The following is a 288,358-nucleotide window of genomic DNA, read 5'->3' as shown; positions in this document are numbered from 1 at the left end:
CTTTTTTCATCTTTTTTCTACTTCTTTTAATTATATGACTAATTATCTAAAACCCATGCACTAAATCTAACACTAACACATATATATCTATCACTAAACCTAACACTAAGAATTAAACAGCAAAAGAAGAAAAAAATAACTCACCGGATCGCGGTGGCGGGTGGCGGGGGCGGCGGGGTGGTGGGGCGACGGCACGGGGTGGGGGTGGTGGCTGGTGGCGGGGGCGGCGGGTGGTGGGGGTGGCGGGGGGTGGCGGGGGCGGCTCGTGGGTGGCGGGGGCGGCTGGTGGGGGTGGTGGCTGGTGGCGGGGGCGGCGGCACGGGGTGGGGGCGGCGACGAGTGGCGGGGGCGGCGACAGGGGGTGGGGACGGCGGCGGGTGGCGGGGGCAGTGGCGTGGTGGCTCGTGAAGGAGAGAGGAGAGAAAGAGAGATGGATCCAGGGCGGGTGGGTCTCGCCGTTAGGTAGGTTAGGTCTTTGCCGTCAGCTTTTTTCCTCTTTGTCGTCCGCTAGCTGACGGCAAAGAGGGGGGCTGTTAAGTTTGGATTAATCAGCTCGTTAGTGGGGACCACCACCCTCTTTGTCGTCTGCTAGCTGACGGCAAAGATTCTTTGCCGTCCGCTAGCTGACGGCAAAGAGTAGGCAGATGGCAAAGACTGTTCTTTGCCATCAGCCAGTTCATTGCCGTCCGTTTTCTGCAAGCGGACAGAAAAGACCTTCTTTGCCGTCAGCTAGCGGACGGCAAACACTTGGCAGACGGAATATTAGCTAATTCCAGTAGTGCAAGATGGGATCTCACAGGTACAGAAGGTTGTGGCAGTGGAATTAGGGTTTTGGCTCTGTATCTGGTAGTTTGGGGGTACGTAGGTATATATAGGAGGAAGAAGTACGTCGGTGGAGCAACATGGGCCCCACAAGGGTGGAGGGCGTGCCTGGGGGGGGGGGGGGGTAGGCGCGCCCCCTACCTCGTGCCTTCCTGGTTGCTTTCTTGACATAGGGTCCAAGTACTCTGGATCACGTTCGTTCTTAAAATCACGTTCCCGAAGGTTTCATTCCGTTTGGACTCCGTTTGATATTCTTTTTCTGCGAAACTCTGAAATAGGCAAAAAACAACAGTTCTGGGCTGGGCCTCCGGTTAATAGGTTAGTCCAAAAAATAATATAAAAGTATATAATAAAGCCCAATAATGTCCACAACATAATATAATATAGCATGGAACAATAAAAATTATAGATACGTTGGAGACGTATCAAGCAACCTTTGAAGTGAAGGGGCATCTTCGATGATGAGTTGCTGTCCTTCAAAACAAATTCCAATGCTTTTAAGGTGAGGCGACTTTATTTTGAGACAATTGATAGAGATTTCTATTCCCAAAACAATCAGCAAGCGCTCCGTTACACGTACACTTTCTTCTTCTTCTCCCCTCCTCTTCTTCTCCTACACTTTCTTCTTCTTCTTCTTCTTCTTCTTCTTCTTCTTCTTCTTCTTCTTCTCCCCTCTTCTTCTTCTTCTTCTTCTTCTTCTTCCCCTTCTACATATTCTTCTTTTCTTCTTCTTCTTTTTTCATCTTTTTTCTACTTCTTTTAATTATATGACTAATTATCTAAAACCCATGCACTAAATCTAACACTAACACATATATATCTAGCACTAAACCTAACACTAACAATTAAACAACAAAAAAAGAAAAGAAAATTAACTCACCGGACCGCGGTGGCGGGTGGCGGGGGCGGCGGCTACACCGGGGTGGTGGGGCGGTGGGGCGGCGGGGTGGTGGGGCGACGACAAGGGGTGGGGGCGGCGGGTGATGGGGTGGCGGCGGGTGGCGGGGGCGGCTGGTGGGTGGCAGGGGCGGCGGAAGGTGGTGGGGCGGCTGGTGGGGGTGGCGGCGGGTGGCGGGGGAGGCGGCACGGGGTGGGGGCGGCGGCGGGTGGCGGGGCCGACGGCATGGGGTGGGGACGGCGGCGGGTGGCGGCGCGGCGGCGTGCTGGCTCGGGGAGGAGAGAGGAGAGAAAGAGAGATGGATCCAGGGCGGGGTGGGTCTCGCCATTAGGTAGGTTAGGTCTTTGCCGTCCGCCAAACCTTTGTCGTCAGCTTTTTTCCTCTTTGTCGTCCGCTAGCTGACGACAAAGAGGGGGGGCCGTTAAATTTGGATTAATCAGCTCGTTAGTGGGGACCACCATCCTCTTTGTCGTCTGCTAGCTAACGTCAAAGAGTAGGCAGATGGCGAAGACCGTTCTTTGCCATCAGCCAGTTCATTGCCGTCCGTTTTCTGCAAGCGGACGGCAAATACCTTCTTTGCCGTCAGCTAGCGGACGGCAAAGACCTACTTTGCTGTCAGCTAGCGGACGACAAAGACTTGGCAGACGACAAATTAGCTAATTCCAGTAGTGCAAGATGGGATCTCAAGGGTATAGAAGGTTGCGGCGGTGGAATTAGGGTTTTGGCTCTGTATCTGGTAGTTTAGGGGGTACATAGGTATATATAGGAGGAAGAAGTACGTCGGTGGAGCAACATGGGCCCCACGAGGGTGGAAGGCGCGCCTGGGGGGGGGGGTGGGGTAGGCGCGCCCCTACCTCATGCCTTCCTGGTTGCTTTCTTGACGTAGGGTCCAAGTCCTCTGGATCATGTTCGTTCCGAAAATCACGTTCCCGAAGGTTTCATTCCGTTTGGACTCCGTTTGATATTCTTTTTCTGTGAAACTCTGAAATAGGCAAAAAAACAACAGTTCTGGGCTGGGCCTTCGGTTAATAGGTTAGTCCAAAAAATAATATAAAAGTGTATAATAAAGCCCAATAATGTCCACAACAGAATATAATATAGCATGGAACAATAAAAACTTATAGATACGTTGGAGACGTATCAAGCAACCTTTGAAGTGAAGGGGCATCTTCGATGATGAGATGCTATCCTTCAAAACAAATTCCAATGCTTTTAAGGTGAGGTGACGTTATGTTGAGACAACTGATAGAGATTTCTATTCCCAAAACAATCAGCAAGTGCTCCAGGGCAGGGCAACTGGAGTGGATGATGCTGTGTAGTGAGGCCTCCGACAGATAAACCACAACAAGCGAAAGTTTTTTAGCAGTGGGACTCGAAGCATTTGTACCAGATCGTCTGGTAGATGGCACCGGGCGAAGGTGGCGGTGTGGAGAGAGGAGGAAAAACTGGAAGATGGACAACGGTGGTGTGGGCTCGAATTCTTAGCGTGTTCGTGGTATGAAACTTTCGTGGTAATGGTAGAACTCAAACTGCTAGAGTTTTCCGAATTCAGGGGATGTCAGCCAAGTGTCCACCGTGCTGGGTATGGACAGCAGGTAGCATGTAGGGATGTAGAGGCGTTGAACGGGGCCCTGCTGGCAAGAGGAGACGATGGCTCTGAGGAGAACAAATTCAGGAAGGACAGATATCTGACGACAGTTGAGATTGAGGGGCGCGGTGCGCCATAGAGGGCGCCACCGAGTTAAGAGGACTTGTGTGTGGCAGCAATCCTTGGTGGGGAGAAGCGAGATGATCTCCTCAAGGATGACGTCCAGGAGATCGCTGATGCAGTCCACCGGAGATTCTACCGGTTCCTCAGATCCGGGTGGGGGGGGGGGGGGCTCACCGCTTCTCGCCGCGCTGTCGGGTGCGGGATCTACAACCGGCGTCGCCGCTGGCAGGAGCCTCATATTCTTGGCGCTGGGGCCAGCCGACTCCATTTTCCTTGTGTACGTCGCGCCGAGCTCACAGGTTTGAGCTGAGTAGCCAGAGACGAGCCTAGTGGCAGTGCGAGTGGGGAAGGAGGGCTGGGGTTTTCTGTAGGAGTGGAAGAAGAGGAGCAGGTGTTTTCTGTACTAGTGAGGAAGAAGGTGAACGGGGGTTTTCTGGACAAGTGAGGAAGATGGGGAGCAGGGGGAATTGGGTGGCGACGGAAGCGGGAGAGTCCAACGAGCTGTAGTATAAGTGGACTGAGGAGGAAGGAGAGTTTTCCTGGGATCGCGCCCTCTTCAAGAAATATGGGCTTCTCCTCGCAAAAAACAAAAACAAATGGGCTTTAAGATGGATAGGCTTTTGTATCGTCCCAGTCAGCTGCCCGTGTTTCGTACTGGAGGGCCTTGTGCTAGAGGCAGCCCGAGACACTCTCCAGCTTATTGCCCATTCAAAAGAAAAAAAGAGACGCCTCCAGCTTATGGCTACTCATCACTAACCTTTTTCAACTTGGCATCCACCAAATTAGAGGATGTGGTACTGGATGCAGACACTCACACTGGTCGCATAGCGCGGCAAAGTGAGGTGTCAAATAATAGGCCTACAATATACTTACTAGATTGTGAAGGTTCACAGGCTAGTCAACATTTACATTAAACTAAGCTTCAGAAGATACGGTATGCATACTAACATTCAGAAGACCAAAAGTTCATCATGTTTATGCATCTTAATGATTCACTATACTATAACCAATAGAAATCTATGAGAAGGTGTGGAAATAAAGAAAATCGGTCGATGCTTCTCTGAGAAAAGGGCCTCCCTGCGCAAGCATTAATTTCCTTAATTTCCTGGGCATGCTTGTTTCTTCTCAATGTTGCGAGCACCTTGAGCATGTTGGCAACTCCACAGCTAGCTGCCTCATCTTGCAATTGATGCTGACACATTTGCAGCAAACACATGAGGCAATAGAGATGACTCAACATGAGTCCATATTGTGCAGTTCCCCTGAAATCATCTTCATTGTCCTGAATCTGAAAAGATAGGAAAACAATAGCTATACTTAAACAGTGTTGCAAAATAGTAGCACATATCAATAGCTCGGCATGACAAAACATGATCATCTGGACGAAGAGGATACTGGCCTGCCTAAGGAAGATTATATATAATTTCATAAGTCCTTGGTTAATTTCCACCTTCGGCTGCACTGCTCATTTGCTACTCCACACATGACAGGGTTGTTCTGCACTGCAATCAGCAAGTCAACGTACGAATAAGCTTATTTCATCTTGCTGTGGTGATTGTACCTAGTTACGAATGTAGGAATACCTGGAGCACCATGAGGTTAGCTGACAATAGGTAGATGCAGCCATATAAGTTTTGTGCAGTGCTACCAAAATTGAAGTTTGTATCCCTTCTCGTTATGAGAATTCTTCTTGAAGTTGATAGAATGTGACGGCTTGTTCTTTGCATCAAACTTGCTTTTCCCCTGAGATTTGTTCTTGTTGTTTTGGGGCTGGTTGGGCTGGAAGTTCTTCTCGTGTACCATGTGGGCACTAGAAGCTCCCTCGGCGACCCAAGCACGTGTGTCTTTTGCTCTCACCTTCTCTTCAAAATGAAGAGTGCTAATGAGATCTGAAACGGAAAACTCATGTCTCTTGTTTTTTTTAGAGAAGTAGCAAAATCGTTCCACGATGGTGGAAGCTTGGCAATGATGGTCCCAACAACAAATTTGTCCGGCAACAGGCACTTGAAGTACTCAAGTTCCTTAGCGGGTGACTGTATCTCATGAGTCTGCTAAACAACAGAGCGCTCATCAATCATCTTGTAGTCACAGAATTGCTCCATGACGTACGACTCGTTGCCAGTGCCCGAGGCCCCAAACATGGCCTCGAGCGCAACCCACATGTCTTTGCCACTGTCAAACGACATATATGAATCCACAATGGAATCTTCAAGGACACTTAGCAGGGCAGCTTTGAAGAGGGTATCCATGTTCTCAAAAGCTTCCTGTTGTGTAGGATTAAGATCACCCTCAGGCTTACCCTTAGTGGCGTCATAGCAGTACATGATCTGAAATCAATATACTGCTCTTGTGCGCCACCTTTTATATTACACCCTCTTAAAAGTAGGCGGCTTCAAAAGCCCAGCAAAACCACTCAGAGTAAATTGCCTATAATCAGGTTTTTGGATTGGATTGTTGAATATATGAGAAATTTACTATGAGATGCAATCCGAATTAACAGTAAATAGATCATGATGACAATTGCAAAGATCAAAGTAATGATGCAGACTAAACCAGGAGGATAGAATCACATACTGTATAGCGGGAGCGGAACCGCTATGGTTGATGTTGTCACTCATGTCGTTGATGAAGAGGTTCCGAGGTTGGGGAAGAAGGCTGTTGTTGAGGAAGTCGTCGCTGGCAGCAGTCACATGAGTGTGCTCCCCAAAAACCTAATCGCCCCTCTCCCGTACAGGATCACGAAAGGCGGGGTTCGGAGGACTGCTGTCCCTTCTTGCGGTGCACACCGAAAGGAGGTATGGAGAAGAATTGCGTGGCGGTGCTACGATCTGGAATGGTTCAAAACTATATGATACAGTGGCGGCTAGGGTAGAGCCTGTCAGGTCGGTCGTGCGAGTAAGACCAAGTAGTATAATAGTAGGCCTTTGGCCCAAACCCCACGTCCAAGTCAATAATAGCCCCACTGTCCAAAAGAATCAGAAACGGCTATGTAATTAAGGCGTCCGTTAATTATTAATTAATGACTTAGTAAATTTTCTAACTCACACCACACTTAGAGCATGGTTAATAGTATAGCCAACATCCGGCTATATGAAGTTGACACATCATCTAGAACCAACCTAATACAGAGCCTACTTACAATAGTTAGTCCCTTTAGTATAATACTATATCATTAATAATCGCCCCACCTTTTGTCTCACAAAGTATGTGTAGTCTGAAATGCCGGGCGTGCAGCGGGCGGTGCCCTCGGTCGGTGTGCCGCTTCAACGGCGGAAGCAGTGAGAGGTCGCGTCACCCTGACTTGCCATCAATGTGGAGCGGTAGGCTCAGCTGCCGCCAGGCGGGAAGGTTTCGACTTTTGATTCAGTTGCTGTGATGCTACCGTCCAATATTCGCATGTGGTTGTTTCTAGAATAAAAAGAGGAGGTACTCCTACTTATGTTACTCCCACTATCCTTGCGCTTGGCTCTTCGCCTCTTCTGGAAGTCGAACAATAATGGTTGCACTACAGTAGTACTTCTCGCAATCTGACACCAAATGAACTGCTGCACATCCACCGCTTGTAAGCAAAAGTTTCTCCTCGTGCAGAGAGCCACTACGCACGTGGTGGCGAGGGAGAAGGAGTAGTAAGCAAGCTTCTCGTCGTTCTGCGAGTTGACGGGACACATCAAAGTTATTTAGTACGTACTCTCTCCAAAAAAGGGTTGACCATGTCATGGCTACCATCCCGTGCTCTGTTGTTGAGTACGTGCACTATTCACATGCCATCGAGGAGAAAAAATTGTGTATAGGAGTAGGTGCCATCGAAGTGCATGACTCACTTACGCACTGCTTATCTGATTATCTCCATTTTCTTGCATGACACGTTCACCTTGATGCTAGATGTCTCGTGTTTTGGCAAAAGCATGAACAAAGCTCACGTAAAAAAGAGTGGAAGAACATAGATTCCCGACGACCGAGAAGGAGCAAGGAACCTCGCGGTGGAGCGTCTGCAAGGATCCTTGCGCGTTTTCCCCTGTTTTTTGCCGCCTGCCCACCTATAAACAAATAAAAGAACATGAACTCTTCGCTAACCACTAGAGACAATACATCAGGATGCTAAGTTGAAGATATTTTATTAGTTTATATTGATAACCACACAAGAAACCACACATGTACATGACGCATGCAGCCACACATGTACACACGCCAACACACTAACTCATGCCGATCCAACTCATGCACAAACGCGCACAACATGGAACACACAACGCACGTAAACAACACATGCATGCACACGCACTCGGCCGCAGAATGCATGTGAATAACACATGCATGCGCACACACTTGGCTGGATGGAGGCGTGCGCCATCTATGGTGATGTCCGGTTTGTCGTGCTACGGCGAAGCTCGCACACAATGGCGCATACGCATCTCTTGCAGCACCTCTTTGCCGTCGTTGCTCAACGACTAGCCAGAGACGAAGACGACCGCAACCTCAGCCTTAGAGCTAGCACCGATGGAAAAGCACGCACGCTGCACGCACACGAGCACGTATGGAGTGCCCACGATGTGGTGCGTCCCCAGTCGCATCTACTCCTTATGCGCACGTTGTCTATGAAGGTGGATGCATGCCTAATGATGATGTGGGTGAGATCTTCTAGGACTCAGATGATGACGAGGAGGGTGTCTCCAACAGCGTTCCTCGGCTCGCACCTCTTGCATCATGGTGGTCGAGCTTGGAGTCATTCATCTGGTACACGTGGCATCTCAAATCTGGACACAAGGTGACGTGCACTGTCAAGGGGGTCAGGGCGGACGCGACCTTTGACTGCATCCGCCATTTGAAGCGGCGCATTCAGAGGCACAAGACTCCTCGCCGCATTCAAAAACCTACATTTACTAGTATGTATACACGTGCAACGCACAGGCACCTTACTATAGATTAGTACGACCAAAAATTGAACTAACATTATATATAGTACGATAAATGCTGATGCATGTCACCTAAAATTATATCATTGAAAACTATGTTCAAATACTAATCCAACAATATAGTTTTTGTTGACATGCACTAACATTTTGTCAGTTAAATATTCAGTCAAATTCAATGCAGGACTAATAAACCACGACCGATGTAGTACTAGTGTAGAGGGCGGCGCCGCACTCGAGTCTCGCGGTAGTAAGACCAGTCACAGTGGGGAGTAACTTAGAGTAGTAACATGCATATGTTACTAGTCTATGTTACTACCTCCATAATGGGTAGTAACATATGTGTTGTGTCATGCATCACTTCATTTATTAGGTTGTAGACCCATCTTTTCTTGATACGTGTGATGTTACAGTAACTAGCTATGTTACCACATACCTCTTTTTCTTCATTAATTACATGCCACATCATCTATTTTTCCTAGATAAGTGTGATGTTACCACCTATATTACTCCCACTGTGGGTAGTCTAAATCCCTCATATCACAAAACCCAACCACTAATAAGTGGCCTGGTAAAATAAACGGACAAGCAACCATCACATCCTCCATCTTGATTGTTCTAGAACACAGGTGAGGTAGCAGCAGTGTACTGTTCATGCGAATCATACTGATATTGGCCATTGGATTTAGAAGATCAATGGTTATGATTGATGTTCTTAGTCCTACTTAAAATTGGTACACTATATAGTAGTATAGATATAGATATTGAAACCCGTGTGGAATGCGAGAAACCAACTCCGGCCACACACGTCCGTTCAGGAGCGGGACACCGGCCAAGCTCCTCCTTCCACCATTTTGTCCACTCTTTCGGCGGCATCCGACGAGCAATGCTACCTCTTGAACACTGCATTGGTTTTCCCTTGAAGAGGAAAGGGTGATGCAGCAAAGTAGCATAAGTATTTCTCTCAGTTTTTGAGAACCAAGGTATAAATCCAGTAGGAGACTACACGCAAGTCCCTCGTACCTACACAAACAAATAAGAACCTCGCAACCAACGCGATAAAGGGGTTGTCAATCCCTTCACGGCAACTTACGAGAGTGAAATCTGATAGAGATAATAATAAGATAAATATTTTTGGTATTTTTATGATATAGATTGAAAGTAAAGATTGCAAAATAAACGGTGCCAGAAATCGCTTGTTGACGGGAGATTAATATAAAGGAGAACTGACCCGGGGGCCATAGGTTTCACTACTGGCTTCTCTCAAGTTAGCATAAGTATTACGGTGGGTGAACAAATTACTGTCGAGCAATTGATAGAAAAGTGCATAATTATGAGAATATCTAGGCATGATCATGTATATAGGCATCATGTCCGCGACAAGTAGACTGAAACGATTCCGCATCTACTACTATTACTCCACACATCGACTGCTATCCAGCATGCATCTAGAGTATTAAGTTCATAAGAATAGAGTAACGCATTAGGCAAGATGACATGATGTAGAGGGATAAACTCAAGCAATATGATACAAACCCCATCTTTTTATCCTCGATGACAACAATACAATACGTGCCTTGCTGCCCCTGCTGTCACAGGGAAAGGACACCGCAAGATTGAACCCAAAGCTAAGCACTTCTCCCATTCCTCGCAAGATCAATCTAGTAGGCCAAACCAAACTGATAATTCGAAGAGGCTTGCAAAGATAACCAATCATACATAAAAGATTTCAGAGAAGAATCAAATATTGTTCATAGATAAACTTGATCATAAACCCACAATTCATCGGATCTCGACAAACACACTGCAAAAAGAGTTACATCAAATAGATCTCCAAGAAGATCGAGGAGAACATTGTATTGAGATCCAAAGAGAGAGAATAAGCCATCTAGCCAATAACTATGGACCCGAAGGTCTAAAGTACACTACTCAAACATCATCGGAGGGGCCATGGAGTTGATGTAGAGGCCCTCCGTGATCGATTCCCCCTCTGGCGGAGCTCCAAAAAGGCTCCAAGATGGGATCTCTTTGGCACAGAAGGTTGCGGTGGTGGAAATAGGGTTTCGTGGTGCTCCTGGATGTTTTCGGGGCATATAAATATGTATAGGACGAAGAAGTAGGTCGGTGGAGCCATGAGGGGCCCACGAGGGTGGAGGGCGCACCCAGGGGGGTAGGCGCGCCCCCTGCCTCGTGGCCTCTTCGTTGGTTTCTTGACGTCCACTCCAAGTCCCCTGGATCACGTTTGTTCCAAAAATAACTCTCCCGAAGGTTTTATTCCGTTAGGATTCCGTTTGATATTCCTTTTCTGCGAAACTCTGAAATAGGCAAAAAAACAGTAATTTGCATTGGGCCTTGGGTTAGTAGGTTAGTCCCAAAAATAATATAAAAGTGTATAAATAAGCCCATTAACATCCAAAACAGATAATATAATAGCATGGAACAATCAAAAATTATAGATACGTTGGAGACATATTAAGCATCCCCAAGCTTAATTCCTGCTCGTCCTCGAGTAGGTAAATGATAAAAGCATAATTTTTAATGTGGAATGCTACCTAGCATAATTCTCAATGTAATTTTCTTTATTGTGGCATGAATATTCAGATCCGAGAGATTCAAGACAAAAGTTTAATATTGACATAAAAATAATAATACTTCAGGCATACTAACTAAGCAATCATGTCTTCTCAAAATAACATGGCAAAAGAAAGTTCATCCCTACAAAATCATATAGTTTGGTCATGGTCCATTTTCGTCACACAAGAATGCTCTCATCTTGCAGAACCCCGATGACAAGCCAAGCAATAGTTTCATACTTTAGGATCGAAGGTATGTCAAGAGGGGGGTGATTAGACTACTTGACCAAATAAAAATCTAGTCTTTTCCCAATTTTGAGTCTTGGCAGATTTTAGCAACTTAGCACAAACAAGTAATCAACCTACACATCCAATTCTAAGAGTATAGTAGCGGAATGTAAAGCAATTGCATATGAAGGTAAAGGGAGGAGTTTGGAGGGAGCAAACGCAATGTAGACACGGAGATTTTTGGCGTGGTTCCGATAGGTGGTGCTATCGTACATCCACGTTGATGCAGACTTCAACCCACAAAGGGTAACGGTTGCACGAGTCCACGGAGGGCTCCACCCACGAAGGGTCCACGAAGAAGCAACCTTGTCTATCCCACCATGGCCATCACCCACGAAGGACTTGCCTCACCAGGGTAGATGTTCATGAAGTAGGCGATCTCCTTGCCCGTACAAACTCCTTGGTTCAACTCCACAATCTTGACGGAGGCTCCCAAGTGACACCTAAACAATCTAGGAGACACCACTCTCCAAAAGGTAATAGATGGTGTGTTGATGATGAACTCCTTGCTCTTGTGCTTTAAATGATCGTCTCCCCAACACTCAACTCTCTCTCATAGGATTGGATTTGGTAGAAAGATGATTTGAGTGGAAAGCAACTTGAGGAAGGCTAGAGATCAAGATTTATGTGGTTGGAGTGGAATATCTTGACCTCAACACAAGTGTAGGTGGTTCTCTCTCAGAAAATGTATGTTGGAAGTGTAGGCATATTCTGATGGCTCTCTCCTAGAATGAAGAGTGGGTGGAGGGGTATATATAGCCTCCACACAAAATCTAACCGTTACACACAAATCACCAAACTCGGTGGGACCAAATCATAAGACTCGGTCAAACCGATTTGGTTCACAATGTGACCGTTAGGCATTTCGGTGGGACCGACATTTCAACTCGGTGGGACCGATTCCATTAGGGTTAGGGCATAATGTAATCTCGGTTAGACCGATTACTAAAACTCGGTGGGACCGATTTTGGTAATAGACAAACAAAGAGTTGGTCAGGCAAACTCGGTGGGACTGATTCGCTCATCTCGGTTAGACCGAAACGTTACAAAAGGGAAACAAAGAGTTTGCATTACAATGTTGGTGGGATCGATCGCTCATCTCGGTTAGACCAAAACGTTACGAAGGGAAACAGAGAGTTTGCAATCCCATCTCGGTGAGACCGAAGTGACTAGGGTTTTGCGGCAGTGGCTATGTCAAGAGAACTTGGTGGAGCCGGATAGAAGATTTCGGTGGGGACGAGTTTGACTTTTGGTTTGGGACATATGTGGATATGAGAAAGTAGTTGAGGGTTTTTGGAGCATATCACTAAGCATTTTGAGCAAGTAACTCATTAAGCAACACCTCATCTCCTTTTAATAGTATTGGCTTTTCCTATGGACTCAATGTGATCTTGGATCACTAAAAGTAAAATGTAGAGTCTTGTGCTTTGAGCTTGAGCCAATCTTTTGTCCTTAGCTTTTTGAGGGGTCCACTTTCTAATCCATGCCATGCCAATCACTGAACTTTCCTGAAATATTTACTTCCAAATAGCATTAGCTCAATGAGCTATATGTTGTTAGGAATTACCAAAACAACCTAGGGATAGTTGCACTTTCAATCTCCCCCTTTTTGGTAATTGATGACAACATATAGATCAAAGCTTCGACAAATTTGAAATACATTGTTGCTTTGAGAAGTATGTGATAAGCAAGATCTCCCCCTAAATTTGTGCATTATTTAAGATTTTATTTTGAATGCAAATGCACAATCGATTAGGATCATGGGTTAGTCTTCCATGTCACATACATCTTGGTGGAGCACTCAAAATGATAGAAATTAAAAGCATGCAATCATCACCAAGAAAGTGAACGATCATATATGAGATATAAAAGATAGCATCATTTAACCAAGCATTAAAGTAGCATATGATCAACCACATGATCACATAAGTATCTCACGAGGACATAAGGACATAAAGTATCTCACACAAGCACTCAATAAACAAGTTCATCCAAAAGCAAGAGAGATAGAAAGCAAGACACTCTCTCTCGAAGCCTATGATCTATAAATATTTCTCCTCCTTTGGCAACAGGTTACCAAAAAGTTTGAAAATGCATAGTGCTATACGTCTCTCAGGCTTGGTCTTCGGGAGGTGGTGTAGAAACACTAGTGCAGAACCGGGCAATAGCACCGGTTCGTAAGGCCCTTTAGTGCCGGTTCGTTAACCGACACTAAAGTGTGGGCACTAAAGGCCCCCCCCCTTCATTACCGGTTCAGCATGAACTGGTGCTAAAGGGCAACCATGTGGCACGAGGCAGCTCCGGGGGCAGTGAGCCCTTTAGTACCGGTTGGTGACACCAACCGGTATTGAAAGGTTGGGGGGTTTTGGGTTTATGATTTCTTTTTCATTTAATTTTGTGTTTTCCATTTAATTCTTTTTCGTTTGCTGGTATTTTACAATACTACATATTGTACACGTTATGCATATATAAATAGAATTTCTAGTAGAACCGATCATATATAATATATATAGTGTTACTATTCATCATCCAGGGTGCATAATAAGTTATTCTTCACCCGAGGTAATCTTACGATCATTTCATAATTAAATTACGTTTCGAATTCAAATAGTTACATTCGTATTGATTCACTACGTAAAATTATACATGAGAAAAATAAAAATATAGGTCATAAGACAAGAAAATTTACAGTTTATGTGTATTTTAGACTATGTTTTTACGTTTGTAATTTTACATAACATAAAATATTTTTTACGGCGATTATATATTTTCTTACGGTCCCTTTTTGCGTCGGAAATAAGACAAAACTTACGGAACGTAAAATTACGGTGCATTGATGGTAAAATAGAGAGGGGTGAAGAATAACTATTCCTCACCTAGGGTGACGAATAGCGTGACCCTATATATATATATATATATATATATATATATATATATATATATATATCATCGAATGTCTCACAACCACCATTAATTAATTCACACATATATACACACATGTATATATATACAATTAGCTAGCTATATCCTAATTGGTGCCTTCGGAGCACGATGACAATTGGAAGTGGTTCATGGGGGCGGTAGCGGGTAATAGTATTCTCCTTTGGGATCTATGACCTGGTCGAGCAAAAATCCCACTATTTCCTCTTGAATTGCTTCTATGCGGTCCTCTGCTAGGAGATGCTCCTGCACCTCTTTGAAGTGTTAAGGAGATCAATATGCATGTGTATTAGTTGTGTGACTAGATATCGATAATGGTGTAAAAATTGTGAATAGTGTTCTGACAAACGTACCCACTCCTGTCTTTGAGATCTGCTCCTTTCAGACGCCATCATGCGAATGTTCTCGCAAACGTAGTATGCACACAAATTATTCCCCGGCGCCTGCTTCAGGGCCTTTACGGGAATGGAATTTGATCAGATAATAATTAATCAAGCATGATAATTAAAGAGATGGCAGCTAGCTAGCTAGTACTACTTAATTACTTACCTTGGGTCGATACCATTTCAGCTTTTGATTCCATTGGCCTGGAGTGACGCTGATGAACTTTTCCCAAGCCCTGCTCGCTGACAAAGTAAATGAATAAAGGGGTTATTAAATAGTTCATATCAGGAAATGACGAACTAAATAGGCCGAGATATAGTTAATAATGATTGAAATTACCTGTTGACTATCCCAAACAAGATGGTGTAGTCACTTGCTTTTTTAAGTAGCGAGTCCAGTATTTCAACTGTTCCTTCATCAACTTTAATGATTAACAAGATCTAGTGAAATCTGCATGCACACACGTTTGCATGTATTAATTAAGCGGGCATATGTAAGCAAAAGCATGTAGCTAGCTAGTAGGCAAAAACATAATTTGTAGTACAAGATAGTGTGACTCACTCGAAGTTGTAAGGAAGTAGTATATCTTCATTGGTATTGAGGCACTTGAAGAACTCTAGCATGCTTTCCTCTACACTTTTTTCATAATATGGATCTAATTTCCATGTGTATTCATTAATGGTATTTGGGTCAATGAACCCAATGCCATAGCGCCCACCCTTTTTTATTTCATAAATCTTCATCCTGCATAATACCACAGAAAAGAATACAGTGAGGATAATTACAAGTAATGATTGATCAAAATGATCACTACAGGTAGCTTGAGACTTAAATTACAGAAAGAAATCACTTACAGACAATAGAAACTGACGATAGATTTGTCGAGTGCGTCTTGATTGTATAACTGAAATAGTTCTGAATACTCAATGGACACAACTTTCTCATGGTAGTAATGATCCTTCTTGACATTCACCATGTGGGACTCTTGATTGGAAATCTTGGTAATGTCCATGTACCATTGATGCAATTCATACGTTCTCGTTGGGAGCTTCTTGACCTCGTCTGGCTCGACCAAATGTTGGCCAGACATATTTCCGTTTTATTTCCTCCTCTCTAATCAGAGACATGAGCTCGATATCGAGGAGTTTTCCAACAGTGATCATGAGCCTTTTAGCCTGCTCAATATGCTCCTCGGTTATTACCACATCGCCCAGCCAGGGAACGTTAACGATTTGCCCACAATAATATTGGGCACGCATACTCTCATGTGTTGTTGGCACAACAAGCGGGGGGATTGATTGCACCGCCTGTTCTCCCAGCTGGGGAACGGTTTTACCGCTCCTTTTGCCAGCTGATTTGCTCGAGCTCGAGCTCGCCTCTCTCTGTAGACGTGCTCGATTTAACTTCCTGAGGTGGTGCTCATAGTCTGTGTCAACAGGCTTGGGAGCTGGTGCTCTAGCCATACGAATGAAGTGTTCAATCTTTTCCTGAGGCACTTTCTCCCTTGGCGGCGGTGGCGGTTTCGGTGCAAAATGGGCTTCCACCTTGGCCTTCGATAAGGCTGCGTTTTCCTCCTCAGACTTGTCGTAAGGCCTCTGCGGAAGAGGCGCGAGGCTGCTTGGACCATATTGAAATCGCTTGCCTCCGCCTGTACCTCCAGTACTACCTCGACTTGTACCGCTACGCACCATACCTGAGGCGGCTCTCTTCCGTGATTGCTGAGGCGGCGAAGACGGCTGACGTGGCTGAGTTGGAGGAGGAGGAGTGGCCTGAAGCTGTGCCGGACTTGGAGGAGGAGTGGGCTTATGCTTCGCTGGACTTGGAGGAGGAGGAGTGGCCTGAAGCTGTGCCGGAGTTGGAGGAGGAGTGGCCTGACGCGTTGGTGGACTTGGAGGAGCGGGAGTCTGCTGACTCGGTGGCGGACTTCAACGAGGAGTCGGATGACGCGATGTCGGTGGCCTTCGAAAGATGATGCAATCCTTTCTCCATAGGATGATACGATGGTTGGCCTCTCCCAGTGTGTGCTCCTCGTCACCTCTAGGAATGTCAAGCTCTAGCCCCGAATATTGGTCCACCACCTCATCAACCAAGACACGAGCATAGCTTGCTGGAATCGGGTTGCAATGGAAGGTTGCCTCAGGGGGATTTGTAAAAGCAACGGCGTCCGCCACCTTCATGGATATGTTCTTCATTTTGAAGTGTAGCTCGCAGTTAGTGTTCTCCATGATGTCATCCACTTGGTAGCTATCCAGTAATGCGTCGCCCGGGGCGGAACCCACGCTACTTCTCGGCATGGATGGGATGGTGCTATCCAATGCTGGATCATCCGCTAGCTGCTACAGCTGCTGAGACCCCCTTTGCTGGCTAAGTGAGTCGATCTGCTCCTGCTGCCGCTGGAATTTGACTGCCAAGTCCGCGTGCCCTGATTCTAGGCCTTGAAGGCGTTCATAGTCCAGCTTCCTCTGCTCCTCCTCCATCTTCCTCTTCTTCTCCTCCACAATCTTCTTTCTCGCACGGTTTCTGTAGTCGGCGTTCCAGTCCGAAAACCCCTCATACCACGGAATAATGTCCTTGCCTCGTGTTCTTCCCGGGTGTTCAGGATTTCCCAGGGCACACATAAGCTCATCGTTCTCTTTGTTGGGATCGAACACCCCGATCGAGCCTCTTCTATTGCAACAAGTAGCTTATCTTCGGCTCCGTCCAGACATGCCTTCTTCGAAACTTTCCCTATCTTCGGGTGCAACTCCCCCCCATGCGCATAGAACCAAGTCCTGCACCTGGGGGGCCAGCTTAATGTTTCTGGAGTGACACTTGCATCCTCCATCTCTTTCTCAGACTTATCCCACTTAGGCTTTCCCACCGCGTAGCCACCTGGCCCCAATTTATGGAACTTATCCCTTTTTGCGGCATTGGCCTTGTTTATTCTCGACCGTTCCTTAGATAATTCCGATTCCTTGAATTTCACGGAATCGTCCCAATGAGCACTTTGCTTCTCTAGTGTTCCCTTGAATACTGGAGTCTTCTTTCCTCCCTTGACGCACTGGTCCCATACACGATTCTTGTGGTTGTTGAATGCAACCACCATCTTCCTAAGAGCAGTGTCCTTGACTTTCTCCACATCTGCATCTATGAAATGATCTGGTAGGGTGAAATGTTCCATGAACATTTCCTAAAGCAGAAGTTTTTGTCTATAGTCGACAAAAGTAAGATCTGGACGTGGCTTTGCTGGCTCTCTCCATTCTTGAAGGGAGATCAGGAGTTGGTCCTTCACAAGAACTCCGCACTGACGAATGAACTTGTCCGCAATCTTCTTAGGCGCTAATGGTTCGCCATTAGGTTTGATGGCCTCGATATTGTACTTTACGCCCTCCTTCAACTTTTTGTTCGGGCCTCGTACTGTCCTGTTGCCTGAAGATTTGCCCAATCTGGATGGCTGAAAGAAGAAAGATCAATTCGTTAATATATATCTTCAAGTCATTTAAAACATGTGATGATCACCAGATGCCTGCTTATATAAATATACCTCGCCGGTCTTTGTTGCTTCAAGATCAACATTTTCTTCATCATGTTCATAGTTGATGACTTCATCAATTCAGTCGTCGCGATCGAATATCATATCACCCTCCCCGGTGTTGTTTAGATATTCAGAGCCGTCATAATCTTCTTCATTCTGATCATCATCTGGCCCACGAGGATTGCGTATGATATTGAACAGGGCCTCTTCTCCCTCTCTGCCGGTATTGTCCGCCATAGGTTTTATTTAACTAATCCAAAAGAAATATATTCAAATTACAATGCATGGATGCAATCAATTAATAAGGAAAAACTGAATCAATCATAGTACATAATAAGCATCATCGAATATAATCTCGAATACGTCGTCTCGAATAATATATATAATCTTGAATACATCGTCTCGAATAATATATATAATCTCGAATATTATATATTGAATACATCACTAGCTAGCTAGCTAGCTAATAAAGATCGAATACTAGAGAGTAATCTAGGCGGTGGACAACCAAAGTGAAGGAACCATCACTGGATCATAGCTCGGGTGATCTCCCCAAAGAACCTGCCAGGTATTGGAGAACCTGACGTCCATAGCAGCCATGTAGCGATGGACGTGCTAGTCCTCCTCCCTGACACGACGACGTACCACCTCCGGCGGGGCCGGCTCCCTCCGCACCAAAAGTGGACCACACGAACGCCACCAAAGGAGATCAGGGTTGACGACAGGACCCGGGGCCGGGTTCCTCACCAAGCGTCGCGCCCCTGAAGGTAGCACCTCCCAGTGCCAGCCCGGCGGAGCCCAGTCCCGGACATGGGTCCTCTGAAGCATGATGTCGTCGCGAACTGGTCGACGGCGAGGATGCGGCCCGGGCATCATCGACAACAAATACTATGTGCCGCAAAAGTAAAGTAACATTTTTTAAATGATGCATTGTGATTTCATATATGCAAATTCTAAATTTTATAACTAAAACTAACATTTCTAATACTTCTATAACTAAAACTAACATTTCTAATATTTCTACAACTAAAAAACATTTCTATATAACTAACATTTCTATATATAACTAACATTTCTATATAACTAACATTTCTAATATTTCTATAACTAAAAAACATTTCTATATAACTAATATTTCTATAACATAGTGTGTGTGTGTGTGTGTGCGGCTGGGGCAGGAGCTCACCGGCGAGGCGCGACGACGGGGGGCGGCGACGGGGACGGAGACGGGCGGTGACGACGGGGATGGGGACGGGCCGGGCGGGGACGACGGGAGGAAAGGGCGGGGCGTGGCGACGGGGCGCGGCGCGGCGACGGGGACGGCGACGAGGACGGCGACGAGGGGCGGCGGCGAGGGGCGGTGGCGACGGGGCAGAGGAGAAAGAAGCAGAGGGAGAGATGAGAAACTGACAAATATTTGAAGAGTTTTCTTATATAGAACAACCTTTAGTACCGGTTGAAGCCACCAACCGGTACTAAAGGTCTGTTTTGGCCAGGCCAAGCGGCGGGAACGGCACCCCTTTAGTACCGGGTGCTGGCTCCAACCGGTACTAAAGACCCCCCCTTTAGTACTGGTTCGAGCCATCACCCGGTACTAAAGGGGGTGCGCTGGCGCAGGTGCGGTGCGTCATGTTTAGTCCCACCTCGCTAGCCGAGGGGCGTCCGCACTGGTTTATAAGCCCCAGTGCGGTAGCTCTCTCGAGCTCCTCTCCAAAGCAAGCCTACTGGGCCTAAATGTTCTGTGCTGCCCTATGGGCCTACTAGGCCTTTGAGGGCCTGCATCCTGTCCCAACAACAGGTTGGGTTTCTAGTCGTATGCAGGCCGTTGTGGCGCAGTAGGCGGGCTTTTTTGCTTTATTTTTTCTTGCTTTATTTATTTTTGTTTCATTTATTTTTGAGTTGGTTTTTGCTATATTTAGAGTTTCTTTATGAATATTTTTTCTTTAGGTACAAAAAATTACAAACTTTCTGTTAGTGTCGGTAGTTTACAAATTTGAATAGTTTAAATTTTTAATTATTTGAAATTTGTGTGAATCACTAGTTTGTGAATAACTTAATTTTGAAAATAGATTTTTCAGTGATTCTTTTTTCTTATGTTTAATATTAGTGTGTTTTATCATTATATTCAATCTGGTAATGCTTAGGTTATTTAAAAAATGGAATGCCTTTGTAACGGATGAGTTTTCGGTAGAAACCCTGATACTTCGAAAGAGATTCTCCATTTTGTACACGAAGTGCATCTAATTTTTGCGGTAACCCTCTCTACTTTTTTGCACATGCTATGTGGGTGAAATTATGATACCATGCCAACTTTCAACCTTTTCTAAGTTCATTTGAAATGCTTTTCAATTTCAGGGTCATTTAGCTGAAAAAATTAGTAAATGCATGAAGGAATTTGTTTGCACATAAAATTTCTTTGCGTTTCAAATGCCAAAACACATAAGTACCCTAACTATTAAAGAGATTCCCTCCTGGGTGTGAAACACAGAAGAAAGTGATGATAGTGAAGCCGATCACATCCCAGATCTTTGGGTGTGAAACTTTTTCTTCGCGTGTGTCCCTTTGCGCCGTAGCCATGGAAAATCTTCATCATTTAACTGGATGCTTGGGTCAATATTCACTGTGAATGGAGCAATTTCATCAAACTTTTCATAATCTTCTGACATGTTTGTCTTGTCATCCACTCCCATGATGTTTCTTTTCCCAGAAAGAACTATGTGGCGCTTTGGCTCGTCGTATGATGCATTCGCTTCCTTATCTTTTCTTTTTCTCGGCTTGGTAGACATATCCTTCACATAGAAAACCTGTGCCACATCATTAGCTAGGACGAATGGTTCGTCTGCATACGCAAGATTGTTGAGATCCACTGTTGTCATTCCATACTGCCGGTCTTCCATTACCCCGCCTCGTGTCATATTGACCCATTTGCACCGAAACAAAGGGACCTTCAAACCACGTCCATAGTCAAGTTCCCATATCTCCTCTATGTAACCATATTATGTTTCCTTCCCCGTCTTGGTTGTTGCATCAAAGCGGACACCACTCTTTTGGTTGGTGCTCTTCTTATCTTGGGCGATCATGTAAAATGTATTACCATTTATCTCGTACCCTTTGAAAGTCATTATATTCGAAGATGGTAACAGGGATAGCGAGTACAGGTCATCTTCAATAGAGGCGTCATGCATGGTACGTGTCTTCAACCAGCCGGCGAAACTCCTGGTTTGTTCACATGTAATCCAGTCATCAGACTACTCCGGGTGTTTGGGGCATAGAAAATTCTTGTGTTCGTCCATATACGGAGCCACCAAGGCGGAATTCTGTAGAACTGTGTAGTGTGCTTCAGTTAGAGAATGTCCGTCCATACATATTATTTGATCCCCTCCTAGCATGCCTTTTCCATCCAGTCTGCCCTTATGCCGCGATTCAGGAACACCAATCGGCTTAAGGTCAAGAATAAAGTCAATACAAAACTCAATGACCTCCTCATTTTCATGGCCCTTGGAGATGCTTTCTTCTGGCCTAACACGGTTATGAACATATTTCTTTAAGACTCCCATGAACCTAGCAAAGGGGAACATATTGTGTAGAAATACAGGACCCAAAACGTTAATCTCTTCGCATAGGTGAACTAGGACATGCGTCATGATGTTGAAGAAGGATGGTGGGAACACCAACTCGAAACTGACAAGACATTGCACCAAATCATTCTCTAACCTTGGTATGATTTCTGGATCGATTACCTTCTGAGAGATTGCATTGAGGAATGCACATAGCTTCACAATGGCTAATCGAACGTTTTCTGGTAGAAGCCCCCTCAATGCAACCGGAAGCAGTTGCATCATAATCACGTGGCAGTCATGAGACTTTAGGTTTTGGAAATTTTTCTCTGCCATGTTTATTATTCCCTTTATATTCGACGAGAAGCCAGACAGTACCTTAATACTGAGCAGACATTCAAAAAAGATTTCCTTCTCTTCTTTGGTAAGAGCGTAGCTGGCATGACCCTGATGTATGCCATCTTTTCCGTGCATATGTTGCTGGTCCTCCCGTGCCTCAGGTGTATCATTTGTCTTCCCATACACACCCAAGAAGCCAAGCAGGGTCACGCAAAGATTCTTTGTCATGTGCATCACGCCGATTGCAGAGTGGACCTCTAGGTCACGCCGATTCTTTCCAGTACGGTGGCGAGGCTTCGTCCGGTGATCCGCCTCACCTTCGAAATGCTTACCTTTCTTTCTTACGGAATGCCTGCTCGGAAGAACTCGACGATGTCCCAGGTACACATTCTTCTTACAATTAGCCAAATATATACTATTGGTATCGTCCAAACAACGCGTGCATGCGCGGTATCCCTTGTTTGTCTGTCCTGAAAGGTTACTGAGAGCAAGCCAATCATTGATGGTCACAAACAGGAATGCCTTTAGGTAAAATTCTTCCCCCATGTGCTCATCCCACGCACGTACACCTGTTCCATTCCACAGTTGTAAGAGTTCTTCAACTAATGGCCTTAGGTACACATCAATATCGTTGCCGGGTTGCTTAGGGCCTTGGATGAGCACTAGCATCATAATGAACTTCCGCTTCATGCATAACCAAGGAGGAAGGTTATACAAACATAGAGTCACAGGCCAGGTGCTATGGTTGCTGCTCTGCTCCCCAAAAGGATTAATGCCATCTGCGCTTAGACCAAACCATACGTTCCTTGCGTCATCTGCAAACTACTTCCCGTACTTTCTCTCGATTTTTCTCCACTGCGACCCGTCAACGGGTACTCTCAGCTTTCCGTCTTTCTTACGGTCTTATCTGTGCCATAGCATCGCCTTGGCATGCTCTTTGTTTTGGAACAAACGTTTCAACTGTGGTATTATAGGAGCATACCACATCACCTTGGTAGGAATCTTCTTCCTGGGGCGCTCGCCCTCGACATCACCAGGGTCATCGCGGCTGATCTTATAGCGCAATGCACCGCATACCGGGCAAGCGTTCAAATCCTCGTACTCACCGCGGTAGAGGATGCAATCATTAGGGCATGCATGTATCTTCTGCACCTCTAACCCTAGAGGGCAGACAGCCTTCTTTGCTTTGTACGTACTCTCGGGCAATTCGTTGTCCTTTGGAATCATATTCTTTATCATTAGTAGCAACTTTCCAAATCCCTTGTTAGATACACCATTCTCTGCCTTCCATTGCAGCAATTCCAGTGTGGTGCCCAGCTTTTTCTTGTCACCTACGCAATTCGGGTACAACAATTTTTTGTGATCCTCTAACATGCGCTGCAACTTCTTCTTCTCCAAATCACTTGCGCAGTTTCTCTTTGCATCGGCAATGGCCCGACCTAGATCATCAACGGGCTCATCTGATGCCTCTTCTTCAGCTTCTTCCCGCATTATCGGCTCAGCTTCTTCCCTCATTGTTGTATCATCGTATTAAGGGAACCCATGGCCAGGATAGCTGTCGCCGTCCTCTTCTTCTTCATTGTCTTCCATCATAACCCCTCTTTCTCCGTGCTTGGTCCAAACATTATAGTGGGGCATGAAACCGGACTCAAACAGGTGGACGTGAATGGTTCTTGACGTAGAGTAATTGTGACCATTCTTACAGCCAGCACATGGATAAGGCATAAAACCATCCGCCCGCTTGTTTGCCTCAGCTGCAAGCAGAACAGTATGCATGCCATTAATGAACTCGGGAGAGCATCGGTCATCATACATCCATTGCCGGCTCATCTTCAATACACAGCACCGAAAACACCAAATTAATACAATACATAAAGTTCATACATAAAGTTCATACAACACTTAAATGCAACAAACAAATAACTCTCCAGCTAAAGAATTTAAATGCAACAACAAATGCGATCAAGATCGCAACTAAGGTAACAATTGATCCAACAGCATAATGATACCAAGCCTCACTATGAATGGCATATTTTCTAATCTTTCTAATCTTCAAGCGCATTTTCTCCATCGTAATCTTGTGATCAACGACGACATCGGCAACATGCAACTCCAATTCCATCTTCTCCCCCTCAATTCTTTTCAATTTTTCCTTCAAATCCTCGTTTTCTCTTTCAACTAAATTTAACCTCTCAACAATAGGGTCGGTTGGAATTTCCGGTTCAACTACCTCCTACATACAAATATCTATGTCAACTTGATGGGCATAATTTTTCATAAACACGAAATGCAACAAATAGTTTTAAAAGAGAATATACCACATCCGAATCATAACCCGGACGAGGGCCGATGGGGACGGATATCAAAACCATGGCACTATGTATAACAAATAACATATGGGTAAGATAATTATACGAGTAACTATATATCCAAATCACACAAACATCATTTTTTTATATAAAAAATTCATGAACAAGAGGCTCACCACAAGGTGGTGCCGGCGACGGGACGTTGCGGGCGATCGACGGTGGTGACGACGGATATTTAGAAGGCACTAAGTAAACCACACCTACATATGCAAACTAAGTGTTATTTTTGACCTCAAATTGCATATAAATCAAATACTAGCACATATATATAATTCCTCCCAAATTACTAAACTCAAAAATCAATCACTATATATAGCATTGCACGAGCTAATCTAGCAATGAGAGATGAAAGGACAAAGTTGCTAAACTTTGTGATCATTTGAATGGATGGGGGCCTTCAAATCTTGACAAATTTTGGGCAAAATGTGTGATGAGCTTGAGAGGGAGAGGGAAAGAACAGAGAGGAGAGGGGAAAGGGGAAGAACAGAGCGAGCTCGGGTGGACGAAGGGTGTATGTAGGACAACCTTTAGTACCGGTTTGTGATACGACCCGGTACTAAAGGTGCTGGAGGGGCCCCGGACTGACAACATCCTGCCACCACTCACTTTAGTACTGGTTTGTGGCACGAACCGGTGCTAAAGGTTCGCCACGAACCAGTACTAATGAACACTAATGGACACATTAGTGCCGGCTCAAATTCAAACCGACACTAATGTGCTTCACATTTGACCCTTTTTCTACTAGTGAAAAAAACTCCAAGGACGAAGGCTTCCAATGATGTAATTGGAGCTGAGGGAGTGGGTGCTGGAGGTGGCACTAGAGTTGTAGCTGCTGGTGCTGACACTGAAGCTCTAGCATCTGAAACTGGCACTGCAGCAGACCTTGGACCTCGTGGCACACGCTGAAAAGCATCAGTAGTTGCCTTTCCTCTCCTCTCCTCTGCTTCCTCCTGAAGCTGCTCAACTGCAGTCTGAATCTCAGTCACCTTCAGATCAAGATCATAGAATTTTGTCTCGACAATACTCTCCAGGCTCTGCTGATTCTGAGTCAGGGTGGCCAAGCCCTTCTCAATCCTCAGTGTAGCTTGAATCAGATAGCCTAACTGATCTTGCTTGCTTTTTAGGAAGACTCGAGATGCCTCTTCCACACTTGGCATCTGGGCAGCTTTCTCAGCCCGGCTCTCTTCTCCTAGACTTGAGCTGATGATGGTTCCTCCTCATTCATCACAACAGTGTTGTCTTCAAACTCGGGATGTAGGGGTAGATACTCCTTGTCCAGCAAATAAGTTCCCGTGCCCATCTTAGAATTGATGAGCTCCTGAATATGTGGAGCATACCCACAACTCCTCTTTTGATCAGCAGCAGTCCTCTTGATCGTTTCTACAATCAATCTCATAACTTTGAACTTCTGGGAACATCAAAAATTTGCAGCATGTTGATGGAGTGTCCTCTGATCATCTTGTGATCTCCTGACATGGGTAGCAATGTGTGCCTTAATATTTAGTTGATGGTAGGCATACCAAACAACAAGAAATGCACGGATCCAAGCTTGTGAGTTTCCAAAGCCTTATCAGGGATCTCTTTGTACATGTTCGCCATTGAGTTGTGGTCTTTCTTCTTGGTGGCATACACATCCAAGTCATCTTCATGTTCTTCGGGGGCATTGATTAGCTTGGACCAGTCTTTGTCTGTGGACTGGTACCTGGTACCCCCAGACATCCATACTATCCTCCCATCTGGATAGAAGTGGGCAGTGGAGTAAAACTGCAAGATCAACTCATCATTCCATTTGATGAGCTTTTGTCCAACGAATTCATCTACTCCACAAGCCTTAAAGCTGTCATACACTCCAAGGAAGTGATCTTCATTTTCCTGGATGTATTCCCAATCGATCCATTTCATGTCACATACAATGGGCTTCTTGTCAAGAAAAATTGTCTCATAGAAGTCTTGTTGTTCCTTTGTATGGAACCTGTAGTCAACTACAGTCCTCCTCCTAACAGCATAGGGATCAGACTATCTCCACAATCTTAGTCATGCATCTTTCCTGATGTGCATGTCCTCAGCGACTGGATGAGCAACATTGTGGTCCGGAATTTTGGGCTTCAACTTCCTGAAAACAAGAGAATCATCTTCCTCTTCTTCAGCTTCAGGCACTGGGGCCTTGTTCTTCTCCTCAGCAGGTATACTCCTGGTGTTCCTCTTGGGCTTTGGGGGTTTCTGAGCAGCAGCCTTGGGAGCAGATTTGGGATTAGATGGAGTATCCCCTGACTTAATTGCATCTCCCATAAGCTTCTAAGACTTGGGAGCTGGTGCAGCATCCTCTTCTTCCTCCTCTTCTTCTGGATCTCTCATGATGGATGATCTACCAAGCACTCTGGCAGTGGTCTTCTTGACCCTTTCCTTCCTTTTCTTTCCTTCTCCAACAACATCTTCTGTTGGCTTGGAGGTTTCAGCAGTTGAGGCTCTCACCTTTAAAGTTGGCACCCTCTTGGCAGGGGCCTTCTTGTGCAAGCCAGGCTTAGTTGATGCAACTGTGCCGTACTCCTTCTTCAGCACCTTCTTCTTGGAGCTGACTTCCTCCTCAACAGCCACATAATCCTCGTCTTCAGAATCTGAGGTTTTCTTCTTCCTTGTCTTGGTGGCTACTTTGGGCAAGTTCCTTGGTGTTCTCCTGTTGCCATCATCAGAAGTGCTAGAGGGACTAGTGCCCTCACTCAATTGCACCTGTTCCTCTGACTTGTTCTGGCTGTCGCTCTGGTCAGACATCTCTGCAAACTTACTGACAGTAAACCCTGTGAATGGATATAGACGAGGTAGAGTGGATGAGCATCACAAAGTGTAGAGTTTTTGCAAAAAGGATGACTCAAAAACTTAGTTTTAGTTCTTCACAGAAAGCATTTTGAAGCTACCGATTTGTAAACTCGGTGACACCGAAGCAGCTTTTGGAACCTAAACTAGTGAACTCGATCAGACCGAGTCATAGTTCAATGGCACCGAGACTGCTAGGGTTTCACAAAGAATCGAACTCGGTCACACCGATTTGCATTTTTCGGTCAGACCAACAGTGCAACTACAATGGCCTAAGCCAAATCGGTGAGACCGATTTCTACAATTCGGTCGGTCCGAGATGAGTTCGGCAGAGACCTAACCCTAAATTTTCAAATCCAATCTAATCTAGAGGATGTTTTCAGTGGATAGATTGAATGCATACATGGTCATGAACATGGAAAAGTAATGTGATATGAATCGGAGTTAAAGGAATAGCACAAAAGATTGAACTCATACCCTAATTCGGCGGAGTTCGCTACGGCGGCAATGGAGGGGCAGAAATCCATTGACGGTGATGGAAACCAGCAGCGGGAGGTCACTGGTGGTGAGAGGACGATCCGGAGACCCAAGGCGGCAGAGCAGGACACGCGCGGGCTGAGAGGTTTTGAAGAAATTTCCAAAATCTCACCCGTGGGTTTATATATCCCGACCCTGTCGGTGTGACCGAGTGGAACAACTCGGTGGCAAGAGATTAAGAATCGCAAGCGGTTGCTGCAACTCAGTGTGACCGAACAGTTCAAATCGGTTGCACCGAGATTTAAAACCTAGATCAACTTAGTGATCTCGGTGTGACCGAAAAGGATGACTCGGTCATACCGAGATTCACAAAGAGGTCTTGGAAGTTTAAGTCTATGACGAATCGGGGACTCCGAGTGCTCCTCACACAAAGTGGTTCGAATATGACTTGATCAAACTTTGTGATGTAGCATGAATAGAGTTTGAGACGAGAAAAGCATAGATAGCTAGAGGATGTTCTTAGGCATTCTCGTCCATCCATTTGGCAAAAGAGAAAAAAGCCAAACAATCAAAGCAACAAATGGATGTCCTCGAATGAGTAAAATATGCATCCAACATGCTCACACAATAAAATGACAAATGAAATATGTGACAAAGCATTCACAATCACTCTAGCATCTATCAAGCAATTTGGCGATGACTAGGTCATCTATATATGAGTATATTGACTTAGGAGTCAAATGAGAACATTTGATCATATGTCATACTCATCGTTTAAGCACAAGTGGGGTTGCCACTTTTACATAAAGCATTGTTGTTCTCACATCATTAGAGTTGCTTTAGCTCAATTGATTAGAGTAAAGCTCCCCCTAGATGTGATATCCCCCCTAGGAGGGATGAACTAACCTTGGATTTTGTCGATGATGACTTCATGTAGGTGTTTAAGATGTAGATGCTCAATGTTGATGTAGATCATTCTAAGCAATCTTTTGGAGTGAGTTGCACTTTCAATACCTACACGGGTTAGTCCCATAAGGAACAAACAAGGATATCCATAGACATAGAGTGATGTTCACATAGGATGATGTCCATGAAAGCATTAGGTTACCTTGTCCCTTGTCTTACCAACAAGAGGGTTTGTGACTCCTTGAACTAGTGCAAGATATGGAAGTTGTTTGAACTTGTCCTTGCCAAGATAATAAGAGTGAAGTATGTTGGCGGAGTCACCCTCAAGAACTCTCTAGTTCTTCTTCTTAGGGATCCACACCATCTTGATGGGAATCCTTGGAGTTGTAGTTGTACTTTATGAAGTACTTTAGGGATCCACACCATCTTAGGAACCCACTTGACCAAGGCCTTAGGTGCTTCTTCAAATGCATCAATCTCCTCTTGAAGCTTGTCCTTGCCTTTTAGCTTGTGGTCTTGTGGTGGAAGATCATCTTGAGCTTGAGTTCCTTGGAAAGAAGTAGGATCATACTTCTCTTGTTGAGGAACAAAATTCGTCTTGGGGTATTGATCTTCTTCCCACTCAACTCCATTGGCATTGAACTTTCATTCAAAACCAACACCTTGATTCTTCCGGTGCCTTCCTTGCTTGCGTACAATTTCCTCAAATTGCTTACTTCCGGCAAGGCTCTTGTAAACACCTTTCTCTATAATTCCCTTCAATAAGCTATTTTCTTGCTCAAGTGTAACTTGTCTAAGAGAATCATTAGTGGAATCAAGAGAACTACTAGAAGCAACAACTTTGGATTTAGCATGATTGTTGTTACTACTAGAAGAAGAATCTTTCTTGTTCTTATTGCCAGATTTAACTTGTGGCACGTAAGTAGACAAGAGTAAACGCTTGGCAATGTAAGAACTTTTCTTGCGAAGATCATCACTGATTCCTTTTAAGAACTCATGTTCTTGCTCAAGATTGAGCTTTTCAAAATGTAGCTTTTCATGAGTCTTTAAAAGTTCTCGATGATCTTCCAAGGTAGTTTCATGAGCTAACTTAAGAGTGTTTAGTTCTTTAGTTAGACTCTCAATCTCCTTCTTATCATTGTCATTCGTTTTATCTTGATTAGCATGATTAATAGCAAGTTCATCATAGTGTTCATAACTAGAGTTGTCAACAAGTAAATCATCATCACCTAGCAAATCATCTTCATCACTATTGAAATCAACATACTCGGGGTGTGATACCTTTGGGCCTTTAGCCAAGAAGCATCTTCCAATCCCTTCATTTGGTGAGTCAAATATGTCGCAGGAGTTGGTTGACACAAGTGCTAGACCGGCAATACCTTCATCTTGAGTATATTCGGAGTCGGAGTGATAACTTCTCTTGGAGTGATCGCCGGAGTCGGAGCCGTATACCCATTCACCCATATGAGCTTGATGTCTTCGTCTTGTGTAGCTCTTTGATGACTTGTCCTTCCTTCCCGAATCCTTGCTTCTCCGTGGTGTTCTTCATTCATAACGTTCATCTCTACTCCTTCTCTCTCTTGGTGGTGATTCTTCTCTTCTACTTCTTCTTTTAGGAGAATCTTCTCTTCTTTTGTAGGGAGCCATACACTCATTGGAATAGTGTCTGGGTCTTCCACAATTGTAGCAATTTTGCTCACAACGAGAAGATCTTTTGTCATTGTAGGACCTTGACTTGGAACTTCTTTCCTTGCTTCTACTCTTGTAAAACCTATTGAAGTTCTTCACCATTAGGCTCAATTCTTCGTTGAAGGTTTGTTTCTCACTTGATGATGTGGGACTATCACATGAGGCTTTGTAAGCACCACTAGACTTATTGTGAAGCTCTTCCTTATCCTTGAGTGACATCTCATGAGCAACAATCCTTCCAATGACTTTTGTTGGCTTGAGATCTTTGTAATTGGGCATCATTTGGATCAATGTGCATACGGTATCATATTTTCCAACCAAGGCTCTTAGGATATTCTTGATGATGAACCTATCGGTCATCTCTTCACTTCCTAAGCCGACAATTTCATTTGTGATGAGAGCAAGCCTAGAGTACATTTCAGCGACACCTTCACCATCCTTCATTTTGAACTTGTCAAGTTGACCTTGAAGCACATCCAATTTGGATCCCTTGACGGAGTCGGTACCTTTGTGCATATCAATCAAAGTATCCCAAATTTCCTTTGCATTCTCAAGACGGCTGATTTTTTTGAATTCTTCGGGGCACAATCCGTTGAAGAGAATATCACAAGCTTGAGCATTGTATTGCAGCATCTTCAACTCTTCCGCGCTAGCTTCACGGTTCGGTTCTCTCCCATCAAAGAATTCACCTTGCAAGCCAATACACACAATAGACCAAATGGCGGGGTTATGTCCAAGAATATATATTTTCATCTTATGCTTCCAACTAGAAAAATTAGTACCATCAAAGTAAGGACCTCTACGATGGTAATTTCCCTCACTAGACGCCATACTCTCCTACGTTGTGAAACCAAGGCTATGATCACCAAAAGTTATGGAAATCAAGGCAAATGGAGACCAAAGCTCTGATACCACTTGTAGGATCGAAAGTATGTCTAGAGGAGGGTGATTAGACTACTTGACCAAATAAAAATCTAGACTTTTCCCACTTTTAAGTCTTGGCAGATTTTAGGAATTTAGCACAAAGAAGTAATCAACCTACAGATGCAATTCTAAGAGTATAGTAGCAGAATGTAAAACAACTGCATATAAAGGTAACGAGAGGAGTTTGGAGGGAGCAAACGGAATGTAGACACAGAGATTTTTGGCATGGTTCCAATAGGTGGTGCTATCGTACATCCACGTTGATGGAGACTTCAACCCATGAAGGGTAACGGTTGCGCGAGTCCACAGAGGGCTCCACCCATGAAGGGTCCACAAAGAAGCAACATTGTCTATCCCACCATTGGCCATCGCCCACGAAGGACTTGCCTCACTAGGGTAGATCTTCACGAAGTAGGGGATGTCCTTTCCCGTACAAACTCCTTGGTTCAACTCCACAATCTTGATGGAGGCTCCCAAGTGACACCTAACCAATCTAGGAGACACCACTCTCCAAAAGGTAATAGATGGTGTGTTGATGATGAACTCCTTGCTCTTGTGCTTCAAATGATAGTCTCCCCAACACTCAACTCTCTCTCATAGGATTGGATTTGGTAGAAAGATAATTTGAGTGGAAAGAAACTTGAGAAAGGCTAGAGATCAATATTTATGTGGTTGGAATGGAATATCTTGACCTCAACACAAGTGTAGGTGGTTCTCTCTCAGAAAATCTATGTTGGAAGTGTAGGAATTTCTGATGGCTCTCTCCTCGAATGAAGAGTGGGTGGAGGGGTATATATAGCCTCCACACAAAATCTAACCATTACACAAAAATCACCAAACTCGGTGGGACCGAATCATAAGACTCGGTCAAACCGATTTGGTTTATAATGTGACCGTTAGGCATTTCGGTGGGACAGACATGTCAACTCGGTGGGACCAATTCCATTAGGGTTAGGGCATAATGTAATCTCGGTTAGACTGATTACTAAAACTCGGTGGGACCAATTTTGGTAATAGACAAATAGAGAGTTGGTCAGGCAAACTCGATGGGACCGATTCGCTCATCTCGGTTAGACCGAAACGTTACGAAAGGGAAATAGAGAGTTTGCATTGCAATCTCGGTTGGACCGATCGCTCATCTCGGTTAGACCGAAACGTTACGAAGGGAAACGGAGAGTTTGCAATTCCATCTCGGTGAGACCGAGATCCCTATCGGTGAGGCCGAAGTGACTAGGGTTTTGCGGCAGTGGCTATGTCAAGAGAACTCAGTGGCGCCGGATTGAAGATTTCGGTGGGGCCGAGTTTGACTCTTGGTTTGGGACATATGTGGATATGAGAAAGTAGTTGAGGGTTTTTGGAGCATATCACTAAGCATTTTGAGCAAGTAACTCATTAAGCAACACCTCATCCCCTTTCAATAGTATTGGCTTTTCCTACGGACTCAATGTGATCTTGGTTCACTAAAAGTAAAATATAGAGTCTTGTGCTTTGGGCTTGAGCCAATCTTTTGTCCTTAGCATTTTGAGGGGTCCACTTTCTAATCCATGCCATGCCAATCATTGAGCTCTCCTGAAATATTTACTTTCAAATAGTATTAGCTCAATGATCTATATGTTGTTAGGAATTACCAAAACCACCTAGGGATAGTTGCACTTTCAAGAAGACAAAAAAGGAGAAAGTCTCACATCGACGAGGCTAATCAACGGGCTAGGGAGATGCCCAACAATTGATGTCAATGCAAGGAGTAGGGATTGGCATGCAACGGATGCACTAGAGCTATAAATGTATGAAAGCTCAAAAAAAGAAACTAAGTGGGTGTGCATCCAACTTGCTTGCTCACGAAGACCTAGGGCATTTGAGGAAGCCCATTGTTGGAATATACAAGCGAAGTTCTATAATGAAAAATTCCCACTAGTACATGAAAGTGACAAAACAAGAGACTCTCTATCATAAAGATCATGGTGCTACTTGGAAGCACAAGTGTGGAAAAAAGGATAGTAACATTGCCCCTTTTATTTCTCTTTTTTGGGGGCCTTCCCTTTTTTTGCCTTTCTCTTTTTTATTTGGGACAATACTCTATTAATGATGATCATCACACATCTATTTATTTACAACTCAATGATTACAACTCGATATTAGAACAAAATATGACTCTATATGAATGCCTCTGGCGATGTACCGGGAAGGACAATGAATCAAGAGTGACATATATGATAAATTATGCATGGTGGCTTTGCCACAAATATGATGTCAACTACATGATCATGCAAAGCAATATGACAATGATGAAGCGTGTCATAAATGAAACGGTTGAAAGTTGCATGGCAATATATCTCGGAATGGCTATGGAAATGCCATAATAGGCAGGTATGGTGGCTGTTTTGACGAAGATATAGGGAGGTTTATGTGTGATAGAGTGTATCATATCACGGGGTTTGGATGCACCCGCGAAGTTTGCACCAACTCTCAAGGTGAGAAAGGGCAATGCACCGTACCGAAGAGGCTAGCAATGATGGAAGGTGAGAGTGAATATAATCCATGGAATCAACATTAGTCATAAAGAACTCACATGCTTATTGAAAAAATCTACAAGTCATCAAAAACCAAGCACTACGCGCATGCTCCTAGGGGGATAGATTGGTAGGAAAAGACCATCGCTCGTCGCGGACCACTACTCGTAAGGAATATAATCAAAGAACACCTCATGTTTCAAATTTGTTACACAACGGTTACCATACGTGCATGCTACGGGACTTGCAAACTTCAACACAAGTATTTCTCAAATTCACAATTACTCAACTAGAACACTCTAATATCACCACCTTTATATCTCAAAACAATTATCAAGTATCAAACTTCTCATAGTATTCAATGCACTTTCTATGATAGTTTTTATCATACCCATCTTGGATGCCTAACATATTAGGACTAGTTTCATAACCAAAGAAAATTACCATGCTGTTCTAAGGGACTCTCAAAATGATATAACTGAAGCATGAGAGATCAATAATATCTATAAAATAAAACCACCACCGTGCTCTAAAAGATATAAGTGAAGCACTAGAGCAAAATTATCTAGCTCAAAAGATATAAGTGAAGCACATAGAGTATTCTAACAAATTCAAATTCATGTGTGTATCTCCCAAAAGGTGTGTACAGCAAGGATGATTGTGGTAAACTAAAAATAAAAGGCTCAAATCATACAAGATTCTCCAAGCAAAACACATATCATGTGGTGAATAAAAATATAGCCTCAAGTAAAGTTACCGATAGAAGAAGACGAAAGAGGGGATGCCATCCGGGGTATCCCCAAGCTTAGGCTTTTGGTTTTCCTTGAATTTTACCTTGGGGTGCCTTGGGCATCCCAATCTTAGGCTCTTGCCACTCCTTATTCCATAATCCATCAAATCTTTACTGAAAACTTGAAAACTTCACAACACAAAACTTAAACAGAAAATCTCATGAGCTCCGTTAGTATAAGAAAACAAACCACCACTTAAGGTACTGTAATGAACTCATTCTTTATTTATATTGGTGTTAAAACTACTGTATTCCAACTTCTCTACGGTTCATAACCTTCGATACTAGACATAGATTCATCAAAATAAGCAAACAACACGCGAAAAACAGAATCTGTCAAAAACAGAACAATCTGCAGTAATCTGTAGGTTTCGAATACTTCTGTAACCCCAAAAATTCAAAAATAAATTTCTGGACGTGAGGAATTTATCTATTAATCATCTACAAAAAGAATCAACTTAATCGTTGTAACGCCCCGGATGTAACTTACCATATTTGTAATTCCGACTCTGCCGTTCCCGGCTCTAAGTTATGAGATTCCCTCGTGGTTGGGTTTTGCCTCCGTTTTGCATTTTGTCCATGTCATGCATTTCATATCATGTCATCATGTGCATCGCATTTGCATACGTGTTCGTATCATGCATCCGAGCATTTTCCCCGTTGTCCGTTTTGCAAACCGGCACTCCTATGTCCTCCGGCGCCCCCTTTTGTCTCTTTTCGTGTGCGGGTGTTAAACATTCTCGGAATGGACCGAGATTTTCCAAGCGGCCTTGGTACACCACCGGTAGACCGCCTGTCAAGGTTCGTGCCATTTGGAGTCCGTTTGATACTCCAACGGTTAACCGGGGAACCTTAAAGGCCTCGTGTGTGTTGCAGCCCAACACCTCTCTAAAGTGGCCCAATAACCCATCCAAACCCCCTCCATCCTCTCATCCATTCGATCACGATCATGTGGCCGAAATCCGCACCTCATTTGGACTCTCCAAACTCCTCCTACCTATAAATATGTCCTCCCCATCCAATTTTCGGGTCTAAAACCCTAGCCCCGCTCCTACCGCGTCGTCGGACATGTCTGCGTCCGCCGGACGCGTCCGCCCGTCGCCGCAAGGCCAATCAGGGAGTGCCAAGTCGCGTCACGCCCACTTCCCCGCCGAAGCCTGCCGGGCCCGCCTCCGGCGCCCGTGGCCCGTTCCGCCCGCCGCCGCCCGAGCGCTCAGCCCGCCGCCGCCTCGCGCCTCCTCTCCTCGCCGCTGACTACTCCGGCCGCCGCCGACCCTTGTCGAGCCTCCCCACCGCCGCGTCGAGCTCCCAGCCACCCGGCTCCGGTCGTCCCGCGCCGCCGCCCTTCGCAAGTGACCGGTCGGATCCGGCGAGCCGCGGCCGGAACCGCCCGACCACGACCTCGCCGGCGAGCTCCCCGTCTACTCCAGCACGTCCCACATCTCCGGCGAGAGATCCAGACCCTGCCTCGGTTCGCGTGCCAAAGTCAACCCTAGATCTGGAGGTTGAAATTTTGCCTAAGTCTTCTTCTTTGTTATTTTCAAGCCCTGTTCAACATGCCATAACTCTGTCACCATAGCTCCGTTTTGCAAGCATGATATATCAAAATGTTCATCATGATGTGCTCTTCTTTTTGTTCCATTGTGCCATGCTTTTTGAGTCCATCTTGATTCCCAAATGACTGATGCAAGAGTGCTATAAAATGTTATATGCTGATTCTTAGCAGAGTATGAGCATTTGTCATTTTTGCTACATTTATTGTGTGCTGCATATGGTCATGAGCTCTACATGTGTTTTGGGCTATGCCATGCCATGTTTACAGGGGTGTATGCCATGTATTTTTGTGATCATTGTGGTGACTAGCACAAGCATGCAAAGTAGCTATGACCAGTTTTCTGCTAAGTCTGAATCTGTTAACGAAACTTGCTATGTTTACATGGGTGCCATCATATCTTCTGATCCTTTTTGGCTTATGGTCTGTAAGGGACTTTTGTTCTATGCTTTGAGTAGATTCATGCCATGCCTTGTATTGCTATGTTCTGTTCCCGTAGCATGTTGTTATGTTGCTCTAAACATTGCTTCCTGATGTTAATTCCTGACATGTTAGTATTTTCACTCAGTCTGTGAAGCTGATATCTTTTGCAATTTTGCCATGCTTGTTTGAACCTTCTATTGTGTGTTTTAGCTGTAGATCAGTGTTCATCTTTTGTCAAGCATCTTTAGTAGATCACTTCCATGTGCTTTGTTGCTATGTTGGAGTGCATTAGCTTAGTTTCTTGTTGCATTTTAGATGGCATCGTGCTGTTAATCGCAGAATTGTGCCATTACTGTTTTGCTTGCCATTTGCAAACCGTGCATCCCATTCCGGTGATCTTTATATCGATTTCGACCGAAATCAACTCATATTTCCAGCGGCACACTTGGTTTAACAAGTTGATGCCTGGTTCAATCTTTCCTTTCCGAAGCACGCATATGCATTGCATATCACATCCCGCATGCCATGCCATGTTTTGCATGATGTTGCTTGCACATTGCACCGTGATTGATTGTTGGTCCTTTTGTTTGTGTTCTTGCTTTGGGTAGAGCCGGGAGATGAGCACATGATCAAGGAACCCGTTGAGTATGCTTACGAGGATCAAGCTTTCGTCAACTCGGAGAAATTTGCAGGCAAGATGACCATACCCTCGAAATCACTTCTATCTTTGCTTGCTAGTTGCTTGCTCTTTTGCTATGCCGCAATACCTACCACTTGCTATATCATGCCTTCCATATTGCCATGTCAATCCTCTAACCCACCTTTCCCTGCAAACCGTTGCTTGGCTATGTTACCGCTTTGCTCAGCCCCTCTTATAGCGTTGCTAGTTGCAGGTGAAGATGGAGTTTGTTCCTTGTTGGAACATGGATATTGTTGGGATATCATTATTATATCTTGTTTACTTTAATGCATCTATGTACTTGGTAAATGGTGGAAGGCTCGGCCTTATGCCCGGTGTTTTGTTCCACTCTTGCCGCCCTAGTTTCCGTCATACCGGTGTTATGTTCCTTGATTTTGCGTTCCTTACGCGGTTGGGTGTTATGGGAACCCCTTGACAGCTTGTTTTGAATAGAACTCCCGCAGCAAGGACCAACCTTGTTTTTACCATTTTCCTACCTACCACCATATACCTTCCCTTGGGTTCTGCAGACTCAAGGGTCATCTTTATTTTAAACCCCCCCGGGCAAGTGCTCCTCTGAGTGTTGGTCAGAAACGGGCAACCTGTGGGGCCACCTCGGGGAAACTTGAGGTTTGGTTTTACTCGCAGCTTGACCTATCCGGTGTGCCCTGAGAATGAGATACATGCGACTCCTATCGGGATTTGTCGGCACATCGGGCGGCTTTGCTGGTCTTGTTTTACCATTGTCAAAATGTCTTGTAGCCGGGATTCCGAGACTGATCGGGACTTCCCGCTAGAAGGAATATCCTTCGTTGACCGTGAGAGCTTGTGATGGGCTAAGTTGGGACACCCCTGCAGGGTTTTGAACTTTCGAAAGCCGTGCCGGCGGTTAGGGGCAGATGGGAATTTGTTATTATCCGGTTGTAGAAAACTTGACACTTAACTTAATTAAAATGAATCAACTGCGTGTGTAGTTGTGATGGTCTCTTTTCGGCGGAGTCCGGGAAGAGAACACGGTCTCGTGTTATGCTTGAACGTAAGTAGTTTCTGGGTCACTTCTTGATCTTTATAGCTTCTCAACCGTGCTTTGCTTCTCTTCTCTCTCTCTTTTGCGTAAGTTAGCCACCATACATGCTAGTGCTTGCTGCAGATCCACCCCACTACCTTTTCCTACCCATAAGCTTAAATAGTCTTGATCGCGAGGGTGTGAGATTTCTGAGTCCCCGTGACTCACTGATTACTTCCAAAACCAGATGCAGGTGCCGATGGTGCTAGTGCAGGGGACGCGAACAAACTCAAGTGGGAGTTCGACGAGGATTCAAGACGTTACTATGTTTCCTTTCCAGACGATCAGTAGAGGAGCCCAGTTGGGGCGATTGGGGATCTATGAATTTGGGGTTGTCTTTATTTATGTCGGTTCCATAGTCAGACCTTGATTGTATTCTGGATGATGTATTGCTATATTTATGTATTGTGTGAAGTGGCGATTATAAGCCAACTCTTTATCCCTTTCTTATTCAGTACATGGGATGTGTAAAGATTACCCCTCTTGCGACATGCCTACTATGCGGTTATGCCTCTAAGTCGTGCTCCGACACGTGGGAGATATAGCCGCATCGTGGGTGTTACAAGTTGGTAATCAGAGCCTTCCCCGACTTAGGAGCCCCCTGCTTGATCGAATCGCTGCCGTTGTTGAGTCTAGAAAAAAATGTTTTGAGTCTTACAGGATTATATATCGGAGAGTAGGATTCTTTTTACTCCTCAGTCCCTTCGTCGCTCTGGTGAGGCCTCCTGACGTAGAGTTTTGACTCTTCTCTTCTCAAATTTCACTAATTTTTTTTAGGATCACGCGGGTATCTTGGAATCGTTCCGATGGTTTTGTGACGAGAACAATGTTCTTGGTGCCTCCTGAAATTTAGGGGTTGTGGCAGTGTCCCAGGGAGTTGAGCTCCGAGGTGTTGTCGTCACAATTTTATCGTTGCAATTCTGGAATACCTAAGTTCGCCAACATCGAAAATCTCCTTTATGCAGTTGTTGGTGAGATAACCTCGACGCCACCCAGTACCGGGGCGGGAGTTCGGGAGTATCGCCATAACTCATATAACGGATGCTTTTCGAAGGTTGAGGTAAATGATTTCCGAGGGTTTCTTGGTTATGTGTTGAAGGATGGATACAGCTGGATGTAGGATTTGCTAGTTTTGGGTGAGATATTATGATTCCCTTGTATCCCCAACACCTGATTGCATAACCAGAAAGTTTCGGGAGTTTCATAGGTGGGAATTCATGTAACGCTAGTATTTCTTCCCGTAGATATTTGGTTTGTGATTGGGTAATCCTTACCAATTATTTTCTCATATCCGTACCTTGTTGATTTATTCTTCTATCTCTATCTAAGTGGCTTCTCAACTTATGGAAGTGTGATGATTTACTTTGGAATTCATTTGTTCATTCTTGTTCGAATGTTAAGGCTATATGTTGCAATTTCGATCCATTGATTCAGCTTGAATATATGTCTTTCAAGATGCTAACGGATGTCAACCTCTTCAGGATGGCTCCTCCAACACGTCAGAATCCGGAACCTCCGGCACCACCTCCACCTCCGGAGGCATGGCAAGTTGTCATGACCGCCACCAATGCCAACACGTAGATGCTTTTGCAACTCTTGCAAGAGCGCAACCAAGGAAATCAAGGCCAAGGCAACAATCAAGCTCAGTTTTCTACCATGAATCAGTTCATCGCAAACCAGCCGAAGTCCTTCAGTAACTGTGTCGAGGCCACAAACGCTGACGATTGGCTCGTGGATATCTGCAAACATTTTGAGTGTAGCAATGTCAGGCCTGAGGACTTTGTCAAGTTTTCTTCGTTCCAACTCAAAGACCAAGCTGCTAAGTGGTATCAACAATACAAAGATTCCAGAGGAGGTCGTGTGATTACCTGGGATGATTTCCGCCGAGACTTCAAAGCTCACCACATTCCTCAAAGTGTTGCTGAGAGTAAGCGTGAGGAGTTCCGCAATCTCAAGCAAGGCAGCATGTTTGTTTACCAATACAACATTCTGTTTCTTAGGCTCGCTTGCTTCGCCAAACAAGACGTCACTGATGAGAAGAGCATGCTTTATCAATTCAGAGATGGCCTCAGAGAAGATTTGCAACTAGCTCTCGTGCTTTTTGAGCCGACCGAGTACGATGAATTCTACAACATGGCACTAAAGCAAGAAGCTGCTCAGCTCAAGTGCGATGCTTCTAAGAACAGAGTCAGGGATGCAACTCCATCTTCTTCTTCAACTCAAGTGGCAGCTAAGCAATAAAAGTTCTGGTTGCCTCCTCCTCCTCCGTTCCGTCAGCCTTATCAGCAGAAGAGTTAGGGTGGCAATGGATCTTCCCACCCACCCAACCCAGGCTATCAGAACAAAGCTCCGTCTCATGCTCCAAGGTCAAGTTCTCCTTATCACCATCCGCTCTCAGAGGTTACTTGCAACAAGTGTCAGCAGAAAGGGCACTATGCGAACAAATGCTTCAACCAAAGGCGCCTTCCGCCTCCTCCTCCTGTGAGATCTGCCAGCAATGCAGTGGTCAAGCATAATCCCAAGCATGCTAAGGTCAACATGATGAACGCAGCTCAGGCAGAGGACTCTTCAGAAGTGATCATGGGTAACCTTCCAGTTAACTCTATTCCTGCAAAAGTTTTTTTGATACTGGTGCATCGCATTGTTTCATGTCAAGACCCTTTTTTGCCAAACATGACTTCAACACTTCACTTTTGGTTAAGCCCATGGTTGTCATTTCTCTGGGTAAATGTTTGAGCTCTAGCATGATAGCTCCTGATGTGTCAATCAAGATGGGCGACTACAAATTTCTAGCTTCTCCAATTGTTCTTGGTGACTCGAATATTGATCTAAATCTCGGGATGGATCGGCTTTCTAAGAACAAGGCTAAGCTTGATTGTGCTGCGAGGCAGATTCAATTGACACACTCGTCTGAGGATGTGATCATCTATGCCGCTCGTGATGAAACCATTCGGCTGTTTTCTTTCAATGAGAAGGGTGAGTTGAATGCCATCTCTCAGATTACAGTCATTTGTGAATATCAAGACGTCTTTACAGAAGGGCTTCCAGGAATGCCTCCTCACCGGCCAGTTGAATTCGTCATCGATCTTGAGCCTGGCACGAAACCTGTTTGCAGACGTCCTTACAATCTTGGACCAAAGGAATTGAAGGAATTGAAGAAACAGCTCGATGAACAAGAGCGTCTGGGTCTGATCCAACCGAGTTCTTCTCCATGGGGTTGTGGTGTTCTTTTTGTCAAGAAGAAGGATGGCATGGAATGACTCTGCGTCGACTACCGTCCATTGAACAAGAATACCATAAAGAACAAGTACCCACTTCCCAATATCAATAAGCTTTTCGAACAACTCAAAGGTGCTCAAGTATTCTCCAAGCTTGACCTCCGTATGGGTTATCATCAGATTCGCATTTGTGAACAAGATAACCGCAAGACAACATTCAGAACAAGCTATGGTTCTTATGAATATACTATCATGTCTTTCGACCTTGTGAATGCTCCTCCAACATTCTCTCGCATGATGAACTTCATCATCAACCCTTTCACAAATGATTTCGTCTTGGTGTATCTCGATGACATCTTGGTCTTTTCCAAGAATAAGGAGGATCATGCCAAGCACTTGAGATTGGTACTGGACAAACTCAGAGAACATCAGTTCTATGCGAAGTTTTCAAAGTGCGAGTTTTGACTCAATGAGGTTCTCTACCTTGGGCATATCATCTCCGCCAAGGGCATAGCTGTTAATCTTGAGAAGGTGTCTACAATTGTGAATTGGGACCCGCCTCAGCATGTGAAGCAGCTCCGCAGCTTTCTTGGGCTTGCAAGCTATTGTCGAAGATTCATTGAGAATTTCTCTAAGATTGCAAAGCCTCTTTCCAACCTCCTTCAGAAGCATGTGAAGTATGTCTGGATGCCTGAATGTGACATCGCTTTCAACACCCTGAAAGAGAAGTTAGTCAGAGCTCCAGTTCTGACTCCTCCTGATGAATCCAAACCATTCAAAGTTTTCTGTGATGCCTCCCTGCAAGGTTTCAGTGATGTGTTAATGCAAGAGAAGAAAGTTGTGGCCTATACCTCTCGCCAGTTGAAGCCCAATGAAAAGAACTACCCCACTCATGACCTCGAGTTGGCGGCAGTTGTCCATGCTCTTTTAACATGGAGACATCTCTTGTTGGGAAGGAAAGTGGACATCTTCACTGATCATAAGAGCCTCAAGTACATCTTCACTTAGCCCAACCTCAACCTCAGGCAGACTCGTGGGGTCGAAATGATTCAAGAGTATAATCCGAGTATTGAATATACTCCAGGCAAGGCCAATGTCATTGCAGACGCTTTGAGTAGGAAGGCTTACCGCAATAGTTTAATTCTCAAGCCCTTCCAACCGGATCTTTGTGAAGCTTTCCACAAACTTAATCTCCAAGTTGTTCCTCAAGGATTTCTTGCCAACCTCCAAGTCTCTCCTACTTTGGAAGATCAAATTCATGAGCCACAACTTCTTGATGCATTGGTGAAGAAGGTGAAGAATGGGATTGCCAAGAGCCAACCCAAGTACAAGTGCTATCGCCTTGATGACAAAGATACTCTATTATTCGAGGATCGAATTGCGGTTCCTAAAGGTGACCTTCGTAAAGTCATTATGAACAAGGCTCACAATTCACTCCTATATATTCATCCAGGAAGTACAAGGATGTACCATGACCTCAACTAGTCTTATTGGTGGACTCGAATGAAGCGAGAAATTGCTCATTTCGTGAATGAATGTGATGTCTGCAGAAGAGTGAAAGCAGAACAGCAACGACCAGCTGGTCTCCTCCAACCTCTTGCTATTCCTGAATGAAAGTTTGACCATACTGAGATGGACTTCATGACTGGATTTCCCAAGTCCAAGCGTGGCAATGATGCTATTGTTGTTGTCATCGAAAATCTTACTAAAGTGGCTCATTTCCTTCCTATCAAAGAATCTATCACAGCAACTCAGTTGGCAGAGCTATATACATCCAGGATTGTCTCCTTGCACGGCATTCCGCAGTTGATATCTTCAGATCGTGGAAGCATATTTACTTCTAAGTTCTGGGACTCCTTTCAGAAGGCCATGGGCACCAACATTCGCTTCAGCACAACCTTCCATCCTCAAACTAGTGGACAAGTCGAGCGAGTCAATCAAATTCTTGAAGATATGCTCAGGGCTTGTGTCATTTCCTTCGGTATGAAGTGGGAAGATTGTCTTCCATATGCCGAGTTCTCCTACTACAACAGCTTCCAAGCGAGTTCGGGCAAGGCCCCATTCGAGATTCTCTATGGCAGAAAGTGTCGTGCTCCTCTTAATTGGTTAGAGACTGGTGAACGCCAACTTCTTGGCAATGACTTAATCACAGAGGCTGAAGAAATGTGTAAAGTCATCCGTGAAAATCTCAAAGCCGCGCAATCGCGTCAGAAGAGTTACTATGATAGCAAGCATCGTGACTTAGCTTTCGAGATCGGAGCCATGTCTACCTCCGCATCTCTCTAATGAAAGGTACTCGTCGCTTCGGTATCAAAGGGAAGCTTGCCCCTAGATATGTGGGCCCTTTCAAGATCGTTGGCAAAAGAGGCTATCTCGCCTATCAACTTGAGCTTCCATCCAACTTTGTAAATGTGCACGACGTGTTTCACGTGACTCAGCTTCGCAAGTGTTTCAAGACTCCTGACCTCACCATCAACTTCGAAGAGATTGATCTCCAAGAAGACTTGTCTTATCATGAGCATCCCATTGCTATTCTTGAAGAAACTAAGCGCAAGACTCACAAAAAGTCTATCAAATTCCTGAAAGTGAAGTGGTCACACCATTCCGACTGAGAAGCCACCTGGCAACGCAAGGATCACCTCCGTTCCGAATATTCGGAGTTCTTTCAGTCCTAGATCTCGGGACGAGATCCTTTCGTAGTGGTGGAGAGTTGTAACGCCCCGGATGTAACTTACCATATTTGTAACTCTGACTCTGTCGTTCCCGGCTCTAAGTTATGAGATTCCCTCGTGGTTGGGTTTTGCCTCCGTTTTGCATTTTTTCCATGTCATACATTTCATATCATGTCATCATGTGCATCGCATTTGCATACGTGTTCGTATCATGCATCCGAGCATTTTCCCCTTTGTCCATTTTGCAATCCGGCACTCCTATGTCCTTAGGCGCCCCCCTTTGTCTCTTTTTGTGTGCGGGTGTTAAACTTTCTCGGAATGGACCAAGATTTTCCAAGCGGCCTTGGTACACCACCGGTAGACCGCCTATCAAGTTTCGTGCCATTTGGAGTCCGTTTGATACTCCGACGGTTAACCGGGGAACCGTAAAGGCCTTGTGTGTGTTGCAGCCCAACACCACTCTAAAGTTGCCCAATAACTCATCCAAACCCCCTCCATCCTCTCGACCGTTCGATCACGACCGCGTGGCCAAAAACTGCACCTCATTTGGACTCTCCAAACTCCTCCTACCTATAAATATGTCCTCCCCATCCAATTTTCGGGTCTAAAACCCTAGCCCCGCTCCTCCCACGCCGACGGACACGTCCGCGTCAGCCGGACGCGTCCGCCCGCCGCTGCCCGGCCAATCAGGGAGCGCCAAGTGGCGTCACGCCCACTTCCCCGCCGAAGCCCGCCGGGCCCGCCCCCTCCCCCCGCGGCCCATTCCGCCCGCCGCCGCCCGAGCGCTCCGCCCGCCGCCGCCTCGCGCCTCCTCTCCTCGCCGCCGACTACTCCGTCCGCCGCCGACCCTCGCCGAGCCTCCCCGTCGCCGCGTCGAGCTCCTAGCCACCCGGCTCCGGTCATCCCGCGCCACCGCCCTTCGCCAGTGACCGGTCGGATCCGGCGAGCCGCGGCCGGATCCGCCCGACCACGACCTCGCCGGCGAGCTCCCCGTCTACTCTGGCGCATCCCACATCTCCGGCGAGAGATCCAGACCCTGCCTCGGTTCGCATGCCAAAGTCAACCCTAGATCTGGAGGTTGAAATTTTGCCTAAGTCTTTTTCTCTGTTATTTTCAAGCCCTGTTCAACATGCCATAACTCTGTCACCATAGCTCCGTTTTGCAAGCATGATATATCAAAATGTTCATCATGATGTGCTCTTCTTTTTGTTCCATTGTGCCATGCTCCGTTTTGCATGCATGATATATTAAAATGTTCACCATGATGTGCTCTTCATTTTGTTCGATTGTGCCATGCTTGTTTGAGTCAAGCTTGATGCCCAAATGACTGATGCAAGAGTGCTATAAAATTTTAGATGCTGATTCTTAGCAGAGTAGGAGCATTTGTCATTTTTGCTACATTTATTGTGTGCTGCATATGGTCATGAGCTCTACATGTGTTTTGGGCTATGCCATGCCATCTTTACAGGGGTGTATGCCATGTATTTTTGTGATCATTGTGGTGACTAGCACAAGCATGCAAAGCAGCTCTCGTAATATTGCTGATTTCAGGGATTTATAATTTCACCAAGTCTTTGCCCTGCTGATATTTTTATGCCATGTATCCTTGATGCTGCAATGAGATCCATGCTTCTTTTGAGTATGTTCAGTAAGGATGTTTTAGACATATGGTCATGCTCTATCAATCCATGTCCCTGTTTGCATTTATGGAGTTCCCTAGAATGACTCAATCTTGCTCTACTTTTGCTATAAAATGTTCCTGGTAGATTGTTTACGTGTTAATCAATTTTGCCAAGGTTGTTGTAGTTGATCCATGCATGCTATGTGGTTGTTCTTGCCATGGTTAGCTTCATGAACATGTCTTATTGCTATTTCTATGCTTATCGTGTCATGCAATTCCTTGTGGTGAGTGAATCGAGCTCGCAAAGAGGCCTTCATAATTCTGTTTTTACCATGTCCAGTTTTTTGCTAAGTCTGAATCTGTTAACGAAACTTGCTATGTTTACATGGGTGCCATCATATCTTCTGATCCTTTTTGGCTTATGATCTGTAAGGGACTTTTGTTCTATGCTTTGATTAGATTCATGCCATGCCTTGTATTGCTATGTTCTGTTCCTGTAGCATGTTGTTATGTTACTCTAAACATTGCTTCCTGATGTTAATTCCTGACATGTTAGTATTTTCACTAAGTCTGTGAAGCTGATATCTTTTGCACTTTTGCCATGCTTGTTTGAACCTGCTCTTGTGTGTTTTAGCCGTAGCTCAGTGTTCATCTTTTGTCAAGCATCTTGAGTAGATCACTGCCATGTGCTTTGTTGCTATGTTGGAGTGCAGTAGCTTAGTTTCTTGTTGCATTTTAGATGGCATCATGCTGTTAATCGTAGAATTATGCCATTATTATTTTGCTTGCCATTTGCAAACCGTGCATACGATTCCAGTGATCTTTATATCGATTTCGACCGAAATCAACTCATCTTTCCAGCGGCACACTTGTTTTGCCAAGTTGATGTCTGGTTCAATCTTTCCTTTCCGAAGCACACATATGCATTGCATATCACCACCCGCATGTCATGCCATGTTTTGCATCATGTTGCTTGCGCATTGCACCATGATTGATTGTTGGTCCTTTTGTTTGTGATCTTGCTTTGGGTAGAGCCGGGAGACGAGTACATGATCAAGGAACCCATTGAGTATGCTTACGAGGATCAAGCATTCGTTAACTCGGAGAACTTTGCAGGCAAGATGACCATACCCTCGAAATCACTTCTATCTTTGCTTGCTAGTTGCTCGCTCTTTTGCTATGTCGCGATACCTACCACTTGCTATATCATGCCTCCCATATTGCCATGTCAATCCTCTAACCCACCTTTCCTCGAAAACCGTTGTTTGGCTATGTTACCGCTTTGCTCAGCCCCTCTTATAGCGTTGCTAGTTGCAGGTGAAGATGGAGTTTGTTCCTTGTTGGAACATGGATATTGTTGGGATATCATTATTATATCTTGTTTACTTTAATGCATCTATATACTTGGTAAAGGGTGGAAGGCTCGGCCTTATGCCCGGTGTTTTGTTCCACTCTTGCCGCCCTAGTTTCCGTCATACCGGTGTTATGTTCCTTGATTTTGCGTTCCTTACACGGTTGGGTGTTATGGGAACCCCTTGACAGTTCGTTTTGAATAGAACTCCTCCAGCAAGGCCCAACCTTGGTTTTACCATTTGCCTACCTGCCACCATATACCTTCCCTTGGGTTCTGCAGACTCGAGGGTCATCTTTATTTTAACCCCCCCCCCCCCGGGCCAGTGCTCCTCTGAGTGTTGGTCAGAAACGGGCAACCTGCGGGGCCACCTCGGGGCAACTTGAGGGTTGGTTTTACTCGTAGCTTGACCTATCTGGTGTGCCCTGAAAATGAGATACGTGCGACTCCTATCGGGAATTGTCGGCACATCGGGCGGCTTTGTTGGTCTTGTTTTACCATTGTCGAAATGTCTTGTAACCGGGATTCCGAGACTGATCGGGTCTTCCCGCTAGAAGGAATATCCTTCGTTGACCGTGAGAGCTTGTGATGGGCTAAGTTGGGACACCCCTGTAGGGTTTTGAACTTTCGAAAGTCGTGCCGGCGGTTATGGGCAGATGGGAATTTGTTATTATCCGGTTGTAGAAAACTTGACACTTAACTTAATTAAAACGAATCAACCGCGTGTGTAGCCGTGATGGTCTCTTTTCGGCGGAGTCTGGGAAGAGAACACGGTCTCGTGTTATGCTTGAATGTAAGTAGTTTCAGGGTCACTTCTTGATCTTTATAGCTTCTCGACCGTGCTTTGCTTCTCTTCTCGCTCTCTTTTGCGTAAGTTAGCCACCATACATGCTAGTGCTTGCTGCAGATCCACCTCACTACCTTTTCCTACCCATAAGCTTAAATAGTCTTGATCGTGAGGGTGTGAGATTGCTGAGTCCCCATGACTCACAGATTACTTCCAAAACCAGATGCAGGTGCCGATGATGCCAGTGCAGGGGACGCGACCGAACTCAAGTGGGAGCTCGACGAGGATTCGGGATGTTACTGTGTTTCCTTTCCGGACGATCAGTAGAGGAGCCCAGTTGGGGAAATCGGGGATCTGTGCATTTGGGGTTGTCTTTATTTATGTTGGTTCCGTAGTCGGACCTTGATTGTATTCTAGATGATGTAATGCTATATTTATGTATTGTGTGAAGTGGCGATTGTAAGCCAACTCTTTATCCCTTTCTTATTTAGTACATGGGATGTGTAAAGATTACCCCTCTTGCGACATGCCTACTATGCGGTTATGCCTCTAAGTCGTGCTCCGACACATGGGAGATATAGCCGCATCGTGGGTGTTACAATCGCACTCTCCCATAAAAAATGGCAGCAAATCTCATGAGCGCTAAAGTTTCTGTTTGTTGCAGCAAGATAGCAAAGACTTTCCCCAAGTCTTCCCAAAGGTTCTACTTGGCACAAACACTAATTAAAAACATAAAACCACATCTAAACAAAGTCTAGATGAATTATTTATTACTAAACAGAACCAAAAAGCAATAAACAAAAATAAAATTGGGTTGCCTCCCAACAAGCGCTATCGTTTAATGCCCCTAACTAGGCATTGATAATTTCAATGGTGCCCACATGAAAGACAAGAATTGAAGCACAAAGAGAGCATCATGAAACCCGTGACAAATACATCTAAGTCTAACATACTTCCTATGCGTAGGCATCTTATAGGCAAACAAATTATCATAGCAAGCAAAAACTAGCATATGCAAGGAAGCGAAAGGAGACAGTAGCAATCTCAACATAATGAGAGGTAATTTAGTAACATGAAAATTTCTACAATCATATTTTCCTTTCTCATAATAATTACATGTGGGATTGTAAGAAAATTCAACAAAATAGCTATCACATAAGACATTTTCAACATGATCCACATGCATGCAAAGTTGACACTCTTCCAAAATAGTGGGATTAACATTAACTGAAGTCATGACCTCTCCAAACCCACTTTTATCAAAAACTTCATAAGATTGAACATTCTCCAAATATGTGGGATCTAAAGTTGACACTCTTCTAAACCCACTTTCAATATTATTGAAAACACTATTATCAATCTCATATTCATCATGGGGCTTAAATAAATTTTCAAGATCAAAATAAGAATCACCCCAATCGTGATCATTGCAACAAATAGTAGTCATAGCAAAACTAGCATCCCCAAGCTTGAGTTTTTGCATATCATTAACACAATTGACATTAAGAGAATTTATGATAACATCATTGCAATTATGCTTTTCATCGAAGGAACTATCAAGTATGGGTGCAATAGCAACGATCTTATGTTTAGCATAATGAACTATAGCAAACTCATCTTCATAAATATTGGCATCATGGCTAAAAGAATAGCAAGCATCATGTGCATCAAGGGATATTTCAATCAAATCATTGGAATCATAATTATCTATACATTCATTCATATCATTATTTTCTTCCAAAGCAACGGTCATTCTCTCAATAAATTCCTTAACATAGGCATTGTGAGCATAGTTTTCATAGAAATATTTAAGTATGTCAAGATTTTCAGATTCATAGAGAGTAATATCATACTTTTCAATCAAAGAAGCAACTTCATAAGCACCCCTAAAAGCAACAAATTCTTCAATTTGTTCGATATCGTAGTAACTATAAACACCCTTTGCATAAGAAGATAAGATTTCATTTTCATTAAACTCACATAGGTAGGGAAGGTGTTTTTTAGGGTTCTTAGAGCAACAAGTAAAATCACAAATTTCACAAAGATTCCAAGCATAACACAGCAATCTGTTTATATGATCCCATAAGAGTTTCCCTTTTTCAGACAAACGGTGACGCACAAAATGAGCATGCTCATCTAAAGATTTCCCATCAACTAGGCTAGTTGGGGTTTCAGCACGAGCGCATAAGGACCTAAGATGATCCAAGTAGAACACTTTAAGTGGATCCATATCAATAGATTTTTAGCGAGCAAAGATGCAAGAAAATAGAAGGCATGTGGAAACACAAACAGAAAGACATACGGGAAGAGGGTGAAGAAAAGGAAAAGGCAAAGGTGAAGTGGGGGAGAAGAAAACGAGAGGCAAATGGCAAATAATGTAATGCGGGGGATAAGAGTTTGTGAAGGGTACTTGGTATTTCTTGACTTGTGCGTAGATCTCCCCGGCAACGGCGCCAGAAATCCTTCTTGCTACCTCTTGAGCACTGCGTTGGTTTTCCCTTGAGGAGGAAAGGGTGATGCAGCAAAGTAGCGTAAGTATTTCCCTCAGTTTTTGAGAACCAAGGTATCAATCCAGTAGGCGACTACACGGAAGTCCCTAGTACCTACACAAACAAATAAGAACCTCGCAACCGACACGATAAAGGGGTTGTCAATCCCTTCATGGTCACTTACGAGAGTGAGATCTGATAGAGATAATAATAATAAGATAAATATTTTTGGTATTTTTATGATATAGATTGAAAGTAAAGATTGCAAAATAAATGGTGCTAGAAATAGCTTGTTGACGGGAGATTAATATAAAGGAGAATAGATCCGGGGGCCATAGGTTTCACTAGTTATGTTGGTGGATCATAACACATAGTAGCTGACTATAGACTTGCAAGATAGGATCAAGAACTCTCATATATTGATGAAACCATAATAGGTTCAGATCTGAAATCATGGCACTCGGAGAAGATATTGCCGTCTCTTGGTTGTTATGTTGACAATGAAAGTATACTGCTCAAAATATTATTCTTATCTATTTCAAAACCGAGCTCTGGCACCTCTACAAATCCCTGCTTCCCTCTGCGAAGGGCCTATCTATTTACTTTTATGTTGAGTCATCACCCTCTTATTAAAAAGCACCAGCTGGAGAGCACCGCTGTCATTTGCATTCATTACTGTTAGTTTACATTGAGTATGACTTGACTGGATCTCTTTTACCATGAATTACAATGTCTAGTCAGTCCTTGATCTTTAAAGGTGCTCTGCATTTATGTTTTGCGGTCTCAGAAAGGGCTAGCGAGATACCATCTTGTTATATCATATCATGATTGTTTTGAGAAAGTCTTGTCGTCCGAGATTTATTATTATTGCTCGCTAGTTGATTATGCCATTGATATGAGTAAACAGGAGACCTAAATGTTATTGTGAATATAGTTAGTTCATAATCTTTGCTGAAAACTTGAATGCTGTCATTACATATTTACAACAACAAGAGCAAACAGAGTTTGTAAAAGTTTTTCTTTATCACTTTCAGTTTATCAACTGAATTGCTTGAGGACAAGCAAAGGTTTAAGCTTGGGGAGTTGATACGTCTCCGTCGTATCTACTTTTCCAAACACTTTTGCCCTTGTTTTGGACTCTAACTTGCATGATTTGAATGGAACTAATCCGGACTGATGCTGTTTTCAGCAGAATCGCCATGGTGTTATTTTTGTGCAGAAATAAAAGTTCTCGAAATGACCTGAAAATCAACGGAGAATTATTTTGGAATATATAAAAAATATTGGAAGGAAGATCCACGTCAGGGGGGGCTCCACCTGTCCACGAGGGTGGGGGGCGCGCCCTACCCCCCTGGGCGCGCCCCCTGCCTCGTGGGCCCCCTGACTCTCCATCGACCTCAACCCTGACTCCATATATTCACTTTCGGGGAGAAAAACCAAGGAGAAGGATTCATCGCGTTTTACGATACGGAGCCGCCGCCAAGTCCTAAACTCTCTCGGGAGGGCTAATTTGGAGTCCGTTCGGGGCTCCGGAGAGGGGAATCCGTCACCATCGTCATCATCAACCATCCTCCATCACTAATTTCATGATGCTCATCACCGTGCGTGAGTAATTCCATCGTAGGCTTGCTGGACGGTGATGGGTTGGATGAGATTTATCATGTAATCGAGTTAGTTTCGTTAGGGTTTGATCCCTAGTAGCCACTATGTTCTGAGATTGATGTTGCTATGACTTTGTTATGCTTAATGCTTGTCACTAGGGCCCGAGTGCCACAATTTCAGATCTGAACCTATTATGTTTTCAGCAATATATGAGAGTTCTTGATCCTATCTTGCAAGTCTATAGTCAGCTACTATGTGTTATGATCCGCCAACCCCGAAGTGACAATAATCGGGACCACTCCCGGTGATGACCGTAGTTTGAGGAGTTCATGTATTCACTATGTGTTAATGCTTTGGTCCGGTACTCTATTAAAAGGAGGCCTTAATATCCCTTAGTTTCCAATAGGACCCCGCTACCACGGGAGGGTAGGACAAACGATGTCATGTAAGTTCTTTTCCATAAGCACGTATGACTATATTCGGAATACATGCCTACATTACATTGATGAATTGGAGCTAATTCTGTGTCACCCTAGGTTATGACTGTTACATGATCGATAGCATCTGGCATAATTCTCTATCACCGATCCATTGCCTATGAGCTTTCCATATATTGTTCTTCGCTTATTTACTTTTTCGTTGCTATTGTTACAATCACTACAAAACACCAAAAATACTGCTTTTGCTACCGTTACTTTTGCTATCTTTACCACTACTATCATATTACTTTGCTACTAAATACCTTACTGCAGATATTAAGTTTCCAGGTGTGGTTGAATTGACAACTCATCTGCTAATACTAGAGAATATTCTTTGCTCCCCTTGTGTCGAATCAATAAATTTGGGTTGAATACTCTACCCTCGAAAACTGTTGCGATCCCCTATACTTGTGGGTTATCAAGACTATTTTTTGGCACCATTGCCGGGGAGCATAGCTCTATTCTTTGAGTCACTTGGGATTTATATCTTCTTATCACTATGAAGAACTTGAAAGATCCAAGAACCAAGATTTATCCCTCAACTACAAGGGGGGGGGTAAGGAACTGCCATCTAGCTCTGCACTTGATTCACCTTCTATTTTGAGTAAGCTTGCGACACCTAAACCTGCTTCTGCTATTAATTCTGATATGTCGCATGTTATAGATGATGCCGCTTCTGCTATGCATGATACTTATGATGAAACTACTTCTATGCTTGATACTACTGTGCCACTTGGTGAATTTCTTGATGAACAACTTGCTAGGGCTAGAGAGAATGAAATTATTGTAACTGATAATATTGATGAAAGTGATGATGAAGATTCTCCCCCTAGATATGAATTACCTGTTGTGCCTGAGGGCTATGTTATGGATGAAGAAACTGCTAGAGACTTTCTTGCTTGCAATGATATGAGTGATCTTAAGAAACTATTAGCTAAGCTGAAACAACAAACTTTGAATGCTAGGATGAAATATGATCCTGCTTATGTTACTTCACCTATCTTTGTTACTGATAAGGATTATGATTTCTCTGTTGATCCTGAGATAATTACTTTAGTTGAATCTGATCCTTTCTATGGCTATGAATCTGAAACTGTTGTGGCACATCTTACTAAATTAAATGATATAGCCACCCTGTTCACTAATGATGAGAAAAATCGCTACTATTATATCCTTCAATTATTTCCGTTCTCATTAAAGGGTGATGCTAAGATATGGTTTAATTCTCTTGATCCTGGTTGTGTGCGTAGTCCCCAGGATATGATTTACTACTTCTCTGCTAAATATTTCTCCGCTCATAAGAAACAAGCTCTTTAAGGGAGATATACAATTTGTGCAAATTGAAGAAGAGAGTCTCCCACAAGCTTGGGGGAGGCTTCTCCAATTACTTAATGCTTTGCCTGATCACCCTCTCAAGAAAAGTGAAATACTTGATATCTTTTATAATGGACTAACCGATGCCTCCAGAGACCACCTGGATAGTTGTGTTGGTTGTGTTTTTAGGGAAAGAACACCAGATGAAGCTGAAATTTTATTGAATAATATGTTGACCAATGAAAATAATTGGAGACTTCCTGAGCCAACTCCTAAGCCAACTCCGAATAAAAGGGGTGTTCTATTTCTCAGTCCTGAAGATATGTAAGAGGCAAAGAAATCAATGAAGGAAAAAGGTATAAAAGCTGAAAATGTTAAGAATTTACCTCCTATTGAAGAAATACATGGTCTTAATTTACCGCCTGTTGAAGAAATACATGGTTTTAAGCCATCACCTATTGAAGAAACACATGGTCCTGATAACCCGACACAGGTAGTAAAGGTAAATTCCCTCTATAGATATGATAAAGCTGATATCCCATTTACTAAGTTTGCTAGCCCATGCTTGGATGAGTTTGATGACTTTATGGTTAAACAAGAAAACTTCAATGATTATTTTGGTAGGGAATTGAAACGCAATGCTGATATGCTTGAACACTTGGGTGATTATATGGCTACTGTTAAAAGCGAACTAAAACTTATTAGTAAACATGCTTCTATGGTTACCACTCAAGTAGAACAAGTACTTAAAGCTCAGAATGATTTGCTCAATGAATTAAATAGTAAGAAAAATGATAATGTTGTTAGAGTTATGACTAGAGGTGGTAAAATGACTCAGGAACCTTTGTATCCTGAGGGCCATCCTAAGAGAATTGAGCAAGATTCTCAGAGAAATAATATTGATGCACCTAGTCCTTCTAAGAGGAATAAAAAGAAAAATGATAGGACTTTGCATGCTTCTAGTGAAGCTGTTATTGACACACCTGAGGATCCCAATGATATCTCTATTTCTGATGCTGAAACACAATCTGGTAATGAGCATGAACCTAGTGATAATGTTAACAATGATGTTCATGTTGATGCTCAACCTAGTAATGATAATGATGTAGAGATTGAACCTGCTGTTGATCTTGATAACCCACAATCAAAGAATCAGCGTTATGATAAGAGAGACTTTGTTGCTAGGAAGCGCGGTAAGGAAAGAGAACCATGGGTTCAGAAACCCATGCCTTTTGCTCCTAAACCATCTAAGAAAAAGTATGATGAGGATTTTGAGCGCTTTGCTGAAATGATTAGACCTATCTTTTTGCGTATGCATTTGACTGATATGCTTAAAATGAATCCTTATGCTAAGTACATGAAAGATATTATTACTAATAAAAGAAAGATACCGGAAGCTGAAATTTCCACCATGCTTGCTAATTATACTTTTAAGGGTGGAATACCAAAGAAACTTGGAGATCCAGGAGTACCAACTATACCATGCTCCATTAAAAGAAACTATGTTAAAAGTGCTTTATGTGATCTTGGAGCCGGTGTTAGTGTTATGCCTCTCTCTTTATATCGTAGACTTGATTTGAATAAGTTGACAGCTACTAAAATATCTTTGCAAATGGCTTATAAATCAACTGCTATACCTGTCAGTATTTGTGAGGATGTGCCTGTTGTGGTTGCAAACGTTACTATTTTAACAGACTTTGTTATTCTTGATATTCCCGAGGACGATAGTACTTCTATTATTCTTGGAAGACCCTTTTTGAATACTGGAGGGGCTGTTATTGATTGCACCAAAGGCAATGTCACTTTTCATGTTAATGGCAATGAGCATACGGTACACATTCCGAGGAAACAACCTCTAGTTCATAGTATAAACTCTATTGGAAAAATTCCATTGATTATTTTTGGAGGTTTTGAATTTCCTCTTCGTACTATCAAGAAGAAATATGATATTCTTATTGTCGGGGATGTGCATATCCCCGTTGAGGTAACCTAGTGTTATTCGAAAATTCTCCGGTTCCATGTTACTCGGAATGAGTTTGTTCAAAAGACCTGATCAACCTTGTTAGTGGATTCCTTTTGATGAGCATGAGATGGATGAATTTAGAAAACACAACTCTCTATACCCTCTTTTTACTTTCTGTTATTTATATTAGATAAAGCAAAAATTGTAATTTCTGTCTGTTTTCTGAATTATCAATGCAATAAAAAATACCCTGAAAATAAAAGTTCTCCAAATGCCCTGAAAATTAAATATGATATTTTCTAGAATATTTGAGAATATCTGGCACTGAGAACACAGCAGGGGGAGCAAGCACCTGGCCATGAGGGTGGAGGGCGTGCCCTGCCCCCCTGGGCGCGCCCCCCTGCCTTGTGGGCCCACGGTGCCCCCCTCCACTTATTCCAGATACCACAAACTCCTTCCTCCCACAAACATCACTAGCCATCTCAAACCCGAGTCCAAGCTCATCTTGCTGTCATTTTCGATCTCCTTTGTGACGCCCAAGACCATTGTGCCAGGTGTCTTCTGGTGTTTCGTTGTTGTTGCCATGTCATTTGCTTGCGTGTTGCATCTTGCCATGTCATCATCCGCATTACATCATCATGTTTTCGAAACCTGCATCCGTCCGGGTTCCCCCAGTTCCTTCTGTTGTCTGTTCTGAGCCCAGCCACACTTGCACGCGCCCGCGGCATGTCCGAAATAGTATTTTATAAGTGGCCGGAAAATGTTCTCGGAATGCGATGAGAGTTGACGTGTGGTCTTATTATAGTGTAGATAGACCGCCTGTCAAGTTTCATCGCATTTGGAGTTCGTTTGACGCTCCAACGATTAACTATAGCGGCAGTATAACCGGTCTCTTTGTCGGACGTTTTCGGTCTCCGGAAACAGTCGTCGGGTCTCTCTCTTCTCTTCTGTCAGCCCAAGGCCTTCTACCCAGTCCACTACCTACCGCCAGGCCCAACCTAACCTCTCTCGCCAGCCCGCGGCCCTCCCCTCGCGCGCGTCCAAAAATTGTCCCGGACCTGACCCGGGCAGTCGCCACCGTTGGATCCGGATCATCCCTAAACATCTACAAAACGTCTCCATTTTTCTTTTTGGGCTACCTAACCTATTTTTTCCCATCCGTCCGATTACGATCAGAGGGACCTAACCGCCCTATACTGATTTCATCTGCTATAAATATAACGGTCTAACCCTAGCCAACCTTATCCAAGCCACCCTTTCCCACCACGCCGCCGCCAGCCAACCACTCACTCGCCTCCAACCTCGGGATCCTCCCAGATCCAAACCCGCAGCTGACCACCTTCCCGGTTTTCAGCGCCGAGCCAACTCAGTTCCTTCGATCCATCCATCCATCAGTTCGGCTGCCTCGTCCCTCCAGGTCGCAGCGCGCCCTTCCCTTCCTCTGGTTCCCTTCTCTCTCTCTCTCTCTCTCTCTCTCTCTCTCTCTCTCTCTCTCTCTCTCTCTCTCTCTCTCTCTCTCTCTCTCTCTCTCTCTCTCTCTCTCTCTCTCTCTCTCTCGCCAGGAGCAGGAGCAACAGGAGGTCGCCCCTGCTGCCATGGCCATCGTTCCGTCACCCTCTGTAGGTCAACATCGCCTCCATGGAACCGCTGATCCGCCGTCTGCCTGCTCCTCGCCGGAGTGCCTTGCAGCGCCTCGCCTCCCAGCCCTGCTTCCCGTCCTGGATGCCGAACAAGCTCGCCGGTGTCCTCACGCCGTCCATCACCAGCAGAACCAAGGCCCCTGCCTCGCGCCCTACTCCTCGTAGCCCTTCGTCGCCTGGAGTCGCCGGGAGCCCACGCCAAGTCCTTCGCCTCGCCCGCTCATGTTGACCAGTCCTGCCTTGCTGACCCGCGCCGCCAGCCAGGCCCAGCCTGCCTCCTCTTCGCCAGATCTCGCTGGCTTGCTGCTGCTCTGCTAGCTGGGCCTTCGCACAATGTGAGCTCCCACAGCCCCCCTCTCGGTTGGGCCAGCATTGCGTTCAGATTCAGCCCGATAACGCTTTTTTCCAAGTTCTACAATTTTCCTTTTTTTCCTGAGTTCACCTGTTTTACAGAAAGGTCCCTCAACTTCATGCATATAATAACTTAATAACCGTGCATCGGATTAAAACAATTTATATATGAAATATGCTTAGTTTTTCATCTAGTTTCATAATATGTCATTTTCATCCATGTTTAAAATGCTTAATATGTTGTTTGTTTAAACTTGCTTAATTAACTTGCTAAAATGATTTATTTCATAACTAAATAACCATAAGTCGGAATTTAATAATCTTTATATGTAAATGGGGTGGAAAAATGCCTAGTTTAACATGGTGGTTTTATTTTGCATGTTTAATAACTCTAAAATTGTGTTTAGGGAAGAACAGTACCAAATCTAATTTATGCACATGAGGAGTTCCCGGATTTGTTGTTCGTTGCTTCCGGCCTCATTTAACCTTGACTAGATAGGTAGTTTTACTTTGCTTCACCCTCTTGCCATGTTTAACAACATTTAATATTGCTGGGTACATAAACGAGATCGAACTAAATAACTTGTCGTGGTGTTTCACCAATATGCAACTCGTTGCATATTGAACTCCACTTAATTTGTAGGATTGTTTGTGCACTTTGCCATGCCATGCCCTCTTTATACCGGACATGCATCATTCTTGTTTGTGCATCATGCCATGTCTATGTGGTGGTTGTTTACTAGGTTGTTTGCTCTTTTCCGGTGTTGCTTCTTCGGGTTGGTTCCGATAACGTCGCGTTTGTGAGGAACCGTTTGACTATGTCCGTTTGTCTTCTTCATGGACTCGTTCTTCTTCCTTGCGGGATTTCAGGCAAGATGACCATACCCTCGAAATCACTTCTATCTTTGCTTGCTAGATGCTCGCTCTTTTGCTATGCCTATGCTGCGATACCTACCACTTGCTTATCATGCCTCCTACATTGTTGAGCCAAGCCTCTAACCCACCATGTCCTAGCAAACCGTTGTTTGGCTATGTTACCACTTTGCTCAGCCCCTCTTATACCGTTGTTAGTTGCAGGTGAAGATTGGAGTTTGTTCCATGTTGGAACATGGATATTTTGTTGGGATATCACAATATCTCTTATTTAATTAATGCATCTATATACTTGGTAAAGGGTGGAAGGCTCGGCCTTATGCCTGGTGTTTTCTTCCACTCTTACCGCCCTAGTTTCCGTCATATCGGTGTTATGTTCCCGGATTTTGCGTTCCTTACGCGGTTGGGCTATTATGGGAACCCCTTGACAGTTCTCCTTGAATCAAACTCCTCCAGCAATGCCCAACATTAGTTTTACCATTTGCCACCTAGCCTTTTCTTTTCCCTTGGGAGTCACGCTCCTGAGGGTCATCATTATTTTAACCCCCCGGGCCAGTGCTCATCTGAGTGTTGGTCCAAACTAGAGCCCCTTGCAGCGCCACCTCGGGGAAACTCGAGGGCTGGTTTTAGTTGTACGGACTACTCATCTGAGTGTGACCTGAGAACGAGATATGTGCAGCTCCTATCGGGATTTGTCGGCACATTCGGGTGGTGTTGCTGGATTTGTTTTACCTTGTCGAAGTTGTCTTGTAGAACCGGTATACCGAGTCTGATCGGAATGTCTCGGGAGAAGGTTTATCCTTCGTTGACCGTGAGAGCTTGTGATGGGCTAAGTTGGGACACCCCTGCAGGGATTGAACTTTTGAAAGTCGTGCCCGCGGTTATGGGCAGATGGGAATTTGTTAACGTCCAGTTGTAGAAAACCTGAAGTTGACCTTAATTAAAATGCATCAACCGTGTGTGTGACTGTGATGGTCTCTTTCCGGCGGAGTCCGGGAAGTGAACACGGTGTTGGAGTTATGCTTGAAGTAGGTTGTTCTAGGATCACTTCTTGATCATAGTTTCTTGATCGTGCTTTGCCTTCTCTTCTCACTCTCATTTGCGTATGTTAGCCACCAAATATGCTAGTCGCTTGCTGCAGCTCCACTTCATACCTTTACCTTACCCATAAGCTTAAATAGTCTTGATCGCGAGGGTGTGAGATTGCTAAGTCCCCGTGACTCACAGATACTTCCAAAACCAGCTTGCAGGTGCCGTTGAACCGTGCAGATGACGCAACCGAGCTCAAGGCAGAGCTCGATGAAGATCGTGTCCTTTGTGTTGTTTCATTCTAGTTGATCAGTAGTGGAGCCCAGTTGGGGTCGATCGGGGATCTGTGTAGCATATGGGGTAGTCTTCTTTTATTTTGGTTCCACAGTCGGACATTGAGTGTATTTGGATGATGTAATGCTTTATTCATGTAATTGTGTGAAGTGGCAATTGTAAGCCAACTATGTTTCTTTTCCCTTATGTATTACATGGGTTGTGTGAAGATTACCTCACTTGCGACATTGCTTTCAATGCGGTTATGCCTCTAAGTCGTGCTTCGACATGTGGGATATATAGCCGCATCGAGGGCGTTACAAGTTGGTATCAGAGCCTTCCCCGACCTTAGGAGCCCCCCTGCTTGATCGAATTAGCTGACGAGCTGAGTCTAGAAAAATGTTTTGAGTCATTTAGGAATTATATATCGGAGAGTTTAGGAATTCTTTTTAATCCCCAGTCCCTTCATCGCTCTGGTAAGGCATCCTGACGTAGAGTTTTGACTCTTCTCTTCTCAAATTTCACTAAAAAAATTTCATGATCACGCGGGTATCTTGGAATCGTTCCAATCGATTTGTGACGAGAACATTGTTCTTGGTGCCTCCTGTCATTTAGGGGTTGTGGCAGTGTCCCGGGGAGTTGAGCTCCGAGGTGTTGTCGTCACAATTTTATCGTTGTAGTTCTGGAATACCTGAGTTTAGTTTCGCCGACATTGAAAATCTCTTTTATGCAGTTGTTGGTGAGATAACCTCGACGCCATCCAGTACTGGGGCGGGAGTTCGGGAGTATTGCCATAACTCGTATAACGGATGCTTTTCGAAGGTTGAGGTAGATGATTTCCGAAGGTTTCTTGGTTATGTGTTGAAGGATGGATACAGCTGGATGTAGGATTTGTTAGTTTGGTTGAGATATTATGCTTCCCCTGTATCCCCAACACCTGATTGCATAACCGGAAAGTTTCGGGAGTTTATAAGTGGGAATTCAAGTAGCTCTTAGGATATCTTTTCGACAGATGTATGATATGAAATTGGGGTTCGACGTCTAGCGGTCCGCCTATCCACGGTTGGTTTTACAGTGGTCTCATTGTGTCTTAAAGAGTCCTTGGCTATGCCGACTCGGGGACGCTTCGTATGTCATGTGCACTGCCTTGTACATGATGGTGCTGTACGATCGAGCCCGTGTAGGCCCCACCATGAAAACTTCGGACGAAATCTCTATCATATGTTTGTTCCGGCTTATTCTGCAAGCCAATCCTTTGTTTTGTTTTGAGTTGTGGTATTCGAGTTTCTTCGAAGTCAAATGTTGATTCCATACCTTTTTATAAGTGGTGTTCTCGTATTCCTACGGGAGTACTAATCCTTCATGATAATCGACATTGTCATGACAATCCTTTTCAACCGGTGTGTTTCTCTTCAAGCGGATCCGTTCATTTTCAATATCCCCAAGATTCAATCTCAGCTTTCTCAACGGTGTTCATTTCATCCATCCCAAGTTGCCTTTGTTTTTCCCGCCCTCCCTCCCTTGTTTTCTTCGAGGACCCAGATTTCTTATTCAAGTATCCATTTTATTGATGGAAGTCTCTCCATTCTTTTTCCTTCATGTTTTACCCGGTGTTTCTCATGAAGATGCTCTACTCGTTCTTCTTTCTCCATTCTTTTCTTCTCCGGTGGATTCAATTCAAGCTTTGTCGATCATATCTTTTCCTCGTTTCAATGCTTTTCTTATGCCGATCCACCTAATATTCATTCACCTCTCTCTATCCATTTGTTCCGGAGTGCTCAAGATATCTCGAAGATTTGTGTTTTTCATTCCTAATCTGTTCAAGTTATTTCAGGGTTCTTATCTTATTCAAGCCATTTAATTCAACCGATGCAACCTCTCTTTTAAATCACTTCAACGGTGTTTCTTTTGAGTGGGCCCTAACCCACAGGTCTTTTCCCAGGATCTTACCTGACTCTTCTATTTTCCTGGAGCTACCATCAAATTATTTTCGAAATTTCACGTAAGACTGAATTGTCATCAGTCAAATGTCTTTCTCCAAGATCTTTCATTTCTTTCATCATTGGTTCAACTTTTCTATTCTTCTTTATTCCGTAGTGTCTCAACAATTCATGGTGGTGTTTCTCGTCGTCATTCTCGAATTTTGAATACCGAAGAAGAGTTTCTCTATAATCTTGCGCCATTCTCTTCAAAGATTCGTGATTCCAGCTTGTTGCCATCCTCTCATGATTGTATTCGTTTGTGAAAATTCTTTCACCCATCCGGAGTAATTATGAGTATTTTCAGTTTGATTCTCCGAAGGCCATCATTTCGGGATTATTCATTCTAGCTTTCATCTCTCATCCTCCTAATTTTACCGGTGAATCGATCAAATATCCTCTAATCAGTGCATGATCTCTTCATTCTCTCATATATAAATTCTCTCAAGCATCTTCATTCATTTGCTAATTCTTCCCGGTGTTTTCTTTATCTTCTCTTCGTTCATTTTTTTAGTTCTTACGGTGGTTTGATCAAGATTCTTCTTCCTTCGTTATCATATCTATTATTTCGGTCTTTCAAATCCTACCGGTGGATCATTGAAGGCCTCTTCAAGTTTGCGCAATATCTATCTTAATCCTTTCTAAGGGAATAAGTAGTGTGCGAAATCCATTGTTTGTCATCAATTTAATTGGTGAAGGATAAGCATAATGTAATTCTTATTCTTTGTTTCATCGTGTAAATTCAATTCTTTATTCCGGAGGCGCATCAAATTCTCGGTTTCACTTGTTTCATCATTTCTTTTCCGGAGTTCCAAGCTCTCTCAATTTATTTCATCGCGAGGGTCCATCTAATCATTACAAGGTTTCACCTTGTGTTTTCAATTTCTCTTTCCTTTTGTTTTATCATACTTTTATTACCGGAGGTTCTACATAATGGTTCATCTATGATTTAATTCATTCTCGAAGTGTTCATTGAGATTTTTTCTAAGGAGCTCAAGCATTCTTCATCTTGCTATCCGGAGTGCAATTGTTTCTCCCTTATATTTTGAGGTGGTAATATATCATTCTTCATTCACAAGATTGAGATATTTAAACCCATCAATCTCTTCATTGCAATTATCTTGGGTTATATTTCACCTAAAGTTTTCCCTAAGGATTGTTGCTTATTATGGTGCTTATAAATGACCCAAGTTCTTCTTTTATCCTCCCGGTGATATAGCTTTCTCGTCTCCTTGTTCATATCAATCCAATTCTTTTTCCTGTGAGTGGCAGGTTGTCACCTCATAATTTGAGATGTATCCCATAAGACCATATCAAGTTTACTCTTTTCGTTGTTGGTTTCCATCAATTCCGTGCAACCCTTCTCTTTAAGATGCTTTTCAAGCTCATCGGAGGTAGAAGATGTTGTTTTCTTCTCCGTTCTTTTGTTCCGTCGATACAACTTCTATTCTTTCGTTCCAGAGGCATTGTGTTGTTCTTCTCTTCAACCCATCATCTTGTTTTGTCAAGATCATGTTCTTTTCATGATTGTCCATTTAACCGGAGTGTCGTGCCCTTTTTTCAAGTTCTATCACCTAATCAAGTTCTTATTCAATTCCTTTATTTTCAAACGGAGTGCTTCAACTTTGTTCATCTCCTTTGTATTCTTTCTTTCAATGTGTTCAACCTCTCAAGGTTCTTTGGTTTCACTAGTTTGTCAAAGGAGCAACTTAGTTTTACCTCTTCTCTTTCTCTTCCGTTGTCCCTCCGGTGCCATTCTAGATCTCGGGACGAGATCCTCTCGTAGTGGTGGAGTGTTGTGACGCCCCGAGACCGTTGTGCCAGGTGTCTTCCGGTGTTTCGTTGTTGTTGCCATGTCATTCACTTGCGTGTTGCATCTTGCCATGTCATCATCCGCATTGCATCATCATGTTTTCGAAACCTGCATCCGTCCGGGTTTCCCCAGTTCCTTCTGTTGTATGTTCTGAGCCCAGCCACACTTGCACGCGCCCGCGGCATGTCCGAAATAATATTTTATAAGTGGCCGGAAAATGTTCTTGGAATGGGATGAGAGTTGACGTGTGGTCTTATTATAGTGTAGATAGACCACCTGTCAAGTTTCATCGCATTTGGAGTTCGTTTGACGCCCCAACGATTAACTATAGCGGCAGTATAGCCGGTCTCTTCGTCGGACGTTTTCGGTCTCCGGAAACAGTCGTCGGGTCTCTCTCTTCTCTTCTCTCAGCCCAAGGCCTTCTACACAGTCCACTACCTACCACCAGGCCCAACCTAACCTCTCTCGTCAGCCCGCGGCCCTCCCCTCGCGCGCGTCCAGAAACTGTCCCGGACCCGACCCGGGCAGTCGCCACCATTGGATCCGGATCATCCCCAAACATCTACAAAACGTCTCCGTTTTTATTTTTGGGCTAACTAACCTATTTTTTTCCCGTCCGTCCGATTACGATCGGAGGGACCTAACCGCCCTATACTGATTTCATCTGCTATAAATATAACGGTCTAACCCTAGCCAACCTTATCCAAGCCACCCTTTCCCACCACGCCGCCGCCAGCCAACCACTCACTCGCCTCCAACCTCGGGATCCTCCCAGATCCAAACCCGCAGCTGACCACCTTCCTGGTTTTTAGCGCCAAGCCAACTCAGTTCCTTCGATCCATCCATCCATCAGTCCGGCCGCCTCGTCCCTCCAAGTCGCAGCGTGCCCTTCCCTTCCTCTGGTTCCCTTCTCTCTCTCTCTCTCTCTCTCTCTCTCTCTCTCGCTCGCTCTCTCTCTCAAATTCTTTCTCTCTCTCCCTCGCCAGGAGCAGGAGCAACAGGAGGTCGCCCCTGCTGCCATGGCCATCGTTCCGTCGCCCTCTGCAGGTCAACATCGCCGCCATGGAACCGCAGATCCGCCGTCTTCATGCTCCTCGCTGGAGTGCCTTGCAGCGCCTCGCCTCCCAGCCCTGCTTCCCGTCCTGGATGCCGAACATGCTCGCCGGCGTCCTCACGCCGTCCATCACCATCAGAACCAAGGCCCCTGCCTCGCGCCCTACTCCACGTCGCCCTTCGTCGCCTGGAGTCGCTGGGAGCCCGCGCCAAGTCCCTCGCCTCGCCGCCCCTTCACCTCCCTCGCCGGAGCTCTATTCCAGGCGCCGCTCACAGCTCTGCGTCGCGCAGAGGACGAGCGCCTCGCCCGCTCGCGTTGACCAGTCCTGCCTCACTGACCTGTGTCGCCAGCCAGGCCCAACCTACCTCCTCTTCGCAAGATCTCGCTGGCTTGCTGCTGCTCTGCTAGCTGGGCCTTGGCCCAATGTGAGCTCCCACAGCCCCCCTCTCGGTTGGGCCAGTAGTGCGTTCATATTCAGCCCGATAATGTTTTTTTCCAAGTTCTACGATTTTCCTTTTTTCCTGAGTTCACCTGTTTTACAGAAAGGTCCCTCAACTTCATGCATATAATAACTTAATAACCGTGCATCGGATTAAAACAATTTATATATGAAATATGCTTAGTTTTTCATCTAGTTTCATAATATGTCATTTTCATCCATGTTTAAAATGCTTAAGATGTTTTTTGTTTAAACTTGCTTAATTAACTTGCTAAAATGATTTATTTCATAACTAAATAACCGAACTCGGAATTTAATAATCTTTATATGTAAATGGGGTGGAAAAATGCCTAGTTTAACATGGTGGTTTTATTTTGCATGTTTAATAACTCTAAAATTGTGTTTAGGGCAGAACAGTACCAAATCTAATTTATGCACATGAGGAGTTTCCGGATTTGTTGTTCGTTGCTTCCGGCCTCATTTAACCTTGACTAGATAGGTAGTTTTACTTTGCTTCACCCTCTTGCCATGTTTAACAACATTTAATATTGTTGGGTACATAAACGAGATCGAACTAAATAACTTGTTGTGGTGTTTTGCAAATATGCAACTCGTTGCATATTAAGCTCCACTTAATTTGTAGGATTGTTTGTGCACTTTGCCATGCCATGCCCTCTTTAAACCGGACATGCATCGTTCTTGTTTGTGCATCATGCCATGTCTATGTGGTGGTTGCTTACTAGGTTGTTTGCTCTTTTCCGGTGTTGCTTCTTAGGGTTGGTTCCGATAATGTCGCGTTTGTGAGGAACCGTTCGACTACGTCCGTTTGTCTTCTTCATGGACTCGTTCTTCTTTCCTGCGGGATTTCAGGAAAGATGACCATACCCTCGAAATCACTTCTATCTTTGCTTGCTAGATGCTCGCTCTTTTGCTATGCCTATGCTGCGATACCTACCACTTGCTTATCATGCCTCCTACATTGTTGGAGCCAAGCCTCTAACCCACCATGTCCTAGCAAACCGTTGTTTGGCTATGTTACCGCTTTCCTCAGCACCTCTTATAGCGTTGTTAGTTGAAGGTGAAGATTGGAGTTTGTTCCATGTTGGAACAATATCTCTTATTTAATTAATGCATCTATATACTTGGTAAAGGGTGGAAGGCTCGGCCTTATGCCTGGTGTTTTGTTCCAGTCTTGCCGCCCTAGTTTCTGTCATATCGGTGTTATGTTCCCGGATTTTGCGTTCCTTACGCAGTTGGGCTATTATGGGAACCCCTTGACAGTTCGCCTTCAATAAAACTCCTCCAGCAATGCCCAACATTGGTTTTACCATTTGCCACCTAGCCTTTTCTTTTCCCTTGGGAGTCGCGCTCCTGAGGGTCATCATTATTTTAACCCCCCCAGCCAGTGCTCGTCTGAGTGTTGGTCCAAACTAGAGCCCCTTGCAGCGCCACCTCGGGGAAACTCGAGGGCTGGTTTTAGTTGTACGGACTGCTCATCTGAGTGTGCCCTAAGAACGTGATATGTGCAGCTCCTATCAGGATTTGTCGGCACATTCGGGCGGTGTTGCTGGATTTGTTTTACCTTGTCGAAGTTGTCTTGTAGAACCGGGATACCGAGTCTGATCGGAATGTCTCGGGAGAAGGTTTATCCTGCGTTGACCGTGAGAGCTTGTGATGGGCTAAGTTGGGACACCCCTGCAGGGATTGAACTTTCGAAAGCCGTGCCCGCGGTTATGGGCGGATGGGAATTTGTTCACGTCCGGTTGTAGAAAACCTAAAGTTGACCTTAGTTAAAATGCATCAACCGTGAGTGTAACCGTGATGGTGTCTTTCCGGCGGAGTCCGGGAAGTGAACACGGTGTTGGAGTTATGCTTGACGTAGGTTGTTCTAGGATCACTTCTTGATCATAGTTTCTCGATCGTGCTTTGCCTTCTCTTCTCACTCTCATTTGCGTATGTTAGCCACCATATATGCTAGTCGCTTGCTGCAGCTCCACTTCATACCTTTACCTTACCCATAAGCTTAAATAGTCTTGATCACGAGGGTGTGAGATTGCTGAGTCCCCGTGACTCACATATACTTCCAAAAGCAGCTTGCAGGTGCCGTTGAATCATGCAGATGATGCAACCGAGCTCAAGGCAGAGCTCGATGAAGATCGTGTCCTTTGTGTTGTTTCGTTCTAGTTGATCAGTAGTGGAGCCCAGTTGGGGTTGATCGGGGATATGTGTAGCATTTGGGGTAGTCTTCTTTTATTTTGGTTCCGTAGTCGGACCATGAGTGTATTTGGATGATGTAATGCTTTATTCATGTAATTGTGTGAAGTGGCGATTGTAAGCCAACTATGTTTCTTTTCCCTTATGTATTACATGGGTTGTGTGAAGATTACCTCACTTGCGACATTGCTTTCAATGCGGTTATGCCTCTAAGTCGTGCTTCGACACGTGGGAGATATAGCCGCATCGAGGGCGTTACATCCTTGCTCAAAGCTCCATTCACAAAACTGCTTTGGGGATTGTTCTTTGGTATGTGACTCCTCCAATGGTCCAATTAGTTTTTGTTCTAGTGCTTTATTCATTGCATATTTGTGCTGCTTAGGTGACCCTATTCTTGAGCTTGCATGTCAAATTCATATGGTAAAAAGTAGTTTTAATCCTTGATATAGTCTCTAGGCACTTGTAGGAGTAGTTGCTACCAATTTTGTTGAGTTTGGTTCACTTTTATTTTCAAGTTACTAAAATTTCAGAAAATTTTCAGAGGAAGAAATATGTTTAGGAAAATGTACCAAGGTGGTCCTTCAAGGAAGCAAGGACCTAGGCTCGCAATACGCGATGCCGACGATGAACCACCGAGGGAAGCTCAAGTGCGGGCTTGTGAATGGCCTTCAGAGGACTTTATGGATCGAGCGGGAATCAAGGAAGAATTTAACGCATAAGTGCGTAATGCCGATCTTGAGAGCTTCGAGGTAGATAAGTGCCGCCAGTACCACTATCTCACTGATTCCTTTGTGAGAAGGTTTGAATTTTCATCATCACGCAATTCTCAAACTGTCATGTTTGATCTTTATGAAAATTCTTATACTATGGACTTAGAGGATTTTAACACTGCTTGCAAACTTCCACAATGGGGTAGTCCTAATGAACCTCGCAAATCTGAATTTAGAGATTTCTTGCTATTATAACTGTGGGGGAATCTAGAGACATAGCACAAGCTACCATAGGGAGCATTCATTTTCCTGATATACATTATTTTGCTCTCTTCATAGGTAGGTGCATAAATGGTAAGAATGAAGCATGTGACATGTGTGTCCCTGACCTTAGTGTTCTCAGGAGTGCTGTATTAGGAGATAAAATTATAATTTGGGAGCCATTGTTGCAGGTAGGTTGCATAATAATAGATTTAATGGAGATTTCTTTGGTGGAATTTCTGCAACCCGTCTAGCTAATTTTCTTGATATACCCATACGTGGGTATGATATTGAGTTGCCTCCTGTTTATTTAGATTATGAGGCCATGGTTCGTCATCAGTTTGTTGAGAGGAACGATCAGTTCCTCCAGTACCGACTAATCTTTGACGATGACGCACCTATCACATCGCTCTCCCTGCTCCTGCTTTCTTTGACTCTCGGGCAAAAGGGAGATATGTTATAACCAGGGAGGAGGCGGACGAGTATAAGAGGAGGACGGAGACGGCCCGTCTCCAAGCGGAAGCTCGTGAGGCAATAGTTGTTGCATCTCAGTACGACCCTAGCTATAACTTTGGATATCCACCAGGCCAGCCGTGGCCATAGACCAACTTAGGCCAAAAGCCTAAGCTTGGGGGAGTATGTATTTCTCACCGACATTACATTCATGTTCACACACTCATGCTAGTTGTCGGTGCTCATACTTTTTCATTGTATCATCCATGCTAGTTTATTTTCCTTTTTATGCTTTCTTCTTGTGTGTTTAATAAACCTTAATAAAAACAAAAAAATTAGTTGTAGCTTTTAGTTAGTTTACTTTTCATGTTGTAGTAGTAATAACTAAAAAGAAAACCCAAAAAGATTTCTCGTTCTTCTTTTGCTTGTTGGGAGCTTTCCCGTGTAAATAGCTTTACTTCTTTTCTTGTTCTTTGGGGGTCGAGAGGAGAAGACCATGATTAAAATGTTGAGTGGCTCTTATATGCATTATCGTTGATCAAACAAAGAGCCCATATTACCTTGTCTTCTCTCTTGAATTCAATGATTGCAGATTCCAGCTTAGTCCAATGCACGTGCACTATTATTATTATCCAAACTATTCGGTCATGCAAGTGAAAGGCAATAATGATGAGAAAAGCTAGTATGAGCTCGACCTCTCTTGTTTTTGTAAATATGATTAGTCCATCATTCCTGATTCAGCCTATTATGAATAAACATGTTTGCAATGACAATTAGAGATTATAGTTGCTTATGCCATGCTTAATTAGCTAGGAGCTTATAATGGTTTACCTTGCGTGCCAACATGCTATTAAAATGGTTGTGATGTGGTATGATAGGGTGGTATCCTCTTTTGAATGATTCCAGTGGCTTGACTTGGCACATGTTCACGCATGTAGTTGAAACAAAATCAACATAGCCTCTACGATATTTATGTTCATGGTGCATTATATCCTACTCATGCTTGCATTCAGTGTTGATTAATTTTAATGCATGTTCATGACTATTATCGCTCTCTAGCTCGTCGCTTCCCAGTCTTATGCTAGCCTTCACTTGTACTAAGCGGGAATACTGCTTGTGCATCCAATTCCATAAACCCCAAAGTTGTTCCATATGAGTCCACCATACCTACCTATATACGGTATCTACCTGCCGTTCCAAGTAAATTTGTATGTGCCAAAAATCTAAACCTTCAAATAAACATTCTGTTTTGTATGCTCGAATAGCTCATGTATCAACTAGGTCTGTCCGTATCTTCCATGTTAGGCGGATTATTCTCAAGAGGAGTGGACTCCACTCCTCACTCACGAGAAAATGGCTGGTCACCGAGATGCCCAATCACATGCTTTATGCAAATCAAATCAAAATAATTGCAAACAAAACTCCCCCGGGACTGTTGTTAGTTGGAGGCACTCGTTGTTTCGAGCAAGCCATGGATTGATGCTTGTTGGTGGAGGGGGAGTATAAACTTTACCATTCCGTTTGGGAACCACCTATAATGTGTGTAGCATGGAAGATATTGCCGTCTCTTGGTTGTTATGTTGACAATGAAAGTATACTGCTCAAAATATTATTCTTATCTATTTCAAAACCGAGCTCTGGCACCTCTACAAATCCCTGCTTCCCTCTGCGAAGGGCCTATCTATTTACTTTTATGTTGAGTCATCACCCTCTTATTAAAAAGCACCAGCTGGAGAGCACCGCTGTCATTTGCATTCATTACTGTTAGTTTACATTGAGTATGACTTGACTGGATCTCTTTTACCATGAATTACAATGTCTAGTCAGTCCTTGATCTTTAAAGGTGCTCTGCATTTATGTTTTGCGGTCTCAGAAAGGGCTAGCGAGATACCATCTTGTTATATCATATCATGATTATTTTGAGAAAGTCTTGTCATCCGAGATTTATTATTATTGCTCGCTAGTTGATTATGCCATTGATATGAGTAAACATGAGACCTAAATGTTATTGTGAATATGGTTAGTTCATAATCTTTGCTGAAAACTTGAATGCTGTCATTACATATTTACAACAAAGAGCAAACAGAGTTTATAAAAGTTTTTCTTTATCACTTTCAGTTTATCAACTGAATTGCTTGAGGACAAGCAAAGGTTTAAGCTTGGGGAGTTGATACGTCTCCGTCGTATCTACTTTTCCAAACACTTTTGCCCTTGTTTTGGACTCTAACTTGCATGATTTGAATGGAACTAACCCGGACTGATGCTGTTTTCAGCAGAATCGCCATGGTGTTATTTTTGTGCAGAAATAAAAGTTCTCGAAATGACCTGAAAATCAACGGAGAATTATTTTGGAATATATAAAAAATACTGGAAGGAAGATCCACGTCAGGGGGGGGCTCCACCTGTCCACGAGGGTGGGGGGCGCGCCCTACCCCCCTTGGGCGCGCCCCCTGCCTCGTGGGCCCCCTGACTCTCCACCGACCTCAACCCTGGCTCCACATATTCACTTTCGGGGAGAAAAACCAAGGAGAAGGATTCATCGCGTTTTACGATACGGAGCCGCCGCCAAGTCCTAAACTCTCTCGGGAGGGCTGATTTGGAGTCCGTTCGGGGCTCCAGAGAGGGGAATCCGTCGCCATCGTCATCATCAACCATCCTCCATCACTAATTTCATGATGCTCATCGCCGTGCGTGAGTAATTCCATCGTAGGCTTGATGGACGGTGATGGGTTGGATGAGATTTATCATGTAATCGAGTTAGTTTCGTTAGGGTTTGATCCCTAGTAGCCACTATGTTCTGAGATTGATGTTGCTATGACTTTGTTATGCTTAATGCTTGTCACTAGGGCCCGAGTGCCACAATTTCAGATCTGAACCTATTATGTTTTCAGCAATATATGAGAGTTCTTGATCCTATCTTGCAAGTCTATATTCACCTACTATGTGTTATGATCCGGCAACCCCGAAATGACAATAATCGGGACCACTCCCGGTGATGACCATACTTTGAGGAGTTCATGTATTCACTATGTGTTAATTCTTTGGTCTGGTGCTCTATTAAAAGGAGGCCTTAATATCCCTTAGTTTCCAATAAGACTCTGCTGCCACGGGAGGGGAGGACAAAAGATGTCATGCAAGTTCTTTTCCATAAGCACGTATGACTATATTCGGAATACATGCCTACATTACATTGATGAATTGGAGCTAGTTCTGAGTCACCCTAGGTTATGACTGTTACATGATCGATCGCATCCGGCATAATTCCCTATCACCGATCCATTGCCTACGAGCTTTCCATATATTGTTCTTCACTTACTTACTTTTCCGTCGCTATTGTTACAATCACTACAAAACACCAAAAATACTGCTTTTGGTACCGTTACTTTTGCTATCATTACCACTACTATCATATTACTTTGCTACTAAATACCTTGCTGCAGATATTAAGTTTCCAGGTGTGGTTGAATTGACAACTCAGCTGCTAATACTTGAGAATATTCTTTGGCTCCCCTTGTCTCGAATCAATAAATTGGGTTGAATACTCTACCCTTGAAAACTGTTGCGATCCCCTATACTTGTGGGTTATCATTCCCCCTCTGGCGTAGCTCCGGAAAAGGCCCCAAGATGGGATCTCTTGGGTACAAAAGGTTGCGGCGGTGGAAATAGGGCTTCGTGGTGCTCCTGGATGTTTTTGGGGTATATGAATATATATAGGAGGAAGAAGTAGGTCGGTGGAGCCACGAGGGGCCCACGAGGGTGGAGGGCGCGTCCCTGCCTCGTGGCCTCCGCGTTGGTTTCTTGACGTCCACTCCAAGTCCCGTGGATCACATTTGTTACAAAAATAACTCTCCCGAAGCTTTTATTCCGTTTGGATTCCGTTTGATATTCCTTTTCTGCAAAACACTGAAATAGGCAAAAAAACAACAATTTGGACTGGGCCTTGGGTTAGTAGGTTAGTCCCAAAACTAATATAAAAGTGTATAAATAAGCCCATTAACATCCAAAACAGATAATATGATAGCATGGAACAATCAAAAATTATAGATAGGTTGGAGACGTATCAAGCAGGAAGAGCAGTTCTCCGGCATAAAAGCCGTCTGGGTGGCCCGCCGAGCCCGGCAGCTCGCTTCTCCATCTACCTAGCCTAGCCCGTCGGAGGTAGTTTCCGCACTAAGCCAGCGCGTGGTTCCGCAGCTGGCCTCTCCAATACAGCTCGAGGAAGAGTGCTGACTTGCTCCACACCAGCTTGTCGGGGAGCACGGCGGCATGGGCATCGTCGCTACCCTCGACGTCACCGCATCGTACAACGCCTCCACTATCTGCGACTGCACCATCCGCCGTCGACGCGCGTGTAGCTGCGACATGCAGGCAGAGAAAGAAGCTGCCACAAATGTCGATGAGGTGATGTGGCTACGCGGATGTGGACGAGGTGAGGGGCAACACATCCCCGCCCGCCGCCATCATCGAGGAAAAGTAGAACATGGGAGGCCACCGCCGATTGTATCCCATGAAGGCCACCGTCGAGGCGACGCCGACAAATACAACCGGTGTCTTGCTCGATTCTTCTTCTGCCGGATGCTGGAGGAGGACAAAGAGATCGGGCGGCGACCATTTAGATTAGATATTTTAATTCTACCAGGCAGGTTGTAATGGGAGTATTATAGGTAGTATCATGCATGCCAACTACTCCCTCCGTTCTGAAATATAGGAGTATTATAAGAGCATGGTTAATAGTATAACCAGCCGATGGCTAGATAACATTGCCACATCATCTATAGCCAACCTTGTAGCCTTCAAGTATAATACTCCCTCCATCCAGGTGTCATCTTACGAAAACCAAATAATCCCAAAATACTTATGCGTGGTGCATTAACTTCCACCTCGTTTCTTGTTTCTTGACATATCAACCAAAGAGATGTGTGTGTCCATGCTTTTAATGACTTGAGACTAGCAAACACGACATGCAGTGGTTAGTTCATTGCATGCAATGCTATTAATTAGCAAATAAACATTAAGTTCTCTCATCTCTTCCGAAAGTCAAACAATGATGATGGTACTACAGTTGATAGTGTACGTACTAGTAAGCAAAGCTTCTCCTCGTTTGCGAGTAGACCAGACACATCAAAATTAGTGCATTAGTCTCCAAAAAGGGTTGACCATGTCCATGGCTACCATCCCGTGCTCCGTCATTCAGTGTGTGCTTCTTGTCGTTCTGCGAGTTGACGGGACACCTCAAATTTAATACGTATACAGTACTCTCTCCAAAAAGGGCCGACCATGTCCATCAGTCCATGGCTACCATCCCGTGCTCCGTCATTGAGTGTGTGCAGTATTCACGTGCCATCGAGGAGGAAAAATATTACGTGGTACTAGGTGCCATCGTAGTGCACAACTCACTTATGCACTACTTATCTCCATTTTCTTGCATGGCACGCGCACCTTGATGCTAGATGTCCCGCATGTTGGCAAAAGGATGAACAAATCTCATGTCAAAAAAAGAGTGGAAGAACATAGAATCCCGAAGACCGAGAAGGATCAAGGAACCTCGTGGTGGAGCGTCTGCACTCATAGTATTTTATATATTAGTGATATAAAATCAACCAATCATCTCCACAGTAGACCGAAAGAGTACGAAACACGACAGCCCAGTGTAGTTACATCATATTGTACGTGGCCAACCCACGCTATCACCATATTTCTTGGCCTCCGTGTGACACCTAGCTCTAGTAATCCACCAGCCCGTATCGCTTCTCGCTCCTTGTCTCTCTCAAAGTGCGGCGGGCTGGCGTTTTTGCCGTCTATTGAGGTCGGTTAACTCAACACATGTTAGCGACATGCCAAGAGCATTCTAAAAAAATTACTGTACTCTATTGTTATGCCAAGAAGAGGAAGCGCTTTGACCGACGGACCAAATGAGACAGGCGTGTCGTGCCATGAGTGGGTCTAGTTTCTCGTTTTGAACTTGTTTGGTGTAGTAGTAACACTTGGTTTTGACTATTGGTAAGATTTTATATACTCCCTCCGTCTAGTGAATAAGTCATCTTAGATTGTGCACCATGACCAAGGAAGAGGGGAAAGAGAAATTAGTATTTATTTGCTAACTAATAGCATTGCATGCAATGAACTAACCATTGCATGTCGTGTTTGGTAGCCTAAGTCATTGAAAACATGCACGCCCCACATCTCTTATTGGTGGATATGTCAAGAAACAAGAAACAAGGTGGGACTTAATGCGCTGCGCCTAAGTATTTTGGCATTATTTGGTTTTTGTAAGGTGACTTATACACCTAGACGGAGGGAGTAGGGCCTAATGTATTCTTCGAGGATGCCTTTGACTATTGATAATATTTTATATAATTTGAAAATTATATCATTCAAAGATCCTTTCACGTACGAATTTGACTGTAGGCTTTGAGCAACTTGTATGTCCTATACTGCTCCTGTTTGGATACTCTAACTTAGCTAGAGGTTAGACTAACTCATGACTAACCCTGAACTAACTGTAGCCAAAGAGGTGTTTCGGTGACAGGGTTAGGTTCACAATAAATGCACTTGATGGAGAGAGAAAAGTGATTTTTCAGTGGGCCCAAGGAGGTACTTACTATGGGAAAGGCGAAGTGATGGTTGCTTTGCCCGAGCAACTTATTACTCTAGAAATATGGGAGTGCCAGTGGATTCAAGGAACAAAGAAATGATGGTTGCTTCGTCCGAGCAACTTACTGTGGCGAAGGTGGGGCTCTGTGATTTGACTGCTGACTAGTCATTACTAATGCGGTGCAACGACCAGGGTGAATCTTTTCCTACAGTTGTGCACTCAATATTGCTGCACGGCAGGTGGAGCCGGATGAAGGATGTCCCACATGTCAACGAAACGAAGTCGAATTGTTTCTGGCATTGCTATCAATCCTTCAGGATTTGTTTATATGTACGCATAATTTTAATGAAATTGTACTGTGATGATATGAAGGTTTCAACTTTGGTTCCTGCAGGAAAAAAAGGTTTCAACTTAGGATTCATGTGTCCTCTTGCCCCAAGATTATCTCGTTACAACATTCCATCAAATACAAATGAAACTACCATGGCTGCTAATGCATCTCAATGGTTCGCAGATCGGCGCCAATATTCACATCACAACTGAAGACAAAGTTGTGAGAAGGTGTACAAATAAAGAAAAATATATAGTTGATCGATGTTGTTCGTAGGCATGGGTCCATTTCCTGGGCACAGTGTTGATTGCTTGGCAGCTAGTTTCACCCAGCGTTGTAGCCAAAAAGGGGGTATACGGAGGACACCACAATCCGATCATTTTGTGCAGCTCCAGTAAAATCGAGCTGACCATCCCTGTTTGCAAAGATATCCAGTCAGTGTGATTACAATAATAGTGGAACTAGATGATGAAACATAACACACACAAATAGAAGCTGATCACCTCTGCGATCTCTCTTTAGGACTAACTACTTGTTGGAGAAGATTAGGCAGGAGTTGGATGAGGATGATAGCAAAACTAATCTCCTTTCTGCAGTCCCACAGAAATGTAAAAACGTTGCTCGTGTGACATTTTGGCAGAACTGCACAAAACACTCTTAAGAAAAAAAAGTGATTTGTGCAGTTCACCAAAAGGTCGCAATAGCACCGAGGTGAAATGGCTAGCCCTGTTTGCAAAAAAGAGGTAGAAAGGAAACAATTACTGGTGAATAACACGAGTTGAAGACAAATACGCCGACAAAAAATAAGCATATTCCATGTAATAAGGGAAAGATAGCAGCATGGTGGTTTATCAAAAATGGTTTGAGGATGAGATTGCAAGATGGAAAGTATGCCGACCGAGATACGTTTTAAGCAAACAACTAAAGAAGATCCACATGCAGCAACGTGGGAAGATGGGCATTGGAGCAAGGCCGGAGGAAGCTGTACCTGAGGGTCATCGGAATGTTACTAGGAGGGCGCCGACGGCCAGGATCTGCCCATACTGCGGCAGCGAGCAAGTGGCGAAGGTCCTACCGTGCCAGAGCTTGGTCAGAGAGAACGGTGGGTACCGCAGATCGGGACGTGCTGCCTCAACACCGTCGAACGGAGAAACGATGCACATCCTCCCTTTTCGCTGGCGGACGGGATGCGTCCGGATCACTGAACAATGGTGAGAGAGAGAGAGGCCACCGCCGCCTTGTGTGAGATGGTGTGACGAGAGACAAACCCCGGCAGGCAGGCTCCGTTGTATATAGTCGAGCGGATTTTTCCATTTTCCCCATGACAATCTTTTTATATTTTGTACTATGCACCATTGAGGAAGAATATACAGTTTTATTTAATACAAACGCGTCAAGTCGAGCTTTGTTCCGTCTAGGCGTGGTGCCCGACCCTCCTTCGAGCAAACAACCACTACACGAGTCAAATTATCACGTGGGCTGACTTTTCATACAGAAACAAACTCCACCGTGTACCCGCGCGGGTGTGGCCGGAACGAGATGTGAGTACGTGCATCCTGCATGCACCTCTTCTTTAGGTGCAGGTACGTACGTGGGGGTGTGAGAGAGATGTTTTGTGTGAAACCGAGGCAATGTGTTGACGATATCTCAAACAAAAAAACATAACATATGCAATGTGTGTGAAACAGAGTCATGGATATATCATATATAGAGGGTGCGATCCACGAGAAGAGAGTGCAGGGATCATCGGCGTGAGATATCGATAGAATCAAAAACAGGGATAAAGTGTGTAACTGCACGATCGATAAAGAGTGCCATCGAATTTGTGTTTGCCCACATCAAAGATACAGGGCGGCTGGCCTACTGGAATTTGAGAGGGCAGAGGTGTAGTTTTTCTCTGTGGCATGGATACCTACCTACAATGTTCGACTATCGGTGTGTGGGGGGAGGGGGCAGAGTCCTAACTATAGAGAGGTAGATCGACTAGTATATGTGTGGAGAAGGAGAGAGACCTAACTATGTATAGAGGGAGATCGATCGACATCCGTGGATATGTGTAGCAGAGGAATAAGGTTGGGAGAAAGACAAAGGTAGAGTGTCAGAGGGTTGGTGGTGGAGTGGCGTCTCACAAATGGTGGGAGAGGCCTGCTAGACAAATGGAGGGTACGAGTGCAATATCAATAAGAGAGGGCAGGGATGTCTGTCAGTCTATGCACGTGCGTGTGAGAGACGGGTCGGGAGGTATGCAAGGATTATGAGGGGAGATGATATGGTTGTGGCAAGCATACACAACTACATAGGAAGATTAACTTTCGTGTGTCCGAGAAAGGGAGAGACATAACTAGTGAGGTAAATCTATCAGTGCGTGGGGAAAAGAATTATAGTCGACCTAGCTCTATGTAGGGAGATCAGTACGTATACATGCATGTGTTAGAAGCAAATAAGGTCCGGAGAGACAGACAGGGGGAGAGGGGTGCGGCTAGGAGGTGGTGCGAGAGGCCTACTATGTCGAGGGGGGGGGGGGGAAGTGTGCGACTATGAGATCAATGAAAAGAGGGGCGGGAGTGTGCACCTGCGTGGAACCGTATTGGACATAGGGGGCATGGACGGTGAGAAGAGAAGAGGGGAAGTATGTGTTTGTAGTATGCACACTTGGCTAGAGAGGTATATCGACCGGTGTGTGCCGAAAAGAAGGAATCGAGGGCCTACACACACTGCGGGTGAACGACCTAAAGAGAAATAATGAACGTGCGCGATGGAGGGGACGCTGAGGGAGGGTGAGAGGGGGCAGGCGTGTGAAAATTAGTGCTAGCTAGCTACAAATAGAAGAGGATCGTGAAGGTGTTAAAGATGAAGATATATCATAATTCATTATAAAAAAGTGGATACAGACACTTGAAGAAGATATCGTAATGTAGAACATTGATTATAATTTGGGCTAATGTGTGGATTTTGCAGCTCAGGGCTAAATACTTGTCATAATGTAGGGGGCGGGGCACTATACTTTGTGTGATAAACACGGTGTACGTATGGAACATGGTTTAGATTATGAATATATAGTTAGTACATCAAATGTACTATTATTTGGAATCAACATCAAGTGTATTCAAAAGATTGAATTCGAGTCCATATAGTACACATAGTTCATATCTATCTCTATAGTAAGCATGTGGTGTGTTGTTAAGGTAATACACAAATGATGGTTGAAGTTGGCAACATTCATGATTGTAGATTCTTATTGAAATAGAGAAACCAATTCAAATTCAGTTCGAAATGCAGCGGTAGTATAAACATTTGGAATGTACTAAAATGTTTGTATGAGTAGGTTACATGCATTATACAGCCAGCGAAAAAATTTAATTGGACATAACATGGATTCATACTCTCTCTTTGTGTAGCTTTGAATAGCATTTGTATAGTAAAACGGGACAAGACTCTCTCTTTGTGTGGTGTGAATAGTTTTATTTTTTTCTTTTTTTCGTTGAGAGAAGTGTGAATTGATTTGGTATGTACAAGTACAATATTACACGTTAGGCTTGTCCCTGAAATTCAACCCGCGCCTTGTTATATCCCGAAAATTCTGATATCGTGCTCCCAAAACAGGCGCCTTCACAACCGGTGCCTTGCGATCCTGAAATTACAACGCGCGGGAAAACTCCCTCCAGCTGCCAAATCCCGACACACGAAATCCCCCTTCTAACCCTGAGCCGAAAGGGCCGCTAGTTCAAATCGGTGGGGTTACTTTTGTAACACACCCTACATTTTGGACAAGCGCGTCCCTAAGTCATGGTTCCCCCTCCCATCGCCTCCTTTTCGCCATTAGAAATCCCAGGCCGCCATAACCTCTCCGCTCCAGCCGCGAAACCCCACCCTCCTCCGTCCACCACCTCACCGCTGCCCAGCCGGAGCTTCTTCCCTGACGACATCGTCCACCGCAACAGCTCGACGTCCCTCATCCGCCTCCCCGGATGAGGATCCGTCGTCCATCCCATCGTCCCGCCGGTTCAGCCGCCCCGTCCTCCAACTCCATGGAGCTGCTCCGATGATCGCCTCATCTATTGCGGCTGCTCCATCCCCATAGCGCCGCCATAACCTGCTCCACCGGAACCGCAGCATCCTCACCGACTCCTCAGACGAAGCCGAGGCCTACTCGGCGCCACCAAAGAGGTTGTACACTCATCGCATCGCACCTTCTCCTTAACTCGACCTCCCGGCACCGACAATGCTCCATCCCGCACCCCCATGGAGCGGCTACCTTGAAGCCGGCGCCGCGGGCGACATCTCCACGGCGGCTCTCCCTAGTTCGAGGCCCCTTCGGCGGCGACGTCCATACTAGCCGGATCTGCTGCTGCTGCTGCTCCGGCTATCGCTCGGCCACTCGCGCTGCTGCTGCTCTGGCTCTTGCTCACTTGCTCGCTCGCCCAACTGCTGCTGCTCCGGCTCTCACTCGCTCGCTCACGCTGCTGCTGCTGCTGCTGCCCGGGCTCTCGCTCGCTCGCGCTGCTGCTGTCCCTCTCGCTCGTGGTGCTGCTCTGCTCTGATTTAGCTACACCTCAGTTGACTGAATCGACTTTTGGGTCAGTCGATTTTCGGGGGGTGGTGGGTCTCGCCGGAGTTAAGGAAGAACCAGCCGCAGCAGGGAGGGGGGCTCGCCGAAGAGGGACCCCACTATCTATCTTAGGGTTCTGGGTGGGGTTTGCTTGCTGGCGGTGGGGGGCGCGGTGGTGGGGCGGTGGCGTGGGGATCGCCAGAGAAAAAGCTTGGCACGCTCGGGAGGGGGGGCTAGACGGCTGGCTGGGGCGGTGGCAGACCGACGGTGGGGAGTTGTTTCGGGGCGGCGAGGCGGCGGCGGACCGGTAGTGGGGGGTTGTTTCGGGGCGGCGAGGCGGCTGTGGGGAGTTGTTTCGGGGCGGCGAGGCGGCGTGGGGTGAGGGAGTCCTGGATTAGGGGGTCCTCGGACAGCCGGACTATATACTTTGGTCGGACTGTTGTACTATGAAGATACAAGATTGAAGACTTCGTCCCGTGTCCGGGTGGGACTCTCCTTTGCATGGAAGGCAAGCTTGGCAATACGGATATGTAGATCTCCTCCCTTGTAACCGACTCCGTGTAACCCTAGACCCCTCTGGTGTCTATATAAACCGGAGGGTTTAGTCCGTAGGACAACAACAATCAGAATCGTAGGCTAGCTTCTTGGGTTTAGCCTCTATGATCTCGTGGTAGATCAACTCTTGTAATACTAATATCATCAAGATCAATCAAGCAGGAAGTAGGGTATTACCTCCATCGAGAGGGCCCGAACCTGGGTAAACATTGTGTCCCCTGCCTCCTGTTACCATCAGCTTTAGACGCACAGTTCGGGACCCCCTACCCGAGATCCGCCGGTTTTGACACCGACATTGGTACTTTCATTGAGGGTTCCATTGTGCCATCACGATAAGGCCTGATGGCTTGTCTTGTTGTCAAGGACAACATTACCATTGGGGGAGCCCTGGCTGTAGGCCAAACTCTCCGACGAGGCGGCTTTGTCATGACCGCCCATTCGGCCGCCGCGCCGACGATGACCTCTTGGGTCATCAAAAACAACCTCGATGTCGGCTCGGGATTCACTGAGCAAATGAACCCAATGGAGCTCTCTTCTTTGAATGAGCTCTTGGATCGCATCGCCGCCTTGGGAGTTGCTACGGACTATGATCGGATCGGGCTTAAACTGTAACGTCCTCGATGCGGCTATATCTTCTACGTGTCGAAGCACGACTTGGAGGCATAACCGCATTGAAAGCAATGTCGCAAGTGAGGTAATATTCACACAACCCATGTAATACATAAGGGAAAGAGATACATAGGTGGCTTACAATCTCCACTTCACACAAATACATGAATAAAGCATTACATCATCCAGATACATTCAAGGTCCGACTACGGAACCAAAATAAAAGAAGACTACCCCAAATGCTACACAGATCCCCGATCGACCCCAAATGGGCCCCACTACTGATCAACTAGAACGAAACAACACAAATGACAAGATCTTCATCGAGCTCCTCCTTGAGCTTGGTTGCGTCACCTGCTTGGTAACATCGGCACCTGCAAACTGGTTTTGGAAGTATCTGTGAGTCACGGGGACTCAGCAATCTCGCACCCTCGCGATCAAGACTATTTAAGCTTATAGGTAAGGTAAAAGGTATGAGGTGGAGCTGCACCAAGCGACTAGCATATTTGGTGGCTAACATATTCGCAAATGAGAGCGAGAAGAGAAGGCAAAAGCATGGTCGAGAATCTATGATCAAGAAGTGATCCTAGAACAACCTACGACAAGCATAACTCCAACACCGTGTTCACTTCCCGGACCCCGCCAAGAAGGGACCATCACGGTTACACATGTGGTTGATATATTTTAATTAAGGTCAACTTCAGGTTTTCTACAACCGGACATTAACAAATTGCCATCTGCCCATAACCACAGGCACAGCTTTTGAAAGTTCAAAACCCTGCAGGGGTGTCCCAACTTAGCCCATCACAAGCTGTCACGGTCAACGAAGGATATTCCTTCTAGCGGGAAGACCCGATCAGACTCGGAATCCCGGTTACAAGACATTTCGACAATGGTAAAACAAGGCCAGCAAAGCCACCCGAATGTGCCGACAAATCCCGATAGGAGCTGCACATATCTCTTTATCAAGGCACACCGGATTATCCAAGGTTCCGGTAGGCCAGCCCAGAGTTGCCCCTGGTGGCCACCGGCAGCTGACAGGTTGGACCAACACTCAGAGGAGCACTGGCCCGGGGGTTTAAATAAAGATGACCCTTGAGTCTGCAGAACCCAAAGGAAAGAAAAGGCTAGGTTGCGAATGGTAAAACCAATGTTGGGCCTTGCTGGAGGAGTTTTATTCAAGGCGAACTGTCAAGGGGTTCCCATTATAACCCAACCGCGTAAGGAACGCAAAATCCGGGAACATAACACCGATATGACGGAAACTAGGGCGGCAAGAGTGGAACAAAACACCAGGCATAAGGCCGAGCCTTCCACCATATAGTACACATAGTTCATATCTATCTCTATAGTAAGCATGTGGTGTGTTGTTAAGGTAATACACAAATGATGGTTGCAGTTGGCAACAATCATGATTGTAGATTCTTATTGAAATAGAGAAACTAATTCAAATTCAGTTCAAAATGCAGCAGTAGTATAAACATTTGGAATGTACTAAAATGTTTGTATGAGTAGGTTACATGCATTATACAGCCAGCGAAAAAATTTAATTGGACATAACATGGATTCATACTCTCTCTTTGTGTAGCTTTGAATAGCATTTGTATAGTAAAACGGGACAAGACTCTCTCTTTGTGTGGTGTGAATAGTTTTATTTTTTTCTTTTTTTCGTTGAGGGAAGTGTGAATTGATTTGGTATGTACAAGTACAATATTACACGTTAGGCTTGTCCCTGAAATTCAACCCGCGCCTTGTTATATCCCGAAAATTCTGATATCGTGCTCCCAAAACTGGCGCCTTCACAACCCGTGCCTTGCGATCCTGAAATTACAACCCGCGCGAAAACTCCCTCCAGCTGCCAAATCCCGACACACGAAATCCCCCTTCTAACCCTGAGCCGAAATGGCCGCTAGTTCAAATCGGTGGGGGTACTTTTGTAACACACCCTACATTTTGGACAAGCGCGTCCCTAAGTCATGGTTCCCCCTCCCATCGCCTCCTTTTCGCCATTAGAAATCCCAGGCCGCCATAATCTCTCCGCTCCAGCCGCGAAACCCCACCCTCCTCCGTCCACCACCTCACTGCTGCCCAGCCGGAGCTTCTTCCCTGACGACATCGTCCACCGCAACAGCTCGACGTCCCTCATCCGCCTCCCCGGATGAGGATCCGTAATCCATCCCATCGTCCCGCTGGTTCAGCCGCCCCGTCCTCCAACTCCATGGAGCTGCTCCGATGATCGCCTCATCTATTGCGGCTGCTCCATCCCCATAGCACCGCCATAACCTACTCCACCGGAACCGCAGCATCCTCACCGACTCCTCGGACGAAGCCGAGGCCTACTCGGCGCCACCAAAGAGGTTGTACACTCATCGCATCGCACCTTGTCCTTAACTCGACCTCCCGGCACCGACAATGCTCCATCCCGCACCCCCATGGAGAGGCTACCTTGAAGCCGACGCCGCGGGTGACATCTCCACGGCGGCTCTCCCTAGTTCGAGGCCCCTTCGGCGGCGACGTCCATACTAGCCGGATCTGCTACTGCTGCTGCTCCGGCTATCGCTTGGCCGCTCGCGCTGCTGCTGCCCTGGCTCTTGCTCACTTGCTCGCTCGCGCAACTGCTGCTGCTCCGGCTCTCACTCGCTCGCTCGTGTTGCTGCTGCTGCTGCCCGGGCTCTCGCTCGCTCGCGCTGCTGCTGTCCCTCTCGCTCGTGGTGCTGCTCTGCTCTGATTTAGCTACACCTCAGTTGACTGAATCGACTTTTGGGTCAGTCGATTTTCAGGGGGTGGTGGGTCGCGCCGGAGTTAAGGAAGAACCAGCCGCAGCAGGGAGGGGGGCTCGCCGAAGAGGGACCCCACTATCTATCTTAGGGTTCTGGGTGGGGTCTGCTTGCTGGCGGTGGGGGGCGCGGTGGTGGGGCGGTGGCGTGGGGATCGCCAGAGAAAAAGCTTGGCACGCTCGGGAGGGGGGGCTAGACGGCTGGCTGGGGCGGTGGCAGACCGACGGTGGGGAGTTGTTTCGGGGCGGCGAGGCGGCGGCGGACCGGTAGTGGGGGGTTGTTTCGGGGCGGCGAGGCGGCTGTGGGGAGTTGTTTCGGGGCGGCGAGGCGGCGTGGGGTGAGGGAGTCCAGGATTAGGGGGTCCTCGGACAGCCGGACTATATACTTTGGTCGGACTGTTGTACTATGAAGATACAAGATTGAAGACTTCGTCCCGTGTCCGGGTGGGACTCTCCTTTGCATGGAAGGCAAGCTTGGCAATACGGATATGTAGATCTCCTCCCTTGTAACCGACTCCGTGTAACCCTAGACCCCTCTGGTGTCTATATAAACCGGAGGGTTTAGTCCGTAGGACAACAACAATCAGAATCGTAGGCTAGCTTCTAGGGTTTAGCCTCTATGATCTCGTGGTAGATCAACTCTTGTAATACTAATATCATCAAGATCAATCAAGCAGGAAGTAGGGTATTACCTCCATCGAGAGGGCCCGAACCTGGGTAAACATTGTGTCCCCCGCCTCCTGTTACCATCAGCTTTAGACGCACAGTTCAGGACCCCCTACCCGAGATCCGCCGGTTTTGACACCGACATTGGTACTTTCATTGAGGGTTCCATTGTGCCATCACGATAAGGCCTGATGGCTCGTCTTGTTGTCAAGGACAACATTACCATTGGGGGAACCCTGGCTGTAGGCCAAACTCTCCGACGAGGCGGCTTTGTCATGACCGCCCGTTCGGCCGCCGCGCCGACGATGACCTCTTGGGTCATCAAAAACAACCTCCATGTCGGCTCGGGATTCACTAAGCAAATGAACCCAATGGAGCTATCTTCTTTGAACGAGCTCTTGGATCGCGTCGCCGCCTTGGGAGTCGCTACGGACTATGATCGGATCGGGCTTAAACTGTAACGTCCTCGATGCGGCTAAATCTCCTACGTGTCGAAGCACGACTTGGAGGCATAACCGCATTGAAAGCAATGTCGCAAGTGAGGTAATCTTCACACAACCCATGTAATACATAAGGGAAGGAGATACATAGGTGGCTTACAATCGCCACTTCACACAAATACATGAATAAAGCATTACATCATCCAGATACATTCAAGGTCCGACTACGGAACCAAAATAAAAGAAGACTACCCCAAATGCTACACAGATCCCCGATCGACCCCAAATGGGCCCCACTACTGATCAACTAGAACGAAACAACACAAATGACAAGATCTTCATCGAGCTCCTCCTTGAGCTTGGTTGCGTCACCTGCTTGGTAACATCGGCACCTGCAAACTGGTTTTGGAAGTATCTGTGAGTCACGGGGACTCAGCAATCTCGCACCCTCGCGATCAAGACTATTTAAGCTTATAGGTAAGGTAAAAGGTATGAGGTGGAGCTGCACCAAGCGACTAGCATATTTGGTGGCTAACATATTCGCAAATGAGAGCGAGAAGAGAAGGCAAAAGCATGGTCGAGAATCTATGATCAAGAAGTGATCCTAGAACAACCTACGACAACCATAACTCCAACACCATGTTCACTTCCCGGACCCCGCCAAGAAGGGACCATCACGGTTACACATGTGGTTGATATATTTTAATTAAGGTCAACTTCAGGTTTTCTACAACCGGACATTAACAAATTGCCATCTGCCCATAACCACAGGCACAGCTTTTGAAAGTTCAAAACCCTGCAGGGGTGTCCCAACTTAGCCCATCACAAGCTGTCACGGTCAACGAAGGATATTCCTTCTAGCGGGAAGACCCGATCAGACTCGGAATCCCGGTTACAAGACATTTCGACAATGGTAAAACAAGGCCAGCAAAGCCACCCGAATGTGCCGACAAATCCCGATAGGAGCTGCACATATCTCTTTATCAAGGCACACCGGATTATCCAAGGTTACGGTAGGCCAGCCCAGAGTTGCCCCTGGTGGCCACCGGCAGCTGACAGGTTGGACCAACACTCAGAGGAGCACTGGCCCGGGGCTTTAAATAAAGATGACCCTTGAGTCTGCAGAACCCAATGGAAAGAAAAGGCTAGGTTGCGAATGGTAAAACCAATGTTGGGCCTTGCTGGAGGAGTTTTATTCAAGGCGAACTATCAAGGGGTTCCCATTATAACCCAACCGCGTAAGGAACGCAAAATCCGGGAACATAACACCGATATGACGGAAACTAGGGCGGCAAGAGTGGAACAAAACACCAGGCATAAGGCCGAGCCTTCCACCATATAGTACACATAGTTCATATCTATCTCTATAGTAAGCATGTGGTGTGTTGTTAAGGTAATACACAAATGATGGTTGAAGTTGGCAACAATCATGATTGTAGATTCTTATTGAAATAGAGAAACGAATTCAAATTCAGTTCAAAATGCAGCGGTAGTATAAACATTTGGAATGTACTAAAATGTTTGTATGAGTAGGTTACATGCATTATACAGCCAGCGAAAAAATTTAATTGGACATAACATGGATTCATACTCTCTCTTTGTGTAGCTTTGAATAGCATTTGTATAGTAAAACGGGACAAGACTCTCTCTTTGTGTGGTGTGAATAGTTTTATTTTTTTCTTTTTTTCGTCGAGGGAAGTGTGAATTGATTTGGTATGTACAAGTACAATATTACACGTTAGGCTTGTCCCTGAAATTCAACCCGCGCCTTGTTATATCCCGAAAATTCTGATATCGTGCTCCCAAAACTGGCGCCTTCACAACCCGTGCCTTGCGATCCTGAAATTACAACGCGCGCGAAAACTCCCTCCAGCTGCCAAATCCCGACACACGAAATCCCCCTTCTAACCCTGAGCCGAAATGGCCGCTAGTTCAAATCGGTGGGGGTACTTTTGTAACACACCCTACATTTTGGACAAGCGCGTCCCTAAGTCATGGTTCCCCCTCCCATCGCCTCCTTTTCGCCATTAGAAATCCCAGGCCGCCATAACCTCTCCGCTCCAGCCGCGAAACCCCACCCTCCTCCGTCCACCACCTCACTGCTGCCCAGCCGGAGCTTCTTCCCTGACGACATCGTCCACCGCAACAGCTCGACGTCCCTCATCCGCCTCCCCGGATGAGGATCCGTAATCCATCCCATCGTCCCGCCGGTTCAGCCGCCCCGTCCTCCAACTCCATGGAGCTGCTCCGATGATCGCCTCATCTATTGCGGCTGCTCCATCCCCATAGCACCGCCATAACCTACTCCACCGGAACCGCAGCATCCTCACCGACTCCTCGGACGAAGCCGAGGCCTACTCGGCGCCACCAAAGAGGTTGTACACTCATCGCATCGCACCTTCTCCTTAACTCGACCTCCCGGCACCGACAATGCTCCATCCCGCACCCCCATGGAGAGGCTACCTTGAAGCCGACGCCGCGGGTGACATCTCCACGGCGGCTCTCCCTAGTTCGAGGCCCCTTCGGCGGCGACGTCCATACTAGCCGGATCTGCTACTGCTGCTGCTCCGGCTATCGCTTGGCCGCTCGCGCTGCTGCTGCCCTGGCTCTTGCTCACTTGCTCGCTCGCGCAACTGCTGCTGCTCCGGCTCTCACTCGCTCGCTCGTGTTGCTGCTGCTGCTGCTGCCCGGGCTCTCGCTCGCTCGCGCTGCTGCTGTCCCTCTCGCTCGTGGTGCTGCTCTGCTCTGATTTAGCTACACCTCAGTTGACTGAATCGACTTTTGGGTCAGTCGATTTTCAGGGGGTGGTGGGTCTCGCCGGAGTTAAGGAAGAACCAGCCGCAGCAGGGAGGGGGGCTCGCCGAAGAGGGACCCCACTATCTATCTTAGGGTTCTGGGTGGGGTCTGCTTGCTGGCGGTGGGGGGCGCGGTGGTGGGGCGGTGGCGTGGGGATCGCCAGAGAAAAAGCTTGGCACGCTCGGGAGGGGGGGCTAGACGGCTGGCTGGGGCGGTGGCAGACCGACGGTGGGGAGTTGTTTCGGGGCGGCGAGGCGGCGGCGGACCGGTAGTGGGGGGTTGTTTCGGGGCGGCGAGGCGGCTGTGGGGAGTTGTTTCGGGGCGGCGAGGCGGCGTGGGGTGAGGGAGTCCAGGATTAGGGGGTCCTCGGACAGCCGGACTATATACTTTGGTCGGACTGTTGTACTATGAAGATACAAGATTGAAGACTTCGTCCCGTGTCCGGGTGGGACTCTCCTTTGCATGGAAGGCAAGCTTGGCAATACGGATATGTAGATCTCCTCCCTTGTAACCGACTCCGTGTAACCCTAGACCCCTCTGGTGTCTATATAAACCGGAGGGTTTAGTCCGTAGGACAACAACAATCAGAATCGTAGGCTAGCTTCTAGGGTTTAGCCTCTATGATCTCGTGGTAGATCAACTCTTGTAATACTAATATCATCAAGATCAATCAAGCAGGAAGTAGGGTATTACCTCCATCGAGAGGGCCCGAACCTGGGTAAACATTGTGTCCCCCGCCTCCTGTTACCATCAGCTTTAGACGCACAGTTCAGGACCCCCTACCCGAGATCCGCCGGTTTTGACACCGACATTGGTACTTTCATTGAGGGTTCCATTGTGCCATCACGATAAGGCCTGATGGCTCGTCTTGTTGTCAAGGACAACATTACCATTGGGGGAGCCCTGGCTGTAGGCCAAACTCTCCGACGAGGCGGCTTTGTCATGACCGCCCGTTCGGCCGCCGCGCCGACGATGACCTCTTGGGTCATCAAAAACAACCTCCATGTCGGCTCGGGATTCACTAAGCAAATGAACCCAATGGAGCTCTCTTCTTTGAACGAGCTCTTGGATCGCGCCGCCGCCTTGGGAGTCGCTACGGACTATGATCGGATCGGGCTTAAACTGTAACGTCCTCGATGCGGCTATATCTCCTACGTGTCGAAGCACGACTTGGAGGCATAACCGCATTGAAAGAAATGTCGCAAGTGAGGTAATCTTCACACAACCCATGTAATACATAAGGGAAAGAGATACATAGGTGGCTTACAATCGCCACTTCACACAAATACATGAATAAAGCATTACATCATCCAGATACATTCAAGGTCCGACTACGGAACCAAAATAAAAGAAGACTACCCCAAATGCTACACAGATCCCCGATCGACCCCAAATGGGCCCCACTACTGATCAACTAGAACGAAACAACACAAATGACAAGATCTTCATCGAGCTCCTCCTTGAGCTTGGTTGCGTCACCTGCTTGGTAACATCGGCACCTGCAAACTGGTTTTGGAAGTATCTGTGAGTCACGGGGACTCAGCAATCTCGCACCCTCGCGATCAAGACTATTTAAGCTTATAGGTAAGGTAAAAGGTATGAGGTGGAGCTGCACCAAGCGACTAGCATATTTGGTGGCTAACATATTCGCAAATGAGAGCGAGAAGAGAAGGCAAAAGCATGGTCGAGAATCTATGATCAAGAAGTGATCCTAGAACAACCTACGACAAGCATAACTCCAACACCGTGTTCACTTCCCGGACCCCGCCAAGAAGGGACCATCACGGTTACACATGTGGTTGATATATTTTAATTAAGGTCAACTTCAGGTTTTCTACAACCGGACATTAACAAATTGCCATCTGCCCATAACCACAGGCACAGCTTTTGAAAGTTCAAAACCCTGCAGGGGTGTCCCAACTTAGCCCTAGCGGGAAGACCCGATCAGACTCGGAATCCCGGTTATAAGACATTTCGACAATGGTAAAACAAGGCCAGCAAAGCCACCCGAATGTGCCGACAAATCCCGATAGGAGCTGCACATATCTCTTTATCAAGGCACACCGGATTATCCAAGGTTCCGGTAGGCCAGCCCAGAGTTGCCCCTGGTGGCCACCGGCAGCTGACAGGTTGGACCAACACTCAGAGGAGCACTGGCCCGGGGGTTTAAATAAAGATGACCCTTGAGTCTGCAGAACCCAAGGGAAAGAAAAGGCTAGGTTGCGAATGGTAAAACCAATGTTGGGCCTTGCTGGAGGAGTTTTATTCAAGGCGAACTGTCAAGGGGTTCCCATTATAACCCAACCGCGTAAGGAACGCAAAATCCGGGAACATAACACCGATATGACGGAAACTAGGGCGGCAAGAGTGGAACAAAACACCAAGCATAAGGCCGAGCCTTCCTCACAACTCTGGAACGAAACCGAAGCTAACGCGAGAAGCAACCCGAAAAGAAGCACACAGCATAGTAAACAACCAACACGTACACATGGCATGATGCACAACCAAGTATGATGCACGTCCGGTTTAAATATGCATGGCATGGCAAAGGGCACACACAAAACTACAAGTTAAGTGGAGCTCAATATGCAACGAATTGCATATTGACAGAACACCACATTAATAATTTAGTTCTCTCCCGGTTAGATACCCAATTAAATGTTGGTTAACATGGCAAGAGGTGAAGAATAACGAAACTATACCATCTAACAATTTAAATGAGGCCGGATATAACCAACAACAAATCCAGTAAATCCCCATATGCATTTATCAATTTGGTGCAACAACAATTTAAACATTTTAATTATTGTAATCATGATGCGGATGACATGAAGAAGTTTATGCAATTTTTATTAAAAGTTTGACAAGATCATTTATGAAGCATTTGGTCGCCATGGCGGAACAAAAGGGGTGCCACGGCAACTACAACGGAAATGGTGCCACGGCAACATTCCGGTGATCCGACAACTCATTGAGATGTCGGTGCAAGAGAAAGTGTGGATGAACGGATCAAGCGAGGATGGTGGGTTGATCTCAGATACCGGGTTTCCCGTGGGTCGACGGCATGGCAACCGAGGAACATGCAATGACAACTCAGACATGGTTCGAACATGAGCATCTCATACAACATGCATTCATTCTTGGAAGGTCGTCTCGGCGGTTATACCTTTCAGAGCGTGCATTATCAGAATGGATCAAGTTCGAAGCAGAGAAGGGGAAGTAGACGTTCTCGGGACTTTCGTAGTGGAAGTAGTCGTTCTCTCATGCTCTAGGGTCGACGGTAGAGGTTCTCGCGATCTCGGCGACGGTAGTGGTACATGTTTATCGGTAGTCGAACATGACGATCCGGAGAGGGTACTTGGCAACATGCACGCCGTCGGTAGTTGTACACAATCGTGGTCGGACTTGACGGGCTCGAGGTCTCCGGATGTAGTGGTACATGTTTGTTTTTCACAGAGGTACTTGGCGTTCTTCGGTCATAGGTACTTGACGTTCTTAGCGGTTCCGAAGACGGTGGTAGATGAACATGACGCGTCGTCATGTCACTTGTTGGTCTTGAGGGTCGACGGTAGTGGAACTTGGCATTTGTGCTACGAGGGTCTTCGGCGACGCTAGATGTACATGGTCCACAAGTCGTTGATCCTTCGGGGTCCGGCTTATCGGTCTTGCCGGCATGAAGGGGTACAGTATTGAGGGCCTTCGATGGACTTGGCGAAAAAAACCCAAAGGCGCTGCTCGTTGGACTTGAGACAAAGGTCAACAGGGAGTTCGGGCACGAACTCGTCAGGCAGCGTAGGAGGCGGAAGAAAAGGCGCGGAGGCGCTGCTGGAGATGGTGATGGAGCGCCCTGCTCGTCCTTCAGGTCACTGGTGGCCGGGTCCTGCTTGCTGAGGTCCGACGACCGACGCGCGGCCGCATGGACGCATGGCATGCTGCTGGTGATGCTTCTCGCAGACACGCGCGAGGAGGAAGTAGAGGAGACGGTTCATCGGCAAGGACGATGCACGGGAGGCCCGGCAGGCTGCAGTGCCCGGCGGCCCTGGCGACGCGGCAGGGCGGCGAGCTCGACCCTCGCGTCCATGGCGGCAAGGAAGGAAAGTCATGGAGGAGGCGCAGGGACGGGGTAGAGCAGAGGGGGCGACGAGCGTGGGGATGGAATGGGCGTGCGGCTCCGCAGGCTCCTGGCGGAGGAGGACAAGGGGCGCACCGGGGGAAGGCGCCGTCATCACTGGGGGGATCGAGCGCAGGGAATCGGGTGGAGGCGCGAGGGTTCGGCCCCTTTGTGCGGCGGCGCCAGGAGGAAAGGTCGAGGCAGAGAAGTGGGGATCGAGCGAGGGACTCCTGGCAGCGGAGGGAGAGCGATGGGATCGGGAAGAGGTTTGAGGGGAGATGCGCGCGGGGCTGCTGGCGGCGCCAGGAGGAGGAGACGAGGGAGAGTGGGGGTTGGGCTAGGGTTAGAGCAGATTAGGTGGGCCGGCTGGATGGCCTAAGTGGCAAATGGGCATGCGCTGGAGGTTGGGCCGGCCTAGGCTATCTCTCTTCTCTCTCTCTCACATATTTCCTTTAACAGAAAAGAATTGGAGAGACGAAAAGAAAGAGAGGGATAGGGAAAGAATTAGCGCACGCATATAATATTCCCGGACTCGCTAAAATGCATTGGTTCCGATAAAAATAGGAGAGGCATGATCGCAAGGATTTAATTCAAAATCATTTGAATTTAATTCAAATGGTTTGAACAAGGGCTAGGAATTAGAGGTGTCCAAAAATGTTGAGGTTTTAGGAGGATCCTCGAGAAAAGAGATGAGAGATATTGACAAGGTTTGAAGGTCAAAATCGAAGAGGAATAGACATGGGAATTAGTTTGCACGTGTGTTACGATGATTCCAAATTAATGGAATATTTATAATAGCTCCCTAAACATATTGAGAGATATGTTATAAAGAGAATTTCACCATGTGAATATCCCTCGATTTAAATGGACCGAAGATCCATCCGATTTTATTTGGTTGAGTTAAGAAAAAGAATTGACATGATGGCATGATGACATGATGACATGATGCAATGCACACGACGCAAAGACGAATGCAATAAACCAAACAAATCCCACGAAGGAACCCGGAAACCCTGGAAGGCATCTGAAGCTCCGGTCTTGCGGCGTTACAACACTCCACCACTATGAGAGGATCTCGTCCCGAGATCTAGAGTGGCACCGGAGGGAAAACGGAAGAGAAAGAGAAGAGGTAAAACTAAGTTGCTTCTTTGACAAACGAGTGAAACCAAAGAACCTTGAAAAGTTCAACTAATTGAAAGAAAGAATACAACGAACATGAACAAAGTTGGAGACACTCCGTTAGAAAGAGGAATAAGAATGAACAACTTCAGGCAGCACTCCGATTGAAAAGAAAAGGAATTGAATAAGAACTTGATAAGATGAGAAGATACTTGATGAAATCACAATACACTGCCTCCGTAACTATTGAATGAATGGAACAAGGGGTAAGAAAGATCTCGGACAGCACTCCGGTTTAAAAGAGATGAAGACTTGATAAAATGAAAGAGCTTGAGCAAAAAGGGACACAACACTCCGGTTAAATGGATAAACCAAGAAAAGAACATGATCCTGACAAAACGAAAAGATGGGTTGAAGAGAGAAACATCACAATGCCTCCGGAAGAAAAGAATAGAAGTTAGATCATTGAAGTAGGAGAATGGAGAAGAAAATGCCAACATCTGCCACAAAAGATCTCGACAAGGCATCTTTAGGAGAAGGGTTGAACGGAGTTGTTGGAAAAACCAACAACGAAAAGAAGCTTGATATGGTCTTCTGGAATACATCTCAAATGATGAGGTGACAACCTGCCACTCATGGGAAAAGAATTGGATTGATAAGAACAAGGAGACGAGAAACTTATTTCACCGGGAGGATAAAAGAAGAACTTGGGTCCTTTATAAGCACCATGGATAGCAACAATCCTCAGGGAAGACTTTAGGTGAAATATAACCCAAGATAACTCCAAAGAAGAGATTGATGGATTTAAAATACCTCATTGCTAACAACATGTGAATCATGAAACATGAACCCAAATTATCAAGAATGACATAATACCACCTCCAATGATAAGGTAGAAAGAATTGCACTCCGAATGCAAGATGAAGAAAGCTTGAGCTCCTTAGAAAAGAATCTTGATTAACACTTCGAGAAAGAATTAAATCCTTGATGAACCATCATGTAGAACCTCCATGAAGAACTCCGGTAAACAAAGGAATGAAAAGAAAGAGAAATTGAAAACACAAGGTGAATCCTTGCAATGATTTAGATGGAGCTTCGCGATGATATATTTGAGAGAGCTTGGAACTCCGAAAAAGAAAAGATGAAACAATAGAAACCGAGACTTTGGTGAGGCTCCGGAATAAGGAGTTGAATTTAGTCGATGAAACAAGAATAAGAATTATATTATGCTTATCCTTCATCAATTAAATTGATGACAACCAAAGGATTTGGCATCCTACTTATTCTCGTGGAAAGTATTAAGATAGGTATAGCGTCAGACTTGGGAAGGTCTTCAATGAACCGCCGGTAGGATTGAAACAACGAATGAATTGATATGATAAACGAAGGAAGAGGAACTCTTGAACGAACCACCACAAGAATTGAAAATGAACGAATAAAACATGAAGAAACACCGGGAAGGATTTGCAAATAAACGAAGATGCTTCAGAGAATTTATATATTGAGGGTGAAAAGAATTCTCACAATCGAAAACAATTATGAGAGGAAGGCATTAAGATAGAACCACGAATCTTGAAGAGAATGGTGCAAGATTAAAGAGAAACTCTTCTTCGGTCTTCAAAATCCGAGAATGACGACGAGAAACACCACCAAGAATTGTTGAGGCACTCCAGGAGAATGAAAGCAAAGAGGTTGAGCCAACAATGAGAAGAGTTTAAAAGATCTTGGGAAAGACATTTGACTGATGATGGTTCATTCTTACATCAAACTTTGAAACGAATTTGAGAATAGCTCCGGGAAGATAAGAAGAGTCAGGTAAGATCCTGGGAAAAGACCTGTGGGTTAGGGCCCACTGAAAAGAAACACCATTGAAATGATTTAGATGAGAGGTTGCACCGGTTGAATTAAATGACTTGAATGAGATAACAATCTTGAAAGATCTTGAATGAATGCAGAGTGGAAAACACGAATCTTCGAGATATCTTGAGCACTCCGGAACAATTAACTAGTGAGGAGTGAATGAATATGAGGTGCACCGGCATGAGAAGGTATTTGAAACGAGGAAAAAGGATATGATCAACAAAGCTTGAATTGGTTCTACCGAAGAAGAAAGAGAGCGAAGAATGATGAACTAGTAGAGCATCTTCATGAAAACCACCGGGTAAGAGCGTTGATGGAAAAGAATGGAGCGACTTCATAATCATAAGATAGATACTTGATAAATAAAACTTAGTCCTTGAAGAAAAAAGGTGGGTGGGCGGGAAAAACAAAGGCAACTTGGAGATGGATGAAACATACACCATTGAGAAGAACTGATACTTGATCTTGCGGATGTTGAAATGATCAGATCCACTTGAAGAGAAGCACGCCGGTTAAAAAGAGATTGACAAAACAATCTTGATGATCAAGAAGGATTGGTATTCACATCGGAGTATGAGAACACCATTTGGGGAAGGTATGGAATCAACATTTGACTTCGAAGCAACTCGAGTACCACAAATCAAAACAAAACAAAGGATTGGCTTGCAGAATAAGCCAGAACAAACATATGATAGAGATTTCGTCCGAAGTTTTCGTAGTGGGGCCTACATGGGCTCGATCGTACAGCACCATCATGTACAAGGCAGTGCACATGACATACGAAGCGTCCCCGAGTCGTCATAGCCAAGGACTCTTTAAGACACAACGAGACCACTGTAAAACCAACCGTGGACAGGCGGACCACTAGATGTCGAACCCCAATTTCATATCATACATCTTTCGGAAAGATATCCTAAGAGCTACTTGAATTCACACTTATAAACTCCCGAAATTTTCCATTTATGCAATCAGGTGTTGGGGATACAGGGGAAGCATAATATCTCACCCAAACTAGCAAATCTTACATCCAGCTGTATCCATCCTTCAACACATAACCAAGAAACCTTTGGAAATCGTTTACCTCAACCTTCGAAAAGCATCCGTTATACAAGTATGGCAATACTCCTGAATTCCTGCCCCAGTACTGGGTGGCGTCGAGGTTATCTCACCAACAACTGCATAAAAGAGATTTTCGATGTCGGCAAAACTAATCTCAGGTATTCCAGAACTGCAACGATAAAATTGTGACGACAACACCTCGGAGCTCAACTCCTCGGGACACTGCCACAACCCCTAAATGACAGGAGGCACCAAGAACAATGTTCTCGTCACAAAACCATCGAAACGATTCCAAGATACCCGCGTGATCCTAAATTTTTTTTAGTGAAATTTGAGAAGAGAAGAGTCAAAACACTACGTCAGGATGCCTCACCAGAGCGACGAAGGGACTAAGGAGTAAAAAGAATTCCTAAACTCTCCGATATATAATTCCTAAATGACTCAAAACATTTCTAGACTCAATAATGCCAGTGATTCGATCAAGCAGGGGGTTCCTAAGGTCGGGGAAGGCTCTGATACCAACTTGTAACGCCCTTGATGCGGCTATATCTCCTACGTGTCGAAGCACGACTTAGAGGCATAACCGCATTGAAAGCAATGTCGCAAGTGAGGTAATCTTCACACAACCCATGTAATACATAAGGGAAAGAGATACATAGTTGGCTTACAATCCCCACTTCACACAAATACATGAATAAAGCATTACATCATCCAGATACATTCAAGATCCGATTATGGAACCAAAATAAAAGAAGACTACCCCAAATGCTACACAGATCCCCGATCGACCCCAACTGGGCTCTAGTACTGATCAACAAGAACGAAACAACACAAAGGACAAGATCTTCATCGAGCTCCTCCTTGAGCTTGGTTTCGACACCTTCTCGGTAACATCGGCACCTGCAAACTGGTTTTGGAAGTATCTGTGAGTCACGGGGACTCAGCAATCTCGCACCCTTGTGATCAAGACTATTTAAGCTTATAGGTAAGGTAAAAGGTATGAGGTGGAGCTGTAGCAAGCGACTAGCATATTTGGTGGCTAACCTATTCGCAAATGAGAGCGAGAAGAGAAGGCAAAAGCACGGTGGAGAATCTATGATCAAGAAGTGATCCTAGAACAACCTACGACAAGCATAACTCCAACACCGTGTTCACTTCCCGGACACCGCCGAGAAGAGACCATCACGGTTACACACGCGGTTGATGTATTTTAATTAAGGTCGACTTCAGGTTTTCTACCACCGGACATTAACAAATTCCCATCTGCCCATAACCGCGGGCACGCCTTTAGAAAGTTCAAAACCCTGCAGGGGTGTCCCAACTTAGCCCATCACAAGCTGTCACGGTCAACGAAGGATATTCCTTCTAGCGGGAAGACCCGATCAGACTCGGAATCCCGGTTACAAGACATTTCAACAATGGTAAAACAAGACTAGCAAAGCCACCCGAATGTGCCGACAAATGCCGATAGGAGCTGCACATATCTCTTTCTCAGCGCACACCGTATTGTCCAAGCTTTCGGTAGGCCAGCCCAGAGTTGCCCCTGGTGGCCACCGGCAGCTGACAAGTTGGACCAACACTCAGAGGAGCACTGGCCCGGGGGTTTAAATAAAGATGACCCTTGAGTCTGCAGAACCCAAGGGAAAGAAAAGGCTAGGTTGCGAATGGTAAAACCAATGTTGGGCCTTGCTGGAGGAGTTTTATTCAAGGCGAACTGTCAAGGGGTTCCCATTATAACCCAACCGCGTAAGGAACGCAAAATCCGGGAACATAACACCGATATGACGGAAACTAGGGCGGCAAGAGTGGAACAAAACACCAGGCATAAGGCCGAGCCTTCCACCATTTACCAAGTATATAGATGCATTAATTAAATAAGAGATATTGTGATATCCCAACAAAATATCCATGTTCCAAACATGTAACAAGCTCCAATCTTCACCTGCAACTAACAACGCTATAAGAGGGGCTGAGCAAAGCGGTAACATAGCCAAATAACGGTTTGCTAGGACAAGGTGGGTTAGAGGCTTGGTTCAACAATATGGGAGGCATGATAAGCAAGTGGTAGGTATCGCAGCATAGGCATAGCAAAAGAGCGAGCAACTAGCAAGCAAAGATAGAAGTGATTTCGAGGGTATGGTCATCTTGCCTGAGATCCCGCAAGGAAGAAGAACGAGTCCATGAAGAAGACAAAGCGGACGTAGTCGAACAAATCCTCACAACTCCGGAACGAAACTGAAGCTAACACGAGAAGCAACCCGGAAAGAAGCACACAACATAGTAAACAACCAACACGCACACATGGCATGATGCACAACCAAGTATGATGCATGTCCGGTTTAAATATGCATGGCATGGCAAAGGGCACACACAAAACTACAAGTTAAGTGGAGCTCAATATGCAACGAATTGCATATTGACGGAACACCACATTAATTATTTAGTTCTCTCCCGGTTAGATACCCAATTAAAAATTGGTTAACATGGCAAGAGGTGAAGCATAACAAAACTATACCATCTAACAATTTAAATGAGGCCGGATATAACCAACAACAAATCCGGTAAATCCCCATATGCATTTATCAATTTGGTGCAACAACAATTTAAACATTTTAATTGTTGTAATCATGATGCGGATGACATGAACAAGTTTATGCAATTTTTATTAAAAGTTTGACAAGAGCATTATGAAGCATTTGGTCGCCATGGCGGAACAAAAGGAGTGCCACGGCAACTACGATGGAAATGGTGCCACGGCAACATTCCGGTGATCCGACAACTCATTGAGATGTCGGTGCAAGAGAAAGTGTGGATGAACGGATCAAGAGAGGATGGTGGGTTGATCCCGGATACCGGGTTTCCCGTGGGTCGAGAGCATGGCAACCGAGGAACGTGCAATGACAACTCGGACATGGTTCGAACATGAGCATCTCATACAACATGCATTCATTCTCGGAAGGTCGTCTCGGCGGTTATACCTTTTAGAGCGTGCATTATCGTAATGGATCAAGTTCGAAGTGAAGAAGGGGAAGTAGACGTTCTCGGGACTTTCATTGTGGAAGTAGTCATTCTCTCATGCTCTAGGGTCGACGGTAGAGGTTCTCGCGATCTCGGCGATGGTAGTGGTACATGTTTATCGGTAGTCGAACATGACGATCCGGAGAGGGTACTTGGCAACATGCATGCCGTCGGTAGTTGTACACAATCATTGTCGGACTTGACGGGTTCGAGGTCTCCAGATGTAGTGGTACATGTTTGTTTTTCGGAGAGGTACTTGGCGTTCTTCGGTCATAGGTACTTGACGTTCTTCGGTCATAGGTACTTGATGCAGTTCCGAAGACGGTGGTAGATGAATATGATGCGTCGTCGTGGTACTTGTTGGTCTTGAGGGTCGACGGTAGTGGAACTTGGCGTTTGTGCTACAAGGGTCTTCGAAGATGGTAGATGTACATGGTCCACAAGTCGTTGATCCTTCGGGGTCCGGCTTACCGGTCTTGCCGGCATGAAGGGGTACGGTATTGAGGGCCTTCGATGTACTTGGAAAAAAAAACCCAAAGGCGCTGCTCGTTGGACTTGAGACAGAGGTCAACAGGGAGTTCAGGCAGGAACTCGTCAGGCAGCATAGGAGGCGGAAGAAAAGGCGTGGAGGTGCTTCTGGAGATGGTGATGGAGTGCCCTGCTCGTCCTTGAAGTCACCTGTGGCCGAGTCCTACTTGCCGAGGTCCGACGACCGACACGCGGCCGCATGGCATGCTGCTGGTGATGCTTGTCACAGACACGTGCGAGGAAGAAGGAGATGAGACAGTTCAGCGGCGAGGACGATGCACGGGAGGCCCAGCAGGATGCGGTGCCCGGTGGCCCTAGCAATGCGGCAGGGCGGCGAGCTCGACCCTCGCGTCCATGGCGGCAAGAAGGAAAGCCATGGAGGAGGCACAGGGACAGGGTAGAGAAGAGGGGGCGACGGGCATGGGGATGGAATTGGCGCGCGGCTCCGTAGGCTCCTGGTGGAAGAGGAGAAGGGGCGCGCCGGCGGAAGGCGCCGTCATCGCTGGGGGGATCGAGCGCAGGGAATCGGGTCAAGGCGCGAGGGTTCGGCCCCTTTGTGCGGCGGCGCTAGGAGGAAAGGTCGAGGCAGAGAAGTGGGGATCGAGCGAGGGACTCCTGGCAGCGGAGGGAGAGCGATGGGATCGGGAAGAGGTTTGAGGGGAGATGTGCGCAGGGCTGCTGGAGGCGCCAGGAGGAGGAGACGAGGGAGAGTGGGGGTTGGGCTAGGGTTAGAGCAGATTAGGTAGGCCGGCTGGATGGCCTAAGTGGCAAATGGGCATGCGCTGGAGGTTGGGCCGCCCTGGGCTATCTCTCTTCTCTCTCTCTCTCATATTTCCTTTAACAGAAAAGAATTGGAGAGACGAAAAGAAAGAGAGGGATAGGGAAAGAATTAGCGCACGCAAATAATATTCCCGGACTCGTTAAAATGCGCTGGTTCCAATAAAAATAGGATAGGCATGATCACAAGGATTTAATTCAAAATCATTTGAATTTAATTCAAATGGTTTGAACAAGGGCTAGGAATTAGAGGTGTCGAAAAATGTTGAGGTTTTAGGATGAGCCTCGAGAAAAGAGATGAGAGATATTGACAAGGTTTGAAGGTCAAAATCGAAGAGGAATAGACATGGGAATTAGTTTGCACGTGTGTTACGATGATTCCAAATTAATGGAATATTTATAATAGCTCCCTAAACATATTGAGAGATATGTTATAAAGAGAATTTCACCATGTGAATATCCCTCGATTTAAATGGACCGAAGATCCATCCGATTTTATTTGGTTGAGTTAAGAAAAAGAAATGACATGATGGCATGATGACATGATGCAATGCACATGATGCAAAGACGAATGCTATGAACCAAACAAATCCCACGACGGAACCCGGAAACCCTGGAAGGCATCTGAAGCTCCGGTCTTGGGGCGTTACATAAACCCGACCAAAGGGAGATTAACCGTCCGCCGGTCACCCATCAAATAGCGGTGGTGGAGGAGCAATGTAGCGATTCTTCCTGTATTTTGAGGACAAACTATGTCCGGATTCCCGAGTTCTCCGAGCCGAATACCCGTCTACGGGAGGACATGGCCCAAGCTTCGAACCTAGAATCGTACAGCGGGCCAGAACTATTGGGCAACGTCCCAGAGCTCAAACTGCCAAGATCGGAAACTCCTTTGCCCCTGGGTCTCAGATCGGGTCAGGATTTGGACCTAAATCTACCCACCCACCCTCACAAAAGTGATCTTTCCCACATCAGACCAGATCCCCAAGAGATAGTACATCACTATTGGGTCAGATTCCTCCTTGTAATGAGCAAGGTCAAGGACTGTCGCGAGGAAGACACAATTTCGTTCTTTTGCAAAAATTGCACGGACAAGGGAATCCTCAACGCCATAAGTCGCCGTGACATAGCACACTTCGCTGACTTGGCGGCCATAGTACAGAAGTACTGTGCCATGGAAAGCACCTGGAAAACTGAAACAAAATTCCGGAATCCTTCGGCTCTCACTAAACCCTTCGTCCGAACTAAAAGGGTGTACTCTCGTAAGTCACCCGGTCGAATTACAAAGAAACCAAAGCCCACTTCAGGGCGTGGAACCGTATTGGAGGGATGGCTCAATGGGCCATGCAAAAGTCACACTACACCGGATACTATGCCAACACATAGCCTTAGAGCATGTTGGATACTCCGGCAGGTGGCCAAGAGAGGCGAGGATCTCCTCATCAACAATACCACAGAGCACCATCCCGTGGAAAATAACAATACAGTACTGACAGTCTTCGAGACTTTCGCCTCAAATAATAGGCGCAAGCGAGCACTCCGCAGCCTCGCCAAAGTCTGCCATGTTGCAACAATAAATCCATGGAACGATAAGGCTATAAGCTTCAATGCCAGTGACAAACCTCAATTCCGAACAGCCCGAGCACCAGCCGCATTGGACCTTAGTCCAATTGTGGATGGCTTCCGGCTTACTAAAGTGCTCATGGATGGTGGCAGCGGATTAAACCTCATCTACGAGGAGACTCTTAGCAAAATGGAAATAGACAAGAGCCGCATTGAGCAAAGCAGCATGACCTTCAGAGGAATCATCCCTAGTCGGGAGGCACGATGTGCGGGAAAAATCACACTAGATGTGGTATTCGGCACGCCGGAGAATTATAGGTCCGAAGAAATCACATTCCAAGTGGCCCCGTTTAGTAGCGGATACCACGCCCTTTTAGGGCGGGAGGCATTCACGATCTTCCAAACTATACCCCATTACGGGTACATGAAGCTCAAGATGCCCGGGCCCAATGGAATCATCACTCTAGCTAGTGATCCGGACATAGCACTCCGCACCAAAAATAAAACCACCGCACTAGCCCTCGAGGCATTTTCCGAAGCCCTCGTGGCTGAAGAACTAACTGCGCTGCGCTCCACAGTGGACAGGGACGACGTGATACTTGACAAAAGACCCAAGTCCACCTCTTTCAAACCAGCGGACGAAATAGTCAAATTCTAGGTCCACCCAACGGACCCTACAAAAACAGCATCCATCGGGGCATAGCTGAACCCCATAACAGACGCTGCACTGCGGGAGTTCTTGCGCGAGAATTGGGACATCTTCGCCTGGCATCCTTCAGACATGCCAGGAATCCCACGCAGGCTGGCCGAGCATAGCCTAAACATTCTAAAGGGATTCAAGCTGGTCAAGCAGACTCTATGGTGTTTCTCAGAGCCTAAGCAGCAAGCCATGGGAGAAGAGCTAGCCAAGTTACTCGAGGCCAGATTCGTTAGAGAAATAAAACACCCGGACTGGCTAGCAAACCTGGTGATGGTACCAAAGAAGGACAAATCCTGGCGCCTATGTGTCGATTTCAAGGACCTTAACGAGTCTTTCCCCAAGGATCCCTTCCCCCTCCCCTACGTCGATGAAATTATCGACGCTACCGCAGGACAAGACTCATTGTGTTTCCTCGACGCATACTCCGGATACCATCAAATCAAGATGACGGAGTCCGATCAAGCCGCAACGGCATTCATCACTCCATACGGCCCCATCTGTTTTAACACCTTGCCTTTCGGGCTCAAAAACGCCGGTGCAACCTATCAACGCATGATTCAGACATGCCTGGAAACACAAATCGGCAAAATAGTGGAGGCATACATAGACGATGTGGTCATTAAAACCAGACAGGTCGAATCCTTAATAGACGACTTGAGGCTTACATTCGACAATCTCCGAACATATGACATCAAGCTCAATCCAGAAAAATGCATTTTCGGCGTGCCCGCCGAGCTCTTGGGCTTCATCGTTTCCAATAGAGTAATTGAAGCAAATCTGGCTAAAATCCGAGCCCTGTCACAGTTGGCTATCCCAACAGACCTCAAGCAAATCTAGAAATTAACCGGATGCGTGGCTGCCTTAAGCTGCTTTATCTCCTGATTAGGAGAAAAGGAATTACCTCCTTACCGCCTTCTTCGGCACACAGAACACTTCGAGTGGACGGATGCGGCCACGGCCGGATTGGAAAAAATAAAAGCCCTCTTGGGTAGCAACCCAATCTTGGCCGCGCCAAATATCGGCGAACCAATGCTGTTATATATAGCGACAACACACCAGGTTGTAAGCGCAGTGCTCGTCGTCGAACGAGAGACGGACGGACATAAGTTCCTGCTTCAAAATCCGGTATACTATATATCCACTGTCCTCACTCCATGCAAATCACAGTACCCACATTATCAAAAGATAGCATACGCGGTCTTCATGCCATCCCGAAAACTACGACACTACTTTCAAGAGTGTTCAATTACGATGGCCTCTGAAGTACCACTCAACGACATAATAAATAACCGCGATGCCCCGGGCCGGATTGCTAAATGGGCTATTGAGCTCCTTCCCTTCGACATAACATACAAACCACGGCGAGACATTAAGTCGCAAGTACTGGCTGATTTCAACGCCGAATGGACAAAAGCCGAACTCCCTAAAGAGTACGGCGTATACTCCAATTGGATCATGCACTTCGACAGCTCTAAGATGCTGGCTGGTCTGGGGGCAGGCGTCGTCCTGACATCCCCCACCGGAGATATAGTCCAATACGTACTCCAAATACTATACACAGACCCCAACAATACAGTAGAATATGAGGCCCTGTTGCATGGTCTCCGGATGGCAGTCTCCATGGGCATTCAACGCCTAGAGGTGTGTGGGGATTCGAACCTCTCAATATCTCAAATAAATGGAGACTTTGACGCCAAGGACCCAAAAATGGCGTCTTACCGTAATGCCATCCTCAAAATGTCAGCTCGGTTCGAGGGGCTCGAATTCCACCATGTGGTCCGAGAAAACAATCAAGCGGCGAATATCCTCGCCCGCATCGGCGCTAAGCGCAACCCTGTCCCACCTAATATCTTCTTGGAAAGGTTGTTTAAGCCACCCATGGTGTGGGAAGGGGAGACCGGCAACAACAGTCTGGGTCCGGCCACAACACCAGATCCCGAGCACTCTGACGTAATCGGAGGCTCCGCCACCGAAATAACACCTTCGGCCCACGTGATTATGGTTGTCATCGCCCCGTGGACAGAACCCTTCTTGGCTTACCTAAATAGGCAAGAACTCCCTAAGGACCCAAATGAGGCACGTTGCATTGTGCGGCGGTCTAAAGCCTACAAGGTCCACGAGGGAGAGCTTTATAAGAAAAGCCCTACCAGAGTACTTCAAAGGTGCATCTCCAAAGAGGAAGGACGGCAAATTTTGGCAGCAATTCATGCGGGACTCGGCGGCCATCACGCCGCAGCTCGGGCCTTCCGTACAGGTTTCTACTGGCCGACAGCCCGAGCAGACGCACAAGACCTCGTCCAACATTGCGTCGGTTGCCAGATTTTTGCAAACCAAAGCCATATGCCACCTACCGCTCTCCAAACAATCCCCATTACTTGGCCCTTTGCGGTCTGGGGTCTTGATATGGTCGGGCCCCTTAAAGGAGGAAGCCATAAGAAAAAGTACCTATTGGTCATGGTGGATAAATTCACCAAATGGATAGAAGCCAAACCAGTTAAAATGGCCGAGTCCGGACCAGTGATAGACTTCATATCCGGGGTTGTACACCGTTATGGTTCCCCCCACAGCATCATCACCGATAACGGCTTGAACTTTATAGCTAATGAGGTAAAAACTTGGTGCGGCAACATGGGCATTAAGCTCGATTATGCCTCCGTCTATCACCCCCAAACAAGCGGTCAAGTCGAACGAGCAAATGGTCTTATTATGAGCGGCATTAAACCCAGATTAGTGCGATCCTTAAAGGAATCATATACGCATTGGGTTGAGGAGCTCGACTCCATACTATGGGGGCTGCGGACCACGCCGAATCGCACTACCGGATACACAACGTTTTTTATGGTGTACGGCACAGAGGCGGTACTGCCCTGCGACATCATTCATGACTCACCTCGAGTGCGCATGGACGAAGAGAAAGAAGCCGAGCTTGATCGGTGGGACAGTTTAGACGCCCTGGAGGAGGAGCGTGACATTGGAAAAGCCCGCTCCGCATTCTATCAGCAACATGCTCGACGATATCAAAGCAGAGAATTACGGGCCAAAACTTATAGCGTTGGCGAACTTGTTCTACGCCTACCAGAGAAGAAAAAGGACAAGCTCAAGCCCAAATGGGAAGGTCCCTTCGTCATTGACAAAGTTCTAACCGGTGGAGCGTACCGTCTGCGGGATGCATCGGACAATCGACTCGAGCCAAACCCATGGAACGCGGCCAGACTCCGAAGGTTCTACGCCTAGTGCCGAACTCTGTGTTCGTCTCCTTACCTCCTCCTTTATATATATATATTCGATATCTGTCTTTCTTCCCTTTTTTCTTCATGGCCTTAAAAGGTTAAAATGTGTCTTGACTACACAATCTTGACGCGCCATGCGTGCTCATTATACCTGGGGGCTTCTTATACAGAAGCTTCATATAATTATGTTCCGGGCTCTATGCCCCCTGCACATGTGTTACTTTTCCACATGTACCTTTTCTTCACCATTATATGCATCAATATGACTTAAGTTTTGGCCAAGCTGGTGAAGGAAATATGCCCTAGAGGCAATAATAAAGTTATTATTTATTTCCTTATATCATGATAAATATTTATTATTCATGCTATAATTGTATTAACCGGAAACATAATACATGTGTGAATACATAGACAAACTTAGTGTCACTAGTATGCCTCTACTTGACTAGCTCGTTAATCAAAGATGGTTATGTTTCCTAACCATGAACAAAGTGTTGTTATTTGATTAACGAGGTCACATCATTAGTTGAATGATCTGATTGACATGACCCATTCCATTAGCTTAGCACCCGATCGTTTAGTATGTTGCTATTGCTTTCTTCATGACTTATACATGTTCCTATGACTATGAGATTATGCAACTCCCGTTTGCCGGAGGAACACTTTGGGTGCTACCAAACGTCACAACGTAACTGGGTGATTATAAAGGAGCATTACAGGTGTCTCCAAAGGTAGATGTTGGGTTGGCGTATTTCGAGATTAGGATTTGTCACTCCGATTGTCGGAGAGGTATCTCTGGGCCCTCTCGGTAATGCACATCACTTAAGCCTTGCAAGCATTGCAACTAAATGAGTTAGTTGCGGGATGATGTATTACAGAACGAGTAAAGAGACTTGCCGGTAACGAGATTGAACTAGGTATAGGAATACCGACGATCGAATCTCGGGCAAGTAACATACCGATGACAAAGGGAACAACATATGTTGTTATGCGGTCTGACCGATAAAGATCTTCGTAGAATATGTAGGAGCCTTTATGGGCATCCAGGTCCCGCTATTGGTTATTGACCGGAGACGTGTCTCGGTCATGTCTAGATTGTTCTCGAACCCGTAGGGTCCGCACGCTTAAGGTTACGATGACAGTTATATTATGAGTTTACATGTTTTGATGTACCGAAGGAGTTCGGAGTCCCGGATGAGATCGGGGACATGACGAGGAGTCTCGAAATGGTCGAGACGTAAAGATTCATATATTGGATGATATGGTTAGGCCAAGGGGTCAAGCCCATGAGGCTTTAGGTCGGTGAAAAAGGAGTTTTGCGGAGACCAGGGGTCCAAACGCCGGAGACCCTGGCGTCTGGCCCTGGGCCAGACGCCGAGGCCCATGGCGTCTAGGCCAGACGCCAAGGATTGTGGCGTTTGGTCCTGGAGTTCGAGTGGGACTCTTGCCTTTCGGGAAAAACCGACTTTGAGGAGGCTTTTGCTCCAAGTTTCGACCCCGGGGCCCAACATATAAATAGAGGGGCAGGGCTAGCACCAAAGAGACAACAAGTTGATCCACATGATCTATTCCTTAGCCGTGTGCGGTGCCCCCAGCCACCATATTTCTCGATAATACTGTAGCGGAGTTTAGGCGAAGCCCTGCTGCTGTAGTGCATCAAGATCGTCACCACGCCGTCGTGCTGACGGAACTCTTCCCCGACCTTTGCTGGATCGGAGTCCGGGGATCGTCATCGAGCTGAACGTGTGCTCGAACTCGGAGGTGCCGTAGTTTCGGTACTTGATCGGTTGGATCATGAAGACGAACGACTACTTCCTCTACGTTGCGTCAACGCTTCCGCAGTTGGTCTGCGTGGGTACGTAGACAACACTCTCTCCTCTGGTTGTTATGCATCACATGATCTTGCGTGTGCGTAGGAATTTTTTTGAAATTACTACGAAACCCAACAGTGGTATCAGAGCCTAGGTTATTTATGTTGATGTTATATGCACGAGTAGAACACAAGTGAGTTGTGGGTGATATAAGTCATACTGCCTACCAACATGTCATACTTTGGTTCGGCGGCATTGTTGGACGAGATGACCCAGACCAACATTACGCGTACGCTTACGCGAGACCGGTTCCCCCGACGTGCTTTGCACACAGGTGGCTTGCGGGCGACTGTCTCTCCAACTTTAGTTGAACCAAGTATGGCTACGCCTGGTCCTTGCGAAGGTTAAAACGGAGTCTATTTGACAAACTATCGTTGTGGTTTTGATGCGTAGGTGAGATTGGTTCTTGCTTAAGCCCATAGCAGCCACGTAAAACTTGCAACAACAAAGTAGAGGACGTCTAACTTGTTTTTGTAGGGAATGTTGTGATGTGATATGGTCAAGACATGATGCTGAATTTTATTGTATGAGATGATCATGTTTTGTAACCGAGTTAACGGCAACTGGCAGGAGCCTTATGGTTGTCGTTTTATTGTATGCAATGCAATCGCGATGTAATGCTTTACTTTATTACTAAGCGGCAGTGATAGTCGTGGAAGCATAAGATTGGCGAGACGACAACGATGCTACGATGGAGATCAAGGTGTCGCGCCGGTGAAGATGGTGATCACGACGGTGCTTCGAAGATGGAGATCACAAGCACAAGATGATGATGGCCATATCATATCACTTATATTGATTGCATGTGATGTTTATCTTTTATGCATCTTATCTTGCTTTGATTGATGATAGCATTATAAGATGATCTCTCACTAAATTATCAAGAAGTGTTCTCCCTGAGTATGCACCGTTGCCAAAGTTCGTCGTGCCCAGACACCACGTGATGATTGGGTGTGATAAGCTCTACGTCCATCTACAACGGGTGCAAGCCAGTTTTTGCACACGCAGAATACTTAGGTTAAACTTGACGAGCCTAGCATATGCAGATATGGCCTCGAAACACGGAGACCGAAAGGTCGAGCGTGAATCATATAGTAGATATGATCAACATAACGATGTTCACCATTGAAAACTACTCCATCTCACGTGATGATCGGTTATGGTTTAGTTGATTTGGATCACGTGATCACTTAGAGGATTAGAGGGATGTCTATCTAAGTGGGAGTTCTTAAGTAATATGATTAAATTGAACTTAAATTTATCATGAACTTAGTCCTGGTAGTATTTTGCAAATTATGTTATAGATCAATAGCTCGCGTTGTTGCTTCCCTGTGTTTATTTTGATATGTTCCTAGAGAAAATTGTGTTGAAAGATGTTAGTAGCAATGATGCGGATTAGATCCGTGATCTGAGGTGTATCCTCATTTCTGCACAGAAGAATTATGTCCTTGATGCACCGCTAGGTGACAGACCTATTGCAGGAGCAGATGCGGACGTTATGAACGTTTGGCTAGGTCAATATGATGACTATTTGATAGTTTAGTGCACCATGCTTAACAGCTTAGAATCGGGACTTCAAAGACGTTTTGAATGTCATGGACCATATGAGATGTTCCAGGAGTTGAAGTTAATATTTCAAGCAAATACCGGAGTTGAGAGATATGAAGTCTCCAACAAGTTCTATAGCTAAAAGATGGAGGAGAATCGCTCAACTAGTGAGCATGTGCTCAGATTGTCTGGGTACTACAATCGCTTGAATCAAGTGGGAGTTGATCTTTGAGATGAAATAGTGATTGACAGAATTCTCTAGTCACCATCACCAAGTTAGTAGAATTTCATGATGAACTATAATATGCAAGGGATAACGGAAATGATTCCCAAGCTCTTTGTGATGCTAAAATCGACGAAGGTAGAAACCAAGAAAAACATCAAGTGTTGATGGTAGACAAGACCACTAGTTTCAAGGAATAGGGCAAAGGGAAGAAGGGGAACTTCAAGAAGAACGGCAAGCAAGTTGCTGCTCAAGTGAAGAAGCCCAAGTCTGGACCTAAGCCTGAGACTAAGTGCTTCTACTGCAAAGGGACTGGTCACTAGAAGCGGAACTACCCCAAGTATTTGGTGGATAAGAAGGATGGCAAAGTAAACAAAGCTATATTTGATATACATGTTATTGATGTGTACTTTACTAGTGTTCGTAGCAACCCCTCGGTATTTGATACTGGTTCAGTTGCTAAGAGTAGTAACTCGAAACGGGAGTTGCAGAATGAACAGAAACTAGTTAAAGGGTGAAGTGACGATGTGTGTTGGAAATAGTTCCAAGATTGATATGATCATCATCGCACACTCCCTATACTTTCGGGATTAGTGTTAAACCTAAATAAGTGTTATTTGGTGTTTGCGTTGAGCATGAATATGATTTGATCATGTTTATTGCAATACGGTTATTCATGTAAGTTAGAGAATAATTGTTGTTCTGTTTACATGAATAAAACCTTCTATGGTCATACACCCAACGAAATGGTTTGTTGGATCTCGATCGTAGTGATACACATATTCATAATATTGAAGCCAAAAGATGCAAAGTTAATAATGATAGTGCAACTTATTTGTGGCACTGCCGTTTAAGTCATATTGGTGTAAAGCGCATGAAGAAACTCCATGCTGATGGGATTTTGGAATCACTTGATTATGAATCACTTGATGCTTGCGAACCATGCCTTATGGGCAAGATGACTAAAGAGTCCATTCTCCGGAACAATGGAGCGAGCAACTGACTTGCTGGAAATAATACATACTGATGTATGCGGTCCGATGAGTGTTAAGGCTCACGGCAAGTATCGTTATTTTCTGAACTTCACAGATGATTCGAGCAGATATGGATATATCTACTTGATGAAACATAAGTCTGAAACATTTGAAAAGTTCAAAGAATTTCAGAGTGAAGTGGAAAATCATCGTGAAAAGAAAATAAATTTTCTACATCTGATCGCGGAGACAAATATTTGAGTTACGAGTTTGGTCTTCAATTAAAACAATGTGGAATAGTTTCACAAACTCATGCCACATGGAACACCACAGCATAATGGTGTGTCCGAACGTCATAACCGTACTTTATTGGATATAGTGCAATCCATGATGTCTCTTACTGATCTACCACTATCGTTTTGGGGTTATGTATTAGAGACAGCTGCATTCACGTTAAATAGGGCACCATCTAAATCCGTTGAGACGACACCGTATGAACTATGGTTTGGCAAGAAACCTAAGTTGTTGTTTCTTAAAGTTTGAGGTTGCAATGCTTATGTGAAAAAGTTTCAACCTGATAAGCTCAAACCCAAATCGGAGAAATGTGTCTTCATAGGATATCCAAAGGAAACTATTGGATACACCTTCTATCACAGATCCGAAGGCAAGACTTTTGTTGCTAAATTCGGAAACTTTCTAGAGAAGGAGTTTCTCTCGAAAGAAGTGAGTGGGAGGAAAGTAGAAAACTTGATAAGGTAATTGTACCTTCTCCCTTATTGGAAAGTAGTTCATCACAGAAATCTGTTCTTGTGACTACTACACCAATTAGTGAGGAAGATAATGATGATGATCATGTAACTTCAGATCAAGTTACTACCGAATCTCGTAGGTAAACCAGAGTAAGATCCGCACCAGAGTGATACGGTAATCCTGTTCTGGAAGTCATGTTACTAGACCATGACGAACTTGCGAACTATGAGGAAGCAATGATGAGCCCAGATTCCGTGAAATGGTTTGAGGCCATGAAATCTAAGATATGATCCATGTATGAGAACAAAGTATGGACTTTGATGGATTTGCCCGATGATCGGCAAGCCATAGAAAATAAATGGATTTTCAAGAGGAAGACGGACGCTGATAGTAGTGTTACTATCTACAAAGCTAGAATTGTCGCAAAAGGTTTTCGACAAGTTCAAGGCGTTGACTACGATGATATTTTCTCACTCGTATCTATGCTTAAGTCTGTCCGAATCATGTTAGCAATTGCCGCATTTTATGAAATCTGGCAAATGGATAAACAAAACTGCATTACTTAATGGATTTACTAAAGAAGAGTTGTATACGATGCAACTAGAAGGTTTTGTCGATCCTAAAGGTGTTAACTAAATATGCGAGCTCCAGCGATCCATCTATGGACTGGTGCAAGAATCTCGGAGTTGGAATATACGCTTTGATAAGTTGATCAAAGCATATAGTTTTATACAGACTTGCGGTGAAGCCTGTATTTACAAGAAAGTGAGTGGGAGCACTACAGCATTTCTGATAAGTATATGTGTATGACATATTGTTAATCGGAAATAATGTAGAATTATTCTGCAAAGCATAAAGGAGTGTTTGAAAGGAATTTTTCAAAGAAAACCTCGGTCAAGCTGCTTACATATTAAGCATCAAAATCTATAGAGATAGATCAAGACGCTTGATAAGTTTTTTCAATGAGTACATACCTTGACAAGATTTTGAAGTAGTTCAAAATGGAGCGGTCAAAGAAAGAGTTCTTGCCTGTATTACAAGGTGTGAAGTTGAGTAAGACTCAAAGCCCGACCACGGCAGAACATAGAAAGAGAATGAAAGTCATTCCCTATGCCTTGGCCATAGGTTCTATAAAGTATGTCATGCTGTATACTAGATCTATTGTATACCCTGCACTGATTTGGCAAGGGATTACAATAGTGATCTAGGAGTAGATCACTGGACAGCGGTCAGAATTATCCTTAGTAAAATAAGGATATGTTTCTCGATTATGGACGTGACAAAAGGGTTCGTCGTAAACGGTTACGCCGATGCAAGTTTTTGACACTGATCCAGATGATTCTAAGTCTCAATCTGGATACATATTGAAAGTGGAAGCAATTAGCTAGAGTAGCTCCGTGCAGAGCATTGTAGACATAGAATTTTGCAAAATACATACGGATCTGAATTTGGCAGGCCCGTTAACTAAGATTCTCTCACAAGCAAAACATGATCACACCTTAGTACTCTTTGGGTGTTAATCACATAGCGATGTGAACTAGATTACTGACTCTAGTAAACCCTTTGGGTGTTGATCACATATCGATGTGGACTATGGGTGATAATCACATGGTGATGTGAACTATTGCTGTTAAATCACATGGCGATGTGAACTAGATTATTGACTCTAGTGCAAGTGGGAGACTGAAGGAAATATGCCCTAGAGGCAATAATAAAGTTATTATTTATTTCCTTATATCATGATAAATGTTTATTATTCATGCTAGAATTGTATTAACCGGAAACATAATACATGTGTGAATACATAGACAAACTTAGTGTCACTAGTATGCCTCTACTTGACTAGCTCGTTAATCAAAGATGGTTATGTTTCCTAACCATGAACAAAGTGTTGTTATTTGATTAACGAGGTCACATCATTAGTTGAATGATCTGATTGACATGACCCATTCCATTAGCTTAGCACCCGATCGTTTAGTATGTTGCTATTGCTTTCTTCATGACTTATACATGTTCCTATGACTATGAGATTATGCAACTCCCGTTTGCCGGAGGAACACTTTGGGTGCTACCAAACGTCACAACGTAACTGGGTGATTATAAAGGAGCATTACAGGTGTCTCCAAAGGTAGATGTTGGGTTGGCGTATTTCGAGATTAGGATTTGTCACTCCGATTGTCGGAGAGGTATCTCTGGGCCCTCTCGGTAATGCACATCACTTAAGCCTTGCAAGCATTGCAACAGAACGAGTAAAGAGACTTGCCGGTAACGAGATTGAACTAGGTATAGGAATACCGACGATCGGATCTCGGGCAAGTAACATACCGATGACAAAGGGAACAACGTATGTTGTTATGCCGTCTGACCGATAAAGATCTTCGTAGAATCTGTAGGAGCCAATATGGGCATCCAGGTCCCGCTATTGGTTATTGACCGGAGACGTGTCTCGGTCATGTCTACATTGTTCTCGAACCCGTAGGGTCCGCACGCTTAAGGTTACGATGACAGTTATATTATGAGTTTACATGTTTTGATGTACCAAAGGAGTTCGGAGTCCCAGATGAGATCGGGGACATGACGAGGAGTCTCGAAATGGTCGAGACGTAAAGATTCATATATTGGATGATATGGTTAGGCCAAGGGGTCAAGCCCATGAGGCTTTAGGTCGGTGCAAAAGGAGTTTTGCGGAGACCAGGGGGCCAAACGCCGGAGACCCTGGCGTCTGGCCCTGGGCCAGACGCCGAGGCCCATGGCGTCTGGGCCAGACGCCAAGGATTGTGGCGTTTGGTCCTGGAGTCCGAGTGGGACTCTTGCCTTTCGGAAAAAACCGACTTTGAGGAGGCTTTTGCTCCAAGTTTCGACCCCGGGGCTCAACATATAAATAGAGGGGCAGGGCTAGCACCAAAGAGACAACAAGTTGATCCATGTGATCTATTCCTTAGCCGTGCACGGTGCCCCCAGCCACCATATTCCTCGATAATACTGTAGCGGAGTTTAGGCGAAGCCCTGCTGCTGTAGTGCATCAAGATCGTCACCACGCCGTCGTGCTGACGGAACTCTTCCCCGACACTTTGCTGGATCGGAGTCCGGGGATCGTCATCGAGCTGAACGTGTGCTCGAACTCGGAGGTGCCGTAGTTTCGGTACTTGATCGGTTGGATCGTGAAGACGACTTCCACGTTGCGTCAATGCTTCCGCAGTCGGTCTGCGTGGGTATGTAGACAACACTCTCCCCTCTCGTTGCTATGCATCACATGATCTTGCGTGTGCGTAGGAAATTTTTTGAAATTACTACGAAACCCAACAGCTGGGTTGCCTGGATCTTTTGTTTATGCCCTACGTTCCCGTTAATTCGGCTAGGGCATAAGGGGAGCACCTCTGTGATTGTTACTGTCGGGTCAGCCGGATGTGTACCTCAGACTGGGTGAAGCCAAAAGCTAGCGTTCTTAAGGGAATATTTGGTAGGTGAACAAAAGATGACTTTTACTTATTGCAATACATGCCCCCAGATGTTTATATCCTACGTCTCTTTTTGCAGTTCGGACATGCACATTAAGGCATGCGTACCTAGGGAAAGGAACCCTTAACAGAACTATTCTCCCTGGAAGATGTTTCTTACTATCCATGTAATATAACATAGCTAGTTGGGTACTTGTATGTTCAAGCACTTGTGACCCCTACGCCTGGTTTCCACGCGTACCCCGGTTTTTACATAACTGAGCGGGTATTCGGATACAATATGGACTGTCGAGTCCGGAGGTCGAAGCGAAAAGTTCCGCCATGACAAATGATTTACAATCCGGCTAGGGACAATATATGTCACTTGAAGTACACAATCGCTTAGACTGACTAGATTCTTCTTCTATACCATCCAACAGGCTGTCTAGCCTACAATCCTGTTGGGAATACTTTGCGGCTAATTTTACTTGGTCATACACAAGCCTAACGGGGATCTCTTTCCCATCAGACCCCACAGGTCCGACCTCGGACATGTGGTTCAGGTCAGCCTTGGTATATCGCGTCTTCACCATGGCCCAGGCTTCCCTTGCACCTTGTCGACAGGCAGATATCTTCCATAATCGGAAGCGCCACCGTGCTCGCTTGAGCATCTCTACGAGCTCCCCCATGCCTCCTGGCAGGGAGGCGGATGGCCACAAGGCTTGTGCAATGCCCTACATCACCTGCCGAACTTGTTCGTGCAGTTGTGAGAGCTCTAGCAGAAGATCGTCCGCAGACCCGGGCATCTCCTCTTCGGGACGACCCGTCAGCATACCTACAGATATAACTCTGTTAGCCGGTTTCTTTGCCAAACTCTATAAAAGTTCGTTCAAGCACTTACTAAAAATGCCGCATCGAAGCTCCTTATTCTCCTTTACGGAGTCAGCTAGCTGGGCCCAAACATCTTTCAGTTTAATGCCCAGCCGGGTATTGGCATGTTGGAGATCGTTTTTCTCCTGCCTAACCCGCGTAAGCACGCGCTCGCCAGCCTCTAGATATCGTTGAGCATGTTGCTCATCCCCTCGCACGACCTTCGGATTCACTCCGGGATCATCTGCAGAATCTATTGTTAGATTTGCATGCATGCCGAATACTAACTGGTACATGTCATTTCATTCTTTTCGATCAGAACATGTGTTACCAGATGGGGCCTTCTTGGACTCCTTCATTTCGGCAACTGCGGCCCGTAGCTGGGCTTTGCTCTCCTCCAGCTCTTGAGACAACCGGGTATTCTTCTCCATAAGAACCTATGCATATAATGATCCTTAAATCAGTTGTGCCAACTGTTTCAAGTCTCAGGGGCTACTGATATACATAATTATATGATTTTCTTACCCGTATATCCTTTACATACTGGTCTGTGGCTCCGGCAAGACCATTTTGAGCAGCTCGGATGTACGCGTCTCCCGAGTTGAAGGCATCAAACGCCTCTTCGAAGAAACCAGGGTCACGAAGTACGGCCCGGCAACGCCTGTGATTCATGGCACTCTCCACTTCGGAATTCATAGCAGACAGCCTATTCGCATCCTGTGTAAGAGGAACATTCGGTGTTGTCCCCATGTTAGCATCTGCCCCTAAGACCGACTCTGGAGTCCGACCGGTGGAGGCGTGGCCGGCAGGCTCTCCGGCGTTTTTTCTGCCAGGAACCATGGGTGTTATTGTATTTAAAGACGACAACCACGGAGCAGAGTTCTTTTTCATACCTCTGCGACGGCGTCTTAGTCCCGACCGCCTTCCTTTTAGGCCTACCCGGCTTTGGTGCCCCTCGTTGGTGAGTCACCGCGGGTTCGGCATGGCATCCCGAGGGCCTTCCCTGTAAAACACCATATGTGTGCGGTGGGTGAACTGCAAAAAAGGGATCCTTCTCGGAAGTTGGGACTCCAGTTTTACTTACATGCGATGCAGGGAGGCCAAGATAATCGGCTATGATGGCCACCAAGGCACCGTCGCAGCTTAACTGATAGAACGCCCTGTCGATAAGCTCCACGAATATGTCCGGATCTTCTTCGAGTCCGGGGTCGAGGGCCCGGTCAGGGTCCTCTGGCTGCGGAGACGGGCTGTGGACCTCCCTCACAGCTTTTCGCAGTTCGTACTATGAAATAGCAAGGTAAATATTTATGATGAAGAATGCGGGAAGGTCTGGAGTAAAAAGTAGCAGCTCACCCAGTTTGGGGGTTGTACATGGAGAATCCATCACGTGGCTTAATGCAGATGAACTCCTCTTCCTCTCCTTTGTATAAATCGGAAAGTATTTTCGCTAGAGCAGCGGCGGTGACGGTGTCCTGGACTAGGGGGTACTCACCATGTCATCTCCTGATCTGTTAGATTGGGCCGAGGACCCCCATGGCCGTATACTCATGGGCCAGTTCGGACAGCTGCCGCATACAAGTAAGATTCCACAAAACTTGGCGATCAAGACAAGGACTCCTCCCCACCGGCGTATTCGGCTAGGACTCTTGTTATCCTAGGCCATTGGTGCATTATATAAACCGAGGCCAGGCTAGTCGATAGATAACATATACAACAATCATACCATAGGCTAGCTTCTAGGGTTTAGCCTCTCCGATCTCGTGGTAGATCAACTCTTGTACTACTCATATTATCAAGATAATCAAGCAGGACGTAGGGTTTTACCTGAATCAAGAGGGTCCGAACCTGAGTAAAATATCGTGTCTCCTGCCTCCTGTTACCATCCGGCTTAGACGCACAGTTCGGGACCCCCTACCCGAGATCCGCCGATTTTGACACCGTCATTGGTGCTTTCATTGAGAGTTCCGCTGTGTGATCGACAAAAGGATCGATGGCTCGCCTGCAGATCAACTACGACTTCGGCATCTTCGTCACCAGCACGACTGGTCACCTTGGTTCGAGCAAGAACTGCGCCCCGTGTTCGGATTGTCATGTTCGGACGAGGGCCTTCATCAAACATCAACTCCGATCTCAATCAAGATCATGGAGGAATCATCCATGGAGCTCGGGGGCTCAACGCGACCGTGCTATCTTTCTGGACAGCAAACTTGTGTCCGCCGCCACCGCCTCCTCAAGTGTCTTTTTAACGATCGCTTTGGTGGAATTGTGCGCAATTGAGTCTACAACAACCATGGAAAATTTCGTCGAGTTCCGATGGAGGAATCTCTGGCAATCCATGATATACCGGAGCCCACTCAAATCTGGACGGGAATCTGGATGAGTTTAGGGCGTGGTGTCCAGCTTCTATCTCGGACGTCCTTTGGAAGATCCAACCGTTGATCGGCTGCGGAATTCCTATGTCTACCACCTTTCAAAATTTCAGCTCGATCCGACCGTCCAAATTCCGGGAACCTTCCGATTAGTGCATCACTTTTCGGATATGTTTTCTGCGCGAAAACGAATCCGACCCGAGTTCGTCTTTTTTATGAACGGGACTTCGGACATCCCTTTTGAAAGAAGTTTTGTTTGGCGTATTGTGTTTTGTTCCCGAACACATCCCACTAAATTTAAGATCTTTTGAACATGATCTTCAACATCATGCTGGTGTCAAACCAGTCCGGCAAAATTGCTCCACGACTGCCGACCTGCGCTAGACACGTCGTCACTTTGTTGAGCCAAGCTCAACTTCTTCGGATCATCATCTCGGCAAGACGAACTAGAGTCCGGCATCACGAAGGATAAATCATCACCAACATCGCCGCCCCATGGATTACACGGAGCGGGCATACCGGCATCGCCGCACGGTCGCTTCATCAAGCCGGCATCGACCACGTCACGACCTGCATCGGCATGGCCGCACTATTGCTTCTTCAAGCTGGTATCCATCACGCCGACCTACTTCGACTCATCGTCTGACATCGAGACTTCGACATCTCGGCTGGACCGGGGGCTTCGCCATCTCTTCATCAACCTACTCCGGACACTTCGGCGTCACTAGCCGACCAGCTCCGTCACATTAGCTGGACCGAGGGCTTTGCCTCGGTGAGCCAACCTTTGCCAGCATTGCCATGCTGTCGTTTTATCGCCTATCAAGCAATGGGTGTGTGGATCGAGTCCCAATTTTGGGAATCACCTTCCTTCGAATTGCTACAACAAATAAACCAGGTCTATCAAATGGTGGCCGCATTAACGACAGTCACATGGTGGTTCGGTCAGTTTCCATACATAGTCCGGCGAACGCCGCATCTGGAGCTCGGACCAACATGTGAATCCAGGCTTTGCCACGCCTTTACCGCATCACGCCGAAGCTCTGCATCGACATTGACTTCGGCACCAGACCATATTTCTTTTATTACTCACTTTGCATAAATTATTTATTATGCAATGATTTTTTAATTATCATTATTACTATTATCTCCGGTTTGCACTATTTTTTGTGCACGGGAAAATGATCCGGGGACTTCGGCGTCACTCTGTCGGTCTGCATTGACCATGCTATGTCACCACTTCGGCGTGTCGAGCTCTCTGCTCCGCCACCTCGGGACTGGCTTGGGGGATGGAACCTTGTCCCGCATCAAGCTCGGACCGCGTCATCAATACCGAACACATTAACCAGCTAAGTCACTTTAATGCTCAAAGCTTTAATTTCTAACTTGTGTTCGGTTCGACCAAGCATTATACCTTTTTGGAAAAAAGTTGCTTGTAAAAATTTTCCTTGTCCAAACTTTGTTTCTGACGCATAAATTCAAATACCCGATTCATTTGGGGCTTCCTTCATGAAGCTTTTCCTCTTGCATATGATTATAGTTGTACGGCTTCGTTCCTTGTTCATGTATTACGCCACAATATGCACCATATTGACTTAAGTGATTTGCAAGCTGGGTTGCCTCGCTCATGTGTTTAGCCCTATGTTCCCGATTGTTCGGCTAGGGAGTAAAGGGAGCACCTCTGCGATTGTCACGATCGGGTCATCCGAGCCGGACCTCAGACTGGGTGAAGCCGAAAGCTAGCGCTCTTATAGTTTTCAATGATGGCCGGCACACAACGGAACTCATGAGTACAAAAAATCTATTGCACAAGTCTCATAATAACAATGAGCACCGAAGAAAGGTATCGGGGGTACTATTTTCTTCGAAGATGCTTCTTACACTTCGCAGTAATATAGCATAAGTTCCCTGAGAGCGCTTTGTCTGTTACAGCCTTATGGCATGATTGCCTGGTTATTGGACCGAAGATGGGGAATTTATGCGTCGGGGGAAGCCGACGGTCGTTTAAGACGCGTTTAAAGTTCGGTTGAACATAGATATGATATAAGTACTTCGGTACATGCAATCATTCTTTTACCCAAGTCACTTGTGGGCTCTTAAATTTATATGAGCCGTTTTATGATAAGTGTTCTTCTTCTTAGTCGTTGCAAAGTTTTACTATTATTATTATTATCTATCACTCCTTTTTTCGACACGAACGTGTGGTCACTAGCCGGGGAGCCTAATTTCTCTCTCAAAGCCGCTAGAGTTTAGTTTGCTAAACTGGCCTAGTGAGAAGTACTCCGCCCTCGGGATAGGAGGTTGAAGCCGTAGGCTGACCCACTTGAAGTCTTGAGATAGGATGTATCATGTTAAAGCACAACAAAAGCACTTCTTTTGCTAAGGCTAATTTTCGAATTGGCACCGAACACTTGATCTTGTTCGGACGTCAAGTTTTTACTGACGTTTTTTGGTTTTCCAAGCTTATGTCACTTTTAAACTATTTGTGTGTTTTCAGCACAAGTCTCGCAGTGCAACGCCGGACACCTTTAGAGATTCGGCAAAAACATTCTCGGACATTGCTATATATGCATCGGTTTCGAATTGTGTCTTCGGTCAATAGTTGGGTTGCCCGGCTCCTGCGCTTGCCTCCTACGTTCCGCTTTGTTCGGCTAGGTGTGCAAAGGGAGAACCACTGTGATTGTGCTTCCAGCTCACATGGTTAAGCACCTCAGTGGAGAAAGCCGAAAACTGACTGTCAAAATAAGCGTAAGCTGGTCAGCGATCCGATGACGGTGTTAAATGACCGGCCATTCATAACAATGGCCGAAGTGTTTATGGCTTGACCTCGACTGTCGGCGAACACTACCGGGGGATATTAACTGGCCTCCCAAACTAAATCCTCGATATTTTGCTCTTACATTGGAGCCGAGGTTTCATGATCATGCTTAGCATGACAACCCAAAGAAAGGAACCGATAGCGGGACTATTTTCTTTGGAAGACATTTCTTCTGTTAAACAGTAATATAACATATCTCTCTGCGTACCTTTGTTTATAAAACCGTATGGCCAGATTGCCTTGTTTGTTGTAAATCTTTGCCCTTATAAAGGCTTTATAAAGTAGGACAAACACTCCTCGGCTATTGGCTGAGGAGGTGGAAGCCGATGGTCGGTCAACAAAGTTTTGTAGAATGCGGATCCGAGCATTAATGACGTAAAGTACTTGGATACATAAAGTCATTACACATAATTTGTGATTTTACTATGGATATCAATCCTTCATTCGGCCACCCGTGCCCGCATTAAGGCTCGGGGGCTACTGGGCTTCGGGCTTATTATTTACAAATATTAAAGGGGCACATAGATCCCCTGATCTGGTGTTGCCACCCGACCAGTGTCTCGGAGGCTACTGCATTGCCTGTCCAATGCAAAAAATTTTAAGTGTAATACAGTTTCCGAGGAGATTTTGATCCTCAGGTTGGTCGGCCGCACCCAACCTGAGTCTCGAGGACTGAGCACGCCACTTTTTGTGTCCCGAAGTATTCTGTAGAGCTAGGACTTCATCCTCAGACCGATTTGGAAAATCAACCTGAGTCACAGCAGCTACTGGGATCAGTGGTCTTATGTCATCCTTCATGTGCATCTCAGGTTTTAGACCGATACCCACCTTGAGGGCTACTGTCTATATATCTCGGCAGAGAATAAATTGCACCAATCAAAAATATTGACAAAAATCGGCCCACATTCGGGGTGGTGCACCACCTCGGAAGAAGTCCGGCATAAAGCTCGGGCGCTAGTGGTTGGCTCCATAGAGGGCATTTCCGGCATTAAGCTCGGCTAAACTCCTTCAAACTTCTTTGAACCAAGGTGATTTACGACACCTCGGATACATAGTCCGGCGTGGAGCTCGGATTCAATCCGGCGTTGGAGCTCGGATACATTTCAGCGTTAGAGCTGGGAAGCAGTCCGGCGTTGGTGCTCGGCTGCAAAAGATACCTCGAATGCAGTCCGGCGTTGGAGCTCGGACGCAAGAGGACGCTGCCGCCCGGGAACGACTTTAAACCCGAGGTGTGGCATAAAAATAACAAGGCATTGATAAAGGCCGGAAACTTAAAGGGGCTCCTCAGATACCCGACGTGTAAACTCGTCGAATGCATTTCGGCGATCCTCAAGATCGAAGATGAGAAGATTTGTTGAACCAGTTTTCAAGACCGACGACCAAAGATGAAGAACGGTTCGGAAGAATCGAGGAGCGTCCCTAACTTGAAGATCGGTTCAGGGGGCTACTGACGGTGTCCTGGACTAGGGGGTACTCACCACGTCATCTCCTGATCTGTTAGATTGGGCCGAGGACCCCCATGGCCGTATACTCATGGGCCAGTTCAGACAGCTGCCGCATACAAGGAAGATTCCACAAGACTTGGCGATCAAGACAAGGACTCCTCCTCACCGGCGTATTCAGCTAGGACTCTTGTTATCCTAGGCCATTGGTGCATTATATAAACCGAGGCCAGGCTAGTCGATAGATAACATATACAACAATCATACCATAGGCTAGCTTCTAGGGTTTAGCCTCTCCGATCTCGTGGTAGATCAACTCTTGTACTACTCATATTATCAAGAATAATCAAGCAGGACGTAGGGTTTTACCTCAATCAAGATGGCCCGAACTTGGGTAAAACATCGTGTCCCCTGCCTCCTGTTACCATCCAGCCTAGACGCACAGTTCGGGACCCCCTACCCGAGATCCGCCGGTTTTGACACCGACAGGCGGAGTCCGGACCTTTACGGCCGTAGCGGGTGGCATCGTTTTCTCCATTGAAGTGCCACAAGGGTTTCCCCCGATACTGAAGTGGCTGCACCCCCCGCATTATACATATTGACATAACCTCGATTGTTGTCAGTCCTGATTTGGCCAGTGTTTTTATCCTGCTCATCAGGTAAAGGACCTCTCTGTTATTTTCCTCCTGAGGGATCCGAGGGCGCCAGCTGCGGCGTTTCTTCAAAGGGGCATTATTAAACTCAAGAAGGCCCATCCGAATAGGGTCCGGAAGGGGGACGTCCTCCATATAAAACCACTCCGAAGGCCAGTCTTCGAATGTCTTCTTGGAGTACCGGACAGGTATCCGGTCCCGGTGATGCGCCATATTTTGGCTCCGCCCACTTGATATATTGACCCCTCCTGTGTACGGGGTACGAGGCAGAATAGCCTCTTCCATAGCTCAAAATGAGCTTCGCAACCCAGAAAGAGCTCGCAAAAGGCGACGTAGCGTGTGATGTGTAATATGGAGGCAGGAGTAAAGTTATGCAGCTAGATGTCGTAGAACTCCAGGAGCCCGCGGAGGAACGGATGGATTGGAAATCCGAGTCCCCTCAATAAGTAAGGGACAAGGCATACCTGCTCCCCCATGGATGGGTTGGGAAAGCTCTCCGCTTGCTCCCCGCCATTATAAGTGGCTAGTCCGGCTCGGACGGGGACCATATACGTAGGAGGGAGAAACCTCTGGGTTTGTAACTCTACTAATTGGTTGTGGGGGACGGAAAACTTCTCCCAATTGCCTGGCTTAGTGCTACGAGAGCGAGAGGAGGAGCTGTGATGGCCGGCCATGATGGGATGGACTTTTCCGGGCACGCTCCGACGGATACTCACTGTGGGAGAATGGTGTGATCTGGATCTGAGGATCCCCGGCTCTTTAAATAGACGATTTACTCACATGGTTAGGGTGGCAAATGTAAAAATGCCCCGACTTCTCGCATTTGCTCGACACATGGAAGATAGCCATTATTAAAGCATAGAAGCCGATGAGTGCAACATTCATGGGAAGCCGGACACTACTTGTCACGACAGGTACTCAAGATTTGGAGAATAACCCGCCTTGCAATGCCGAAGACAATCTGCGCGCCGGACTCATCGTCATTGAAGCCTGGTTCAGGGGCTACTGAGGGAGTCCTGGATTAGGGGGTCCTCGGACAGCCGGACTATATACTTTGGCCGAACTGTTGGACTGTGAAGAGACAAGATTGAAGACTTCGTCCCATGTCCAGGTGGGACTCTCCTTTGCGTGGAAGGCAAGCTTGGCAATTCGGATATGTAGATCTCCTCCCTTGTAACCGACTCTGTGTAACCTAGACCCCTCCAGTGTCTATATAAACCGGAGGGTTTAGTCCGTAGGACAACAACAATCTGAATCATAGGCTAGCTTCTAGGGTTTAGCTTCTACGATATCGTGGTAGATCAACTCTTGTAATACTCATATCATCAAGATCAATCAAGCAGGAAGTAGGGTATTACCTCCATCGAGAGGGCCCGAAACTGGGTAAACATTGTGTCCCCTGCCTCCTGTTACCATCAGCCTTAGATGCACAGTTCGGGACCCCCTACCCGAGATCCACCGGTTTTGACACCGACACGGGGTTCGGTCGGTGGTGGCTGGCGGCTCAGGGGGGTGCAGGTGGAAGATGAACTGCAGGCCCTCCCTAAACTATCCCATGTGAAGTGCCTCTCTGCTACCATTGTGTTCAGTTTCGACACAAACATTCAGATTCCACGGTAAATTTCAGTTTCGACAGTTAAGTTCAGAGTCAACAATTTTTACCTCATCTGTTGTAGTCAGGTGGTTTTTTGTGATGTAAATTTTACATCTATCACCTTTTGGTAATGCCTTTTACATCATCTATTGGAGATGCTATTAGAATCCCACTTGAGATTAACGATGTCTGTCTTGTGCTGCTTCAGCCTTGACATCTTACGGCTCACCGAAGCTGCTCCAAGGACGTTACAATCCATCACAACAGAGCAGTGCCCTGGACGCCATCTACAGATTCCTTAGATCTTCCTCCACACCTCCGACAGCCACCTCTGCCTCAACCTCTTCAGCGACCAACCCAATGATGCTGAGGTCGACACGGCTACGGCAAAGAGATTGTACACTTGTCGCATCACTTATTACTCTACATTCATGTCGGTCCATTAGGGCTATTGTGGTTCAATGGAAAAACATAGCAATAGGAAATTTTCCTATGGCACTGTACTATTAAATTATTCATGCATTATGTTGAAAGGAATGGAGGAAAACATCCACCTAGACCTACTTTTCAAAATCCTATGCATGAAAACAAGACCAAGTGCATTAGTGGCAGAATAACATTCTAACTATACACGCTTTCATATGGTTTCACATTATTTTGGCCATGTTTCTTTGCATTCCTCTGCTCCTCCTTTTCCTATGAACCAAACACACAAGTTGACAGAAATCCTGTGTTCACAAATGCTCTGTTTCCCATGTGCATTCCTATCCTATTCCGGTGTTTTTCCTCCTATCCCTGTGTTTTTAGAATCATGCAAGCCAAATGAGCCCTTACAGAATTACTTCAGTTACAGGTATGTGTCAAAGAAAACTTTTTGTGGTTTGTCCTGCTCCTGCTGCGATGTCGTCCACCTCACCTGAGCTGCTCCATCGACAGAAGCATCCAACAAACCAGACATCACGACTCCTGACCGTCTTTGGCCGCCTTAGATCTCCTTCCCTGCCGCCGATACCCACCGCAACGACATCACCATCATCGACTCAGCAGATGAACCTGAGGAGTACACGGGTCCACAAGAGAGGTCGCATTCTTTTGTTTCTCCTTATGTTATGCATTGCTTAATATTACCTGCTACTTTATTGTCCTGTTCACCTCTTAGACTCCAAGTCAGGTCCAAATTGATGTTCAAACTTGAGTTCTAAATTAGTTGTGGGGCACATATCGAGGCATCAATGAATAGTATCTCTGTCTAATATCTGGTTCACCTAGGGTATGCCTATGTTGTTCATCTTGGGTGGGAAACAAATAGTAAAGCAATCATCATCTGTTTTTATTAAATTAAAGCAATCATCAGCCTGCTATAATTATTTTTGGATCCATCCATTGGTGGTTAACATTACTCTAGATTGCTACCATTACTCTAGATTTTTGCATGCTCTCCTTACATAATCTCACTATATTTTTTTGTATGCATGTCAGATATTGTACACAGTCATGCTGAACATGTAGAGAAAAAGAAAAGAGTTTTGCGTGGCAATACAATGTCATGCAGACATCGCTCCATGGTAGGTTCAATGGCAAACCCTCCCCCCCTCTCCAGATTGTAATCCATAGGAAGATATCTGTTCTAAGGCGGATTCAAACACAGCTGACCACTCCTATTTACCCCCAAGGTGTTTGCTCTAACTTGGCATGATGATGTTAGTCATATCATGCATATGTTGCCTTGCAGTGCCTACTTTCGACATCATATATGTCATCTGCTTAGTTTAGACATGTTCTGTAATGCCACCTGTTTAGTTTCAATATCATATATGGGAATTATGCAATGCCATCCTGTGTAACCAGGCATCATATATTTGAATGATATCTTGCCCATCTTTTTCTTCATTACATTTCCATTCGTCGACAATGTTTGTACATTAAACCACACTTCGTGTGAATCAGCCATTTGGGTGGGAGATGGAAAAATCTGGAGTGAAAACAAGGCCTTCAGAGTAGACAGTGCTACCTGTCGAAGCAGATATCTTGCTGAATCCCGATAGCTCCTCAGAGATGGATTCAGAGACAGATTACCAGTCCTATTCCCCCATCGAGGTGTATGCTCTAACTTGGCATGGTTATACTGCTCATATCATGCATATGGTGTCTTGCATTGCATAGTTTAGACATCATATACACAATATTCAACACCATGTTCTTAGTTCAGACATCATATCGAATGCCCTCTGTTTAGCATATAAATTACATATGTGAATTAAATCATGCGATCATGATTACTTAGATAACATGTATGTGAATTATGTCATGCGATCATGTTTAGTTATTCATCATATCTTTGAATTATGTTATGCTATGCTATCCAGTTTAGATAGACATCATATATGTGAAATTATGTTATGCTATCCGGTTTAGTTAAACAATATACATGTCAACTATTTCATGCCCTCTTTTTTCCATACTATCTATTGCATCTGTCTCTCATACAATGTTTGTACATTCAACTATGTTTCCTATTTACCAGCCATTTGAATTGGAGCGGGTGATGCCAGTATCTAGTGGAGTAAAAACACGGTCTTCAAATAAAATAGTGCTACCACTTGGTGGAGATAGCACCCCGGTTGTACATGCGCGAGAACCAACCCTACCACACATAACCTACACTCTCGCAAATTTTACCCCTACTACGATGGACAGAGAACCAGCTTCACCCAATCTAACCCCAACCCCAGCAGATAGTAACCCAACTCCTGTTGACACAGCACCATCTCCACCACAGAGCTCCCAAACAAGAGCAGTTAGTAAGACAGCTCCAGAGCCCAAAGCACCAGTACTACCACGGTGAACCCCAACTCCACCAGCTAGTACACCTATTCCTGTGGAGGAAGCACAACCAGCCATTCATAGTTTAGCATCTATCGCATTGGATGTTGTTAAATCCTATGTGCGTATCTTCCCATCATGGAAATATTATACTGAAGATGAAGGAAAATGCCAGTTGCAGGTGTTTGTCCAGGAGTTATGTGTAAGTAATGTTATTCATGGCAATTACTTTGCTTTGTCCCATACATTCTACCTCCATGATGGTTATAATACAACAAATTTTCCCATTTTTATATAGAGAAGGACCGATTTGGAAACTCAGGATGAGGTAACCTGTGCTAATACCTCTGCTATCTTCAAGAATTCTTGGTGGCAGTACCGGAATTACCTGAAGAAAACGTATCTTCTCTTACGTTCTCCTGAGACACATTTAATGGACGATGACTAGGAACGCCTTGTTCTTTATTGGTCCCGAACCACGAATGCGGTAAGGTCTATGAGCTCATTTTATTTTAAGTACTATATGTTTGCGTCTTACTATACTCTGTTCATGTAGAACAAGTGCTTAAACCTAAAGAACAATTGTTCTCATTTAAGATTCCATTGCTATCGTGCATACTGCTTTGCTCTTGTATCACTGTATTTACTCATACAAACTTATTTTTAAATTGAACTATCCAATGGAAACTCCAATGGCACAACAAGTATGTTTATGCATGTTTCTTTAATAGGTTTTCTCTTATAAATAGCTCTGTTGATTTCAATTTCAATTGTGTATACAGTTGACTTCTCATATCATGCACATTACTAGCATCATAACAGGGCCAATAGCGTTGTTGTACATGTAGACCCGTGGTACCCATCTGAAATCTTGTTGTGCTGTTTAGTTTCCCACGCTCTGTATTCTTTCAGTGTTGCTTTCTCTTGAACTAATATGATTTGAACCGTGTCTCTATTTTGATTTTGTAAGATAATGTAGTGACCATAGGGCATAGATATATGTTTGTTTGATGCTTTTATAATGTACTACTTGGCAATAGAAGACTTTGTAGTTTAATCTTGTCCTCCTTACTAATGAATTGGTTCACCGAAATGACTTTCATATACTGGTACATGCTAAACCTGTTATGTGTCTGCTTGTTTCTTCTTTTAGAATGCTGACAGAATATTGGGGAAGAGTGCCTTATTAAGCAATGATAAAGGAAGTAATGCAAATAAGATTTAGGATCGTGAGACATCCTTGTTGGTCTCCAACAAAGCTGATAAAACAGCTAAGGAAAACTATCTTGAAGACTATGAGGCAACCCCAAAGTCCTGTCTTGGTTTACTGTTCGAGTTACTAGCCACTACCGCTTGCACAAGCTATTCAAACTCACTGTCTCAATCAGTTCGGTTTCTTGAGTCTCAACTACAAGCTGAAAGACATCGATCAGTTGTTCTGCGACAAGAAGCGGAAGGACTGCGGAAGTCCCTAGAGCATTCAGATGCATACTTTCTGGTGCAATAGCAAGCGTTGGAGGATTTAGCGCCAAACAGGACAAAGCTAATAAGCTTGCTAAGCTTATTGCGAGCATGGTGGATACACAAGATAGTGTTTCTTGAGATCTTCTGAAGTTGTTTCAGTTATGGACTTGTTTTGCTCCTGCGTTTATTTGCACCGGTGGCCAATTTTGATGGTCAGTGTATGTAATATGCTGCTTTGTTCCCTATATTTGCACTGGTGGTGAACTTTGATGCCCAGTGGATGTAATATATGTAATAGCTGTAATAGGCTAGCGTTAGTTGCTTGCTTATTTATTTCCTTATTGTCTTGTTTAGTTGTTTGCTTGTAGTCACTGTAGTTCTTTTTCCGTGCTCTTTTTGTGGCCACAATAACCTAGTTTTGGTAACTAGGCCACAATAATCATGGCGACACACGGACTGTTGTAACCATGGACCTCCTGCGGGCTGTAGGATCCGTGGGCCTTCTATGGGCCGTAGGATCCATGGGCCTTTTACGGGCCGTAGGATCCATGGACTTTCTACGGGCCATATAATCCATGGGCCTTCTATGGACCGTAGGATCCATTGGTCTTCTACGGGCCGTAGGATCCATGGGCCTTCTACAGGGCATTGATACGTCTCCAACATATCTATAATTTTTGATTGCTCCATGCTATATTATCTACTGTTTTGGACATTATTGGGCTTTATTATCCACTTTTATATTATTTTTGGGACTAACCTATTAACCGGAGGCCCAGCCCAGAATTGTTGTATCTTTTGCCTATTTCAGAGTTTCATAGAAAAAGGAATATCCAACGGAGTCCAAACGGAATGAAACCTTCGCGGAACGTGCTTTTCTCACCGAACATGATCCAGGAGACTTGGACCCTACGTCAAGAAATAAAGGAGGAAGCCACGAGGTAGGGGGCGCGCCTACCCCCCTCCCCTCCCCGGCGCGCCCTCCACCCTTGTGGGCCCCTTGTTGCTCCACCGACGTACTCCTTCCTCCTATATATACTTACGTACCCCAAAATGATCAAATACGGAGCCAAAACCCTAATTCCACCACCGTAACTTTCTGTATCCACGAGATCCCATCTTGGGGCCTGTTTCGGAGCTCCATTGGAGGGGGCATCCATCACGGAGGGCTTCTACATCAACACCATAGCCTCTCCAATGAAGTGTGAGTAGTTACCTCAGACCTTCGGGGTCCATAGTTATTAGCTAGATGGCTTCTTCTCTCTTTTTGGATCTCAATACAATGTTCTCCCCCTCTCTTGTGGAGATCTATTCGATGTAATCTTCTTTTTGCGGTGTGTTTGTTGAGACCGATGAATTGTGGGTTTATGATCAAGATTATCTATGAACAATATTTGAATCTTCTCTGAATTCTTTTATGTATGGTTGGTTATCTTTGCAAGTCTCTTCGAATTATCAGTTTGGTTTGGCCTACTAGATTGATCTCTCTTGCAATGGGAGAAGTGCTTAGCTTTGGGTTAAATCTTGCGGTGTCCTTTTCCAGTGACAGTAGGGGCAGCAAGGCACATATTGTATTGTTGCTATCAAGGATAACAAGATGGGGTTTTTATCATATTGCATGAATTTATCCCTCTACATCATGTCATCTTGCTTAAGGCGTTACTCTGTTTTCATGAACTTAATACTCCAGATGCATGCTGGATAGCGGTCGATGAGTGGAGTAATAGTAGTAGATGCAGGTAGGAGTCGGTTGACTTGTCTCGGACGTGATTCCTATATACATGATCATACCTAGATATTCTCATAACTATGCTCAATTCTGTCAATTGCTCAACAGTAATTCGTTCACCCACCGTAAAATACTTATGCTCTTGAGAGAAGCCACTAGTGAAACCTATGGCCCCCGGGTCTATCTTCATCATATTATTCTTCCCATATTTAGTTATTTCCTTTGCTTTTTTGCTTTTGTTTTATTTTACTTTGCATCTTTATCACAAAAATACTAAAAATATTATCCTATCATATCTATCAGATCTCACTCTCGTAAGTGACCGTGAAGGGATTGACAACCCCTTATCGCGTTGGTTGCGAGGAGTTATTTGTTTTGTGCAGGTACGAGGGACTCACGCGTAGCCTCCTACTGGATTGACACCTTGGTTCTCAAAAACCGAGGGAAATACTTACGCTACTCTGCTGCATCATCCTTTCCTCTTCAAGGAAATCCAACGCAATGCTCAAGAGGTAGCAGGCGTATAATCATTTCGCCAAACATGGGTTGTACTATTCATGGACCATAACGGGCCGTTAATAGGCCGTATTTGATAACACTATGAAAACAGCCCAACGGGTTAATGGGCCATAAACGGGCCGAATGTAACCATGGGTTGTATTTGGCCCACAAACTGAACAGGCCAGTAACGGATCGTATCTAACCGAATTCTAGAAATGAGCCCAAGAATAAATGGGCCCTTAGAAGGCCAAAGTTAACACGACTTGGAAACGGGCGACAGAATAATGGGCCGTTAATGGGTATAAAGCGATACATTGTTCATTATGGGCCAGTTTCATCTCGGGCCTTTAATGGGCCGAGAATTACAAAGGGCCTCATATGGGCCGAAAGACATCATGGTCCATACATCGGCCGGAAGTTCCAACAGGCTGGAATCATATTGGATGGCCCAGATGAAGCTACTAGGCTTAATTCCGATAGGCCGTAACGGGCCGGTAGTAAGCGGGTCGTAAATGGGCTATATACGAACATGCCGTTAACAGGCTTTCCGTGGGCCAGACCATTACCTTTTGACCAAGTCAAATGGGCCGGCCTTTTCACTGGAATGGGCCTTTGTTGGGTCATGCCACGTGTCGACGTATCATAGGCGCCTCCTGTCCAATGAGTGGATGACATCTATCCAAACGTTGAGCCGACACGTGTTTCCTCCGGCCAATGAGAATTTTACATGTGGAAAATTCCCATTGGTCCGAGCTATTAACAGGTTATTGGATCCAATACTGGACCCGATAGCTTAACAGCATCCCGTTACGGTGGATGCCACGTGTCAGTCATCCTTGACGAAAGCACTTCTATGACGCGCGATTTATCGTCATGGAAGTGGACACTTCTGTGATGATAATTTTGGTAATGTCATGGAACACTTCTACGACAGCACATGTATGACTATCTTGATTCTGTGATAAATTTGTCATGGATGTACATGCATGACAGAAAATGTGACCTACTGTGACAAACATGTATCATCACGGAAGTGTCTTTTTTTGTAGTGGTTGCTTAATGGCTTGCTTGCTCAAAATGCTTAGTGATATGCTCCAAAAGCCCTCAACCACTTTCTCATTTCCACATATGTCCTAAACCTAAAGTCAAACTCGGCCCCACCGATTTGATCTATCCGGCGCGACCGAGTTCACTTAACATAGCCATAGCCAGAAACCCTAATCAGTTCGGTCTTACCGATAGGGATCTCAGTCTCACCGAGATGGGATTGCAAACTCTCCGTTTCCCTTCGTAACGTTTCGGTCTAACCAAGATGAGAGATCGGTCCCACCGAGTTGGCAATGCAAACTCTCTATTTCCTTTTCGTAACGTTTTGGTCTTGTTGAAATGAGCGACCGGTCCCACCGAGTTTTCCTAACCAACTCTCTGTTTGCTTATTACTGAAATCGGTCTCACCGAGTTGAAGTAATCGGTCAAACCGAGATCAAGTTTTGCCCTAACCCAAGCGCATCGGTCTCACCGAGTTGATCATGTCGGTCCCACCGAAAACTCTAACGTTCCCATTTTGAACTAAATCGGTCTCATCAAGTTCACATATTCGGTCTGACCAAGTTGGCTCTTTTGTGTGTAACGGTTAGATTTTGTGTGGAGGCTATAAATACCCCTCCACCCTCCTCTCCATTTGTGAGAGAGCCATCAGTACGTGCCTACACTTCCAGCATTCATTTTCTAAGAGAGAACCACCTACTCATGTGTTGAGACTAAGACATTCCAATCCAACCACAAGAATCTTGATATCTAGCCTTCCCCGAGTTGCTTTCCACTCAAACCATCTTTCCATCATATCCAAATCTGAGAGAGAGAGAGAGAGTTGAGTGTTGGGGAGACTATCATTTGAAGAACGAGAGCAAGGAGTTCATCATCAACACACCATCTATTACCTTTGGAGAGTGATGTCTCCTAGATTGTTTAGGTGTCACTTGGGAGCCTCCGTCAAGATTGTGGAGTTGAACCAAGGAGTTTGTAAGGGCAAGGAGATCGCCTACTTCATGAAGATATACCCAAGTGAGGCAAGTCCTTCGTGGGCGATGGCCATGGTGGGATAGACAAGGTTGCTTCTTCATGGACCCTTCATGGGTGGAGCACTCCGTGGACTCGTGCAACTGTTACCCTTCGTGGGTTGAAGTCTCCATCAACATGGATGTACAATAACACCACCTATCGGAACCACACCAAAAATCTCCATGTCTACATTGCATTTGCTCCCTCCAAACTCCTCCCCTTTACCTTCATATGCAATGATTTACATTCCGCTGCTATACTCTTAGAATTGCATGTGTAGGTTGATTGCTTGACTTGTGTTAAGTTGCTAAAATCCGCCAAGACTTAAAATTGGGAAAATGCTAGATTTTTATTTGGTCAAGTAGTCTAATCATCCCCCCTCTAGACATACTTTCGATCCTACAAGTGGTATAAGAGCTTTGGTCTCCATTTTCCTTGATTTCCGTAGCTTTGGTGATCATAGCCTTGGTTTCACAACCTAGGAGAGTATAGTGTCTAGCGAGGGAAATTACCATCGTAGAGGTCCTTACTTTGATGGTACTAATTTTGCTAGTTGGAAGCATAAGATGAAAATGCATATTCTTGGACATAACCCCGCTATTTGGGATATTGTGTGTATTAGTTTGCAAGGTGAATTCTTTGATGGGAGAGAACCAAATCGCAAAGCAACCACTGAAGAATTGAAGATGTTACAATACAATGCTCAAGCTTGCGATATCCTCTTCAATGGATTGTGCCTCGAAGAATTCAACAAAATCAGCGGTCTTGAGAATGCAAAGGAAATTTGGGATACTTTGATTGATATGTAGGAAGGTACTGACTCCATCAAGGAATTCAAATTGGATGTGCTTCAAAGTCAGCTTGACAAGTTCAAAATGAAGGATGGTGAAGGTGTCGCTGAAATGTATTCTAGGCTTGCTCTCATCACAAATGAGATTGCCGGCTTAGGAAGTGAAGGGATGACCGATAGATTCATCATCAAGAAGATCCTAAGAGCCTTGGATGGAAAATATGACACCGTGTGCACATTGATCCAAATGATGCCCAATTAAAAAGTTCTCAAGCCAACAGAAGTCATTGGTAGAATTGTTGCTCATGAGATGTCACTTAAGGACAAAGAAGAGCTTCCCAACAAGTATAGTGGTACTTATAAAGCTCATGTGATGCTCCTACATCATCAAGTGAGAAACAAGTCTTCAATGAGGAATTGAGCCTAATGGTGAAGAACTTCAACAAGTTCTACAAGAGTAGAAGCAAAGAGGGAAGTTCCAAGTCAAGGTCCTACAATGACAAAAGATCTTCTAGTCGTGAATGTAATTGCTATGCCTGTGGAACACCCGAACACTACTCCAATGAGTGTACGGCTCCCTACAAAAGAAGAGAAGACTCACCTAAAAGGAGAAGTAAGATAAGAATAACCACCAAGAGAGAGAAGAAGTAGAGATGATCGTTATGAACGAAGAACCTCTCGCAAAAGAAAGGATTCGGAAAGGAAGGACAAGTCATCAAGGAGCTATACAAAACGAAGACATCAAGCTCATGTTGGGGAATGGGTATCCGGTTCTGACCCCGACAACCACTCCGAGAGAAGCTATCACTCTAACTCTGAATATACTCAAGATGAAGGTGTTGCCGGTCTAGAACTTGTGTCATCGAACTCCTACGACATATTTGACTCACCAAACGAAGGGATTGGAATATTCTTCATGGCTAAAGTCCCAAAGGTATCACACCCCAAGTATGTTGATTTCAATAGTGATGAAGATGATTTGCTAGGTGATGATGATTTACTTGTTGACAACTCTAGTAATGAAAACTATGATGAACTTGCCATTAATCATGCTAATCAAGATAAAACGAGTGATGATGATAAGAAGGAGATTGAGCGTCTACCTAAAGAACTAAACACTCTTAAGTTAGCTCATGAAACTACCTTAGAAGATCATCGAGAGCTTTTAAAGACTCATGAGAAGCTATGCTTTGACAAGCTCAATGTAGAGCAAGAGCATGGGTTCTTAGAAGCAATCAATGATGATATTCGTAAGAAAAGTTCTTCTTACATTGCCGAGCGTTTACTCCTGTCTACTTACATGCCACAAGTTAAATCTAGCAACAAGAGTAAGAAAGATTCTTCTTTTAGTAGTAACAATAATCATGTTAAATCTAATGTTGTTGCTTCTAGTAGTTCTCTTGATTCCACTAATGATTCTCTTAGCCAAGTTACACTTGAGCAAGAAAATAGCTTATTGAAGGGAATTATAGAGAAGGTGTTTACAAGAGCCTTGCCGGAAGTAAGCAATTTGAGGAAATTATACGCAAGCAAGGAAGGCACAGGAAGAATCAAGGTGTTGGTTTTGAACGAAAGTTCAATGCCAATGGAGTTGAGTGGGAAGAAGATCAATACGCCAAGATGAAGTTTGTTCCTCAACAAGAGAAGTATGATCCTACTTCCTTCAAGGGGACACCTCGTCAGCTTACAGGATGCATGCACGGCTTCCCCTTGTGTTCGGCATGTAAAATAGCCTCGTTGCTTATTGCATTATTTGTATCAATACGTTTTGACGTATCAATCAGATTACAATGGAAACAGTTTTTAGCCAAAACCTACATGGCATTGGCTTATCTCTTAACATATGTTTCCGCATTTTTTCCGATTATCATGTACACCTCGGTATGGCCTAAATTGCCAGGGGCTTTATTAAGCCACGTACATATTTTAAATATTAAAACAAAGTCCAAACACTTTCACAAGTGCAATTCGGCGTCCCGAATATAGCATTATATGCATTGGCTCTTAATCATGTCTTTGGTCAATAGTTGGGTTGCCCGGCTCCTGTGCTTGCTACCTTACGTTCTGTCTGATCGGCTAGGGTAGTAAAGGGAGAACTACTGGGATTGTGTTTGTGGTTTACCCGGACAAACACCTCAGTAGAGAAAGCTGAAAATTGACTGTCATGATGGGGCGAGAGCTGGTCAGCTATTCGGTGACTAAGTATAAATCTCTAGCGATTTTTCCGAATTATGCGATACGATGTCCTCCACCTATCCGGGCATTCACAGCACCCAAGTTCGTATAATCAAACAATACTAGGGGTTGCACCCACACTCCCATTATAAAACTCCTATGGCTAAGTAAGGGCGATAAATTCGCATCGTCCGATTGCCTGGTTCGCCGCACTAACACCTCCTTCATGGACCAGTACATTGGATCAAGCGTGTTTAAGTGTTATCCCGAACATCCCCATACTACCTACGTGGGGGATGAAGCCGACGACTGGACAACTCTCAGATATCAGAAACAACCGCACATGAGGAGATATTTTAAAGTAAAATAAGAAATATATCATACATAAGCCCTGTATCGTGATACGGGATTGGACAACATAAATACATTCATTCAAAAATGATGTCCTTCGAACACTGGCCCTCTACAATGCGGGATCCTTTCAAGACATCATCAAAGTACCGCTCCGGCGTGCGATGCTCTTTTCCAGCGGGAGGTCCCTCGGTTGCAAGCTTGACGGCGTCCATCTTCGCCCATTGCACCTTGACACGGGCAAAGGCCATCCGCGCACCTTCAATACAGACCGACCGCTTCATAGCATCAAGCTGAGGGCAGGCGCTGACCAGCCGCTTGACGAGACCGAAGTAGCTACTGGGCATGGGTTCGACGGGCCAAAGACGGATTATCAAATCCCTCATAGCCAATTCAGCCACCCTGTGCAGTTCGTTCCATTGCTTCAGCTGACCGCTGAGGGGCACAGGATGCTCTGGCGCAAGGTACTGCGACCAAAACAACTTCTCCATTGAGCTCCCCTCTTCGGCCCGGAAGAACTCCATGGCATCGGAAACACTCCGGGGTAGGTCCGCAAACACTCTTAGAGAACTCCAAATTCGGGTTAGAAAGATGTACCTTTTCTTCACAAATTTTCTCTGCATGTTAAAGGCCTTACCCGCCGCAATTTTCCTTGCCTCTTGGATCTCCCGAACAGCGCTTTGGGCTTCGGCCCGGGCTTCTTGTGCACTTTGGAGTGCCTTGGCAAGTTCGGAATTTTGCTCCGAACTCTTGCGCTCTAAGGACTCGCATTTGCCTATGTTATCCTTGAGCTCCTGCTGTACTTCCTCCACTCGCAATTCATGTTTAAGGCGGGAGGCTCACTCCTCCTCCGCCTCCTTCCTGGCCTCAGCTAGTGCACTCTTGATGGCCTCGACCTCAGACATGTCAGCTGCAAACATAATGTAGGGACCCGACCTCAGATGGTCAAGTCTCTGTGCTTCAGTGTCATCCCTGGATCGGTAATGCTGACACACACAGTACTCGAAGGATTTATAACAGAGTAGCAATCACACACTCATTACATCGAAAAGTCTCAAGAGAGAACTTATTATAATAATATGGCTTAAGGCCATCTAATGCGATAACAGCGGAAGGCTTGGAAGATAAAGTGATTCCATCAACTCCAACGGCATAGCTGAGCTGCACGGCAACGACCTAACGAACCTTACTCCTCGTCAGAAAAGTCTGCAACATAATACGTTGAAGCCCGAAAACGGGTCAGCACATGGAATATGCTGGCAAAGTAACACAGTAGAGCAAGAACAGAATAATGCTATCACTACATGCATATTTGGCTGGTGGAAAGCTCTATGTTTATAGTTTTGCGTAAAGCCAATTTTTTCCTACAACAAAGGAATAGATTTTAATTTAACTATCATGGTGGTTGAACAATATTGAGAAGGTAACGCCAACTCAATCCCAAATTAAAGTAGTTAACAACCCAACAATATTAATTAAGAGTGATGAGATACATGTGATAACCCAAGTACTAGATACTCAAGATTGTCCATAACCGGGGACACGGCTAACCATGATTAGATTGTACACTCTGTGGAGGTTTGCGAACTTTTCCCCACAAGACCCGATCGCCTTTGTTGGATTTCTCGCACAACATGGTGTTTGAGAAACGGATGACCGAGACACAGTCTTTCAGAAACATTAACTCTTTACTCCCGGTAGACCATACCAAACCTAAAAAACCCACTACCTGCTGATCTACCTCTTCAAGAGCTTCACGTAACTTACTCAACTATGCTAGAGCTCATAATAGCTTGTGGCTGCACACGGAAGTTTCTAGCATGAATGTTTCTAGCATGAATCATCCCAGTTCCCTTTGAGCCTGGGTGGCGGTCCATAGGAAGATCACACGAGTACCCCAGGATTTCCAAAAAAAATACACAACACTGGGTTCCCCAGGTGCCTCAATCCACCCAGATGTTAATTTAAGTTGCCACCTTAAGTTGAACCATTAATTAACAATCTCACATCTGTCATGGATTTCACTCAAGCCCAAACCACATCTACGAGCATAGCATAACTTAGCAACATAAACAACGAGTAGAAGTAACTCCCAAGGGTTTGATAGTAACAGGGCAATAGGTTCTACCTCAACAACTACTTCCCAACCCACAAGTTAATGACATCATAATCATGCAATGTTTGAGGATTGGAACTAATGCATAAAAACTGGGTATGAAAAGAGTATGATCAATGTGTTACTTGCCTTGCTGACGATCCGTGAAACCTAGAGACTCGTAGTAACACGCTTCGCACTCCGGGTGTTCTATCACAAACAAACAATAACATACATAAGCAACAAGCAAATATGTACAAGTCAAACTCAAATAATAGAGGTTGACCAGAAAGTTCAACTTAAGAACTCCGGTTAGCAAAAAGAATCAAATCAAACGGAGCAACGGAACTCAAACGGCGAAAGAAACAAGATCCGTTTACTAATCTGGATTTAGGTCAAATTTTATAGTAGAAAAAACTTGTGCAAGTTGTTTAAACAGAAAGAGGGTCTCGAGACGAAGATCTAGGCGCTTGAATCGCCTGATTCCGACTAACGAGCGAAAAGATAAACAGAAACTAAGATCGGATCAGAAATCGCGATCGAAAATAATCGCAGATTAATCCGATAAAAAGAAAACTGACGAACAGACTAACGAATGAGCGTTCATTAACTGTAACTAACGGGTGAAAACCGTTCGTTAAAACGAACGTATGGACGAACGTCCGCTAATTAGAAGAACCGAGAAAACCGGCGAACCGATCTAAAAAACAAACTAGGGTTTCTAAAAAACCGAACGTTTTTTAAGAAAAAAACAAACAGTTTTTTTTAAAAATACCGGCGGCTCGGGTCCGATGCGGTACCTCCGGCGAGGGGCTCTGGCGAGGCGGGGTTTGGGCGGCGTGGCGGCGCGGGCGGTGGCTGCGGGCGGCGGTTGCGAGCGGCGCGGTGTGGCAGGCGGCTGCGGGTGGCGCGGTGGCGGTGGCTGTGGTGTAGTGGTGGGGGGCCAGGGTGGCGCGTATATAAGGAGGAGGGGTGTGGCGACTTGGTGGAGGGGGCAAGGCGCGGCGGCAGGAGGAGTCCGGCTCGGACTCTGTCCGAGTCGGCAACGGCGATTTTGCCCGCGACCCGGCTGGGTTTCGGCCCAGTCGGCGCGGGGAGATTTTTTTTAAACAATTTCACCGATAGAAATAAAATCCTAGAAAATAAAATAAAAATCTAAAAATGCCAAAACAAATTTTCACCTTCTAAATAAAATATTTAGAACAAGATGAACATTTTCTTGGCCCTAAAATGGAATTTTGAAAAACGTGAATTTTTTTAATTGCAAATAAAATCAAATAAATGATTTTAATATTTTTCCTCCAATATTTCAATTATTTTGGAGAAGTCATATTATCTTCTCTCATTTATTTTAAAAATGAAATATTTTTCGGAGAGAAAAATTATTAAAATCAAAAATCCTCGTTTCATTATTTGATAAAAATCAAATATGAAAACCGGGAAATCCCCAACTCTCTCCGAGGGTCCTTGAGTTGCTTAGGATTTCAAGGATTGCGGAACGAAGATGCAATAAAATATGATATGCATGAATGACCTATATATAACATTCCAAATTAAAAATTTGGGATGTTACAAACCTACCCCCCTTAAGATGAATCTCGCCCTCGAGATTCGGATTGGCTAGAAAATAGGTGTGGGTGGTCTTTGCGGAGATCATCCTCTCGTTCCCAGGTGGCTTCATCCTCGGTATGGTGGCTCCACTGAACTTTGCAAAACTTGATAACCTTGCTGCGGGTGACTCGGCTGGCAAACTCAAGAATCTTAACTGGCTTATCCTCATAAGTCAAATCACTGTCCAACTGAATCGCCTCCAAGGGTACTGTATCTCTTAACGGTATATCGGCCATCTCAGCATGACACTTCTTCAACTGTGAAACGTGAAACACATCGTGAACTCCTGGCAATCCCTCAGGTAACTCCAACTTGTAGGCAACTTCTCTCATCCATTCCAAAACACGATACGGTCCTACAAATCTCGGGGCTAACTTTCCCTTAACTCCAAAACGTTTCACTCCTCGTAAAGGTGATACTTCCAAATATGCTCTATCTCCAATTTCATATGTTACCTCCTTGCGTTTCGAATCTGCGTAACTCTTCTGCCTGGACTGAGCAATCTTCAGTATATCACGAATCAGTTTAACCTTCTCCTCAGACTCCTTGATCAAGTCTGGTCCAAACAACTGCCGGTCTCCTACCTCATCCCACATCAACGGCGTTCTGCACCTGCGTCCATACAGGGCTTCAAATGGTGTCATCTTCAAACTGGCTTGGTAGCTATTGTTGTACGAGAACTCTGCGTAAGGAAAATTGCCATCCCAGCTAGATCCATAATCTAGCGCACAGGCTCTCAACATGTCTTCTAGTATCTGGTTGACCCACTCAGTCTGTCCATCCGTCTGCGGGTGAAACGCTGTACTGAACTCCAATCTTGTTCCCAATGTCTGATGTAACTGATGCCAAAACTTTGAGGTAAACTGTGTTCCTCTATCTGATACGATGGTCCTCGGAACTCCATGCAGACATACGATCCTGGACATATATCTTGGCCAACTTCACACTTGTATAAGTGGTTTTCACTGGGATAAAGTGAGCCACTTTGGTCAAGCGATCAACTACTACCCATATCGAATCATATCCTACTTTGGTTCTGGGCAATCCGGTGATAAAGTGCATGCCAAGTTTATCCCACTTCCATTCGGGTATCGGCATAGGCTGTAATAGTCATGCTGGTTTCTGATTCTCTGCCTTCACTCTTTGACAAACATCACATACGGCTACATACTCGGCGATATCCTTCTTCATACTAGTCCACCAGAAACGTTCCTTCAAATCGAAAAAAATCTTGGTGTTTCCGGGGTGTATCGAGTATGGTGAGTCACGAGCTTCCTGACGTATTAACTTCCTGATCTTTGGGTTATTGGGCACATAAACTCGGTCCTCAAACCATAAGGTATCGTGCTCATCCTCACAGAAACCTTTGGCCTTTCCTTTGCTCATCTTCTCCTTTATGTCGGCAATCTCTTTGTCATCCTTCTGAGCTTCTCGAATCTTTCCCAACAATGTAGACTGAACCTCCATTGTTGCAACAAAACCTCTTGGAACAATCTCCAATCAAAGTTCCATGATATCCTCTGCTAACTCCTTCGGTAATCCCTTACTTTCGAGGATAGTAGCGTAACTCTTCCGGCTCAGAGCGTCTGCTATGACATTTGTTTTTCCTGGATGATAGTGTAGCTTCATGTCGTAATCCTTTATAATCTCCAACCATCTCCTCTGCCTGATGTTCAGCTCCTTTTGGGTGAAAATGTACTTCAAACTCTTATGATCCGTGTACACATCACAACGGTTTCCAATAAGGTAATGTCTCCAAGTCTTCAACGCATGTAATACGGCTGCTAGCTCCAAATCATGCGTGGCATAGTTCAACTCATGAGGTTTTAGTTGTCGTGAGGCATACGAAACAACTCTTCCGTCCTGCATAAGCACACATCCAAGTCCTAAGCGAGAGGTGTCGCAATACACTTGGAAATCCTTATGTATATCTGGCAGTGTTAGCACTTGGGCTGTAGTCAAACGTTTCTTCAACTCCTGGAAACTTGCCTCGCAATCTTCTGTCCATTTAAACTTAGTATCCTTCTTCAATAGTTCAGTCATTGTCTTCGCAATCTTGGAAAAATTCTCAATGAATCTTCGGTAGTATCCTGCGAGTCCAAGGAAACTGCGGATCTCGCTAACTAAAGTGGGTGACAACCATTCAGTGACTGACTGAACCTTGCTGGGGTCTACTGTTATTCCTTCCCCTGATATAACATGTCCAAGGAACCCGAATTCCTTCAACCAAAATTCGCATTTGCCGAACTTAGCATACAACTGGTGTTCCCTGAGTTTCTCAAGAACTAACCGCAAATGCTCCTTGTGCTCCTCTTCATTCTTCGAGTATACCATAATATCATCAATAAACACCACAACAAACTTGTCGAAATACTCCATGAATACCTTGTTCATCATGCTCATGAAATAGGCAGGGGCGTTATTCAGTCCAAACGACATGACCGTATACTCATATAATCCATACCGCATGGTGAACGCTGTCTTTGGTATATCCTTCTCTCGAATCTTCAACTGATGGTATCCCGATCGCAAATCGATCTTCGAAAACACTTTGGCTCCTTGCAACTGATCAAACAGATCATTGATCATCGGCAGTGGGTACTTGTTCTTAATTGTCACTTCATTCAAAGCTCGATAATCAACAACCATCCTTAGGGATTTATCATTCTTCTCAACCAAAAGTACTGGGGCTCCCCAAGGTGACGAGCTTCTTCGAATGTAACATTTCTCCAATAGCTCCTTGATCTGTTTCTTAATTTCCTCCAGATCATTTGCGGGCATCCGATAGGGTCTCTTGGATATTGGCCCTGTACCTGGCAATAGCTCTATCAAAAACTCAATGTCTCTATCTGGTGGCATGCCTGGTAACTCTTTTGGAAAAACATCCGGGTAGTCCTTTACTACAGGCACTTCCTCCTGAACAACTCCCGTGAGGGCATTCACTTGGCTCCTCCTAGGCACATGCCTAGATACATACTTAATCCTTTTTCCCTCCGGGGTGGTGAGACAAATCGACTTACTAGCACAGTCAATACTTCCTTCATACCTTGACATCCAGTCCATACCTAATATCACATCCAATCCTTGTGACTCCAAGATATAATTAGGTCGGACGAAAAAACATGTGTGCCAATGGTTAGGGGTATTTGGTCGCACCATCGGCTAGCCATGTACTCTGCTCCGGGTGAACTCACTAGGAGAGGGTCCTAAAGGTTTGGGTCGGTAGTTTAAACTTATCCATGAATCCCCTTGATATGTATGAATGCGATGCACCAGTATCGAAAAGAACAAGAGCGGTAAATGACTTAACCAAAAACATACCTATTACCGCGTCCAGCTGCTCTTCAACCTCCTCCACGTTAACGTGGTTAGCTTGTCCTTTGCTGAATGGATTAGGTTTCTTCCCAGCGCTCCCATTTCCGTTTCCATTCCTTCCTTCAGGGCAATCATTGGCATAGTGCCCTGTCTTCCCGCACTTAAATCAAGTAACTTGACTTAGGTCTCTTTTGGCGGGTGTGGCTGGGTTGGAGCGGTTCTGATTGTTGTTGGCTTCATTCCCATTTCCATTCTTACTACCATTGTGGTTACGCGATCCTCCTCCAGTGTGGTTGTGACCTCCATGGTTATGAACAAGTCCTCCCGAGTTCGGGGTTAGGCGTGGCTTCTGTTGAGCTCCAGAGTTATACTTCCCTTGTCTGTACTTCCTCTTACGACTCTCAATCTGCTGCTGCTTCCCTTCAATCATAAGAGCCTTATCTACCAACTCTTGTGGTTACCCGATGCAATGGAGGGTCCCACTCCAGTATCTGCTTTGATACATGCAGCTACTATGGTCACTGCTGGCATTTTCATGATCTCATCTCATCATTTAGCCCTTCCATAAACTTCTCCTGCTTCGCGGCATCTGTGGCCACATCATCAGGGGCATAACGAGATAACTTGCTAAACTCATCCACGTACTGAGCCACAGTATGGTTCCCCTAGCGTAAATTGCGGAACTCCCGCTTCTTCATCTGCATGGCTCCAGTTGAGACATGGGTTTCGCGGAAAGCTTGCTGAAACTGGTCCCAAGTGACATTGGCTACAAGAGAAGTGGCTGTGTAATTCTCCCACCATGAGGCTGCTGGTCCATCCAACTGGTGTGCGGCAAAGCGCACCTTCTCAGCATCTGTGCAACCTATGGTGGTCAACTCCCTTCCAATATGATGTAGCCAATCATCAGCAACTATAGGCTCGGTGCTACTAGAAAACACCAGCGGATGTAACCTCAGAAAATGGCCTAGGTTGTCAACCGGTGGTGGTGGTGGTGGATTGTTGTTGTTGTTGTTGCCTTGGTTCTGAACTAACAACTGCATCAGGGTATTCTGCTGCTGGATCAACTGAGTGAGCTCCGGAGGGAAAGCAAAACCGATGTCACGTCTCGGAGGCATCTGATGGGTTTAGAGGGGAGAGATCAGAATAGAATGAGGTCTAATGAGAAAGCACTACCCATATGCACATGAGACAAACACAATCATTTCACTCAATCAATCAAGAAAGGGCATACAAGCGGTCTAGAACTATCGCAAAAGTGCTCAACTACTACTGATTACATGGGGGAATACTAATAATATATGGTGGTCATCTAGAAATTTTGATCGGTGGAAGACTCCATGATGTCTGCTCCAGCTTCGTCTTCAAAGCCATCCTCACTAGGATCTGAATCGGTGTCATCAATGATGATGTAGTCCTTGGGGCGAATCTCCTTGGGTTCTTCGTCTTCTTCTACTGGTGTGGGGTCTCCCATGAATACTCCGATCTTCTTAACTAGGTCGTCATTCTTCTCCAGTAGTGTCTTGATTTCCTCCTCATATCCATCGCGTGTAACCTTGAGTTCTTCCTCTAGCTCGATGATCCTAGTCTTCGCCTTCTTCAAGTCCATCATGTCCGCGCACATCTGGTTCTCCTGACGTCGAATGTGCTGGTTTAACTCCTGGATGAAAGCTTCAATGGATATATGCTTCCTGGTGCTGATTACTTGCCATTGCTCGTCTCGGCGCTCACATATTTGGTAGATAGTGTCCTTGAGTTCCCTGTTGTAAACTTCTCCAATGCGTCCCATGGTAATGTGGGCTGCCATGCTCTTTCCTAAACTCCAGGTTGGTGCGTCGAAGGAAAAATTCTATGGGTTTAGAAGTTGGCGAGAACGTCCATCCTGGAACGTGTACTTGAATCATCCAGCGCTCCTCTTCTGGTAAGGTGGCATTGTAGGTCCCGGTGAAGCTTGGTATTCCAATGTTCAAGTACCTAGTGACTTCCTTCAAGTGGCATCCAAAAGGTGTGTCTTCATCCAGTTGTGCAAACTTGTTCTTCATCTCCGTCATCCTAAAGAGTAGAAAATGGAGAGGAGTCAGAAATGAGAAGAGAATAGTGACCTAGGGTTTTATCTTAGTGGTCATGTCCTACACTCAGCGTGTGCTCTGATACCATCTTGTAGCGACCCGACCTCAGATGGTCAAGTCTCTGTGCTTCAGTGTCATCCCTGGATCAGTAATGCTGACACACACAGTACTCAAAGGATTTATATCAGAGTAGCAATCACACATTCATTACATCGAAAAGTCTCAAGAGAGAACTTATTACAATAATATGGCTTAAGGCCATCTAATGCGATAACAGCGGAAGGCTTGGAAGATAAAGTGAGTCCATCAACTCCAATGGCATAGCTGAGCTGCACGGCAACGACCTAACGAACCTTACTCCTCGTCTGAAAAGTCTGCAACATAATACATTGCAGCCCGAAAACGGGTCAGCTCATGGAATATGCTGGCAAAGTAACACAGTAGAGCAAGAACAGAATAATGCTATCACTACATGCATATTTGGCTGGTGGAAAGCTCTATGTTTATAGTTTTGCGTAAAGCCAATTTTTCCCTACAACAAAGGAATAGATTTTAATTTAACTATCATGGTGGTTGAACAATATTGAGAAGGTAACCCCAACTCAATCTCAAATTAAAGTAGTTAACAACCCAACAATATTAATTAAGAGTGATGAGATACATGTGATAACCCAAGTACTAGATACTCAAGATTGTCCAAAACCGGGGACACGGCTAACCATGATTAGATTGTACACTCTGTGGAGGTTTGCGCACTTTTCCCCACAAGACCCGATCGTCTCCGTTGGATTTCTCGCACTACATGGTGTTTGAGAAATGGATGACCGAGACACAGTCTTTCAGAAACATTAACTCTTTACTCCGGGTAGACCATACCAAACCTACAAAACCCACGACCTGATGATCTACCTCTTCAAGAGCTTCATGTAACTTACTCAACTATGCTAGACCCATAATAGCTTGTGGCTGCACACGGAAGTTTCTAGCATGAATCATCCCAGTTCCCTTTGAGCCTGGGTGGCGGTCCATAGGAAGATCACACGGGTACTGTTGGGGATATTACTGTTGGGCGTAAACCGGCCTATCTGGGCCTGGTTAACTTCGTCAGTAGTTAAGTATGTTAAAGCCCAAGAAGGCAGATGAGGGCTCAAGGCCCATGGTCGGTTCAAGGCCTGTAGCCGTAAACCGGCGTTGGTAGTTAACTTGTATTGTAAGTTAGGAATAAGTAGAGACGAAACCGGACACATCTATGAGCCGGTATTGGGACTCTGTGAACCGACGGGCGTCACCCGTGTATATAAGGGGACGACCCGGCGGCGGTTCAAGGACAACAGACAACAACTCGAGACATAGGCGAAGCTTGTTTGCTCCCTAGTCATCGAAACCCAATTAATTCCATCACAACTAGACGTAGGCTTTTACCTTCATCGAAGGGGCCGAACTAGTATAAACTCTCTTGCGTCCTTGTGTCCGCTTTAACCCCTTCAAGCTAACCCGTCGCGATGGCTCCACGACTAAGTCCTTTCTCTAGGACATCTGCCGTGACAAAACCACGACAGTTGGCGCCCACCGTGGGGCTATCGCACGATGGTTTCCTGTTCTTGGAGGGCCGCTTTGAAGGACTCGAGGGCTACGCTGTAGGCCGGATAACTAAGATTCGTCGCGGCAAGCTCTACATCGACGACGCAGGCTGGGGCCCCGAGGCCGGCTCAATTGAGTATGGGTACCGGGTCCCCTTTGGTAGCATTCACGTTTTCATTGGCAAGATCGGTGAACCGGGCCCTGAGCCGGACATCTGCACCGACCTCGTCGAGACGGCTTAGCATGCGCAATCCGCCCGGGTTAAACCGGCCATGAAGCGTGCCTTCGTGGGAGTCATCCATGGAGGAAGTTATGAGGACGGATCGGAGTTTCACGGGGCGACTGTCGTTTGTTCCGGTGACGAATCTTCGACCGGAGAAACCGAATCTCTTTATCAGCTACAAGATGGCCGGATTGGGAGCTGTTCCGATGGCGACAGTATTCCGGACCGCTCTGATCTGCCCAATCGGGTTGGAATATTAATGACCGGAACACAAGCAGCGCTTCATTCTTCGACAGCCGCGGCAACGATCTCCGGTTCAGCAGCGGCAACGGCTGTCGGGGCAGGAGGCCCTGTGCGCCCGCCGGCTCAGGTTCTATTAGAACTATTTGATGCGTTGGCTGTGCTTATGGCGGAAGTTAATCCGCCAGATCAGGGCGTTCACAACATGGAGATTGCAAAGGTAAAGGAACAGATCACCCAGGCCAAGGCGGATCTGGCGGCTGAGGACACCAGGATGGCCACAGAGCGGGCCGCTTTAGACACACAGGCCTATAGGCTTATGTTGGACCAGAGCGCGTCGCATGAAGTCATGAGGAGGAAGCACCGATCCCGCTTACCTCCGGTTTTCGAGGCCAGAGACCTTTTCAACACTCCAGGACTAAGAGCCGGCAATCCGCCGGAGGGGAAGCGGGCAGAAGCCCCTAGGACCGGTGCACCGGTTCAGCCTCGTCAGATGGACCCACCTCATCAAAACACCGTTATACCTCAGGATGCTTTAACACCTCCGGGTCACTACTCCAACCCAATGGACAATCTTGTTGCCGCTGCTGCACGGCTGGAGGCCATTCCAATTGAAGGTGACTCGCCGCAGGCAGTAGAGACGCGACGGGTCAAGGAACTTCTGAGGACAGCTTTGGCCCAACAGGAAGCATACTCGTACAGCCGCGACCGGATCCACTCGACCCCCGTCCAAGCCGGAGCTATAGCAGACATATGGATGAACCAGCAGTGTCGAGTAATGAACGATGTGGAGCACCCCGTGGAAACAACCCGATGGGTGGTCCTGATGACGCTCAGGAAGTGGTGAACCGGGCCCGAGCGCGCAGGGAGGCCGAGTTAGCCGCACAACATCAGGCTCGGTAGCTCACGCCGGTTCGTCCAACCATCCCGATCGAACCTGGTGTTACTTCTAGTTCTTTGGGGGTGCCGTGCCTTATCCCCTCTTTACGCAACATGCGCCTGCCCAAGGATTTCAAAGGCCCGCGCAAGGTACCAAATTACACGGCGGATCAACCACCAGAGACATGGGTGGAAAGCTATGAGATGGCCATGGAGATGCTTGATGTGGATGACACGGCGTGTGCGAAATACTTCACCATGATGCTTGAAGGAACGGCCCGTACTTGGTTAAAAAGCTTGCCAGCTAATTCTATCAGTTCATGGGCCCAATTACGAGCCCGGTTTATCAGCAATTTCAAGGATACCTGTAAACAGCCTATGTCGATAGTGGACTTAGCTGCATGCGTCCAGGAGGAAGGAGAATCAATGACTCATTGGGTGCGCCGGGTTTCACAAGTGTTGCACTCCTCAGACCGCATCAACACTGACACCGCAGTATTAACCCTAGAAGGCAACTGCCGATTTGGGCCCCTGAAGTTGAAATTGGGATGGATGAAGCGTCATTGCACCGACATGGGGACCCTCATGGCCGCTTTGGTGAAATATGCTGATTCTGATAGTACCAAGGATCCCGAATCTGATGATGACAAGACAGGGAAAGGGAAGAAGAACATCAGCTCCAAAGGTCAGCAGCATCACTGGGTAGGCAATGGCGGAGGAGGCAAGCGTAAAGCGGATGGTAACATGGACTTTGTGGCTAATACCAACGCACAGGACAATGGCCAGCGACGCAAGGGTAGGCCAAAAAATCGTAATGGAGCACCCAAACCTAACCCAAACCGCCTAAACTATCTGCTAAGCCAGCCCTGTCCAAGACATGGGATGAAGGAGGAGCCAGCAAACCACCTTTGGAAGGATTGCTTTATTATGCAGGAGTTCAAGAATTCTAATAATTTCCGGTATGATCATGAATCTGGCGGTGGCTCAGGGTCCGGGCCGGGTTACGGTGGAGGAAGTTCCGGTTCAGGATTTAATGGTAATCCGGGCGGGCATAATGGTCAAAATAGTCAGAACAACCAGTGTGGTTACAACCAACAGCAACAACAGTCAGGTTACCAGAGCAACCCAAAGCAGTTGAGTAGTGGGTAGTACCATGTCTTTACCACTAGCTTGGACAAGCGAGACCGGAAGGTTCAGAGGCGGGCAGTCAACTCTGTTGAACCGGCCATACCCCGTTATCTACGTTGGTCTGAACAGCCAATCATATGGAGCAGAGAGGATCACCCACCTCAGGTCGATAATCCGGGTCAGTTGGCTCTGGTGGTGGCGCCTCAGGTGGGAGGTTATAAGTTCACCAAGGTGCTCATGGATGGAGGGAGCAGCATTAACATCCTGTACTATGAGACCTTCCATCGTATGGGACTAACAGATAAGAATCTCAAACCGTCTAATACAGTATTCCACGGTGTAGTGCCTGGCATATCATCATATCTTGTTGGTAAGATAGCTCTCGAAGTGGCCTTTGGGGATGATCATGATTCCAGGTCGGAGACATTGACGTTTGAAGTGGTGAAAATCCAAAGTCCATATCATGCCCTGTTTGGGCGACCAGCATACGCCAAGTTTATGGATCGGCCCTGTTATGTGTATTTTCAGCTCAAGATGCCGGGTCACAAGGGGACAATAACGGTTCACGGAAGCCGCAAAATCGCTTTGGAATGCGAGGAAGGAGATGCGGCTTATGCAGAGTCAGTTTGTGCCACCGAGGAGTTGAAGTACTATAAAGACAATGTTGATCCGGCAAACATGACTCCGTTGAAGAAGCCAACTACGGAGCATGATCCGGCCCTGAAGTTAAAATCGGCAGCAGAAACTAAGCTTGTTGGCTTCATACCCGGCGATTCGTCCAAGCAGTTCAACATCAGTGCCAACTTGGATCTGAAATAGGAAAGCGCGCTCATCGAGTTCATCCGTGAGAATCGGGACATTTTTGCATGGAAGCCCTCTGACATGCCAGGTGTACTGAGGCAACTCGCTGAGCACACACTTAATGTGGATCCTAAATATAAACCGGTGAAACAGTTCCTCCACCGGTTTAACGAAGAAAGACGCAAGGCGATTGGAGAAGAGGTAGCCAGGCTCTTAGCAGCTGGCTTTATTGTTGAAGTTTTCCACCCCGAGTGGCTTGCCAATCCGGTGCTGGTCCTCAAGAAAAACGGCACCTGGTGCATGTGTGTGGATTACATAGATCTTAATAAAGCTTGTCCAGCAGATCCTTTTGCCCTCCCCCGTATTGATCAAATTATTGATGCTATGGCGGGTTGTGAGCGTTTAAGTTTTTTGGATGCGTATTCTGGCTATCATCAGATCAAAATGGCAGTTAAGGACCAGGAGAAGACAGCATTTATAACTCCCTTTGGAGCCTTCTGCTATGTGTCTATGCCCTTCGGGCTCAAGAGTGCCCAGGCAACTTACCAACGGTGTGTACAAAATTGTCTTCACAAGCAGATTGGCCGTAATGTACATGCTTACGTGGATGATATCGTGGTTAAATACAGGGAGAAGGAGACTCTGATTGATGATTTGAAGGAAACCTTTGATAACCTGAGAACATACAAGATGATGCTTAATCCGGACAAGTGTGTCTTTGGTGTACCGGCGGGCAAGCTATTGGGTTTTCTAGTGTCCAACATGGGAATTGAGGCTAATCTGGAGAAGATCACGGCTATCACCTCCCTGGCTAAACCAAAGTGTATCAACGATGTTCAACGCCTGGCAGGCCGGATTGCTGTGCTAAGCCGGTTTATCAGTCGCCTGGGTGAGAAGGCAATCCCTTTGTATCAGATGTTCAAAAAGACGGATCAGTTTGTCTGGAGTTCTGCTGCTGATGAAGCATTTGAGGACTTAAAGCGGCAATTGGCCAATCCGCCTGTGCTCGCCGCTCCCGTTGACAATGAGTCGTTACTGCTATATGTTGCTGCTAATGTTCGGGCGGTCAGTGTAGCTATTGTGGTGGAGCAAAAGGAGGCAGGTAAGGAGCATCCAGTTCAACGTCCGGTCTATTATATCAGCGAGGTGCTCATTGAGTCCAAGCGAAGGTATCCGCATTGGCAGAAGCTGCTGTATGGAGTTTTTATGGAAAGCCGGAAGCTTAAACAATATTTCCAAGGGCACTCAATTATGGTGGTTAGTTCTACTCCTTTGGGAGATATCATCCAGAACCAGGAAGCAACTGGCCGGATTGCAAAGTGGGCCATAGAGCTTGGGCCGTACGGTTTGAAGTATGTGCCTCGGACAACGGTTAAGTCTCAAGCACTTGTTGATTTCATCAATGATTGGACGGAAATGCAAGCACCTGAAGAAGAGCCGGATCATACGTATTGGACCATCCATTTTGACTCGGGGGCTGGAGTCGTATTAACTTCCCCATGAGGTGATATGTTTTGTTATGTTCTCTGTTTAATGTTCCCTTGTACTAACAATGCAGCTGAGTATGAAGCCTTGCTCCATGGTCTCCGGATGGCTAAGGAGATGAATCTAAGTCGAGTTAAGTGCTTCGGTGACTTGGACCTTGTGGCTCAGCAAGTGTCTGGCACTTGGGACTCCAAGGACCCACTCATGGCAGCATATCGTCGTGAGGTGGATACTGTCACAGGTTATTTCAAAGTCTATCAGGTGGACCACGTGGACCGGCGGAAAAATGAAGCGGCAGATGCTTTAAGCCGGCTGGGCTCTCAGCGCATACCGGTCCCACCCAATGTTTTTCTAGATGTGCTGCACAACCCGTCGGTCAAGATCCCTGGTGAAGAGGATTTGGCTATTCCTGATCCGGAGGCTCAATTGGTGGCAGTTCTTCATGTTATTCCGGATTGGACGCTTCCTTACCTGGCGTACAAGAACCGGGGCGAGTTGCCAGAGGATGAGATTCTGGCCCGGCAGATAATCCGGCGATCCAAGTCCATGGCTATCATCAACGGCGAGTTGCATCATTGCAGTGTATCAGGAGCTTTTCAACGTTGCGTGTCTCCTGAAGAAGGCCGTGAAATTTTGCGTGAGATCCACGAAGGAGATTGTGGTCACCATGCCGGTTCAAAGTCTCTGGTGGCTAAAGCGTTTCGCCATGGCTTCTATTGGTTAACTGCTCATGCTGATGCAGAGGATCTGGTCAGACGATGTGATGGTTGCCAAAGGTTTTCAAGACGTGCTCATGTACCGGCTCAAGAATTGAGAATGATTCCAATTACTTGGCCGTTTGCGACTTGGGGGCTGGATATGGTTGGGCCTTTCAAAAGGTCCAAAGATAAGAAGACCCACCTCCTGGTGGCGGTTGACAAGTTTACAAAGTGGGTGGAGGAAGAACCTATTAGCAAGTGTGATGCGGCCACGGCGGTTCAGTTCATCAAAAAGGTGATTTTCCGGTTTGGCTTTCCGCACAATATTATCACAGATAATGGTACCAATTTGTCCAAAGGTTCTATGAAGGAGTTCTGTGAACGGGAGCACATCTGGCTCGACGTTTCATCAGTGGCACATCCACAGTCCAATGGTCAAGCAGAAAGAGCTAATCAAGAGATCTTGAGAGGCATCAAGCCCCGGCTCATGGTTCCTTTGCAGAGAACGCCGGGTTGTTGGGTAGAAGAATTACCATCTGTGTTATGGAGCATCAATAAAACACCCAACAGATCAACAGGATACACACCGTTCTTCATAGTTTATGGAGCGGAGGCGGTTCTCCCCAGTGATATCCATCATGATTCACCTCGTGTCACGGCTTATATTGAAGCGGACAACGAGACAGCATGGCAAGATGCTTTGGACCGGTTGGATGAAGAGCGTGACATCGCAGCTGCCCGATCAGCGATTTACCAGCAGGATCTTCGTCGTTATCACAGTCGCCGGGTCAGAACCAGAACCTTTCAGGAAGGAGATTTGGTGGTTCGGCTCATCCAAGAACAGACTGATATGCATAAGCTATCCCCACCTTGGGAGGGGCCTTTCGTGGTCAGCAAGAATCTGCACAACGGGTCGTACTATCTGATTGATATTCAAGAGCATAAGGACTCACGTACATCAGAGGAGGAGACTAACAGGCCGTGGAATATAGCTCATCTTCGGCCTTACTATACCTGAGCCATTGGCTATACTTATGTACATATTACAACAATGTGTATATTATGATTAAATATAATAAACCGGAGCCTCAGCTAAAGCGGGGTATCTGTTCTTTTACATCATGTGAGGTTACACGGAGTTGCTCTAAAGCGGCCTCCGGTTTACCCCTTGAGTTCGCTTTGCTAAAAGCATCGTGTTATATCACTTGGAGGATTGGTCGTGTCCGAACCAATACCATGCCTCTTGATAGGAGAGAGCCACCAGATCACTTGGGGGCTTGGTCATGTCTGAACCAATCATGCCTCTTGATCGGCCTAAGGCCACAGAATCACTTGGGGGCTTGGTCGAACCCGAACCATGACCACGCCATTTGGTCGGCATAAATGCCACAGAATCACTTGGGGACCTGGCTGACTAGAACCATAGTTACACCTAACGGGAGCTTGGTCGTGTTTGGCCATGGTAACGCCATTTGATCAGCTTAAATAAACCTTTTTTGGCAAACGTTTTTGTCGTTGCTTTTGCTTCACACTTTTCTTTGAAGGGGGGTTTTTGCTTTTCATTGTGTTTTTTAAACCGACAAAGTTTTTTAACCAATCAATTGACAGAACACAGTTCACGTCAATCCGGAGACTATTTGTCCGGTTTGATCCTTGTTGTTAACATCCTCTTATGGAGTAACACGGTGTTTATTATAACCCGGCACGGTTTACATGGTAAAACCAGCGTCATATATATATACAGGAGCTGTTATCTCCTCCAACAGTGTGGGTTTGCAAAACTCCGCTTAAAGATTGGCCAAGCCAACTTCACACTCAACGATGGCAGGTATTATGTATCTCAAAAATTTGATCATATACTTAAATTTTTGTTTTGGATGTTTTGATTTCATATATACAGACATCATATTCCGCCTAACGGTACAACCGCGGTGGCACTTAACGAATTTCTCATTTCAGAAAGTGTTTTGGAAAGTTCATTACCACAGGAAGAGCAAGTTATGCACGAAGGCATATCAACATCAAAGGTATCAGCTAGCCTATTACAAGGCAACATGGTGCCCATAATAATATAATTGTTTTTCACAAAGGAGAGGCAGTTTTAAAACTGGCTTCCGGTTCAAGCTTGGTCACCAGCCTGGCCTGATGGTTGTGGGTCATCCTGCGCCGCTTCAGCTTTCGTTTCTCTACCCAGTGGCTGGAAATCCACAGTTGTCCAGTCGGTTCCCATTAATGCTTGAAAAACAGCTTCATCATGGATCAGCAATGATGGATCAATATCGGGAGCGTAAGTATGCTTATGGATTGGAGGGATCAGATTTTCCGATTCATGGATTGGTGCAGCTATTCACTTGTTCTGACTTTCATATTGTGCTTGATAATGAGACAAGTCTGCTTCCTCATCCAACTGACAGGCTAGTGGACGTACCTCCCAGTTTATTGCTCGCAGATCTGCTTCACCAAATTCTGACCCATCTTCCTTCAAGCTGGGATAGCCCTGAGCCGCTTCAATAGGATCAAAATCCGGCACCCAGGCTTTTGCCCGGATTAAGGCATTGATTGCACCGGTTCGAGCAGCAGATTTCTTCAGCTCTTCAACCCGGGCAGGAAGCACTGACAGTTTCATCAGAGTATCTTGAATCAAAGTGGGCACCGGTTTGTTATGAGACGCGGTACAGATGATCCGCTGGGCACCAGTATACAATTGTTCAACCAATGTATAGGCGGCTTTTAGTTTCTTCCGCACATCTGACCCCAAGTGATCAATGCGTGTCCCTGAAATACCATAAAGGGTTAATAAACCGGCGACTCTGTCAGAAGGCAGAGCCAATTCAGAAGGCAAACTGGCTTACCAAAGATAGCAGTAGTCATGGCATGCACGTGCCACTTTATGCTGGTCAGTTCATCCGCCACTGGTTTTAGTGCAGCCTCGGCATCCTCTGCTCGTTTAATCAAAGCGGACTTTTCAGTGGCCCAATCCGCTCGCTTCTTCTTGAAGCTCTCCTTAAGCTGTTCCATGGCGCTTAAAGCGCTGGCCTATTCCTCTTTTGCTTTGGAGGTTTCAGCCTGTTGGGTTTTTAGGTTTTCTTGGAGATCGGAGACTTGGTTTTCTTTCGTCTTCAGCTCCGCCTGCATGCATATAGATATATGCTTCAACAAATCGGTATAAGGATTCAAGTACCAATCACATAACAAGTTATGCGCTTAGCACTTGGGGGCTAATGCATATTCGGTCTTCATCTTTCAATTGCTTACAAAGTCCCAAGATCAATACAAGTATTCAACTTGGCACTTGGGGGCTAATGGCTATTTGCTCATATATATTCTGATGCGGCAATTTCAATTACTTAAAGTACCAGTTTAACTATGTTAAGTTGAACCGGCCCTTGGGGGCTACATCAGCAAACTTCAAAGCATCAAGATTTATATTGGTAAGTCCCGGTTTGAAAGAATATAACAAACCGGCCCTTGGGGGCTAGGAGAGTCAGCAAGAATGGAAGCATATAAGCAGGAAGGAGCATATGGAAGTTACTTCATATTTCTCTTTCATCATATTAACCAGACCGGCTTCATAGTCGCGACTGGTATACAACCGGTTCAGATAGTCGGAATGGATATCTTGGGCGTTCAAAGCAGCATAAGTCGTCAGATCAGCGTTCCACTTGCCGTTGCCAAAGGCAGCAAATTCTTCCTTGGCAGAATGTTTGGATAAAGCAACAGGATTGCTTGGCTCAGTATGGCCAGTGCCAGTAATGACAACCTCATCATCCTGGGTACCGCCGGTTTACACTGGGGCTGTTGGCTTGTTAGTAGGTTTTGCTGGACCGGTGGAACTTTCAATCCGGATGGAACCTGTGGGCTGATTGATAAGACCTAAGGCGTCAGTAGGTCTCTCATCAGAAATAAGATCATCGTCCTGCCGTGGTGGATCGTTGGGTATATCCTCAGGAATAGCCGCTTCAAGATTGGGTGTCTTGCCTGGTTCAAGAATGACATCTTCTTCGGCCGCTTTGTCCAGGCGGGCCTTCTTGCTTGGCCTAGGTTTGGCCCTGAGAAGAATAACAAAATCAAATATAGCATATGTTCTAAGGCAATGTACTGCAAACATCACAATAAGTATAGCTTACCCAAGCACCGTTTTGAGCGGTGGGAGCTGAGTAGCCGATGACTCGCCAGAAGATGAGTGGGAAGTAACCTGGTAATCGGAGTCAGACGGATTAAGAGGTTGACGAAAGCAGCCCGCTTTAGGACAAGCACTGACAAGCAAATTAGAGACCTCGGAATGGCGTTTCCGAACCCGACTGTTCGGTAAGCCGGCGGAGGTAACTACCTGGCCGCTGTGCCGGGTGGTGCGGCAAGCTTCGTGTTGTTGGGTCTTCATAAGAAGTTTAGGATCCAAATAAGCAAGAGGATGAGAAAATTTAACTTTCCGGTTTGCTTGATGGATTTTTTGTGAAGGCAAAGTTTCTGAATCAGAAGAGAGAATAATTACCTCTGCAACATCTGCGTGGCTGGCTTTGGCATCATCCTGACAAATATCATCATCAATAAGACGCATGAAAAATAAACCAAGTGAGTCAAGCTCTACCTCAAAGTCCGGATTATCCACCTCATCATCAGGGGCCGGATTAGAAGATGCAGTGGTTCTTTTCCTGTGGGCAGTCTTCTTCACAGCTTTAGTCTTTTGCCGGGTTGCTCTTTCCGGTTTGTCTGGTTTTTCTGGTTTCTCCTGCGGCAGTTTTTTGCTCCAAAATGGATCATCGCCCTGATTATGCAGACACTGATATTAAAAACAATGACCAGACATATCATATGCAGATTCAGCAAAGAGAAAAATCAAAGTCTTACAGCTGGCGGTTTGTTGGTGGCACAGAAGGGAAGCAGGCCGGTTCTAGCGCAGACGTGTTCCGGTTCATTCAGTATCTTATGCACAGCCTCTGTGATTTCTTCACCGGAGAGCTGGAGTTTTGAATGTCGCAGTGGATCATCAACACTGTCAGTATACTCGCACATCAAACCGGAGTGCTGACTAAGGGGCAGTATGCTCCATGATATCCAACAGTGAGCGAGATCAACCCCTGTTAAACCGTTGGCCATAAAGGCTCTAAGCTTTGACAGCTGGGGAGCATATTTGCTTCTCTCCTGGGCAGTCAATCTTTGAGGAAAAGGGTGTGTATTGCTGAGCCACTCCGGACGAAAGCCAGGCAAGGGATTCTCACCAGCAGGGGAGGTGTCTTTGTAGTAGAACCATGTCTGATTCCACTCCTTGGGGTGACTGTGCAGCTTGGCGTGAGGGTATGTGACCTCTTTCCTTTTCTGAATCGCCATGCCACCCAACTCCGTATTAGAGCCATCAGTAAACTCAGTACGGCGGTTTAGATGGAAAAGATCTCCGAACAATTCCACTATGGGCTCCTCTTGAAAGAACACCTCACAGAGCACTTGGAAGTGGCATATATTTGTAATAGAGTTGGGGCCAGTGTCTTGCGGATGGAGTTGAAACTCGGCTAAAACATCCTGATAAAACTTAGAACCAGGCGGCTTAAAGCCCCGGGCTAAGTGATCTACGAAAACAACAACCTCTCCTTCTCGAGGTGTGGGAGGGCATTCTTTGCCAGGAGCCCTCCAATGGATGGTATCTTTGCTGCCTAAAGCGCCAATCAGGACTAAATCGTCCAGTTGATCCTCCGGGACGCGAGAAGGAACCCAATTGCACTCATATACTTGCTTGGCCGTGATGGAATCTACAAGGTAGAAGATCCCGGTTCAAAAATGCATTTAATCAAGGTACGTTGGTATGGGCACTATTAAACCAGAGACAAAACTATCTGAACCAGAGTTTCATGAAGCAACCAACATCTGGCGGTTCAACAAGGGGACTAATGGCATATACCGGTTTGGAAAATTTTCTATAAGGTTAAACCGCCTGATCTAAGCATTGAAAAGCTGAGATTGCGGATGGATAAGTATGCAGAAACAGATTTCACAAGATTTATCTACAGCGTTGGATCTGAAGCAAGTTCAAAAAATAAGAAAAATATTCAAAAGCTCAAAGCAGAACAATATTGAATCAATGGGCAGAAATATATGCGAGATCTATGGTCTTGGGCATGAAACTAAAGGCGGATACTAAAAGCTACCGCTACACAGAGCAGGGGTCCATAGATGCATCCAGGAGCTAGTATATGAACAGGAACAGGTGATGAACACTGCAAGAACACGAAACCCTAGAACAGATCCGTGTTGAGAAGAGCAGAAGGTTTACCAGAGTTGAGGAAGACGTGGAAGGTTGCCGCGGTGCTCTGGTTCGTTCAGGTTGATGCAGTGGCTAAGGTTGGTGCAGAAGTTGACGGCGGCGGCGGAGTTTCGAGGCTGGCGATGCGAGGAAGACGAAGAAGAAAGGCACGAAGGGGAGGAAAGAAATGACCCTTCGGTCCTATTTATAAAGCAAAAAGACATGTGTCAGGAACGACAAACAAGGGGCCACGAAACGGAACTGTCGCCTCGATTCCCGCAGATCTATTAAACAAGGAAGCATAATGGATAGCTTCGGTATGACAGGTGACGTCACTCCGGTTTACAGCAATCAGAGAAGATGACATCATGGCATATTACAGCAATCAGAGAAGATGACATCATGGCGGTTTACAGCAATCAGAGAAGATGACATCATGGCGGTTTACAGCAATCATGAGAATATGTTGAAGATGAAGTTTTTGCTAAAGGATTGACATGAACCCGTTCAAATCAATCTGGGGCCTAATGTTGGGGATATTACTGTTGGGCGTAAACCGGCCTATCTGGGCCGGGTTAACTTCGTCAGTAGTTAAGTATGTTAAAGCCCAAAAAGGCAGATGAGGGCTCAAGTCCCATGGTCGGTTCAAGGCCTGTAGCCATAAACCGGCGTTGGTAGTTAACTTGTATTGTAAGTTAGGAATAAGTAGAGACCAAACCGGACACATCTATGAGCCGGTATTGGGACTCTGTGAACCGACGGGCGTCACCCGTGTATATAAGGGGACGACCCGGCGGCGGTTCAAGGACAACAGACAACAACTCGAGACATAGGCGAAGCTTGTTTGCTCCCTAGTCATCGAAACCCAATTAATTCCATCACAACTAGACGTAGGCTTTTACCTTCATCGTAGGGGCCGAACTAGTATAAACTCTCTTGCGTCCTTGTGTCCGCTTTAACCCCTTCAAGCTAACCCGTCGCGATGGCTCCATGACTAAGTCATTTCTCTAGGACATCTGCCGTGACAAAACCATGACAGGTACCCCGGGATTTCCAAAAAAACAGAAAACACTGGGTTCCCCAGGTGCCTCAATCCACCCGGATGTTAATTTAAGTTGCCACCTTAAGTTGAACCATTAATTAACAATCTCACATTTGTCATGGATTTCACTCAAACCCAAACCACGTCTATGAGCATAGCATAGCATAGCAACATAAACAACGTGTAGAAGTAACTCCCAAGGGTTTGATAGTAATAGTGCAATAGGTTCTACCTCAACAACTACTTCCCAACCCACAAGTTAATGACATCCTAATCATGCAATGTTTGAGGATTGGAACTAATGCATAAAAACTGGGTATGAAAAGAGTATGATCAATGTGTTACTTGCCTTGTTGATGATCCGTGAAACCTAGAGACTCGTAGTAACACGCTTCGCACTCCAGGTGTTCTATCACAAACAAACAATAACATACATAAGCAACAAGAAAATATGCACAGGCCAAACTCAAATAAGAGAGGTTGACCAGAAAGTTCAACTTAAGAACTCCGGTTAGCAAAAAGAATCAAATCAAACGGAGCAACGAAACTCAAACAACGAAAGAAACAAGATCCATTTACTAATCTGGACTTAGGTCAAATTTTACAGTAGCAAAAACTTGTACAAGTTGGTTAAACAGAAAGAGCGTCTCGAGACGAAGATCTAGGCGCTTGAATCGCCTGATTCCGACTAACGAGCGAAAAGATAAACAGAAACTAGGATCAGATCAGAAATCGCGATCGAAAATAATCGCATATTAATCCGATAAAAAGAAAACTGACGAACAGACTAACGAACGAGCGTTCGTTAACTGTAACTAACGGGTAAAAACCGCTCGTTAAAACGAACGTACGGACGAACCTCCGCTAATTAGAAGAACCGAGAAAACCGGCGAACCGATCTAAAAAACGAACTAGGGTTTCAAAAAAACCGAATGGTTTTTTTTAAAACCGGCGGCTCGGGTGCGGCGCGGTACCTCCAGCGAGGGGCTCTGGCGAGGCAGGGTTTGGGCGCCGGGGCGGCGGCTCGCCGGGCGGCGGGGCTCGGCAGCGGCGCGGGCGGCTACAGGCGGCGCGGGCGGCTGCGGCGGCGGTGGCGATGCTGTGGTGTTGGGGGCCGGGGTGGCGCGTATATAAGGAGGAGGGGGCGGCGACTTGGGGGAGGGGGCAAGGCGCGGCGGCAGGAGGAGTCCGGCTCGGACTCTATCCGAGTCGGCGGTGGCAATTGGGCCGGCGGCCTGGCTGGGTATCGGCCCAGTCGGCGCAGGGATATTTTTTTAAAGAAAAACAATTTCGCCGACGGAAATAAAATCCTAGAAAATAAAATAAAAATCTAAAATGCCAAAACAAATTTTCACCGTCTAAATAAAATATTTAGAACAAGATGAGCATTTTCTTGGCCCTAAAATGCAATTTTGAAAAATGTGCAATTTTTCTAATTGCAAATAAAATCCAAATAAATGATTTTAATATTTTTCCTCCAATATTTCGATTATTTTGGAGAAGTCATATTATCTCCTCTCATTTATTTTAAAAATGAAATATTTTTCAGAGAGAAAAATTATTAAAATAAAAAATCCTCGTTTCATTATTTGATAAAAATCAAATATGAAAACCGGGAAATCCCCAACTCTCTCCGAGGGTCCTTGAGTTGCTTAGGATTTCAAGGATTGCAGAACGAAGATGCAATAAAATATGATATGCATGAATGACCTATATATAACATTCCAAATTGAAAATTTGGGATGTTACACATAATTATGAAACTAATTGAGATACTACATCAGAGCTGGCATCGTTTCAGACCTGCTTTGGTATTACATACCTTGCTTTTCTTCTAGTTTCCTCCTTAGCTCGGATGTTTCAGAGGCATTGGCAGCTGGTGCCTGCTTCACAGCCTACTTGTTCAAACAGATATGTGCGTTAGTCTCCTGCATGATTTATTAGATCCTTTGTTCGGTTTTCTTTTCGAACACCGAACAAAGTCTTAGGGGCTACTATCTATACATAGGCATTCTTTTTATACAGTTAAAAAATATTGTAAAGCACACACCTCAAAGCCTCTTAAAAGGCTATTGTAGGCTTCACTCAGTCCGCTTTTCGCGGAATGAACCTTTTCAATCACCGTACCCATAAGGGTACGACGTTCTTCCACAATGGTGGCGCTTTGAAGCGCTCTCACCAAAGTGTCCGGCGCCTCCGCGTTGAGAGAGGTCATCGGTATAGTAGGCGCGCCTCCTTCTCGCGAAGAGGGTTGCTCCTCTGACTCCGAAACCGTGTGGGTTTCCGGAATGACATTTGGTTGGGGGCCAAACTTGACATGGCCCCCGTCTCCAGTCTCCATGGTGGTCAGTTCCCCCATGTTCTTGGCAGCCTTCGGCACCTCTCCCTATTCCGGAAGGGTCCTTTAGTATGACACCTCGGTGTTATCCGCGGCAGTGAGGGAGGAAGCTGGTGGAGGCGAATCGCTCTCCATCATGTTCGGACCCAGCGAATTCCCGAAAGAGGAGGATCGCTGGGGAAGTACCTTAACTGGACTACACCATACAATTTAAATGCATTACAACTATAAGCCAGAAAAGCCAGACATATATATATATATACACACACACACCTTTGGGTATTTACGATCCAGCCAGGGGCTTCGGCCTGGGGCGCCACTCATCGCCGTCCGATTCGGAGTCATCCGTAAGGGAGTTCCTCCCTTTCTTGGACACTTCCGCATCTAGATCGGCGGAAGCTGCCCTCTTATTCTTCTTCTTCTCTCCCTTGGGTGGGGGATCGCTCTCTTCCTCCTCCTCCTCCTCCTCTTCGTCAGGGGAGGAGAGAGTTTTGGTGTCTTCGGACACTACGTCTGAGGCGCCTTTACGGTGGAGGCCAGTCTTGGCCTCCTTACCCTTCTCCTTGGCCTTCTTTTCCGGCGCCTGGTACGGCACTGGGACTAGCATCCTCGTTAATAGAGGAATAGCTTCGTCTTCGGGTAGCGGAGCTAGATAGTGAATCCGTTCCGCTTTCTTTGTCCAGACCTGCAAAAGAAAATGGAGACTTTAGTGTGCTCCTAGGGCTCGCAAAGTTATGTTGTCAAAGAACTTATGGGGGTCGCAGCGTGGGTGCTGTCGTAGCCGAGGTCATCGGTTGTCTCCGGCCATGACTTTTGGTTCTTGAAGAGCAGCTTCCACATGTTTTTGTGCTTCGTGCCAAAGAACCGCTGCAAGGTCCGGGGACCGGCCGGGTCGAACTTCCACATGGGCTCTTGACGCGCCTGACAGGGGAGTATCCGGCGAAAGAGCATCACTTGAATCACGTTGGCGAGGCTGGTATTTTTATCTACCATGCTCTTGATGCACTTCTCCAGCATCGTTACCTCGTCAGACGACGCCCATTCCAGGTCCTTGTTGAGCCAGGATGTCAACCGCATTGGGGGCCCAGACTTGAACTCCGTTGGAGCAGCCCATGTGGAATCACGGGGCTTTGTGACATAGAACCACCCTTGCTGCCATCCCTTCATGGTCTCCACGAAGGTGCCCTTGGGCCAAGTGACATTGGGCAGTTTGCTCACCATAGCACCACCAGAATCCACGTGCTGGTCGTCCACTACTTTCGGCTTCACATTGAAGACCTTGAGCCATAGGCCGAAGTGGGGGGAAACACGGAGGAATGCCTCGCATACGATGATGAATGCTGAAATGTTGAGGAAAGAATTCGGGGCTAGATCATGAAAATCTAACCCGTAGTAGAACATGAGGCCACGGACGAAAGGATGAAGGGGGAACCCCAATCCGTGGAGGAAATGAGGGATGAAAACTACCCTCTCATTAGGCTTTGGTGTGGGGATGATCTGCTTTTTGGCCGGGAGCCAGTGGGCGATCTCCTTGGCCAGATACCCCGCCTCCCGGAGTTCCTTGATGTTTTTCTCCGTGACAGAGGAAGCCATCCACGTGCCCTGCGCTCCGGATCCGGACATGGCTGGAGTACTTTCTAGGAATGGAGAGGATTGAAACTTGGGCACTGGAGCTTGAGGGCGGATGGGTTGAGGAAGGCGTGGGGTAAAAAGGGGGAATCTTATCTCCTTATAAAGGCAGTGAATATCATGCGTCCCCACGAGCCTTAAAGCTCGCCTATTTCCAAGGGGTCGTGCGAAACGGCATGGTTGGATTTCCCAAACCCGTATTGATGAGAATCCCGTAATAAGTGGGCACGATCTCTGTTTTGACAACACGTGTCGTCGGAGGTTGCGTCTCGAAAAGTGAAACGGGAGGCCGAAAACCAGTATGAAATAATAAAATGGCCAGACGTAATGTCTCACTAGTGAAATCTTCAGAAGATAGAACTTATCTGTACTCTGCCCTTGTGATTCAGGGGTATGACTGTTGTACAGAGCCGGATATAGTACTAACGATCAATTGCTTTGAAGTGTTCGGAGAAGGAACCCTCCTTGCAATGCCGAAGACAATCTGTGCACCGGACACATCGTCATTGAAGACTGGTTCAAGGTCTACTGCGGGAGTCCAGGATTATGGGGTCCTCTGGTGTCCGGGCTATGTGATAAGGGCCGGACTAATGGGCCGTGGAGGTACAAGATAGAAGACTTTCCCTGTGTCCGGATGGGACTCTCCTTGGTGTGGAAGGCATGCTTAGCATGCGGATATGAAGATTCCTTTCTATGTAAACCGACTTTGTACAAACCTTAGCCCCCTCCGGTGTCTATATAAACCGGAGGGTTTAGTCCATAGGGACAAGGACAATCATAATCATACAGGCTAGACAATTAGGGTTTAGCCATTACGATCTCGTGGTAGATCAACTCTTGTAACCCCTATATTCATCAAAGTCAATCAAGAAGGACGTAGGGTATTACCTCCATCAAGAGGGCCCGAACCTGGGTAAACATCGTGTCCCCTGTCTCATGTTACCATCAATCCTTAGACGCTCAGTTCGGGACCCCCTACCCGAGATCCGCCGGTTTTGACACCGACAGACCCTTTGTGGGTGGAGCCCTCAGTGGACTCACGCAACCGTTACCCTTCGTGGGCTGAAGTCTCCATCAACATGGATGTACGATAGCACCACCTATCGAAACCACGCCAAAAATCTCTGTGTCTACATTGCGTTTGCTCCCTCCAAACTCCACCCCTTTACCTTCATATGCAATGATTTACATTTCGCTGCTATACTCTTAGAAGAGTATGGCGTCTAGCGAGGGAAATTACCACTATAGATGTCCTTGATATGGGGGAATAGGACACTATATCCATGATATGAACAATATAACTGTGCCAAGTTTGAGCATACACCTTGATGGGGGTATAGGACTGGCCATCTGTCTCTGAATCCATCCCCGAGGAGCTATCTGGACCTAGCAAGAGATCTGCTTCGACAAGTAGCATTGTCTTCTCTGAAGACCTTGTTTTCACTCCAGATTTTTTCCATCAGCCACTCAAATGGCTGATTCATAGGAAGAGTAGTTGAATGTACAAACATTGTCGATAAATGGAATGAAGAAAAGGAATGACAAGATATAATTCAAATATATGATGCCTGGCTAAACAGGATGGCATTGCATATTTCACATATATTATGGCTGGCTAAAAAAGATGAGATTGCATAGTTCACATATATGATATAGAAACTAAACAGGTGGCATTACAGAACATGTCTAAACTAAGCAGATGACATATATGATGTCGAAAGTAAGCACTGCAAGGCAACATATGCGTGATATGACCTTCACATATATGATATAGGAACTAAATAGGTGGCATTACACAACATGTCTAAACTAAGCAGATGACATATATGATGTTGAAAGTAAGCACTTCAAGGCAACATATGCATGATATGACCAACATCATCATGCCAACTTAGAGCAAACACCTCGGGGGTAAATAGGAGAGGTTAGCTCCGTCTGAATCCTCCTCTGAAAAAATATCTTCCTCTGGATTACAATCTGGAGGAGGGGGGGGGTTTGCCATTGCACCCACCATGGAGCGATGTCTGCATGACATTGTATTGCTGCACAAAACTTTTCTCTTTTTCTCTACATGTTTAGCATGACTGTGTATAATATCTGACATGCATACGAAAAAATATAGTGAGATTATGTAAGCCCTCAAGCTCCTTCACCCACGGTGTGTGTAGGCCCTCAAGCTCCTTCTTTCTGGCACACACCAATTGATATACCTCTCTAGCCAGGTGTACCTATCACAAACACACGCTTTCCCTCTTCTCTTCTCACCATCCATGCCCCCTCTATCTAATACAGTTCCACATACGTGCACACTCCCCCCTCATTTCATTGATATCATACTCGCATACTCCCCCCCCTCGATATAGTAGGCCTCTCGCACCACCTCCTAGCCGCATCCTTCTCTCTCTATCCGTCTCTCCGGACCTTATTTTATTCTAACACATGCATGCATGTATACCTATCAATCTCCCTACGTATAGCTAGGTCGACTATAATTCTTTTTCCCCATGCATCGATCGACGTACCTCACAATTTATGTCTCTCCCTTTGTTCAACACACAACCATTGATCTTCCTATGTAGTTACATCTACTTACCACATCCATATCGCCCCCCTCATCATTTGTGCATGTGTAACATCCCAAATTTTCAATTTGGAATGTTATACATAGGACATTCATGCATATCATATTTTTTGTTGCATTTCGTTTTCATGATCCTTGAAATTCTAAGAAACTCAAGGACCTCGGAGAGAGTTGGGGATTTCACCATTTTTATATTTGATTTTTTTTCAAATATCGAAACGAGGATCATTGGTTTTATTATTTTATTCTCCAAAATCTATTTCATACTAAAAATATATGAGAGGAGATAATATGACTTCTCCAAAATAAATGAGATATTGGAGGGAAAATATTAAAATCATATATTTGATTTTTATTCGGATTTTATTGCTATTTTATTTGCATAGGAAAATGCGTGTTTTTCAAAATTGCATGTCAGGCCCAAATAAATGTTCACCTTCTCCTACATATTTTAGACGACGGGGAAAATTTATTTCAGGATTTTTGGAGTCTGTTTAGTATTTCTTTTCTTTATTTTCTTCTGCGGCGGAATTATTTAAAAAAAACTTCTGCGCCCGACTGGGCCAAGGCCCAGCCGAGCCAGGCCGGCCCGCGCCACGCCACCGCCTCCGCCGTGCCTGAGTCCGGCCAGGACACGGCCCAGCCGCCGCCGTCGCCGCCCGGGACTCCTCCCGCCCCCTCCCGCAAGCCACCCGCCCCCGCCCCCGAATCGCCACCCCGCCGCCGCAAGCAGCAGCAGCCGCCACCTGTCGCCTGCCGCGCCTCGCCACGCCGTCAGCCGCCGCTGCTTGCAGCGCCCGTCGCCGCCTGCCGCCGCCGCCTCGCCGTTGCACCACCCGCGCCACCCCGTCGTTGCCCATGCCCTCGCCCCGCTTGCCGGAAGCCACCGGAGCTGTGCCGGAGTTCGCAAATCTCGCCGTCCCGTTTTTTTCGGTTTAGGTAAAAACCGTCGGTTTTTTTTAAACCCTAGTTTCGGTTTTTTTAGATCGGTTTGCCGGTTTTCTTAGCGGACATTCATTTGTACATTTGTTTTAACAAACGGTTCTCGCCCGTTAGTCGCAGACAACGAACGTTCGTTCGTTAGCCTGTTCGTCGGTTTTTCTTTTTCTCAGATATTTCACGGTTATTTTCGATCGCGATTGCTGATCCGATTTTCGTTTTAGTTTATCTTTTCGCTTGTTTATCGGAATCAGGTGATTCAAGCGCCTAGATCTTTGTCCCGAAGCCCTCTTTCCATTTAACCAACTTGAACAAGATTTTGGTATTGTAAAATTTGACTCCAGTATAGATTAGTAATCAGATCTTGTTTCTTTCGCAGTTTGAGTTTCGTTGCTCCATTTGATTTGATTCTTTTTTCAAACCGGAGTTCTTAAGTTGAACTTTCTAGTTAGACTTTCTTATTTGTGTTTTACCGGTGCATCTTTGCCTGATTGATTATGTATGCTATTGTTTGTTTGCGATAGAACACCCGGAGTGCGAAGCGTGCTACTACGAGTCTCTAGGTTTTCGGATCATCAGCAAGGCAAGTAACACTTTGATCATACCCCTTTATCACCCAGTTATTATGCATTAGTTCCAATCCTCAAACATTGCATGATTAGGTTGTGATATAACATATGGGTTTGGGAAGTAGTTGATGAGGTAGAACCTATTGCCCTATTATTATCAAACCCTTGGGAGTTACTTGTACGTATTGCTTATATTGCTATGCTATGCTCGTAGACGTAGTTTGGGTGAGTGAATCCATGACAGATGTGATATTGTTAATCGATGTTTCAACTTAAGGAGGCAACTTTAATACACATCTGGGTGGATTGCTTGTCGGGCACCTGGAGAATCCAGTGTTGTCCTAGGATATCCCGAAGCACCCATGTGATAATCCTAAGGTCCGCCACCCAGGCTCAAAGGGAACTGAGATATTTCATGCTAGAAAATTCCGTGTGAAGCCACAAGCTATTATGGGCTCTATCATAGTTGAGTAAGTTGCATGACCTCTTCATGTGGTAGGCTAGCAGATGTAGTGGGTTGTAGGTTGGTACTGTCAACCCGGGGGTAGAGTTAATGCTTCTGAAAGACTGTGTCTCCGGCATCCGCTTCTCAAACACCATGTAGTGCGAGAAATCCAACAGAGGAGATCGAGTCTTCTGGGGAAAAGTGCACAAACCTCTGCAGAGTGTACAATCTAATCATAGTTAGCCGTGTCCCTGGTTAAGGACATCTTGATATCTAGTACTTGGATTATCATATGTATCTCATCACTCTAATTTAATATTGTTGGGTTCATAATTACTTTTAATTGGGATTGAGTTGGAGGAACCTTCTCAGGGATGTTTCAACTACCATGATAGGTAAATAAAATCTATTCCTTTTTTGTAGGAAAAAATTGGCTTTTCGCAAAACTATAACCATAGAGCCTTTCCACCAGCCAAATATGCATGTAGTGATAGCATTACTCTTGCTCTACTGTGTTATATTACTAGCATATTCCATGTGCTGACCAGTTTCCGGCTGCAACGTATTATGTTGCAGACTTTTCAGACGAGGAGTAAGGTTCGTTAGGTCGTTGCCGTGCAGCTCAGCTATGCTGTTGGAGTTGATGGACTCACTTTATCTTCCAAGCCTTCCGCTGTTATCGTATTAGACGGCCTTATGCCATATTTATTGTAATAAGTTATCTTTTGAGACATTCGATGTAATAAGTGTGTGATTGCTACTTCGTTATAAATCCTTCGAGTACGGTGTGTGTCAGCATTACCGTCCAGGGATGACACTGAAGCACAGAGACTTGACCGTTTGAGGTCGGGTCGCTACAAGATGGTATCAGAGCACACGCTGAGTGTAGGACACGTCCAAGGAACAAGTTTGCACAACCGAATGAAGAAGCACCTTTTGGACGACACTTGAATGAAGTCACTAAGTACCTAAACATTGGAATACGAAGCTTCACCGGGACTTACAACGCCACTTTACCAGAAGAGGAGCGATGGATGATTCAAGTTCAAGTTCCAGGAAGGACATTCGCGCCAGTCACTAAGCCCATAGAGTTTTCCTTTGATGCACCAACCTGGAGTCTAGGAAAGAGTATGGCGGCCCACATCACCATGGTACGCATTGGAGAAGTTTAGCATAAGGAGCTTAAGGATACTATCTACCAGATTTGTGGGCGCCGAGGTGAGCAATGGGAGATGATCAACACCAGGAAGGATAGATCAATCGCAGCTTTCATCCAGGAGTTAAACCAGCACATTCGTCGCCAGGAGAACCAGATGTGTGCAGGCATGATAGATCTGAAGAAGGCGATGACAAGGACCACGGAACTGGAGGAAGAACTCAAGGCTACTCGCGAAGATTATGAGGAGGAAATCGTCGTACTAGTGGAGAAGAATGACGATCTGGAAAGGAAGCTAGGAGTCTTCATGGGAGACCCCGCGCCAGGAGGAGAAGACGATGAACCCAAGGAGATTCGTTCTGAGGACTACATCATCATCGACGACACCGACTCGGACCATGACGATAGCGATGATGACTATGAAAACGAAGCTAGAGCAGACATCATGGAGTCTTCGACCGATCAATATTTCTAGTAGACCACCACATTAGTAGTAGTATTCCACCATGTATATAGTATAGTCCGAGCACTTTTGTAACGATAGTTAGATCGATTGTATGCCCTTGTTTGATTGATTGAGTGTTATGATTGTGTTTGTCTCATGTGCATATGGGTAGTGTTTCTCTCACTAGACCTCATTTTATTATATTCTCTTCCCTCTAAACCCTCATATGCCTCTGATACGTGACCCTGGATTTACCTTCCCACCGGAACTCACTCAGTTGATCCAGCAGCAGAATAGACTGATGCAGTTGTTAGTTCAGAATTAAGGCAACAACAACAACAACCCAGCGCCACCACCACCAGTTGATAACTTAGCCCGTTTTCTGAGGTTGCAGCCGCCAGTGTTTTCCAGTAGCGCCAAGCCGATAGTAGCAGATGATTGGCTCCACAGGATTGGAAGGGAGTTAACCACTGCAGGATGTACAGATGCTGAGAAGGTGAGTTTTTCCGCACATTAGTTGGATGGACCAACAGCCTCATGGTGGGAAAATTACAGTGTCACCTACCCTATAGCCACTGTTACATGGGATCAGTTTCAGCAAGCATTCCGCACCGCCCATGTCTCAAAGGGAGCTATGAGCATGAAGAAGCGTGAGTTTCGCAACTTGCGCCAAGGGAACTGTACTGTGGGGCAGTACGTGGATGAATTTAGTATGTTGTCTCGTTATGCCCCTGACGATGTGGCCACAGATGCCGCGAAGCAGGAGAAGTTTATGGAAGTTGAATGACGAGATGAGCATGCAATGGATGGTGGCAACATTTAACAACTACTAGGAGTTGGTAGACAAGGCTCTTATGATTGAAGGGAAGCAGCAGCAAATTGAGAGCCGCAAAAGGAAGTATGGACAAGGAAGGTACAACTCAGGTGCTCAGCAGAAGCCTCATCTAACCCCGAACTCGGGAGGACTTGTTCATAACCATGGAGGTCATAACCACAATGGAGGAAGTTCGCATAACCACAATGGTTCCAAGAATTGGACTGGGAACGGAACAAGCAACAATCAGAACCACTCCAATCCAGCCACACCCGCCAAGAGAGACCTAAGTCACATTACTTGCTTCAAGTGCGGGAAGACTGGACACTACGCCACGGAGTGCCCTGAAGCAAAGAATGGAAACGGTAATGGGAGCGCTGGGAAGAATCCCAATCCATTCAACAAAGGACAAGTGAACCACGTTAACGTGGAGGAGGTTGAAGGGCAGCCAGACGCAGTTATCGGTAAGTTTTTGGTTAAGTCTTTTACCACCCTTGTTCTTTTTGATACTTGAGCATCACATTCATACATATCAAGGGGATTCATGGATAAGTTTAAACTACCAACCCAAGCCCTTAGGACCCCTCTGTTAGTAAGTTCACCTCGAGCAGAGTATACGGCTAGCCGATGGTGCGACCGGATACCCTTAACCATTGGTAGCCATGTTTTCCCGCCAGACCTAATAATTTTGGAGTCACAAGGATTTGATGTGATATTAGGCATGGATTGGATGTCAAAGTATGGAGGAAGCATTGACTGTGCTAGTAAGTCGATTTATCTCACCACCCCGGAGGGAAAAAGGATCAAGTATGTATCCAGGCATGCACCTAGGAGGAGCCAAGTAAATACCCTCATGGGAGTTGTTCAGGAGGAAGTGCCTATAGTGAAGGATTACCCAGATGTTTTTCCAGAGGAGTTACCAGGCATGCCACCGGATCGAGACATCGAGTTTTTGATAGAGCTATTGCCAGGTACAGGGCCAATATCAAAGAGACCCTACCGGATGCCCGCAAATGATTTGGAGGAGATTAAGAAGCAGATCAAGGAGTTATTGGAGAAAGGTTACATCCGATGGAGTTCATCACCATGGGGAGCCACAGTGCTTTTGGTTGAGAAGAAGGATAAGTCTCTAAGAATGGTTGTTGATTATCGTGCGTTGAATGAGGTGACGATCAAGAACAAATACCCACTGCGGATGATCAATGATTTGTTTGACCAGTTGCAAGGAGCTAATGTGTTTTCGAAGATCAATCTGCAATCAGGATATCACTAGCTGAAGGTCCGAGAGAAGGATATACCTAAAACCGCATTTACCACAAAGTACGCATTATATGAGTATACGATCATGTCATTTGGACTGACTAACGCCCCTGCCTATTTAATGAGCATGATGAAAAAGGTGTTTATGGAATATTTGGATAAGTTTCTTGTGGTGTTCATTGATGATATAATGGTATACTCGAAGAATGAAGAGGAGCATAAGGAGCATTTGCGTTTGGTACTTGGAAAGCTTAGAGAACATCAGCTATATGCCAAGTTCAGCAAGTGTGAGTTTTGGTTGAAGGAAGTTGGATTCCTTGGACATGTTATATCAGGAGAAGGTATAGCAGTAGACCCCACCAAGGTTCAGTCAGTCACTGAATGGTTGGCACCCAGTTCAGTTAGCGAGATCCGCAGTTTTCTTGGACTCGCAGGATACTATCGGAGATTCATTGAGAATTTTTCCAAGATTGCAAAGCCAATGATGGAGTTATTGAAGAAGGATACCAAATTTAAATGGATGGAAGAGTGTGAGGCGGGTTTTAAGGAGTTAAAGAGATGTCTAACTACAGCCCCAGTGCTGATTCTGCCGGATATACGCAAGGATTTCCAAGTGTATTGCTATGCGTCTCGCTTAGGACTTGGAGGAGTACTGATGTAGGACGAAAGGGTTGTTTCATATGCCTTGCGACAACTGAAACCACATGAGTTAAATTATGCCACGCATGATTTGGAGTTGGCTGCCGTAGTGCGTGCGTTGAAGACTTGGAGACATTACCTTATTAGAAACCGTTGTGATGTGTACACTGATCATAAGAGTTTGAAGTACATTTTCACACAGAAGGAGCTGAACCTTAGGCAGAGGAGATGGTTGGAACTTATAAAGGATTATGACATGAAGCTTCACTATCATCCAGGCAAGGCCAATGTCGTAGCAGACGCTTTCAGCCTGAAGAGTTATGCTAACACCCTCGTAAGCACAGGATTGCCAAAGGAGTTAGCAGAGGATCTCAGGGAACTTCGATTGGAGATTGCTCCTATAGGTTTCATTGCGACAATGGAAGTTCAGTCTACATTGTTAGGAAAGATTCGAGAAGCTCAGAAGGATGACAAAGAGATTGCCGAGATAAAAGAGAGAATGAGAAAAGGAAAGGCCAAAGGTTTTCGTGAGGATGAACATGACACCTTGTGGTTTGAGGACCGTGTTTATGTGCCCAATAACACAGAGATCAGGAAGTTAATACTTCAGGAGGCTCATGACTCACCGTACTCGATACACCCCGGAAACACCAAGATGTATTTGGATTTAAAGGAGCGTTTCTGGTGGACTGGTATGAAGAAGGATATTGCTGAGTATGTAGCCATATGTGATGTATGTCAGAGAGTGAAGGCAGAACATCAAAAGCCAGCAGGATTGCTACACCTATGCCGATACCCGAATGGAAGTGGGATAAGCTTGGCATGGATTTTATCACCGAATTGCCCAGGACCGAATCAGGATATGATTCTATATGGGTAGTAGTTGATCACTTGACCAAAGTGGCTCACTTTATCGCAGTGAAAACCATCTATACAAGTGCGAAGTTGGTCAAGATATACATGACCAGGATCGTATGTTTGCATGGAGTTCCGAGGACCATTGTATCAGATAGAGGAACCCAGTTTACCTCAAAGTTTTGGAATCAGTTGCATGAAACTTTGGGAACCAGACTGGAGTTCGGTACAGCTTTTCACCCGCAAACAGATGGACAGACCGAGAGAGTCAACCAGATTCTGGAGGATATGTTGAGAGCTTGTGCATTAGATTATGGATCTAGTTGGGATGACAACCTGCCCTACGCAGAGTTCTCATACAACAACAGTTACCAGGCCAATTTGAAGATGGCACCATTCGAAGCCCTGTATGGAAGAAGGTGCAGGACGCCGTTGATGTGGGATGAAGTTGGAGACCGCCAGTTGTTTGGACCAGATTTGATTAAGGAATCACAAGAGAAGGTTAAACTGATTCGAGATAGACTGAAGGTAGCTCAGTCCTGATAGAAGAGTTATGCAGACTCAAAACGCAAGGAGGTAGTTTATGAAATCGGAGACAGAGCGTATCTGCGAGTTTCACCCCTGCGAGGTGTTAAATGTTTTGGAGTTAAGGGGAAGTTAGCCCCGAGGTTTGTAGGACCATACCATGTTTTGGAACGCATGGGAGAAGTTGCCTACAAGCTGGAGTTACCAGAAGGATTGTCAGGTGTTCATGGTGTGTTTCATGTTTCACAGTTGAAGAAGTGTCATGCTGAGATGGCCAATATACCACTGAGAGATCCAGAGTCCTTGGAAGCGATTCAGTTGGACAGTGATCTGACCTATGAGGAGAAGCCAGTCAGGATTCTTGAATTTGCCAGCCGAGTCACCCGAAGCAAGGTTATCAAGTTTTGCAAAGTTCAGTGGAACCACCATACCGAGGATGAAGCCATCTGGGAACGAGAGGATGATCTTTGCAAAGACCACCCACACCTATTTTCTAGCCAACCCGAATCTCGAGGGTGAGATTCACATTAAGGGGAGTAGGTTTGTAACATCCCAAATTATCAATTTGGAATGTTATACATAGGATCATATTTTTTGTTGCATTTCATTTTCGCGATCCTCGAAATTCTAAGCAACTCAAGGACCTCGCACAGAGTTGGGGATTTCACCGTTTTCATATTTGATTTTTTTTTCAAATATCAAAATGAGGATCATTGGTTTTATTATTTTATTCTCCAAAATATATTTCAAACTAAAAATATATGAGAGGAGATACTATGATTTCTCCAAAATAACTGAGATATTGTAGGAAAAATATTAAAATCATATATTTGATTTTTATTCGGATTTTATTGCTATTTTATTTGCACAGGAAAAATGCGTGTTTTTCAAAATTGCATGTTATGACCAAATAAATGTTCACCTTGTACTGCATATTTTTAGAGGACGGGGAAAATTTATTTTGGGATTTTTGGAGTCGTTTACTATTTCTTTTCTTTTTTTTCTTCTGCAGTGGAATTATTTTAAAAAAACTTCCGCGCCCGACTGGGCCAAGGCCCAGCCGAGCCAGGCCGGCCCACGCCGCGCCACCGCCTCCGCCGTGCCCGAGTCCGGCCAGGACACGGCGCAGCCGCCGCCTTCACCGCCCAGGACTCCTCCCACCCCCTCCCGCAAGCCACCCGCCCCCTCCCCTTTATAAGCCGCCGCCCCCGCCCCCAAATCGCCATCCCGCCGCCGCAAGCAGCAGCAGCCGCCACCACCTGTCGCCAGCCGCCGCCGCCTGCCGCGCCTCGCCCCACCGCCAGCCGCTGCCACTTGCAGCGCCCGTCGCCGCCTGCCGCCGCCCGCCTCGCCGCCGCACCACCCGCGCCACCCCGCCGTCGCCCGCGCCGCCGCCCCGCTCGCCGGAAGCCGCCGGAGCCGCGCCGGAGTTCGCAAATCTCGTCGTCCCGTTTTTTTTGGTTTAGGTAAAAACCGTCGGGTTTTTTTAAAACCCTAGTTTTGGTTTTTTAGATCGGTTTTCTCAGTTTAGTTATTTAGCGGACGTTCGTCCGTACATTCGTTTTAACGAACGGTTTTCGGCCGTTAGTCGCAGACAACGAACGTTCGTTCATTAGCCTGTTCGTCAGTTTTTCTTTTTCTCAGATTTTTTGCGGTTATTTTCGACCGGGATTTCTGATCCGATTTTCGTTTTAGTTTATCTTTTCGCTTGTTTATCGGAATCAGGCGATTCAAGCGCCTAGATGTTCGTCTCAAAGCCCTCTTTCCGTTTAACCAACTTGAACAAGATTTTCGTATTGTAAAATTTGACTTTAGTACAGACTAGTAATCGAATCTTGTTTATTTCGCAGTTTGAGTTTCGTTGTTCCGTTTGATTTGACTCTTTTTGCAAACCAGAGTTCTTAAGTTGAACTTTCTGGTTAGACCTTCTTATTCGTGTTTTACCCGTGCATCTTTGCCTGATTGCTTATGTATGCTATTGTTTGTTTGCGATAGAATACCCGGAGTGCGAAGCGTGCTACTACGAGTCTCTAGGTTTTGCAGATCATCAGCAAGGCAAGTAACACTTTGATCATACCCCTTTATCACCCAGTTTTTATGCATTAGTTCCAATCCTCAAACATTGCATGATTAGGTTGTGATATAACATGTGGGTTTGGGAAGTAGTTGATGAGGTAGAACCTATTGCCCTATTATTATCAAACCCTTGGGAGTTACTTGTACGTATTGCTTATATTGCTATGCTATGCTCGTAGACGTGGTTTGGGTGAGTGAATCCATGACAGATGTGATATTGTTAATCGATGTTTCAACTTAAGGAGGCAACTTTAATACACATCTGGGTGGATTGCTTGTCGGGCACCTGAAGAATCCAGTGTTGTCCTAGGATATCCCGGAGCACCCGTGTGATAATCCTAAGGTCCGCCACCCAGGCTCAAAGGGAACTGAGATATTTCATGCTAGAAACTTCCGTGTGAAGCCACAAGCTATTATGGGCTCTATCATAGTTGAGTAAGTTGCATGACCTCTTCATGTGGTAGGCTAGCAGATGTAGTGGGTTGTAGGTTGGTACTGTCAACCCGGGGGTAGAGTTAATGCTTCTGAAAGACTGTGTCTCCGGCATTCGCTTCTCAAACACCATGTAGTGCGAGAAATCCAACAGAGGAGATCGAGTCTTCTGGGGAAAAGTGCACAAACCTCTGCAGAGTGTACAATCTAATCATAGTTAGCCGTGTCCCTGGTTAAGGACATCTTGATATCTAGTACTTGGATTATCATATGTATCTCATCACTCTAATTTAATATTGTTGGGTTCATAATTACTTTTAATTGGGATTGAGTTGGAGGAACCTTCTCAGTGATGTTTCAACTACCATGATAGGTAAATAAAATCTATTCCTTTTTTGGAGGGAAAAACTGGCTTTTCACAAAACTATAACCATAGAGCCTTTCCACTAGCCAAATATGCACATAGTGATAGCATTACTCTTGCTCTACTGTGTTATATTGCCAGCATATTCCATGTGCTGACCCAGTTTCGGGCTACAACGTATTATGTTGCAGACTTTTAGACGAGGAGTAAGGTTCGTTAGGTCGTTGCCGTGCAGCTTAGCTATGCTATTCGAGTTGATGGACTCACTTTATCTTCCAAGCCTTCCGCTGTTATCGTATTAGATGGCCATATGCCATATTTATTGTAATAAGTTCTCTTTTGAGACATTCGATGTAATAAGTATGTGATGGCTACCCTGTTATAAATCCTTCGAGTACAGTGTGTGTCAGCATTACCAATCCAGGTATGACACTGAAGCATAGAGACTTGACTGTTTGAGGTCGGGTCGCTATAGCATGCCTCCCGACCCGTCTCTCACATGCACGTGCACAGGCAGGCAGGCATCCCTTCTCTTATTGATATTGTAGTCGTACCCTCCGTTTGTCTAGCAGGCCTCTCCCACCATTTGTGAGAAACAACTCCACCACCAACCCTCAGACACTCTAGCTTTGTCTCTCTCCCGACATGATTCCTCTCCTACACGTATGCATAGATGTTGATCAATCTCCCTCAATACACGGCTAGGTCCCTATCCTTCTCCACACATATACCAGTTAATCTACCTATCTATAGTTAGGTGTCTGCCCCCCCCCACCGATGGTCGAACGCTGTAGGTAGTGATGTAGGGTGGAACCCTATATGGCCGATCTTTCACGTAAGGAGCGGATCCCGTGATAAACACGAAGAACACAAGGGGAAAACACGAAAGGAAACACAAGAGAATCACTCAAACAATGTGACTAGGTCACACATATGCTAGATCCTCAAAACAGAAAGAGATACATGATCGGAATCCAACAAAGGACGATACATAGGAACCGGTTCTTCTCCGAGAGGAGGTCTTGAGTTCTTCCTGTTAGGGGTCTTAAATCCAAGTGGATCTTCTCCGAAGAGGTAACGGTCCCTCGCAATGGAGTAGATCCGGATGGATGAGCGAAGCTCTATCTCACATATGATCTAACACAACGCTAACCCTAAAATGGAGGAGGTGGAGGAGTATATATAGTCTAGGGCCACGAAGGGGTAAGTGAGAGGCGAAGGGGTACATCGGCCTTGGGCCCTGAGGGAGTCCTGGATTAGGGGGTCTCCGGATAGCCGGACTGTTAGACTATGAAGATACAAGATTGAAGACTTTGTCTCATGTCCGGATGGGGCTCTACTTGGCGTGGAAGGCAAGCTAGGCAATACGGATATGGATATCTCCTCCTTTGTAACCGACCTTGTGTAACCCTAACCCTCTCCGGTGTCTATATAAACCGAAGGGTTTTAGTCCGTAGGACAACAATCACAACATACAATCATACCATAGGCTAGCTTCTAGGGTTTAGCCTCTCTGATCTCGTGGTAGATCTACTCTTATACTACCCATATCATCAATATCAATCAATCAAGACGTAGGGTTTTACCTCCATCAAGAGGGCCCGAACCTGGGTAAAACATCGTGTCCCCTGCCTCCTGGTACCATTCGGCCTAGACGCACAGTTCGGGACCCCCTACCCGAGATCCGCCGGTTTTAGCACCGACATTGGTGCTTTCATTGAGAGTTCTGCTGTGCCGTCACCATCAGGAAGGATGTCTCATCCCGTCTTTAAAGACGGCACTGTTGCTGATGGAGCTTTGGCTATCGGCCAAACTCTCCGGCTAGGTGGTTTTCTTATGACCGCCCGTTCGGCCGCTGCGCCGATGATGACTTCTCGGGTCATCGAAAGCAATCTTCACGTCAACTCGGAACTCGCCGAGCAGTTAGATCCAATGGAGCTCTCTTCCCTGAACGAGCTCTTGGATCGCATCGCCGCCCTGGGAGTCGTTACAGACTACGATCAGATTGGGCCTAAACCCGATCTGAGAGATATCAACTCTCCCCAGGTCACCCATCACGTTGCAGTGGTGGAGGAACAATGCGGCAACCCTTCATCTATCTTAAGGACTAGCTATGTCCGGATTCCCGATCCCTCCAAGCCGGATACCCACGGAGGGGAGGACGTCACTCAAGGCCTGAACCTAGAATCAGGCAGCGGGCTAGATTTATCAGAAAACATCCAAGAATCCAAACTTCCAAGTTCGGAAACTCCTTGGCCCCTGAGTCTCAGATTGGGTGAGGATTCGGATTCAATTCCACCCACCCACCCAAACATACACGATCTATCCCAAATTAGGCAAGAGCCCGAAGAAACAGTACACCATTACTAGGCCAGATTCCTCCTGGTCATGAACAGGATAAAGGACTGCCGCGAGGAAGACGCAATTTCATTCTTCTGCAATAATTGCACAGACAAGGGAATCCTCAACTCCATAAGTCACCACAAAATTACACGCTTTGCCGACTTGGTGTCCATAGTACGAAAGTACTGTGCGATGGAATGCGCCTGGAAAACCGAAATAAAATTTTGGGATAATCCGGCCCTGAATACAAACCCAGTCCGAAATAAAAGGGTGCATTATCACAATACACCTAGGTTAACTAGCAAAAAGCAAAAGCCCTCCACGGGGCAAGGAACCGTACTGGAGGGATGGCTCAACGGACCCTGCAAAATTCATAGTACAGTGGATGCAATACCAACGCACAGCCTTAGAGCATGTTGGATACTCCGGCAGGTGGCCAAAAGTGGTGAGGATCTACTCCTCCCAAATACCACAGAGCACCATCCCGTGGACAACAATACGGTGTTAACGGTCTTTGAGACCTTCGCATCAAATAATAGACGCAAGTGAACACTCCGCAGCATGGCCGAAATCTGCCACATAGCAGAAATAAATAATTGGGATGACACGCCTATTACATTCAATGCCAGTGACGAACCTAAATTCCGAACAGCCCGAGCACCAGCCGCACTGGTCCTCAGTCCAATCGTGGACGGCTTTCGACTCACCAAGGCACTCATGGACGGCGGCAGCGGATTAAACCTCATCTGTGAGGAAACTCTTCAAAAGATTGAAATAGACTGGAGCCGCATTGAGCAAAGTAGCACAACCTTTAGAGGAATCATCCCCAGTCTGGAAGCACGCTATGCTGGGAAAATCACACTAGATGTGGTATTCGGCGCGCCGGATAATTACAGGTCCGAAGAAGTTACATTCCAAGTGGCCCCGTTCAGCAGCGGATACCACGCTCTACTAGGGCGGGAGGCGTTTAGAATCTTCCAAGCCATACCCCATTACGGGTAGATGAAGCTCAAAATGCCCGGGCCCAACGGATCATCACTCTTGCTAATGATCCGGACATAGCAATCCGCGCCAAAAATAAGACAGCCGCACTGGCCCTCGAGGCACTATCAGAAGCCCTAGCGGCCGAGGAACTAACTGCGCTGCGCCCCATGGTGAACAGGGATGATGTGATACTCGATAAAAGATCCAAGTCCACCTACTTTAAACCGGCGGACGAGATAGTTAAATTCCAAGTCCATCCAACGGACCCTACAAAAACAGCTTCCGTCGGGGCACAATTAAACGCTGATGTCGACGCCGCACTGCGAGAGTTCCTACATGAGAACTGGGACATTTTTCCCTGGCACCCTTCAGACATGCCAGGAATCCCATGCAGGCTGGCCGAGCACAGCCTAAATATCCTAAAAGGATTTAAGCCAGTTAAGCAGGCTCTTCGGCGTTTCTCCGAACCTAAGAGACAAGCCATGGGAGAGGAACTAGCCAAGCTATTGGAGGCCGGATTCATCAGAGACATAAAATATCTGGACTGGCTAGCAAACCTGGTGATGGTACCAAAGAAGGACAAATCCTGGCGCTTGTGCGTCAATTTTCAGGACCTTAACAAGGCCTGCCCAAAGGATCCCTTCCCCCTCCCCCGCATCGATCAAATCATCGATGATACCGCAGGACACGATTCATTGTGTTTCCTCGACGCATACTCCGGCTACCATCAAATTAAAATGGTAGAGCCACACCAAGCCGCAACGGCATTCATCGCACCATACGGCCCATTCTGCTTCAACACAATGCCCTTCGGGCTCAAAAACGCCGGCGCAACATATCAGCGCATGATTCAGACATGTCTGGCAACCAGATCGGCAAAACAGTGGAGGCATACGTAGATGACGTGGTCGTTAAAACCAAGCATGTCGAAACTCTAGTAGACGACTGGAGGCTCACATTCGACAACCTCTGAACATATGACATCAAGCTCAATCCGGAAAAATGCGTTTTCGGCGTACCAGCCGGAAAGCTCCTGGGATTCATTGTCTCCAGTAGAGGTATTGAAGCTAATCCGGCCAAAATCCGAGCGTTGTCACAGTTGGCTACCCCAACAGACCTCAAACAAATAGAAAAATTGACTGGATGCGTGGCGGCTCTAAGCCGCTTTATCTCCCGCTTGGGAGAAAAGGCATTACCCCTTTATCGCCTCCTCCGGCGCACCGAACACTTCGAATGGACGGATGCCTCCACGGCTGGACTCAACAAAATAAAAGCCATATTGGCAACAAACCCAGTCCTGGCCGCGCCAAACATTGGCGAACCAATGCTATTATACATTGCGGCAACTCATCCAGTAGTAAGCACAGTGCTCGCCGTCGAGCAAGAAGTGGACGGACACAAATTCCCCCTTCAAAAGCCGGTTTACTATGTGTCCACTGTCCTTACTCCATGCAAATCACGGTACCCGCATTATCAAAAGATAGCGTACAAGGTATTTATGGCATGCCAGAAGCTGCGACACTACTTTCAAGAGTGTTCGATAACGGTAGCCTCGGAAGTACCACTTAACAATATTATAAACAACCGCAACACGACGGGCCGAATTGCCAAATAGGCCATTGAGCTCCTCCCGTTCGACATAACTTACAAGCCACGGCGAGCTATTAAGTCACAAGTTTTGGCTGACTTCGTCGCTGAGTGGACAGAAGCCGAACTCCCTAAAGAGTACGGCACATATTCAAACTGGATCGTGCACTTCGACGGCTCCAAAATGTTGGCTGGTCTGGAGGCTGGCGTGATTTTGACGTCCCCAACAGGAGATACCGTTCAATACGTACTACAGATAATGTATACGGACTCCAACAACGCAGCCGAATAAGAGGCCATTCTACATGGTCTCCGGATGGCAGTATCCATGGGCATTCAGCGCCTAGAGGTGCGCGAGGATTCGAACCTCGCGATATCCCAAATAAATGGAGACTTTGATGACAAGGATCCGTAAATGGCAGCTTATCGCAATGCCGTCCTAAAAATGTCAGCTCGGTTTGACGGGCTCGAATTTCACCATGTGGCTCGGGAAAACAATCAGGCAGCGGATATCCTCGCCCGCATCGGCGCAAAACGCGATGCGGTCCCTCCCAACATATTTGTGGAAAGGCTCTTCATGCCATCCGTAGCATGGGAAGGGGACACCGGTAACAACAGTCCGGACCTGGCCAAAATACACGATACCGAACTCTCTGACACAATCGGAGGCTACGCCACCGAAATAACACATTCAGCCCACGAAATAATGGCCATCGTTGCCCCGTGGATAGAACCATTCCTGGCCTACCTAACTAGACAGGAACTTCCGGAGGACCAAAATGAGGCACGCTGCATAGTGCGGCGATCCAAGGCCTACAGGGTCCATGAGGGAGAATTGTACAAAAAAAGCACTATCGGAGTCCTTCAAAGGTGCATCTCCGAAGAGGAAGGGCGGAACCTTTTGGCAGAAATTCACGCCAGACTCGGCGGTCATCACGCCATAGCCAGGGCTCTTGTAAGAAAGGCCTTCCGTACAGGATTCTATTGGCCAATGGCCCGGGCAGATGCATAGGACTTGGTCCAACGTTGCGTCGGTTGCCAGCTCTTTGCAAATCAAAGCCACATGCCACCCACCGCCCTCCAAAAAATCCCCATTACATGGCCCTTCGCGGTCAGGGGGCTTGACATGGTTGGACCCCTTAAAGGGGGAACCCACAAGAAAAAATACTTATTGGTCATGGTGGATAAATTCACCAAATGGATATAGGCTAAACCGGATAAAACAGCCGAATCCGGACCGGTGATAGATTTCATATCCGGGGTTGTACACCATTACAACGTCCCCCACAGCATCATCACTGATAACGGCACGAACTTCACGGATGACGAGGTAAAACTCTGGTGCAGCAAAATGGGCATCAAGCTCGATTATGCTTTAGTCTATCACCCACAAACCAACGGTCAAGTCGAACGAGCAAATGGTCTTATAATGAGCGGCATTAAACCCAGATTAGTGCGCTCCTTAACGGAGTCTGACACGCACTGGGTAGAGGAGATCGACTTCATACTCTGGGGGCTGCAGACCACGCCGAATCGTAGTACCGGATATACACCATTTTTATGGTGTACGGCGCAGAGGCAGTCCTGCCCTGTGACATAATTCATGACTCACCTCGAGTGTGCATGTACGAAGAAAGAGAAGCCGAGCTCGATCGACAGGACAGTCTGGACACCTTGGAGGAAGAGCGCGACGTAGCCAAAGCCCGTTCCGCATTTTACCAGCAACAGGTTCGCAAATACCAAAGCAGAGAAGTACGGGCCAAAATTTATAACGTTGGCGAACTAGTTCTACGGCTGCCAGATAAGAAAAAGAACAAGCTCGAGCCCAAATGGGAAGGTCCCTTCATTATTGACCAAGTTCTGACCGGTGGAGCGTACCGACTGCTGGATGCATCGACTAGTCGACTAGAGCCGAACCCATGGAACGCAGCTAGGCTTCGAAGATTCTACGCCTAGCACCGGACTTTATGTTAGTCCCCTCCCTTTGTCCATTTTCTGCATATGCATCATCTGTCTTGTTTCCCTTTCTTTCTTTTATTTCTCTAGGCCTTCAAGGGTCACCTTGTGCCTCACTCATACATTACAGATGCGCTAGCCACACTCTTCATACCTGGGGGCTTCTTTCATAGAAGCTTAAATTATATACCTGGGCCTCACGCCCAAGACATGTGTTATACTTCCGCATGTACCTTTTTTCACCATTATATGCATCGATATGACTTAAGTTTTGGCCAAGATGGGTTGCCTGGATCTTGTATTTATGCCCTACGTTCCCGTTAATTTGGCTAGGGCATAAGGGGAGCACCTCTGCGATTGTTACCGCCGGGTCAGCCGGACATGTACCTCAGACTGGGTGAAGCCGAAAGCTAGCATTCTTAAGGGAATATTCGGTCGGTGAACAAAAGATGACTTTTATTTATTATCCATATCTACCCCCAGATTCTTTTTCTGCGCTTCTTGTCGCAATCCGGACATGCACTTTAGGGCATGCTTACCCAGGGAAAGGAACCCTTAACGGAACTATTCTCCCTGGAAGATGTTTCTTACTACCCATGTAATATAACATAACTAGATGGGCACTTGTCTAATAAAGCACTAATGACCCCTACACCTGGTCTCCACGCATGCCCCGGTTCTTACATAACCGAGAGGGTATTCGGATACACTCCGGACCGTCGGGTCCCGAGGTCGAAGCAAAAAGGTCCGCCACGACAAACGATCTACAATCCGGCTAGAAGGCATTATACATGTCACTTTAAAATTACATAGTCAATTTGACTGGTTGAATTCCTCTTCAATACCATCCAATAGGATGTCTAGTCTACAGTCCTGTTGGGAATACTTTGCGGCCAATTCTACTTGGCCGTACACTAAGCTCACAGGGATCTCCTTCCCATCGGGAACCACAGGTCCAACTTCGGCCATGTGGTTCAGGTCAGCCTTCGTGTACCGTGTCTTCACCATTGCCCAGGCTTCCCTGGCGCCCTGACAGCAGGCCGATATCTTCCTTAATCGGAAGCGCCGCCGTGCTCCCTTTAGCTTTTCTGCAAGCTCTCCACGGCCTTCGGCTATGGAGACGGATGGCCACAAGGCCTGGGCGATGCCTTGCATCACCTGCCGAACTCGTTCGTGCAGCTGTGAGAGCTCGGGAAGAAGGTCACCTGTTGAACCGGGCATTTCCTCGGCAGGACGACGACCTGTTAGCATACCTACAGACATAACTCTGTCAGCCAGCTTCCTCGCCGAACTCTTTTTCAAAGTTCGTTCAAGCACTTACTAAATATGCCGCGTTGAAGCCGCCGATTTTCCTTAACAGAGTCCGACAGTTGGGCACGAACGTCTTGTAGTTCCACGCCCAGCTTGGTGTTGGCATCTAGGAGATCATTTTTCTCCTGCCTCACCCTCGTAAGCACGTTCTCACCGGCCTTCAGCTAGTGTAGGAGTTGTTGCTTATCCGGATTTACTCCAGTGTCATCTGCAATTTTATCGTCAGATCTGCATACACGCCGCATTCTATATGATACTTATCATTTGAAGGATATGTTACCAGAGGGGGTCTCTTTGGGCTCCCCTGCTGCGGCCAGTGCGGCCTGAAGTTGGGCTTTGCACTCTTCCAGCTCCTGGGACAGTTGAGTATTCTTTTCTGTAAGAACCTGCACAACAAATGATCCTTAAATCAGTTATCCTAACTGCTTCAAGTCTCAGGGGCTACTGATATATATAATCACCAAATTTTCTCACCCGTATGTCTTTTACATGCTGCTCCATGGCTCTGACTAGACCATTTTGAGCGGCACGGAGGTGGGCATCTCCCGAGTTGAAGGCATCCAATGCCTCTTGGGAGAAACAAGCATCACGAAGAACAGTCCGGCGACGCCTGTGGTTCATGGCACTTTCCACCTCGGAATTGGTGGCGGACAGTTTATCCGCATCCTCTGTCGAAGGAGCACCAGGCGCACGCCTCGTATTCGTTCCCGCCTCCGAATCCGGCCTTGGAGCCTGGCATGTGGAGGCGCGATTGGTAGCCTCTTCGGGTATAGTCTGGTGAGCGCTCTTTTTCCTGAAAAGAAGTCATAGGCGTTAATACGCCTCTGAGAATAATGTCTTGCAATAAAGACGGCGCGCCGTACCGCTGCGCCGGTGTCTCAATCCGGACTGCGGGTCTTTTCAGCCTGCCTGGCCTCGCGGCCCCTTGTTGGCCAGTCGCCGCAGGCTCGGCCTTCTGCCTCGAGGACCTCCCCTGCAAAACACGGCTGTTATACGGCGATCAAAAACACGCAAGGACAGATCCCTTTTGGAGTGCTGGGACTTCGGTCTCAGTCACCTGTGAGGCTGGAACTAGCCCAGGGTAATCGGCTGTAATGGCCACCAAAGCATTATCATTGCTTGATTGGTAAAACACCCCATCGATCAGCTCCACAGATATGTCCGGATCCTCTTGGGAGGCCGGGTCGAGGGACCGTCCAGGGTCCTCGGGTTGTGGAGGGGGGTTGTTTATCTCCCTTACAGCCTGGCGCAGTTCCTGCATAGAAATTGCTAGAATGAATACTTAACTGCGGAAATATGAAATGGATGGGCGAGAAAAAGTCTCCGCTTACCCAGCTCGGAGGATTGTACATAGAAAATCCGCCCTGCGGGTTGACACGAAGGAATTCCTCCTCTTCTCCCTTGTACAAAGTGGATAAGATCTTTATTTGATCAGCAACCGATCCCGGCCCTTTACGGCCGTAGCGGGTGGCGTCATCCTCCCCATTGAAATCCCACATGGGGTGGCCTCTATACTGAAGCGGCTACACCCCCCGCATGATACATATGGCCATGACCTCGATCATGGTCAATCCGGATCGAGCTAAAAAACTTATCCGGCTCATCAGGTAAAGAACGTCCCTGTCATCTTCCTCCAGGGAGCTCCGTGGATGCCAGCTCCGGCGCTTCTTCAAAGGGGCGTTGTCAAACTTAGGAAGGCCGATCCGAATAGGATCCGGGAGGGTGATGTCTTCTATATAAAACCATTCTGAAGGCCAGTCTTCGGACGTCTTCTTTGGGGTTCCGGACAGGTATCCGGTCCCGGCAACACGCCACACTTCGGCTCCGCCCACTTGATATATTGACCCTTTATGAGAACGGGGCACAAGGCAGAATAGCTTTTTCCACATAGAGAAATGAGCCTCACAGCCCAAAAACAACTCACAAAGGGCTACGAATCCCGCGATATGCAGCATGGAGGCAGGTGTAAGGTTGAGCAACTAGAGGCCGTAGATCTCCAGGAGCCCCCGGAGAAATGGATGAATTGGGAATCTGAGCCCTCTTACCAAATAAGGGACAAGGCATACCTGCTCTCCCTTGGAGGGATTGGGATGGCTCTCCGCTTGCTCTCCGCCATTATAGTGGCAAGCCCGGCTCGAACCGGGACCATGTCCGCTGGGGGAAGAAATCCCTTGGTCTGAAGCATCACTAATTTGCTGTGCGGGACGGAACAACTCTCCCAATCTCCAGGCTTGGATCTAGGGGAGCGAGAGGAGGAGCTGCGTCGACCGGCCATGATGGAATGGATCTCTGTCGGGCGCGCTCCGATGAAGGCTCGCCAAGGGAGGATGGTGTGATTTGGATCTGAATCCTCGCCTTTTTAGTAGGCGGCTCATTCACACAGCTAGGGGGGTAAATGTGAAAACACCCTGGCTCTTCACATTTGCTTGACACGTGGAAAGTGGCCATTATTGGGCGTGGAAGCCAAGGAGTGCAACATTCACAAGGAACCGGACACTATTTCGACATGTACATAGAATTTGGAGAGGAACCCGCCTTGCAATGCTGAAGACAATACTGCACGCCGGACTCATCGTCATTGAAGCCTGGTTCGGGGGCTACTGAGGGAGTCCTGGATTAGGGGTTCTCCGGATAGCCGGACTATATCCATTGGCCGGACTGTTAGACTATGAAGATACAAGATTGAAGACTTCGTCTCGTGTCCGGATGGGACTCTACTTGGCGTGGAAGGCAAGCTAGGCAATACGGATATGGATATCTCCTCCTTTGTAACCGACCTTGTGTAACCATAACCCTCTCCAGTGTCTATATAAACCGAAGGGTTTTAGTCCGTAGGACAACAATCACAACATACAATCATACCATAGGCTAGCTTCTAGGGTTTAGCCTCTCTGATCTCGTGGTAGATCTACTCTTGTACTACCCATATCATCAATATCAATCAAGCAGGACGTAGGGTTTTACCTCCATCAAGAGGGCCCGAACCTGGGTAAAACATCGTGTCCCCTGCCTCCTGTTACCATCCAGCCTAGACGCACAGCTCGGGACCCCCTACCCGAGATCCGCCGGTTTTGACACCGACAGGCCCGTTACACTGTGCAAAGATAGGTGTCGGTCGTCCGACAGGTACTGAACGCCCAGTGGCTCGTGAGGGTCCGGTCGTTCGGTACTTGTCGGACGTCCGGCATTTTGGCTCGGGATAGGTGGCACCGGATATCCGGTCGGCGTCGGTCGTCCGGTGGCTGACGAGTGTCGAACGTCCGGCGTCGGGCGGTCGTCCGGTCGCTGTACACTTGGCCAACGGCTGTAGTTGTCCTGGCTGGTTGAACCTCCAGGCGTCGAACGTCCGGTATGGACCGGTCGTCCGGTGGCTGTGACGTTCTGTCAGCCCTTTCTCTTGTTCCTCGCACTTGGTGTCCTCGCCGTCTTGTCCAATGCTCCTAGCTGTACCATGGCCTTCCTCTGGGTTCCTTGTCATGCATAGCACATATGTTTGAGGTAGTAGCCATGTCTCACATGTGGAAACTGGCGATTCGGAGGGGAGCAAGTTCACCTTGTGTCTAATGGCATATACTTGAGGCTTGGAGAGTAGACGTAGTGTACATGGGGATGATCGTAGGATGCTCCGCATCATCTCCCCCCCCCTTGGGAAAGATCCGACCTTGGAAATTGATCCTCATCACCATGGAAACGGTTCTCGTGGACAGACTTGTAGTTGGAAAAAGTTGAAGACATGGCGCAATCCAAGTACTCCAAGGTGTCTCCGGAGTGATAGACATGCAAAAAGAGCAAACACAAGCGACACTCAGAAATACAATGGTTAGTGCATATAAAGTTTCCATCAAGTAAGTATGGGTCCGTTCGGCAATATTGTTCATGGCAAAGCGCATGAAGCTTATCAAGATGATATAGAACGATATGCAAAGCATTCATGGGAGAAAAAACATTTGTAATATGCACAAAGGAGTTAGGAATGTGATTAATGCGACCATTGTGCAAAATGATGTCATAATGGAACGGTTTATCAAGAGCATGAACATGGTAATTGGTGCTCAATGTGATTATGTTATCATGCAATTGATGGTAGGCAATATGATCATGATGTAAGAATATGCCATCAAGGTAGATCACAAAAAATTTGCTAAGGAAATGCACAAGCTCATATATCATGGATGACATGTGAATACAAGATGCAACAAGGCAATCATAATGTGAGTCAATCCACGCATAGGGTGCAAACTTGTGGTGAGTATGATATGTCCATCGGGAATGACATGTGTGAGCACAATCAACAAATACGGGGGTGTTGGTGCAATGTGTCAAAGGAGTGTTGATGTACCAAAGCTTGATGTCGTGGCATGAGTGGAGGTTCGAAGGTGGATCCAATAAGTCCGAGCGCTCCTGAATGTGAAGGTCTATATAGCCAATCTCCAATGTCACTCCTCCGTTCGCGAGATGTATCATGTAGACAACAAGAAGGAAACAACAATGAAAGAATGACCCATCTGATATGCATATTTGAGGATGACTCAAATGGAAGGAGTTCACCTTAGGAATGTTCACGAAGATGTTGGTGTTGCACATCGTATACACCTTGATATGACCAAGTTGTCTCATGATGGTACCTCCTTGTGAATCCTTCAAAATGAAAGTACATGATAAACACTCGGAAAAACAAATGAGGTTAGCGGAAATGCAAAACCTATCATTCGCGTGGTAAGAGACCCAACAAGTGTATGCATCATGCTCATCATAAGAAAGGACAAGGGAGCATTCCATAGTATGGAGGCATATGATGCGAAAACAACCAAATACAATAGGCTCACTCAAATAAGCATGCATCATAAGTAATATGTCCAAGTCGCCATGATCAATAAGCATAGCAAGTTGGCACCCAATAAAAGTAGATATGAGAGATGCCACTAATGGAGACAAGCGACAATGATCGAGATATATCATGTGAGAGGCATGAACATATATGTCATCAACCCAAGAAAGTGGGTAAGAATGGAACATGGGTGATGCGACAACGCAAGCAATCATATTGATCAAGTGGTGCAAGCTAGTAGTGCGAAGATGCAACATACTAGAGGTAATCATGGCAATCATATCATGTGTGCAAATAGTGGGCATGAATAATTCACATGACATAGCACAAGCATGAAAGCAAGATATGAGGAAGGTATCATCATTGTACTGGCAAGAAGTCCTAGCTAAATAGCAACGGAACATGATGAGTCTCCCAACACATGAAGCAACAATAGAATGGAGCATCTATAGAACATGGCAATAGTAACAAGTATCTCCACCAAGCATGCAAATACACATAGTAGTAGTAGTATAATGGTGAATCATAGGTAAATGCACGCAAGGGTCACAATTGCATGGCAAAATCATAGAAAGAGGTGTGTCATGCAAAGTAAACACGCCACAATGAGCATAAAGTAACAAGTGATGCATAGCCCATAGCCGAGTGAGAGACAAGTAAAATATATGCGTGTAGTTCTTGCACGAATGGAACGGTGGTAGTGGTAGTCCACGGGATCCCAAAACTTCGTTGCTCTCAAGAGCTCGTTTCATCAACTCAAGGGATTGAGAGGTTAACGAGTATACGTGAGTACCTACACAAAACAAAGGCAAAGGAAAATTTGTGTGTGCGTGGTATATGTACACATCATCCATCATGATGCGCAGGTATTTGTGTTGTTTAGCACAAAATATCCAATGCTCAAATAAATGAGATGCGTGATATATAAACATGTCATCCATCATGATAGGTTTGTTGTTATGTATAGCATAATGGAGACTCAAATTGTGTAATGCATCATGAGAAATATGTAGAGCATTGTTATTCATGGAATGCATATGGTGCACGTAATTATGGGAATCATGCAAAGTATGGAATGCATCAAAATCTCCTAATATGGATGAGGAAACTATGAGGGTCTCCTCACGAGCATTACTGGAAACATCACATGGAGAATATTGACAACATCCAAAACAAAGCATATTTGGAACATTGTGATCATGGCATGGCAGAGTAGATGAATTGTGCAAATCATGTAAAGGAAGCATGGCAATATCATCACATGAAAAACAAAAGCCAATGACCATCATCTCGTCATCTATGCCATAAGAGCAAATGGGATTTATTTTAATGGGGCATGCATAGCTACTATGTTGAGATTGAAATGATGCAATATGGGAGATCTCACTCATAGCATATGACAAGTTTAAAGGAATATCAAACATGATGTGACCAATAGAATTTTCACATGATATCCTATGGAGGGCAGCATCACAACTAGGCAATTCAACATGCTCATCATCATATTAATCATAAATGGGTGGCATATCGAAACATGACATAGTATGCGATGAATCCATAAGGTGATCATCATCATGCAAGCAATCATTTGCAAGATAGTCCACTAGTGGGACAAGAGAAGCACCATAACCTATGTTACCTTTAGAGCATTGCTCATGTGTTGTAGGTGAGGTGTCAAAGACCAAGTCGTGGTCATCTTCATCTTGATGGAACCATGTTGGGGGGTCCATCTTCTTCCACCATGGCAATTGCCGTCTCCATTGGAGGTATGGACTCGTCGAGGATAGGCATGTCATCATGTAGGATACCTAGCACCAAAGAAGAAAACACACTCAGAGTAGAGGTTAAGTCATTACAAATCATAGTGGCCTCACATGACGTGTCAACTACCTCACTCACTAAGTGTTGTGGCTCACTCACTCCCTCTTGGATGCTCTCACTTGCATGGTTGGTGGAGTCACTCAAATGGCTCTCAACCTCACATGGGATGTGTGCCATGCTCTCAAGTGTGGGGCTAGTGGTGGTCACACTCATCCTCTCGTAGGAAATGCACTCAATGTCATATATGGTGGAGTCACTCATGGCACTCGTGGGGTGGTGACTCTCCTCACATGGCAATTGGGGCATCTCATCATATGTGGGTGTCGGGGGGATGTAGGTGCAAATGTATCCATGCTCAACTCCTATCGCCGCCTTGGTTGAAGGGATAGTCCCATGCTCAACCTTCTTGTCGCCATCTTGTTGTAGGAGGCCCATATGATGTGGCACCTCATAGCTCGTCTCCATGACCGAAGGGAAATTCCCATGATCGGCCATCTTCCTTGAGGGGCTTCCGAAGATGGAAGTGTTTCCCTCGCTCGTAGGTGGTCGCCTCGTTGTTGAAGATGTCAATGTAGGCGAACTCACGGGAAGAAGGCGAAGATGTCGCACATCCAAAGGCGAAGATTCCTTGATAGCACTTGGTGAAGATGCCGAAGTGGTTGTTGTAGCCATAGTGTCGTCTTGGTTGTGGTCGTCTCGCGGTCTTCTCTTTTGCTCATGAAGCTTGGCCTTGGCGTGAAGTAGGGCTTGTTGGGACTTGTAGGTTTGCGCTTGTCGAGCATCTTCATGTTGATGATGTCGTTGTCGTGCTTGAGCTCATAGTAGATGTCGTTCGTCATCGTCGTGCACATGATGCTTGGAGGTGACTTGCCCTTCATGACAATGTGGATCATGATTGTGATGATGGTTTCCATGTAGATGTGGACGTGGACAACTTGCGCTTGCATCGCATGGGTGCTCCGAAGATTATCGACTTGCTCGCCGTCACCTTGAGGATGATGAAGGGGAAGAAGACTTGTAGTCGGCCACCATGCCTCGTAGTTGATCCTTTAGCTCGTCCAACTTGGTGTCGATGTAATCCCTTTTCCTTTATTCAGAGTGTCGTATGTCGATGGAGAGGTTGTCGAGGCGCTCTCGCAAGGTAGATTGTGCTCCTTACATTTGTCGGTGTAGTCCGAAGATGGACGTTTTGGTGATGTAGTTGTTCGCGCCTTTGTTGTTGTCGAAGACCGGAGATGAACTGCCTTTCCTATCCATCACAAGACTCAAGAAAATATGAGTCGAAGAAAGGAGAGAACTATACCAAATGTACCTTGACCTATGTTAAAATGGATCAATGATGTAACAAGGAAATAGCACAATTGGTACCGATCTCGTCAATTTCTCACACCTACACAAGTAAGGCTTATGGTGGAGCTCGGTGAGGATAGTGGCACAAAAAAATTAATGCAAAATGTTAGCAAGAGTCAATAATGTTGAAAGAGATTCACAAATTTGCAAGTGAAACAAGTAGACCAATAGAAATGAATGCCACACGGAAACACAGACACAGATAGATAAATGGGGTCGTGCAACCAAGGAATGAGCACAAAATGTGGAATCCACGGAAAACGCTCATGTTGCACAACTCAAGAGAGACGCTAGCACGATTGATCTATAGGCAGATACGACACTTGTGCACAACCTATGATATGCAAAATGTATCAACTTCTATCCCAAGTATGTTATGTATATATGGTTCCCGGTGTTATGATCCAAGATGATCGGATATGACAATCTTATATGCAATGTGGTATGATGCTATCACTATTGCTTACAAGCTCTTTTGTTTCTCTTTTGCTTAAAAGCTTTTTTGTATGGCCACTTTTGCACAATGCACAAACCAAGATAGCAATTGTGTATATGCGGGAACAAAGTTGAGGCACACGAGATGATATGATACCAATATGATATGGTATGTATGCAATGGATGGTGTAGATCACTAATGTGCACAAGTAACGTTGCCGGCAATACTCAAATGGCTAGTCTCGACAGGCAAGTGACGCAAAATGGGCTAGGGGTTATCAATGCAATGGCAAGAATGTACAATGACGTCATCGAGGTTACCGTCAAAGGTTTCTCGTTTGTACGCAATGGACGGATGACGGTTAAGTGGTCAAAGTCGATGACGACATTGTGGCGATGATGAGTGGTGGTGTTCTCGATGTCGAACTATTCCTAATTAGCTAAAACACCTTAGGAAACGGAAAAATCACGAACTCAAAATCTCCAAGGTAAATGTCAAATGGTGGTAGCGGAATGCGGTGGTGGTGTTGGAAGTTCAATGGGATTGCGGAAATACAATGATGGTTATGCGGTGGTGGTGTTGGAAGTTCAATGGGATTGCGGAAGTGTAGGGTTATTGGGTTATGTGAGTCGAAGTTGAAGTTCATTGTCCCTAAGTAGCCAAAACACCTTAGGAGACACAACTCACAACTCAAACAAAATTGGGTTAAGTTGGGGTGGAGGAATTGTATGGTGGGTAAGCCTATACGGAAGTGGTGGTGGTGGTTGATGAAGAAGCAACCATCCCTAAGTAGCCGAAACACCAGAGGAGACTTTAATCACTACTCAAACAACCACTAATGCTATATGGATCACAATGGGTTAGGTTGCGGAAGTCAGTGGTGGTGTAGCGGATGATGTGGTGGAAGCCCTAGGCAAAGATGCCAAAGTTCCAAAAATTTATGGAGTCAAATGATGTTGGAAGTATTTTTGTGGGATGGGGGATGTCAATAGCTTCAAAACAAGCTAAATAACGTCAAAATCAGAGTTCAGACGAATTAGTTACGGCCGAAACAAAAATCAACCGAAGTTGATATCTACAGGTGTCGGACGTCCAGTAATGGACGGATGTCCGATCGTCGGACGTCCGGTCGGGCTCGGAAATCCGCTGTTTTAGCTCGGGTTTAGGGTTACTGTCGTCTGGTGAAGGTCGGACGTCCGGTGGGTCGGGGTCAACGTGGGATTTGAGCTCCGGGACGCGATTTTGGGCGGAATTTGGGGATTTTGGGGTCAAAATTGAGGAGATTTCGTGGATGGAGAGTGGGGAAACTTGTGGAAATGCTAAATCCACTCGAAACCAAGCAAATCCATGGATCAAAATCAACAAAACATCATCAAACCAACAAATCACAAAAAAAATTGGGGCTATTTTTGGTGGGGAATTTTCAAAATTTAGGACGAAATCAAGCAAAAGAAGTTTAGAAAATAGGGATGGGGGCTCCAAATTCGTGATCAACCTTGCTCTGATCCAAGATGATGTAGGGTGGAACCCTATACGGCTGATATTTCACGAAAGGAGCGGATCACACGATGAACGCGAAGAATACACGGGGAAAACACGAAAGGAAACACAGGAGAATCACTCAAACCAACGAGACTAGGTCACACACATGCTAGATCCTCGGAACACAAAGAGATACACGATCCAAATCCAACAAAGGATGATACATAGGAACCGGTTCTTCTCCGAGAGGAGGTCTTCAGGTCTTCCCATTAGGGGTCTTGAATCCAAGTGGATCTTCTACGAAGAGGTGATGGTCCCTCGCGATGGAGTAGATCCAGATGGATGAGCGAAGCTCTATCTCACATATGAGCTAACACAACGCTAACACTAAAATGGAGGAGGTGGAGGAGTATATATAGTCTAGGGCCACAAAGGGGTAAGCGAGGGGTGAAGGGGTACATGGGCCTCGGGCCCGTTACACTGTAAACAGACATGCGTCGGTCGTCCGACAGGTACCGGACGTCTGGTGGCTCACGAGGGTCCGGTCGTCTGGTACTTGTCGGACGTCCGGTATTTTGGCTCGGGATAGGTGGCACCGGATTTCCGGTCGGCGTCGGTCGTCCAGTGGATGATGAGTGCCAGACGTTCGGTGTCGGGCGGTCGTCCGATCGCTGTACACTTGGCCTTTGCTGTAATTGTCCTGGCTGGCTGAGCCTCCAGGCGTCTGACGTCTGGTATGGACCGGTCACCCGGTGGCTTTGACTTTCTGTCAGCCCTTTCTCTTGTTCCTCGCATTGGTGTCCTCGCCGTCTTTTCCAACGCTCCTGGTTGTACCATGGCCTTCCTCTGGGTTCCTGGTCATGCATAGCACATATGTTTGAGCTAGTAGCCATGTCTCGCATGTGGAAAGTGACGATTCATAGGGGAGCGAGTTCACCTTGTCTCCAATGGCATATACTTGAGGTCCCCTCTTATGTTCTCTTGGGTCTTGGAGAGTAGACGTAGTGTACATGGGGATGATTGTAGGATGCTCCACATCAGGTAGGTATCCATGCCACAGATACAAGCTGCACCTCTCCCCTCTTGCATTCCAGTAGGCCGGCCTGCCGCCCTATATCTTTGTGTTGGCACACACAAATTCGATGACACTGTTTATTGATCGCGCACCACACACTTAATCCCTCTCTTTGATTCAATCGATATCTCACACCGATGATCCCTCCACTCTCTTCTCATGGATCGCCCCCTCTATATATGATATATCCAGGCCTCTGTTTCACACACATTGCATATGTTACTTCACACATACCATCTCTCTCACACACACCCACGTACGTGGGGTACCTGCACATAGAGAAGAGGTGCACGCACGACGCATGTACTCAGGTCTCGTTCCCGGCCACACCTATGCGGGTACATGTTGGAGCTTATTTCCGTATGAAAAGGCAGCACACGTGATAATTTGACACACGTAGCAGTTGTTTACTTGAAGGAGGGTCATGTACTATGCATACACGCAACAAAGCTTGACTTGACGCGTTAGTTTTCATTAAAGTTATATTCCTCAATGGCACGTACAGAATATAAAACGATTGTCATCGAGAAAAAGAAATCCGCTCCACTATATACAATGGAGCCTGCCTGCCGGGGTATGTCTCTCTTCACACTATCTTACACAAGGCGGCGGTGCCTCGCTCTCTCACTGTTGGTCACTGATACGGCCGCATCCTGTCCGCCGGCGGAAAGGGAGGATGTGCATAATTTCTCCATTCGACGATGTCAAGGCAGCACGTCTCGATATGCGGTACCCGCCATTCTCTCTGACCAAGCTCCGCGTGGTAGGGCCTTCGCCACTTGCTCGCTGCTGTGGTATGGTGATAAACCACAAGTATAGGGGATCGCAACCATTTTCGAGGGTAAAGCATTCAACCCAATTTATTGATTCGACACAAGGGGAGCCAAAGAATATTCTCAAGTATTAACAGCTGAGTTGTCAATTCAACCACACCTAGAAACTTAATATCTGCAACAAGGTATTTAGTAGCAAAGTAATATGATAGTAGTGGTAAAAAGTAACGGTAGCAAAAGTAATATTTTTGGGTTTTGTAGTGATTGTAACAGTAGCAGCGGAAAAGTAAATAAGCGAAGAACAATATATGAAAAGCTCGTAGGAAATGGATCGGTGATGGAGAATTATGCCGGATGCGATCGATCATGCAACAATTATAACATAGGGTGACATAGAACTAGCTCCATTTCATCAATGTAATGTAGGCATGTATTCCGAATAGTCATACGTGCTTATGGAAAATAACTTGAATGACATCTTTTGTTCTACCCTCCCGTGGCAGCGGGGTCCTATTGGAAACTAAGGGATATTAAGGCCTCCTTTTAATACAGTACCGGACCAAAGCATTAACAGATAGTGAATACATGAACTCCTGAAACTACAAAACTAACTCAATTACATGATAAATCTCATCCAACCCATCACCGTCCAGCTAGCCTACGATGGAATTACTCACGCACGGCGGTGAGCGTCATGAAATTGGTGATGGAGGAAGGTTGATGATGACGATGGCAACGGATTCTCCTCTCCGGAGCCCTGAACGGACTCCAGATCAGCCCCCCCCCGAGAGAGATTGGGGTTTGGCGGCGGCTCCATATCATAAAACACAATGAATCCTTCTCTCTGATTTTTTTCTCCCCGAACGTGAATATCTGGAGTTGGAGTTGAGGTCGATGGAGCACCAGGGGGCCCACGAGGCAGGGGGGCGTGCCCAGGGGGTAGGCGTGCCCCACCCTCGTGGATAGGGTGAGGGCCCCCTGACATGGATTCTTCTTCCAGTATTTTTTATATATTCCAAAAATAATCTCCATTGATTTTTAGCTCATTCCGAGAACTTTTATTTCTGCACAAAAATAACAACATGGCAATTCTGCTGAAAATAGCGTCAGTCCAGGTTAGTTCCACTCAAATCATGCAAGTTAGAGTCCAAAACAAGGGCAAAAGTGTTTGGAAAAGTAGATACGATGGAGACGTATCAACTCCCCCAAGCTTAAACCTTTGCTTGTCCTCAAGCAATTTAGTTGATAAACCGAAAGTGATAAAGAAAAACTTTTACAAACTATGTTTTCTCTTGTTGTTGTAAATATGTAAAGCCAGCATTCAGGTTTTCAGCAAAGATTATGAACTAACCACATTCGCAATAACATTTAGGTCTCATGTTTACTCATATCAATGGCACAATCAACTAGCGAGCAATAATAATAAATCTCGGATGACAACACTTTCTCAAAACAATCATAATATGATATAACAAGATGGTATCTCGCTAGCCCTTTCTGAGACCGCAAAACATAAATGCAGAGCACCTTTAAAGATCAAGGACTGACTAGACATTGTAATTCATTGTAAAAGAGATCTAGTCAAGTCATACTCAATGTAAACTAACAATAATGGATGGAAACGACAACGGTGCTCTCCAAATGGTGCTTTTTAATAAGAGGATGATGACTCAACATAAAAGTAAATAGATAGGCCCTTCGCAGAGGGAAGCAGGGATTTGTAGAGGTGCCAGAGCTCAGTTTTGAAATAGATATGAATAATATTTTGAGCGGTATACTTTCATTGTCAACATAACAACCAAGAGATCTCGATATCTTCCATGCTACACACATTATAGGCGGTTCCCAAACAGAATGGTAAAGTTTATACTCCCCCTCCACCAACAGGCATCAATCCATGGCTTGCTCGAAACAACGAGTGCCTCCAACTAACAAGAGTCCCGGGGGAGTTTTGTTTGCAATTATTTTGATTTGATTTGCTTAAAGCATGGGACTGGGCATCTCGGTGACCAGCCATTTTCTCGTGAGTGAGGAGCGGAGTCCACTCCTCTTGAGAATAACCCGCCTAGCATGGAAGATACAGACAACCCTAGTTGATACATGAGCTATTTGAGCATACAAAACAGAATGTTTATAAGGTTTAGAGTTTGGCACATACAAATTTACTTGGAACGGCAGGTAGATAACGTATATAGGTAGGTAAGGTGGACTCATATGGAACAACTTTGAGGTTTATGGTGTTGGATGCACAAGCAGTATTCCCGCTTAGTACAAGTGAAGGCTAGAAAAAGACTGGAAAGCGACCAGCTAGAGAGCGACAACAGTCATGAGCATGCATTAAAATTAATCAACACCGAATGCAAGCATGAGTAGGATATAATTCACCATGAACATAAATATCGTAGAGGCTATGTTGATTTTGTTTCAACTACATGCGTGAACATGTGCCAAGTCAAGCAACTACAATCTCTAATTGTCATTGCAAACATGTTTCTTTCATAATAGGCTAAATCGGCAACGATGAACTAATCATATTTACAAAAACAAGAGAGGTCGAGTTCATACCATCTTTTCTTATCTCAATAAGTTCATCATATAATCATCATTATTGCCTTTCACTTGCACGACCGAATAGTGTGGATAACAATAATAGTGCACGTGCATTGGACTAAGCTGGAATCTGCAAGCATTCAATTCAAGAGAGAAGACAAGGTAATATGGGTTCTTTGTTAGATCAACAATAATGCATAAGAGAGCCACTCAACATTTTCATTATGACCTTCTCCTCTCGACCACCAAAGAAAAGAAACATAACTGTTTACACTGGAAAGCTCCCAACAAGCAAAAGTAGAACGAGAAATCTTCTTGGGTTTTCTTTTTAATTACTACTACTATAGGCATGGAAAGTAAACTAACTAAAAGCTACAACTAATTTTTTAATATTTTTCTTAAGGTTTATTAAGGCAAGAAGAAAGCTAAAAAGGAAATAAACTATCATGGATATTACAATGAAAAAGTATGAGCACCGACAACTAGCATGAGTGTGTGAACATGAATGTAATTTCGGTGAGAAATACGTACTCCCCCAAGCTTAGGCTTTTGGCCTAAGTTGGTCTATGGCCACGGCTGGCCTGGCGGGTATCCAAAGTTATAGTTGGGGTTGTATTGAGATGCAACAGCTATTGCCTCATGAGCTGCCGCTTGGAGGCGAGCTATCCCCGTCCTCCTCTTATACTCGTTCGCCTCCTCCCTAGTTATAACATATCTCCCCTTTGCCTGAAAGTCAAAGAAAGAGGGAGTAGGGAGAGTCACGTGATAGGTGCGTCGTCTGTCAAAGATTAGTCGGTACTGGAGGGACTGGTCGTTCCTCTCAACAAACTGATGACGAACCATAGCATCATAATCTAGATAAGGAGGCAACTCAATATCATCTCCGCGTATGGGTATCTCAAGAAAGTTAGCTATATGAGTTGCATAAATTCTACGAAAGAAATCTCCATGAATACGATTATTATGCAACCTACGTGCAACAATAGCCCCCAAGTTGTATTGTTTATCTCCTAAAACAGCGCTCCTGAGAACGCTAAGATCAGGTACACACATGTGACATGCTTCATCTTTACCGTTTATGCACCTTCCTATGAAGAGAGCAAAATAATGTATAGCAGGAAAATGAATGCTCCCTATGGTGGCTTGTGTTACATCTCTAGATTCCCCCACTGTAATACTAGCAAGAAAATCTCTAAGCTCAGATTTGCTAGGTTCACTAGCACTACCCCATTGTGGGAGTTTGCAAATAGTATTAAAATCCTCTAAATCCATGGTATAAGATTTATCATAAATATCAAACATGACAGTTTGTGAATTGCGCGAGGATGAAAATTTAAACCTTCTCACAAATGAATCAGTTAAATAGAGGTATTGCCGGCACTTATCTGCCTCGAAGCTCTCCAGATCAGCATTACGCACATATGCATCAAATTCCTCTTTAATTATTGCTTGGACCATGAAATCCTCTGACGGCCATTCACAAGGCCCACTTGAGCGTCCCTCGGTGGTTCATCGTCTGCATCACGTATTGCGGGTCTGGGTCCTTGCTTCCTTGAAGAACCACCCTGGTATATTTTCCTAAACATATTTCTTCCTCTGAAAAATTTCTAAAAATTTTAGTAACTCAAAATAAAAGTGAACCAAACTCAACAATATTGATAGCAACTACTCCTACAAGTGCCTAGAGGCAATATCATGCATTAAAACTACTTTTGACAATGTAAATTTGACATGCAAGCTCAAGAACAGGGTCACCTAAGCAGCAAATATTTGCAATGAATAAAGCATTAGAACAAAAACTAATTGGACCATTGGAGGAGTCACATACCAAAGAAAAATCCCCAAAGCAGTTTTGTGAATGGAGCTTTGAGCTAGGAGGTCAAAAATGGTAGCAAGATGAGCTAGAACTCGTGCTTGAGCTGGTTGGTGATTTTTTTGGGAGGAAGAAGGAGTGTATGGTGGTTGGAATAAGTGGAGGGGAGCCACCATGGGCCCATGAGGCAGGGGGCACGCCCTGGACCCTCGTGGCCAGGTGCTTGCTCCCCCCGGTGTGTTCTCAGTGCCAGATATTCTCAAATATTCTAGAAAAAATCATATTTAATTTTCAGGGCATTTGGAGAACTTTTATTTTTGGGGTATTTTTTATTGCATGGATAATTGAGAAAACAGACAGAAAATACTATTTTTTCTTTATTAATATAAATAACAGAAAGTAAAAAGAGGGTACAGAGAGTTGTGTTTTCTAAATTCATCCATCTCATGCTCATCAAAAGGAATCCACTAACAAGGTTGATCAAGTCTTGTTAACAAACACATTCTGAATAACATGGAACCGGAGAAATTTCGAATAACACTAGGTTACCTCAACCGGGATATTCATCTCCCCAACAATAAGAATACCATATTTCTTCTTGACAGTAGGAAGAGGAAATTCAAAGCCTCCAATAGTGATTGTTGAAATTTTTCCAATAGAATTAATACTATGGACTTGAGGTTGTTTCCTCGGAAAGTGTCCCGTATGCTCATTACCATTAACATGAAAAGTGACATTGCCTTTAGTGCAACCAATAACAGCCCCTACATTATTCAAAAAGGGTCTTCCGAGAATAATAGACATACTATCGTCCTCGGGAATATCAAGAATAACAAAGTCTGTTAAAATAGTAACGTTTGCAACCACAACAGGCACATCCTCACAAATACCGACAGGTATAGCAGTTGATTTGTCAGCCATTTGCAAAGATATTTCAGTAGCTGTCAACTTATTCAAATCAAGTCTACAATATAAAGAGAGAGGCATAACACTAACACCGGCTCCAAGATCACATAAAGCAGTTTTAACATAGTTTCTTTTAATGGAGCATGGTATAGTTGGTACTCCTGGATCTCCAAGTTTCTTTGGTATTCCACCCTTAAAAGTATAATTAGCAAGCATGGTGGAAATTTCAGCTTCCGGTATCTTTCTCTTATTTGTAACAATATCTTTCATATATTTAGCATAAGGATTCATTTTAAGCATATCAGTAAAACGCATACGCAAAAAAGATAGGTCTAATCATTTCAGCAAAGCGCTCAAAATCCTCATCATCCTTTTTCTTGGATTATTTAGGAGGAAAAGGCATGGGTTTCTGAACCCATGGTTCTCTTTCTTTGCCGTGCTTCCTAGCAACAAAGTCTCTCTTATCATAACGTTGATTCTTTGATTGTGGGTTATCAAGATCAACAGCAGGTTCAATTTCTAAATCATTATTATTGCTAGGTTGAGCATCAACATGAACATCATCATTAACATTATTACTTGGTTCATGTTCATTACCAGATTGTGTTTCAGCATCATAAATAGAAATATCATTGGGATTCTCAGGTGTGTTAACAATAGGTTCACTAGAAGCATGCAAAGTCCTATCATTGTTCTTTCTCTTCCTTTTAGAAGGACTAGGTGCATCAACATTAGTTCTCTGAGAATCTTGCTCAATTCTCCTGGGATGGCCCTCAGGATACAAAGGTTCCCGAGTCATTTTACCACCTCTAGTCGTAACTCTAACAACATTATCATTTTTCTTATTGTTTAATTCATTGAGAAAATCATTCGGAGCTTTAAGTACTTGTTCTAATTGAGTGGTAACCATAGAAGCATGTTTACTAATAAGTTTAAGTTCACCTTTAACACTAGCCATATAATCACTCAAGTGTTCGATCATATAAGCATTGCGTTTCAGTTGTCTACCAAAATAAGCATTAAAATCTTCTTGCTTAACCATAAAGTTATCAAATTCATCCAAACATTGGCTAGCAAACTTAGCAGGAGGGAATTTACCTTTACTACCTATGTCAGGTTCTCGAGACCGTGTGTTTCTTCAATAGGTGATGAATTAAGACCATGTATTTCTTAAATAGGTGGTAACTTCTTAACATCTTCAGCTTTTATACCTTTTTCTTTCATAGGTTTCTTTGCCTCTTGCATATCTTCAGGACTGAGAAATAGAATACCCCTTTTCTTCGGAGTTGGCTTAGGAGTTGGTTCAGGAAGTGTCCAATTATTTTCATTGGTCAATATATTATTAAATAGAATTTCAGCTTGATCAACAGTTCTTTCCCTGAAAACACAACTAGCACAACTATCCAGGTGGTCTCTGGAAGCATCGGTTAGTCCATTATAAAAGATATCAAGTATTTCATTTTTCTTGAGGGGATGATTAGTCAAAGCATTAAGTAATTGGAGAAGCCTCCCCCAAGCTTGTGGGAGACTCTCTTCTTCAATTTGCACAAAATTATATATTTCCCTTAAAGCAGCTTGTTTCTTGTGATAAGGGAAATATTTAGCAGAGAAGTAGTAAATCATATCCTGGGGACTACACACACAACCAGGATCAAGAAAATTAAACCATATCTTAGCATCACCCTTTAATGAGAACGGAAATAATTTAAGGCTACAGTAGTAGCGAGTTTGCTCATCATTAGTGAACAAGGTAGCTATATCATTTAATTTAGTAAGATGTGCCACAACAGTTTTAGATTCATAGCCATAGAAAGGATCAGATTCAGCCAAAGTAATTATATCAGGATCAATTGAGAAATCATAATCCTTATCAGTAATAAAGATAGGTGAAGTAGCATAAGCAGGATCATATTTCATTCTAGCATTCAGAGATTTTTGTTTCAGCTTAGCTAATAGTTTCTTAAGATCACTTCTATCATTGCAGGCAAGAAAGTCTCTAGCAGTTTCTTCATCCATAACATAACCCTCAGGCACAATAGGCAATTAATATCTAGGGGGAGAATCTTCATCATCACTTTCATCAATATTATCAGTTTCAATAATTTCACACTCTCTAGCCCTAGCAAGTTGTTCATCAAGAAATTCACCAAGTGGCATAGTAGTATCAAGCATATAAGTAGTTTCATCATAAGTATCATGCAAAGCAGAAGTGGCATCATCTATAACATGCGACCTATCGGAATTAATAGCATGTGTAGGTGTCGCAAGTTTACTCAAAAAAGAAGGTGAATCAAGTGCAGAGCTAGATGATAATTCCTTACCTCCCCTTGTAGTTCAGGGAAAAATCTTGGTTCTTTGATCTTTCAAGTTCTTCATAATGATAAGTAGATATAAATCCCAAGTGACTCAAAGAATAGAGCAATGCTCCCCGGTAACGGCACCAGAAAATGGTATTGATAACCCACAAGTATAGGGGATCACAACAGTTTTCGAGGGTAGAGTATTCAACCCAAATTTATTGATTTGACACAAGGGGAGCCAAAGAATATTCTCAAGTATTAGCAACTAAGTTGTCAATTCAACCACACCTGGAAACTTAATATCTGCAGCAAGGTATTTAGTAGCAAAGTAATATGATAGTAGTGGTAACGGTGGCAAAAAGTAGCGGTAGCAAAAGTAATATTTTTGGGTTTTGTAGTGATTGTAACAGTAGCAATGGAAAAGTAAATAAGCGAAGAACAATATATGAAAACCTCGTAGGCAATGGATCTGTGATGGAGAATTATGCCGGATCTGATCGATCATGCAACAATTATAATATAGGGTGACACAGAACTAGCTCCAGTTCATCAATGAAATGTAGGCATGTATTCCGAATATAGTCATACATGCTTATGGAAAAGAACTTGCATGACATCTTTTGTGCTACCCTCCAGTGGCAGCAGGGTCCTATTGGAAACTAAGGGATATTAAGTCCTCCTTGTAATAGAGTACCGGACCAAAGCATTAAGACATAGTGAATACGTGAACTCCTCAAACTACGGTCATCACCGGTAAGTGTCCTGATTATTGTCACTTCGTGGTTAACGGATCATAACACATAATAGGTGACTATAGACTTGCAAGATAGGATCACGAACTCACATATATTCATGAAAACATAATAGGCTCAGATCTGAAATCGTGGCACTCGGGCCCTAGTGACAAGCATTAAGCATAGCAAAGTCATAGCAACATCAATCTCAGAACATAGTGGATACTAGGTTTCAAACCCTAATAAAACTAGCTGGATTACATGATAAATCTCATCCAACCCATCACCGTCCAGCAAGCCTACGATGGAATTACTCATGCACGGTGGTGAGCATCATGAAAATGGTGATGGATGAAGGTTGATGATGACGATGGTGACGGATTCCCCTCTCCGGAGCCCCGAACGGACTCGAGATCAGCCCTCCCGAGAGAGTTTAGGGCTTGGCGGCAGCTCCATATCATAAAACGTGATGAATCCTTCTCTTTGATTTTTTTTCTCCTCGAACATGAATATATGGAGTTGGAGTTGAGGTCGGTGGAGCGTCAGGGGGCCCACGAGGCAGGGGGCGCGCCCAGGGGGTAGGCGCGCCCCCACCCTCGTGGACAGGGTGTGGGCCCCCTGACGTGGATTCTTCTTCTAGTATTTTTATATATTCCAAAAATAATCTTTGTTGATTTTCAGGTCATTCCGAAAACTTTTATTTCTGCACAAAAATAACACCAAGGCAATTCTGCTGAAAACAGTGTCAGTCCGGGTTAGTTCCATTCAAATCGTGCAAGTTAGAGTCCAAAACAAGGGCAAAAGTGTTTGGAAAAGTAGATACGACGGAGACGTATCATATGGGTAGATCCCGACCGCCGGCGCCGTCCTAGTTACATCTTGTTGACCCCCAAGTATAGCTTACTCCGGCCTTGCTCCACTGCCCATCTTCCCACGTTGATGCATGTGGACAATCCTGCATGTGGATCTTCTTTAGTTCTTGCTTAAAATGTATCTTGGCCAGCGTACTTTCCATCTTGCAATCTCGTCCTCACACCATTTTTGATAAACCACCATGCTGCTATCTTTCCCTTATGACATGGAATATGCTTATTTTTTGTCCGCGTATGTGTCTTCAATTATTGTTGGACAGTAATTGTTTCCTTTCTACCTCTTTTTGCAAATAGGGCTATCCATTTCACCTCGATGCTATTGCAACCTTTTGGAGAACTGCAGAAATCACGTTTTTCTTAAGCATGTTTTGTGCAGTTCCACCAAAATGTCACAGGGGCAACGTTTTTACATTTTTGTGGACTGCAGAAAGGGAGATTGGTTTTGCTATCCTCCTCATCCAACAAGTAGTTAGTCTTAAACAGAGATTGAAGAGGTGCTCGACTTCTATTTGTGTGTGTTATGTTTCATCATCTAGTTCCACTACTATTGTAATCACACTGACTGAACATCTTTGCAAACAGGGATGATCGACTCGATTTTAGTGGAATTACACAAAATGATCAGATTGTGATGTCCTCCATATACCTTTTTGTTGGCCGCAGAGCTGCATGAAACTAGCTGCCAACTAATGAACACCATGTCCAGGAAAAGGAGCCATGCCTACGAACATCATCGATCAATTATATATTTTTCTTTATTTGTACACCTTCTCACAACTTTGCCTTCAGTTGTGATGTGAATATTGGCGCTGATATGGGAATCATTGAGATGCATTAGCAGCCATGGTAGTTTGATTTGTATTTGATGGAATGTTGTAACGAGACAACCTTGAGTTAAGAGGACACATGGATCCTAAGTTCAAACCTTACTTTGCAGAACCAAAGTTGAAACCTTCGTAGCATTACAGTACAATTTCATTATGCAAGAAAATTATGCGTACATATAAACAAATCCTAAAAGATTGATAGCAATGCCAGAAACCATTCAACTTTGTTTTGCTGACATGCGGGATATCCTTTATCCGTCTCCACTTGCCATGCAACAATATTGAATGCACAACCGCAGGGGAGATTCACCTCGGTCGTTGTGCTGCAGTAATAATGACTAGTGAGTAGTCAAATCACAGAGCCCCACCTTCGCCACAGTAAGTTGCTCAAACGAAGCAACCATCATTTCACTCTTCTTTGAATCCGCTGGTACTCCAATATTCCTAGAGTAATAAGTTGCTCGGATGAAGCAACCATCACTTCACCTTTCCCACAGTAAGACTACCTCCTTTTTTAATTCTAGAAACCACCACACGCGAATATTGGACGATAGCAGCACAACATCAAGTGTACTAGCACTACTCAATTCAAGATCGGAACCAACCATTGAACTACTAGATGGTGAGCGTTTTCTAGTAGTATCATGTACTCCATCCGTCCATGTATATAGAGCCTAATGCGTTTTTCAAGACTAACTTTGACCACATGTTCAAGCAGTATATAGGACATGCAAGTTGCTCAAAGCATACCGTCAATTTCGTATGTTGAAAGATCTTTGAATGATATAATTTTCAGATTATATAAAATCTTATCAATAGTCAAAGGCAACCTCGAATAATACATTAGGCCCTATATATACGTATGTATGAAGGGAGTAGTACTAATCGCAACACATGCATGCATGAGGAGTACTACAATAAACAAGAACATTTTACATGCATTGGTCAATTATATCTTAATCATGGAACTTAACAATTTAATGCACAAAACAAGAATGGTTGACGGGACTAGCAGAAAGCAAAGCGCCTTTTTAGCATGGATTTGCATCATTCTATGAAGGTGCAAAACCAAGTGTTACTACTACACCAAACAAGTTCAAAACGAGAAATTGGACCCACTCACGGCACGGCACGCCTGTCTCGCTTGGTCCGTCGGTCAAAGCGTTTCATCTTCTTGGCATAACAATAGAGTACAGTAATTTTTTAGAATGCTATTGGCATGTCGCTAACATGTGGGAGCGAGTGTGAGTTAACCGACCTCAATAGATGGCAAAATCGCCAGCCCACCGCACTTTGAGAGAGATGAGGAGATTACTAGAGCTAGATGTCGCATCAAAGCCAAGAAATATGGTGATAGCGTTAGGTGGGCCATGTATGATGTAACTACACTGGGCTACCGTGTTTCAGACTCTTCCGGTCTACTAGATGTGGAGAAGATTCAATTGATTTTATATCATTGAATATAAAATATTAAGAGTCCAGACGCTCCACCGCGAGGTTCCTTGCTCTTTCTCGATCGTCGGAAAGCGTTATTCTTCGTTTTGCCGACACATGGGACACCCAGCATCCAGGTCCACGTGTCATGCAAGAAAATGAAGTTAAGTAGTAGGAGAGACTCACCAACGGTCACGAACGTAGGTGGAGTACATGCACGAATCACCCGAAAAAAGGAATGCGAGCACGAAGAGAAGAGGTGCAGGCACCGACGAAGGTACTCTTTGCCTCTTTCCCTAATACTCACGCATGGGTACATGGTGAGCTCATTTCTGTACGAGAAGGCAGCCCACGTGATAATTTAGCGAGTGTAGTAGTTGTTCGGGAACCACACATGAACGAATCAAAGGTCGACCATGACGCGGTGGCGCGTTATTTATAAATTAAGTTATTCTATTCGATGGCACGTACACAACATTATTTTCTCAATGGAACGTGAATCATGCACGCACTGATTGATAGAGCACGGGATGGTAGCCATCGACATGGTCGACCCTTTTTGGAGACTACACTACTTTGATGTGTCCCATCAACTTGCAAACGAGGAGAAGCTTGCTTACTGCGACCTCTCCCTCGCTCACGCGCGCGCGGGGTGGCTCGCAGGATGAGGAGAAGCTTTTGCTTTATGATAGTGCGCTTATATAGGCGGTGGACGTCTGGAAGTTCATTCAGTATCAGATATCCAGGAGTATATATATTGTAGTACCATCATCATTATTCAACTTCCAGAAGAGGCGAAGAGCCAAGCGCAAGGTCACCTACTCACAGTATAACCGGCCGTGTTTGGACGACTTTGTTTACGTACAATCTAAGTGGATTGCTCCAGTGGTCATCACACGTGAGCGAATCGATTCGCACCCTTCCACGCTCCATTTTTTCTTGTGTTACTTCCTCCATCCAGCATGCTGACAAGTGGGCCCCATGCTCATTTGTGCCAATGTGGTAGTCAATTATTTTTTCAAAGTCAGCTATCACACCCTTCGGGTGCCACGTCAATGAATCCACTAGAAAAAAGTCTAGACTTGTTCAGTTCAACTGCCTCCCTAGGTGTTTGGAGAGGAATTGGTCGGCGTGAGGCGGTTCTATAGGTGGGCAGGCGGAAAAAATAGAGGAAAATGCGAGAAGAAGCTATACAAGGGAGGGAAGCTTCTACATTCGCGGGGGATGTGGCACTGGCCATTGGGCGGCAACAAGAGGTCATCCGGGTATGCCATAAAGGATGTGAAGAGGCATCCTATATTAGCAAGGACCAGCTTCCCTACTGATAGCTCATCTAACAAAACTCCCAAGTTAACTATGTTGAGGCTGGAGTAGTTATGAGATGGGTGACCGGATGGGAAGTGGCCTCGATGTTAAATTAACTGATGGGATGGGTTGCTGTAAACATTTAATTGGCTTAAATTTATATAGTGCTCCATCCTATTAGTTGAATTAACCTCGAGGTCTTTGTTTTGTATTTTTTGACATTTTTTGTTTTTGGACACATGTTAATCAAAGATCTATCATGTTACTTTTTGATATTTTTTGTTTTTTGAACACATGTTAATTGGCTTGAAAGAAGGTCTATCAAGTTACTTTACGACATGTTTCCAAAAAAAGTGATGTGACTTTTGTCAACTTATAAGTCATGTCTGTCAAATTAACCTGTGTGTACTTGTTCTCAAATTAACCTCTAGGCCTTGCAGGAGTGCTGCAATGTGTCAGCGTCCATTGAAAGATGAGCCAGCAAGCTAGCAATGGAGTTGCCAACACGCTCAAAGTGCAAACAATATTGAGTAGAAAGAAGCATGCCCAGGAAATTAATGCTTGCTTAGGGAGGCCCTTCGGTCAAAGAGCAAGTATAATAAGGTACAGTCAGCAGGCTATAAGGACGAGGAGCGAGAAGCGATACAGGCTGCTAGATATACTATAACTAGGTGTCGCACTGAGGCCGAGGAATATGGTGAATGCGTGAGGTGGGCCATGTATGATGTGTTTCAGACTCTTTCTATTAAATGTGGAGAGATTTGGTTGATTTTATATCGCTGAATACTATAAAATATTATGAGTGCAGACGCTCCACCGCGAGGTTCCTTCTTCCTTCTCGGTCGTCGGGAATCTATGTTCTTCCACTCCCTTTTTGGACGTGAGGTTTGTTCATCCTTTTGCCAACATGCGGGGCATCTAGCATGAAGGTACATGTGTCATGCAAGAAAATGGAGATAGGAAGTGTGTAAGTGAGTCGTGCACTTTGATGGCACGTACTACACAATATTTTTCTCCTCGATGGCACGTGAATCCTGCACGTACTCACGGTGCGTTTGGTTGCAAGGATGGCAATGGAAGGGTTAGGATTGTCCAAAAAATATACATGTTTGGTTATAAAGCACTTGAACGGTTTGAGTAAAAAAAGAGAATATGTCTCGAAGATGCTGAACCATTCCACCCAATGAAATCAGTCGAATCAACTGGCCACCCTTTGCATGCATGACCATGTGAACATGACAGGTGGTCCCATCCTAAGTAACTAGCTCATCTCTTATATTCAGCCAAACATATGAAATGAATGGTCCCATCCAAAAAATTGGGCGGTCCCAACCCATTCATACCACACCTTCAACCAAACGCATTGTAAATGACGAAGCATGGGATGGTAGCCATGGACATGGTCGGCCCTTTTTGGATAGAGTACTAAATAACTTTGATGTGTCCCATCAACTCGCAGAAAATACGAGAAGCTTTTACTTACAATAGTGGGCTTTATACAAGCGGTGGACGTGCAGCAGTTCACTCGGTGTCAGATTGTCAGAAGTATATACTGTGGTACCATCATCATTCTTTGACTTCTGGAAGAGGCGAAGAGCCAAGCGCAAGGTCACCTGCTCACCTTTAGTACAGTACTATAGCCAAAGTTGTGCCAACTTTTAAGAGCATTGTTAATAATATAGGCGGCTCTTGCAATGACACATCATTTAGAGCAAGTACTCCCTCCGTTTCTTTTCTTTCATTCGCAGGATTCTTAAAACACAGGAATAGGAAAAATAAAGGATTTGAGTGGCATGTCCACTTGAATCCCATAGCATTAGCACAGTGTTGATGCGAGAAGAAAAAAGGAAGTGAAACAAAAGTTGGAGTGGATGCTAGATTGCCAATGAACACATGATTTCATAGGAAAAATTCCTATAGCATTCCATCCTATGAATCAAACGACCAATGTAGGAAAATTATGAGGGGGTCTCTCCACAGGTAAGGTGTACCTAGTCTAGAGGCTAGCTTATTATTTTAGCGAGGTATTAATTAAGTCTAAGCAGCATTATCCACATTGGCAAAAGCTAGTATATGGGGTAATCATGGCTAGTCATAAGCTGAAGCACTATTTTCTTGGCCATCCTATTTTTGTTGTTAGTTCTGCCCCTTTAGGGGAGATTATTCAGAAAAAAGCTACAGGCCGAGTGGCTAAACGGGCTATTGAGCTTGGTCCCGATGGTTTAAAGTATGTGCCAAGAACAACTATTAAATCTCTGGCTCTTGTGGATTTCATCAATGACTGGACGAGTTGCAGATGCCTGGGGAAAAGCCTGATGATATATATTGGACTATTAACTTTGATGGTTCCCGGCAATTAGAAGGCTTGGGGGCTGGAGTTATTTTTACTTCCCCGCAAGGTGACAAATTTTGTTATGTTTTAAGGTTGATGTTTCCTTGTACTAACAATGCGGACGGATATGAGACTCTGCTACATGGACTTCAGATGGCTAAGGAGATGAACTTATGCCGAGTCATGTGCTTTGGTGTCTCAGATTTGGTGGCTCAACAAGTTTCAGGCACTTGGGATTCCAATGACCCGCTCATGGCGGCTTATCGTCCGGCGGTTCACAATATTGCGAGTCACTTCAAAGTCTATCAGGTGGAGCATCTTGATCAAAGGAAGAATGAGTCGGCTAATGCTTTGAGTCGTCCTGGCTCTCAATGTAAGCCAGTGCCCCCTAATGTTTTTCTTGATGTATTGCATAATCCTTCAGTCAAGTTGCCATCAGAAGAGGGTCTTCCTATTCCTGACCCGGAGGCACAGTTGGTGGCAGATCTCCATACTATTCCTGATTGGACAGTTCCCTACTTGGCTTATATGACTCAGGGGGAGTTACCAGAGGATGAAACTTTGGCAAGATAGATAACCCACCGGTCTGGCCATGGAGATGTTAGATGTTAGAGCTATGAGCTGGCCATGGAGATGTTAGATTTTAACGATACTATATGTGCCAAGTACTTCACCATGATGCTGGATGGACCAGCTTGAACCTAGTTGAAAGGGCTACCTGTCAATTCCATCAATTCATGGGCTGAGTTGAAGGCGCACTTCATTTAGAATTTTAAAGACACATGTAAGTAGCCTCTGTCGATTATCGATCTGGACGCTTGTGTGCAGCAAGAGGATGAGTCGGCCCATCATTGGGTTCGCTGGGTTTCAGCTATTATCCACTCATTGGATAGCATCACGGCCGGCTCTGTTGTTCTAATTTTGGAGAAGAATTGTCACTTCACGCCTCTCAAGCAGAAGCTGGGGCGGCTTAAGGGTCACTTCAATGACATGGGAGAGCTCATGGCGGCTCTCATCACGTATGCTGACTTAGACAACACTAAGGACCCTGGATCTGATGAGGAAAAATCCAATAAGGGGAAGAAGAGTGGCAATGGTAAGGGTCAGCAACCGAATGTGACAGGGCATAATGGTCATTATCAGGGTAACTGCAGTAAGCATAAACAGACTGATGGCGGGTCAGATTTTGTGGCTAACACCAGTGCCCAGCATAAGGATCAACGTCGTAAGGGTAAGCCGTAGTTTGGGGGACCAAAGTTTAACTTGGAGGCCATGCTTAATGATCATTGCCCGAAGCATAGTCTGCCCGGTCAGCCATCAACTCATGCTTGGAAAGATTGTTTCATCATGAAAGAGTACAAGAATTCTGGCTTCAATCAGAATCATGGTGATAATAATGGCCCGCCCGGCGGGTCAGGTTCCGGACCATAGGGGCATGGTTTTGGCGGTGGTTGCTCAAATTCTGGGTATCAAGGACAAGGCAACCAAGGTGGTTATAACGAACAGTCTTGTCAGGGCAACCAGCAACACCAGTCGGGATACCAGAGCAATCCAAAGAAGCTTAACAGTGCTCAGTACCATGTTTTCACCACGAGCCTCTGCAAGCGAGATCAAAAGATCCATAAGCGTGCGGTCAGTGCGATTGAGTCGGTGACGCCTCAATATCTACGGTGGTCAGAACATCCGATCACATGGAGTAGAGAGGATCACCCGCCCCGGGTTGAGAATCCGGGTCAACTACCATTGGTGGTACCCCTCAGGTTGGGGGTTACAAGTTCACTAAAGTGATCATGGACGGTGGCAGTAGCATCAATATCCTTTATTATGATACTTTCCATAGAATGAATCTAACGGATAAAGAGCTTAAACCGTCCTCTACAATTTTTCATGGTGTGGTCCCCGGTAAGCCGGCTTACCCCATAGGGAAGATTGCCCTGGAGGTGGCGTTTGGTGATGACTATGATTACAGAGCAGAGACAATGTGGTTTGAAGTGGTCAAAATCAAGAGCCCTTATCATGCCTTGTTCGGGCGGCCGGTTGACGCCAAGTTTATGGAGTGGCCTTATTATGTTTATCTCCATCTTAAAATGCCAGGCCGTAAGGGCACAATTATAGTCCATGGAGATAGAAGAATTGTGTTGGAATGTGAGGAAGGAGATGCTGCATATGCTGAGTCGGCTTGTGCCACGGAGGAGCTTAAGTTCTATAAAGATAATGTTGACCCCTTTGAAAAAGCCGACCACTGAACAAGACCAGTTATTGAAGTTTAAGTCGGCTGATGACACCAAGCAGATTGACTTCGTCCCTGGCGACTCATCTCAGCAGTTCACCATCAGTGCTAACATGGATCCGAAATAGGAAGGCATGCTCATCGAGTTCATCCATGAGAATCTGGACATCTTTGCATGGAAGACTTCAGACATGCCAGGTGTACCAAGAGAACTCGTTGAGCACACCCTAAATATTGATCCTAAGTTTAAGCTGGTCAAACAGTTCCTTCGCCGATTTAATGAAGAGCGACCTAAGGCTATTGGAGAAGAGGTGGCCCGGCTCTTGGCGGCCGGCTTCATCTTTGAAGTTTTTCACCCTGAGTGGTTGGCTAACCCGGTGCTAGTACGTAAGAAGAATGGCACTTGGTGTATGTGTGTGGATTATACGGACCTCAATAAGGCTTGTCCGGCTGATCCTTTTGCTCTTCCCCATATTGACCAGATCATAGATGCCACGACGGCTTGTGAACATTTGTGCTTCCTGTATGCTTATTCTGGTTATCATCAGATTAAGATGGCAGTTAAATACCAAGAGAAGACGGCTTTTATTACAGGGCTTTCTGCTACGTATCTATGCCTTTTGGGCTCAAGAGTGCCCAGACGACTTATCAATGTTGTGTCCAGAATTGTTTCCATAACAAGATTGGGTGCAATGTGCATGCTTATGTGGATGATATTGTTGTCAAGTCCAGGAAGAAGGAGACCCTGTTGGATGATTTAAAAGAGACCTTTGATAATCTCCGGGTCTATAAAATTATGCTTAACCCGGCCAAGTGTGTTTTTGGTGTGCCTACAGGCAAGCTCTTGGGTTTCCTAGTCTCAGAGAGAGGCATTGAAGCTAACCCGGAGAAAATTAAGGCTATCACCAAATTGGCTAAGCCGGCGTGTGTCAGTGACGTTCAACGCTTGAAGGTTCGTATTGCATCTTTAAGCCGGTTCATAAGCCGCCTGGGAGAGAATGCAATTCCTCTATACCAAATGATAAAGAAAACAGATCACTTTGTCTAGAGTGATGCTGCTAATGAGGCATTTCAGGCGCTCAAAAAGCAGTTAGCTGAGCCGCCTGTCCTAGTAGCTCCCATTGAGAAAGAGCCTTTGCTTTTATATGTGGCTGCCAACAGCAGGGATGCCAGTGTAGCGATTGTGGTGGAATGCAAGGAAACAGGTAAGGAGTTCCCAGTCCAGAGGCCAGCTTATTATGTCAGCGAGGTATTAATTGAGTATAAGCAGCATTATCCACATTGGCAAAAGTTGGTATATGGAGTATTCATGGCTAGTCATAAGCTCAAGCACTATTTTCTTGGCCATCCTATTATTGTTGTCAGTTCTACCCCTTCAGGGGAGATTATTCAGTACATAGAAGCTACACGCCGAGTGGCTAAATGGGCTATTGAGCTTGGTCCCCATGGTTTAAAGTATGTGCCAAGAACAGCTATTAAATCTCAGGCTCTTGTGGATTTCATCAATGACTGGACAGAGTTGCAGACGCCTGAGGAAAAGCCTAATAATACATATTGGACTATTCACTTCGATGGGTCCAGGCAATTAGAAGGCTCGGGGGCTGGAGTTATTTTGACTTCCCCGCGAGGTGACAAATTTTGTTATGTTTTAAGGTTGATCTTTCCTTGTACTAATAATGCGGACGAACATGAGGCTTTGCTACATGGCCTTCGGATGGCTAAGGAGATGAACTTAAGACGGGTCAGGTGCTTTGGCGACTCAGATTTGGTGGCCCAGCAAGTTTCAGGCACTTGGCATATCAAAGACCCTCTCATGGCGTCTTATCGTCGGGCGGTTGACAATATTGAAGGTAACTTCAAAGGCTATGATACGTCTCCAACGTATCTACTTTTCCAAACACTTTTGCCCTTGTTTTGGACTCTAACTTGCATGATTTGAATGGAACTAACCCGGACTGGCACTGTTTTCAGCAGAATTACCATGGTGTTATTTATGTGCAGGAGCAAACGTTCTCGGAATGACCTGAAACTTCACGGAGCCACTTTTCAGAAAATAAGAAAAATACCTGCAAAAGATGAAGGCCAGGGGGCCCACCACCTTGCCACGAGGGTGGGGGCGCGCTTGCCCCCCTAGAGCGCGCCCCCCTACCTCGTGGGCCCCCTGTAGCATCTCCGACTCCAACTCCACCTCCATATATTGAGTTTTGGGGAGGAAAAAATCAGGGAGAAGAAATCATCACGTTTTATGATACGGAGCCGCCGCCAAGCCCTAAAACCTCTCGAGAGGGCTAATCTAGAGTCCGTTCGGGGCTCCGGAGAGGGGAATCCGTTGCCATCGTCATCATCGACCATCCTCCATCACCAATTTCATGACGCTCACCGCCGTGCGTGAGTAATTCCATCGTAGGCTTGCTGGACGGTGATGGGTTGGATGGGATCTATCATGTAATTGAGTTAGTTTTGTTAGGGTTTGATCCCTAGTGTCCACTATGTTCTGAGGTTGATGTTTCTATGACTTTGCTATGCTTAATGCTTGTCACTAGGGCCCGAGTGCCATGATTTCAGATCTGAACCTATTATGTTTTTATCAATATATGACTTTTCTTGATCCTATCTTGAAAGTCTATAGTCACCTATTATGTGTTATGATTCGTTAACCCCGAAGTGACAATAATCGGGATACTTATCGGTGATGATCGTAGTTTGAGGAGTTCATGTATTCACTATGTGTTAATGCTTTGTTCCGATTCTCTATTAAAAGGAGGCCTTAATATCCCTTAGTTTCCGTAAGGACCCCGCTGCCACGGGAGGGTAGGACAAAAGATGTCCTGCAAGTTCTTTTCCATAAGCATGTATGACTATATTCGGAATACATGCCTACATTATATCAATGAACTGGAGCTAGTTTTGTGTCACCCTATGTTATGACTGTTACATGATGAACCGCATCCGGCATAATTTTCCATCACTGATCCATTCCCTACGAGCTTTCCATATATCGTTCTTCACTTATTTACTTTCCTTTTGCTATTGCTATCATCACTACAAAATACCAAAAACATTACTTTTACTACCATTACCTTTTGTTACCGTTACCACCACTATAATATTACTTTTCTACTAAATACTTTGCTGCAGATATTAAGTTTCCAGGTGTGGTTGAATTGACAACTCAGCTGCTAATACTTGAGAATATTCTTTGGCTCCCGTTGTGTCGAATCAATAAATTTGGGTTGAATACTTTACCCTCGAAAACTATTGCGATCCCCTATACTTGCGGGTTATCAAGACTATTTTCTGGCGCCGTTGCCGGGGAGCATAGCTCTATTCTTTGAGTCACTTGGGATATATATCTTCTTATCATTATGAAGAACTTGAGAGACCCAAAAACCAAGATCTATCCCTCAACTACGAGGGGAGGTAAGGAACTACCATCTAGCTATGCACTTGATTCACCTTCTGTTTTAAGTAAGCTTGCGACACCTACACCTGCTTCTGCTATTCGTTCTGATATGTCGCATGTTATTGATGATGCCACTTCTGCTATGCATGATACTTATGATGAAACTACCTCTATGCCTGATACTACTATGCCACTTAGTGATTTTCTTGATGAACAACTTGCTAGGGCTAGAGAGATTGAAAATATTGAATCTGATGATACTGATGAAAGTGATGATGAAGAATCACTTGTTATTCCTAAGGGTTATGTCTTTGATCAAGAAGCTTCCTTAGCTATTTTAGCATGCCAAAATAGAACTGAACTCAAAAGATTATTAGCTAAATGGAGTAAGCAATCTTTAAATGCTAGAATGAAACCTGACCCTGCTTTTGCTACCTCACCTATCTTTGTTACTGATAAGGATTATGAATTCTCTGTTGATCCTGATATAATTACTTTGGTTGAATCTGATCCTTTTCATGGTTATGAATCTTAAACTGTTGTGGCACATCTTACTAAGTTGAATGATATAGCCACTCTGTTCACTAAAGATGAGAGAACTCATTACTTTTATATCCTTAAAATATTTCCATTCTCATTAAAGGGTGATGCTAAGATATGGTTTAATTCTCTTAATCCTGGTTGTGTGCGTAGATATGCTAAGATATGGTTTCATGTGTAAATATTACCAGCTCGAAAGCAGAGCATGGTTGGCAAAAGGAGAGGATACAAATTACCAAAGGCATTATGTATCGGAGAAAGAACTCACAAGGTGATTAATTATGAAGGGCATTGTCGGATAATAATCCAACAGTGGATATGGTGACCCACAATGGAGCTCATGTGAGTATCGATACCCAATCAGAGGAAGAAAGAATGCAAATGCATCGTTTTACAGAACATCTGAATAATTCAACGTTTAAATAACAAAGGAATTATGATTTTCAAATCAAGGGATCAGGAGCAAACGCTCTAATCAAGGACGGACAAGTTGAATAGACTTAGGGGTACAATCGATGGCAATCTGATTGGCCGAGGACCAGCTCACGTTTTAAATGACATCTGAGCTGGAAGGATGAATTCTACGATCTGAGTGAGGATTGCGAGAATTCGCAACATATTGAGTCAATGGACTCAAAATGATATTGACAAAGGTAGCCAATAAGATTACTATACTTATGGGATTAACCATAATGCAAGCAAGCAAGAATTTCAGGAGCAATAGGTTGCTCAGGATTTTCAGAAGACTGAATGGTATTTCGAAGAATTTTGTGAACTGCATGAATATCTGGGGATGAGCGGATACTCGATAAATGCGAGTAATTATCCGTAGTGGTATGCATGTGGCAAAGAACTGCAAGGCAGTAGGCACAAAGTATTCTTGGGGTATCTTATAATAACAAGATCGACTGGGAATAAAAGTAAGCACGTCAGGTCTAAATACTTATCCATAGGGATATTTCGGTGGTAGGGACTTGCAAAAGCAACGGCATAAGGTTTCAACAGAATATCGAAGAGTATCTTCGAAATCCTCTAGTGCAGCCGACGATCGTCTGGACTGAAGGGGGTTCTCCGGGAGAAAGTATTTTCGAGAACCTAAGTTAGATTTTTAGTAAATTTATTAAACCCGAATAGAAGAGAGATCAGAGTCCCAGAGTAAGGTTCGAGGAGTAAAAGATCCTAATACCACCCAGATGGCGACGTGGGCCCATGGGCCGCACAGCCATGTTAGAAAAACAGTTTTCATCGACTAGACTCAACTTCGGCCAAGGAGTTGGAAAGGGGATTCCTACAGGCAGTTGGCTCTGATACCAACTTGTGACGCCCCCGATTTAATCGTACACTAATCATACACGCAAACGTGTACGATCAAGATCAGGGACTCACGGGAAGATATCACAACACAACTCTAAAAAATAAAATACGTCATACAAGCATCATATTACAAGCCAGGGGCCTCGAAGGCTCGAATACAAGAGCTCGATCATAGACGAGTCAGCGGAAGCAACAATATCTGAGTACAGACATAAGTTAAACAAGTTGCCATAAGATGGCTAGCACAAACTGGGATACAGATCGAAAGAGGCGCAGGCCTCCTGCCTGGGATCCTCCTAACTACTCCTGGTCGTCGTCAGCGGGCATCACGTAGTAGTAGGCACCTCCGGTGTAGTAGGAGTCGTCGTCGAAGGTGGCGTCTGGCTCCTGGGCTCCAACATCTGGTTGCGACAACCAGGTAGAAGGGAAGGGGGGAAAAGAGGGAGAAATGCAACCGTGAGTACTCATCCAAAGTACTCGCAAGCAAGGAGCTATACTACATATGTATGCATTGGCATCAACTGGAATAAGGCTATCATAGGTGGACTGAACTGCAGAATGCCGGAATAAGAGGGGGATAGCTAGTCCTTTCGATGACTACGCTTCTGGCAGCCTCCGTCTTGCAGCATGTAGAAGAGAGTAGACTGAAGTCCTGCAAGTATCATCGCATAGCATAAACCTAACCGATGATCCTCCACTCACCGCCCTGTGAGAGAGCGAGCACCGGTGTTATCTGGCACTTGGAAGGGTGTGTTTTATTAAGTATCCGGTTCTAGTTGTCATAAGGTCAAGGTACAACTCCAAGTCGTCCTGTTACCGAAGATCACGGCTATTCGAATAGATTAACTTCCCTGCAGGGGTGCACCACATACCCCAACACGCTTGATCCCATTTGGCCAGACACACTTTCCTGGGTCATGCCCGGCCTCGGAAGATCAACACGTCGCAGCCCCACCTAGACCAACAGAGAGGTCAGCACGCCGGTCTAAACCTAAGCGCCCAGGGGTCTGGGCCCATCGCCCTTAGCACACCTGCACGTTGCGAACGCGGCCGAAAGCAGACCTAGCCTAGTGGCCTTCCAGTCCAATCCGGCGCGCGCCACTCAGTCGCTGACGTCACGAAGGCTTCGGCTGATACCACGACGTCGGGATACCCATAACTACTCCCGCGTAGATGGTTAGTGCGTATAGACCAAATGGCCAAACTCAGATCAAATACCCAGATCTCGTTAAGCGTGTTAAGTATCCGCGAACGCCGACCAGGGCCAGGCCCACCTCTCTCCTAGGTGGTCGGAACCTGCCCTGCCGCTTCGCCTCAAAACTCCACTCGCGGGTGCTCCTCAAGCCGACCCGTCTTTAGTCACCACATGTATCATGTATAAAGTATATAGTATATACCCGTGATCAACTCCCGAGTGATCACGGCCCGATAGTATAGCATGGCAGACGGACAAGGATGTAGGGCCACTGATGATAAACTAGCATCCTATACTAAGCATTAGGATTGCAGGTAAAGGTAACAACAGTAGTAGCAAGGACAGGCTATGCATCAGTATAGGATTAACGGGAAGCAGTAACATGCTACACTACTCTAATGCAAGCAGTATAGAGAAGAGTAGGCGATATCTGGTGATCAAAGGGGGGGCTTGCCTGGTTGCTCTGGCAAGAGAGAGGGGTCGTCAACTCCGTAGTCGTACTGGGTAGCAGCGGCGTCGGTCTCGGTGTCTAGCGAGAGAAGAGGGGGAGAAACAATAAATATTTAAGCAAACAGATGCATAGCGATGCATGACATGACAAGTAACTGCGTTAGAGGTGCCCTAACGCGATAGTAGGTGATACCGGTGAAGGGGGATAACATCCGGGAAAGTATCCCCGGTGTTTCGCGTTTTCGGGCAGAGGAGCCAGAGGGGGAAAGTTACGTGTTCGATAGGTTAGGGGGGTGTGGCGGACGAACGGGTTGCGTATCCGTAATCGTCTCGTCGTTCTGAGCAACTTTCATGTAGAAAGTATTTCCATCTGAGCTACGGTTTATTTTCTATTAATTTTAAAAGATTTAAATCATTTTCAGGATTTATTTAATTATTTTAATACAACATTATCCAGAACAGTGCTTGCTGATGTCATCATGACATCAGCATGACGTCAGCATTCAACAGAGGTGTTGACTGGTCAACTGACGTGTGGGACCCACTGGTCATTGACTGTTTAGCCTAATAAGTGTTTAACTAAACTAACTACTGTTTAATTAAACTAATTAGTTAGTTAGGTTAATCTAATTATGATTAATTAACTTAATTAATTCCTTAATTAATTAATTAATTAAATTATTATTATCTATTTATTTATTTTATTTATTTTACATATTATTTTTAATTCTTTTTTTTAACAAAACGTTCTGGGGCTGGGGCTGGGCCCCATGTGTCATTGGCCCTAGGGGGGCATAATGGGCGCACGGGCGTTGGGGCGTTCCGGGCGGAGCCCCGTGAGTGTGCGGGCGCTGGCCCGGGCGTGGCCAACGGGGCGGCTGGGGGACGGCGGCAAGACGCCGGCCAGGTGAGGCGTCGGAGGTGAGGCATGCGGCGGCGCGCGCAAGCTACAACGGTGGAGGTGGTGGCGGGGTCGCGCGATGGAGCAGTGGTCAGGGGCGGAGGGGCGAGGCTAAGGCGAGCAGCAGCGGCTGCAGGGAGGACACGGCGAGGCGCGGCAGTGCGGCGTGCGCGGAAGCTGGCGAGCGTGGTGGCGCGTGAGCAGAGGAGCAGGGCACCGACGAGCACGCGGGGGTGAGCACGAGAGGGGTGGGGCTGGTGAGATCAGTAGGCGGCAGGCGCGGGCCGGGCGCGCACGATGGGTGTGGCCACCCCACCTTCAGGGCGCGATGGCGTCTACGGGAAGACGCGGGGCGTGGTCGAGAGCTGCAGGGGGGCGACGACGCCGTAGAGTGCGCGCGACAGGGGAGAGAGAAGAGGGCATGACCCTCACCGAGTAGTGTAGGGGAGTGGCAGTGGGGGGGTCGCGGAGGAGGACGAAGACTACAGGCGTCGACGGGGGGAGCTCCGGGTGGATGGCGCTCGGCGCCGGCGGTTCGGGGTGGCGTCGGGGTCGGTGGAGCACATCGGGGAGGAGGCGAGGCGGTCCGGCGAGGCGGCGGGGGTTGGCGATGGGGACGTGCGCCGGGGCGGCGACGGGGTGGCGTCTTCGGGTGGCGGCGATGGGGTCGGCCCAATCCGGTCTGGATCGGGTGAGAGGGAGGAGATGAGGGGGGGCGTGGGGGTTTCGTCCCCGATCCAATCTGGATCGGGAGGGGGTGGGAACGACGTGGGGGGGACGAGTGGGTGGCGGCTAGGGTTGCAGGGGGTGAGGGGAGTGGATAAGGAGAGTGAGGTGGGCTGGCCGGTTGGGCCTTGTCTTGCTGGGCCGAAGCCCAGGGGGCAGGGGGTTTTCTCTTTCTTTTTTTATGTATTTTCTTTCTTTTATTTATTTCCTTTTCTGTTTTGGCTAATTGTTTGGGCACTAAATGAGTTTTGTAAAACATGAGAGTTGGCCCAAAATTCACAACACAATATATCCTACCACCAAAAACTAGTTTGGTGTAACTATCATTTCATATTTATTTTTTTATTAATAAAAAGGTTAGTAAATATTGTTTTCAGCCACTGTTTGAGGTTGTTTAAGTCACTTATCAAATTTCAATAATGTTGCTTACAATTTTATCATAGCCTCTGATTTATCTACTATTTATTGAACATTTTAGTTCTAATATTTGAAAAACTTTTATTGTTTGCTTGATTTTGATTTTGAATTTGAATCGGTTTCGAACTAACGCGAGATTACTAACAGTAATCAAAGTGACGTGGCATCGTTAACGTGGGATTACTGTAGCCTAATTATCCGGGCGTCACATATGGCTAAGCAAGAAGACTTTAATTCTTACTTTGGTAGACAATTGAAACACAATTCAAATATGCTTGAACACTTGGGTGATTATATGGCTAATGTAAAGCTGAACTTAAACTTATTAGTAAACATGCTTCTATGGTTACCACTCAAGTAGAACAAGTACTTAAAGCTGAAGATGATTTGCTCAATGAATTGAATAGTAAAGATAATGATAATGCTGTTAGAGTGGCTACTAGAACTGGTAGAATGACTCAGGAACCTTTGTATCCTGAAGGCCATCCTAAGAGAATTGAGCAAGATTCTCAGAGAAATAATATAGATGCACCTAGTTCGTCTAAAAAGAAGAAAAATAAAAATGATAAGACTTTGCATGCTTCTAGTGATCCTATTGTTGAAACACCTGAGAATCCAAATGATATTTCTATTTCTGATGCTGAAACTCAATCTAGTAATGAACCTAAAACTAATGATAATGTTCAAGATGATGCTCAACCTAGTAATGATAATGATATAGAAATTGAACCTGCTGTTGATCTTGATAACCCACAATCAAAGAATCAACGTTATGATAAAAAAGACTTTGTTGCTAGGAAACATGGTAAAGAAAAAGAACCATGGGTTCAGAAACCCATGCCTTTTCCTCCCAAACCATCCAAGAAAAAGGATGATCAGGATTTTGAGCGTTTTGCTGAAATGATTAAACCTATCTTTCTGCGTATGAGATTAACCGATATACTCAAAACCAATCCTTATGCTAAGTACATGAAAGATATTATTACAAATAAAAGAAAGATACCGGAAGCTAAAATTTCCACCATGCTTGCTAATTATACTTTTAATGGTGGAATACCAAAGAAACTTGGAGATCCAGGAGTACCCACTATACCATGCTCTATTAAAAGAATCTATGTTAAAACTGCTTTATGTGATCTTGGAGCCGGTGTTAGTGGTATGCCTCTCTCTTTATATTGTAGACTTGATTTGAATAAGTTGACACCTACTGAAATATCTTTGCAAATGGCCGATAAATCAACTGCTATACCTGTCGGTATTTGTGAGGATGTGTCTGTTGTAGTTGCAAACTTTACTATTTTAACGGACTTTGTTATTCTTGATATTCCCGAGGATGATAGTATGTCTGTTATTCTTGGAAGACCCTTTTTGAATACTGCAGGGGCTGTTATTGATTGCACTAAAGGCAATGTCACTTTTCATGTTAATGGTAATGAGCATACGGTACACTTTCCGAGGAAACAACCTCAAGTTCATAGTATCAACTCTATTGGAAAAATTCCATCGATTATATTTGGAGGTTTTGAATTTCCTCTTCCTACTGTCAAGAAGATATATGATATTCTTATTATTGGGGATGTGCATATCCCCGTTGAGGTAACATAGTGTAATTCTAAATTTCTCTGGTTCCATGTTATTCGGAATGAGTTCGTTAACAAGACTTGATCAACCTTGTTAGTGGATTCCTTTTGATGATCATGAGATGGATGAAACTAGAAGGCACAACCTTCTGTACCCCAATTTTACTTTCTATTATTTATATTAAATAAAATAAAAACAAATATTTTTCTGTTTGTTATCTCATTATCCGTGCAATATAAAAATACCCTGAAAATAAAAGTTCTCCAAATGCCCTGAAATTTAAATATGATATTTTCTATAATATTTGAGGATTTATGGAACTGAGAACACACCAGGGGGGTCAACCACCTGCCCACGAGGGTGGAGGGCGCGCCCACCCCTCTAGGGCGCGCCCCCTGCCTCATGGGCCCATGGTGGCCCTCCTCCACTTATTCCTGCACCCACACACTTCATCTTCCTCCCACAAACACGAATAACTAGCTCAAACCCGAGTCCAAGATCGTTTTGCTGCCATTTTCGATCTCCTTGCTCAAAGCACCTCTCACAAAACTGCTTGGGGAGATTGTTCCTTGGTATGTGACTCCTCCATTGGTCCAATTAGTTTTTGTTCTAGTGCTTTATTCATTGCAAATTTGTGTTGCTTAGGTGACCCTGTTCTTGAGCTTGCATGTCAAATTTATATGGTTCCAAGTAGTTTTGATGCATGATATAGGCCCTAGGCACTTGTAGGAGTAGTTGCTATCAATATTATTGAGTTTGGTTTACTTTTATTTTGAAGTTACTAAAAAATTTCAGAATTTTTCAGAAAATGATGAGGAGACTTTTGAGGGGCTCATCGAGCCAAAGCTCGAAGGAAAAGGCACCCAAGCCTAAGTATAATCTGCCTCGCACCATGGAGGTTCGGGCGTGTGAATGGCCTTCCGAGGATTTCTTGAGAGCCGCCGGGATTTATGAAGATTTTCATGAATTGGCTCATAATGCAGGCCTCACCGCTTTCCTCCACGACCAATGCGATCAGTATCTCTTACTCACAAATACCTCTGTGCAAAACTTTCATTTTCATTCTAGGAACTCACCACCAACGGTGGAGTTTCATTTATATGATGAGCATAAGGAGATGTCACTTTATGATTTTTGTCGGATTTGTCTAGTCCCTTTTGAGGGCAAGATAGAAGAACCACATCGTGATGATGTGGAGGGTTTTATTGATACTATCACTGTAGGGGAAACAAGGAAGGTTTCCGATGCACGAATCACTAGCATACATTTTCTTGTTTTATGTTACTTTGCATCATTTGCTAGTCGTTGCTTAATTGGTCGCGGAAACTGTGGAAACCTTAGTATCCCTGATATTACTATTTTGCTCCAAGGTTTATACGGTTATAACACTTTTAGTATGGGCGGCATTATTGCTAAACGGTTAAGCCTGAACCGTACCAAGGGCCCCATCTTTGGAGGCATCTATGCCTCACGCCTAGCTGCACACTTTAACATACCTATTAGGCATTCTGAGAAGGAAGAAAAAGTGTTGCCTCGTGTTTATTTAGATTATAAAAGTATGGTGGCACATGATTTTATTGTTAAGAATAGGGAAGGAGAACTTAAATATCAATTGTTCTTTAACAAACATCATCCTGAGACTATTACCCTGCCTGCTCCTTCTTTGTTTGATTTGTTTGTAGGCATGTACCTTGTTCCGTTGAAGGCTATTCACGCCTACCGGAACCCTGCACCAGCTGAGGAGCCAGAGCCGGAACCACAAATTGATCCTTCACGATAGTCTAATTATCGGTGGGATCCGGAGATGATTGTCAGCCAGTGGCAAGCTGAGTCTTCCTCTTCTTCCTCGCAGTACGACGCCAACTACTATTATGGATATCTGCGAGGCCAGCCGTGGCCATAGACCAACTTAGAACAAAAGCCTAAGGTTGGGGGAGTACGTATTTCCCACCGACATTACATTTATGTTCACACAGTCATTGCTAGATGTTGGTGCTCATACTTTTTCATTGTATCATCCATGCTAGCTTATTTTCCTTTTTATGCTTTCTTCTTGTGTGTTTAATAAACTTTAAGAAAAATCAAAAAAAAATAGTTGTAGCTTTTAGTTAGTTTACTTTCCATGCTTGTAGTAGTAATTAAAAAGAAAAACCCAAAAAGATTTCATGTTCTTCTTTTGCTTGTTGGGAGCTTTCCCGTGTAAATAGTTTTATTTCTCTTCTTTTCTTTGGGGGTCGATAGGAGAAGACCATAATTAAATTGTTGAAGTGGCTCTTATATGCATTATTGTTGATCTGACAAAAGAGCCCGCGTTGCCTTGTCTTCTCCTGTTTATTGAATGCTTGCAGATTCCAGCTTAGTCCAATGCACGTGCACTATTATTATTATTCACATCGTTCGGTCACGCAAGTGAAAGGCAATTATGACGATATATGATGGACTGGCTGAGATGAGAAAAGCTGGTATGAACTCGACCTCTTTTGTTTTTGTAAATATGATTAGTTCATCGTTCCTGATTCAGCCTATTATGAATAAACATGTTTGCAATGACAATTAGATATCATAGTTTCTTGTGCCATGCTTGATTAGCTATGAGTTATAATGGTTTACCTTGCGTGCCAACATGCTATTAAAATGGTTATGATGTGGTATGATAGGGTGGTATCCTCCTCTGAATGATTTAAGTGACTTGGCACATGTTCACGCATGTAGTTGAAACAAAATCAACATAGCCTTCACGATATTTATGTTCATGGTGGATTATATCCTACTCATGCTTGCATTCGGTGTTGATTAATTTTAATGCATGTTCATGACTATTGTCGCTCTCTAGCTGGTCGCTTCCCAGTCTTTTGCTAGTTGTCGGTGTCAAAACCGGCGGATCTCGGGTAGGGGGTCCCGAACTATGCGTCTAGGCGGATGGTAACAGGAGGCAGGGGACACGATGTTTTACCTAGGTTCGGGCCCTCTTGATGGAGGTAAAACCCTACGTCCTGCTTGATTTATTCTTGATGATATGGGTATTACAAGAGTTGATCTACCACGAGATCAGAGAGGCTAAACCCTAGAAGCTAGCCTATGGTATGATTGTATGTTGTCCTACGGACTAAAACCCTCTGGTTTATATAGACACCGGAGGGGGCTAGGGTTACACAAGGTCGGTTACAAAGGAGGAGATATCCATATCCGTACTGCCTAGCTTGCCTTCCACGCCAAGTAGAGTCCTATCCGGACACGGGACGAAGTCTTCAATCTTGTATCTTCATAGTCCAACAGTCCGACCAAAGAATATAGTCCGGCTGTCCGGAGACCCCCTAATCCAGGACTCCCTCAGTAGCCCCTGAACCAGGCTTCAATGGCGATGAGTCCGGCGCGCAGTGTTGTCTTCGGCATTGCAAGGCGGGTTCCTCCTCCGAACACATCACAGAAGAGTTTGAATACCAGGATAGTGTCCGACCCTGCAAAATAAATTCCACATACCACCGTAGAGAGAATAATATTTCCACAAATGTTAATATGCTGACATGCTTTGGCAACATGACATCAGGCCATGGCTAGGTGATTATTCGAACCGGTTTTCTTCAACCAGCTCCACACATAACGCGAGGCGGTTTCTTGACACGTCTTGTCAAAGCAGAGATCGTGTTCCCCTAATTACGGGATTCTCATCAATACGGTCGTGGGTAACCCAATCGTGCCTAGGACTCCTAGATTTTAGGCAAGTCGCAAACGGCTACTAGGAGGACACTTGATATTCACCCTCTTTATGAAGGGACAAGGCTTTTACTTTTTTTCCCTCCCGTGCTCAATCGAATCCTTCCCCGCCTCGAGTTCTAACACCCAAAGCCCAGGACAGGTGCTTCGAACCTTCAATCATGTCCGGATCTAGCCTTCAAGGCCGATGGATGCCCTCCTCCATTACGGAAGAGGATATGAAGAAGTTGAGGGAGGCCAGATACCTAACCGCTGAGCTTTTGCATCGGCTGCCTGCCTGAGGGCAGGTTGTCCCTACTCCCGAACCCAACGAGGACGTTGTGGTCATCTCCCACTTCCTCCGAGGTCTAGGCCTCGCTCTAGATCCCTTCGTTAGGGGTTTGATGTTCTATTACGGGCTAGATTTCCATGATCTAGCCCCGGACTCCTTTCTCCACATCTCGGCATTTATTGTCGTATGTGAGGCCTTCCTCCGCATTACCCCTCACTTCGGCCTGTGGCTCAAGACCTTTGACGTGAAGCCGAAGATGGTCGAGGGGCAGCATGTAGCGTGCGGAGGCGCATTAATAAGCAAGATCGCTGGAGCTCCATGGCCAAAGGGTTCATTTCTAGAGGTGTCCGGATTATGGCAACGGGAGTGGTTTTACATCATAGCTCCCAGAAGTGCCAAGTGGGTGGCTGCCCCTGCTTTCCGCTCGGGCCCTCCACCACAACTGATGTCATGGATTAGCATAGGGCTGAGCTGGGGTCCAGCCAAGGACGTGCCTATATTGCAGAGCCGTATTCAAGATCTCTTCGAAGGAGATTTCAGTCAGGTTACGGTGGTGCAAGTCATGCTGTTTCGTCGAGTCCAGCCTTGCAAACGTTGGCCCCTCCGCATGTGGGAGCTCCACCCAGAAGGATCGTGCACTATTCACAATTTCCTCGGCCTGACGCACGCGGAGATGTATAAATCATTCTTTGGACCCCAAATAGAGTGTCCGGATACTACCAAGGACGTGGGCCTGAGCAGCAACCGCACCGCCGACCAAGTAAGTAATCCTCTAGCCGAACACACCGTCTTTCATTTATCATGACGTCATTCTGAGAAATCGCTCTTTGACCAGGACTGGTTAACAAAGGCAAAGATGATTCGGTGTTCGGCCCCCCTTCCTGAGGGTTTGGACAATCCGGTACTGGAAAAGATGCTCGAGCTAGCACCTTGCCCGGAGCCCTCACAGCGTGTTTGGTTCAGGGGAATTAGAGATGGGGAATGGGAGTTGAGGGGTAAGGAGATTAAAAATCCACTGTTTGATTAGAGGGAATGGGAGTTTAAGTGGGAAGGGGACTGGGAGTTGGGGAAGCCAATTCCCACCGATTTCTTCCCAGGGGGTACCCTGTTAATTCGTGAGGAGAGTTTTATCCCACGCCAATTCCCATCATATGCCAAACAAGGGAATGGGGGTAAAAATCTACTTCCCATGCCTAATCCCTTCATAAACACCCTTGTGCAAACTCCCATTCCCTTGCCCAAGTGTTTACCAAATAGGCTGTCAAAGGAAGATAGAGGGGGGAATAATGAGGGCGGAAGCGGGCCCCCATCGCTACCAATTCCAACCAAGGGAATGAGCGCCTCCATGAAGGAGGATAGCCAAGGGGAAGAATATGACCTTCTCTCGCTCCGGGGAAGGAAGAGGACTGCCTCTGAAGATCCGGAAACCAAGGCTTCCAAACGGGAGAAGAAGTCTCCGCCAGAGGGTCCTGCCTCGGAGGGCGCCTTTGCCGAACGAAGTCCGCGTGGGGATCAGCCCTCTAACGAGCCGTAAGTGATCAAAAAATACTTAATAGTAAAGATATTAGTTCCGAGGAAAATGATGAAGCGTTTGTCTCGCAGTTCGGATCTTAGCCCTTCTCAACAGAGCTCGTCTTCAGGGGATCTTCTTCTGGAGATGATGGAGAGCGAAACGCCTCCCGCGGACTCCCCCGCTCAAGAGGCGGGCGACCTTCAAGTGTCGTCAAGGAGGGCCTCCCCGAGTCCGCTGTGGCCAGAAGATAATCCTATGGTCACCCGAAGTCCCTAGTATCCGGCTCTTGAAGAGGGTGAACAAAAGAGTCCGGCGCCGTCTGGTATGCGGTTGGACGCACTGAGGGATCTGCTAAAGCGAGTGACCATCTCAGAAGAACATCGTACGTTGATGGGTACGGTGATGGAAAGGATTTCATCCGCCGAAAGCGGGTTGCATGATGCCTTTATGAGTCTACTGACGGGCTTTGAGGTACGTAAAATGATGTACATTTGTGATAGTACCGCACATTTTTAGGTGTGCCTTGTGTAGATAGTAGCCCCTGAGACTCTGGTTGTCGCCGAGGACGGCGGCAAACAAAGGATCGTAGTCCTAGGTAATAACCATACCGCTTTATGTGCAGGTGGTGGAAGCTTCGGTGGCTAGCCGGACTAATGAGTTTGCCTAACTAAAGCGGCAACTGGATGCGACAGATGCTGACATCGAGCTTGTTAACAAGCGGCTTGACGAGGCACAGGGTAAGTAATGTTTTCTGGTGAATGTCACATAGTAAGGGCAGCGTGATGCTAGTATCTTTAATATGTTGTGACTGCAGACGGAGCTGCCACCGTGGAGACCCTTCGGGTGGAGCTTGCCCGAGCCAAAGAACAAACAAGGATTAGTAATGCGGCCGCTTTAAAGGCGGCCGAAGAGTTAAGAGCCGAAAAGGCTGCACATTGCGAGAGCAAAGATAAATTGGCCAAGATGGCTATAAAGTTAAAAGACACTGCCGACCGTTGCCAGTTCCTCGAAGAAGAAAACCGAGCGAGGGCAACGGCCCTTGAGAAGGCCACAATGGCGACCAAGGACACCCGCTCTGCCATGAGAGCGAAGAAGGAGGAACTGCGTGAAGCCGGGGATATTGTGGCTGGGAAGCCCTTTATGCTGCGATGGAAGTTCGGAGATCCATGGTATGCCCCTCTGGATCGGCTGTGGAGTTCGGCAGACGCATATATGGACCTGGCGGCGAGCGCTGTCGATGCGGCCGAATACTTCCGAGATCAAACAGATCGTGAAGTGGACAAGCTGTTCTGGTCGCAGTTTAATGTTCCAGAGCGCCCGCTTCCATTGACTGATCAGCTAGCCGAATGGGCCAAACTCAATAGGTTGTCCGGACTCGCCATGACGTCTGTCGTGGATCAGCTGTGGCCGGAAAGGCCAAAGCCGAACGGCTATTTTAGCTTGGTGCAGCAGTTCCTTGGTGCGGTGCCGCGCATCAATGCGATGAAGAGGTCGGCGTGCATAGAGGGCTCGTGGATGGCCCTTGCCCGTGTCAAAGCATACTGGGCGGAGATGGATGCTACCACTGTTGCGGCGCAGGGTTCAGCCATAGGCCGAGTGGCTGGCGAGCACTGTTTTGAAGTTCTTGAGGGTGCTCGTTTGATAGAGGCCCAGTGCTCGAAGAATATTATGTTTGAGTGACATGTATTCCCATTGTAAAAACAATGTTTTTATTAAATTTATCAAGGCTGTATTTATACTTTTGCCCGAAAGTAATATGATGCCTCCTGTGCGGCCGTTTACGTATATATATGTATATCCTGAAAGATTGCAGTCGTCGGCTTCAGCCCCCACGCATATAATGCGGGGGTGTTCACAGAAGACGCGTGTTCACACTTAATCCAACGTCTTGGTCCTATTAAGGAGGTGATAGCGCAGCGAACTAGGCAACCGGACTATAATGCTTTAACACTTTCACTTAGCCAGAGGAATTTGATAGTGGGGCTACTATATAGCTCCCAGTGGCTCCGCACTCATTCGAATTCGGGGTGCGTACATGCCTGACCGGGAAACGGCCCTTCGTTAAGGCGGAGGAATTCTAAGATTCCGATAGGTCATCGAGTGGTTGACCAGTCTCACGCTATATCATGACAGTCAGTTTTCGGCTTTCTCTACTGAGGTGCTCGTCCGGATGAACCAGGGCACAATCGCAGTAGTTCTCCTGGTGCCGCCTTAGCCGATAGAGCGGAACGTAAGGCAGCAAAACACAGGAGCCGGGCAAACCCAACATTTGACCAAAGACATGATTCGGAGCTGATGCATATAAGGCCAAACTCGCGACGCCGAACACTCCCTAAGGTGTTCGGTCTTTATTGTGGGCCTAAATAGTGCCCTTTGTAAGAAGCCCCTAGTGTCCAGGTACGTGCATTATTCTGACGTGGCCACATGCCAAGACGTCAGCATCCTTCTCAATTGTACCGAGAATCCGAGGGATGTGTATCAACAAGAGACAGTAAAAAAGGTTGACGCAGGGTCTTAATCTAAAAAGAATCCTTGGAACGGGTCCTTGCTGCACGTCTGCGCGTGTGTCTCCGTTGTGCCGTATCCTGGACGAGTGTAGCACGATGGTCATCTGTAAAAGAGAGGAACTTAGGTGAAAAGTTGTCGTGCAAAAAGGTAGGTTTAAAGAAACCATGTTCAATTCAAGATGAGTAAAAATTGCCACTTGTCTGCACGTGTTGAGCCCCTTGTATTTGTAATAGGGGTGTGGCCATAAAACCTGTATGAATTACATATAGCTGCGCCAGACTCGTCTAACCGTGTCCGTGGTCTTGACGACCTATCGAATGTGTTAGTTGGTGAGGCCGTTTTAGTGTGCGGCTGCCAAGGCCGCCGCACTCTCTTTGGCGCGCAGGGATTGCTCAATATTTCCATTTACTGTAATGATGCCACGTGGACTGGGCATCTTAAGAGTGAGGGAAGCATAATGCGGTATTTCATTAAAGCGAGCGAAAGCTTCGCGTCCAAGTAGTGCTTGATAGCCACTTTGGAATGGCGCAATGTGGAAGGTTAAATTTTCGCTACAGAAGTTATCGGGGAAGCCGAATATAACCTCTAGTAGCAGGGAGCCCGTGCAATGAGCCCCTGGGCCTGGCGTTACTCCTTTAAAGGTAGTATTGCTGTGGCAAATTTTCGTTGGGTCTATCCCCATTTTGCGGACTGTGTCCTGATATATCAGGTTTAGACTGCTGCCACCGTCCATCAGGACTCGTGTGAAGTGGTATCCGTCAATTATTGGATCTAATACCAAGGCAGCCCATGCTGCGCGCCGGATACTTGCCGAGTAATCCTGATGGTCGAAGGTGATCGGTTGAGACGGCAGTGGCAGAACTCCACGGTGATAGGCCCTTGGGCATATTTATCTGGGAGTGCCGCTTTGTTTCTCCCCTTTATCATGTGCAACACGTTTACTGTTTTGACTGATGGTGGAAATTTCTTCTGTTCCCCAGTGCTTTGCTTGCGAGGCTCATCCTCGTCTTCGCTTGGTGTATCCTGCCCCTTGTGTTCGGCGTTGAGCTTGCCGGACTGCTTGAAGACCCAACATTCTCTGTGGGTATGATTTGTAGGTTTATCGGGGGTGCTGTGGATCTGACATATTTGGTCCAGAATTTTGTTTAGGCTAGACAGTTCATCTCTGGTGCCTTTAGAGGATGGCTTTTGCTGACCTAGCCGAGAGCTTCTGAATCCGGCGTTTACCGTCGTGCTCTTCGGGATGTCTTCTTTATTCTGGCGCTTATTATTTTTGCTGCGTCGTGATTTCCCGTTTCCATCTCTAACTTCGAATGTACTTTGGTCGCTGGTGCTGCATTGGGCTAGCCAGCTGTCCTCGCCCGCGCAAAAGCGGGTCATGAGGCTTGTTAATGCTGCCATTCTTCCCGGCTTTTCTTGGCCGAGGTGTCTGGCAAGCCATTCGTCTCGGACGCTGTGCTTAAAAGCTGCCAAGGCTTCGGCGTCCGGACAGTCGACTATTTGGTTCTTTTTAGTAAGAAACTTGTTCCAAAGCTTTCGGGCTAACTCTCCAGGCTGTTGAGTTATATGACTCAAATCGTCCGCATCCGGAGGTCGTACATAAGTCCCCTGAAAATTTTCCCGAAAAGCGTTTTCGAGCTCTTCCCAGCTTCCAATGGAGCTTTCGGTGAGGCTTTTAAGCCAGTGCCGAGCTGGCCCTTTGAGCTTGAGGGGTAAGTACTTGATGGCATGGAGATCATCTCCTCGAGCCATATGGATATGGAGGATATTGTAACGCCTTCGATGCGACTATATCTCCCACGTGTCGAAGCACGACTTAGAGGCATAACCGCATTGAAAGCAATGTCGCAAGTGAGGTAATCTTCACACAAACCCATGTAATACATAAGGGAAAAGAGATACATAGTTGGCTTACAATCGCCACTTTTCACACAATACATGAATAAAACATTACATCATCTAGATACAAACAAGGTCTGACTACGGAACAAAAATAAAAGAAGAACCCCAAATGCGACACGGTCCCCGATCGACCCCAGCTGGGCTCCACTACTGATCAACTAGAACGACAACAACACAAAGGACAAGATCATCATCGAGCTCCTCCTGAGCTTGGTTGCATCATCTGCATGGACTCATCGACATCTGCAAGCTGGTTTTGGAAGTATCTGTGAGCCACAGGGACTCAGCAATCTCGCACCCTCGCGATCAAGACTATTTAAGCTTATGGGTAAGGTAAAGGTATGAGGTGGAGCTGCAGCAAGCGAATAGCATATATGGTGGCTAACCTATTCGCAAAACAGAGCGAGAAGAGAAGGCAAAGCACGATCGATAAAAGTATGATCAAGAAGTGATCCTAAAACGACCTACGTCAAGCATAACTCCAACACCGTGCTCACTTCTCGGACTCCGCCGGAAAGAGACCATTGCGGTTACACACGCGGTTGATTCATTTTAATTAAGGTCAACTTCAGGTTTTCTACAACCGGACGTTAACAAATTCCCATCTGCCCATAACCGCGGGCACGGCTTTCGAAAGTTCAAATCCCTGCAGGGGTGTCCCAACATAGCCCATCACAAGCTCTCACGGTCAACGAAGGAATAGACCTCCTCCCGAGACATTCCGATCAGACTCGGTATCCCGGTTCTACAAGACATTTCGACAGGGTAAAACTAAACCAGCAACACCGCCCGAATGTGCCGACAAATCCCGATAGGAGCTGCACATATCTCTTTCTCAGGGCACACCGGATCGTCCAAACTTCAAATTAAATGTTCTTAGAGCAGAACAAACAATCCTACAAATTAAGTGGAGCTTAATATGCAACAAGTTGCATATTGACGAAACACCACAACAAGTTATTTAGTTCGATCTCGTTTATGTACCCAACAATATTAAATGTTGTTAAACATGGCAAGAGGGTGAAGCAAATTAAAACTACCTATCTAGTCAAGGTTAAATGAGGCCGGAAACAACGAACAACAAGTCCGGAAAATCCCCATATGCATTTATTAGGTTTGGTACTGTTCTTCCCTAACATAATTTTATAGTTGTTAAACATGCACAGTGATGCCACCATGTTAAACTAGGAAAAATTCTACCCCATTTACATATAAAGTTTGTTAAAAATGGAGCTACGGTTATTTCGCTATGAATTAAACCATTTTAGCAAGTTATTTAAACAAATTTAAACAAACAGCATTTTAAACTTTTTAAACATGGATGAAAGTTGCATATTATTAAACTAGACAAAATTCTAAGCAACTTTCATATATAATTCATTTCAATTCGATGCACCAATTGTGAGTTATTATATGCATGATCCACAAGGGCTTTCCTGCCAAAAAAAGCTCTTCTATGGAAAAATACTAAAAACGCAGAGGCAGAAAAAAAGGATATGGGCCGAAACTTGTTGGACCCAACAGGAGGATAAAAAAAGGAGGGGCGCTGCTCACTTCGCTCCAGGGAGCTGGGCCTTGGCGCCTGTGCTGGGCCGGCCTTGGTGGATCGAATGAGGGGATGGAGGGGGCGTGGTCAACGCAGGCACTGGGCTGGACTGCTGGTCGTCTCCTCGTATGGATGCAGAGCAACGGTGACAGAGGGGGTTCAGGGAACGACAGCGTGAAGCAGAGGAGTGGCAGGGATGGCGGGGCTTGGCGCGCATCCATGGCGTCGAGGCGCGGGCAAACTCTTCGCCGCGGTCACCATCCTCGCGTGCATGTCGTGGGACTTGGTGAGTGGGGCGCGGTGACCTGAAGAGGCGGCACCGATGGCAGGGAACTTGGGGGTGCCGGCGGCGTTGGTTGAAGGCTCCGGCGATGGGGACGACGGGAGGCGTCAGATCCGGGGTTGGGGAATCCATTCCCGGTGACAAGATGACCTGGCGCAGCACGGGCTTGGAGATCCGGGCGGCGACGATGAGGTCCAAGGCGACAGGGGCCTCCTGCTGGTCTTCGAAAGGAGCTTGTCTCCCTGCGTCGATGAAGAGAACGGGGAGGCTGCGGAAAACGAAGGACGATGGCGCGAGGTGGTGCTGCAGCGAGGCTGATCCGGCACGGATCCGAAGGGTGGCGACGAGGACAATCGGCAGCCATGGCAGGCGGGTTCCCTGTGAATAAGAAGAGAGCAAGGGGAGAGCTGCGCGTAAGAGAGAGAGAGAGAGAAAAAAGGAAGGGAAAAGAGCAGGGGGAGGAAGGGCGCAGGGCACGGCCTGGTTCGGTGGTGGTAGTCGTCGTTGGCGTCTGGTACTCGGGCAAGGCGGCGCTGGTGGATCGAGGTGCTCGGGGACGAGCGAGCAGAGGAGGGGATCGATGGATCTGATAGGCTTGGCACGGAATGCAAGGAGGAGGAGGGCATCAGGTGGCGGCGCGGATGGACTGATGGGACAAACGGGCTAAAATCTAGGGATTAGTCTAGGGTTGCCACTATATATAGCAAGCCGGATAGGTTTAGGGGGGTAACTCGTCCCTCCGATCGTAATCGGACGGTCAGAGAAAATAGGCTAGGGAGTCCAAATGAGAAAACGGAGACGTCTTGTAGATGTTTGGGGATGATCCGGATCCAACGGTGACGACTGCCCGGGTCGGGTCCGGGACAATTTCGGACGCGCACGTGAGGGGTTCGATGCACTGTGCAGAGAGGGTTTCGGACCGTGCGGTCGCATCGGACAACTCCGGAAGCGAAGAGGGGAAGGAGGATGGCCTAGGTGGGCTGTGGCGAGGCTGAGAGGAGAGAAGAGAGAGAGGCCCGACGACTGTTTCCGAAGACCGAAAACGTCCGACGTTAGACCGGCTATACTGCCGCTATAGTTATCCGTTGGGGCGTCAAACGGACTCCGAATGCGATGAAACTTGGCAGGCAGCCTACCTACACTATAACAAGACCGCATGCCAACTTTCACCCCATTCTGAGAGCATTTTCCAGCCACTTATAAAATAATATTTCGGACATGCCGCGGTCGCGTGCAAGTGTGTCTGGGCTCCGAACGGACAACAGAGGGAACTGGGGGAACCCGAACGGATGCAGGTTTTGAAAACATGATAATGCAATGCACATGATGACATGATAAGATGCAACACGCAAGCAAATGACAAGGCAACAACAGCGAATAACTGGAGGACACCTGGCACATCGGTCTCGGGCGTTACAACACTCCACCACTACGAGACGATCTCGTCCCGAGATCTAGGATGGCACCGGAGGAACAACGGAAGAGAAACAGAAGTGGTAAAACTAAGTTGCTTCTTTGACCAATGAGTGAAACCAAAGAACATTGAAGAGGTTAAGCCATTTCGAGAAAAAGAATACGACGGAGATGAACGAAGTTGAAAACATTCCGTTAGAAAAGAGGAACAACGAACCTTGCGACAGCCTTGAGGTTGAAGGGAAGATATATATTGAAAACACTCCTGTTAAAGAAGGGTATCATGGAAGACCAAATTCGGGCAGCACTCCGGTTGAACAGAAAAAAATTGAATAAGAACATGGTGAGATGAGAAGATACTTGATGACATTACAAAACACTGCCTCCAGAACGAAGGGAAACAATATCTTGAGAGAGCACGGTTACAACAAATGCTAGAACGGAGTTGTTGAAAAACCAACAACGAAAATAATAAGCTTGATATGGTCTTATGGAATACAACTCAAATTATGAGGTGACAACCCGCCACTAACGGGAAAGAATTATATTGCAATAAACAAGGAGACGAGAAACTTATTTCACCGGAAGGATAAAAGAAGACATTGGATCATTTATAAGCACCATAGATAGCAACAATCCTAAGGGAAAGCTTTAGGTGGAATATAACCCAAGATAATTCCAACGAATAGGTTGATGGATTTAAAATACCTCATTCATAACAACATGTGAGTTATGAAACATGAACTCAAATTATTAAGAATGACATAATACCATCTCCAATGATACGGAAGAAAGATTGAACTCCGGATTGCAAGATGAAGAAAACTTGAGCTCCTCTGAAAAGAATCTCGATGAACACTTCGTGAATGAATTAAATCATAGATGAACCATCATGTAGAACCTCCGTGAAGAACTCCGGTAACAAAAGGATAACGAGAAGAAAAAGGAAGTTGAAAACACAAGGTGAAACCTTGTAATGATTAGATAGATCTTTGGAATGATATAATTAAATAACTTTGAGCTCCGGAAAGAAAGATTAAACAAGTGAAACCGAGAGTTTTGATGAGGCTCCGGAATAAGGAATTGAATTCACCCGATGAAACAAGAATAAGAATTACATTATGGTTGTCCTTCATCAATTAAATTGATGATAAACAATGGATTTGGCACACTACTTATACTCGTATCAAGGATTAAGTGAGATATACCGTAAACTTGAGAAGGTATTCAACGAACCAGCAGAAGGATTGAAAACAACGAATAATTGATAAGAAAACGAATGACGAGAGCTCTTGCACGAACCACCGTTAGGATTGACAACGAATAAATAGATATGATAGCAAGGAAGAAAAATCCTGACTAACCACCGTAAGAATTGGAAAAGAACGAATAAAACATGAAGACACACCGGGAAGAATTAGCAATTAAACGAAGATGCTTGAGAGAATTTAGATACAAGAGGACGAATAGGTCACGAGCTTAATAGAGAATATTTGAATGATGTACCGGTAAGATTTGGGGAATGAGAGCTGAAAGCTGAGAATGAATAACTCTGAGATGATGGACTCCAGATAACAAACTGAGAAGACTCTTGAATTGCTTCGGATGGGCGAAAAGAATTCTTGCGATCAAAACAATTACGAAAGGATGGCAACAAGCTAGAATCACGAATCTTGAAGAGAACGGACCAAGATTGAGAGGAAAAATCTTCTTCGTCTTCAAAATCCGAGAATGACGACGAGAAACACCACCATGAATTATTGAGGCACTCCGGGAGAATCCCAAAAAAACAAAGAGGTTGAACCAACGATGAAAAGAAATTGAAAGATCTTGGAGAAAGGCATTTGACTGATGATAACTCATTCTTACGTCAAACTTTGAAACGAATTTAGGATAGCTCCAGGAAAATAAGAAGAGTTAGGTAAGATCCCGGGAAAAGACTTCTGGGTTAGGGCCCACTCAAAAGATACACCGTTGAATAATTACTTGAAAAGAGAGATTGCATTGGTTGAATTAAATGGCTTGAATGAAATAACATCCTCGAAATAGGTTGAACTGATCTTGAACGAAAAGACAAGCCTTCTGAGATATTTTGAGCACTCCGGGACAATAGAATAGCGAGAGGTGAACGATTAAGAATTGCACCGGCATGAGAAAACATTGAAACGAGGAAAGGATATGATCAACAAAGCTTGACTTGGAACCACCGGAGATGAAAAGAATGAACAATGGCGAACTTGAAGCTCCATTAGAATCTTCATGAGAAACACCGGGTAAGAACATGTAGGAAGAAGAACGGAGAGACTTCCACAATAAAATGGATACTTGATAAAGAAATCCGAGTCCTAGGAGAAAAAACAAAGGGAGGGAGGGTGGGAAAAACAAAGACAATTTGGGATGGATGAACGAACACCGTTGAGAAGGCTGAGATTGGATCTTGCGGATGTTGAAATGTTCGGATCCACTTGAAGAGAGACACGCCGGTGAGAAGAATTGACATGACAATCTCAATAAACGAGAAGGATTAGTATTCACATAGGAATATGAGAACACCATTTGGGGAAGGATGGAATCAACATTTGACTTCGAAGCAACTCGAATACCACAACTCAAAACAAAACAAAGGATTGGCTTGCAAAATAAGCCGGAACAAACATATGATAGAGATTTCGTCCGAAGTTTTCGTGGTGGGGCCTACACGGGCTCGATCGTACAACACCATCATGTACAAGGCAGTGCACATGACATACGAAGCGTCCCCGAGTCGGCATAGCCAAGGACTCTTTAAGACACAACGAGACCACTGTAAAATCGACCGTGAATAGGCGGACCGCTAGACGTCGAACCCCAATTTCATATCATACATCTGTCGGAAAGATATCCTAAGAGCTACTTGAATTCCCACTTATAAACTCCCGAAATTTTCCCGGTTATACAATCAGGTGTTGGGGATACAGGGGAAGCATAATATCTCACCCAAAACTAGCAAATCCTACATCCAGCTGTATCCATCCTTCAACACATAACCAAGAAACCTTCGAAAATTGTCTACCTCAACCTTCGAAAAGCATCCGTTATACAAGTTATGGAAATACTCCCGAACTCCCGCCCCAGTACTGGGTGGCGTCGAGGTTATCTCACCAACGAACTGCATAAAAGAGATTTTCGATGTCGGCGTACTAAACTCAGGTATTCCAGAACTGCAACGATAAAATTATGACGACAACACCTCAGAGCTCAACTCCCCGGGACACTGCCACAAAACCCCTGACAGGAGGCACCAAGACAATGTTCTCGTCACAAAACCATCAGAACGATTCCAAGATACCCGCGTGATCCTAAAAAAAAAATTTAGTGAAATTTGAGAAGAGAATAGTCAAAACTCTACGTCAGGATGCCTTACCAGAGTGATGAAGAGACTGGGAAGTAAAAGAATTCCTAAACTCTCCGATATATAATTCCTAATTGACTCAAAACATTTTTCTAGACTCAACAATGGCTGCTAAAAACGATCAAGCAGTGGGGGCTCCTAAGGTCGGGGAAGGCTCTGATTACCAACTTGTAACGGCCTCGATGCGACTATATCTCCCACGTGTCGAAGCACGAATTAGAGGCATAACTGCATTGAAAGCAATGTCGCAATTGAGGTAATCTTCACACAAACCCTTGTAATACAAAAGGGAAAAGAGATACATAGTTGGCTTACAATTGCCACTTCACACAATACATGAATAAAACATTACATCATCCAGATACAAACAAGGTCCGACTATGGAACCAAAATAAAAGAAGAACCCCAAATGCGGCACGGTCCCCGATCGACCCCAACTGGGCTCCACTACTGATCAACTAGAACGAAAACAACACAAAGGACAAGATCTTCATCGAGCTCCTCCTGAGCTTGGTTGCATCATCTGCACGGACTCATCAGCACCTGCAAGCTGGTTTTGGAAGTATCCGTGAGCCACAGGGAATCAGAAATCTCGCACCCTCGCGATCAAGACTATTTAAGCTTATGGGTAAGGTAAAGGTATGAGATGGAGCTGCAGCAAGCGACTAGCATATATGGTGGCTAACCTATTCGCAAAAGAGAGCGAGAAGAGAAGGCAAAGCACGATCGATAAAAGTATGATCAAGAAGTGATCCTAAAATGACCTACGTCAAGAATAACTCCAACACCGTGTTCACTTCCCGGACTCCGCCGGAAAGAGACCATCACGGTTACACACGCGGTTGATTCATTTTAATTAAGGTCAACTTCAGGTTTTCTACAACCGGACGTTAACAAATTCCCATCTGCCCATAACCGCGGGCACGGCTTTCGAAAGTTCAAATCCCTGCAGGGGTGTCCCAACTTAGCCCATCACAAGCTCTCACGGTCAACAAAGGAATAGACCTCCTCCCGAGACATTCTGATCAGACTCGGTATCCCGGTTCTACAAGACATTTCGACAGGGTAAAACTAAACCAGCAACACCGCCCGAATGTGCCGACAAATCCCGATAGGAGCTGCACATATCTCTTTCTCAGGGCACACCGGATCGTCCAAACTTCCGGTAGGCCAGCCCAGAGTTGCCCCTGGTGGCCACCGGCGGCTGACAAGTTGGACCAACACTCAAAGGAGCACTGGCCCGGGGGGTAAAATAATGATGACCCTCAGGAGCGCGACTCCCAAGGGAAAGGAAAAGGCTAGGTGGAAAATGGTAAAACCAATGTTGGGCATTGCTGGAAGAGCTTTACTTAAGGCGAACTGCCAAGGGGTTCCCATTATTACCCAACCGCGTAAGGAACGCAAAATCTGGGAACATAACACCGATATGACGGAAACTAGGGCGGCAAGAGTGGAACAAAACACCAGGCATAAGGCCGAGCTTTCCACCCTTTACCAAGTATATAGATGCATTAATTAAATAAGATATATTGTGATATCCCAACAAGTAAAACATGTTCCAACAAGGAACAACATCTCCATGTTCCAACAAGGAACAAACTTCAATCTTCACCTGCAACTAACAACGCTATAAGAGGGGCTAAGCAAAGCGGTAACATAGCCAAACAACGGTTTGCTAGGACAAGGTGGGTTAGAGGCTTGGTTCAACAATATGGGTGGCATGATGAGCAAGTGGTAGGTATCGCAGCATAGGCATAGCAAAAGAGCGAGCAACTAAGCAAGCAAAGATAGAAGTGATTTCGAGGGTATGGTCATCTTGCCTGAAATCCCGCAAGGAAAAAGAACGAGTCCATGAAGAAGACAAAAGTATGTAGACGAACGGGTCCTCACAAACGCGACGTTACCGGAACCAACCCGAAGAAGCAACACCGGAAAAGAGCAAACAACCTAGTAAACAACCACCACATAGACATGGCATGATGCGCAAACAAGAATGATGCATGTCCGGTTTAAAGAGGGTATGTCATGGCAATATGCACAAACAATCCTACAAATTAAGTGGAGCTTAATATGCAACAAGTTGCATATTGACGAAACACCACAACAAGTTATTTAGTTCGATCTCGTTTATGTACCCAACAATATTAAATGTTGTTAAACATGGCAAGAGGGTGAAGCAAATTAAAACTACCTATCTAGTCAAGGTTAAATGAGGCCGGAAACAACGAACAACAAGTCCGGAAAATCCCCATATGCATTTATTAGGTTTGGTACTGTTCTGCCCTAAACATAATTTTATAGTTGTTAAACATGCACAGTGATGCCACCATGTTAAACTAGGAAAAATTCTACCCTATTTACATATAAAGTTTGTTAAAAACTGAGCTACGGTTATTTCCCTATGAATTAAACCATTTTAGCAAGTTATTTAAACAAATTTAAACAAACAGCATTTTAAACATGGATGAAATTTGCATATTATTAAACTAGACAAAATTCTAAGCAACTTTCATATATAATTCATTTCAATTCGATGCACCAATTGTGAGTTATTATATGCATGATCCACAAGGGCTTTCCTGCCAAAAAAAAGCTCTTCTATGGAAAAATACTGAAAACGCAGAGGCAGAAAAAAAAGGATATGGGCCAAAACTTGTTGGACCCAACAGGAGGATAAAAAAAGGAGGGGCGCTGCTCACTTCGCTCCAGGGAGCTGGGCCTTGGCGCCTGTGCTGGGCCGGCCTTGGTGGATCGAATGAGGGGATGGAGGGGGCGTGGTCAACGCAGGCGCTGGGCTGGACTGCTGGTCGTCTCCTCGTATGGATGCAGAGCAACGGCGATAGAGGGGGTTCAGGGAACGACAGCGTGAAGCAGAGGAGTGGCAGGGATGGCGGGGCTCGGCGCGCATCCATGGCGTCGAGGCACGGGCAAACTCTTCGCCGCGGTCACCATCCTCGCGTGCGTGTCGTGGGACTTGGTGAGCGGGGCGCAGTGACCTGAAGAGGCGGCACCGATGGCAGGGAACTTGGGGGCGCCGGCGGCGTTGGTTGAAGGCTCCGGCGATGGGGACGAAGGGAGGCGTCAGATCCGGGGTTGGAGAATCCATTCCCGGTGACAAGATGACCTGGCGCAGCGCGGGCTTGGAGATCCGGGCGGCGACGATGAGGTCCAAGGCGACAGGGGCCTCCTGCTGGTCTTCGAAAGGAGCTTGTCTCCCTGCGTCGATGAAGAGAACGGGGAGGCTGCAGAAAACGAAGGACGATGGCGCGAGGTGGTGCTGCAGCGAGGCTGATCCGGCGCGGATCCGAAGGGTGGCGACGAGGACAATCGGCAGCCATGGCAGGCGGGTTCCCTTTGAATAAGAAGAGAGCAAGGGGAGAGCTGCGCGTAAGAGAGAGAGAGAAAGAAGGAAGGGAAAAGAGCAGGGGGAGGAAGGGCGCAGGGCACGGCCTGGTTCGGTGGTGGTAGTCGTCGTTGGCGTCCGGTACTCGGGCAAGGCGGCGCTGGTGGATCGAGGTGCTCGGGGACGAGCGAGCAAAGGAGGGGATCGATGGATCTGATAGGCTTGGCACGGAATGCAAGGAGGAGGAGGGCATCAGATGGCGGCGCGGATGGACTGATGGGACAAACAGGCTAAAATCTAGGGATTAGTCTAGGGTTGCCACTATATATAGCAAGCCGGATAGGTTTAGGGGGGTAACTCGTCCCTCCGATCGTAATCGGACGGTCAGGAAAAATAGGCTAGGGAGTCCAAATGAGAAAACGGAGACGTCTTGTAGACGTTTGGGGATGATCCGGATCCAACGGTGACGACTGCCCGGGTCGGGTCCGGGACAATTTCGGACGCGCACGTGAGGGGTTCGATGCACTGTGCAGAGAGGGTTTCGGACCGTGCGGTCGCAACGGACAACTCCGGAAGCGAAGAGAGGAAGGAGGATGGCCTAGGTGGGCTGTGGCGAGGCTGAGAGGAGAGAAGAGAGAGAGGCCCGACGACTGTTTCCGGAGACCGAAAACGTCCGACGTTAGACCGGCTATACTGCCGCTATAGTTATCCGTTGGGGCGTCAAACAGACTCCGAATGCGATGAAACTTGGCAGGCAGCCTACCTACACTATAACAAGACCGCATGCCAACTTTCACCCCATTCTGAGAGCATTTTCCGGCAACTTATAAAATAATATTTCGGACATGCCGCGGGCGCGTGCAAGTGTGTCTGGGCTCCGAACGGACAACAGAGGGAACTGGGGGAACCCGGACGGATGCAGGTTTTGAAAACATGATAATGCAATGCACATGATGACATGATAAGATGCAACACGCAAGCAAATGACAAGGCAACAACAGCAAATAACTGGAGGACACCTGGCACATCGGTCTCGGGCGTTACAACACTCCACCACTACGAGAGGATCTCGTCCCGAGATCTAGGATGGCACCGGAGGAACAACGAAAGAGAAAGAGAAGAGGTAAAACTAAGTTGCTTCTTTGACCAATGAGTGAAACCAAAGAACCTTGAAGAGGTTAAGCCATTTCGAGAAAAGGAATACGACGGAGATGAACGAAGTTGAAAACATTCCGTTAGAAAAGAGGAACAACGAACCTTGCGACAGCCTTGAGGTTGAAGGGAAGATATATATTGAAAACACTCCTGTTAAAGAAGGGGATCAAGGAAGACCAAATTCGGGCAGCACTCCGGTTGAAAAGAAAAAAATTGAATAAGAACATGGTAAGATGAGAAGATACTTGATGACATTACAAAACACTGCCTCCAGAACGAAGGGAAACAATATCTTGAGAGAGCACGGTTACAACAAATGCTAGAACGGAGTTGTTGAAAAACCAACAACGAAAATAATAAGCTTGATATGGTTTTATGGAATACAACTCAAATTATGAGGTGACAACCCGCCACTCATGGGAAAGAATTAGATTGGAATAAACAAGGAGACGAGAAACTTATTTCACCGGAAGGATAAAAGAAGACATTGGATCATTTATAAGCACCATAGATAGCAACAATCCTTAGGGAAAGCTTTAGGTGGAATATAACCCAAGATAATTCCAACGAATAGGTTGATGGATTTAAAATACCTCATTCATAACAACATGTGAGTTATGAAACATGAACTCAAATTATTAAGAATGACATAATACCATCTCCAATGATACGGAAGAAAGATTGAACTCCGGATTGCAAGATGAAGAAAACTTGAGCTCCTCTAAAAGGAATCTCGGTGAACACTTCGAGAATGAATTAAATCATAGATGAACCATCATGTAGAACCTCCGTGAAGAACTCCGGTAACAAAAGGATAACGAGAAGAAAAGGGAAGTTGAAAACACAAGGTGAAACCTTGTAATGATTAGATAGATCTTTGGAATGATATAATTAAATAACTCTGAGCTCCGGAAAGAAAGATTAAACAAGTGAAACCGAGAGTTTTGATGAGGCTCCAGAATAAGGAATTGAATTCACCCGATGAAACAAGAATAAGAATTACATTATGGTTGTCCTTTATCAATTAAATTGATGATAAACAATGGATTTGGCACACTACTTATACTCGTATCAATGATTAAGAGAGATATACCGTAAACTTGAGAAGGTCTTCAACGAACCACCGGAAGGATTGAAAACAACGAATAATTGATAAGAAAACGAATGACGAGAGCTCTTGCACGAACCACCGTTAGGATTGACAACGAATAAATAGATATGATAGCAAGGAAGAAAAATCCTGAGTATCCACCGTAAGAATTGGAAAAGAACGAATAAAACATGAAGACACACCGGGAAGAATTAGCAATTAAACGAAGATGCTTGAGAGAATTTAGATACAAGAGGACGAATAGGTCACGAGCTTAATAGAGAATATTTGAATGATGTACCGGTAAGATTTGGGGAACGAGAGCTGAAAGTTGAGAATGAATAACTCTGAGATGATGGACTCCGGATAACAAACTGAGAAGACTCTTGAATTGCTTCGGATGGGCGAAAAGAATTCTTACAATCAAAACAATTACGAAAGGATGGCAACAAGCTAGAATCACGAATCTTGAAGAGAACGGACCAACATTGAGAGGAAAAATCTTCTTCGTCTTCAAAATCCGAGAATGACGACGAGAAACACCACCATGAATTATTGAGGCACTCCGGGAGAATCCCAAAAAAAACAAAGAGGTTGAACCAACGATGAAAAGAAATTGAAAGATCTTGGAGAAAGGCATTTGACTGATGATAACTCATTCTTACGTCAAACTTTGAAACGAATTTAGGATAGCTCCAGGAAAATAAGAAGAGTTAGGTAAGATCCTGGGAAAAGACTTGTGGGTTAGGGCCCACTCAAAAGATACACCGTTGAACGATTACTTGAAAAGAGAGATTGCATTGGTTGAATTAAATGGCTTGAATGAAATAACATCCTCGAAATAGGTTGAACTGATCTTGAACGAAAAGACAAGCCTTCTGAGATATTTTGAGCACTCCGGGACAATAGAATAGCGAGAGGTGAACGATTAAGAATTGCACCGGCATGAGAAAACATTGAAACGAGGAAAGGATATGATCAACAAAGCTTGACTTGAACCACCGGAGATGAAAAGAATGAACAATGACGAACTTGAAGCTCCATTAGAATCTTCATGAGAAACACCGGGTAAGAACATGAAGGAAGAAGAATGGAGAGACTTCCATAATAAAATGGATACTTGATAAAGAAATCCGAGTCCTAGGAGAAAAAACAAAGGGAGGGAGGGTGGGAAAAACAAAGACAATTTGGGATGGATGAACGAACACCGTTGAGAAGGCTGAGATTGGATCTTGCGGATGTTGAAATGTTCGGATCCACTTGAAGAGAGACATGCCGGTGAGAAGAATTGACATGACAATCTCAATAAACGAGAAGGATTAGTATTCACATAGGAATATGAGAACACCATTTGGGGAAGGTATGGAATCAACATTTGACTTCGAAGCAACTCGAATACCACAACTCAAAACAAAACAAAGGATTGGCTTGCAAAATAAGCCGGCACAAACATATGATAGAGATTTCATCCGAAGTTTTCATGGTGGGGCCTACACGTGCTCGATCGTACAGCACCATCATGTACAAGGCAGTGCACATGACATACGAAGCGTCCCCGAGTCGGCATAGCCAAGGACTCTTTAAGACACAACGAGACCACTGTAAAATCGACCGTGAATAGGCGGACCGCTAGACGTCGAACCCCAATTTCATATCATACATCTGTCGGAAAGATATCCTAAGAGCTACTTGAATTCCCACTTATAAACTCCCGAAATTTTCCCAGTTATGCAATCAGGTGTTGGGGATACAGGGGAAGCATAATATCTCATCCAAAACTAGCAAATCCTGCATCCAGCTGTATCCATCCTTCAACACATAACCAAGAAACCTTCGGAAATCGTCTACCTCAACCTTCGAAAAGCATCCGTTATACAAGTTATGGCAATACTCCCGAACTCCCGCCCCAGTACTGGGTGGCGTCGAGGTTATCTCACCAACGAACTGCATAAAAGAGATTTTCGATGTCGGCGTACTAAACTCAGGTATTCCAGAACTGCAACGATAAAATTATGACGACAACACCTCAGAGCTCAACTTCCCAGGACACTGCCACAAAACCCCTAACAGGAGGCACCAAGACAATGTTCTCGTCACAAAACCATCGGAACGATTCCAAGATACCCGCGTGATCCTAAAAAAAATTAGTGAAATTTGAGAAGAGAATAGTCAAAACTCTACGTCAGGATGCCTTACGAGAGCGATGAAGAGACTGGGAAGTAAAAGAATTCCTGAACTCTCCGATATATAATTCATAATTGACTCAAAACATTTTTCTAGACTCAACAACGGCTGCTAAGAACGATCAAGCAGTGGGGGCTCCTAAGGTCGGGGAAGGCTCTGATTACCAACTTGTAACGCCCTCGATGCGACTATATCACCCACATGTTGAAGCACGACTTAGAGGCATAACCGCATTGAAAGAAATGTCGCAAGTGAGGTAATCTTCACACAAACCCATGTAATACATAAGGGAAAAGAGATACATAGTTGGCTTACAATCGCCACTTCACACAATACATGAATAAAACATTACATCATCCAGATACAAACAAGGTCCGACTACGGAACCGAAATAAAAGAAGAACCCCAAATGCGACACGGTCCCCGATCGACCCCAACTGGGCTCCACTACTGATCAACTAGAACAAAAACAACAAAAAAGGACAAGATCTTCATCGAGCTCCTCCTGAGCTTGGTTGCATCATCTGCACGGACTCATCGGCACCTGCAAGCTGGTTTTGGAAGTATCCGTGAGCCACAGGGAATCAGAAATCTCGCACCCTCGTGATCAAGACTATTTAAGCTTATGGGTAAGGTAAAGGTATGAGGTGGAGCTGCAGCAAGCGACTAGCATATATGGTGGCTAACCTATTCGCAAAAGAGAGCGAGAAGAGAAGGAAAAGCACGATCGATAAAAGTATGATCAAGAAGTGATCCTAAAACGACCTACGTCAAGAATAACTCCAACACCGTGTTCACTTCCCGGACTCCGCCGGAAAGAGACCATCACGGTTACACACGCGGTTGATTCATTTTAATTAAGGTCAACTTCAGGTTTTCTACAACCGGACGTTAACAAATTCCCATCTGCCCATAACCGCGGGCACGGCTTTCGAAAGTTCAAATCCCTGCAGGGGTGTCCGAACTTAGCCCATCACAAGCTCTCACGGTCAACGAAGGAATAGACCTCCTCCCGAGACATTCCGATCAGACTCGGTATCCCGGTTCTACAAGACATTTCGGCAGGGTAAAACTAAACCAGCAACACCGCCCGAATGTGCCGACAAATCCCGATAGGAGGTGCACATATCTCTTTCTCAGGGCACACCGGATCGTCCAAACTTCTGGTAGGCCAGCCCAGAGTTGCCCCTGGTGGCCACCGGCGGCTGACAAGTTGGACCAACACTCAAAGGAGCTCTGGCCCGGGGGGTAAAATAATGATGACCCTCAGGAGCGCGACTCCCAAGGGAAAGGAAAAGGCTAGGTGGAAAATGGTAAAACCAATGTTGGGCACCGCTGGAAGAGCTTTACTTAAGGCGAACTGCCAAGGGGTTCCCATTATTACCCAACCGCGTAAGGAACGCAAAATCCGGGAACATAACACCGATATGACGGAAACTAGGGCGGCAAGAGTGGAACAAAACACCAGGCATAAGGCCGAGCCTTCCACCCTTTACCAAGTATATAGATGCATTAATTAAATAAGATATATTGTGATATCCCAACAAGTAAAACATGTTCCAACAAGGAACAACATCTCCGTGTTCCAACAAGGAACAAACTTCAATCTTCACCTTCAACTAACAATGCTATAAGAGGGGCTGAGCAAAGCGGTAACATAGCCAAACAACGGTTTGCTAGGACAAGGTGGGTTAGAGGCTTGGTTCAACAATATGGGTGGCATGATGAGCAAGTGGTAGGTATCGCAGCATAGGCATAGCAAAAGAGCGAGCAACTAAGCAAGCAAAGATAGAATTGATTTCGAGGGTATGGTCATCTTGCCTGAAATCCCACAAGGAAGAAGAACGAGTCCATGAAGAAGACAAAAGGACGTAGACGAACGGGTCCTCACAAACGCGACGTTATCGGAACCAACCCGAAGAAGCAACACCGGAAAAGAGCAAACAACCTAGTAAACAACCACCACATAGACATGGCATGATGCGCAAACAAGAATGATGCATGTCCGGTTTAAAGAGGGCATGGCATGGCAATATGCACAAACAATCCTACAAATTAAGTGGAGCTCAATATGCAACAAGTTGCATATTGACAAAACACCACAACAAGTTATTTAGTTCGATCTCGTTTATGTACCCAACAATATTAAATGTTGTTAAACATGGCAAGAGGGTGAAGCAAAGTAAAACAACGTATCTAGTCAAGGTTAAATGAGGCCGGAAACAACGAACAACAAGTCCGGAAAATCCCCATATGCATTTATTAGGTTTGGTACTGTTCTGCCCTAAACATAATTTTATATTTGTTAAACATGCAAAGTGATGCCACCATGTTAAACTAGGCAAAATTCTACCCCATTTACATATAAAGTTTGTTAAAAACGGAGCTACGGTTATTTCGCTATGAATTAAACCATTTTAGCAAGTTATTTAAACAAATTTAAACAAAAAGCATTTTAAACATTTTAAACATGGATGAAAGTTGCATATTATTAAACTAGACAAAATTCTAAGCAACTTTCATATATAATTCATTTTAATTCGATGCACCAATTGTGAGTTATTATATGCATGATCCACAAGGGCTTTCCTGCAAAAAAAGCTCTTCTATGGAAAAAATACTAAAAACGCAGAGGCAGAAAAAAAGGATATGGGCCGAAACTTGTTGGACCCAATAGGAGGATAAAAAAAGGAGGGGCGCTGCTCACTTCGCTCCAGGGAGCTGGGCCTTGGCACCTGTACTGGGCCGGCCTTGGTGGATCGAATGAGGGGATGGAGGGGGCGTGGTCAACGCAGGCGCTGGGCTGGACTGCTGGTCGTCTCCTCGTATGGATGCAGAGCAACGGTGATAGAGGGGGTTCAGGGAACGGCAGCGTGAAGCAGAGGAGCGGCGGGGATGGCGGGGCTCGGTGTGGATCCATGGCGTCGAGGCGCGGGCAAACTCTTCGCCGCGGTCACCGTCCTCGCGTGCGTGTCGTGGGACTTGGCGAGCGGGGTGCAGCGACCTGAAGAGGCGGCGCCGATGGCAGGGAACTTGGGGGCACCGGCGGCGTTGGTTGAAGGCTCCGGCGACGGGGACGACGGGAGGCATCAGATCCGCGGTTGGGGAATCCATTCCCAGTGACAAGATGACCTGGTGCAGCGCGGGCTTGGAGATCCGGGCGGCGACGATGAGGTCCAAGGCGACAGGGGCCTCCTGCTGGTCTTCGAAAGGAGCTTGTCTCCCTGCGTCGATGCATCAACGAAGAGAACGTGGAGGCTGCAGAAAACGAAGGACGATGGCGCGAGGTGGTGCTGCAGCGAGGCTGATCCGGCGCGGATCCGAAGGGTGGCGACGAGGACAATCGGCGGTCATGGCAGGCGAGTTCCCTGTGAAGAAGAAGAGAGCAAGGGGAGAGCTGCCCGTAATAGAGAGAGAGAAAGAAGGGAAAAGAGCAGGGGGAGGAAGGGCGCAGGGCACGGCCTGGTTCGATGGTGGTAGTCGTCGTTGGCGTCTGGTACTCGGGCAAGGCGGCGCTGGTGGATCGAGGTGCTCGGGGACGAGCGAGCAGAGGAGGGGATCGATGGATCTGATAGGCTTGGCACGGAATGCAAGGAGGAGGAGGGCATCAGGTGGCGGCGCGGATGGACTGATGGGACAAACGGTCTAAAATCTAGGGATTAGTCTAGGGTTGCCACTATATATAGCAAGCCGGATAGGTTTAGGGGGGTAACTCGTCCCTCCGATCGTAATCGGATGGTCAGGAAAAATAGGCTAGGGAGTCCAAATGAGAAAATGGAGACGTCTTGTAGACGTTTGGGGATGATCCGGATCCAACGGTGACGATTGCCCGGGTCGGGTCCGGGACAATTTCGGACGCGCACGTGAGGGGTTCGATGCGCTGTGCAGAGAGGGTTTCGGACCGTGCAGTCGCATCGGACAACTCCGGAAGCGAAGAGGGGAAGGAGGATGGCCTAGGTGGGCTGTGGCGAGGCTGAGAGGAGAGAATAGAGAGAGGCCTGCCGACTGTTTCCGGAGACCGAAAACGTCCGACGTTAGACCAGCTATACTGCCGCTATAGTTATCCGTTGGGGCGTCAAACGGACTCCGAATGCGATGAAACTTGGCAGGTAGCCTACCTACACTATAACAAGACCGCATGCCAACTTTCACCCCATTCTGAGAGCATTTTCCGTCCACTTATAAAATAATATTTCGGACATGCCGCGGGCGCGTGCAAGTGAGTCTGGGCTCCGAACGGACAACAGAGGGAACTGGGGGAACCCGGACGGATGCAGGTTTTGAAAACATGATAATGCAATGCACATGATGACATGATAAGATGCAACAGGCAGGCAAATGACAAGGCAACAACAGCGAATAACTGGAGGACACCTGGCACATCGGTCTCGGGCATTACAGATATAGTCCTCAATTCAGACCCCAGGGTCTATTGTTCCGTCGTATGCCTCTATGTTTATGGGTTTGAATCCCTCTGGAAATTCGTGGTCCGGCACTTCGTCGGTGAAATATAGGGTGTGTGCTGCACCCCAATATCTGGGTGTACCGTGATGTTCGGATGTTTGTTGTGTTGCATCGTATGCTGGAGCGCGCTTGCGTGGTCCATAGATGGATCTGGTTGTGTCGTCCTTTTGATGCGAGCCCTCGTGTGGATTGCGTATTGGCTTATGTGCGTCGTTGTTTGCCGCTCTATGTTGGCCGTGAGGTCGACTATCCGGCCAGATGGCCGTTTTAATTTTTGGTTGTGGGGGATATAAGGCCTCCTCATCGAACTCAGGTAGCATCTTCCGCTTCGGGTAGCTCTTGGTGTGGCGATTACCGCCGTACTTCGCTGCTGTGTTGAGTACTTTACTCCATCTGAGTCTGAGTGTGTCCTGCGCTGCCTTGAGCCTTTGCGTCTGCTTTTTTAGACTCCTCGCGGTGGCAACAAGCCTTTGATGGGCATTCTGTTGCTCCGGGTGTCTGTCTGGTCTGATGTCGTCCGGACTATTATCTTTGATAGAGTCGGGTTGTTCGGTTTGATTCTCCGCGTTGTCGTCGTCCGGTCTATATGATCGTTGTTTCTGCCGAGGCAGGATTTGGAGCGGCGCTTATGCCGCCACTTTGACTGCTTCTCGAGGGGACAACCCTTCGTTGCGTCCTTCCATTCCTCGTCAACATTTTCTTTTGGTGTGTCCACCATGTATACGTCATGTGATGAAGTGGGCATCCAATGCCTGTGGGCAGTGGTTCCTGTTCGTCTCCTGCATCGTCATCCATACCGTCGATGTCTTCGGAGTCGAAGTCGAGCATGTCGGTTAAGTCATCGACAGTGGCTACTAAGTGGGTGGTGGGTGGGCGGCGGAGTTCTTCGTCATCCGCATCACGATCCTGCCGGACATAGTTCGGCCAGGATCCTCTTGACAAGGAGAGAGACCTTAATGAGTTCAGTATGTCGTCGAAGGGCGAGTGCTAAAAAATATCCGCGGAGGTAAACTCCATGATCGGCACCCAATCGGATTCGATAGGAACGGGTGCAGGCGGTTCGGAGTCCGTGGCCGGAGAAGGATCCGACAGTTTAGCAACACGGCTCGGGTAAGGTCGATCATCGGCTCGATCGCCGCTGAGAGTGCGGACTCCGTGGCGGGGTCTATCCCTCCGTCCTCGGATGGCGCGATAGGCTCCGAATTGAGGGTCGGAGCAGTTGTTGGTGCGATCTCTTGAACATTGTCCGATGGCAGAGCTAAATCATGCTCATCAAGAACGTGTGGCGCACTTGGCAGGGGCTCGAATCCGTCGAAGATCAAGTCTCCGCGGACATCGGCCGTGTAGTTTAAGTTTCCAAATCTGACCTGATGGCCAGGGGCATAAATTTCGATCTGCTCTAGATGGTCAAGCGGGTTGGCCCGCAGTGCGAAGCCGCTGAATACAAAGATTTGTCCGGGGAGAAAAGTCTCACCCTAGACTGCATTGCTACCGATGATCAAAGGAGCCATCAAGCCTAACGATGACGACACAGAGGAACTCTCAATGAAAGCACCAATGTCGGTGTCAAAATCGGCGGATCTCGGGTAGGGGTTCCCGAACTGTGCATCTAGGCGGATGGTAACAGGAGGCAGGGGACACGATGTTTTACCCAGGTTCGGGCCCTCTTGATGGAGGTAAAACCCTACGTCCTGCTTGATTTATTCTTGATGATATGGGTATTACAAGAGTTGATCTACCACGAGATCGGAGAGGCTAAACCCTAGAAGCTAGCCTATGGTATGATTGTATGTTGTCCTACGGACTAAAACCCTTCGGTTTATATAGACACCGGAGGGGGCTAGGGTTACACAAGGTTGGTTACAAAGGAGGAGATATACATATCCGTACTGCCTAGCTTGCCTTCCACGCCAAGTAGAGTCCTATCCGGACACGGGACGAAGTCTTAAATCTTGTATCTTCATAGTCCAACAGTTCGGCCAAAGAATATAGTCCGGCTGTCTGGAGACCCCCTAATCCAGGACTCCCTCACTAGCCTTCACCTGTAATGAGCGGGAATACTACTTGTGCATCCAATCCCTTAAACCCCAAAGTTACTCCACATGAGTCCACTATACCTACCTATATACGGTATCTACCTGCCGTTCCAAGTAAATTTGTATGTGCCAAACTCTAAACCTTCAAATAAATATCTTGTTTTGTATGCTCGAATAGCTCATGTATCAACTAGGACTGTCTGTATCTTCCATGTTAGGCAGGTTATTCTCAAGAGGAGTGGACTCCGCTCCTCACTCACGAGATAAATGGCTGGTCACCAGGATGCCCAGTTCCATGCTTTATGCAAACTAAATCAAAATAATTGCAAACAAAACTCCCCCTGGGACTCTTGTTAGTTGGAGGCACTCGTTGTTTCGAGCAAGCCATGGATTGATGCTTGTTGGTGGAAGGGGGAGTATAAACTTTACCATTATGTTTGGGAACCGCCTATAATGTGTGTAGCATGGAAGATATTGCCATCTCTTGGTTGTTATGTTGACAATGAAAGTATACCACTCAAAATATTATTCACCTCTGTTTCAAAACCTAACTCTGGCACCTCTACAAATCTCTGCTTCCCTCTGCGAAGGGCCTATCTATTTGCTTTTATGCTGAGTCATCATCCTCTTATTAAAAAGCACTAGTTGGAAAGCACTGCTGTCATTTGCATTCATTACTGTTAGTTTACATTGAGTATGACTTGACTGGATCTCTTTTACCATGAATTACAATGTCTAGTCAGTCCTTGGTCTTTAAAGGTGCTCTGCATTTATGTTTTGCGGTCTCAGAAAGGGCTAGCGAGATACCACCTTGTTATATCATATTATGATTGTTTTGAGAAAGTGTTGTCATCCGAGATTTATTATTATGGCTCGCTAGTTGATTATGCTATTGATATGAGTAAACTTGAGATCTATGCGTTATTGTGAATGTGGTTAGTTATAATCTTTGCTGAAAACTTGAATGTTGGCTTTACATATTTACAACAACAAGAGCAAACAGAGTTTGTAAAAGTTTTTCTTTATCACTTTCAGTATATCAACTGAATTGCTTGAGGACAAGCAAAGGTTTAAGCTTGGGGGAGTTGATACGTCTCCAACGTATCTACTTTTCCAAACACTTTTGCCCTTGTTTTGGACTCTAACTTGCATGATTTGAATGGAACTAACCCGGACTGGCGTTGTTTTCAGCAGAATTACCATGGTGTTATTTATGTGCACGAGCAAACGTTCTCGGAATGACCTGAAACTTCACGGAGCCACTTTTCAGAAAATAAGAAAAATACCTGCAAAAGATGAAGGCCAGGGGGCCCACCACCTTGCCACGAGGGTGGGGGGCGCCTGCCCCCTAGGGCGCGCCCCCTACCTCGTGGGCCCCCTGTTGCCTCTCCGACTCCATCTCCACCTCCATATATTGTGTTTCGGGGAGGAAAATATCGGGGAGAAGAAATCATCGCGTTTTACGATACAGAGCCGCCGCCAAGCCCTAAAACCTCTCGGGAGGGCTGATCCGGAGTTCGTTCGGGGCTCCGAAGAGGGGAATTCGTCGCCATCGTCATCATCAACCATCCTCCATCACCAATTTCATGACGCTCACCGTCGTGTGTGAGTAATTCCATCGTAGGCTTGCTGGACGGTGATGGGTTGGATGGGATCTATCATGTAATCGAGTTAGTTTTGTTTGGGTTTGATCCCTAGTGTCCACTATGTTCTGAGGTTGATGTTGCTATGACTTTGCTATGCTTAATGCTTGTCACTAGGGCCCGAGTGCCATGATTTCAGATCTGAACCTATTATGTTTTCATCAATATATGAGTGTTCTTGATCCTATCTTGCAAGTCTATAGTCACCTATTATGTGTTATGATCCATTAACCCCGAAGTTACAATAATCGGGATACTTGCCGGTGATGACCGTAGTTTGAGGAGTTCATGTATTCACTATGTGTTAATGCTTTGTTCCGGTTCTGTATTAAAAGGAGGCCTTAATATCCCTTAGTTTCCGTAAGGATCCCGCTACCACGGGAGGGTAGGACAAAAGATGTCATGCAAGTTCTTTTCCATAAGCACGTATGACTATATTCGGAATACATGCCTACATTATATCAATGAACTGGAGCTAGTTCTGTGTCACCCTAGGTTATGACTGTTACATGATGAACCGCATCCAGCATAATTTTCCATCACTGATCCATTGCCTACGAGCTTTCCATATATTGTTCTTCGCTTATTTACTTTCCCGTTACCAAAAACATTAGTTTTACTACTATTACCTTTTGTTACCGTTACCACCACTATCATATTACTTTGCTACTAAATACTTTGCTGCAGATATTAAGTTTCCAGGTGTGGTTGAATTGACAACTCAGCTGCTAATACTTGAGAATATTCTTTGGCTCCCCTTGTCTCAAATCAATAAATTTGGGTTGAATACTTTACCCTCGAAAACTGTTGCGATCCCTATACTTGCGGGTTATCAGGCTATCAGGTGGAGCATCTTGATCGAAGGAAGAATGAGGTCGCTGATGCTTTGAGCCGGCTTGGGTATCAACGTATGCCGGTGCCCCCTAATGTTTTTCTTGATTTACTGCATAATCCTTCAGTCAAGTTGTCGTCAGAAGATGATCTTGCTATTCCTGACTCGGAGGCATAGTTGGTGGCAGCTCTCCATGCTATTCCTAATTGGACAGTTCCCTACTTGGCTTATATGACTCGGGGCGAATTACCAGAGGATGAAACTTTGGCAAGACAGATAACCCACCGGTCTAAGTCTATGACTATTGTTAATGGCGAGTTACACAGGTGCGGCGTAACAGGTGTGTTCCAGCGTTGTGTTTCTCCTGAAGATGGCTGTGAGATTTTAAGAGAAATCCATGAAGGTGATTGTGGTCATCACGCTAGCTCTAAATCTCTACTGGCTAAAGCTTTTCATCATGGATTTTATTGGTTGACGGCTCACGCTGATGTGGAGGATCTCGTCAGTAAGTGTGATGGATGTCAGAAATTTTATCAACGGGCTCATGTGCCGGCTCAACAATTGAGGGTGATTCCCATAACTTGGCCGTTTGCAGTCTGGGGGTTTGATATGGTAGGACCTTTCAAGAGGTCTAAGGATAAGAAAACCCACGGAGCGGTTGAAAAATTCACCAAGTGAGTTGAAGCAAAGCTGGTAAGTAAGTGTGATGCGACAACGACAGTTCAGTTTGTTAAAAAATGATCTTCCATTTTGGTTACCCTCATAGTATCATAACTGATAATGGCACTAATCTGTCTAAAGGTTCTATGAGACAGTTTTGTCAACGAGAGCATATTCATATTGATGTCTCTTATGTGGCTCATCCGCAGTCTAATGGTCAAGTTGAGAGGGCAAACCATGAAATTTTGAGAGGTATCAAGCCTCGACTTATGGTTCCTTTGCAGCGAACATCGGGTTGTTGGGTTGAGGAGTTACCTTCAGTACTTTGGAGTATCAACCCCACCCCCAGCAGATCAACAGGCTATACACCTTTTTTCATGGTCTACGGGGCAGAGGCGGTTCTTCCAAGCGATACCCGTCATGACTCGCCTCGTGTGGCGGCTTATGTTGAAGCTGATAATGAGATAGCACGTCAAAATGCACTTGATGCTTTGGATGAGGAGCGAGATCTGGCGGCGGCTCATTCGGTGATATATCAACAAGATCTGTGTCGCTATCATAGCTGCAGAGTTAAGACCCGGACATTTCAAGAATGTAACTTGGTGCTCCGGCTCATCCAAGATCAGACAGATATGCACAAGTTATCCCCTCCTTGGGAAAGACCCTTTGTGGTCAGCAAAACCCTGAACAATGGGTCGTATTACATCATTGATGTACGTGAGCACAAGGATTCTCGCACGTCAAAGGAGGAGACCCGTCGACCGTGGAATATCACACATCTTCAGCCGTACTATACTTGAGCCGCCAACTCTTACCTTTGTACATATTCTTGTCACCGTATATACTTTTTATGATCAATATAATAAAGCCGGCATCCCTGAAGTATGGGCCCTCTGTCGTTTCATTTCTGAGTATCTGAGCCTTTATTGATTGATCATAAGGTCACTCGGGGGCTTCCAACCGTTTGGTTTAGCTTTCACACCCTCTTGGCCAGCTTGGATGCCACTTCTTATAGGTTTTTTCCTGCCAGTTTGCAATTGGCTACTCCACTGATGACCCGCCAAACTCTTAACAGTCAATCTTTTTAAAAGATCCTGCACTGTTAAAGTTCAAACGGCGGCTTATGTCATGGAAGAGCCGGCTTACAATGAGCTAGGTAAAAACACGGCTGTTGCTGCCTTTAAAGCAAGCATGTGGCCTGAGTGCCAAATGGTTGTTGCTCCTTTGAAAGCAATCATGTGGCCTTAGTGCCAATCGGCTATTGCGACCTTGAAAGCAATCATGTGGCCTGAGTGCCAAAGGGCTGTTGCTGCCTTTAAAGGTATCATGTGGCCTTAGTGCCAATCGGCTGTTACGGCCTTGAAAGCAATCATGAGGCCTGAGTTCCAAATGATTGTTGCTGCCTTTAAAGAAATCATGTGGCCTAGTGCCAAACGAATGTTGCAGCCTTGAAAGCAAACATAAGGCCTGAGTGCCAAACGGTTGTTGCGGCCTTGACAGCGAATATGCGGATTCTAAGTCGCCCTTTTTTAGCCATGCCTTAAAAGCTGCCTAATGAATTTTTGGAACTTTCATATTTTCTGTTTGGTTTTTTGTGATCCTTTGAGTCGCCTGGCTTTGGTATATGACAATTATGGTTGAATATTTTAGATTATAACCCGCCTTGGCTTTGACTTTAAGTCACTAGAAGGTTGTGCTTCATGTTTGAAAATTTTCTGGGTTATAACCCGTCCTGGTTTTGGACGTTGAGTCACTAGTTAATTATAACCTGCCCTAGATTTTGATGTTAAGTCGCCAGGGTATGTGTTTAACTTCTTTTGATAGGACATGCCGAGTTTTACACACAAGTGAGAAGGCTGCTATGGCTAACTTGAACAATTAAATCAAGCATATCATAAAAGATTCAACTTGGTGTTTCAATAGTTAAACATGCACGATGGCCTGGCAAGGTGGGTCATTGTTGCAAAAAGCTACTCTATTGCAAGGTTGTCATGAGCCCATAAGTTTGGACCAAAGTGCTTTTCAGAAATGAATTTTTATGCTCTAGCCTGAGAGCCGCCTGGGTCGTCCTCAATTTTCCTCTTGGTGAACTGACGACTCTGGTTTATCCTGCTCTGGCTCTTCTTCTTCGCCCATCTGGATGTCAGGTGACGTCCAGTCGATGCTCGTTAAGGCCTCGAATATGGCTTAATCATTGATAATTGGGGATCAATCAACATCAGGGGCAAAAGTATGCTTACGCGTTGGAGGAGTCAGATCCACGACGTCATAAGTCGGCACTCCGATCTTAGCATTTTCCATGGTGTAAGCCGGCTAGTACCTGGAAAATCAGTCTCCTCGGCCAATTTGCATGCCAAGGGACGCATCTCCTTTACGCATTTGGCAAAGTCAACCTGATCAAAAGGAGACTCATCTTCTTTTAAGCCTGGATAGCCAGTGGCCATTTCTTCCGGGTCTAATTCCGCCTTCCATGCCTTGGCTCGACTGAGGGCGGTAATGGCACCAGAGCGAGCGGCTTATAGTTTCATTTCTTCCACCTATTTTGGCACTTTGGACAATTGCGCTAGCACCTCCTTGATGAGAGTTGGCAGTTGTTTCCCATTGGAGATAGCCACAAGAGCCCGTTGAGTGCCAGTGTATAATTTCTCAACCAGGGCATGCACGACTTTCAGCTTCACAAGCATATCCTAGCCAAGATTGGAACTTCTAGGGCCTGTTGAGCAAACACACATATGAGTCGCCAGGCGAGTCAAAATAAAAGGGTTGTGAAAGGCTAAAAAATTTAGTACTGCTTACCAAAGATAGCAGTTGTCATCTATGAAACTTGCCGCTTTAAGCCGGACAGTTCTGTGGTGGTGTTCTTCAATGAAGACTCAGCAGCCTCTACCCTTTGCAGTAATGTAGTTTTTTCTTCTTCCTAGGAAGCTCTTTCGGTATTACAACTGGCCTTGAGCTTTTCATTTTATTCCAAGCTAAGTTTCAACTTGGTCTCAACCTTCTGTGTCTCAGACTCCTGGTGTTTGAGCATTTTTCTTAACTCGCCCAAGTGCGAGTCATTAAAGCTTAAAGTGTCGTACAAGTGAGCATTGAATACCAGGAATACTTTTCAGCATGGGTATAAGGAGTATTTTGAAGTCCCAACCACATTGCAAGCAATATACTTGGCACTTGGGGGCTAATGTGCAACGAAGTTCTTTTCAAAAATTCGGTGCATAAGACCTGACTCATCTTCATAAGATGACCCAGCCCTTGAGGGCTATCAAAGGTTCTTTTTACAACTACATATTATTGAAGACTCGACTCGTCTTTCTCAGATAAGCCAGCCCTTGAGGGCTATGACTTGAAATTTTTAATATCATATAGAAAACCCGGCTCATCCTTGCATGATAAGCCGACCCTTGAGGGTTTTAATGGGTTATTTTGCAAAACAGTATTGACAACAGCATGGTTAATATGGCTTATGCAAGCTGGTTCTAAGGGGCTATGACCTGAAAATCTAAACTTACATATTGTTGAAAGTCTTAAGCATACTCAATGATCTTTTCCTATGAATAAGACTTGGGGGTTGGATAAGTATATGTGTATATATATATGCGTAAGTTAAAGGAGGGGGTGACTTCATACCTCATATTTTTGTCACATCATATTGACCAAACTGGCCTCCAGGTCGCGGCTTGTTTGAAGCCGGCTCAGATAGCCAGAGTACAGTTCACCAGCGTTCAACTTTGAATAGCTCTCAAGATCAAGCTTGGGCTTATTTTTCTGACAAATGTGCTTCATCCTTGGCGGAATGTTTGGCCAGCAATGTGGACACACCGGTCGGCTGATAAGCTGATCCAGTGACGATCACCTCTTAAATTTTGTTATTAGCAAGAGTCTTGTCACAATGTTTGACAGGAGAAAGAGGCTTAGGACTCAGCGGGTCTTGATAGGTCGCCGGGTCATCATTGATATCCGCAGCCGAGTCAGGATTGGCAGGATCAGCTTTAGGAGGCAAATCGTCTTACCAATTCTCAGGATCTTCAAAGTCTTGGGTTTGGGCTTCACTAGCCTTCGGCAGTTGTTTCTCTTGTTCAGAAGCTTCAAGAGTCTTAGAAGGGCCAAGTGTTTGCTTTTTGCCCGTCTTTGCCTTAGCCCTATAATGAAAATTATCAAGGCTGATAAGTATGAAATGGGCAAGTTAATTTATTGAAGAAGTAATAGTACTTACGCCAGGTTAACTATGAATGTGTAGAGCTGTGTCCCGTTTGAGCCGCCAGATGAGTGAGAAGTATCCTGATATGTCGAGTCAGAATAATTAAGGGGTTGACATATGAGGTCGGCTTGTGGAAGTGAGAAAGTAGGGCTATGAGGCACCTCATGACGAGGTTTATGAGTCGGTGGTGTGTTGAGCAAGCCGGTCATAAGCTCCTCTTGGCCGCTGTTTTGAGTGTGCCGTCTGGACTCGTGCCGCTATTTCTTCAAAAGGAAGTTTGGATCTAAGTGAGCAAGAGGATGGGAACACCGTACTTTCATGACGACCCACCGTGTTTTCTGTCTTGGCAAGGCTTCTGAGTCGGAGGAGACAAGGATTACCTCAGCACCATCAGCTTGGCTGGTCTCCGTTTCCTCTGGAGGTGAATCGGCATCAATAAGTTGCATAAAAAGAATACCAAGTGAATCAAGTTCTACCTCTGAGTCGTCTAGTTCAAGTTGCTCCTGCGTTGTGGGCTTCTTAGGACAACCCGAACCGCGGCTGGTTGTTTTGACCCTTTTTGCTACAGCAGTAGTGGTTTGTGTCTTCTTTTTCCAGAAGGAAGAGTCGGCCTGGGTAAACATGAAAAATAGATCGAAACTAGATGGATTGACAAACAAGCAGTATATGTGTAAGGGTACTTACAGTTGGCTGTGGGTTAAGAGTATAATAAGGAGCTGCAATTTGCCAATGATTCGCCAAGGAGCGACTTGACAGTCTCATTGATCTCCTTCTCAGTCAACTCAGTGGGATTATAGCACAATGGATCTTTGGGATTTCCAGTATATTCGCACATTAAGTGAGGGTGGTGGCTTAAAGGCGGAATTCTCCACGAAATCCAGCAGCAAACAAGATCGACTCCGATTAAGCCATTCTCAATGAAGGCCCGGATCTTGGAAAGAGTGGAAGAATAAAGGCCACGCGCCGCAGCAATCATCTGGCCTGGTAGTGGGCCGCCGGTAGGTAGCCGATATGGACAATAACCCGGCAGGGGGTTTTCTCCTTCTAGAGAAGTGTCTTTACAATAGAATGAGGTAAAATTCCATTCCTTAGGATGACTTGGCAGGGAAGCTGATGGGAAGGTCACATCTCTCCGCCTTTGAATTGAAACGCCTCCGAGCTCAAGACTAAGGCCGTCGGTCATCTCAGTTTGGCGGTTGATATAATAGTAGTCTCTGAACAGATCTATAGAGGGATCTTCACCAAGGTATGCTTCACTGAACACATGGAAATTGCATATATTGGAGATATAATTGGGACCAATATCTTGAGGATGAAGGTTGTAAAAGTGCAGCACATCTCAAAAGAATTTTGAACCAGGTGGGGAGAAGCCGCGGAGCAGATGATCTGTAAAAACTATGACCTCACCCTCTTGAGGTTCAGAAGGGCATTTAGAACAGGGAATCCGCCAATGAATGACTTCCTTGGCGGCTAAAACACCCATAGACACATAATCATTGAGGGTCTCTTTGGTGACTTTGGAAGGGATCCAATCGCAAGTTGTGGGTGTCTTGGTCATGGTGAACCGGAAGTAATAAAGTTGTGATCAGGACATAAATACAGTGAATTAAAAATTGCGGTATAGAGCCGTTTGCAAAGTTTTAAGCCAGCCGAAGGCTGGCAGGTAACAAGAGCATTGTGTAAGCCTCCGTATATGATATGGCGAGTCAGCAATCTATATTGATGGAAGTGCTAAAATTCTGTTAAGTGTTGCATAAACAGTTTTCATAGGTTGCATCTATATTTTTGGATCTAAATAGTTCGAAAATCATAGGAAAATGGCTAAACCTAAACTGTTGCGGAAGAACTAGCGTATTGAAATGAATCCTAAAGGGACATAATGAATCTACAATGAAGAAGCAGATGCTAAAACTACTACCGCGTGTCTTCAGTCTTGCATCGGGATTCAACTAAGCAATACGATGGATGAACTACAAGCGGGCATGACGAACATTGATGAACACCGATGAACTGAGGAAAACCTAATGCATATTGAAAGTAAAGAGGGGCGAGTACCTGGTGATGATGATGGACAACGAAAGTGCACCACGGTTTTCTGGTTTGTTCAGGTCGATGCAGCGGCCAGGTTGGTGCTGTTGGTGAAGGTCAGCGGCGGCGACAGAACTCGTGCGGCGACGCACAGTGTGAGGAAGATCAAGAAGAGAGAGGAATGGGGTAAAATTGAAAAAGAACCCCCCCCCCTCGTGCCTATTTATGAGGGGAAAAGGTGAATAGTAAATGGCATGCGCGAAAATCGAGGAGGCATGATCATTATCTTAACAACAGAGGCGCCTTGATTCTCGGAATGGATAATTAACACAAAGATCCGTTATGACGTCATAAGGTTTTTTCTGAAATTAATAATGTGACATCATCTCTTTGTCATGGTGGGTTATATAAAGTTTATCAGGTTAAAGGTTAAAAAGGTCAAGGGATTCGCCAATTGAAGAATGAAGATTAAACATGAATAGGTTCAAATCAATATGGGGTCTAATGTTGGGGATATAACCCCATGGTATGACCCACCCAGGAGGGGCCGGGTCATATCGTTGGCGACTTATAATTGAAGTCCCAATAAGGCCTAAGAAGACAAGATGAGAAGACTAGCGGCGGCTTACAAGCAGGCCTGTTGAAGGCCTACGACCCAGAGGCGACTCAAGACCCGAAGGTGTGAGCCGCCCAATGATAGCTTGCCTAACAAGGCAAGGTGACTTAGAGACAGCGTCGGTTACATTGTGTGATCCGGCCTGTACTTCTGTAAGCCGCCGGGCCTCGACCTATGTATATAAAGGCGGGACCCGACAACGGGTTAACTCAAGAAACAAAGGATTTATAGCTAGGTCAACGTGTTCACTCCCTTGTAATCGATCTCAAGCAATACAACTAGAAGCGGGAGGTAGGCTTTTACCTCGTTGCGAGGGGTCCGAAACTGGGTAAATCCTTAGTGTCCTTTGTCCCGTTCAATCCCTTTGAGCTAACCTACGTTGTGATGGCTCCACACCTAAGTCCTTTCACTAGGGCATCTGCCGTGACAAAACCACGACATGCCTTCTGATTGGCCAAAACCGAAACCCCACGGATCGTACGTCTACACCATTGGATGCTCCCAGATCCAACGGCAATCATCATCCCTTTCAATAGCACACGTAGTGTCTTTTGTGATTTTATTTATATGGGTAAGCACTGTGCGCATGCGTCCTGCTAGCTCACGCTTCCTTCTCTACTAAGCTTTCCATATTAATGGTGTTATATATCCAAACTCGCTACCGTTTCCCGCCACTCCTCCCATCGGTTTCCCGCCTCTTCTCCCATCGGTTTCCCACTGCTAGTGTTAGTGCTCATAGAAGGCTACGCGGCGACACACGAGCAATGTAAATATTGCACACAGTTTCTAAAAGTACAAACGTGTGTGATAGTTGGGAGTAGGTCCCATAGGGTGACCATCATGAAATGGCTTAAAGGGAAGGAGGAAATTCCTATTAGCAAGGGGCGGCTTCCCATCCGCTAGCCTAGTCGAATAGAACACAGAAGTTAAGCGTGCTCGGGCTGGAGTAGTCTAAGGATGGCTGACCCGATGGGAAGTTGCATATCTCAAGATTCATTTAAACGCTATGATACGGTCATTGTAGACATTTAGATGATAAATGTCTCTATAGTGACCTGTCATGACGATTATATAAACCCCGGGATCCTTGTTTTACTAATTTGTAGAATATGTTTTTGTTGGTTATTTTTTGTTCTCAAAAATCAAAGAATGATCGACATCTGTAGGCAAACACAAATTATCCCTTTGACCCAATGCACAAGAAGGGTTTACTCTTTGCTGCATGTGCTATGTTAGAGCAAATCAAGTTTCAGCACATGCGTTGGATGGCACCCGGCCCCTACCCCCCCCCCACCCCCACTCGCCTCAAAGTTGTGTTCACAACATCGTACGTCTTTAACCTAGCCGCGGGGGTACAATGTTCAGTTTGTAATGTTACTGATGTAGTTGGTGCCCCATCGAACTTGTGCTTTAGGGATTTGAACAAATGACACACCAGATGCATACATTTTTTCAGGCCACATGCAGGGTATAGGGGGACGGGTGTTCTGATCGAGCATGTCTCCCTTGTGCGGTTTATAGACGCCGCACATATCTGTGGGCTCCCTGGGGTATATATATACCCCTATATAGTGTGCGAATAACTTTGAAAGATGGTCGTTGCCAATCCGATGGTGCAGAGATGACGAATCCGAGAACTACTAGCCATTGGATATCATTTATACATTTCACTAGATTCTGCCACATGTACAATCTAGAAGACTCCATGGTTGAACTTAAGCATAATGCACAAACCTCATAACACAAGCACTTCTTCTTTGTTCTAGAATCTTCTGTATCATAATTGCCCAAACTTTTTTTCTAGATGATTTGCCATTTTTTACTTTATGCTTTACAACACACAATTCCATGAATCTTAAAATAGATTAACTTTTTTTATAAAAACTAATTGATTTTGAATGGGATGAACTATAAGAAAACAAACATCTAAACATGTATATATGACTCAAAGCTTACATGCTATGGTGTGGTATTTATTCTTATATTGGTTGCCAAATCTCATGCGTGCAATGCACGTGTACCTTACTAGTATATATATATCATCTTTGACCGATAATGAGGGGGCCCACACAATCTATCCCTTTGACCCAACATATGAGAAGGGTTTGACCATGATGGTTTCCTATTGCTATGTGTGCCATGTTAGACCAAATAAAGTTTGAGCACATGTGTTGAACGACCCCCCCCCCCCCGCCTCGAAGTTGGGGAACCGACATCGTATGGAACTTGGCTTGGGGTCGGGTACGGTTTTCGGTTTGTAATGTAGTTGGTGCCCCATCGAAGTTGTGAATTCGGGATTTGAACACATCACACACCACCCATACATATTTTCGGGCCGCATGTAGTGTATAGGGGGTCTTCTGATCGACCATGTCTCCCTTGTGAGGTTTTTTGTGACGACACGCATATATGTGGGCTCCCAGTGTGTGTGTGTGTGTGTGACGACACGCATATATGTGGGCTCCCAGTGTGACTGATAACGAGGTGTATGTGTTCGCCACGAATGGATTCCTCCTAGTTCGTGTTAGGGATGGTCAAAGTCACATGTGATTCAACCAAAGCTCGAGCTCATGCGTTGTCAGGATTCCCTCCAACATGCTCGGATTGCTGGGTTCGACCGACACCGTACCCTGCGTATCTCGTCCTTAACTACCTAGCTTTCATGGTTGTTGTCTGTATCGAGAGGCAGGTGCCACATCTAAATTGTACATTATTCGATATTTAAAACACATATCACCCCTTCCAGCTTACATAATTTTGGGCCGCATGCAGGCGGTGCTGGTTTTGTCGTTCCTCTAGTGCGATTTTTTATGATGGTTCAATCTACTGGCCCAAGCGGTATATATATATATATATATTCTATCCATTTTTTATCGACAACAACAGTTGTCGTTTGACCAAACAATAGATTCACTGGTCCGTCTTATGGTAGGTCATGGCAACATGCATGTATGACCAAAGTATCATTACGTGCATCCTCCCCACTAACACGAAGTGGGAGGTGGGTCAAGCACCCTAGCTAGGTAGCTACGACATTATGTCATTATAGATATATCCAAGGGCGCTTTCAGGTTTGCAAGGCAGGTGCCACCAAAGTTGTGCATTGTGTATTTAAAGTTTTAAACATCACACCCTATAGTCCAACCGTGGCCCCGCGCAGTCAAAGTTGTGCATTGGAAATTTGAACATCACATACCACCATTTTCACTCATATATATTTGGGCCACATGGTGGTGTGGCTGTCTTCTGACCCTCTCTGATGTTTTTTTGCTGCAAAGACTCAGGTGACGCTCAACGGATATGGGTGTACTGGCTTAACCATGTGCGGTGCAAGTACACTGTGAAATCACCACGGCGGTGCAAGCGCAATCAAGGGTGTAGGTAGTGATTAACCGTGTATGATGCTAGTGGGATGTGAAATCACCACGACTACGCAAGCACGAGCAGTGGTGGAGGTCGTGGTTTAACCGTCTATGATGCAAGTGCATTGTGAATCAAGACGACTGCGCAAGCGCGAGTAAAGGTGGAGGTACTGGATTAACCGTGTGCGATGCAAGTGCGCTGTGAATCACCATGAATGCGCAAGCGCGAGCAAAGGTGGAGGTACTGGATTAACCATGTGTGATGCTAGTGTGCTGTAAAATCACCACCTAAGCAAGCCAAAGGTGGGTAGTTTATTTATATTGAATTCCACGTAAATCTAAAAACAAACTACCAGCCTTGAGCGTTGCAAAAATCGGCGGTTCTGCACCAATTTGAACATCACAGACCACCATTTTCACTCATATATATTTGAACATCACAGACCACCATTTTCATGCATATTCTTATTGGACCGTGTGTGTGCTTGGGTACTCCCGCTCCGCACCAATTCCTTTACCCAAATTTTAGTAGCCGCCATACTTCAACAGCCGCCCCCATTCCTCCAGCACTGACCATATAGTAAAATTGTAGTAGCCGAGGCATTTGAACCGCCGCCCTCCCTCGTCCACCACCGTCTCCACCCACCATTACTAAAAAATTAGTAGATGGGGCATATCCTCAAACACCACGCCGCCCACACCCCCCCTCCACAGCACCCCACCCAGCCCCCTCGAACCCTAGCTCGCCGCCACCACCAACCCCTGCTGGTTTGCCCGTTCCTCCTAGCTTAGATAATAAAGTTCAAGTTACCCAGATATTCCCATACCATCGCCCCACTCCCCTAAGTTTTTAGATGAGGCTTGCGTTGTCCCTCCCCGCCAGATCCACATCCCGTGCTCCAGAATGTTGTAGCCTAAGCTCGACCACGTATCCCGGGGAGGCCGACGAGCATTCGGCCAAGAAGAGGTTTATCATGGCCTCTCCGACGGACGTTGGCGAGGTGGCCGCCATACGCCCCGACCTGTCGATCCCCGAGCAACACGTCGCCACGAAAGTCGGCGAAGACGTTGACTACGTTGCCATGCCGAAGGCTTCAAGTCAGCAGTCTAGCGTATTACTGTATCTCGAGAAAGCTGGATACGACATCAAGCTTGTCGACAGCGGAGGCTTCACGCGGGCCATGTCAAAGGTTAAGTGGTACATTGATAACCCACAAGTATAGGGGATCGCAACAGTTTTCGAGGGTAGAGTATTCAACACAAATTTATTGATTCGACACAAGGGGAGCCAAAGAATATTCTTGAGTATTAGCAGCTGAGTTGTCAATTCAACCACACCTGAAAGACTTAATATCTGCAGCAAAGTATTTAGTAGCAAAGTAGTATGGAAGTAACGGTGATGGTGGCAAACGTAATAGTGGCAGTTTTGTAACAATCATAATAGTGGCAACGGAGAAGTAACAAAGCAAAGATCAATATGTGACAAGCTCGTAGGCAATGGATCAATGATGGATAATTATGTCGGATGGCATTCATCATGCAGCAGTTATAACATAGGGTGACACAAAACTAGCTCCAATTCATCAATATAATGTAGGCATGTATTCCGGATATAGTCATACGTGCTTATGGAAAAGAACTTGCATGACATCTTTTGTCCTACACTCCCGTGGTAGCGGGGTCCTATTGGAAACTAAGGGATATTAAGGCATCCTTTTAATAGAGTACCGGACCAAAGCATTAGCACTTAGTGAATACATGAACTCCTCAAACTAAGGTCATCATCGTGAGTGGTCCCAACTATTGCCACTCCGGGGTTGCCGGATCGTAATAATAGGTTCATGAAAACATATAACTTGTAATATCGGATCAAGAACGCAAATATATTCATGAAAACTTAGTAGGTTCAGATCTGAAATCATGGCACTCGGGCCCTAGTGACAAGCATTAGGCATAGCAAAGTCATAGCAACATCAATCTTAGAACATAGTGGATACTAGGGATCAAACCCTAACAAAACTAACTCAATTACATGGTAAATCTCATCCATCCCATCACGGTCCAGCAAGCCTACGATGGAATTACTCACACACGGTGATGAGCATCATGAAATTGATGATGGAGGATGGTTGATCATGATGATGGCGACGGATTCCCCTCTCCGGAGCCCAAAACGGACTCCAGGTCTGCCCTCCCGAGGAAGAACAAGGCTTGGCGGCAGGTCCATATCGTAAAACGCTATTTTTTTCTCCCCGAAAGTGAATATATGGAGCTGGAGTTGAGGTCGGTGGAGGTCCAGGGGGCCCACAAGGTCGGAGGGCACGCCCCCACCCTTGTGGCTAGGGTGTGGGGCCCCTCGTGCTGATTCTTTCGCCATTTTTTTATTAATTCCAAAAGTTATCTCTGTGAAGTTTCAGGTCATTCTGAGAACTTCTTATTCTGCACAAAAATAACATCATAGAAATTCTGCTGAAAACAACGTCAGTCCGGGTTAGTTCCATTCAAATCATGCAAGTTAGAGTCTAAAATAAGGGCAAAATAGTTTGGAAAAGTAGATACGTTGGAGATGTATCATACATCCCCAACCCCTCTGGTTCAACCGCCGTCAATCTCTTCGACGGCCCTGCTGCTTATCTCCACCGCCATGCGGTCAAGGATTTGCGATCCTTGTACGCCATTGAGCCCATTTTGTCATTTCTGAAGGACACGTTCTACGACAGCGTCTTGGGATCCTCAATCCCCAGGTCAGATCTCATCGACCACGACCATGACCATGTGGGAACCCACAAAGGTTCTTCCAAGGTGAAACATCCCATCTGTGATATCAGAGAGCACACCATGGGTTTGTGCTCTTCCAACTGGAAGAATCCCATCCATGACATGTCAGGCAACATCCTATTAGCAAATCTTACCTTTTCTAGCTTGCCAACCCGTACCCTTTGTTGTAGTAGCTTTTGCCATGTGGTGTTTTAACTGTGTTGTGTTTAATTATTTTAGTTATGCAAAAAAAACTAATGTTCAATAGGGCTATGTGATTTTTAAGTATGAATTGTCCACTTCAGATTCATGAATGGCTATATTTGGTTGTTTATAGTGGTTAGATGCCTTGTTTATCTGTATTTGGTTGTTAGGTTGGTTGCGGTGAGCATTTGTCCAGTCATCGAGGAGATGCCTTGTTTATCTGTATTTGGTTGTTAGGTTAGTTGCAGTGAGCATTTGTCCAGTTATCAAGCAGATGCCTTGTTTATCTGTATTTGGTTGTTAGGTTGGTTGCAGTGAGCATTTGTCCAGTTTTCAAGCAGATGCCTTGTTTATTTGTATTTGCTTGTTAGGTTGGTTGCAGTGAGTATTTTTCCAATTTTTAAGCATATGCTATGTTTATCTGTATTTGCTTGTTAGGTTGGTTGCAGTGAGACTCTGTCCAGTTTTCAATGGCTATATTTGGTTGTTATACTAATCATTTATGCCTTGTTTATTTCAGTCCTTCACAATGTGATGTTCATTATGTGCAAGTTGGAACTGTGCCGCTCAATTGCATCAATGCCAGTTTGACCGGCTATATTTGGTTCCACTTATGCCTGGTGTAGTTAACACATGCCATTTATTTCAGTTTTACACATTTATCCAGTGTGATGTTTAAGCATGACATGTGTTCTATTAATTTTCAACAATACCAATTTGAATTGCAATATTTAATGGCTGTTAAGCTTGTTGTAGGTAACATTCCTTCCATTTTATATCTGCTTTAACAACATGCTGAAACGAACACATTCAAGCTATCATTTGGAGATGATGTTGTTTACCTTTGCTATATTTGTTTGATATTAAGGTTGCTATACTTATCATGCCTTTCCACTACTTATGCAGGACAACAACGGGAGTGGCCATCATTTTCCGCTGAGGTTAGTTTCATCCCTTGGCTTGTACTCCCCCCATTGTTCCATAATGTAGTGCATATAGATCCAGGCCTGGACAGTTGTTAGCTTCTAATATTGACTTGTTGCTTGTAGGTACATATGCCCTTGGCAAGGATCCACGCATCGACCCTTTTTGCGTATGGGGCAATGAGATATTCATGAACAAGCATCAAGTGAGGAAACTGATAAGGATTGTTAGCAAAAAGATACGAATGGAGGCAAACATATTATTTGTTTATGCTCTATCCAACACAACAGTGAGCTGTAGGATGGTAACTGCAAACTCTGCAGCCTTCTCTTTTTACTGCCCATAATGAGTTGTTAGAAAACAATGTATGAATCTTGTTCTTTCGCAGTGATTCCCGAAGCAGTTTACTCAAGATTACCTCGCAAAGTACATGATTGGTGGACATGCAATGAAGGTCAAAGTATTTCATCCAGACTACAATGAGCATTGAGAAGTCCTAATGAAGACAGTGAAGGATGGACGGGCATCCATCACAAGGGGTTGGCCTAGAGTCGTGCATGCATTATGCATGGAGCGGGGCACAATATGGGTGAGGCAGTCCTGGACTAACGGGTCCTCGGGCGTCTGACCTATTAGACATGGGCTGGATTGATGGGCTGTGAAGATACGAAGACCAAAGACTCTACCCATGTCCGGATGGGACTCTCCTTGGCGTGGAAGGCAAGCTTGGCATCCGAATATGAAGATTCCTTTCTCTGTAACCGACCTTATGTAACCCTAGATCCCTCCGGTGTCTATATAAACCGGAGGTCTAGGTGCATAGGGAGCTCTAGCATAGTTAGACATGCTAGACTTATAGGGTTTAGCCATTACGATCTCATGGTAGATGAACTCTTGTAATACTCATATTCATCAATATCAATCAAGCAGGAAGTAGGGTATTACCTCCATAGAGAGGGCACGAACCTGGGTAAACATTGTGTCCCTTGTCCCCTGTTACCATCGACCTTAGACGCACAGTTTGGGACCCCCTACCCGAGATCCGCCAGTTTTGACACCGACATTGGTGCTTTCATTGAGAGTTCCACTTTGTCGTCATCAAAAGGTTTGATGTCTCCTTCAATCATCTACAACAACACTGTCCAAGGGGAAGTCTTCCTCCCCGGACAGATCTTCGTGTTCAGTGGCTTTGCACTGCGGGCCAACTCGCTTGGCCATCTAGAGCAGATCGAAAGCTACGCCCCTGGCCATCAGGTCAGATTTGGAAGCTTGAACGACGTCGCGGATATCCATGGAGACTTGATCTTCGACAGATTCGAGACCACGGCAGCCGCTCCCTGCCACCACTATGAACATGACGTAAATCTGTCATCGGTCCATACCCAGGAGATAGCACATGTAGCTGCCCTGGCCCTAGATCTAGAGCAGAACGCGCCATCCGAAGACGGGAAGCTCAACCCCACTGCGGAAGCCGCAGACTCAACGGCGTTGGAGCGGCACACATACCTAACTTCAAGTGACATATGTGCCGCCGGAACCATGGACTCGTCTCCGGCTGCAGGATCCAAACCTTATGCGTCCGCATACGTCGAGCTTGATCGGTCATCGATCGTCGAATTCAGCTCCGCGGACATCTTCCGGCACTCGCCTTTGGGCGACGTGTTAAACTCGTTAAGAGAACTATCCTTAGCGGGGGGCTCACAACCGAATTATACCCGGCTCGAACTGGGGGCTGATGACGGAGAATTTCGCTTCCCACCCACCGCCCACTTCATAGCCACTGTCAAACACTTAACCGACATGCTCGCTTACGGCTCCGACAACATCGATGGTATGGACGACGATGCCAAAGAAGAAGAGGCCTAGAACCCGCCTTTTACCAGACGCTTGACGGCCACTTCCTCATATGACGTATACATGGTGGATGCACCAAAAGAGAATAGTAGCGATGACAAGGAGTATCCGGTTGAGGATAAACCTCCCAAGATACAACCAAAGCGCCGGCGTCAGCGGCGCCGCTCTAAGCACGCCGCAGCAAAGACAGCAACACCGGCACAGGAGAAGACAACACTCTGGACGGTGCCGAAGACAATGAAAACCCAGTCCAGCCAACTTCCAAACAGGATGAACGAGAAGATGGGCAAGTTAGCCCTGGTAAACAAGCCACGCACGAAGACTCTAAGGACACTAATTATCTTCCGCCCTCCGAGGATGAGGCAAGCCTCGGCACCAAGGATTTTATCGTTCCTAAGGAACCTCTCGAACAGGAGTGCTTCAAGCGCCAGCTAATAGCCACCGCAAGGAGCCTGAAAAAGAAACAGCAGCAGCTTCAAGCTGATCAAGATCTGCTCAACGATAGATGGACTGATGTCCTGGCAGCCGAGGACACGGCCTCAAGCGACCACTCAAAAGTTACCCGAAGCGCAAATTGCTACCTCAATTCGACGATGAGGCGTTGGAGCCTAGGCCGTCAGTACACAATGCGGCTGACCGACCACCACCTAGTCAGGACAAAGCGGCAACACAAGCTGAACACCAACCCGCCTTACCTCGCCGTAAAGGTAGAGACAAAACTGCTCAGGGATACACGTATGATCTCCGGCAGGGCCTGAAGAATAAAACAGGCCCGGCCAGATCAATCTACGGATCACGGGGGCGTGCCTTGACGCGCGATGACGGCTATCAAGCCGAGCATGACAAGCCTAGTCATACGCTGGCCAAAAACCACAGACGGACTCCATCAGAGCTACGTCGCGATGTGGCCCGATATAGAGGCGCCACACACCCTCTTTGCTTCACTGACAAAGTAATGGAGCATGAATTCCCAGAAGGGTTGAAACCCGTGAATATTGAATCATACAATGGAACAACTGATCCCGCGGTATGCATTGAGGATTTTCTTCTCCATATCCATATGGTCCGTTGAGATGACCTCCACGCCATCAAATACCTCACGTTAAAACTCAAAGGGATAGCTTGGCACTGGTTAAATAATCTGCCCGAAAAATCTATTGGCAGCTAGGAGGATTTGGAAGACGCCTTTCATGACAACTTCCAAGGTACATATGTCCGGCCACCAGGCGCCGATGACTTAAGCCATATAGTTCAATAGCCCGGAGAGTCAGCCAGGAAATTCTAGACTAGGTTCCTAACTAAAAAGAACCAGATCGTCGACTTTCCGGATGCCGAAGCCTAGCGGCCTTCAAACACAGCATCCACGACGAATGGTTCGCCCGCCACCTCGGCCAAGAAAAGCTGAAGTCCATGGCAGCCCTCACGGCACTCATGACCCGCTTTTGTGCGGGTGAAGATAGTTGGCTGGCCCGTAGAAAAACCAATGCAAGCAACGCCGACACCTCTGAAGCCAGAAATAGCAACGACAAGTCCCGACGCAACAGACACAAACGTCGAAACAACAATGACAACATCGATGATACGGCGGTCAATGCCGGATTCAGTGGCTCTAAGTCCGGTCAGTGGAAGAAGCCGTTCAAAAAGAACAATTCGGGCTCATCCAGCTTGGACCGCATGCTCGATCGTCCGTGCCAGATCCATGGAACCCCAGACAAACCACCCAATCATACCAATAGAGATTGTTGGATTTTCAAACAGGCCGGCAAGTTAAATGCCGAAAACAAGGAGAAGGGATCGCAAAGCGAGGACGATGACGAGGAGCCCCGACCACCAAACACAGGGGGACAAAAGAAGTTTCCCCCTCAGGTCAAAATGGTGAACATGATATACGCTACCCACATCCCCAAGAGGGAGCGCAAGTGCGCGCTCAGGGACATCTATGTGATAGAGCCAGTCGCCCCAAAATTTAATCCATGGCCGTCATGCCCGATCATTTCGATAGTCGGGATCATCCAACCAGTATCCGTCACGGCGGTTCAGCCGCACTAGTCCTGGACCCAATAATTGATGGGTTCCACCTGACGCGAGTCCTGATGGACGGTGGCAGCAGCCTCAACCTGCTCTACCAGGATACAGTGCGCAAAATGGGCATTAATCCATCACAGATCAAGCCCATAAAGACCACCTTTAAAGGAGTCATACCAGCTATGGAGGCCCGCTATACGGGCTCAATCACACTAGAGGTTGTCTTCTGATCTCCGGACAACTTCCGAAGCGAGGAGTTAATCTTCGATATCGTCCCCTTTCGCGGCGGCTATCATGCACTGCTCGGACGAACCGCATTTGCTCAATTCAACACAGTGCCACACTAAGCTTATCTCAAGCTCAAGATGCCCGAACCACGCAGTGTCATAACGGTTAATGGAAACACGGAACGCTCCCTCCGCACCGAGGAGCACACCGCGGCCTTAGCAGCAGAAATACAGAGCGGCCTTTCCAAGAAGAACCTTAATTCGACGGCCGAGCTCCCGGACACTATTAAGAGAGTACGGACTATTCTGCAGTAGGACAGCTCGGCTCGTCAAGAGCTCGACTAGCAATTCAGCCTTCGTCCTAGTCCCGACCAAGTGGCGGCAATTATACCGCGCGTACATAACTACGCACTCAAAATACCATGGGCATGGATGGAGGCATAACTAGCTTGTGATCCACAATACGGCTCAACCGCCCCTGGACACACATACTTTCATTGTTTCCATTTTCCCTCCTTTTTTAGGTTTCTTCTTCACAGGCCTTCCCTGATGGCTTGACCGTCGATTCTTTTCGAAGGATAAATACACCAAGACGACAATAAGCATGGACGTACTGGGGAATTTTTTTCCTAGGTGGTTTCTTTAACGATCCCTTTACCTGTTTTCAGGACCCACCCACAGATTTCCCTTGGTTAAGGCTTATCAAATAGCCTTCTGCTTATTGCACTACTTGTATAAATGCGCTTTAACGCACCAATGAAATTATAATGAAGCAGTTTGCGGCCCAAATTTTATGGCTCTAGCTTACTACCTTTTCTTATTTTTCTTTTTTGATAACTTTATCAAATAGCATCCGTACACTCTGGTACGTTTCAAATTGCCAGGGGCTTCATAGCGCCCCACAACATGGCAACAAAGTCCAACACTTTCTACAATATAGTTCGGCACCCCGAATTTAGCACTATATGCATTGGCTCCGAATCATGTCTTTGGTCAATAGTTGGGTTGCCCAGCTCCTATGCTTGCTACATTACGTTCCTCTATATCGGCTAGGGTAATAAAGGGAGAACTGTTGTGATTGTGCCCTGGTTTACCCGGATGAGCACATCAGTAGAGAAAGCCAAAAACTGACTGTCATGATGTGGCGAGAGCCGGTCAGCTCTTCGGAGGTCTCAAATCCTTAAAGATTTTTTCTGCATTACGCGAGGGAAAGGTATTTACCCGATCAGGTGTTTACAGCATCCTAGTCCGGATACTAGGGGTTGCGCCTATATTTTTATTGTCAAACTCCTATGGCTAAGTGAGGGTGCTAAAGCCGCATAGTCCGATTGCCTGGTTCGTCGCGCTAAACACCTCCTTCAAGGACCAAACAATTGGATCAAGAGTGTTTAGATTACATCCCGAACACCCCCGTACTACCTACGTGGGGGGCAGAAGCCGACGACAGGCCAACTGTCAGATTTCACACAACACGGCCGAACAGGAGGTGAATTTTTTTAAATAACAAATATTATATTACATAACGACTTTGTTTCATCATACAAGGCAGAGACAACATGAATGCATTCATTTGAAAATAATGTCTTGCGCACATTGTGTTGCCACAATACGAGACCCCTCCAGGATGTCTTCAAAGTATAGCTCGGGCGTGCGATGCTCCTTGCCCTCTGGCGGTCACCCGGTCGTTAGCTTGACGGCGTCCATCTTCGCCCACCACACCTTGACGCGGGCGAAGGCCATACGCGCGCCCTCAATGCAGACCGACCGCTTGACAACGTCCAGCTGAGGGCATGCATTCAGCAGCCGCTTCACGAGCGCGAAGTAGCTGTCGGGCATAGCTTCGGTAGGCCACAGTCGGATTATTAAATCCTTCATGGCCAGTTCGGCCACCCTATGCAGCTCGACTAGCTGTTTTAGCTGATCGCTGAAGGGCACTAGATGTTCTGGCGCAAGATATTGCGACCAGAACAGCTTCTCAGTAGAGCTCCCTTCTTCGGCTCGGAAGAACTCCGCAGCGTCAGACACAGTGTGTGGCAGATCCGCAAACGCCCCTGGAGAACTCCAGATCCGGGTTAGTAAGAGATACTTCTTCTTCACATATTTGCTTTGCATACTAAACGCCTTACCCGCCGCGATTTTCTTGGCCTCCTGGATCTCCTGGAGGGCGCCCCGGGCCTCAATCCGGTCCTCTTCCGCGCTTTGACGAGCCGTAGCGAGTTCGGTCTCTCGAGCTGAAACGTCGCGCTCCAAGGATTCACATCTCTTCACCGCATCCTGGAGCTCTTGCTGGACCTCATCCAGCCGGGCCTCGTGCTTCTCACGGGCGGCTTTTTCCTTGGCTGCTTTCTCCTCGGCCTGGGACAGGACCTGTTTAAGGATCTCGACCTCGGTCGCTGCTCCTACACATATCATGGCATTACAGTCAATACGCATTATTTATTCCTTCCGAATATACAGCCAGTCACTACATACCTTGCTGGTCTTCTAGCTGCTTCCTCGCTTGGCCGAGCTCCTCCTCGGCCTGCTCCAGTCTCTGCTTTAGTCTGGAGACTTCGGTAGTGTGTGAGATTACGGCTAGCAACGACGCCTTCTTATTCATATAAGACATATTTTAGTTAGTTTCCTGCAGAAATAAATTGATCCTCTGTCTGGCTCTTCTTTCCAAACACCGGACAGTGTCTCAGGGGCTACTGTCTATATTGGGATTTTCTCTTTTGCGTCGCTTACCTCAAAGCCTGTCAGCAGGCTACCGCAGGCTTCGGTCAGTCCGCTTTTGATGAACTGAACCTTCTCAATCACCGTACCCATAAGGATACACTGTTCATCCACAATGGAAGCGCCTCGTAGCGCTTCCAGCAGATTATCCGGTGCCTCCGGTTGGACAAAGGTCATCGGCAGAATAGGCACGCCCCCTTCTTTCGAAGGAGGTTGCTCGCCAAATTCCGGAGCCATATAGGTCTCCGGACTTGTATTCGGCTGGGGGCCGAACTGAGCAAAGCCCTTGTCCCTGGTCGTCGTGGGGGTCTGCTCCCGCATCTGTCCGGCAGCCGAGGTTTCGGCCTCTGGCACCACCCTGGCAGCCTCCTGAACCTCTCCCTGGCCTGGGGAGGTGCTTTGGGACAACACCTCATCGTCACCCTTGGCCGTGGGGGAGTGAGCGGCCGCAGTGACTCGCTGGCCATCGCCTTCGAATCCAGCGAACCTCTTGATGAGGATCGCTGGGAGCTGTCGTGGGCTAGACTGAAATGACATCAGTTAAACATATCAATATCATGAAGCAAGAGAGGCCGGAGGTAGGGACGTGTGTGGATTCTTAGTACTTACGACGCAGCCAAGGGCTTGTTTCGGGGGGGTCGCTCCGGGCTGCTGTCGACGTCCCACACGGTGTTATCCGTAAGGGGACCCTTCCCCCTCTTGGGCGCCTCCACCTCCTGATCGGTGGAGGCCACCCTATTCTTCCTCCCTCCATCAGGGGGAGATGTGTTTTCCTCCTCCTCCTCCTCGTCATCATCTTCGGCGGCGGAGGAGTGAGTCTTGTCTTTGAACAATACGTCCGAAGCTCCCTTGCGACAGGGGCCACTCCAGACCCCCTTGGCCTTCTTCTCCGATGCCTTATAGGGCGCCGGTACCAGCATCTTCGCTAGGAGCGGGATGACTGGTTCCTCGGGCAGCGGAGCCGAACATGGAATCCGCTCTGCTCTCTCCGTCCATACCTGAAATAATAAAGTTTAGATATCTTCCTTGAAACAAGCAAGTAGAGGATGCGTCTGGAGATGTTAAAGGCTTACCTCGTTGGCGGAATGGGTAATCTCGTGCCCGCGGTCCGAGTCTATGGTTGGCGGCGTCTCGTTGCCCTTAAAGAGCAATTTCTAGGCATCTTCGTGAGTGGTTCCGAAGAGCCTCTCCAAGGTTTGGTGCTTCTTTGGGTCGAATTCCCATAAGGGGCAGCTTCGGCTTTGGCATGGGAGAATCTGACGAACCAACATCACCTAGATTACGCCAACGAGCTTGATGTTTTTATCCACCATGCTTTGAATGCGCGTTTGCAGCGCTATCAGCTCGTCTGACGAAGACCAATTTGGGCCCTTCTCCATCCAGGAGGTGAGCCGCACTGGATCTCCGGACTTGAATTTGGGAGCCACGACCCAATTGGCGCCACGGGGCTCTGTGATATAGAACCACAGTTTCTACCACTCCTTGACGGTCTCCACAAAAGTACCCTTGGGCCATGTGACATTGGGAAGCTTGCTCACCATGGCGCCTCCGCACTCCGCGCTGGCCATCCACCACCTTCGGCTTCACATTGAAAATCTTGAGCCACAGTCCGAAGTGGGGTTGGATGCAGAGGAAGGCCTCGCACACGACAATGAATGCTGAGATGTTGAGGAAGGAGTTCGGGGCTAGATCATGGAAATCTAGCCCGTAATAGAACATAAGCCCGCTGACGAAAGGGTGGAGAGGAAACCCTAACCCGCGGATGAAATGGGGGATGAATACCACCCTCTCGTTGGGCTCCGGGTTGGGGACGATTTGTCCCTTGGCTGGAAGCTGGTGGGCGATTTCTTTCGCCAGATACCCGGCCTCCCGAAGCTTGGTGATGTCCTTCTCCCTAGCGGAGTAGGCCATCCACTTACCTTGATTCGGACATGGTTGAGTGCTTCCTAGGGGCGGAAAGAATGAGGACTTGGGTGCTGGAGCTCGAGGATGGAAGGGCAGAGGAAGAGAGAAGGGATGGGTGAAGAAAGGGGAATCCTTATCTCCTTATAAAGGCAGTGAATATCAAGCGCCTCCCCACTCGCCTTAAAACTCGCCTGTTCCCAAGGGTTGTGTAAATGGCACATTTATATTACCCACGCCCGTATTGATGAGAATCCCGCAATAAGGGGACACAATCTCTGCTTCGACAAGACGTGCCTATTAAAACCACGTCTCGAAACATGGAACGGCGGACGGAAAACTATTCAAAATGATGACCAAGTAGACGTGATGTCACATTACAAAAAGTTGTCAGCGGATTGGACTCGTATAATATTATATTCTCCATGGTTATGTGTGGTACTTGTGTTGCAGATCCGGACACGTTCAATATGACCGAAGAGTATCTTGGAGTATTCGGAAAGGGGAACCCGCCTTGCAATGCCAAAGACAATCTGCGCGCCGGACACCTCGTCATTGAAGCGTGGTTCAGGGGCTACCGAGGGAGTCCTGTACTAAGGGTCCTCGGGCATCCGACCTATTAGACATGGGCCGGACTGATGGGCTGTGAAGATATGAAGACCGAAGACTCTACCCGTGTCTGGATGGGACTCTCCTTGGCGTGGAAGGCAAGCTTGGCGTCCGAATATGAAGATTCATTTCTCTATAACCGACCTTATGTAACCCTAGATCCCTCCGGTGTCTATATAAACCGAAGGGCTATGTCCGTAGGGAGCTCCTCATAATCATAGCCATACAGGCTAGACTTCTAGGGTTTAGCCATTACGTTCTCGTGGTAGATCAACTCTTGTAATACTCATATACATCAGGATTAATCAAGCAGGAAGTAGGGTATTACCTCCATAGAGAGGGCCTGAACCTGGGTAAACATTGTGTCCCTTGTCCCCTGTTACCTAGGGATGGCAATGGGTAGGGTATGGGTGGGTACAACCTCCTTCTACCCAAACCCATACCCATAGAAACTTTTTATACCCACCCACTTCGATACCCATGGGTATAAACTGACACCCATGCCCATACCCATCGGGTATCCTATACCCAATGGGTATCCATCAGGTACAATATATAGCATTCAAATTCTTAAGAGGTAGAGAAATGAGTTCAAAATTCAAGTGATCATGGTAGAATAGTACAGCACGTATGTGGCCTCCTCCAGTGGGTGTCCTCTTGGAGGCATCAAGGGAGTATGAGCAGCGGTTGGTGGAAGGCTGACGTAGTGGAAGGCGGTGGTGGGAATTGGGGATCGCTGGATCGAGTGTTCGACAAGGGTCTGGTAATGAAGAGCCAATATTTCATCTTTTTGAGGACTCACATAGGACGTTTGAGGAGTGGCGAGCAGGTGATTATGAGCCTATGAGCCATGACTTGTTTAAGGAATACGAGATTTAGGGTTGGACCATATGAGTTGGATGTTAACCCCACATGTTATAGGAGTTATTTTCATTATTTATTATTTTCTGGGTATCCATTGGGTTACCCATGGGCACAATTTCTTACCCATGCCCTACCCATATATTTTGCGGGTATGGGTACCCATTACCTGTGGGTAGAAAATCTCTTCAAGTCTTGCCCATACCCATTGTTTTCGGGTAGGGTACCCGCGGGTACCCATACCCATGGGCAAAACTGCCATCCCTACTATTACCATCGACCTTAGACGCACAGTTCGGGACCCCCTACCCGAGATCCGCGTGTTTTGACACCGACAATGGGCACTCTGCTTCACCTTCTCCAGCAACTAGAATGTATTTCGCCTCTCTCTTTATAGTCTTTAGTACAATTGTGGTTCATCATTCTTTACTTGGTGCTTCTATAGTTCTTCAGTACATGTACATGTGCATCGAATTATGCATTCGTGGTTGAACCTATATTTGTAATAAACATGGTTCGATATGAAATAAGTGATTTCCTACTTTCAAATTCAAAATATGTGATTTTAAATTTGGGATTAAATTAGGGATTACACTGCACACGGTTTGCGAAAGCGAAACAACTACGATAGATGTGGAGATCAAACATGTTTCTCAGATCCACTACGTGTGCGATCAATCTCTACTGCACACACAATCAACTAAGAAAAAACATGTGCGATTAACAACATCATCGCACATAGTTCTTTCTTATTAAATGTTTGCGAAAGTCACCTTATCACACACGCTTCGCAATTATGGACTGTTTATGATGTTGTGCGCATCACAAACGTTTGTTCATAGAAGTATTTGTGTGATAGGTCTTCATCCGGCGTGGGACGAATGAATCGTGTGGGATGTATTTAATCTTCGCATAAAGTATTATGGGGAGAACTGTATGCGCTCTTACATAGAATCACATACAGTCGAGGGAAAGTAAATGTGTGTGATTATCTGCTTCTATAATCGTGAACTATTTGTTATGGGTTGCGCAATGTAAACGTAGCACCACAGAATACCGAATGCGATGGCAATGCGAGCACAAACGATTTGCAAGGATGGAGTGTTTGGGATATTCGAGATATTAGAAACAATTTTATAGGGACAATTGTATGCATAATGGCTCCCTATCCTAGACAGTTTTTGGGCCGTGTGGGAAGGACCCCCCTATCACAGTCACCCACTTGGCGACGGTTCAAAATGCCTTCGTGGAAAGGGGTTAAACCATTTGTATAGCACCTCGCTGTGCGAGTGTAGGCTCTGTCAGGGTAGTAATAATCATAAGCGGGATAAGCTGGCTCCTAGACTTCATCATCTAATCGCATCAATCGAGTAGAGGGGAAAAGAGGTAGCAAAGAAACTTTGAGTACTCATCGAAAGTACTCGCAAATCTCACATTAGATCTATACTAAGTATGCATCGATATCAAAAGAATGAGGCCATATCATTGGAATAAACTGCAGAAATGCCAGAATAGAGGGGAGGGTCTAGCCTTTGAAGACTAACATCTTACAGCGTCTTGCAACATTAGAAGAGTGCAGATTAGTATAACATAAAGTAATAAGTATGTACTAACAATGCCTAGAGATCCTTCCTCGACTCCCTGCGAGAAAGCGATCCCGGAGCCATCATATCCATTTAGTGTCTCCAATATCTAGTTCTAGTCGTAATAGACCGGGATACAACTCCAAGCGTCCGCGACACAGCTATTCGAATAGATATACTTCCCTGTAGGGGTGCACCAACTTACCCAGCACACTCGATTAACTCCGGCCGGACACACTTTTTTGGGTCATGTCCGACCTCGGCTGGTCGACACACCGTAGTCCTACCTAGGCTCAACAGAGAGGCTAGCACGTCGTTCTACATCCTAAATGCGAAGGGGTCATAGGCCAATCATCCTTTGCAATCCTGCATGTTGCAAGCACGGCCACGAGCAGACCCACCCCCATATACAAGCACAGGTGGTTCCCATCCAACCGAGCTCGCATCGCTAAACTACTAAAGTTTGAGAGCTTTCATAAGAATCGTACGACAGCGAGTGCCCATCCTTATTCCTGCATGGTAGTTAGTGCAAATAGGCCAGAGGCCTACTCAGATCACATATCCAAAACCGTTAGTGTCTTGGGAGCACGCGGAGACAATGAGTGATCTCGTCGCCCCGTCTGGACTTACAGCAAGGGTCAAGCCCATCCCTCTCTAGAGCGGTCTGCCTACCCGACTATGCCTCATAATTAACTCGCGGGTACCCTCCTGGTCAACCCAACTTTGGTAACTCTCGTGGGTACCCCACGGGACCGACCCAACTTCAACAAGGTACTGAGGAAAAGTCAAAGTATCCGTGTGTCCATAGCATCAAGGGGAAATCTGAGGAATCTCCCTCGATGGATTCCCACTCGATGTAACTGTCAAGGTGAACTTGGAGGAATCACCCTAGATAGGTTCACACTTGAGGGGCGGAACGACAGAGGCATCATTGGAGGTGGTGAAAGAGGAATCACCCTCGGTAACCAACAACCAACTGGCTACGCTACAGAGATGTCATCAGGAGTGAGGTAGGAGGTATCACCCTCGGCACTCGCTAGTAGCTCTATAGAGTAGTACAACTAAGGGAGTGTGCGGTGATGTGTCGGTCTCTGCACATCGGTCACATTGATCGAGTCATTGGTAACAAAGAGGGGCAACAAGGACAAGCGTGAGGGATCACTGATGGATCACTAACCAACCTATTCTAAGCATATAGGATAACAGGTAAAGTATCAATAGGTTACAAAAGTACGCTATGCATCAGAATAGGAGCTATCGAATAACAGTAGCAAATCTAATGCAAGCATGAGAGAGGAAGAATGGGAGATATAGGAATGATCAAGGAGGTTTTTCTTGCCTAGAAGCTTTGTTGACGAAAACAGATCTGTAACGAAGTAGACGATCACCTGATCATCAGTGGTCCCGGTGTCTACCGGAAAAGAAGTAACAAAGGGGGAACACAATAAATAACAGTCAATCTAATGCACCACAATGCATGGCATGGCAATACTTTGTGCTAGGGGTGACCTAACACAGTGCTACGCGTTACAGACGGAGCAGGAAAATATCCAGGAATATTTTCCCGGCTCTAGGCAATTATCGGACAGACAAATCCGAGGGGAAGGTTCCATGTTTATAGTGTTGGGGGCATGTGACGGGTAGGTGGATAGCATATTCAGATTCATTATAATTTTCTGAGCAACTTTCGTATATAAATTATTTTCATCCGGGTTATAGATTATTTTATATGAATTTTCAAAGATTTAAACATTTTTTGGAATTTTTGAAATTATTTTAATTCTAAAATAAGCACATAGCAGCAGTTAGCCACTGTGTATGACATGTGGGCCCAAAGGGGATGAGTCAGCCCAATCAAACATTGACCAATTGACTGGTCAACAAAGTCATAGGGGACCCAGGGGTCCCACCTGTCACTGACTGGGAGTGCCCAGTCAGTAGTGTTGACTGGTCAACTGGGTCCAGTGGGACCTAGTAGTTAGTGGCATAGTTAGTATTAACCGAATATGGTTAGCCTAAGTAAGTTAATTAGGGTGGTGGGACCTACTATCAGTGACAGAGTTTAAACAACCGTTTTAATTTAGTTAATCTTAATGCTATAATAATTGGGCCCGTGTGTTAGTGAGTCCGTGGGGGTGGATTAGTAACTAATCTAAACGCTTGGCACCTAGGGGCCACCTGGCGGTGACCCGGGCGGTGGCCTAACTATGCGCGCGCCAGCGGCGAGGTCCGACGCGGCGGAGGTGGTCGGAGTTTGCCAGAAAATGTGCACATGGCATGGAACGATGTGCGCGTCTAATGGTGACCGTGGCTGGCGCGGGGTGGCTAGCATTGACCGCTACGGCGATGGCGGGGCACAGCGACGCATGGCCTGGCGTGCGCAGGGCGCGGGCGGGCGAGCCTAGGCGCTAGCACACGTGAGGGCGCAGCTAGGGGCTGCAAGAGGCACATGGTAGCGTGGCCACGGGCTCGGGAAAATGGCGACGGGAACAAGAAGGAAATGCAGGGGAAAGGACTAGCTACTCACAGTGGGCGCAGTGGCGATCTCAAGGAGGCTGAGGCTGGTCGAAGAGGCTCGGGGTGGCCATGGCAATAGCGAGCAGCAGCGACGGATGCGCTCGAGGGCCTGTAGCGGCGCGGGGGGCTCGCAGGGTGCGGCTAGCACGGTGCCCGTGCTCGGTCGCCATGGCCAGTTGGAGGAGGGAGGTGGGGGTGACCCGGGGAGTTGGTTGGGCTATGCGCTATGGCCGATAGGGCCCAACCGCATAGTAGTTTTTTTCTTTTCTTTTCTTTTTTTTCTTATGTTTTCTAATTTTCATTACCGTTTTGTATTTTTCTTTCACAAAAATCAAATTTTGTTAAATAGGAAAATTGTCTCATAATTACTATGCAATATTTTGTACCTATCCACAAGTTTCACATATTTTTGAAAAGCACAAGTATTGGTTTATTTCAAAATGGCCAAATTTAGTGATGTTGGGCCACTTTAAATATATCTAGGGGCATTTGGGGAATTCAAATTATGTTGGTTTCTTCATGAAAATTAGTTAGTGAATATTTCAACACAACGAACATTTTTATTTTGTTGTTTGAATAGTAGTATTGTTACTTTATTTTAAATTTGAGTTCGACTTGAATTTTGATTAAGGGATTGTATTAGCAAAAAGGTGATGACATGGCACCTTTGGGGGGGAAGATTATTATAGCACGATTATCGGGGTGTTACAAAGTTGCATGGCAATATATCCCGGAATGGCTATGGAAATGCCATGATAGGTAGGTATCGTGGCTGTTTTGAGAAAGATATTAGGAGGCTTATGTGTGATAGAGTGTATCATATCACCCATTTGGATGCACCTGTTAAGTTTGCACCGATTCTCGAGGTGAGAAAGGGCAATGCATGGTACCGAAGAGGCTAGCAATATGTGGATTGGTGGGAGTGTTGTATTAGTCCATGGACTCATATTAGTCACAAAGAACTCATATACTTATTGGTGAAAGTTTTATTAGCCCTCGAAGCAAAGTACTACTCGCATGCCCCTAGGGAGGAGGTTCGTATGAGTTAATCATCATGCGCGCCCAATTCAAACAGCACACAAGGATTTCAATCGGACATAAAAATGCTCAAACCTCCCCACCATGCCATGACCGACACTTAAATGAGTAGTTAATAACAACTTTAATATCGATATTTCTACTAACCAATGAACATGAACTAATACCCTTTCATATTACAACATCAATATAATTAAATCATATGTTTCATATTTAGTGATCGACATGAGAGTTTTTATTATATCACTTTATATACCTATCATTTTCAGAGTAGTATTAAAACCCGTGCAGATTATCACTTCCTATTTAAG

The sequence above is a fragment of the Triticum urartu genome, chromosome 2A, assembly GCF_056163025.1.
Source record: "Triticum urartu cultivar PI428250 chromosome 2A, HENAU_Tu73, whole genome shotgun sequence".
NCBI lineage: Eukaryota > Viridiplantae > Streptophyta > Magnoliopsida > Poales > Poaceae > Triticum > Triticum urartu.
Note: the sequence above shows the minus strand (reverse complement) of the source record.